This window comes from Convolutriloba macropyga, chromosome 7 (genome assembly GCF_964194025.1).
Source record: "Convolutriloba macropyga chromosome 7, txConMacr16.3, whole genome shotgun sequence".
Classification (NCBI taxonomy): domain Eukaryota; kingdom Metazoa; phylum Xenacoelomorpha; order Acoela; family Convolutidae; genus Convolutriloba; species Convolutriloba macropyga.
In genome coordinates, this window is record NC_134474.1 from 47816476 (window position 1) to 48020352 (window position 203877).

General features: G+C 36.4%; 1 protein-coding gene across 1 annotated transcript; it reads left to right on the forward strand.

Annotated features, from left to right (window-relative positions):
- Nucleotides 1-32393: 32393 nt before the first annotated feature.
- Nucleotides 32394-158517, forward strand: LOC142342924 (uncharacterized). Its single transcript, XM_075394602.1, has 11 exons — nucleotides 32394-32715; nucleotides 32793-33013; nucleotides 42387-42749; nucleotides 43084-43317; nucleotides 67053-67709; nucleotides 88512-88728; nucleotides 91402-91566; nucleotides 146536-146690; nucleotides 155318-155448; nucleotides 157300-157531; nucleotides 157973-158517. Exons 1-11 carry the CDS (start codon nucleotides 32474-32476, stop codon nucleotides 158368-158370), a joined length of 3015 nt encoding a protein of 1004 aa, XP_075250717.1. The 5' UTR covers nucleotides 32394-32473; the 3' UTR covers nucleotides 158371-158517.
- The last annotated feature ends 45360 nt before the right edge of the window (nucleotides 158518-203877 follow it).

Sequence of the window (203877 nt, forward strand, 5' to 3'; positions counted from 1 at the left end):
ATCCAAAGCTAAAGCATTAGAGTACCTAGCCAGAATGATTCACAAATTTGCTTACAAACAAAACAATCAACATAAAAATAGTTTGTCTTTATCACAAGACTTTTTCCAATAAACAAGCAGAGTTTGTCAAGGAAGAGAATTGTATGTTAGCGCATTTGGTTGCCCTTGCGATAAATTTTGCTGCTTTGATTGGAAGTATTGCTGAATTAAATATTTTTTCAGTTCACTATAAATTTTTCTTCACACGTCTTGATATAAGCTTTTCGAACTAAATGTATTATTAATCAGATCTTCAAGATTTGAAAAAAAATTATATACCCGCTAAGAAAAATTAAAATCGATTGGGGAAATGGCATATGATTGTGATCAAATAGTCCCCTTATGTCATAATTAAATTAACTTTAACTTTAATTAGGTTTGAAAAAACCTAACTGACCTTATGATCACTACAAATAGGAGACAAATTGAACAATGTTTGTTCCTGCTTTTATTTAACACCAAAAATTTAACTATGTTTCGTTTTAAAGAGGTTTAAAGAGCTGCAGGTTACGACACTAAGTTACAGAAAGCGTTTTGTGCTCAATCTATTTTCATGATCTTTATAAGTATGCGCGCAGGAAGCCCGAAAAATAATGATCAGAATAACAGGATTATCGTTTGGTTTGTTATGTTTGGATATTCTCGAGCCTATGTGTGAGCTTCCATGCAGCTTAACGTTTTGATCTATGGGTCCTATAGTGCCATTTTACATTGGTTAAATTTATAAAGAAATCTTATCCAAGTTAATCACGAAGACACATTATTAATAACTAATAATAAAACGATGATTGCAATTACAAAGGGAACAAGTACAAAAACAGCAGAAGAAAACAGCACAAGCCCTTAATATGCTCCCCTAGTTCAAAAGCAAATGCCAAATTTGAAAACATTTGCAATAATTTGCTCGATAAAGCCATATTTGTAAAAATTTACAAATTATCTCTTCGCGAGATCAAATTTGCAAAATTTTGCAAAATAATGTTATGTTTGCAAAAATTTGCAAACGATCGGTCGAGTTCGTCCCGGTAGAGCTCTACTTAATTTGGCAATGTGTTTCATTTTCCTAGCCATTTCTCTGATATTGCTTAAATTAATTGAAAACTGTTTAAAGTACGCCTTGCAAACGATATGTGTGCTCAAATCACCCTACAGGTCCAACTACTAACGATTAGGGACAAAAATATTCATACGTGTTTGCAAATATTTGTGAAGTTAATGCATTATTTTACAAAATTTGCAAATTTCTTTATAAATATTTGCAAATCTGACATTAAGCTTAAACTAGGGTCTTTCTCCAAACGGACTAAATCTGTATGGTGATATAAAAACACTATGAAAGCGTCATATTCTAATTGAGAGTTGATACTTAGAATTATAGCTAATTGGACGAATTATTGTATAAATGCTTTTAAATGGTTTGATTGGTAGTTTTTTGCAGGTGACTTGTTCTTGTTTTTTCGTTGAAACATCAGGTGTTGACTTGTAACAACACTCACAAGTCACAGAAATATTGAACTAAATCTTGCATTTTGAATCTGTTTTCCTGACTGTCAGAGGCAGGAACAAATACAGTGTAGAGAAATACTATTTGCAATAGGTGTGTTTTTATTTACAGGGATTGGTTCTACCAGGAGGATATAGTTTACTTTATTATATAGATTCTGTTCACATGGTCTGTTATTTAATCTATACTGCACGAGTTCTACAAGCATTCCTGAAGACTATGATATTGCATTTTTCTGTAGAAAAGAAAGGAAAAAAACTCATGATCTTCCGAAATCAGCAGTGTTGACATATTTTACCAGTAAATCTTGAAAAGGGCGGTCAGTGCAACTTCTTAAATTATAAATTTTCTCTGAAGAATATTCGGCTAATGAACTTTAAATATTGCAAAAAAACTAATATGGAGATATTTTAAGTCATGACCACATTAGTTAACAGTTAACACAACTAACTTTGATTTTTTCCTACCATAAAAACTGTCAACACAGACAGTAGAAGTCAGATTAGGCGCTTTGATGCCATCGTCAAACTGACAAGTACATTTCTACATTCTTTAGGTCAATTTGGAAAAGGTTCCAGTGTTAAAACCCTGCTATCCATAGTACATTAAGTTCAAAGTTTAAAGTATTCAAAGTTTTTGAAAATTAGTGTTTTACATTTCTATGTGTTAATAAGTAATCTTGGCTTTGTGTACCTCGTTTTGATGGTATCTTACCTAAAGGGTTTCTATGTTTTCAAACATTTGTTTGTTATGGATGCTATGAAGAGTCGACTTGAGTTCTTTCAACTGAGTCAAAGACAAAAAAACAACCAAAAAACAAATCCTGATTATAGAGGCAATTAGGCTAATTTGATTTCCAGGATTTTAATGCAGTATTTTAATTTTCTCTGAGCTTAAACAATGTGAGAAATATGTAAAAATGTCTCTCAGAAAAAATTTTCAGATGGAATTTTACTACTATGTGGTATATAGTTCCAGATGGAATATATATAAAGATAAATGGTCGAATCATTATGTACGAGAAAAAGTTTTTTTTTCACGAGTAATCATATAGCAAAACCTTAACCTTCAATAAAGCTTTACTGATCTGCAACTAAAACTAAAAATCAGCGGCCTCACAGGAAGTATGTAAAAAATTTTTTCGTGGCGCTCAAAAAAGGAAACCCCTAACGGAACTGCAAATTTACCAAAGGCAAAGAAAAGAAACGTTTTCCACGTTAAATTTGTTTTTTAATGGAAAGACTTACAGTAAAACAATGCCTAGCTGACATAAAAAAGATTTAGACTATGCAAAACAAAGTTTTATAATACTTCCCTGTCAAACAAATAGTAATGAACAAGCTGAATTTTCATTACTACTTTAACGAATTTGTAATTTTAGAACCTCAATGGTTTGCCTGGAGGAAACTCATAAGAGAACGGACAAGTATTCACTTCTTGCACCTATTGGAAATTTCGTTCTGATACGTTAAATGCTTACTATTTTTGATACCATAGCTTTATGGATTAACGAAGTTTTGCGTCCGCATTATTGAATACTTAGCTTTTAAAAATTTTATGAATTACTTAAATAACATACTGTAGCAGTAGCAGTAGCAGTAGCAGTAGCAATTGCAGTAGCAGTAGCAGAAGCAGTAGCAGTGGCACTAACAGTAGCAGTAGCAGTAGCAGTAACAGTGGCAGTGGCAGTGACAGTAACAGTGGCAGTAGCGGTAGCAGTAGCATCGGCAGTAGCAGTAGCAGTAGCAGTAGCAGTTGCAGTAGCAGTAGCAGTAGCAGTTGCAGTAGCATTAGCAGTAGCGGTATCAGTAGCATCGGCAGTAGCAGTAGCAGTAGCAGTTGCAGTAGCAGTAGCAGTAGCAGTTGCAGTAGCAGTAGCAGTAGCAGAAGCAGTAGCAGTAGCACTAGCAGTAGCAGTAGCGGTAGCAGTAGCATCAGCAGTAGCAATAGCAGTAGCAGTAGCAGTGGCAGTGGCAGTGACAGTAACAGTGGCAGTAGCAGTAGCACTAGCAATAGCAGTAGCAGTAGCAGTAGCAGTAGCAGTAACATTAGTAGCAGCATTAGCAGTAGCAGTAGCATTAGCTGTAGCAGTAGCAGTAGCAGTAGCAGTAACAGTAGCAGTAGCAGTAGAAGTAGCAGTAGCAGTAGCACTAGCAATAGCAGTTGCAGTAGCAGTAGAAGTAGCAGTAGCAGTAGCAGTAGCTGTAACAGTAGCAGTAGCAGTAGCAGTATTAGTAGCAGTAGCACTAGCAATAGCAGTAGCAGTAGCACTAGCAGTAGCATTAGTAGTTGCAGTAGCAGTAGGATTAGTAGAATCAACTATTCAATCTCATCATATCCCCTAGAGTTGGGAATGCTAAGTTTTTGCTTGATATATTATAGTTCACTCCGAGTTACTTTTATTTGATTTAGGTTTCTCATTTTTTCACCTTTGCATGTGTTCATTTTTGAGGCTCCAAACAAGCTGAAAAAACTGAAGGTATTTCCTTTGTGCGCTCCAGGAATAAAGAGGATGCATAGAAAAAAGAATTGTCATATGAAAATTTGTATGATTAGGAAACGAACGTATTTGAACATTGTGTTGATCATCAGGTTCACATAAAACTGATCTACAATTGAAAAAAAAATTATTTACAAATTATATATACTTTTCATTGACTATATCTATCGAACTCTACAAGAAGAGTTAAAGATTTTTTGAAATTGTGTATTGTTGAAATCACATTTACAACATTTAATTTACTTTATATACAACTAAAAATATACAATCTTTATTCCTGAGTTTCTGAAATGCAGGAATATTTGGATTTCAATTCCTGAAAAAGAGTTTTAACTTCCATTCCTATCTGTTGTTATCCTCTAACTGGTGGGAAGAAAAAATTTTAAATTACATGTAACAAAGAAATTTCTGAAATTCAAACGTCAATTTTTTGCAGTCAAACTTATACTTCAAAGATGAGTCCCGGCCCCGGTAATTGTCGTTACGTTGCAGTATGTAGTTACGGTTTAACTTGTAGATTCTTTCAATTGTGATTAGTTTTTCAAACGCGCAACATACATCGAGAATGTTCTATTCAATTCTTAACAACATTCAACGAGGTGTAGTCCCACAGGGGATTTTCTTTGATGTTCCAAAATTTTAGTGATAACATGCCGGCTGGTTTCGGCAAATTGATGAAATTGCTTGTACTTGTAGATACGACATGCAAATTCAATTTGTTATCAAAAAATTATTCCAGGTTACGCAAGCAATTTGTTAATTTTCTTGTTGAAAAAATCACGCAATTTTTTTAGTATTTTTTAGTCTACTCGCAAGAAATTGGGCGTTTTTTCTCTTTTACTGAACAAAAAAGGGAGCTGTTAATTATTGAGGTTTTAGTTGTTGTCAGATATGTTCATTTTTCGTTGTTTTGCTGTAGCAATTTTTGTGACTATTTAATCTAACATCTCATTAACATTACTGGAAGACCACTCAATTGGATACTTATTTTTTGCACAGATCTCCTGATTATTCTAAACAGCTACATAAAAAGTTTGCCAATCACTGGTTGCATTAAAAATCCTGTGTATAAATCCCATGAATAACAGTTTGTTTATGTTGTAACGGTACACAGCTAAAGAACATTGAGGTTACGCCGGTATCAGTAGATTTTTGATAGCAGTGATACTTCGCATGTATAAAAGCCAGGTTTCCATTAATACCGGGTGTCTCAAGAGTGAATTTCAAGTTTGTGTGAGAGGATTTTTCATACTCAAGGTACTCTAGAGGATTATCCTTAAGAGTGCACAATGTGTCACTCACATACTGTAACGGCTGCTCTCCTTGTGTTTCACAAAGAACGTTTTACACCGCCCTGTTTGTTCTGAGTGGTTACAGAATCTGTCGAGATACTTCGTTTATGCAGTTTGCTTTTGTAACTGTATATCCGCTCTGCTGTACCTACCGTTGCATTAGCTAATTTAACTAATTAGTTTTGGATTTTTTCTCAATTGAACTGGGTCCACAGATCACACAATACGGGATCTCTATATGTTTACCAGTTCAATCGTTTTGAGTAAACAAATCTCAGGCGAAAATATATGTCTGCGAAATATTATGAAAAATTGGTTTCTAACTTAATCCTAGTTGAATGTGTTGCGATTTTCGCAGAGTACTCACGAGTTCAAGATTGGAAATCAGGACACAGAAAAAAGAATTTATTGTTCGAGACGTTTTTGATACACAATAATTGAGAGAATATTGCTCAAGACAAATTTTGGTATCAAGACACAGTAACAATTTAACAATTATACTGCTCAAGTGTTTGGTTTTTGCAAGACGCAGTAACGAATATACTGCTCGAGACTATATTATTTAAACAATTTTTTTGCTGAGTTTAAGTGCTAGCTCGAGTTGCTAGGCTGACAAGACAAATTGTGAGCTCTTATTTTTGTTCAGTTTGTTAACAATTTTTGTGCTTACGTGGCATACGCAGCTGTTTCTGATTCGCTATACACGGTTTTCTGGCTAAGGGGATGGATAATCCGGATAAAAATAGAACACAGTAATAGTTTTCGTCCTACGCAATTTTGTTATTCCTCAAGCTCAGCTCCAACATTGCCGGCCCTGTTTTTCTTCGTGAAAACATCATCCCCAGTTGGTAGTACTGGAGCGAGCTTCACTACTGGCCTTTTGTAGCAACCATCTTTCGTTGGGATTGTCGCTGATCGAATCACTCCGTCGGAACCTTCAAAGGTTTCGGTTATTTGAACCAGATCGTAATATCCACGTTTGTCACTGTCTTCCACTAACCACACAAGATTACCCTGCTGAAGACTTCTGTCCGTTGTGGTCTGAAATTTCTTCCGACTATTCAACGTTGGTAAGTACTCTTTGCGGAATCTGTCCCAGATGAGGTCTGCGTAAGCTTGTGTTTGTCGGAAGAGCTTTCTATGATCAACAAATTGCTCTGCACCTGATAGATACGGTAGACAAAGGTTCTTGTTGCCAAATAGGAAGTGGTTTGGAGTAATAGCTTGTAAAATGGTAGCATCAGAAATGACCTGTGTCAGCGGTCTAGCATTCAGCGTCTGTTCAACGGGACACATCGTGGTTGACAGAAAATCTTCCGTGACTGATGGATAGCCCAACACTGCATACATTGCCTTCTTGCAACTCCTAACCAGTCTTTCCCGCACTCCTCCAAACTGTGGTGCTGCCGGTGGGTTGAACTTCCATCTGATACCTTGTTGAATCAGATGTTCTTCAATTTGCCTCTTGTTCCATCCTGCTATATACTCTGCCAGTTCTTTTTAAGCTCCAACGAAGTTTGTCCCGTTATCGCTAATCATTTTGACCGGTTTGCCTCTTTGAGCAATGAATCGCATAATTTTGTTCAGACAACAATCAGTGTCTAGTTTCGGTACAATCTCTATATGTACCGCGCGTACAGTAAGGCATGTGAACAGACAGCACCGACGCTTCTCGTTTCCTCGACCAATCTTTACTGTGAATGGTCCGAAATAGTCTACGCCCACATTTGCGAACACTGTTGATACGACCAATTGCTCCTCAGGTGGATCTGCCATTACTGGTGCCTTTATTTGGGCTCTTCCCTTTCGACATCTGATGCATTTGTGTTTGATCGATCTCAAAGCATTTCGTATGCCTAGGATCCAGAATTCCTGCTGAACTATGTTTATGACATGTTTAGTACCTTCGTGATGACTATTCTTATGTTCATTTTGCAAGAATAATTCAACTACATGGTGCTTCCATTGTAACAGTATTGGATGCTTGGTTTCGAAGTTCAATTGATTTTTACTTATTCTGCCTTGAGCGCGAATAGGTCCTTGCTGGTCAATGAATCGTGAAAACTGGTGGATTTTGCCGTTTTTTGGAATTTTCTTTTCAGCAGTGAGAGATTTCATCTGTTCTGCAAACAGTTCTGGCTGCAGTAGCCTGAAGATTCTTGCTTGTGCACCCTCTCTTTCTTCAACACTTAGTGTTTTTGTTGTCGGTTTGCGTTTTTTGAATGCGCGCTTTACGTATGCCATTGTATTTACTAGTCGGTTGAAATTGCTGAATTTTTCCTACTGATTTATCGGCTTCTTCTCCTCAACCTTTGCTGAGAAGACCATTTGGTTGTTTTGTTCGTCTGAAGCAAATGTTAAATTCTCCTGTTCAGGCCATTCGTTCTTTCGTTGCTTCAACCAGGCCGGCCCAGTGAGCCATTCACTTCTCTTAAGTTCGTCAACATTGATCGCTCGTGTCCCGATGTCAGCTGGATTGTTACTACCACTCACATGATTCCACTTTGAAACATTAGTTATATCCAAAAACTCAGCCACTCTGTTTGCAAAAAACACTTGTTGCTCAGGGTGGGAGCTCTGAATCCATTGCAGAACAGTAGTGGAGTCTGTCCAAAAGTTTCAGCTGTGAATCTTCGTTTCGTGTTCCTTCACTATCTGTTCTTTAATTCTCACCGCCATCACTGCTGCTTGTAATTCCAAGCCTGGTATGGAAAGGTGTCGCATCGGTGCAATTCTGCACTTTCCTATTACAAATGTTAAGTCGGCTGAGTATTCTTTGGGCTTCGAACGTAGGTATGCCACTGCGCACATTGTGTCTTCAGATGCGTCGGCAAACAAATGAAGTTTCCATTTGTCCTTGGCTGTGCTGAAGTGTCTTCAATCAATGCTGGTTTCTGCTACTTCTGGAAGCTGCGCTTTTCACTTCAGAAACTCTTCTTCTTCGTTAGGTTCCACTGAGTTGTCCCAATGTTGTCCATTTTTGGTCCAGATGCTCTTCAGAAGTCGTCTCATATGAACACTGAATGGTGCAAACAGTCCAAGAGGATCAAACACTGAAAAAACTAGAGATAAGATCTTCCTTTGGGTGATTGGGGTCTAAACTTTTTTGCTTGTATCTCTACAAACCTGTAGACTATCATCGATAATCGTCCACTGAAGTCCAAGCACGGATGAGCCTTCCTTGCTGGGTTGTATTCCGACCTGCTTTGTGTTGCTGATTGATCTTAAGTCCACTGGGATTGCGTTGGTTACCACGTCGCTGTTGGTGATCCACTTCCTCTGTTCAAATCCATGTTTTGAGAGAAGGGGATGCAGTTGTTTAAAAACCTTGATTGCTTCTTCAGGTGTTTCGACTGACTTGATGAAATCGTCCATGTAGAAGTTGTTTTGGATTGTTTTTGCTGCAATTGAGAACTTGTCTTCGTTATCGATGGCTACTCGCTTCATAGCGTAGTTGGCACATGTTGGTGAACTCTTTGCTCCAAAAACATGACGTTGATACTCGAAAATTTTCACAGGTTCGTTCACTGTTGGTCGCCACAGGAATCTCAAGCAGCTTTTATCCCGTTCAGGAACTTGCAGAAACATTGCTTCAACATCTGCGGATAAGGCTATTGGTCCTGCTTGAAATCTGAATATTGTTCCGATCAGGCCGTGTAGTTGATCGGGTCCGGCTAACAACTTGTCATTTAGGCATATATACTTGTATTTTGCTGCAGCCTTGCAAACACGGCGAACTTTACCCGGTTTGTTGGGGTTAAGTACTGGATGGTGTGGCAAATACCATTTCTTTCCGAAAGTGCCTTTGACTTCCGATTTACCAAGGATCTTCACAAATCCCTTTTCAACATCTGTATCAATTGACTGTTGATACAATTCTTTTAATATTAAGTCTCGTTGGATTCTTCGTTCCAGTGAGTGGAGCTGACCAAAGGCTGAGCCGTAGTTGTTTGGCAGATTGGATTCTGGTTCACTCCAGAGCATGCCCACTTCGTACCGCTCGCCTGTAAACTTTGTTGTGCTCTCTAGAGATTTCTGAGCTGGCTGCTCTTCCTTTGATTGGCTTACAACATTTATTTTGGAAGCATAAGTTTCTTTTTCCCACCATGATTGGATATTTTCTGCTACTTTCACATCTTCTGCGGAGGCGAAATGACAAAAATTTTGACTTTTCTTGCCTGTCATGGGACCACTGACTACCCATCCTAATTCTGTTAAGACAGCGAAAGGCTCACTTTGTGTTCGAATCTTATAGTCCAATAGACGTGGAATTTTGTAGGCATCTTGTCCAAGTATGATGCCTACTTCCATCAGGTTCAATGTTCTGTTAGTGAGAACATTCAGGTGTCTTTTTCTTCAGTTCCATGTAATCAGTTTTTCTTCCGTTTTCTTCAGTTCCCTGTAATCATATGTTGTTTTTCCCAACGCGATTGATGGGTGTGCAAACGCTTCAATCGAATGCACCTTTGAATGAAGTCCCTTTATTGTGATAGGAACCTTCTCTGTCCTCAAATCTTGCGTCCATGTATGCCAGCTATGTTCAAGGTAACGTCCGTGCCTTTGGCTTGTAGTTGGTCCTTGACACTTTGATCGATGAATGATACTGTTGACCCACTATCGAGGAAAGCGTATTTAGTCAACCTGTTACCACCGCTCTGAACCGATACCGGATCTATTTGAAGAAAACTAGTAACTTGGTTACTCTGGTTGATGGTTGCTGCTCTTACATTAACTGCGTGACTACCCTCGTCTATTTGGTTTTCTGAGTGTAGCAGTCTGTTGTGCTTTTTGGTACATCCGTTTATACCGCACGAGTGGACTTTACAGTCTTTGATTGCATGCCCTTTCCCCAGACATCCAAAACGTAAGCGTTCTTTTCTCATAGTGATCGGTGACTTTCAAACTCTTAAATATTGGACAGTTCCATATTTTATGAGTGCCATCCGCTAGTGGGCAGTTGTTGTTTTGCATTTGCTTCGTCTCGTTCGCATTCGAACTCGCACTAATATATGACGATTATGAGAATCGTTTTTCCTTGTTAGCGTTTGGTCGATAATCTTCCTTTCGTTCGCTCTTGGTTGATGGCACTCTTTCATGGACAAAAGCCATTCGAGCTAACCATTTTTCAAGGAGAGTGAGATCGGGTCTATCTTCTTGACACGCGTCAACGAAGAAAAACCAATTTTCGTTCAAGTTTTCAATTGCCACTTGCAGTGTTGAACTTGAGCGCAGGTCGCCGTCATAATTGTATTGCCTCAGAACATTAACTAGGTTGCTGATTGTTATCGAGTAATTAATTAAAGCCGTTGAGTCGTGCATTCGAATTGGTTGTTGTTTGCGCAATATCTTAAGCTGAGCGTCGACAATTAGATAAGGCCGCCCAAACTTCCGTCCCAGGAGTTCCCACGCTTGAGCGTAGAACTCTCCCGAAAAGCCCATTCCTGATATAGCTGACTTTGCTTTAACGGTCAACAAAGTTTTCAAGTGGCTCATTTTCTCTGAGTCGGGTATATCGCGATGGTGAACCGTTGCTTTGAACATATTCGACCATTCCGACCACTCCTGGGGTTTCCGTCGACAGAACTCAGCTTCAACTTTGGTAGTTGACTACTACTGCGTGGTTTATTGCGCTTAGACTTGTCTTGTTCCCAGGCTTCGCTGGCACGCTCTCCACTTGGTGACCGTGACTTAAGTACACCTTCGCGATTGAAGCTTACCCTGGGATAATTGTTGTCGATCCTGGTTTTTGCACGCTCGAAACTATAATCGTGCAAGTTGGCAAATTTATCCGAGTTATCGAGCCAACCTGAAACATCTTTGTTCTTTGGGGTTTTCCAATTGAATTGTGATCTACTTCGAACACTAGGGGCTGCACTTTCATCAGAATCTGATGCTCTTGCGTTAAGAGCTTCTTTCTCGTATTCCAGTTTCAGTGCACCTTCTTCTTCAAAAATTTGCATCTCAATTTCAAGCTCTTTCCTTTTCAATTAGAATTCAATTTTCTTCAACCTCATTTTTGCTGCAAAGTCTTTCGCTAAAGCCGCAAGTTTTTCTGCTTTTTTAGCTCGTTTAACAGAGGAGGCCTTTGAATCATTGTCCTTGTTTTGGTCTCATATGAACACTGAATGGTGCAAACAGTCCAAGAGGATCAAACACTGAAAAAACTAGAGATAAGATCTTCCTTTGGGTGATTGGGGTCTAAACTTTTTTGCTTGTATCTCTACAACCTGAGACTATCATCGATAATCGTCCACTGAAGTCCAAGCACGGATGAGCCTTCCTTGCTGGGTTGTATTCCGACCTGCTTTGTGTTGCTGATTGATCTTAAGTCCACTGGGATTGCGTTGGTTACCACGTCGCTGTTGGTGATCCACTTCCTCTGTTCAAATCCATGTTTTGAGAGAAGGGGATGCAGTTGTTTAAAAACCTTGATTGCTTCTTCAGGTGTTTCGACTGACTTGATGAAATCGTCCATGTAGAAGTTGTTTTGGATTGTTTTTGCTGCAATTGAGAACTTGTCTTCGTTATCGATGGCTACTCGCTTCATAGCGTAGTTGGCACATGTTGGTGAACTCTTTGCTCCAAAAACATGACGTTGATACTCGAAAATTTTCACAGGTTCGTTCACTGTTGGTCGCCACAGGAATCTCAAGCAGCTTTTATCCCGTTCAGGAACTTGCAGAAACATTGCTTCAACATCTGCGGATAAGGCTATTGGTCCTGCTTGAAATCTGAATATTGTTCCGATCAGGCCGTGTAGTTGATCGGGTCCGGCTAACAACTTGTCATTTAGGCATATATACTTGTATTTTGCTGCAGCCTTGCAAACACGGCGAACTTTACCCGGTTTGTTGGGGTTAAGTACTGGATGGTGTGGCAAATACCATTTCTTTCCGAAAGTGCCTTTGACTTCCGATTTACCAAGGATCTTCACAAATCCCTTTTCAACATCTGTATCAATTGACTGTTGATACAATTCTTTTAATATTAAGTCTCGTTGGATTCTTCGTTCCAGTGAGTGGAGCTGACCAAAGGCTGAGCCGTAGTTGTTTGGCAGATTGGATTCTGGTTCACTCCAGAGCATGCCCACTTCGTACCGCTCGCCTGTAAACTTTGTTGTGCTCTCTAGAGATTTCTGAGCTGGCTGCTCTTTCTTTGATTGGCTTACAACATTTATTTTGGAAGCATAAGTTTCTTTTTCCCACCATGATTGGATATTTTCTGCTACTTTCACATCTTCTGTGGAGGCGAAATGACAAAAATTTTGACTTTTCTTGCCTGTCATGGGACCACTGACTACCCATCCTAATTCTGTTAAGACAGCGAAAGGCTCACTTTGTGTTCGAATCTTATAGTCCAATAGACGTGGAATTTTGTAGGCATCTTGTCCAAGTATGATGCCTACTTCCATCAGGTTCAATGTTCTGTTAGTGAGAACATTCAGGTGTCTTTTTCTTCAGTTCCATGTAATCAGTTTTTCTTCCGTTTTTCTTCAGTTCCCTGTAATCATATGTTGTTTTTCCCAACGCGATTGATGGGTGTGCAAACGCTTCAATCGAATGCACCTTTGAATGAAGTCCCTTTATTGTGATAGGAACCTTCTCTGTCCTCAAATCTTGCCTCCATGTATGCCAGCTATGTTCAAGGTAACGTCCGTGCCTTTGGCTTGTAGTTGGTCCTTGACACTTTGATCGATGAATGATACTGTTGACCCACTATCGAGGAAAGCGTATTTAGTCAACCTGTTACCACCGCTCTGAACCGATACCGGATCTATTTGAAGAAAACTAGTAACTTGGTTACTCTGGTTGATGGTTGCTGCGCTTACATTAACTGCGTGACTACCCTCGTCTATTTGGTGTTCTGAGTGTAGCAGTCTGTTGTGCTTTTTGGTACATCCGTTTATACCGCACGAGTGGACTTTACAGTCTTTGATTGCATGCCCTTTCCCCAGACATCCAAAACGTAAGCGTTCTTTTCTCATAGTGATCGGTGACTTTCAAACTCTTAAATATTGGACAGTTCCATATTTTATGAGTGCCATCCGCTAGTGGGCAGTTGTTGTTTTGCATTTGCTTCGTCTCGTTCGCATTCGAACTCGCACTAATATATGACGATTATGAGAATCGTTTTTCCTTGTTAGCGTTTGGTCGATAATCTTCCTTTCGTTCGCTCTTGGTTGATGGCACTCTTTCATGGACAAAAGCCATTCGAGCTAACCATTTTTCAAGGAGAGTGAGATCGGGTCTATCTTCTTGACACGCGTCAACGAAGAAAAACCAATTTTCGTTCAAGTTTTCAATTGCCACTTGCAGTGTTGAACTTGAGCGCAGGTCGCCGTCATAATTGTATTGCCTCAGAACATTAACTAGGTTGCTGATTGTTATCGAGTAATTAATTAAAGCCGTTGAGTCGTGCATTCGAATTGGTTGTTGTTTGCGCAATATCTTAAGCTGAGCGTCGACAATTAGATAAGGCCGCCCAAACTTCCGTCCCAGGAGTTCCCACGCTTGAGCGTAGAACTCTCCCGAAAAGCCCATTCCTGATATAGCTGACTTTGCTTTAACGGTCAACAAAGTTTTCAAGTGGCTCATTTTCTCTGAGTCGGGTATATCGCGATGGTGAACCGTTGCTTTGAACATATTCGACCATTCCGACCACTCCTGGGGTTTCCGTCGACAGAACTCAGCTTCAACTTTGGTAGTTGACTACTACTGCGTGGTTTATTGCGCTTAGACTTGTCTTGTTCCCAGGCTTCGCTGGCACGCTCTCCACTTGGTGACCGTGACTTAAGTACACCTTCGCGATTGAAGCTTACCCTGGGATAATTGTTGTCGATCCTGGTTTTTGCACGCTCGAAACTATAATCGTGCAAGTTGGCAAATTTATCCAAGTTATCGAGCCAACCTGAAACATCCTTGTTCTTTGGGGTTTTCCAATTGAATGGTGATCTACTTCGAACACTAGGGGCTGCACTTTCATCAGAATCTGATGCTCTTGCGTTAAGAGCTTCTTTCTCGTATTCCAGTTTCAGTGCACCTTCTTCTTCAAAAATTTGCATATCAATTTCAAGCTCTTTCCTTTTCAATTAGAATTCAATTTTCTTCAACCTCATTTTTGCTGCAAAGTCTTTCGCTAAAGCCGCAAGTTTTTCTGCTTTTTTAGCTCGTTTAACAGAGGAGGCCTTTGAATCATTGTCCTTGTTTTGGTTTCCAGTTTCAACAGTTCGTTGAGAAACTCTTACAACAGACTGTGAATTCTTAGCGGCAGTTTGTTCTGCATCGCTTGTCAATTGAACAGTTTGATTCTGTTGATCCGTCATGTTTGTTTCTCCGTGAATGTATGGTAACCGATCTGCGTTTAATGTTTGTAAGAAATTTAGTCGTTCGGCTTCGTGACGTTCAAACAAAGACGGGATGACGAAGAGTATTTGCTCGATTCCGAAGAAGAATGCAATAAGAGTCGTCAAGCTTCAGTACCTGTTGATAGATGGTCTTGAGTTTGCTTGGTCTATCATTGTTTCTGATTAGCTCCTGGCCCTCCTGAGTTTTTTCTTCGAGTCGTTTTTTACAGTTGCGGATCTGTCTATGCAAAACGTCTTAACTCTGTGACGGAGTCACTTCGCTTGTAATTTGGGACTGAGCTTGAATCTCTAAATTATTTTAGTTTATTTGCTTTAATTAAGCCTTGCTATTCAACTTCTAATGCTCTTTGCCTAAGTGGCTTTGCGTCGTTGAAATGCCTGTTGAGTTTTGTTTTATTCGTTGATGCCTTTGGTACTTCGCTTGTTGAGTTGTACAGCAGTTTACTCCACTGTCCAGGTCGGCAGACCAAATGTAACGACTGCTCTCCTTGTGCTTCACAAAGAAAGCTTTACAGCACCCAGTTCGTTATGAGTGGTTACAAAATCTGTCCGGATACTTCGTTTATGCAGTTTGCTTTTGTAACTGTATATCCGCTCTGCTGTACTTACCGTTGCATTAGCTAAATTAACTAACTTAGTTTTGGATTTTTTTTTTCAATTGAACTGGGTCCACAGATCACACAAAACGGGATCTGTATATGTTTACCAGTTCGATCATTTTGAGTAAACAAATCTAAGGCGAAAATATATGTCTGCGAAGTGTTATGAAAAATTGGTTTCTAACCTAATCCTAGTTGAATATGTTGCGATTTTCGCAGAGTACTCACAAGTTGAAGATTGGAAATCAGGACACAGAAAAAAGAATTTACTGTTTGAGACGTTTTCGATACAACACAAAAAATTTGATAGAATATTGCTCAAGACAAATTTTGGTATCAAAACACAGTAACAATTTAACAATTATACCGCCCAAGTGTTTGGTTTTTGCAAGACGCAGTGACGAATATACTACTCTACTATAATATTTTAACAATTTTATTGCTGAGTTTAAGTGCTAGCTCGAGTTGCTAGGCTGACAAGACAAATTGTGAGCTCTTATTTTTGTTCCGTTTGTTAACAATTTTTTTGCTTACGTGGCATACGCGTCTGTTTCTGATTCGCTATACACGTTTTTTTGCTAAGGGGATGGCTAATCCAGATAAAAATAGAACAGAGTAATGGTTTTCGTCCTGCGCAATTTTGTTATTCCTTAAGCTCAGCTCCAACACATACTTCTTGAATAATATTATTTCCTCTGTGTTGTCTGGTGCAGCTTCTTCTGTGGAATAGCAACAGATCAATACAAGATTTCCTTCAAGTTTTTGTACTCAGTGTGAGATGTACCTTGGCATTTTGCATGCAACCAGTTTTAACTTGATTTGTATTCCACTACTCACATAGGAAAGCAAGGCGTTGGTTACAATCAGCGCATTTTCCAATCATTTCGAAAGTTTTGTTCTCCCTTCCCTGATTTGTTCTGCAAGTCTTTTACAAATGGTTTCACCCACAAATTGCCAAAAATACCACCCACGAAGAACACATGGCTAATCCGACTTGTTGTATGTACCACAACTTATTACAATTAAAGTGAACATTCATTACGGCTAGTCTCAAAAAGCTCTGATCTCTGATTCGTAGCTGATCTCTGATTCTCAAGCGTCTCGTCACTGGAGTAGTTTTTTAAGCAAAATTTTTATAGTCTCTTCAACCGGTACATTAGTGTAATGCTTTTAAAATTGAGGGATACTTTTAGCTCATCTTCCTCCAAATTGGTAGCCTCCAAAGCGGTTCTGACATCTTTCGAGTCCGTCTAAGTATTTGCACCTAGTAACCTCTGAAAAAAAGAGACAGAAGCTTTTTAAAGTTCTTTCAACTGCTACCGGTGATGACAGAACATGCCAAAGCAGAGTACCGTTTTTATGTACTTAAGCATTTCAAAAAATTCTGACCGGCTGCGATCTAGTTGCCTGAACCTGTGATAAATCTTACCACTTATCTTTTAATGTTTTATTAATTAATGCAAGTTACCTCCTGTCTCTCCCTGATTCTATGTTTAGATCGTCACTTTCTCTTTTACGAGCCTCATACTTACTGGTGCTATGGATTTCATTTGGTTTGTCCGAGTATGTTGATTTTTGTTGACGATTCTTTCCCCTAACTTTTCACCGTTGGTGTGGTTCTCACGTAAAGGAGTGCACTTCAATAAATTTTTCTGTGTTTGGATGCTTTGCACCTAATGATAAGAGGTTCAAGACAAATCTCTGCATTTCAATACCGTCCAAGGTAACAAAAGTTTTGTGAAAGCCATTCCGCAAAAGCCTGTCCTGTTTCTCAGACAGGACAGACTTTGCCATTTCGTCGTTAAGTCTCTCCCCAATCAATTTGGACTGTTATCTCATTTCGTTCCTAATGAATTACACAAAGCCTTTCCTGAGAATGTTCCTACCCGCCTTATCAAAAAATGATTGTGCTTGTCCGCACAACTTATTTATGCTTTGTCCTGAAGAGCTTTAGCTGAAAACTGCTTCTTCTGAAAATACATTTTTTTGGGAACTCGAACGTTCAAAAATTCAGGAATTAGGTTTCCATTATTACTTTTGTCAAAACACCTCTTCCGTATTTACAGTTTATCTGTTTACTTGATGATTTGACATATATAAGTAATTGTTTTAAGCAGTTGTTATGCCTGAGAATCTAACTGAGTCAAGGTTGTGGTAGAATTTTGCACATCACGGAAGCTTGCTCAAGGACGGGGGCAATGAAACCATATTGTCCTGGAGCTGCACTCTCGTTCTGAGGTTTTTCTCACCTTGTTTTGTTCTGGCCTTAATCTCGCGTTCAAGCTTTGTGAGAGGAAATTGATCACTCAACGTAATCTGGTGGATTTCCGTTAAAATTGCACACTACGTCATCTACAAAGCTCTTTAATAACTTTATTTCCTGTGTGTCATCTGGTGCACCTTCTTCTGCACAACAGGAACAGATCCATACGATTTTATTTTAATTTTTATACTACGTGTCTGTTATACGTTGGTATTTTGCAATAAACCAGATTTAATGTGATTCTCCTTCGACTTCTCCCCTCGGAAAGCAACTCGTTGGTCACAATCAATGCACATTCTTATGATGTCGAGAGTTGTGTTCTTTTTTCGTTCGCTTGTATAGCCTTTGCGAGTACTTTGCAAGAAGTGTTACCCACAAATTGTTCAAATTTTTCCGCCCTCCCGATCACCCACTGCCGAAACGTCCATTTTTGTGTATATTTTATCACATTTAATGTAAAAGTTTGCTCTGGATATTCTCAAAAAGCTATTCAAATCTAATCTCGGATTCTTGTGAAACAGTTGTTTTGACTACAGATCTTTAAGCGTGATTTCAATAGCCTCCACAATCGGTACAATGGTTTAAATGCTTTGAACATCGAGGCACACTAATGGCTTATCTTCCTTCATTTTTTAGCTTCTAAAGCGGCTCTGGGGTCTTTTGAGTTAGTCTAATAATTCGCACTTGGTGACCTCTGAAAAAAGGAAGACATTTTTTTGAGGTTTTTGAAACTGCTGCAGGGTATCTACAGAACAAGCCAAAGTGGAGAATTGTTTTCGTGTATTTAGCAATCCAAGAAATTCTGACCGGCTGCGATCCAGTAGTCCTGAGCCTGTGATAAATCTTTCAACTTAACATTTAATGGCTTTTTAGTTGATACAAACTGCTTTTATCTAGCTCTCAGTTTTTATGTTTAGATTGACACTTTCTCCATTACGATCCTCAAACAAAGTGGTACTGAGGGTTTCATTTAGTTTATCTGAGTATGATGTCTTTGGTCGGCGATTCTATTCCACATAATTTTTCACCGTTTAATTTGTTCTCACGTAAGAAAGAGCACTTCAAAAAATTTGTCTCTGATTGGACGCTTTGTACCTAATAAGAGTTCCGCGACAATCTTTGGCAATTCAATGCCGTCCACTGTAACAACATTATTGTGAGGGTCATTCCGCAAAAGCTTCTCCTGTCTGAGAAAACTTCGCCATATTGTGTTTAAGTCTCTCACCAATCAATTCAGATGGACATCTCATTTCCTTCCGAATTTCTTACACGAATTCTTCATGAGAATGTACCTATTTTCCTTAATTTTTAATTGAAAGTTCTTTGGCCTTGAACCTGACAACTTTTATCCTTAAGAACTTAAGCCGAAAACTGTGCGTCGCTTTTTCTGAAAATACCTCGTTTTTGGGAATTCGAAACTTCAAATTCAAAATTTGTACTTCCATAATTACATTTCTCTATAAAATCTATTCAGTTTTTACAGTTTATTTTTTATTTGGAGATTTGACATATATTAAGTTTTGATTTAGGTAGTTGTTATGCCTCAGATTTTACCTCAGCCAGGGTTGTGGTAGAGTTTCTCACATCACGGAAGCTTGGTCATCACAAGCTGGCAATAAAACCCTATTGTAAGGGAGCTACACTCCCATTCCTAGATACTTTTGCTCATGCTTTAAACTACTCTAGCCTTCAAGTTTTTGTGAAAAGAATTGGATACTCAATGTACTCTAGAGGATTTCCCTTAATAGTGCACACTTTGTCATCCACAAGCCTTTTGAATGACTTTATTTCCTGGGTCATCTGGTGCACAATCTTCTTCACAAAAGGAGGAGATCCAGACAATTTTAATTCATATTTTATAATCCGTGTCAGTTATATTTTGGCATTTTGCATCAAACCAGTTTTATCGTGATTTGCATTCGAATTCTCCCCTCGGAAAGCAACTCGTTGGCCACAATGCACATTCCTATCACGTCGAAAGTTTTTTTTCTTTTTTGCTCATATAATTGTGCAAGTATTTTGCAAAAAGTTTTACCCATAAATTTGCCAAAATTTCGGCCCACAAGCACCCATGGCTGAACTGTCCAGTTGTGTTTTTTAGTTTTATCACATTTAATGTAAAAGTTTGCTATGGATATTCTCAAAAATCTCTTCGTAGCTGATTTCGGTTTCTCGGGGAAACCATTCTTTAGAGTACAAATCTTCAAGCGCGATCTCATTAGCCTCCCCAACCTGTACAATGGTGTAAATGCTTTGAACATCGAGGGATAATACTGGCACATCTTCTTCCTTTTTTAACCATCTAAAGCGGCTCTGGGAATTTTCGAGTTAGTCTCAATATTTGCAGTTGGCGACCTCTGAAAAAAAAAGACAGCCCCTTTTTGAGGTTCTTGTAGCTGCTAAAGGTTATCGACTGAACAGGCTAAAGCGAAGTACCGTTTTTATGTACTTCAGCCATTCAAAAAATTCTGACCGGCTGCGATCCAGTTGTCCTGAACCTGTGATAAATGTTTCCACTTATATTTTAATGTTTCATTAGTTGATGAAAACTGCTTTTATCTGTCTCTCAGGTTTTATGTATAGGTTGTCATTTTCTTCATTACGAGCCTCCAACTGACTGGTACTGAAGGTTTCATTTAGTTTATCCGAGTATGTTGTCTTTTGTCGACGCTTCTATTCCACATAACCTTTCACCGTTGGTGTTGTTCTCACGTAAGGAAGTTCATTTCATTAAATCTGTCTCTGATTGGATGCTTTGCACCTAATGAACAGAGGTCCAATAAAGTTTTCCGATATTCAACACCGTCCAATGTAACAACATTACTGTGCAAGCCGTGCCGCCAAAACTTTTCCTGTCTCAGACAGTTTCGCCATTGTGTCTCTATGTCTCTTACCACTGAATTCGGAACGACTTCTCATTTCCTTCCTAATGTTTTACAGAAATTTTTGCCTGAGAATGTACTTATTCTCCTTAATTTTTTATCCAAAATCTTTTGGCCTTGGTCCTGACGCCTTTTTTTCTTCCAGAAATTAAACTGAAAACTGTGCATCATTTTTTTTTGAAATAATTCGTTTTTAGGAATTCAAAAGTTCAAATTCAGTAATTAGATTCCTATTATTACAGTTTTCCATAAAATCTATTAAGTATTATAATGAACCATAATGTATGACATGCTCATAAATTACATATTAAACGCATAATTTGAAATTTTCACAAACAAATAGGAGAACAAAAAGAGATGGTTACTAATAGTAAACCGGATTTTAACAATATAGAGAAAGCATCATAAATAATGATGGGATTCGTCATGGAATCTCATCTTGACGGGACACGTCAAGGAATGTTTGTTCATGACGGGATTCGTCAAGCAGGTAAACCTGTTATCTGTTAGTTTAACTAACAGGGACCCGTGCGTTAGAAAATAACTATGAGAAAATCCCATAGAGATTAACGAAAATGGGTAAAAATAACCTCAGATTAACTAACCATTGATAGGACTGAAACCAAAGAACATATTTAAAACAAAACCTTACACAATCGAGCTGCCTCTCTTTAATTGCTTTACATTTCTCATCTTCACAAAACTTCTAATATTTACAAGCAATAGTTCTAACTTTGTATTTAACTGATTGTGCATATACATCTGTTCAATTGAATTCAAGTCTGAAACTTGGAAAATATTCCTCAGTATCTCCGAGGTTTAAAGTGCTTAAGAATAACATCCAACCCCCACCGTAACCGTAAACAGTGCATGGATATTACACTGACGACAGAGATTAAAGGAAAGTTAACATTTTAAAATCTTTAACAAATTTGTCGGTAGGGAGACGCAAATAAAAAGCACTTTAACCCCAAAAACTCCGAGAATCGAATTATTCTAGAAAGAAACACAAAGATTTGGGATAACAAATCTTCAATTACCAACAATTTCCATCAACTTTGTGGGAATCAATTGCAGAAGCCACAGCGGAGGACATCAGTCACAGGACATCAGTCGCAGGAAAACAAGTGAGAAATTACTCGCGTGGTGCTATCTTTTACTCGTTGGTGGAGACAGAAACTTCCCTGTAAGGAAAGACCGCATCATACCAAGTGAGTAGAAATAAAGAGTTCTTCTTGTTTTTGTCGTTCGTATTTGAAACTGATAGCCACTGCGTAATTCTTATTAGTCTAGGAAATATTTTTTTCTTTTGACCTTAGTTACTAAATTGACTTTTAGAAAACGAGCGGCATAACCATCGGAAAAAAACAGTGCGGGATAGTCGCATTGTTAAATCAATTGAAACAGTTGCTGAAAGTTATATATTGACTTTTCAAAACTAACATTAAAAAAAAAGAAAGAGAAAATAAAGCAAAAAAGTTGATCAGGTAACAATAAGCAGAATAAGTAAAAGAAAACTAAAGCACCTAATATCACCCTTGCCGTAAATAGAAAAGAAAATATATTAAAAACATCAATAAAAAAAAAGGGAAATCAAAGTTCAGACAGAAACATATTAATATAAAAAAAGAGAAATTAGGTGGGACATTCGTTTATAAGACTGTAAATTAAAACTTCCTTAAAAATAAAGAAAAGTAAATAAATAAGTAAAAAAAGAAATACCGTATTGAAATAAGCGTTAGAATTTTATAAACAAAAGCTTTTTTTTAAACATTAAAATAAAGAGAGTGCTATAGAAATTAAAAGACAAAAATAGAAAACACCTTCCAGTGACAATCTACTTGATATTTATTTTGTAGAAACTATTAATTTCAACAATTTAACAAAGTTTTAAAAGGGCACGATTCAAGTAGGGGAACAATAAAATGGCAACGGGCTCAACCTCTAGAATGCTATTAACGGAAGCATTTACCGGTTCAAATGACTTGGAAAGTTAAGTGACGCATTTTGAGCTATTAGCGGAAATACAAAAGTGGAGAAGAACTGAAGGATATCCGGCTCGCGAAATTGATGAACGGCCGCATTACTTTGCACTTAGGCTACAAAAATCTGCCATAGAGTTCTATCGCACTCTATCGCAAGCTACACGAGAAAATTATGATGAATGCGTTAAAGCTTTTCGAGAACACTACAGCGAAAAACCGGTCGTTTTCCGGGGACGGCTAGCTCGCCGCGTACAGCAACCAGGAGAAAAACTGACAGATTTTCTGGGAGATTTAAAGCAGTTGGCTTTGAAAGCTTACCCAACGGAGTCGCAAGACATTAGAGACCATCTCGTTCTGAGATGATTTCTAGAAGGAATCAACGATAGTCAGGTGAGGTTAGATCTCAGAAAACAAATCGGCGACAAGGATATGAAAATTGAAACAGTTTTGGAAAGAGAATTGCATCTGGAAGCTGTAACAAGAATAGAGGAGGAAGAGCAAACACCAAAAGTTGCGGTAATTAGACGAGATGAAACAAAAGATTTAGTGGAGGCAGTCACCAAGCTTGTGAACCAATTGTCAGTAGATGACAAACAGCGAGAAAACCGTCAAAATCAATCTAGGGAGCGAAGCGGTTCCCGGGGACGTTGGGGTGACGACAGACGTGACAGAGGACAGCAACAAGATCGTGGGTTTAACGATCGGCGGCGATTTCCAACGCCAGGACCTAGTCACCGAGACAGATCTTTTGAAAGAGAGGAACCGTCTAGGAGGAAAGACAGGCAGAGTTTCAAGTGCAGAGCCTGTGGACAAGAAGGACACCTTTCGAGGAATTGTCGAAATTGTTTCCTATGTGGAAGTTCCCAACACTTGAAAAAAAACTGCCCTTTTAAAAAGAAAACCACCGAGAAGTGCAATGTCATTAGAGTTTGTTCGACAAACACAATTAAATGTCTAAACGCAGAAATCATACTTCATGGGAAAAGATGCGTTGGATTAATAGACAGTGGAAGTAGTATTTCGCTTTTGAGCTGGTCCACATACGAAAAACTGGGAAAACCGGGAATTGTACAAACATACACAAAAGGAGTGTTAACAGCCAATAACTCAGTTGTCAAATTAATAGGCAGAGTAAAGCTTTTGGTACAGTTGCAACCAAGACTACCGGCGGTCGAACAAGAGTTTGTGATAACGGCAGACGAAGGTATAGAATGTCTGCTGGGAATTGATTTCCTGAAAACCAATAAATGTGTATTGAACTTACACGAAGAAAAACTATATAGCAGTCACTTTAAAATTTCAATACTGCTCACCACAGAGAAAACGCAAGGTGTTCAAGTTTTTGCAATTGCGGGACAAAACACTTATATACAGAGTAAAAACGAAAGTCTAATGAAAATTAGATTAGCTGATGAAAACGGAGAAGAAATTCCGGGAGTGGAAGGATTAGTAGAAGCAATTGAAGATTTTGAATTAAAGACTGGATTGTTTGTAGCCGCCTGCATGATATCAATGGAAGATGGTTAGAGTTTGATAAAAGTGTTAAATCTAACGGACGCACCAGTAACCGTGTATAAAAGCACTAAAGTGGGAACTTACTTTGAAAACAAACAGAATTTAGTTGTGAATGGAATTTTTACAAATCAAAATAAGCCAAAAACTTTGGAAACTTTTCAAATGGGAAAACACGCAAATTTGGAAGGTTCTAAACTAAATGACCAGCAGAAAGAGAAAGTACAGGAATTGTTGACGAGACATCAACAAGTCTTCTCACGAAACTCAAATGACTTAGGATATTGTGACAAAATTAAACACCAGATTAAACTCAACAAAGATGCACAGCCGTTCAGGAGAAGTTATTGCAGTATGAGTTTTGATAAAAGAAAAGCAATGAAACAAATTGTCGAAGATCTAGAGGATGCAAAATTAATAGAACCAACCCATTCGTATTGGGCAGCACCATCAATATTGGTGAAGAAGAAAGATGGCAGCTACAGATTAGTTGTAGATTACAGAGGTTTGAATAAACAAATCGAGAAAACCAGTTGGCCGCTACCCAGAAAAAATGACGTTATTGATTCTCTAGACGGAAATTGTTACTTTTCCAATATCGATTTGACATCGGGATATTTTTAAATGGCACTCGATGAAGAGTCACAGAACGTGACAGCTTTTGTAACTCCAATGGGACTCTACAAATGGAAGAGACTACCCATGGGTTTGGCGTCAGCGCCAGGAGCCTTCCAAAATTTAATGGAATTGATCATGTCGGGACTCTCATATGAAGTGGCTTTAGTATACCTGGATGACATAATCATCTTCGGTAGATCCTTTGAGGAGCATCTCAACCGCCTAGATCTCGTACTTGGGCCACTTAAAGACGCTGGATTGAAAATAAAAGGCTCAAAATGCAGGTTTTTTCAGGAAAAAATTCATTTCCTGGGACACATTGTATCAAATAAAGGCGTAGAAGTGGATCGGGAGAAAGTAGCGGCAGTCAGTCAAATGAAAAGCCCACGAACAAAAAAAGAATTGAGAGCTATATTAGGACTAGTAAGATTTTACAGAAGATTCATACAAGATTTCGGAAAAATAGCAGAGCCGCTTTATAAGCTATTAAACAAAAAAGAACGCTTTACTTGGAGCAAGGAATGTGAATCAGCAGTTGAACAATTAAAACAAGCTTTACAGAAAGCACCAATTTTGGGTTATCCGAATGACACGGATCCCTATACGTTAACCACCGACGCCTCTTTGTTTGACATTGGCGCAATTATTTCCCAAAGACAACAATGGGGTGAAAGAGTTATTGCTTACGCAAGCAAAACGCTCAGCAAAAGTCAACGAAACTATTCTGCGACAAAACGAGAACTTTTTGCAATAGTTTATTTTACTCAACACTTCAGAAATTATCTTCTGGGACAAAAATTTTTAATTGTTACTGACCATAGGGCCCTCACGTGGTTACATAGTTTTTAGGAACCAGACGGATTATGGGCCCGATGGATAGAAAAGCTCGGACAGTTTGAATTTGAAATCAAACACGAAGCGGGAAAAAAGATCCCTCACGCGGATTGTCTGTCGAGAGTTCCACAGACTGAAGACCAAGTCAAAGACTGCGATCAAGTGAACCAAATAAAAACGGAGGAAAAAAATATCTGGTCCATTGGACTAGGGAAATCAGTTGAACAACTAGTTGAACATCAGAAAAATGCAGCCGACCTCATTTTACTGAGAAATTGGATTGAGAACGGGAAACGCCCTCAACGAAAACACATGGCAGGAGCCTCTAGGGCACTGTGGAAACTTTGGACTGATTTCAGAAACTTACGGATTGAAAATGATCTAATCAAGAGACAGAAACGTATTGACGAATTTAATAACTTAACACAAAGAGTCATTCAGAGATCACTTTTAAAAGAAATTCTACCTTTCCTTCCTGAAAATTGCGGACATAGTGTATGGCCAAGACATTTGATCGGGTTCGAGAACGATTCTACTGGCCCGGGATGAAAAAAGATATCCACGAGTGGGTAAGTTCTTGCGAAGAATGCTGTCAAAAGAAATCTCCACACCATAAACACATACACAGCCTGACAACGTGGAAACCAAGTCATCCGTTCTGGCAAGTTGCCTTAGACATTAAGGGACCTCTACCCGAGTCCAGCGGAAACAAATACATTCTGTTAATTGGAGATCAGTTTACAAAATGGTATGAAGTAATTCCCATGAGCAACCAAAAAGCTTCAACGGTAGCTAAGGCCTTTGTAAACGTATGGGTTTCAAGGATTGGTTGTCCGGCAAATCTTCATAGCAACAAGGGCAGTAATTTTATGTCGAATCTTTTCAAGAACATGTGTAAAGAGCTGGGAATTAACAGGACTTCAACCACAGCTTATCACCCTCAAGGAAACGCAATTATAGAGCGCACCAATCGCACAATCGAAGAGAGTCTTGCAAAATACGTGGGTGAGCATCACATCACCTGGAGCGACTACCTTCCGCTAGTAATGATGGCGTACAGATCATCAATTCACTCTGTTACGAAGTACAGCCCCTTTTACCTCCTTTTTGGACGATCATGCGCGCTGCCGATTGATTGCATGTATCAAACAATACAAACCAAAATCTACCCAACTTTGAGTGATTACGTTTGTTGCTTGAAAGACGAACTACAAACGTGCCATGAGCTGGTACGGGAAAGCATGGATGTGGAGCAAGAAAGACTAAAAACCTACTATGACCATAGCACATTTGGACCACAATATGAAGTAGGTGATTTAGTAATGGTGTTCAACCCCACAATAAAAACTGGCCAGACAAAGAAATTTAAATCCTTTTACAGCGGACCGCAGGTAATACGTGAAATAATAAACGATCTGAACTTTGTTATTGAGGATGTGAAAACAAAAAATCAACAAAAGGTCCACTACGATCGACTCAAACGTTTTAACAGTAGAAGTGCTACCACTGATAAAAAAGAACCTAAGAAGGGAAAGATTGAACCGAGAATAACACAAAACAACCTTACGGAGGACAATGACTTTGTGGAAATTGAAGTGGTAACCCCAAAACTGAATGACACAGAAAGACGAGAAGTTCAACCTGAAGGAAATATTAGTCAAATTCATCCTAATACTGAAACTCACAACGAGACAGTCAAAGACGAATCGTTTCAAACACCTATGGGTGGGAGTACAAGAGGATCAATAAATACTAACACCAACAATAAGAGCAGAAGCACAAAGATACCTGCGCCCAAAGTAGCCACACAGCAGAGGCGGGATAGTCTGGTGTCAACATCCGAAAGGAGTGAAGGCGAAGAATTTCCAAATAGGAGCACGGCTTCTACTTCGCAAAATGTCGCCGAACGACGATATCAGGCAAGAAGTGCGTCGGGAATAACAAGACCACGGAAACTGAAAGACTATTTTTTATTCAAGGATAACGATTCAGATGAAAAATTTGATAATGATGTATTTTTTTAAAAAGGTGATACGACAAAATGCAGAGGGCGTGGAACCCACATTGGATCGTGCAGCTGAACTGGAAACTTCTTCAGTTGGTTAGCATATTAGGTTTTTCACAATCCTTGGAGATTGTGGGGTATGATTTTGAGAACATTCTACAGACGCACAAATTTGCAATGACGGAACCGACAAAATGTGAAACGTCACATATAAATGAGGAGCAGGTAAACAAAAGAGGACTGATCTACGCCAAAAGCAGCATGAGTAAACTAAAATACTGCATGTACAGGGCTGCATATACGGTAACTGTGCTGAAAAAAAGTAGTTGGTATGACGACGCAATTTACTTAAACGAAAAATCACAAATAATTCCAACGTTTTACCCAATAAAAGAGTCAGTCTGTCAAAATCTATGGCAGGGACACAGAGCGCGGTTACCGGGTCTTGGTGATTTTGAATTCAATGCTCCTAAAGAAGTCCTCAACGAGATGAATGTTGACCGAACCGACGCTGAATTTGTTCACAAGATATCAAAAACTTTCATGAAAGGCGAGATGAGAAAGGAGTGAATTATGTCTACCCCGTGGATTGGATCAATCCAAAAGGTGAAACACAGAAAGGTAACATCATGATAAATGCTGAAATTTTCATGGGGACTTTGTTCATTGAAACTAGGGAAGCAAATGAAGGAACATGGTTATATTTTAAAGACCCTTTGGAGCAGGAGCAGACCGTGTTATATCAAGGAGATACATTTGAAATAGATTCAGTACAATATCTGTTTGACCAAGACAAAAAACCAAACATCTTAACGATCGTTAAATTTTCAGATTCGATAACAGCAAAAATAGTCCGCGCTGGAAACAAAAAGTACTTGACAAGCAAATTAGACAAAAAAAGAAATTTAGTTGTCCAGTTGAAAAACAAGACAAAACATATAGACAATTTTCTGCTTTTTGAAACAAACCACAGAAATTTGTTTTACACAACGGAAAAGTTGACGGCCACGGAACAAAATTTTTCAACAACAGATATATCTGAGACAGATCTCAGGGACATAAAACTCGACCAACTTTGTGTGGGATTTTAGAGGCATGTTTGAAAACCTGAAACAAATAGAGTTATTAAATTGTCACATAGAAAAACTGCACAGAGTTATGATTCTAACGACATCAATTAACGGAAATTCACACCAAATTTTCTAAAGTCAACAAAACGCTCTGGGTACACACGCAGAAAGAGCGGGAGGAATAATTTATGTCCATAGGTGCGCTAAAGTAATCGTACATGTTGTCGAAAATCAGTTTTGTACGGAGGAAGTACCAGTTAGGGTGTTTTCTGACAATACTTCAGAAGTAATTAGATACATGGACCCCTTTTCTAGAGTGTTCTATAGAAATTTCACACTGATTAATTGCAACCCCATGCACCCGAACGCTCTCGAATTGCAGAATGGGTCATGGATAACATATGGGCGAAGGATACAATTAATTGAAAAACCCAATGATATGCCTAATTATAGAGTTAACGTCAAATGGTCAACTTCGTCGCCAATGGAAGGAATTTTCAATGACAAGGACCTGGAACTTAGCAAAAGGGCCCAAAGGTTAAGGCATTCGAGAAAGACGATAACAGGAAGAGAAGTTTTCCTGGGACAAGGAGGTTTATATGAGCATGAGACTCTACAGTATTTCAACACGGACTTAAAGTACATTAATCAGTGGCATGAATTGCTGATTTTTGAATACTTGGGTAAAGAAGTGAAACAAATCTGGCATGTGGCCAGGGAAATAACCATCAGTTTGATGATTATTTTTATTGGATCTAAAGTCATATTTTGTTTGGTACGCGTGTTTCTTTCAATCGATATGCTACGCAGTGGCACAATCCTGTAATTGCACTGCAACCCATTAACCCAATGGGGGAACTAGGTTATTTTCATCATCTAAAACAACGTACAAAGGAACAAAAAGTGACAAGAAAAAGGACAGTCGAACGGTGTGATGGTGAAACAAACATCGTAGTTATAAAAGCAAAAAAGGCAAAATCTGTACCAGATATAGCAGAAATTGAGATTGATACATTAGACTAATTTACATGTATGATATGTAGGAATGGCAGAACCAAAAGTTGGTGATTATTGCTACTATCTACCCGAGTTGTTCGAAGTCAGGTCGATAGTCAGGCACCAAGTGTATCGGATCGTTGGAGTAACTTCAAACAAAAGGTACGTGGTGCCACTGACGCAGCTGCAACCACCCAATATAGTGGAGAGAGCCGCAATTAGCGTTGGGGAGTTAAGTGAGATGCAACACAGAATCGAGGAACAACAAAAGAAGATTGACAACAGCGAAATGCTGGGAACAGCCGGGGCTCGGCTTGAAGAGGAGCTCCGGCAGTTAAAAATTGAAAGTCAAAGATTAGGTGATCAATTGCTGGAGACCAAGCGGCAACTTGAATACGCTGGGAATCAGCGGGAGTCCTGCAGGAGGCAGGTGGAAACATTGAAGAAAGAGTTGGAGGAGGTTACAAATGTAGCCGAAACAAAAACAAGGGAATGTATCGCTCTGGTGGAAGAGCGGGAGTGCTTAGCTCGGGAGTTGGAGAATGCCGAGATAGACAATAGAAAGCTAAGGGGTAGAGTAAAAACGGAGCAAACCTCAAAGAAGGTCATACAGAGGAGGCTGGAGGCGATCAACGCGCAGAGCCCGTTCAGTCGACCTCCAAAATTTTGAACTTCTCTTCCTGCCACAGGGGGCCACAACCAGTATTATCCAGAAACATTTCAAAACGTTGGCAATGCTTTGTCATCCGGACAAGGGTGGTCGTGAGGACATGTTCAAAATCATTCTTCAAGCAAAGGAAATTATGGAAGACGAGGAGGCCCGTAATATCTATGACAAGTACGGCATTGAAAAAGCACAAGAATATATGAACTCGAAAATGGACATTTGAACCTCTTGCTATGTGAGTGAGTGGAACACTCACATTTTTCTAAGAGGGAGGCAGTATAGTGAACCATAATGTATGACATGCTCATAAATTACATATTAAACGCACAATTCGAAATTTTCACAAACAAATAGGAGAACAAAAAGAGATGGTTACTAATAGTAAACCGGATTTCAACAATATAGAAAAAGCATCATAAATAATGATGGGATTCGTCATGGAATCTCATCTTGACGGGACACGTCAAGGAATGTTTGTTCATGACGGGATTCGTCAAGCAGGTAAACCTGTTATCTGTTAGTTTAACTAACAGGTACCCGTGCGGTAGAAAATAACTATGAGAAAATCCCATGGAGGTTAACGAAAATGGGTAAAAATAACCTAAGATTAACTAACCATTGATAGGACTGAAACCAAAGATTATATTTAAAACAAAACCTTACACAATCGAGCTGCCTCTCTTTAATTGCTTTACATTTCTCATCTTCACAAAACTTCTAATATTTACAAGCAATAGTTCTAACTTTGTATTTAACTGATTGTGCATATACATCTGTTCAATTGAATTCAAGTCTGAAACTTGGAAAATTTTCCTCAGTATCTCCGAGGTTTAAAGTGCTTAAGAATAACATCCAACCCCCACCGTAACCGTAAACAGTGCACGGATATTACAGTATTTACAGTTTATTTGTTTATTTGAAGATTTGACATATACTTTGTTTTGATTTAGGCAGTTGATATGCCTGAGATTTTAACCCAGCCAAGGTTGTGGTAGAATTTTGCGCATCACGGAAGCTCGATCAAGGATAGGGGGCAAAAAACCTTATTGTAGGGGAGCTACACTCTCGTTTTGTGCTCTTTCTAGCAAACTTTTGCTCTTGCCGTACTCTCACCTTCAGGTTGTGAGAAAAATTTGCATACTCTAGGTACTCTAAAGGATTTCCCTTAATAGTGCACACTTTGTCATCCACAAACCGCTTGAATATTTTTATTTCCTGTGTGTCATCTGGTGCACCTTCTTCTGTACAATAGGAACAAATCGATATAATTTCTTTCAAGTTTTATACTCTGTGTTGGTTTGGCTTTTTGCATGAAACCAGTTTTAACAAGATTCTGATTCGACAGCACACTCTTACAGCTGTTTTCTTTGTTTCGATATCAGGTGCTTTGTCACCCCAAAAGCCCAGTGCCTAATAAGTTTTTGAAAATATTAGGGATTTTCAGTGAGCTAGCAGTATACAAGAGCTCTAATTTTGTTCTTATTCGTGGTCAAGCAGTTTGTCAGCTCTTTTACACTACGGGGTCTGTAATTATTCGATTTGTGGCTTGAGATGCTGATGTCAATTAGATTGTGGCACAGAACTATGGCTGGCAGTCCTTGTGCTCAATTGGCTCTTGGCCAGTTTGTTTTAATTACCAAGTTAGAAAGTCCAGGAACTGTTGTTATCTTTGTCAGAAGTGCCTTCTTTTCACTATTTTGAACACTCTTTACCGCGTGATTGAGTCAGCTGGCTGCTAAAATGCGAATCATCCTTTAGTATCAGTAATAACATAAAATTGTTAAAATCTTGCTTTCTCTTGCCACTTTTTAGGGCCCGTTAAAGATCGAATTGACACTGCTTAACGCCGCAGAGAAGAAGGAATTGTCAATTAAAAATTAATTTCATTTAGAAAAACGAACATTTTCGAACATCGCGTTCATCCCGAAAGTTAGTTCTCGGGCTTGGGAGTCTGCCATCAATATTTTGTTAGCTTCAGAAGTTTTGTAGGTATGATATCGTCTGGGTAAAGACATCAAAAAGGGCCACCTCGGCTGTCCTGATACAGCATTTAATCTGAAACTATTTAACAGTTCTTGGATCTTTTCCGTGTGTGCCCCCCCCCCCCCAGTACGTAATGCCCCCCCCCCCCAGTTACAGAGCACGTGTCATTGCATAGTAAATCATTATGTAAAAATATTGCACGTGCGTCTGGGGGTGCAAATAATATGCGCCCACTAAGCTGGGGGGCACAAACGGAAAAGATCCCAGTTCTTATAATTTAAATCTTTGAACGTTTTCAAGATGGAATGTGAATTTAAATTGATGCGGTAATTGCATATACAATCTATTTGCGAAAGCAAAATGGTGGGAGGGCCAAATGATGAAACAAGTGGTTCTGAATTTAATGATAGTACATCTCAGAGAAACATAAGCATATCCAAGTACAATGATGCCATCAAAAGGCGCAATTATACTGCGGCTGCCATAATTGTCGATTCCATGGACATTCCGACACTCTTGAATTCCTTAAAATGTGAAAATGTTTCCAGTCTTTGTCAAAAAGTGCCATACAGCTTACCCGTCATACGTTCTTTTTATGTGAGGTAAACTGCTCTTGTTAAACACACGTTTTATTTCATAGGCTTGTAGCGAAGCATTTCTCACTACTGTCTGTTTATAGGTTTTTGTTCCTCTGCCCAAATGACGTTCCATGCGATGTACTCGACGTGGAAGAAACATCATGGCACTTAGTTAAATATTTGTTCTGTGAAATGACAGCTCATGGAACTGGAGGGGGTACCGACGAGACGAAAAGCAGCAATGGTCTCTATATTGCTGATATTTTAAGAATATCAGCTTGTGTCTCTCCGCATTTGGTCGATCAACTAAAAACAACTCGAAGTGAGTGTGCACGAGTTATGCTTCTTAATGAATATTCTCTTATAACTTCAATCTTTTTGCAATTCTGCAATTTCTGAGGATAAAATATGAGAATTTGCCTTGGGAAACAAATCGAAAGAACTGTGATTAACTTTAACACTTTATTAACTTCAAAGCAAAGGGATCATCTTGAAACTTATTAAATAGTGTCTTTTCAGTTTTGATGTGAGGGCAGCCGTGGTGGCCCTTTATAAATGATCATTGTTGGAGCTAGTTCATTGTTCGGATCCTTGAAGACTCTCAAACCCAAAGGGAGGTTAAGGCTTACGATCGATACAACTGCGTTATCCCTGGAACAACTACTACCAGCCCTTCAAGAACGGTAGACAGGTTGTAAAGCATCTCAAACCCCACCTGAGCCGAATACAATCCATCGTATACTGTCAAAGGCAAGGGACCCCCAACATTTACTCGGACCATGTCAGAGCCAAATTCCTCGTAGTCAACATTGTTCGAGATATCATTTCTCGAAAAAAACGCCAAGAGCCTGGCCATAGTGAACGAATACAAGCAACTTCACCAGAAACCCAACCTTGAATTGAAAACGCTGTACGTTGTTCTGAAGCACGGTGCAGATTGCAGGAAAATCATTCAGAAGCGTCCCAAACAATTGTCAAAACAACGAAGACAGGCCCTCAAGAATAAACAGCAGCGCGAGGTAGAACAATCAGAAGTCGCTAACTGAGGTAACTGATAGCCTTTTCTTATTAGGTTAGCACACCAGGTGTGAGCCTTTCGTTTGTGACCTTGTTTCTGACTGTATAGTCAACTGTACAAGGGCGCGGGCGAAACCCCTTCACTTGGTACTGTCCCTAAAAATGGCTCGCCACAACACCAGATTCAAGGCGATAGCAGAAGCCAATAACTTCTGCAAAACGAGTGAATTCGACAACTGCAGACGAACAGGATTTTCACTTGTGGTTGTCCGATGCACCTCAATGAGAACTACTCAACTCAGCAAAGTAGCCCTTGATGGTATCAAGGAACTCGGAGAAAACGCACTACGGCTTTGCAACCTGTGTGTTGTACTGAAGAAACGTGACAAACTGATTGAAACGGTCAGCGCAATCAGACAACCCGAAGCCGTAGACGATCAGAATCTCAAAGCACTCCAAGCCGACTTCAACGAAATGAAAAAAGATTATCTCTGAAATAAAAAAAGTGGTACAAAGCCGAATGCCGTCCCCTCCTTCGATACTTAAGCACATCGAAATTCCTAAACCGGAACCGAAAGAATTGAATGGAATCCGAATTCGTGGAGTTGCCGAGAGTACAGCAAAGACCCCGAGAGAAATGAGCACGACATGAGTGAAAAAAGGACCATTCTGCTACGAGTGCCAAACAACTATCATCGACGGCTGATACTACTTTCGGTGGCAAAGCTGAAAAACCATGACAAGGAGTACTTCATCGACAGAACTCAACAAGGATGAACTGCAAAAACATACCCCTGTGCTGAAGAAACGAAAGAACTGATAGATGAAGGAGTTAGAAAGGATCTGCGGGTGGAAGACTTAACTCTACCCCGGAAAGACGGAAGAAACTGGGTCACAGTGGAAACGGTCGAGTATATTACCATTCAATGTAAGAAGTCTACTAGATCTCACACGAAGACAGCTCTTCTCAAACGCAATAATGAACTGTGGTTTCTACGACATTCTCTGCGTCACTGAGACCTGTCTCGCGCCAGAGGTACCCGACTCCGAACTCTTTTTAAGAAAATTTGTCATACACAGAAATGACAGAGACACAACAAATGGGAAGTCGAAGCACGGAGGAGCATTAATAGCCGTCAACGCGTCAATACATGCAGGGGTAACACTCCCGGGTAAATACACTGCACAGTAGCATTCCGAGTCGAAACACTGGATCAATGGTTTCTCATCGTATGCATATACAACGCACCAAAAAACAGTCCGTATCGACTGTGTTTACAGTCGATGAAATCTCTTCTTGAGAAAGTTGTACATCTGAAACAAGAGCTATGTTGTGATACGGTCATAATAACTGGAGATATAAATTTCGAGTCCACTCGTTGGAATGAAATGGAATCTTCGGAGCTTTACGAAGCCGTCATTGTAGAATATCTCCAACGCTGGATTTCAACAGCTAATTACAGGCAAGAAAAAACAACTGGATGTTATACTGACAGACAATCCAGATCCTATTGCGAATACCCCCGTGGACAACCGAATGAAACAGCTTTTCTCATCCAATCACTTTTCATACCAGACGAAGTTAACGAGTAGCACATGGTACACAACTCGAAACAGCACCAAGCAAGGAGAATGGAAACAGCACCAAGCAAGGAGAACGAGACTTCTCGATTTTCCCCTATACCAAAGCGGACTGGCAAGACTTGGAGGAACACATACATGAAAATCCATTCCAACCATATTGCTTGAGCAATGTCAAACTGATGGTTGATCTGTGGTATGACTGGCTTTAGGAAATTTTACAGGCAGACATTCCAATGAAAACCAAACACAGGAGGTCACTGGTCCCATGGGTCAAACATGAGACTTCAAACTTGATCAAATGGATGAATACAGTTCGACGACAGATCAGTAGTAAACCGTCACATTCCAAAATGGAGAAGATAATTAAAATGAGCCGCAACCTAGGCTCCCAACTTCAGAGAGACCAAGATGAGTTCGAGAGGAAAATTTTCCAATCAAGAAACTTCTGAGATACAAAAATACCTCATGAGCATACGCAGAGGAACTCAGCTACCGTCTGAAATATATCTTTAAGACAGGAAAGCGACTGCAGTCAAAGAGAAAGCTGATCTGTTCAACACTTTCTTCCAGGCAGTTTTTACGAAATCCGACTGTCAAGGGGAAATTGACAAAACAAAACTAGTCAGAATTGACAAAATCCATTTCTCAAGAAAGGAAAGAGACTGCCCTAGAAGCACCAAACATAAGGAAGGCAAAGGGACCAGACGGATTGGGATATTTTTTTTGGAAAGACTAGCGACCAGCATCAGTAAGTCACTTGAACTAGTTTTTAACACTGTTGTCAATAAACACGAATTTCCGATGTACTGGAAGACTGGATCAATTATTCCTCTGTTGAAAGATGGAGACAATCAGTGCATAGGAAACTATAGGCTGATAACCCTGCTGAATAGCATCTCAAAAGTACTTGAAACTCTAATATTTGACAAACTGTACAAAGCTTTATATAAAGTTATTGCACTACAACAACATGGGTTCATATATAATTCGAAATATAATTCCACGATTAAACAAATGATTCTGTACCTCAGTGAATTGTTCAAAAAGCTTGATCTGACCACGCTGGCAACACTGTACTTAGATGTTGAGAAAGCCTTTGACAAGGTGTGCCACGAAAAGCTCATTGAGAAACTCCGTGCTATGGGCATAGCTGGCGGAGCACTAACTCTGTTAGAGAGCTACCTCACAGAACGCTACCAAAAGCTCAAAATAGTCTCCACGGAATCTACTGCATTACAGGTATTGAGTGGAGTCCCTCAAGGAAGCGTCCTTGGAGCTCTATTCTTCAATCAATCTGTTTATTAACCATCTCCCAGAAACAATAATGAACAGCTGTTACGGTTATGCTGATGATTATAAAGTAGTTGGCACCAACACTGACACTTCAGATAGACGCAAGCAGAATCTGGCAATGGTGTTCCAAAAATATGATGAGACTGAATCTGGCAGAATGCAGACTACTAAGCATCACGGGGGAGGCAAACGCACAGCTGGGAGGGAGATTCTTAGAAAAAGCAAAATTCGAGAAGGACCTCGGGATTGTTGTCTCTTCGGATCTTTCTTGGACAACTCAAGCAGAAAAGAGTCGAAAAAGCTATGAAAGCCTTCTGGAGCATCAAACGAAATATCTCCAAAGTCTTGCCTTGGATCACAAGGAAGAACCTCTACCGCGGCTACGTTGTTCCAGTAATTTCATACGGATAATCTTTGTGGAAGGCAAGCAGACTTCAGAAGGATAGAAATTGTGCAGAAGAAAGCGGCTTCCTGGATCCTACAGACAACACAACTGGAGTACAGAGAGCGCCTGCAAAGACTCCAATTTCTTCCACTGGCGATGTATCATGAGGCTCGCGTTCTCTTGACGTTTATGGACATAAAACAAGGACGATACAACATGAAATGGGAGGATCATCTCTTCAAAGAAATTTCGAACGAACGAACTAGAACGGCGGGGAACAAGATCTTCAGTACGAGAAGACTCGGCAAGCATTTTAACTGTGACATTCAACGCATGAAGAACTTCAAAGAACGGCTCACAAGAGTGTACTTCAAATACTTTGACAAAAAATTGACTACGGAAACTTATGCACATGGAGACTATCATGTTTGTGCAATGAATGCAGATACATAAAGATATTAAACTTCGACTCAAACTTCTGACGGAAACGAAAACTTTCCTTGGATGACCCTAAATTCTTTGTTTTTAATATTATTATAAAGCACGTTCTTAACTCCAGAAACCTCGTTGTAAAAAGTTAACTCAATATCTGAACATCTAAGAGTATTTCCGTCGTTCGTAATAATGGGCAACGACATAACAAAAAGCTGTGTCATTTAAGTGCCCAGTACGAATTGAAATAACGCTTTTCATTCAAGCAAATAGGAGATCCAAGTTTAAATCGCAGCGACAGAGTTGAATAGTTGAGAAATATAACCCTATTACGGCATGCTCTCGGACGACTGGTTGGCGTTTGACTCAATTTTTAGCCTTCTACAGTCGGAGAAGAGTAAATTGCAGGCAAGGCAGACCAAGTTCACTAAGGGTCACTAAATGATGTTATTAGAGATAACATTTTTTTTAAAAAAGGTTAATTGTAGTTATCCGTATATATACAGACTTGGCAGGACTGATGAAAACAGTATACACACAGATAGTACACATCAGAATACATGCTCTTGTTTTTTGTTGATGCTGCAAAATATGTTTTTATTGAAAAATGATAAAACTTGGCTGGGGTGTCTCATTTCTAAGTTCAAGCGTAAGTAGGAGCCGTTCCTCATGAATGGCGGAGGATGAGTGCTCAGTAGGTTTGTGTCTTCGCAGCGACCTACATCTTCGCAGACAGAAAACAGCTTCGAAGCAGAGTTCAGCTCATTTTGGTCCGAATTAAGGATATAACGTCGGCGTACGGTTCCCTTCTCTTTCGGCTGATCTTAGCGACGATTCGTTTAAGAACTTTTGTTGCTGCAGGGACTACGCTGTCAGTGCAGACAAAGACTAGTGGGTTGAAAGTGTTGTGCACTACGTCTATCACGCGTTCTTCTTATTTCCATTTTTTGATTGATTCGTAATACTTGTATCCAACCGGCAAGTTCTTCGGACAGGACTTCGCGAGTGGGTTGAAGACCTTAAAATTGAAGAACGTTCCGATGAACGAATTCTCCCACAGACCTGTGGCTTTGATGTCTAATATAGCCTCATCATCAGCGGTAGTAGCTTTACTCAAAGTTTCACCTTCAAGTTGCTGTAAATTAGGCTCGGTTTAATTTTGGCAAACTTTGTCCAGGAAGTTTGCAACAGTGTCTCTAATGTGGTCGTGGCGCATATTTGCACAGTGCAGAGCATTCGGGACTGAGAAATTTTTACCAGTGAAGCATTTTTTGGGTACGTTTTCATGTTCCATCCATATCTTGAATAAAGGCAGTCTCTAAATTCTTGTTTGGAAAGATCAAAATGATATCTCCCCAGGGGAAGAGGATTTAGCCAGTTAAATGACCCTCTTACTGAAGCCAGCATAGATGTTGTCCTTCAGAGTCTGGTGTTTTCGGTATAATTTTTCCAATTTTTTAGTTGGTACAATTTCTCTGATTTGGCTCTCTCGATAAGTTCTTGTTTTGCTTTCATTGCACCTTTGTCATCACTGCTCAAGCAATTTGACATTTCAATGGACCAAAGTTGTCTGTGTATATCACTATAGACCACAATTAAGATTTTGAAGTGAAAAATAATGAGGTCGTGTACTAACTGTTTGAGATAAAGTTGCGAAAGTTGAGCAGAAATAATTCAGCTATCATCCTTCAAAATATGTGCCTTCTTTGTGCTAAAATTTGTTTGCCTTCAGTGGTCGCAATTATTTTCTTGACAAAATTTCCAAAAACCCAAGGTTTTGGATGCGTTCATCAAAGAACATGTACGTTTTTAATTTCAATAGCAGATGAGATGCTTTTTAATCGGAGAGATAGTTCCAACTGACTACCCAACTTTTTGTACAAAAATAAACTAATTCAATATCAGGACAAGTTGGCATATCTGGCAAATCACATTTTGCTTTGAAAAATGGATTTGCTCAACTGAACGTCCATTTCGATCATTTTAAGCCCTCAAAAATATTTTCTTAACCAACTTTGCAAAAATATGTTGATTCCAATTCTAAAAACAAACATCAAGTAAGACAACTATTGTTTTTTTTCTGAGATCATCCTGGTAGGCGATGTAATCAATGGAACTCCAAAAAAATTTAATGCGGAGAAAAATATTCTCATTATTCTACGACTCATTTAGACAATTTTGTGTGAAACCCGGGCATCCATCTTTTTATTCAGTGACTGTTGCTACTTATCTTGCCTCAATGTTCCCTGCTTTTGTTTCGTCGGCTTGAAACTTGTTCTTGATTCTTAATATAGGCAAAAAATACTTGTTACCTCGTGAAGTTTTGTTACCTTGTTGTCTTTGTATGCTGGTAATATTTTAGACTCAATCAGTATCAAGTTGTAGCGTGATTTTTTTGCAACTGTACTTGCAAAAATAGATAGAAAACCTTGACCTGCCTTTTAGACATGGTTTTGACTCCCATTGATTACTTCAACGGCTATTACCAAACGAGTTCTTGCTCAACCCAATGACTTTCAATGTTATTTGGTGTACGCTGCTGAGTAGTTTGAATTGTTCAATTATGCCGTTTAAACCTTCTGCCAATTTTGTTGTTATGGCCGTAGTTGGTTCAAATGGCACGCGACAGAGTTGAATAGTTGAGAAATATAACCCTATTACGGCATGCTCTCGGACGACTGGTTGGCGTTTGACTCAATTTTTAGCCTTCTACAGTCGGAGAAGAGTAAATTGCAGGCAAGGCAGACCAAGTTCACTAAGGGTCACTAAATGATGTTATTAGAGATAACATTTTTTTAAAAAAAGGTTAATTGTAGTTATCCGTATATATACAGACTTGGCAGGACTGATGAAAACAGTATACACACAGATAGTACACATCAGAATACATGCTCTTGTTTTTTGTTGATGCTGCAAAATATGTTTTTATTGAAAAATGATAAAACTTGGCTGGGGTGTCTCATTTCTAAGTTCAAGCGTAAGTAGGAGCCGTTCCTCATGAATGGCGGAGGATGAGTGCTCAGTAGGTTTGTGTCTTCGCAGCGACCTACATCTTCGCAGACAGAAAACAGCTTCGAAGCAGAGTTCAGCTCATTTTGGTCCGAATTAAGGATATAACGTCGGCGTACGGTTCCCTTCTCTTTCGGCTGATCTTAGCGACGATTCGTTTAAGAACTTTTGTTGCTGCAGGGACTACGCTGTCAGTGCAGACAAAGACTAGTGGGTTGAAAGTGTTGTGCACTACGTCTATCACGCGTTCTTCTTATTTCCATTTTTTGATTGATTCGTAATACTTGTATCCAACCGGCAAGTTCTTCGGACAGGACTTCGCGAGTGGGTTGAAGACCTTAAAATTGAAGAACGTTCCGATGAACGAATTCTCCCACAGACCTGTGGCTTTGATGTCTAATATAGCCTCATCATCAGCGGTAGTAGCTTTACTCAAAGTTTCACCTTCAAGTTGCTGTAAATTAGGCTCGGTTTAATTTTGGCAAACTTTGTCCAGGAAGTTTGCAACAGTGTCTCTAATGTGGTCGTGGCGCATATTTGCACAGTGCAGAGCATTCGGGACTGAGAAATTTTTACCAGTGAAGCATTTTTTGGGTACGTTTTCATGTTCCATCCATATCTTGAATAAAGGCAGTCTCTAAATTCTTGTTTGGAAAGATCAAAATGATATCTCCCCAGGGGAAGAGGATTTAGCCAGTTAAATGACCCTCTTACTGAAGCCAGCATAGATGTTGTCTTTCAGAGTCTGGTGTTTTCGGTATAATTTTTCCAATTTTTTAGTTGGTACAATTTCTCTGATTTGGCTCTCTCGATAAGTTCTTGTTTTGCTTTCATTGCACCTTTGTCATCACTGCTCAAGCAATTTGACATTTCAATGGACCAAAGTTGTCTGTGTATATCACTATAGACCACAATTAAGATTTTGAAGTGAAAAATAATGAGGTCGTGTACTAACTGTTTGAGATAAAGTTGCGAAAGTTGAGCAGAAATAATTCAGCTATCATCCTTCAAAATATGTGCCTTCTTTGTGCTAAAATTTGTTTGCCTTCAGTGGTCGCAATTATTTTCTTGACAAAATTTCCAAAAACCCAAGGTTTTGGATGCGTTCATCAAAGAACATGTACGTTTTTAATTTCAATAGCAGATGAGATGCTTTTTAATCGGAGAGATAGTTCCAACTGACTACCCAACTTTTTGTACAAAAATAAACTAATTCAATATCAGGACAAGTTGGCATATCTGGCAAATCACATTTTGCTTTGAAAAATGGATTTGCTCAACTGAACGTCCATTTCGATCATTTTAAGCCCTCAAAAATATTTTCTTAACCAACTTTGCAAAAATATGTTGATTCCAATTCTAAAAACAAACATCAAGTAAGACAACTATTGTTTTTTTTCTGAGATCATCCTGGTAGGCGATGTAATCAATGGAACTCCAAAAAAATTTAATGCGGAGAAAAATATTCTCATTATTCTACGACTCATTTAGACAATTTTGTGTGAAACCCGGGCATCCATCTTTTTATTCAGTGACTGTTGCTACTTATCTTGCCTCAATGTTCCCTGCTTTTGTTTCGTCGGCTTGAAACTTGTTCTTGATTCTTAATATAGGCAAAAAATACTTGTTACCTCGTGAAGTTTTGTTACCTTGTTGTCTTTGTATGCTGGTAATATTTTAGACTCAATCAGTATCAAGTTGTAGCGTGATTTTTTTGCAACTGTACTTGCAAAAATAGATAGAAAACCTTGACCTGCCTTTTAGACATGGTTTTGACTCCCATTGATTACTTCAACGGCTATTACCAAACGAGTTCTTGCTCAACCCAATGACTTTCAATATTATTTGGTGTACGCTGCTGAGTAGTTTGAATTGTTCAATTATGCCGTTTAAACCTTCTGCCAATTTTGTTGTTATGGCCGTAGTTGGTTCAAATGGCACACGAATTTTGTGAGCTCAACAGATTCTGTTTCAGAAACGATTCGAGAGCAAGTAGAGGGTCTTGGGCTGCACTCGTTAGTCGACTACAATCAACAAATGCTGCACTTACACGACTCACTTTATCTGGAGCTAGACGAAATCATCACCCAGTACAAACAGGCTCTGAAGCTTCTCAAGAATCTCAACCTTGTGTCTTCTTCAGTTGCTAAAGGGAAACCAGCAGCTTCCCCCATTAGTACTCCTACCCAGAGTCCAGTGAAATCGTCTAAAGGACTGCACAAAGCATCTAGCCAAGAAGATATCTTGAGTGGGAAAGGCAAGCCAGTTGTACAAAATCATCAGAAGTTGATGGAGGTCACGTACAGGGATGTTCAGGCGCGGCTGTTCAAAAACAAATGTAGGCTTTGTTCCACTTTTGAGATGTTTTAGATCGACTCTTCATTATGTAGAACCTGTTTCTTTTTAAAGGTTTTTATTTCTTAATCAGCATGGACAAATACGGGCAATTTCGCGGTAAAAATATAATCTGATTGCCCGCAAGTGCTGAGTAGTTATTCTCGATAACGGCGGATTTGATCTTTTGGCCAAAATGAGAATTCTATTGCCAACACAGTTCAACGTAACCAAAACGTATATGGCTAAAAATAGTAACTTAAATGTATATTTGGAAATAAAAAAGATTGCATTGGATAATTCATTGCTTTTCAGTATCAATGTTTCTTTTATTTCAGCTTTTTGGAATGTTATTCAGTCTTCCTTCGAGACTTCGACTTTGAGTGATTTGTACGACAGTCTCTGTGAACGAATTGACCTAGATAAGCAAGTACTGTTGTCATACAACAACATCTGCAGACAGAATTCTTCTGACAAACTGGGCATTACTCTCAGTAGTTACATAAAGGCCATCGACAAGGCTTTGTTCTTCATGCGACAAAAAGACAGCACAGATACGCCTAGCGAAAGTGGTAAGACATTAAATGATGACCAACATAGCGGCCCTATTTTGTTTGAATATTAAGAATTTGAATTGTATTGGGGCGCTGTCTGTTTACGTCTCTTTAATTGATCTCGCAATTATAATTGAGCGGGCCTTTCATGTGATTCTGCACTTGACCAATTTTTTTGACGCTTTTGACTTGTGGTCCTCAAAAACGGGATGAACAGTTAATGCCTGTGGGTATTAAGTTCTCTTAGAGCATTACGCGCTCGCCTTCTCCCCCTTACCTACTCGACCCCACACTCCCAGTGATGTTTGAAGCATGAAAAGAAGTATTTTTGTTCGGACCGCTGTTTTCGAAAGAGCGAGAAATTGGTGTGCCGAAAGAATTCCTGTAAGTGAGCAAAATTTTCCGATGTGCGGGTTATTAAAATCAGTTTCCAGATTTTTTTGGTTAAGAAATTTATGATATTGTATTAACTTTGATGGTGAGTTTTATGTTAATTGAAGTTTTTCTGCTTTAAATTTTAGGCGAATTCGGATTTGTGGGATTTGAAAAGACTTATTACATCAGGAGTTTTTTATATACCAGGTGATTTTAGATATTTGAGAAAAAATCTACATATTTTCAGCTATTTTTCCGAATTTTTGTCTATTATTTCGTGTTCGTTGTTTTGTGAGCTTTTTTATACTTCTGTTTCCCTAAAAGAAATTTTCTTTTTTTCTGGTTCTTTAATTGAAGTTTTTTATGAGCTTGTTTTTTCATGGAGTGACTTTTCAAGTGTTTTTTTATTTAATTCTCATGTGTGGTTTTTGTAGTAGTTTTTGTTATAGACGGCTCTTGGAGTCGTTTCCGGATTTCTAGGTTTTTCAAGAGCCGTTCACATGTTTCCATAATTTTTAAAATTAAATTAGAGCATTGATATCGGTTACACCGAAACAGTAAATAGAGCCAAAAAAGATTGATTCTCTGACGCGAAATTTTTTACACTAATTTTAAAGTGGAGTGAAAAACGGTGTTTGAACAATTTCGTTTCCTGGTTCCACTTTTAGTTTACGTGAGGCAATTTGACTTCTTTTACTGTTTTCAGCAGTTCTTCGATTTTTTATAAGATTTTCAGAAGCAATTTCTAAGGCTTTCTTTTCTAGGTCTGAATCATTTCCGTCTGGCTGTTTGTTTTGTCATTGAAAATTCTTTAAATTGTTGTTCAAAGACTTTTCGTACTATTTTTTTAATCAATAATTATCTGGAGTGAAATTGACGCAAGAAGTGAAACAAATGAAAAACTGGTTTTTGGTGATCAAATTTACAGAGAGGTATGGATTTTGTTTATAATGCAAGTTTTGAGGAACGGGAAATTGAGATGAAAAAATTTTCTTTAAGCGAAGTTCTCTGTAAATTTTTGCTCATATGTGGCTTTTCATGCTGTTATTACTAGTTTTAGCTATTTTTTCTCTGCTTTAAATGTTAAAATAGGCTGTAGTATTATTGTTAGGGTTGCTTCAACTGCATTTTAAGTTTTTTGGTAATGTGAGTTTGAAGGAAATTTTTCAAATTTTGAATACATTTTAGCAGTCTTTGTCCTATGTTCCGTTTTATGTCATCGATTGAGAACTGAATAGGCATCATATGCGTATAAGTTTGTTTTTGGCTAATTTGTCCAATTGCTATTTGGCGTCAGATTGATTTCAGTTCTTTGCTTTGATTTCAGTTCTATGTCGGGTATGCTTTGTCCTGTGAAAATCTCTGCTATTTTCATACTCAGTAAAATAACCAAAATTTCTAAACTTCGGTTTCATTTTAATACCTTTTTGAGACTACATGTCTACGAAGCTATAGCAGCTATTTTGGGCCAATCTGACATCTATGATAACAATTTTGTGCCGTCCGTAGTGTGCTCAACTTCTTACTTCTTTCAGAAATTCCCACGGCTATTTTATGTTCATACATCTTCTTAGCTTGATTGATTGTGCGTCTGACCACCTGACTTTTTGTCCTCAAAGTTTTGGGTTCCAACAAAGTTAGTGACTTTTTTCGTCCCGCTGGGTTTTTCCTTGCTACCATCTTTTTGTCTGACGTTTTTTTTTTTTTTATCTGACTATTTGACTTTTTTATCGCTCTTGAACGAAGGTTGAAGCAATTATTGTAGCCTTGTTTTTATGCAAATATTTCCTTGACCGTTTTGATCTAGAGCGTTCTTTCAATTTCACTCCGCGAGTGCCTTTCTCCCGCTTTACTTGTATTGTTGTGTGCCCTAAATTGTTCTTTTTCAGAAATTAAGTCTGCTGTTGGTTAATGCTTCAGTCTATTGCCCGAGGTTGGACGTTCGAGCTCCCTTGGTTGGAATATTTTGCGCGCTTAATGAATTATTTAGGCTACAGCCCGCTCTGATTGAAATTGCCCCGCTGTGTTCGACAGCAATTTGTGGACGCTAGTACGTTTATGTTGGTCCTGGAAAACAGGATAAACACTTAAAGCCAAGACGTTATTAAGTTGCTGAGAAGCACTCTGAACTGTACTAGCCTATAAGTGTACAAATTGCCAAAGCTGCTGAAAATGCACATCATACTATATATAATAATACAATATATGCTTAAAATACAATATATCGTGTTGTATTTACAATATATCATGGCGTATACTCCATGCACTCCCCCTCCCCCTCTATATCCCCGCCTCATCCCACCCCTGACCCTGCACTGAGATTTGGTATTGATACTAATCACTGTTTGGAGAATCAGGCGTAAAAAATAATCAGGCACAAACTTCGAAGCAGGTCAACTCAGTCAAGTAGTTTGCAATTAAATCTTAGAAACGCATGTGAAAAACACTTGCGCATTATAAATCTATTTTTACCGCGTAATTGTCTAAGTTTCTTGCCCACTTAGTTGCCCTCCGAAATCTGATTTTGGTTGCCTTTTTTAGTCGCCCTCTCAGACTAGTAAGATCTCATGTTTGACTCTTTCTCTAGTGTCGAGAAAAAGCGCCCGATTTTTTACACTCTAATTCTTTAGATACGCTAGAACATAAATCTTAGTTCTCTCATGCACAAAACTTGTCACAATGAAAATCCTTGTGCTTCTAAAGTTATTTTTCCGATGTCATCTGATCATGTCACTGGTTATATTCTGCGTAGTAGTAAAATTTGGGGTGGTCTACCGCACAGAAATAGGATCCCTCCCAGCCCAGTCTCGAACCAATTTCCTTATTGCTGGAAACATTCCTACACTGCAGAGCTACGGATACCTACAACTACTTTGACCAAATCACGCTAAAGGCAAAGCTGAGTAATGCAAAACTTATAGTACGGTTGCGGTAAGCAATTCGCTGAATAGTCATGCGATATTTTCTTAAATAATACAAAACTAACTAAGTTTTGTTTTTAAATCATTAAACCTGAAATAAGGCAAGATGGTGCAGATGGTAACTCGCGTAAACGTATGATCCTATGGGTTACGTTGGCTTTTGGATTCCACCATAATTTATCATTTACAAAAAAACAAAACTATCTCACTTTTGTCATTTTTTATCAAAGCTATCTCAGTTTTGGGTTTTTATCTGACCTAATTAAACAATTCGCTCTATAAAAACAACGAAGAAGTAAATTTCTCCCATTTATCAAAATAACCATGAAAAGCAGTCCAGAAACCTCGGATAACTACTGATTTATTGTTTACAACTTTCAAGTCCTAATTCCATCTGTTTTTCTTTGAATTTAACACAAAGCGACGCAAAGTCGAGCAAAGAGAGGGTAACGTCACGACTCAAGCTCAGCTGAAAGGACTAGCACATTGTTTTGACCAATTTACGAAATGGCAGTTTGCAGTTGTTAACCATGAGCCACAAAAGACACAGCAGCAATTCAGATAGTGTAATGACATACCATTTGAGCTCCAACACATTTTTAGTATTCAAACAATAATCTGAAACACATGGAAACGATTATTAAATCCGATATCCGTCATGAGAGTAAAGTCCTCTCTGAGATCAAAGCTAGAATTTTTACGCCAACAAGCGCTTCCCAGACCTTCAATGAGCAGTTCTTGCGATTTAATTCATCAGATATTGCAAGACGGTGAGATTTCCTCGAGCAATTCACAAGAAACGCTAATAAGGTAATAGACATATCACCTAAGCGTTGCACCGCAATGGATATATGGGAAATTGAACGATCTTGCCCGAATATACGATCGGAATCTGCAAGCATGACAGAATATCAGAGAATTTTGGCAAAAATTGAGAGCCTTGAGACTACCTTCTCCCCATTTAAACAAACTTTGGAAGACTATATTGATATTTTGGCAACTGGCTGGGGATCGATTTACAGAACTGACCACTCAGTTTATTTGGAAGTTCAATGTGGAATGAACAACTCACAGTGCACATGCTGGGAATGTTGGGATGCCCCATTAGAGGATAGCTGTGAAGTATACGAGGAAAATTTCGATGAGTCATAAAACAAACAAAGGAAGACAGATAAAAGAAAAACTTCAATCCAAATCATTTTCTGTAAATGCACTCTGTTAACCAGTTGGTTACGTAATCACTTTCATGATACCTATTCCTGATATTGATAAAGTTTTAAGCAACTTTGAAATTGTTTCTAAATTGTTTCCTACGAACAAAAGAACAAAGAATGCGTTTTTAGCTGTCTGTATGTTAATTGATCCAAACACCGGTCTGCAAATCATTAACAGATTGGCGCCGCATGGTGGGCTGAAGCAATTAATGTAGCCTTGTTTTTTATGCAAATATTTCTTTGACCGTTTTGATCTAGAGCATTCTTTCAATTTTACTCCGCGAGTGACTTTCTCCCGCTTTACTTTTGTTGTTGTGCCCTAAATTGTTCTTATTCGGAAATTAAGTCTGCTGTTGGTTAATGCTTCAGTCTATTACCCGAGGTTGGAGGTTCGAGCTCCTCCTTGGTTGGAATATTTTGCGCGCTTAATGAATTATTTAGGCTACAGCCCGCTCTGATTGAAATTGCCCCGCTGTGTTCGACAGCAATTTGTGGACGCTAGTACGTTTATGTTGGTCCTGGAAAACAGGATAAACACGTAAAGCCAAGACGTTATTAAGTTGCTGAGAAGCACTCTGAACTGTACTTGCCTCTAAGTGTACAAATTGCCAAAGCTGCTGAAAATGCACATCATACTATATATAATAATACAATATATGCTTAAAATACAATATATCGTGTTGTATTTACAATATATCATGGCGTATACTCCATGCACTCCCCCTCCCCCTCTATATCCCCGCCTCATCCCACCCCTGACCCTGCACTGAGATTTGGTATTGATACTAATCACTGTTTGGAGAATCAGGCGTAAAAAATAATCAGGCACAAACTTCGAAGCAGGTCAACTCAGTCAAGTAGTTTGCAATTAAATCTTAGAAACGCATGTGAAAAACACTTGCGCATTATAAATCTATTTTTACCGCGTAATTGTCTAAGTTTCTTGCCCACTTAGTTGCCCTCCGAAATCTGATTTTGGTTGCCTTTTTTAGTCGCCCTCTCAGACTAGTAAGATCTCATGTTTGACTCTTTCTCTAGTGTCGAGAAAAAGCGCCCGATTTTTTACACTCTAATTCTTTAGATACGCTAGAACATAAATCCTAGTTCTCTCATGCACAAAACTTGTCACAATGAAAATCCTTGTGCTTCTAAAGTTATTTTTCCGATGTCATCTGATCATGTCACTGGTTATATTCTGCGTAGTAGTAAAATTTGGGGTGGTCTACCGCACAGAAATAGGATCCCTCCCAGCCCAGTCTCGAACCAATTTCCTTATTGCTGGAAACATTCCTACACTGCAGAGCTACGGATACCTACAACTACTTTGACCAAATCACGCTAAAGGCAAAGCTGAGTAATGCAAAACTTATAGTACGGTTGCGGTAAGCAATTCGCTGAATAGTCATGCGATATTTTCTTAAATAATACAAAACTAACTAAGTTTTGTTTTTTAAATCATTAAACCTGAAATAAGGCAAGATGGTGCAGATGGTAACTCGCGTAAACGTATGATCCTATGGGTTACGTTGGCTTTTGGATTCCACCATAATTTATCAATTACAAACAAACAAAACTATCTCACTTTTGTCATTTTTTATCAAAGCTATCTCAGTTTTGGGTTTTTATCTGACCTAATTAAACAATTCGCTCTATAAAAACAACGAAGAAGTAAATTTCTCCCATTTATCAAAATAACCATGAAAAGCAGTCCAGAAACCTCGGATAACTACTGATTTATTGTTTACAACTTTCAAGTCCTAATTCCATCTGTTTTTCTTTGAATTTAACACAAAGCGACGCAAAGTCGAGCAAAGAGAGGGTAACGTCACGACTCAAGCTCAGCTGAAAGGACTAGCACATTGTTTTGACCAATTTACGAAATGGCAGTTTGCAGTTGTTAACCATGAGCCACAAAAGACACAGCAGCAATTCAGATAGTGTAATGACATACCATTTGAGCTCCAACACATTTTTAGTATTCAAACAATAATCTGAAACACATGGAAACGATTATTAAATCCGATATCCGTCATGAGAGTAAAGTCCTCTCTGAGATCAAAGCTAGAATTTTTACGCCAACAAGCGCTTCCCAGACCTTCAATGAGCAGTTCTTGCGATTTAATTCATCAGATATTGCAAGACGGTGAGATTTCCTCGAGCAATTCACAAGAAACGCTAATAAGGTAATAGACATATCACCTAAGCGTTGCACCGCAATGGATATATGGGAAATTGAACGATCTTGCCCGAATATACGATCGGAATCTGCAAGCATGACAGAATATCAGAGAATTTTGGCAAAAATTGAGAGCCTTGAGACTACCTTCTCCCCATTTAAACAAACTTTGGAAGACTATATTGATATTTTGGCAACTGGCTGGGGATCGATTTACAGAACTGACCACTCAGTTTATTTGGAAGTTCAATGTGGAATGAACAACTCACAGTGCACATGCTGGGAATGTTGGGATGCCCCATTAGAGGATAGCTGTGAAGTATACGAGGAAAATTTCGATGAGTCATAAAACAAACAAAGGAAGACAGATAAAAGAAAAACTTCAATCCAAATCATTTTCTGTAAATTTACTCTGTTAACCAGTTGGTTACGTAATCACTTTCATGATACCTATTCCTGATATTGATAAAGTTTTAAGCAACTTTGAAATTGTTTCTAAATTGTTTCCAACGAACAAAAGAACAAGGAATGCGTTTTTAGCTGTCTGTATGTTAATTGATCCAAACACCGGTCTGCAAATCATTAACAGATTGGCGCCGCATGGTGGGCTGAAGCAATTATTGTAGCCTTGTTTTTTTATGCAAATATTTCTTTGACCGTTTTGATCTAGAGCATTCTTTCAATTTTACTCCGCGAGTGACTTTCTCCCGCTTTACTTTTGTTGTTGTGCCCTAAATTGTTCTTATTCGGAAATTAAGTCTGCTGTTGGTTAATGCTTCAGTCTATTACCCGAGGTTGGAGGTTCGAGCTCCTCCTTGGTTGGAATATTTTGCGCGCTTAATGAATTATTTAGGCTACAGCCCGCTCTGATTGAAATTGCCCCGCTGTGTTCGACAGCAATTTGTGGACGCTAGTACGTTTATGTTGGTCCTAGAAAACAGGATAAACACATAAAGCCAAGAGGTTATTAAGTTGCTGAGAAGCACTCTGAACTGTACTAGCCTCTAAGGGTACAAATTGCCAAAGCTGCTGAAAATACACATCATACAATATATAATAATACAATATATGCTTAAAATACATTATATCGTGTTGTATTTACAATATATCATGGCGTATACTCCATGCACTCCCCCTCCCCCTCTATATCCCCGCCTGATCCCACCCCTGACCCTGCACTGAGATTTGGTATTGATACTAATCACTGTTTAGAGAATCGGGCGTAAAAAATAATCAGGCACTAAAACTTCGAAGCAGGTCAACTCAGTCAAGTAGTTTGCAATTAAATCTTAGAAACGCATGTGAAAAACACTTGCGCATTATAAATCTATTTTTACCGCGTAATTGTCTAAGTTTCTTGCCCACTTAGTTGCCCTCCGAAATCTGATTTTGGTTGCTTTTTTTAGTCGCCCTCTCAGACTAGTAAGATCTCATGTTTGACTCTTTCTCTAGTGTCGAGAAAAAGCGCCCGATTTTTTACACTCTAATTCTTTAGATACGCTAGAACATAAATCCTAGTTCTCTCATGCACGAAGCTTGTCACAATGAAAATCCCTGTGCTTCTAAAGTTATTTTTCCGATGTCATTTGATCATGTCACTGGTTATATTCTGCGTAGTAGTGAAATTTGGGGTGGTCTACCGCACAGAAATAGGATCCCTCCCAGCCCAGTCTCGAACCAATTTCAAAATCATACAGCTTATTGCTGGAAACATTCCTACACTGCCGAGCTACGGATACCTACAACTACTTTGACCAAATCACGCTAAAGGCAAAGCTGAGTAATGCAAAACTTATAGTACGGTTGCGGTAAGCAATTCGCTGAATAGTCATGCGATATTTTCTTAAATAATACAAAACTAACTAAGTTTTGTTTTTAAATCATTAAACCTGAAATAAGGCAAGATGGTGCAGATTTTAACTCGCGTAAACGTATAATCCTATGGGTTACGTTGGCTTTTGGATTCCACCATAATTCATCAATTACAAACAAACAAAACTCTCTCACTTTTGTCTTTTTTATCAAACCTATCTCAGTTCTGGGTTTTTATCTGACCTAATTAGACAATTCGCTCTATAAAAACAACGAAAAAGTAAATTTCTCGCATTTATCAAAAATAACCATGAAAAACAGTCCAGAAACCTCGGATAACTACTGATTTATTGTTTACAGCGTTTAAGTCCTAATTCCATCTCAGTTTTTCTTTGAATTAAACACGAAGCGACGCAAAGTCGATCAAAGAGAGGGTAACCTCACGACTCAAGCTCAGCTGAAAGGACTAGCGCATTGGTTTGACCAATTTACGAAATGGCAGTTTGCAATTGTTGACAATGAGCCACAAAAGACAAAGCAGCAATTGTTAACAAAGACACAGCAGCAATTCAGATAGTGTAATGACATACCATTTGAGCTCCAACACATTTTTGGTCTATTCAAACAATAATCTGAAACATGGAGACGATTTTTAAATCCTATATCCGTCATGAGAGTAAAGTCCTCTCTGAGATCAAAGGTAGAATTTTTACGCCAACAAGCGCTTCCCAGACCTTCAATGAGCAGTTCTTGCGATTTAATTCATCAGATATTGCAAGACGGTGAGATTTCCTCGAGCATGTCACAATAAACGCTAATACAGTAATAGACATATCACCTAAGCGTTGCACCGCAATGGATATATGGGAAATTGAACGATCTTACCCGAATATACGATCGGAATCTGCAAGCATGACAGAATATCACAGGAGAATTTTGGCAAAAATTGAGAGCGTTGAGACTACCGTCTCCCCATTTATACGAACTTTGGAAGACTATATTGATATTTTGGCAACTGGCTAGGGATCGATTTACAGAACTGACCACTCAGTTTAATTGGAAGTTCAATGTGGAATGAACAACGCGCAGTGCACATGCTGGGAATGTTGGGATGCCCCATTAGAGGATAGCTGTGAAGTATACGAGGAAAATTTTGATGAGTCATAAAACAAACAAAGGAAGACAGATAAAAAAAAACTTCAATCCAAATCATTTTCTGTAAATGCACTCTGTTAACCAGTTGGTTCCGTAATCACTTTCGTGATACCTATTCCTGATATTGATAAAGTTTTAAGCAACTTTGAAATTGTTTCTAAATTGTTTCCTAAAAACAAAAGTACAAAGAGTGCGTTTTTAGCTGTCTGTATGTTAATTGATCCAAACTCCGGTCTGCAAATCATTAACAGATTGGTGCAGCATATTGGGCTGATAGGACCTGGCGACAGTCAATTGCATGGCTATTTGAAAAATTCAAAGATCTTGAGAACTTATGCTGCTTTTCATGATGCTTACGGCTTTGTGAAGGAACAATATGAAATAGGACCAGGCTATGTCTACATGTTGTCGGAAATTTCGAGCCACTTTCTCTTTGGACACCTTACAGGAATCTTTTTTTGGATTTTGTTCAAACTGGTTTTTTGGTCCTGCTTTGAAGCTCTTTCCTTTTGAATAATTACGATACAGATAAATTCACACTACACATCTCTAAGCTTGCATCTCTGCATTTATCTCAGACAAGCATCAAACGAGAAATTATTTTGAGAAAACAGTGTCGGAGAAAAGTGGGTCAAAAATTTGTACTGGTACAAAACGAAATCGATCTCACAATATCTGAAGTAGAGCTGCTAGTAGAAGCATCTAAGTTATTGGAATATTTTATTACAATATTGCAACAGTTTGCCCAAATTCTGCCACCAGAGCCACCTCCCAGAACTACATGTTAGAAAGGTGGGTGACTTGCCAGACTGTCAGTTGGATTTTGCTACCAAAATTTTATTTGATCAGAACGACCAAGGGAGGCCAGCGTGGAAGCTATGTGGAAGCAGTGAAAGATCGGTAATCTGTTACGTTTTACACTTTTTTTACTAGGTGACATAGCAGTTAGTCTGTTTCTTTTTCATCACAAAATTTTCAACAAAGCCCTGCAGTTTGGTCGCTGCTAGCATTTAGTATTGGTTGTTTAATTCCAACCTCAAAATGAATAAGTTTATAGTGACTAATCCTCATTTTTTGTTGATGGTGATAGGACCCAGTGGCTCAGGCAAAACGCGATTGGTTGCTGAACTCATCTTTAAACAGAAAAAACTGTTTTACCCCTGTGTTGACAAAATAATATACATTTATCAAAATTGGCAAAAAATTTATTACGAGCTCTACAATAACTTGGGCACAGGAATCAGTTTTATTCAAAACCTTGTCTGTGGCAAAATTAATTCTACTCCCGATAAAGCTGGCCTACTGATAGTTTTTGACGACGTTACACTACTTTTCCACCCTGGACCTTAATGTTACTCACATGGTTTTGCAGAAAACTCCTAGAGATATCTTACAAATTGATGCACTTGGCCGTCAGCTGGGCAACCGCAAACTCGTTTTATCGGCCTATAAATTGGCAACCAGGGAGCCTTTTGGTCATTTGTTAATTGATCTGGATCCTAGGTGCAGTGAGCTTTTACGGCTGTGCTCCAAACTGACAGACCCTCACACAATATTTTACTGCTCAGAAATCTCGCAGATCGAAATTGAACTTGATGAATATTTCACAACATCAGACTACATTCAAACTGCTTATAGACTTCAAAGCTGTTCTGAAGCGCTTCGCAATACTTCACCTAAATGATAATTTCATAAAGTTTTAACTGGATTGCATATATATAACATTGTTCAGGGAAATGTCTCATTAGCAAACAGTGTACTTAAAGAGAACAAATTACGAAAATTCAAATACATTCTCACAGTTCTGTGCAACAAAAAGTTAAACTCAATCAGAAACGAAAGTTTTTAGCAATAAATCAAGGACTGCTGCTTATTAAGTTGATCTACGAGCCAATTCAGAGGCTTTTTGAAATGAACCATCGCAATAAATCGATCGCTCAAAAGTTCATTCTCATTTCACAACAAACATACGATGAGCTGCTAAACGCAAACAACACAATGAGACAAGAGTTCACATCAGTTAAAGAAGTTTTACTATCAGACAGCAGGGCAAATGAATCTGATATTGCAGCCTAATTGAGCGTTGCAGCTACATTAAACAAAAATTTAAAACAGTAATCAGATCAAGAATCTCCTGAAATTCTAGCCAATGAGCAATTTCAGACGAATCTGAGCGGAAACGAGGCAAAACAATTTGTAGAAGACTTTTTGTCAACTGGCATGTCGAGTGGTAAAGTTGAAAAATCCAAAACAATTATCAAACTACTGCAAAATTCAGACACAATAACTGTTGACAAGCAAACCGGAAGAATACAAAGCAGAAGAGGAGGCCCTCCATCACATAGCTATCTATTTGACTTGCTGATCAATATCCAGAATCCAACGAAGAAATTTTCCAACGGAGATCTTGAATTGATAAAGGAATTAAACATTGCACATCTGATAGCAAACACAAACGCCAAAGCAGTAAGCCCAAAGCTGACAAGAGACTAACACCACATGGCTCTCCATGTTTGCATCCAGGTGTTGAAGATCTTTGCAGCCTAATTTATTAAACTACTTCTATTATTAGGCGGAGTAGAGGAGAATGCAGTCCCCACAAAGAAACTTAAAAGCGGAAATTGCAAGAAACTAATAGGAAAAAGTACAAAAAACAAGTCCCCTTTATTACTGCACGATATGTGGTTGGGTCCATAGTCAATGCTCTGGGTTGTTTAATGCAAACGAATACAGCAGCGATAACTTTAACTGCACCAAATGGAAGCGCGAAAGAGTTGTATCAACGGCACTTTCAAACAACAAGGACCTGCAAACGATACAAATTTTTACTAAGTCAATCATCCTTCTGCATATGGCAGCATTAACAGTCTAATCAAGGAAACTGGACTCAAACGGCAGACTGTCGAGAACTACCTAACACACAACTCAACATATACCAAATTCAAACAAACGAGACACCGTTTTCACGACTTAAAGTACAATCCTATCGGTTGAACGAAATCTGGCCACTAGATCTTGCTGATATGCAATCACTAGCCAACGACAATAGTAATACTCTATATCTATTAGTGGCTGTCGATGCATTGATTCGCTTTCTGCGGTTTCAACCATTGAAAGATGAGTACGCGTGAACAACGAGGCGTGCTTTTGTCGCCATGATATCCAAAACAAAACCAGAAAATTGGGGAGTGATGATGGGAAAGAATTTCTAGGTTCATTTAAATAAACTTTGTGAGCAAAAAGATATAATCATATACTAAACAAGAAACGAAAAGAAAGTTTTATTTGCAGAGCGCAACTTCCGATCAATCAAATCATTAACACATTAATATTAAACGAAAATCACACCAGCAATTACATTGACAACTTGCAGCGCTTCGTAACGGTATTAAACGCCCGAGTAAACAGGATAACAGGGCTTGCACCCAAGAGCGTCACAAAGCAACATACAGGCTAATTAGTATCACTCAACTTGAACGATAAGATCCAGAAACCACAATTTTCTGTTGGTGAAACTGTTCGTATTAAAAAAAATTGAAACACTTCTCCGTGGTTAGAGAATTGAATTCAGTCATGAGATTTTTAGAATAGATAAGATACTCACTCTCAACCCTCCAACTTATCGATTAGTTTCCCACGAGACAAGTGAACAATTTGCGGCAGATTGTACGAATCTGAGCTGACAAAATTTTTAGAAACATAAAAATGGTTAATGTAGAACACTCGAATAGTTTCTCGATAAATTTCATCTCCAATTCATCCACGTACAACTATCCCCGAAATGCAATGTCATCTTTCACCAACCTGCTCCCCAGATCAATGGACCTCAACAAAAATTTCGGTCAATGTCAAGTGGTGTTGGTGGAAATCTCATGGCCGGCAAAATTCAAAACTGTAACGCAAGGAATTATACAGCTTCATCAACTTCAAAATGAAAATTCAGATTCAGCCGACTGCAACGACGACGACGAGTCGATAGCATCAACAAGTGCTGACGAACTGTACGTCGAAATAGGTCGTGGCCGCCGCCATCGTGGAACAACCAACGCATCCATTACTTTTCAAAAAGCTCGAAACTTGAGAAACTGGTTATTACCCAACTCTTGACCATTTGATGACTAAGATTTTTTTAAAATCCTTTAGAAGTAAACGAGAGCACTGGCTAATGAAATGGAGCGTGTCGAATCAACGTAAAAACCAAAACTATTTTCCACAGACAACAAGAGCGATACCCTATCAACAGAAGATTTTCAAACGGCCACAAGCTCTAGCGAAGGAAAGCAAACAGAGGGAGATGAATCAACCAGAGCAAAAGGTCCATCTAATATTGAACTCCTTTCTACAGACCTTCAAAAAATTCTCGAAAACAATCTCTTGAAGCTAGGAGTCGAGCCCAAATATCCAATTGACCTACTCGGTGGGCGAAATACGATGTTTGTTTACTGTGATCTCATCCGAGATGAATTTTTGGGAAGCACCCAGACTTCACTTCTTAGATCCGTACCTCTAACAAAAGTTACCAACAAAATTGAAAACACACCAATCATTTGTCATCATTCGTTCTCCAACCTGCAGTGGAAACCGGTTGTGAAGTCGATCATTTCAATCAATAACCATAACTTTTTGCGACGAAACAGGCCAATTAATGCCATTTCTATCAATTGGTCGCAGTTGGCTGACACTACAAATTCCTTTCTTACCCGATTAAATCATTCTTCCCATAGCCAACAGTCAAAGCAGTCGCAACCAATATTTAAGTAGTAGACGCACACTATGACTCACAAATTGCGAGAAATCAAGACAATTTTTTTACTCACGGCGGCCCCGCAAGTCAATTAGGGTCAGGCGCCGCTGGCCTTGGCGCCCTCGCTGTGAGAATTGGTGCACACTACCACTTTTGAGATAATGTGCGCTTTCTTTTGCTAAAACAGTTGGACGGAATTTAGTGAGCGCTGCAATCCCTGAGATTGGAGAAATAATAGGAAAGAAGCGGCTGAAAACGGTAGCAAAAAGTTCTATCAAGAAATCACTTGCTAAAAGCATAGCAGACTCCGTCGCAGGAACGCGAGCGCCGGACGCGCTGGGTTTTGAGAACATCCGCGTCGGGCGGGCAAATCCGCGCTGCCGTTCCGTCCGCTCGGTGCGAGTCCTCCTAAACAAACACCCTTATCAGCAAACAAACAGAAGATAAAAACATCTTCGGCACAAAAGCGACGAGCGAGTACGCCCATTTCTAAAGAGAACAAAGCCCAAACGCAGTCGAAAACATATTTTATCAAACATACGGTAATAAAAAATGGCCGAGTTTACGAGCCTAGCGACCGATATTGAAAATCCAGTAGCCCTTACAGCTCTTGATTTTTTTGAAAAACCCAATGTTCTCGTTAACTATGAAAGTGGATTTGATCAAGAAACTTTACCCAAAAGTGGGTTCAAGAAGGCCAGCTTTGGACTTTTTAATCAGTGCTTTTAATCATTAGACCAACGCTATTGCCTGGACCGTAACTACATTCAATTGGGGCTTCAAGTAGTTATTTATACAGCAGAAGGTAAAGATCGCGTAAAAATAAATGATGCTAGCAAAGTCGTGTTTGCTAACAACACACTCCATAGTCTGTTTTCTCAAGTTGAGGTATATGCTAATGCAATTCTGATCTCTGACAGCAACAACAGTTATCATCATCGTGCATTCCTTGAGACAGAGTTGACAACAAACAGCGATAGTAAGGAGACATGGGCGGCCTGTCAAGTTTACAGTTACGACCCCGAACCTTCCTCTAATGCCAACAAATCTGAATTGCTTCAGAAACAAAGGAAATGTACCTTGGAATCAGAATGTCTCCAGTCTATACGGGACCCTTTATGTAGATTTCAGCTGTGAAAAACTGATGATCCCAGAAGTTGACGTTCGAATTGAGCTTTATCGCCCTTGCAACGAATTTAGCTTGATAAGTAGGGCATGACGCTGACCAATTGTTAACAGCAGTTATAGAAAAATCTTCATTATTTGTCCTTAAATTAACTGTCGCTGAGTGTGTTCCACTTTCCATTGAGAGAGCATTGCTTAAAGCCCCAGCGAGATATCCTTACATCGAATACCTATGCAAGAGTTTCATTGTGGTCGGGGCAAAATTATTTTGTCAAAGATTCCATATTTGGTACGGAACCCATCTGGCGACTAACATTGCAGGGTGGCAAACGAAAAGTTCATATGTTCAAAGAACTCAAATCCTTTTTTGTAGAATAAGTACGGTTTAAAAAGAATACGCATCCGCGTATAATTTAATTGAAATTATACGCGGAAGCGGTTTACCAATAGCAGGCACTCCAATAGACACTGAGAGCAATGTTCATATATATCACAACAGCCTATCAGCACTCGGCTTCAAGAACGGTGGAGACAAAATTTCTCTAGAAGATATTGTAAAATTCATTGTGACTTTTAAATTGACATCACAGGAGGCATGAAAAAACCTTACATTTTTTATTCCCGGAACTAACTGGAGCAACTAACTATTACTCTCAAATTATTCTTCTCTGAGGCTCTTCCAGAAGCAGTAGAGCTCTTTATGATTGGAGAACGCTTCAGTCAAGTGTTCATTGATGCAAAAAGGAACGTTTCTAAGAACCAGACAATATTCAATGGATAATGTCCGCTTAAAAAACATAGTGAAATTTTTGCGTGCTCAAAGTTCCTTTTGGAGGTGTCTGGTCAGCCGACAATTTCCCAAGAATAGAAAAAGAGCCACGTTTTCAGATAATTAACACTTCACCTGTTAAACTAAAGGGTACTCACGGGATACTACTTGTTGCAATAAGCTCATTTGTATCTACTGTAGACAGGCATGGAAAAGAGAAACTGAAATCATTTGTTAACATAATAATTTTGGAATAGCCTCGACATTCCATTGAGTTTCTTTATGGATTTCTGTCAAATATTGGTTTTGCTTTACTCTGATAATTCCGCTAAGTATACTATACATGAGACTGCTTCTTCCTCTCACCCGCCATCTCCCTCCTGCAAACTATGCGGACTCTACTGCATATACGCAGCAATAAAAATTTTTGAAAAGTTAGGGCATGCCTATTACAGACAAGCAACCGACCACCTCAAGGCAACAAAGCAGTTAAGATTAATCCTTAAAAGTGCAGGAAAAAATATTGGATTGATTAACAAATTAAATTTAAGATATTCTAATACCTACTTTGAATTTTGTGTAATAAAACTTTAACCCAGAAATAATATTCTGAATGTGAGTATTGAACAATTATCCGAGATCGCTTGGGAGGCTCTGATTCAAAATAAATCTCACAATCATCTCCATCGTCAACAACACTTTGAACCGATAATTAATCCTGTGCATTGTACCCCTCGGCCAGCCCTCTATCTCACGATGATCATCGTCTTGGTCACTGAGATCGCTCCTATTCACCACTGCCTCCTATTCATCATATTCTCGCGGGAAATACCCGGGATCAGGTGCGGCTAAAACAAAACAAAATTAGAAATCTATATTCCAAATAAAACAAAATAAAATAACCAAAACCAAAGGAGAACTTGATGAAATTCCGGACACCGATTCCAAATCAAAGGATGACAGTTCCCTGAACTGATCCTCTTCATCAGTCGAGTCGCAGCTGTCATCATCAACGTGAACAACATCTGCACAACCATCAGGAGTAAGTTTTGAGATGCTCGGCTTCTTCTGTAGGCTATAATGGCCGTAAGGAAGTGTATCCACGCTATTAGCAAGTATAAATCGTTTGTCATGGAAACAACTTAGAGCTGTTTTATTTGTTGTAGTAACTTTGATCTGATGATTGGAAGAATGAACCCTTGTCATTGGCGCGCGGCTGCTGATACCTCTTTGAAGACATCCAGGTATTTCTGATGCAGAGATTTTTTCAGGACTTTTTGAACAGGTTTTGCACTTTGTTTAACACCACCAGCAAATTCAATACTGTACATTTTGGACCGCACGATAACGCTTTCTTCTAAAATTGCCCCATTTAACTCATTGTTAAAGGAATTTTTGTTTGTTGGGTCAAAGAGGGGATGCGAAGTTGGGTAGTAACTGAGATCAAGGAAGTGCTTGAAATGTTGCATGTCTCTGTAGAGATATGCACTTTTACGCAATAGAGAAGCGAGTCAGCGTCTTTATATGTAACACTAATTCTCTTGACGTATCTAGGTCTCATCTCGTTATAATGAAAATTTTATAGAGCAAGCTATGAATGATCCAGGATCGCTGCTCCAACAGGTGTTGGTTTGTCCCACTTTATATTTGTTACAGATAAATATACCGAGCACAGTTCTCAATAATAATTTGAAAAGTTTTGAAGGTTGGCTTCGACGTAAGTTTTGAGGCTTTGCTTTCTTCTGAATCAAATTGAATATTTTTTCTATTCCCTTTATTCTCGCTTGTTTTACCAAAACATGCGTTAGACAGCAGTTTGTAAAAATTTTTCTCAAAGGTTGTTGCCGCCTCTTTACGCTTAATCGTATTTTTTTCTATATAAGCGCGCAGCCAGTCTGATTCATTGAATGGAAGAACGCGATAAAGAGCCAGTACTTAAAGCCCCTGCTCTGATTAAAATATTAGGGTTTCAATATGGCAGATGTATTGCTGCTTGGGAAACAACGTCTCCACTAGCTTTGCCAGAGATGTCCTGTTCGCAGCCTTCAGGCGCCAAGGGGCAATCAGAGTGATCATGAATTGATGCTGGGTAATCTAGGTCTACTTAAACAAAATAACCCCAACTACTGTTCGTCACCGAAAGGGGGCAAACCAATTTCATCAATGATTTAGAAACAGTCAAATATGAGTAGGGAAAGAGACCTTTACTCCTAATTTTTCTGAAGTCGGAATTGAAATAACTTTGAAAATGGTGTCTGAGAAGTTTCAAATCATCAACTTGAAGTGTCTGCGCTAAAGAATCAAGAGCTGAAGCCATGAAGTTGAAACTACCAAGAAATCGAATTGCGTTCTGAACAATTCTTCCAACACCACATTTGTTTATATAACTACGTATCGGAACTTCAACCGAAAAAGAAATAAACGTTTCGTCAGTTCTTGAAACTGTCGAAAGATTTTGGTTATCCTTCAGCTTCAGGTATTTGACATATGTGATGCGCATCATAACGAGGTAGATCGTGGAAGAAAACGGAGGAAAGATCCTACAGTTAGCATCAAATTGCACGCATTGTGAGCCACCCCAAAAACTGTTCCTGTTAAATGACAATGATTTCGTCCTGTACCTTTTCGTCGTCCATTGCAAAACATATCTGACAAATGCAACAGGGGTTGACCTAATTTTCAATAAGCTCACGTTTTTGGAATTTGATAGCTTCAGAAAGCGTTGACATTCGGATTCTGTCCATTTGACCCAGCTCCGCAAAGTGTCCATCAAATCTGCAATTAATCTTGGCCTCTAAAACTTCTCCATGCGGACCTCAGAATTTCTGCTGTCAACGAGAACAACACCAAAACTACAGAGATACTGATTTTCGATAACACAACCTGAAGCACGTCCATTATTCAGGCCGTTTTCAATAAGCACCTCAACGGATTCCAATGAATCCGTCCGCACATCAGGAGCTTCTAACTCCGCATACGCAAAAAATTTTTGACTTTTTTTTATATTACTGTTGAGCCATCTTTGGGCATTTCAATAACTTGCGGCTGATTGTGCTCGCAAAGAGATTTATGAAGTTTTTTTTCTCGTGCAATGCTCTGCAGACAACGCTTACAAAACTTTCTTATATTGTTCTTCGACCTCGCAGTGGCAGGAGATTGGAGCAAAACTCATCACACGATCAGATTGGAGAAGCAAATGTATCCGCTTCGAGGAATTTTTGTACTTTGTCAAGCAAACAGGGTAAATCTTTTTTTTGTTCGTACGCAAATACATCGATTTTCAAATGATTGTTTTTCTCAAGCGTTGGAATGTCAGCTAAAGCTATTGAAATTTTGCGTGGATTGTAAAATAAACGGCTGAAATGTTGCCGATAGCTTTCAGGACTTTCCTGAGTTTGTTTCACCGTAAAAAGTGCAGCTAATACAGAGTAAAGGAAGCACAGATTGTCTTTCCAGTTTCTTATGTTAAGAATCGACTTGGTTGATTTTCAAGTTCTGGCGGCAAAGCGATATAAGAACCAGCCCGAAGAGGCGAAAATTTCGAAATTTTGAGTTCGACCAGGTTTAATTTTTCATTTACCCAGCCACTACCAGCCGTGCAAAAAACGTTCATTTTAGACAAAAGTTTATCGACGTGCGCATAATGTTCGTCAGCGGTTGAGTTGTTGAGAGACCTTCCATTGGACTCTTGAAGTAGCAGACAGTGCTATCGTCTGTTAAGGGCTTGTCGAAACTTACTTCACGGCAAATTCCAAAATTAATTTTAATCAAAGCTTCCAATTTTCTAACAAATTCTTCAATGACAGTTTCGTTATTCACAAGAAACTCAAAAGGGTCAAAGCTAGAGTCGTTTGTCATTTTCAATAGAAAAGACTGAAAATGTTATCTCACATCTTTTCTCTCACGCTCCAACACAAACTCATGGCTCTGCTGTAATTCAGATGGTTTAGTTCTAGTGTAGAGGCGACAACTGAATGTTCGTCAGAGCAGTGATTCTGTCAGTCCTCTTCCAGACCAAAAAACGTTTGGCAAGAGGTGCATCTTTACTTATATGAATATTCTTGAGATGACGGACTAAATTTTTGGCAAGCGTAAACGTTGTTGGGCAATGACCGCATCAAAAAGTTGTATCAAAAAGCTTGCAGTGCTTTTGATGTTTATGAATAAGGTCTTGTTGTTTGGAAAAGTTTTCGTTCAAAAAGTTTGATTTCACCATATTTCCTCAACCAAAATTTATTATTTGGATTTATCCCAATGTCACTACCAAAATGCTCTTTAACTAGCAAGACACGCCTTCAGAAAATAATCTGATTAAAATTAGGTAGAGGATAAGGACAATTTTTATTCGATTATCCTGAAATCCTTGTAGCAGTTTGGCCACAAGGAAAGCTCTGGCGTTGTTCTATGAAAAGCCCCAGAAAAGATGCGAGGAAACAGTTTATTCAACACCTGGAAGCCAAGCATCTTTTGTAAGTTTTAGTCCCGAAGTGGGTGGAGGATAGTCTAGAAACAGACTGCGACCGAAAGAAGTCTGTTTTCTAACTATCCTCCACCCGACTTCTGCCTGGTCCCTTCGGACGAAAGAGAGGTAGTCAGGTCTGACAAAAGACAGAGGGAGGTTTCAGTACCCTTGGTGAGGTATAAGAGAACTCCAGGAAACAAAAAGAACAAAACTAAATGTTTTGATCATCAACATTTTGCAACTAGCATATCTTTCACAACACCAAGAACACTGAACTCTTAAGTCTCTTTTACTATTAAAAAAATTCATAATCTAAACAAGTATTAAAAGAGGTCATCAAACTTTTCGGAATATGTCATTCACAAAGACAAACTGTCCGTCCCGTGATGGACAGGACGATTAAAGAGTGCGTATAATTTTTGGTCAATTACACCCTTCTTACTCTCAAAAATACGGAAGAGCAGAACTCTTCGAATTCTCCTGGCATGAAGTTCCTGCTGCGTGCGAGGCAGTCTAATCGTATAAACAGGAGTATTTGCTACAAATTTTACAATTAGAAACATCTTTGAGCATTTGCAAGCACCGTCCCTATTCAACCTAAGCAGAGCAGCTTTGATAAGTCTGTTTATACAGAAAAGAGCGCGACGCAAAGCAAAAACGACGGGATCAAAAAATACTGAATTTAAAAAGAGGCAAAAATATTAATGATAAACTGATAATTGAGGATACCAGTAAGAACTACTTCCAGCTTCTATTTTAACTACAAAGCGTTCACAATCCGGAATTGATATGGCGCTGACCATACACTTGATAATTTAACTACGCCAAAAAAGATCAGCGCAGTCCCAAAGGAAGAACTTCGTTCTTCTTGTTGAAAAAGGAAGAACCCTGCTCTTCGGAAGCACCTGGCATAAATTTCCTAAAACCCCAATTTCTTCAATAATTTAGTTTTTGTAACATTCTTTAACATCCCAAACTCCGAAAGCCTTTAAACAGAGTTTGCATTTGACACGAACAACCCTCACCTCGTAGAATTGTTTCTATTTAGATTCCGACACCAGGTACTACCGGTTCGCAGTCAAATGCTTTGACCCCAGGACATCATATTGAGTTTCTTCTACCTAAATGGAGATATTTGGGAGCTTAGGTATACCGAAATGCAATTGCGAGAATTTACGGCCCTAATGATTACCAAACAGTACAATCTAGCGAAACGAGATAGAATCACTAAACGAATGATTGCTATTGCTGAAATCAAACCAACCAAAAGAGTAAAGAATGAGAGCGAAAACAACCCACCCGAGGTTGTTGACTTGGCGTCAGAAGATGACTTGCCTGATAAAATTTCAGAGAATCATCAGATTAGAATTTTAGAAACTTAATCTAGAAACTAAAAACTTGTAACTTTGTTGGAAGTGTATAAACTAATACTGTTATGGAACTGTATATTGTTCAATTCTCTTATTAATTGAAAACAACTCCATCTGAATTAGAACTCTTTGGTTCAAATTTTGTGTTTCTTACTTCAGCATAATTATAAGACCCAAGCTAATCAATCGGGTTTTCATGGTTGATTTCATTAGACAAGTCTAGATAAAATTGGTTTTATTTGACGAGGCTAAAGCACAAAATGTGATGAATGAAAATCAGACAATAAAAATTTTGTTGTCTTCTTTTGTCTACTGTTGAATTGTTTTTGATTCATATTTATTTTTATCAAATAACGATTTGGTAAATTGAGCACACAAGACAAAGAAGCACAACGGACATCAAGCAATTTGGTCAATTTGCAATACGTCAAACACAAAGATAGAGCAGTAATTAATGAGCTAACAAACTCACTTTGTATGAACTAACTTTGATGAAGTTTGGTATATGTTTGTCAAAAAATGTGGCAAAAAGATGCTCCTGTAGTACGGTGGTTTAGGCTAAAAAGCTATAAGAAACAACTTAAGGGTATATAAAGCACCAAATGATTGGGTTCGAGACTAATTATTGAAGGGAGACATTTTCTGTGCGGTAGACCACCCCAAATTTTACTACTCTGCGTACATTTTATCATATTATTAATTGCTCTTGAACGCAGTTCATAGCAATTATTGTAAACGTGTGTGTCTTTTTATGCAAAGTTTTCGCTTGACAATTTTGCGCTTTTCTTCTAGAACATTCTTGACTTCTCAAGTGACTTTTTCACGCTTTCGGTCATCATTTCGAGTGATCGCTAGTGCTCCGAAGTAAAGCTTGTTGCTAATATAAAATCGGTTGCAGCATAGGTACGATAATTGACCCGTAGCGCAGTGGTTAGTGGGAGTGGGCATGGATCGGGAGGTCAGTGGTTCGAATCCCGGTGGGGTCGAGGTTTTTTGCACCCATTAAGAAAAATTGATCCATACTAAAGACCATGAATTAAATTGCCTCGCCTGTCGTTCTAGAGCAATTCTTTCGACATTTGTCGGTTTATGTTATTTGACTTGACCTAAATAGTTCGAGTCATAAGTTTTATACGTGTTGAGTTACTAGACTATGCAATTCCGATTTATGAAATATATTAAAAGACAAGGTATCGAAGGGAACACTAATCATTAATTAATCCTTTTTTTATAAAATATATTAAAAGACAAGGTATCGAAGGGAACACTAATCATTAATTAATCGTTTTTTTGAAATGGTAATTGATTGAGCTTTCCAAATAGCAAATTTTAAAAAAAATCTAATCTACTTGGCATTGAAAAGGGCAAATCGTTGCAGGTTTATTGTTGATTAAATTGTCATGGTTTTATGCTTTTCGCGTTCGAATGTTTGTTTTTTTCACATCGCCGATTTAAGTGTTAGGAAATTTTAAGTTTGCTACTTTATCTAGGGTAACGGGTTGATGATGGAACTTTAGATGAACACAAATTCAATGTTTAATTTAGGAGACTGCCTTTTTGTTTTGGAGTACAAGTCGTGTTTCCTATAGTTATAGCTATTAACTGAATGTACGATTTGAATTACTTTCAGGGTACTCAACCTCACCTCAAGGCTCATTGGTTTCTTCTTCCACAGATGACGTCATATCGGTCGTACCCTCTTCCACGCCATCACCCTCCCCCTCCTCACCTTCGGGTTCACTCACAACCCATAGCAACAAAGATGCAAACAATCATAATTTATCAGTCGCTGCTCAACAAACAGCTTCGATCCAAAGTCACAATTCATCAAGCTACAATTTTGACGGAGCATCTTTACAACAACAGGGTAGCGTTGATAATTTTCATCCTTACCACAAAAATAAATCTCCGAAAAAAGTGATAAGAAGACAAAAGAGAAAAGATAAAACTAAACAGATATCACAAGGTGTGTCAAATTCGAACCCAGAGTCACCTCATGATAACATACTAAGTATTGCTCATCAACATGTGAAGCCACAAGGATTGCTAAATCCAAATGAGACCTACATATGTGGTAATGAAAAGCCACCTCAACAACGGGAACCGAGGAGTCAAATATCGGACGATAATGATGAGGTATCTCTGTCTTTGTCACCGGAACGCGAAAGTGAGATGAGCATTGGATCTTCTGCTGCGGTGATAACTGAAGTGGCGACGAGGGCTCATACTGAGCTGCGACTAGATTTGAGGGGAGATTTTGGTGGCTCTGGCTCTTTAACAAATGAAGGTTAGCAGCATTATGTGCGTATGTCCTGTTATTGAATGCTCTGAGCCTAAGCACTATCCTTACTACGTTGCTATGGAGAATTAGACAAGTTTTTCTAACAGTTTTCTGGTAAATTTGATTGCAATAATTTGGTTGCAAAGCAACAAAGTTCAGTTATTTGTCGCTTTTAATGTTCTTTCTTTGGCTTGTTGAGCAATGAATACCCATATTTTTAAGGTCGGCAAAACGAAATGGAGTTAACCCCTTTTTCGTGACAAAATAAGTTGTAAAAGTCCCCAACTTTAGTCGCTTTCAAACTTCACGGCACGTCAATTTTTTGCTTACACCATCACACCAACGGTGAGAGGAAAATTTGATGTGTAATTGCAAAAAGTTTTAGAACATATTTTAAAATGCAATAACTCAAATGTTGAAACGTTAGCAGTTTTTGCAATGTCTGCATACCTAATGTGATCTGATTTCACCACTGTTCAAAAATTGATTATTAATAGCCGCACAGCGATAGCTGGGGCTATTATTGGCCTTCTTGATTTTTTTTTGCAATTCAAAGAATTTGAATTGTATTGGGGCGCTGTCTTTTTACGACTCGAAGAGGAGTATTGGAGAAGTCCTTTTTAAATCAATTTTATTGGAGTGATTTTTGAAGCGGGAAATTAAACGCGTGAAAAAATTTGGAGTGATTTTGGTGCTGAACAAAAGTGAAGAGCGCAGCGAAAAGATAGTGGTTATTGTTCATATCGCTGTTTTTGAGAGAGCGAGAAATTGATGTGTGAAAAAATTTTCGCTGAGCGAGCGAAATTTTTTTGTTCACGTGCGGCTTTTAAAAGCAGTTTTTTTGCAACTTTTGATGGTTATGAGGTTTGATTATGATATTGTATTAGTTATAAGCTTGTTTCAATAGGAATTGAAGGTTTCAAGTGGTTAATTTGAGTTTAATGCTAATTTAGAGGTTTTTGATCAGTTTTGCTGATTTTAGACAAAATTTAATGATTTTTTGCCTGTTTTTTTGTTTTAATGCTTTAAGTGGGATTTGAATAGAACCTTGTTCTTTAAGGAATATTCATATAGTAATTGACTGAAGTTTTCTTGGTATAAATTAATTTTTTCTTTGGAAAATTGACAGAAAGTGACTTTTCTTAGGAAAAAAATGACTTGCCCATTGTTTTGCCAGCTTCTCATTGCTCCAATTGCAAAGGAACTTTCCTCGGCGTTATGTTTCCTTTTACTATTAAAAAAGTTTTTCTAGTTTTTTTGTTCAGTTTGTTTTTGAATGCCGTTTTTATTTTTCCTAACATTTTTATGGCATTTGGGGAGGTTCAGGGTTCACAATAGTTGTGCTAGTTGTTAGTCATAGGTATAGGCAATTTTCTTCTTCGAGTCGTTTCCGGAGTTCTTCCGGCTATGTTTCTTTTTAAGATCTGTTCACACGTTTTCACGATTTTTGAACTCAAATTGGAGTAGTGATTTTGATCACGCCGAAACAGGAAGTGGAGCGAAAAAGCCCGTGGTTTTGCGTCGTGAAATTTTTTCGCTCTAATTTTAAAGTACAGTGAGGAAACGGTGTTTGAACAAAAATTTGCTTTCTCGGTAGTGGTTTTTTGTTCACATGCGGCAATTTCGCTTTGATGTTTACTGTTTTTTCGACTTTTTTGGATGGGATTTTTTAAATGGTTTTTCCAATCCATTCATAGTTCATTCTAGGCCTGGTTTCTTTTGTTTGAACCAAATTTCCATTTCTCGCTGGTGGTTTTTTGTTCACATGCGGCATTTTGACATTGATTTTCTGTTTATTTTTATTTTTTTGATCTGATTTTTTAAGAAATGGTTTTCCATTTCACTCTCATGGTCCGTTCTAGGTCTATTTCTTTGTTTAGTCAATGAAAATTCTTTGAATTGTACGTCAGGACTTGTCCTGCTATATTTTTTATTTCGTCGTCGCAATTTTTGTTACGACCATATGACGTCACAACCACTTCAAATCTGCTTTTTGTTCATTTGTTCATGCAATTTCAACTGAAGTGCGTGTGTGACGTCATTTTTCACTGTTAGTTGAGAGGTTTTTTATTAATTCGCGTGATTAAATTTTTGGTCACACTTCACTTACCTCACTCTCAAAAATGACTTTCTCTCTTTGAAATTGATTTACTTTAATTCAAAAAGATTAGGTCAAATTTGAGAGTAGCTATTAGAGGCAGCAAAAAGTTATACAGATTTTTAATCGAAATATAACATACCAGCCTTCAATGAAAAGACGAATTTTTTTGGTCTATCTTTTTTACTGATTTTTTGAGACTGCAGATCTACGAAGCTATTGCGGCTATTTTCTGGCAAGCTGCCTGCTATGTTAACCTTTCTGGCAATCTGCCTGCTATGTTAACCTTTCTTTCCATTTAGCTAAGAAATGTTTTTAATCACTTACAAAATTTTGTTGATATATTTTGTTTTTAATAGCCCTAAAGCGATAGTTGGGATTTTCATTGGCCTTCCCTCTGTTTTTGTTGTCGTCAAGATTTTTCTTACAACCATATGACGTCACGATTACTTCAAGTTTGCTTTTTGTTGATCTCGCATTCAATTTCAAATTTCATTTTTCACACTTTGGGGAGCTTGTTTTTTCATTCGCGTGATTAAGTTTGGAACTGACTTACCTTACCTCAAAAATGACTTTCCTAGCTGTTAAATTCACATGAATGTCGTTGCTTTAATTCTAGGAGATAAGTTCAACTGAGTGTGTGAGCACATCTATACCGTTGAATGTTTGAAGCCTTAGGCGGAGCCTGCTGCATTCATCTAGCTGTATTAAGTTCCATTAAGGTGAGTTAGAGAGGTAACTTATTGAATCGCGTTGTAAGAGATCTGAATGTGTTCTTGATTGTCACTGAGAATAAGATGTATTATCTTAATTTCTGCAATTGTGGTGTTTCTCCATTACTTTGTGAGCTTTGATTGTTTTGATCTGAAAGCGATGGAAATTTGAAACCTGCAAAATTCATTAAAGTTTTTTAGGTGCTCTCGAATGAGAAGCAATTATTGTAAACGTGTCTTTTTTATGCAAAATTTTTGCTTGACCGTTTTTGTGCTTTTCTTCTAGAATAATCTTTGACTCTTCAAGTGACTTTTTCCCGCGCTTCTTGATTTTTGAGCGATTTCAACGCTCTCACTCCGAAATAAAGTTTGTTGTTCAAACAAAGCCGATTGTTAGAGATACGATGACAAGGCTCTGATAGCCGAGTGGTTAATGCCTCTGTCGAGGTGAAGGAATCGGACTCAGGTCGGGGCTCAAACCCTACTTTCATTTGGGGTTTTTGCACCCAAAACAAAAATTTTACGCCCCGTCTGTCATTCGAGAGTAATTTTTCCAAAGTTAGTCGGTTTTTGTTTTCAAAAACTGGATTATATTTTGGCATCTTGACTAAATGGGTTGATACATTTCAAAATTGCGTTAGATGTTTTCAAAACTGTTTTTTCGCATATTTGTGTTCTCATTATAATAATAGCGTATTACCTTATGAAGTTATCGTATATCATTTACCGTAAATGATTTCAAAACCTAAAGCTTTTTGACCTAGTAGGTATCGACATTTTCTTTTACTGTGCAGATGATTTTGAGGCCTATTATTTTCCTTTGATGGAGTTTTTCCTCGCAAGGTTGGCTTGTTTTTTTTTAAAAAAAATAAATATTTGACTGCGTTTAAAAAATGACTTATTCGAATTCTGATTTCAAATTACTCTGATTTATCCTTCCACAAGCTTAAATCAGCTTGCATGTACATGCGTTTGGATTTTAAAAATTTAAATATTGGGCTTTTTTGCATCAATGGGAAAATTAATTCTTAAGCTGAAATTTCAGTGATACGATAGGCCAAACGATAGGTTGTGATAATTCAAAAAATACTTAATGTGAAATTGGTCTTTATTCGCGAGCAAATTTTTTGGAGCGTTTCTGGCTATATCCTGAATTTCTGTTACTCGCTCTCAAATATTAGTCCTGCTGGTCTTTTTAATGCATGTTTCGTCATACCAACTTGACCATTTGACTTTTCGTCCTTAAAAAATAAACTAGTAAAGCGCGGAAGGGCATTGAGTTGTTGAGCAGTTCTCTTAGAGCCGTATGCCTATCTAGTTTCTAAGTATGCGATTCACCAAAACCCTTTTGAGGAGGCAATTTCATGGGGTTGAGGGCGGTTCTGTAGCCTTTGGTTTTCAGCTTTCCGTTATTTTAGTAGATGCAATTTGTCTCAGTAGGTTTCCGGGCAAAATTCAAACCTAGTGCTCTGAGAAAGCAGTTGAGTGAAAATTAACGAAACAGGTGGTTGTATAAACTTTTGAACGATAATAATTGAATCCAAAAAGTATCATGTCTAAAATTTCTCTGAAATGGTACCTCAAACATTTACTCACTTCTGTGTTCATTTTCCAATTGCATTTTGTTTGTTTAGAATCGGTACGTCGATTAGGTTTGCATCCTTATATAGCATAAGTGCGATATCATTTTGAGTCTCAAGTTCTCCTATGTAGGTTCTTCTTGAATAACCTCACAGCTTAGTTGGTAATTATTTGTAACCTGCGGGAGCCATGCTATTTCAACACAAATAGATTGGCATGTTGGTGCGTAACAACCTTGGTTAAACACATGTTCAATTTGCAAGTGGCTGTCGTATATTAAAACTCGGGGGCGGGAGCAGAAAAGATGTCAGTGTCTTTTTGATGGCTATGGCTGGTGTTTCGTAGTGTTGTAGTGAAATTTCCTTTCTCTAACGTGGCTCTATCTCTGATGTACTCTTTCAACACTAAATCTGTTAACCCAAATTCTGAAACATACATGTCTTCCATTTTTGAATACGTAGTTGGAGCTCTGTCGTCACAGTCCGGATATTGACATTTTTGCACTATTGTCTACATCACGTATCTCATTTTTTGGTTCATGTTCAATGGTTTCTGCAATTTGTTTGCACTGTCCTTTCTTTTTGAAGGTCACTGTGGCCTGACTGCTTTAACTCATTACAAGACATAATTATTAAACCGTTTTTGACAATCTGTTGTTCAACTCTGCTTTAAGTTGTTGCAGCCTTCGGTTATTTATGTTGCATGTTAACAGAAACATGCAAATCGCCAGCTACATTCAAACATACTTCCATTTGGTAGTTTATTTGACTTGGATCCACTTATTTGTTCCAGTTGGTAAGAGAAAATTGGAGGAATTTGGATTTGAATTGTACTACTTTATATTTGGTTCGAAATTGAATGTGCAAATGTAGTGAACAGCTAGCCGAGAGGGACAAGTGGGGGATATGTGTGAAAATAATGTTTAGAATGGACATTATAATCCAAATAATTTTGTGCTTCCTGCTTTGACTCAATTATACGACATGAAAAGAGTTTTGAGCGCTTTTTCAGTTAGGCTTGAATTGGGTGTCCCTTTTAATAATCAGTTTTCATTTAGCAGAATAAAATTCGGCGATTAAAAGAATTTTTGATAAGCTGATGACATAGCTTTGCGTGTTACAGAATACAACCTACACAGGAATTAGTGCTGTATATTTTTGTTCCGTCTCCGGCTTTATGGCTGAGAGATCATGTTTAGCACCCCAGCGGCTTCTTCGCACGACACTAATTCACGACACGGATAAAGTCAAAAGAAAGCTTGCAAGGTGCGCCATTCGAACACTGATACCTTACTTCAGGTGTTTTTTTCTGAATAAAAATTTTGATTTCTGTCGGTTTCTGTTAATTGAACTATAGTGCTTTGAGCGGTCTTGTAAGAGAGTTGAAAATGGGGATTGAATTTGTCGTAACATGTGTGCCGGTGAAATTCAATGGTGGTGTATAGTTGCAGTGCTACTTGGTAGTGGTGTTGCTGCTGGGAATAGAAAAGTTATTGGTATTGGGATTGTAGTTCATTTAACTATCCATATCCCACTTCCCGCAGACTTCCTATAAACTATGCTTTTGCTTCCCCTGCCTCCCCTCTCTTTCGCTTTGTCTAAGCTGAACCTCCGAAATTTACTCTATATCCCAAACTTTGCCTATGCATTGGTTAGAGTATGTACGTACAGTATGTTCGTGTGTCTTGCAAAGTTTCTGCCTTCGTTTGCTATTGCTACTTTGCTCAATGGAGTTCCAAAATGAAGGTTGAAGAGCTAATATTGCAATGTCCTGTTCAATTTGTTTGAGTGAATCTTCTAGTAGCATTCTCTGTTCTATTGTATCTTTCTCTATATTCTTTGTGTGTATGCTACGTATACGTGATTGAGAACTGTCATATTTGAGCAAACCTGTTGTTATCTTAAGTCTCCGCCTGGATTCTTTGTATTATTCTTGTCCTAATTGTTTTACACTTGCATCCAACTGCGTGATGAGGAATTTCAACGAGATCTTCTCTGTTGTCAAGAAAAGCAAAAGTAAGTTTCGGTTACGAAATTTTATTTGAAGGTTATCTCGTACCTACCGACGCACTCATTTCAAACCAATTCAGTTCTGCCGGGGGGGGGGGGGGTTGGGTTTAGTATATTTACCCATAATTGCTTTCCACCTATTTGTCTATTTTATTCATTTCCAAAAATTTCTATCCAATCTTGAAATTGTGGCAGTTTTGTTTTCTTTTGCATAATTTGCAATAATTCGTTCTTGTTTGTGATGTTGAGACTCGATCAGCTTCTCATTTTTTGAAATGAGCAATAAAAACTTTAAGAAGAGATGGGAGTACTCGCTAAAGCCCGCGCATTAATGACTTTGAATGTTTGTGTTCAAGTCTAATTGTTATAGGTATCAGCACTAAATTTCTATTCTCTACATTCAAGAGGTATGGTTGGGTATGCCTATTTTTTTCAAATATAGTTTGTATCATTCAACGACATTAATTGCCATCAAAAAGATTTTTGTTTGACTTTTTGCTTAAAAAATGGGATAAATGAAGCTCTAGGAAAAAGTAGAGGTGCTATTTTGGAGAGCTTTACTGGTTCCCGAAGTGCAGCGTACATTGAGGTTGCTTGGAAAGTTGATCAAAGCGGGTTTTCTCTAAATTTTGCCCCATCGCGTCAGTAATCTTGATTGTGGTACTATCAAGCGGCTCCCGAGGTCTGAGGGCAGTTAGCTTTTTGTTATTCATATGCATTTGGTACATCATTATTTCTTTCATTTCTCGAACGAACTTAGGTACAACAAGGAGGCTTGGTAATGTGCGTTCGCACATAAAGTTCCGACCCCGCTAATCCACATTTTGGCATAAATGTCTACCAAATGAGGAACAGTATTTCTCAAAAAGAAATGTGTATGAACAAAAAGATCGCCTGCAACGCAAATAACTCAGTGGAGTAAAAAATGCCGCATTAGATTGATGAGATTAGCCATTATTAAGAAAACAAGTCAAGAAGAACAACAAAATCAAACAACAATAACAACAAACATTAATTACATCCAAAACTTTGTGCCCATTTTTTTAAAAAATATATTAACAAGGCAAAATAGCGTAAAAATGAAACTAAACCAAATAACTTGTACTTCACTAGAAAAGATGTGAGATCGCTCCATAATAAGGCTCGGTAACAATTAGACAGAAAAGAACAAAAAAAAACAGCAAAAAAAATTGGCTTATATTTTTAAAAACAATTAAATTCCAAGTAATGAAAACCATTAGATAGCAACTGAAAACGTCCAACATGTTTATGATCACATACGCTTCTATAGGAGGGCACTAAGACCTGTTATTAATCAATTTTTTATGCGGTTACAAAAAGAACAACAAATAGAGTACAAACAAAAATCCAATTGAAATTTGCGAGAAAATGCTGTCGAAGCCGTAAAGTCAGATTTTGCCCCACAAAATATGTGCAATTGAGCCTTCCTCGAACCGAACGTTAATAATGTCGTATGCGACCTCTTATCAATGATGATAGGAATCAAGTAGACAAAAAAGGAGCAAAATTAAGTAATACTTGTGTATTTTTCCAAAACAATTAATTTTAAACCCATGAAGGCCATTAGCTACAAACAGAAATAATTAAATAGGTCCATTTGATCGTCCCGAGGAAGCCCTTGAGACCTGTAATTATTTAGAATATGTCTTACGTCTACAAAAAAACGTCAAATATAGACAAAATCAAAATTTAGTTTACTTTTTTTGCGAAGCCTTAAATTTTGTACACTTCGAAAACATTAATTTTTTGTACGCTTACACCTTCCCCCGAGGACAATAATGTCATATGTGACCTGTAATTAACAAGACTAGGTAACAAACTAACAAAAAAGAACAAATGCGAAGTTAGAAAATCTTTTTATATTTGAACACAATTGTTTTCAATGTCATAAAAACCATCAGCTATCTACTCCAACCATAATATTGACTCATTTTTTCCTCCATAAAAAGGCAATGAGACCTGTCATTTTCCAGGAAATATCATACGATTAAAAAGACATAGTTTTATCTACAGTTAAAGACAAATGTGGAAAATTCTATTAAATTCTTCGAGAGAGGGGTGTCGAAGCCATTTAATCCATAAATTATGCCATTAAAGACTTTTATTTGTTCAATTGTGTCTTGTTTTGAACACCAATAATGTTATATATGAACTGTCAATAATGTGACAAAATTGAATTCTAGTAGTATCAACGCCAGAAAACCATAAATTAACGCGTAAAACCGCAAATAAGATTAGGATTTAATTCAGTAGAAAGATGAGGAAGAAGAAGCTGTCTTTCTTTGCTGACACTAAGCTACAAGTTGACCAAATTAAAAGAAAAATGTGGCAAGGTTCAATAAGCCATTATTTATTAAAAATCAAACATTTTAAAAAGTCAAACTGACCATAATCTTTCGTGTAAATAAATTAGATACCTTAATTGGGAACTGCTTAAGAAGCCAACAGTAAGCTTCGATTTGAATTGTTCTGCTCTTTATTTAACATAAAAAAGATCGAATTTTTTAAAAAGACCGACTGATTACAATCTGAATTATTTTTGGATTATAACAGTCCAAGATTGGACCAAAATCAGCCTTGCTATGGCTGTTCGTTCATTAAGAACACCCAATGCTTTTGAATGTTCTATATCTAGGTAATTTGTTAGTTGAAAGATCAAAAATATTTGCTGTTTTTTTGATAACCATTGAGTAAAGTTAGCAAAAACGGCAAAATTTTAATTCCCGACTACTCTCAATGCAAGTGAAAGCAAGATTAGTTCCGTTTTGTAGTTTGAAAAGATTGTGTTAGTTGTTTTTGAGTGTGTACTTTCGGCAAATTTTATCAAAATGGACTAACGAAGCTTTTTTTGGGCAATTTTTGATGAAAAAGGCTGAATTTTGAAATATTTAGCCAAAATTTTAGCTAAAAAAATTAAATCAAAAAAATCAACAAGACTTTTTGTCTCTAAAAATAAAATCAAGAGTGTTATTGTTAACAATTTTTACATGTTTTAGCAAAATTGACGAAATTTTAGGGAAAAAAATTCCCGAAAATTTGAATAAAAATAACGCAAATCGGTCTAATGTTCACAAAAATTTAAACCACGATAACCAAAAGACTCGGATAAAACCAATCGGCAAGCCTCCAGTATACTGAAAAGTAAACCCAACAACATTGTTGTTATAAATATTTACTTATGTTAGCAAAAATGACGAAAATTTGGTCAAAAAATCCGGAAAATATGAATAAAAACAACGGATTTCCGTCTACTTTTCGCAAAACTTGAAACCTCGATAACTCTGTGTAAAAATCAAAATTATAAAAAATCTTTTAAATTCCAGATTCTACGCTGAAAAGGGCTTTTTAATGATACCACTCACGACGATCTACGATGAATATATCGATCGGTCAAAATTGTCTGAACAAAAAAACCCAGTTGAGTATATAGTTCATCCCCCTCAAGAGGGGTCGGAACAAATATTGTAGTCGTATGTCTGTTTTATGCAGACTGTGAACGTGACCCTCTCTGACTTTTCGACTGTTTTACTTCAAGGTCCTTGACTTTGAGTTGTGCGTGATCGAAGTTCTTCTCTAAATGAGAATTCTAAACATAAACTTAATTGGCTGCAGTTTACATATTCATCTGAAACATACCAAAATGTATGCTCACTCTTAATCGAATAATAGTCGATGTTGGTTGCTTGATTAACAGCCACCCCTATCTTTTCAGCCGGATAAGTTTATTAATTGCTCTCAAACGAAGTTTGTAGCAATTATATTAGTCCTGTCGGTCTTTTTTTATGCCATTTTTCGCTTGACCGATTTTTCGTCTGACGCTTTCGACTTTTCGTCCTCAAAACGGGATAAACAAGTAGCGCCCAGCGGGCTTTAAGTGCTCTTAGAGCCTTTCAGCTCTGTTTCAGCTCAAATTGTTTTGGAGACTTATAATTGTGGTGTGAAGAGCGGTTCTTAGAGGTTGAAGACCCCCCCACTATTGCCCCCACCCCCCCTACCGCGCTGTTGCCCCCCTACCCGACTGTTGCCACCCCCATCAGCACCTCCCCCCATGGCCAGTTACTGAAGAAGAAGAACAACCGGTCGCTAAAAACACGCAAATTTATACAAATTTTCACAATTTTTGAGCTTTTTGAAAATTTTTGTCATTTTTGTAAAAGGTTTTTCAAATTTTTGAGTTACATCAACCCTAGATGCCAAGGAACCCACTCTATGGTTTGATAATAGGTTACTGCACAGTTTCTAGTGGCAATAGAATGGCACAGTTTCTAGTTGTAATAAAACCGACAAAAATTTTTTCAAGGTTTTTGAAAATTTTTATCGGTTTATAGGTTTATCCAGCCTCAAGAGCCAAGGAGCCTCCTCTAGGGTTTGATGATAGGTTACTGTATGGTTTCAAGACGTAATGGAATTTTCAAGATTTTAACATCACGAATTTTATCATTTTTTTGAAAAAAATAGCATTTTTTATAATTTTTTTTTAACATTTATTGTCATTATTCAAAATTTTTCAGCCTCAGGTTTCAGAAAACCTGCTTATGGTTTTGCTAATATGTGGCTGCATAGTTTTTAGTGGTAATGGAATGGTTTTCAACTTTTTAATATCACAACTTTATCGATTTCTTTTTATAAAACTTGCAATTTTTCATTTTTTTTGACAATTTTTGTGATTTTATAGGTTGATCTAGCCTCAAGAGCCAAGGAACCTCCTCTAGTGTTTGATAACAAGTTATTGTATAGTTTCTAGTTGCAAGAGTGTTTTTAAACATTTTATTATTTAACGATTTTTTAGCATTTTTTTGAAAAATTTTCGACAATCTTTTTTTTGAAATTGTCATATTTTTGAGGTTTTTCCAGCTTCAAGAGCCAAGAAGCCTCCTTCGAAGTTTGATAATAAGTTGCTGCTTAGTTTCTATAGTTAATGGAATCGTTATCTTTATTTTAATGACTTGAGATTTAGAAATTTTTTGATAAATTTTAATTTAAACAATTTTTGAAAATTTATGTACCAAGTTTATGGTTCTTTATGAGCGAGTGAAACTGTTTAAGGCTGGAAATAGGCATACTAGATGGTATCTTGAGACAATGGCATGGTGTTTTGAAGATATTATTATCACGAGTTTTTGCTAGATTTTGTTCTAAAATTTGCGATTGTTCTAAAAATTTTTGAATATTTTTGTCCTTTTCTGAGTATGACGATCATTACTGGCCAACGAAGCTTTTCAAGTCTTGCAGATGGATTACATGATAAAAAAGCATTTTTTAATTTTTTTTAACATTTATTGTCATTATGCAAAATTTTTCGGCCTCAGGTTTCAGAAAACCTGCTTATGGTTTTGATAATATGTGGCTGCATAGTTTTTAGTGGTAATGGAATGGTTTTCAACTTTTTAATATCACAACTTTATCGATTTGTTTTTATAAAACTTGCAATTTTTCAAATTTTTTTTGACAATTTTTGTGATTTTATAGGTTGATCTAGCCTCAAGAGCCAAGGAACCTCCTCTAGAGTTTGATAACAAGTTATTGTATAGTTTCTAGTTGCAAGAGTGTTTTTAAACATTTTAACATTTAACGATTTTTAGCATTTTTTTGAAAAATTTTCGACAATCTTTTTTTTGAAATTGTCATATTTTTGAGGTTTTTCCAGCTTCAAGAGCCAAGAAGCCTTCTTCGAAGTTTGATAATAAGCTGCTGCTTAGTTTCTATAGTTAATGGAATCGTTATCATTATTTTAATGACTCGAGATTTAGAAATTTTTTGATAAATTTTTGAAAAATTTTTGGAAAATTTATCATGTTCCAAGTTTATGGATCTTTGAGCGAGTGAAACTGTTTAAGGCTGGAAATAGGCATACTAGATGGTATCTTGAGACAATGGCATGGTGTTCTGAAGATATTATTATCACGAGTTTTTGCATGGTTTTGTTCTAAAATTTGCAATTGTTCTAAAAATTTTTGAATATTTTTGTCCTTTTCTGAGTATGACGATCATTACTGGCCAACGAAGCTTTTCAAGTCTTGCAGATGGATTACATGATAAAAATAGCATTTTTTAATTTTTTTTAACATTTATTGTCATTATTCAAAATTTTTCAGCCTCAGGTTTCAGAAAACCTTTTTATGGTTTTGATATGTGGCTGCTTAGTTTTTAGTGATAATGGAATGGTTTTCAACTTTTTAATATCACAACTTTATCGATTTGTTTTTATAAAACTTGCAATTTTTCAAATTTTTTTTGACAATTTTTGTGATTTTATAGGTTGATCTAGCGTCAAGAGCCAAGGAACCTCCTCTAGAGTTTGATAACAAGTTATTGTATAGTTTCTAGTTGCGAGAGTGTTTTTAAACATTTTAACATTTAACGATTTTTAGCATTTTTTTGAAAATTTTTCGACAATCTTTTTTTTGAAATTGTCATTTTTTTGAGGTTTTTCCAGCTTCAAGAGCCAAGAAGCCTCCTTCGAAGTTTGATAATAAGCTGCTGCTTAGTTTCTATAGTTAATGGAATCGTTATCATTATTTTAATGACTCGAGATTTAGAAATTTTTGATAAATTTTAATTTAAAAAATTTTTGAAAATTTATCATGTTCCAAGTTTATGGTTCTTTATGAGCGAGTGAAACTGTTTAAGGCTGGAAATAGGCATACTAGATGGTATCTTGAGACAATGGCATAGTGTTCTGAAGATATTATTATCACGAGTTTTTGCATGGTTTTGTTCTAAAATTTGCAATTGTTCTAAAAATTTTTGAATATTTTTGTCCTTTTCTGAGTATGACGATCATTACTGGCCAACGAAGCTTTTCAAGTCTTGCAGATGGATTACATGATAAAAATAGCATTTTTTAATTTTTTTTAACATTTATTGTCATTAATCAAAATTTTTCAGCCTCAGGTTTCAGAAAACCTGCTTATGGTTTTGGTAATATGTGGCTGCATAGTTTTTAGTGGTAATGGAATGGTTTTCAACTTTTTAATATCACAACTTTATCGATTTGTTTTTATAAAACTTGCAATTTTTCATTTTTTTTTTGACAATTTTTTTGATTTTATAGGTTGATCTAGCCTCAAGAGCCAAGGAACCTCCTCTAGAGTTTGATAACAAGTTATTGTATAGTTTCTAGTTGCAAGAGTGTTTTTAAACATTTTAACATTTAACGATTTTTAGCATTTTTTTGAAAAATTTTCGACAATCTTTTTTTTGAAATTGTCATTTTTTTGAGGTTTTTCCAGCTTCAAGAGCCAAGAAGCCTCCTTCGAAGTTTGATAATAAGCTGCTGCTTAGTTTCTATAGTTAATGGAATCGTTATCATTATTTTAATGACTCGAGATTTAGAAATTTTTTGATAAATTTTAATTTAAAAAATTTTTGAAAATTTATCATGTTCCAAGTTTATGGTTCTTTATGAGCGAGTGAAACTGTTTAAGGCTGGAAATAGGCATACTAGATGGTATCTTGAGACAATGGCATAGTGTTCTGAAGATATTATTATCACGAGTTTTTGCATGGTTTTGTTCTAAAATTTGCAATTGTTCTAAAAATTTTTGAATATTTTTGTCCTTTTCTGAGTATGACGATCATTACTGGCCAACGAAGCTTTTCAAGTCTTGCAGATGGATTACATGATAAAAATAGCATTTTTTAATTTTTTTTAACATTTATTGTCATTAATCAAAGTTTTTCAGCCTCAGGTTTCAGAAAACCTGCTTATGGTTTTGGTAATATGTGGCTGCATAGTTTTTAGTGGTAATGGAATGGTTTTCAACTTTTTAATATCACAGCTTTATCGATTTGTTTTTATAAAACTTGCAATTTTTCATTTTTTTTGACAATTTTTTTGATTTTATAGGTTGATCTAGCCTCAAGAGCCAAGGAACCTCCTCTAGAGTTTGATAACAAGTTATTGTATAGTTTCTAGTTGCAAGAGTGTTTTTAAACATTTTAACATTTAACGATTTTTAGCATTTTTTTGAAAAATTTTCGACAATCTTTTTTTTGAAATTGTCATTTTTTTGAGGTTTTTCCAGCTTCAAGAGCCAAGAAGCCTCCTTCGAAGTTTGATAATAAGCTGCTGCTTAGTTTCTATAGTTAATGGAATCGTTATCATTATTTTAATGACTTGAGATTTAGAAATTTTTTGATAAATTTTAATTTAAAAAATTTTTGAAAATTTATCATGTTCCAAGTTTATGGTTCTTTATGAGCGAGTGAAACTGTTTAAGGCTGGAAATAGGCATACTAGATGGTATCTTGAGACAATGGCATGGTGTTCTGAAGATATTATTATCACGAGTTTTTGCAAGATTTTGTTCTAAAATTTGCGATTGTTCTAAAAATTTTTGAATATTTTTGTCCTTTTCTGAGTATGACGATCATTACTGGCCAACGAAGCTTTTCAAGTCTTGCAGATGGATTACATGAAAAAATAGCATTTTTTTAATTTTTTAACATTTATTGTCATTATTCAAAATTTTTCAGCCTCAGGTTTCAGAAAACCTGCTTATGGTTTTGATAATATGTGGCTGCATAGTTTTTAGTGGTAATGGAATGGTTTTCAACTTTTTAATATCACAACTTTATCGATTTGTTTTTAAAAAACTTGCAATTTTTCATTTTTTTTAACAATTTTTGTGATTTTATAGGTTGATCTAGCCTCAAGAGCCAAGGAACCTCCTCTAGAGTTTGATAACAAGTTATTGTATAGTTTCTAGTTGCAAGAGTGTTTTTAAACATTTTAACATTTAACGATTTTTAGCTTTTTTTTGAAAAATTTTCGACAATCTTTTTTTTGAAATTGTCATTTTTGTGAGGTTTTTCCAGCTTCAAGAGACAAGAAGCCTCCTTCGAAGTTTGATAATAAGCTGCTGCTTAGTTTCTATAGTTAATGGAATCGTTATCATTATTTTAATGACTTGAGATTTAGAAATTTTTTGATAAATTTTAATTTAAAAAATTTTTGAAAAATTATCATGTTCCAAGTTTATGGTTCTTTATGAGCGAGTGAAACTGTTTAAGGCTGGAAATAGGCATACTAGATGGTATCTTGAGACAATGGCATGGTGTTCTGAAGATATTATTATCACGAGTTTTTGCAAGATTTTGTTCTAAAATTTGCGATTGTTCTAAAAATTTTTGAATATTTTTGTCCTTTTCTGAGTATGACGATCATTACTGGCCAACGAAGCTTTTCAAGTCTTGCAGATGGATTACATGAAAAAATAGCATTTTAATTTTTTAACATTTATTGTCATTATTCAAAATTTTTCAGCCTCAGGTTTCAGAAAACCTGCTTATGGTTTTGATAATATGTGGCTGCATAGTTTTTAGTGGTAATGGAATGGTTTTCAACTTTTTAATATCACAACTTTATCGATTTGTTTTTAAAAAACTTGCAATTTTTCATTTTTTTTAACAATTTTTGTGATTTTATAGGTTGATCTAGCCTCAAGAGCCAAGGAACCTCCTCTAGAGTTTGATAACAAGTTATTGTATAGTTTCTAGTTGCAAGAGTGTTTTTAAACATTTTAACATTTAACGATTTTTAGCATTTTTTTGAAAAATTTTCGACAATCTTTTTTTTGAAATTGTCATTTTTGTGAGGTTTTTCCAGCTTCAAGAGACAAGAAGCCTCCTTCGAAGTTTGATAATAAGCTGCCGCTTAGTTTCTATAGTTAATGGAATCGTTATCATTATTTTAATGACTGGAGACTTAGAAATCTTTTGATAAATTTTAATTAAAAAAGTTTTTGAAAATTTATCATGTTCCAAGTTTATGGTTCTTTATGAGCGAGTGAAACTGTTTAAGGCTGGAAATAGGCATACTAGATGGTATCTTGAGACAATGGCATGGTGTTCTGAAGATATTATTATCACGAGTTTTTGCAAGATTTTGTTCTAAAATTTGCGATTGTTCTAAAAATTTTTGAATATTTTTGTCCTTTTCTGAGTATGACGATCATTACTGGCCAACGAAGCTTTTCAAGTCTTGCAGATGGATTACATGAAAAAAACAGCATTTTTTAATATTTTTTTAACATTTCTTGTCATTATTCAAAATTTTTCAGCCTCAGGTTTCAGAAAACCTGCTTATGGTTTTTTATAATATGTGGCTGCATAGTTTTTAGTGGTAATGGAATGGTTTTCAACTTTTTAATATCACAACTTTATCGATTTCTTTTTATAAAACTTGCAATTTTTCATTTTTTTTGACAATTTTTGTGATTTTATAGGTAGATCTAGCCTCAAGAGCCAAGGAACCTCCTCTAGAGTTGGATAACAAGTTATTGTATAGTTTCTGGTTGCAAGAGTGTTTTTAAACATTTTAAAATTTAACGATTTTTAGCACTTTTTTGAAAAATTTTCGACAATCTTTTTTTTGAAATTGTCATTTTTTTGAGGTTGTTCCAGCTTCAAGAGCCAAGAAGCCTCCTTCGAAATTTGATAATAAGCTGCTGCTTAGTTTCTATAGTTAATGGAATCGTTATCATTATTTTAATGACTCGAGATTTAGAAATTTTTTGATAAATTTTAATTTAAAAAATTTTGAAAATTTGTCATGTTCCAAGTGTATGGATCTTTATGAGCGAGTGAAACTGTTTAAGGCTGGAAATAGGCATACTAGATGCTATCTTGAGACAATGACTTGGTGTTCTGAAGATATTATTATCACAAGTTTTTGCAAGATTTTGTTCTAAAATTTGCGATTGTTCTAAAAATTTTTGAATATTTTTGTCCTTTTCTGAGTATAACGATCATTACTGGCCAACGAAGCTTTTCAAGTCTTGCAGATGGATTACATGAAAAAAATTCGGAAACATAAAATGACAGAATCAACAGTGTCAGTATCGAAACAGAAAGTCAATAATGGAAACTTGATAAATTAATAAAGCCCAATTTTGGAAGCACGCTACTTTAAACGATGTTTTAGTCTCATCGAAAATATCCATTGCTTATTAGTATTGATACTAGCCCATGTGTCATCTCACTAAGAAGCAGAAGTTTGCACTACTACAAAATGACGTCAATATACTTCGCACTTGTTTTTTTTACAAAAATCAATTTTCTTTTTTAATGCCTATCGGGGTTATGGTAACCAGGGGCGGTTATTTGTCGAGTCTGACCGGTATGTTATTTTTTTGGTATGTGAGTTTTTGGTTAGTTTTTGCCCATATAGGGTCAACAGCTTTGTTGACTGTCTTCTTTTCATGTTGCTAGAAATAGTTCAATTGCCAAGACATTATTTTTTGTCAATTCGTTGTATTGTAATTCAGGACTTGTCCTGCTATGTTTTTTTCTGCGTTATAATTTTTGTTTCGCTTTACATTGATTCACAGCTTTTCAACGTTTTGCATGAATTTGCTCGGACATTTTCATCCCATGAGACCGAAACTAAATGATACTTATAGGGACCGCGTGAAACAACGCCCAACCAGTAAAGAGCTATTAACTCGCAAGGAATACAAAAATGCGCTCAAAAGTATCCATCAAAGCACGGTCCATACTCAGTTGAACAAAGACAGCAAGCAACTAGGTACACCTCCACCAAAGATAGCAGCAGAGCAAACGCTGCCTCGATTTGCACGTATCCGATTAGCACAACTGAGAACTGGATACTGTCCCCTGCTAAACTCTTACTTGAGTAGGATCTGTGAAAACGTTGATAACCGCTGTCCCAAATGTGATATAGCACCACATGACGTAAATCACATTTTAACTGCAGTAAGAACACCACGGACCTGAAAGTGGTAGACCTGTGGGACAGACGAATAGAGGTAGCCAAATGGCTCAACTTAATACCATCGGTCCTACACGGCCACATTGCACAGAATAATTCGCCTTCCTTGCCTCATTCCCATGATGTTGACGATGCCCCCTGTTCTCCCTAACCCAGGGACTGCATCTTGTCAACCATGGCTTAGATGCAGAAAGGTCGCCGCACCACACGCAAGTTGTGGATAGGCAGTCACACATTACTACTAATATATCTATTATTATAATGATACAATTGCAACTAGGGTACCAGTTAAAAACGGAAACAAGCGCTTGTATCCCGCCAAAATTACGTGCAAATTGCAGCTCTGTGCGACAGCTACAACAACAATTCGTTCTGATGTCTCTAGGCTAGTTGCACTCTTTTCTCATTTTGCTCACAGTGCTTTTAAAAAGCAGTTGCTCGACAAAACAATCTAGAATTGACAGAGTCAGTAACGAAAAAGAAAGTCAATTATATAAACGGGATGATTTTATAAAGGCAAATTTTAGATACACGCTACTTAAACTTTGTTGTTGGAAGTCTTAGTAGATACAATCTCTAATGCTTTTTGGTATTGATTCTATCCACTGCATCTGCTTGGTAGAAACAGGAGCATGGCCGACTACAAATTAAATTGAAATAGTTAAAAAAAATTGTTAGGCCTCGAAAATGTGTTTCTCTTTTCCTGTTCCAATCCCTATTGAGTTTGTGAGTTTCAATCGCGGCTACTTTCCAGCAATCTTGAGGTTATGATTCGATTTGCCCATCTCACTTTGTGGCTAAGATTTTCGTGTTGAAACTTACTTAGCAACCGTGATGTTGATGCCTATTTTTTTTTACTTTTACTGTTCAAATTAATTATCAGCGTTTCCGAGGTCTAAATTGCTTAAACTAAGTTTTTGAGTTTTCTGACTTCTCTTCTTGAAATTGGTTATCACAGTTTCCCTATAATTTCAGGGATACTGATAGCTTAGTGCTTATCAAAAATATTTAATTTCTTATGATTAAAATGTTTTAAAATAAGAGATATTGCTGCGGATAAACATCTCAGCGGCCTGTTGTTATTTTGTCCAGCTATAATTTCCGATGCTTTGCAAAACAATGCCAATGTAATTTAGGGTGCGTTTATTTATTTGTAGCCGCGTCTGCAATTCCAGGCGGCTATTATTGCGCTTCTAATTTTTTTACCGTCTAACAGATTTTTGTTTAGTCTTAACCTGACTTCTTGGAATTGACTTTTTCAATCATTTCAGTGACTTCTACTGCTTTGCAGTTAAAATTTGTGTTCGTGGCGTCTTTTCTGCTTTTAGGTCAATTGCGTGACTTACCTCACTCAAAAAAATGACTTCTGAACTCACTTATGGAACTTTAAATTTTATAAAAATTTACAAATTAAAGGTCAATAGTGTGCATCTAAGTAGTGTTAAACTTATATGCCCTAATTCCTGAGTAATAGAGTCATGAGTTTTAATCTTATTTCTTTAGTTTTTTCAATTCATGGTAGGCCACAAGCGTCTATCGCGGCTATTTTCCGGAAATCTGCCGGCTATATTTTGGTTTCGGGAAGTGAGAATTTATTCTCATCTCACGTTTTTTGTTCACCTTTCCTTCACCGGGCTTGGATCGTTTTGTTAGCCTTTCCATTTAGCCCGTGTGCTGCTTTTATTTGAGTGACGTTGTGTAATATTAATAAACTCCATTAGCATTGAGTTTTGTGACTTCGCTGTTTGTTTTTGATTGCACATGACTTGCATCATTCTATAAGTGGCTTTGCTCTAAAACTCTGGGACATTAGGGCACTCTTCACTACTTCAAGATCACGGAAAGCTGTAACTGTTAAGGTTTCGTGAGTGATAAATGTGTTACGCAAGTTGAATTTTCTGAAAAGCTCATTTTTTGAAGTTGTTTGCGCAAATGTGAACTCAGTTTCGTATCTTTTACTGCCTATAAGCTACGGCTGAGGATGCTTTTCTCTTAATTGGCAAAAAGCTATGCTCAATGTATAGTTATTTGCACTTTGTCAATGAACTTGGTCTTTTTAATAGCCGCCCTCATCTTCTCAGCCGGCTATTATAGCGCTCCTATTTTTTTTTTTTTACTTCGTCGAATAAAAAAATGTTTCGCTTTACCTCATTTTGCCGCCTTTTCAACATTTTGCGTGAAATATTTTTGACTTCTCTAGGCTAGTTTCTCTCTTCTCTCATTCTGCTAAAAGTGATTTTGAACATCAGTTGCTCAGCAAAGCAATTCAAAATGAACAGAGTTAGTACAAAAATGGATGTCAGAATTAGAAACGGGATAAACCCATAAAGCCCAATTTTAGATGCCCGCTATTTGAACGTCGTTCCTATAAGTCTTATTTACCATCTCTAATGCTTATTGTTATTGATGGTAGCCCCTGTAGCCTCTCTCTAAAACAGAAGTATGTTCAACCACGAAATGCCATCAAAATAAATCGGACTTAAAAAAATGTTTTTGTACAAAAATCTTTTTTTTTTCAATATCTTCTGTTATTTCAATCCCAATCATGCTTATTGGAATCAACGGCGGCTATTTTCCGGCAATCTGCCGGGTATGTTTAGTGAATAGATAAACATGCATCGGACAGCTGCTTAATAGTTCTCTGTTTTCTAGGCCAGTCCGTGCTACTAAATGGGACTGGGGGCGATATGGCTTCTTCATTGCCGAACTCACAATCAGGAGAAGGTAGTCTGGCTAATGGGCCACCCAGTGGAGTAGGCGGAATGGGTGGTATCTTCAACTTCATGACCTCATCGTCATCCACAGAATCATCCGCAGGGCATCACAGACCAATTTCTAATTCAGTCTCTTCTTCGTCGACAACTCCCAGGTGAGTTGATCCTTTCGTAACAGATGAAATTTAAAAATTTGAATTGCCTCGATTGGGCCTGTTGCATTGTAGACAAAAGCTCTTAAATGCGATACACCAACGAAAAGAAATCATATCACCTTGCCAAAAGACCCGAAATCTTGATTATCTTGCCAGAAAACACATGCAAAGATATTGCCAATTTGTACTCGTATCCTTAGATCTTTGTAAGAGACTGAGTTTTAGTATGTCGAATCAAGACTTGTTTGAATGGAATGTTATCAGAACCCTAAAACATAGTGTTCAAAACTCATTTGCGAATTAAATGTGACAAATGGGTAAATAATTGCTCTGATCTCGAGTTGATATTATATTAGTCATGTTGATCTTTTTTTATTAACAGCAGCGCTCATCTCAGCAGGCTATTATAGCGGGCCTTTCTTTACAATTCATAGAATTGGAATTGTATTGAGGCGGTGTCTTTTTTAGAGATCTGTTCACATTTTCATGATTTTTAAAATCAAATTGAAGTAATGATTTTGGTGACGCCGAGGCAGGAAGTGGAGCGAAGAAAGGAGTGGTTTTGCGGCGCCGTGACATTGTTTTCTTTTCGAACGAAGTCGGAAGCAATTATTCTAATTCTGTTGGTCTTTATGCAAAATTTTTGCTTGACCGTTTTTGTGCAAAATTTTTGCTTGACCGTTCCGACTTCTTGATTGATTTTTTCACACTTCAGTTCTTCAACATTGAGTGATCTAAGTTGCTCTCGTTCTGAAATCCAATTCGTTGGTAAAAGCGATTGTGAGTGGTGAATGGTAAGCAAAGCCATTGTAGCTGAGTGGTTAAGGTGTCAGACAGCCAACCTGGAGGGCAGTCGTTGGACATTTTGCACCAATAAAACATTTCTAAGCTATCCCCCTCTAAATTAAATCGCCCCTGCCTTTCCTTCGAGAGCATTTCGCCGCTGTTAGTATGTTTTTTGAACTTGAGTGAAAAATGATGTTTAAACGACTAATCGCTTTCTCGCTAGTGGTTTTTTGTTCACTTACAGCCATTCGACTTTAATTTTAATAGCCGCCCTCATCTTCTGAGCCGGCTTTTATACCCCTCCTATTTTATTACTTCATTGAACAGAAATTTGTTTGGTTTTACCACAGTTTGCCCCTTTTCCGGGTTTTTGCTTGAAACTGGATCAACTCATAATGCCCAATTTTTTTATGACCGTTACTTGAACTTTGTTCTTATAAGTCTTAGTTACCATAAATATCTAATGTTTATTGCTATTAATACTAGTCCGCCCCTGTATCCTCTCACTAAGAAACAGGAGTATGTTCAAATACGAAATGGCATCAAAATAGTTTGCAGTTAAAAAATGTTTTGTAGAAAATTATTTTTTTCCTTACTTTCTGTTCTTTCTATCCCAATCGTGGTTATGGGAATCAGTGGCGGCTATTTTCCCACAATCTGTTTGCTATGTTTACTGCTTTTTAAATTTTTTTCTGAACGGTTTTTCTAAATGGTTTTACAAAAATTTCCATTCTAGATCTTTTTATTGTTTAGTCAACGAAATTTCTTTGAATTGTAGATCAGACTTGTCTTGCTATAATATATTTATTTCGTCCACCAAAACTTTGTTTCTCTTTACCTTAGTTCACAGCTCGTTCAACATTTTGCGTAAAATCTTTTTGACTTCTCTGGGCTAAGTTCAGCCCTCATTCTTGTGGTTTTAAACAGCAGTTGCTCAGCAAAATAATCTGGAATCAACGAAATAATCTGGAGTGAGTATCGAAAAGTGAAATCAAAATTAGAAACGGGATAAACCCATTGCGTCAAATTTTGGATGCCCGCTAGTTGAACATAGTTATAAGTCTTTATAAGTCTTGGTTAACATCTCTAAGGTTTTTTAGTATTATATTCAGCTGCTGAATCTTCATGAAGAAATAGGAGTATGTCTAACTACGAAATGAAATCAAAATAGTTCGCACTTTAATAATGATTCTCCACGTTAATCAATTTCATTTTTTTCTGTCTTTCAATCCCATTCGGGGATATGGGAATCAATGGCGGCTATTTTCCGAGGAATCTGCCAGTGGTTTCTGTTTTTCGTACTACCGACTTTTTGTCTGAACCTTTGACTTCGCCCTCGAAAAGGAGAAACATGTAAAGCACAGGGGGAATTCAGTTTCTTGAGAAGTGCTCTTAGCTTTAATGGTCTAATTGTACAAATCGAAACTTCTCAGAAGATATAAAATTATAGCGTGATGGGAACTTCTTGGGTTAGGCATTCCTCAATCCACCCATTCCCCCTCCACTCCAGCCCTAGCTACTGACCAAGCCAACCGCTCGCCAGTCGATTGAGAGCAATTTGGCCAACGCCAGTTGGTATTGTTGCAACTTTTTATTGCAATTTTCTGATAAATTTTATGGTCTTTTTCATCTTTTGAATTAGTGCTTTGTTGCATCTTTTGATCGACCAATAGTAATAATCGCAACCCCCTATATCGATTACAATGCAAATTATTAAAGCTTGTATATCTAAGAAATCTACATTGTGGTAGCGTGTACTGAAGCAGAGAGGATCATTTTCTGCTCTTTTGAGTATTTTTAAGGGGTTATGCATTGTAAAATGTTTACTTTCTCAATAAACAAATTTAAGCTCCTTGAAATGTTCTATTTGAAATATTTTTTAAATAGAAACGTGAAGTTCAACACTTCGAAGAGAGGTTCTGGTGATGCAGCTAGATCAGAAGCAGAGAACGAGTACCTCAGAGGCAGAATCAACCAACTGGAGCATGAGCTGCAGAGTGCCAAACAGTCCATTCAACAGTTGCAGAAGAGAGAGGAGACACTCATGAACAGGTCCTTCCTCTTTTCGCTGCCTATTTGTTCCTTTTCCTAGTTTTTAATTGCTCTCAAACGAAGTTTGTAGCAATTATATTAGTCCTGTCGGTCTTTTTAATGCGATTTTTCGCTTGACCAATTTTTCGTCTGACGCATTTGACTTTTCGCCCTAAAAAACGGTATAAACAGGGAGCGCCCAGCGGGTATTAAGTGCCCTAGAAGCTTTTCAGCTCACTAGTCTCCAGGTATACGATTCACAGAAACTGTTTTGGAGACTTACACTTATGGTGTGAAGGGTGGTTATTAGAGATAAACCCCCCCCCCCCCCCCCACTGTTGCCCCCTCCCCACCAGCCCCCCGCTGGAACCCCCCCCCCCCCCAGGTGGCTAGCTACTGACGAAGCCAACCGCTCGCCGGTCGTTTGAGAGCAATTCGCCCGACGTCGTTCGAATGCAATTCGCCCGACATTAGTCGGTTATGTTAATTAATAGCCGCACAGCGATAGCTGGGGCTATTATTGGCCTTCTCTTGGTTTTTTTTTCAATTCAAAGAATTTGAATTGTATTGGGGCGCTGTCTTTTTTAAAGATCTGTTCACACATTTTCATGATTTTTGAAGTCAAATTGGAGTGGTGTCTTTGGTCACGCCGAAACAGGAAATAGAGCGAAAAAGCGAGTGGTTTTGCGGCGTGAAATTTTTTTGCTCTAATTTTAAAGGAGAGTGAGAAAACGGTGTTTGAACAAAAATTAGCTTTCTCGCTAGTGGTTTTTTGTTCACATGCGGCAATTTCACTTTGATTTTTACTGTTTTTTCGGTTTTTTGGATCGGATTTTTTTCTAAATGGTTTTCCCAATCCATTCACAGTTCTTTCGGGGCCTAGTTTTTTGTATGAACCAAATTTCCATTTCTCGCTAATGATTTTTTTTCTTGACATGCGACATTTTGACATTGATTTTCTGATTTTTTTAAATATTTTCATCTGATTTTTTTAAAATGGTTTTTCCAATTCGCTCATAGTCCTTTTAAGGTCTAGATGTTTGTTTAGTCGATGAAAATTCTTTGAATTGTTCGTCAGGACTTGTTCTGCTATGTTTTTTTTATCGTCATGATTTTTGTTACGACCATATGACGTCACAGTCACTTTTTGTTTATTCGTTCATGCAATTTCAACTAAATTGTATGTGTGACGTCATTTTTCGCTCTTAGTGGAGCGAGTTTTTTGTTCATGCGCGTGATTAAATTTTTGGTCACACTTGACTTACCTCACTCTCAAAAATGACTTCCTCACTTTGAATTTGACTTTGAATGATTTACTTTAATTCAAAGAGATAAGGTCAAATGGGTGTGTCACTCTAAATGAAGGTTATTTGAGATCAGCTAATAGAGGCAGTAATAACTTATACAGATTTTTAATCAAAATATAACAGATCAGCCTTCAATGAAAAGACGAATTTTTTGGTCTGTCTTTTTTACTGTTTTTTTAGGCTGCCGATCTACGAATCTATTGCGGCTATTTTCTGGCAATCTGCCAGCTATGTTTATTGTGGACATGTAAAATCAAATTAGTTTGTGTGTCTGCGTTGAGTTTTTGTTTCGTACGTTGTGTCTAGTGAATTCAACATTTTTTTTCACACCAGAAACCTGAAAACACCCATTTTGTTTATCTTATCGTGCTCCTTATTTTAGCTGTTTAATACGCGGGACATTTGAATACATGTGTTAGCCGGCGGTTTTCAGATGCATTGTGTGATTGACTGCTCTCGAACGAAGTAGTCATGCGGTCTTCGTGCCTTATTAATGCAACATATTTGCTTGATAGTTTTTGACTTTTGATTGAGTTTTGCATCCTTTCCGTTTTGAGTTCTCCTTGATCTAAATTGCTCTGTTTCTTGTAATTAATTGCTCTCAAACGAAGTTTAGCAATTATATTAGTCCTGTTGGTCTTTTTTTATGCGCTTTTTCGCTTGACCAATTTTTCTTCTGACGCTTTTGAATTTTCGTCCTCAAAAACGGCATAAACAGGTAGCGCCCAGTGAGCATTAAGTGCTCCTAGAGCCGTTCAGCTCTTTTTCAGCTCAAACTGTTCTGGAGACTGATACTTAATGGTGTGAAGGGCGGTGAAGACCCCTCCACTGTTGACACCCCCACTATTGCCCTCCCACGCGCTGTTACCCCCACCCCACAGTTGGCCCACCCCCCTCTCACCCCCCACCCATCAGCCCTCGATGCACCCCTCCCCCCGTTTCTAGCTACTGACGAACAACCGCTCGCTAAAAACACGCAAATTTTTTTACTATTTTACAATTTCTCTCAAGCTTTTTGACAATTTTTGATAGTTTTTGAATTTTTTCAGCCCTAGGTTTTAATAATAGCTTACTGCCTAGTTTCTAGTTTTCCTTATTCAGGTCTTTCCAGACCCAGGGGCCAGAAAGCATTCCAATGGGTCTGATAATAAGTTACTGACAAATTTTTATTGGCCATGAAATAGTTTTTCAACTTTTTAATGTCTCAAGTTTTACCAATTTTTTGATAAAAGTAGATGTAATGGCAGCATGTCTTGCAAGATTTCAACATCACGATTTTTAACAACTTTTTGACAATTTTTGCCATATTTTTCAATTTTGACATTTATAGTAGTTATTCAGGTTTTTAGCCTCGAGGGTCAGACAACCTCCGTTAGGGTTTGATAAGTTACTGAAAAATTTTTGTTGGTCACGGATTAATTTTAAATTTTTTTATGTCACAGGTTTTAACAATTTGTTTTATAAAACTTGCATTTTTAGTTTTTTGTTATACTTCTCGGGTTTATCTGCCGTTAGTGGCAATTAGATCTATTTCAAGGTTTTTGCGTCAGTACATGAGTATTTTGATTTGTGTCATATTTGGCCTTCAGGGTAAAAATTTTAAGTTTTTGCAAATGATTGTTTAGTGTTCTTTATTTTAGTTTCTCAACTACTATTTTGTCTTTTTGGCTGGGAATGTTTGATTGATGTTGTCAGGTACATTAGTTGTCAGTTTTTCGTTCATTTCAATTTTTCAATTTTTTTGCTGAAACTTGCTTTTTTTCAAGATTTTTTTTTTGAAAATTGTTGTCGATTTTAGGTCTTTTTCAGCCTCAAGGGCCAAGGAACCTCTTCTAGGGTTTGGAAATAGGTTATTCTTTAATTTCTAGATGTAATAGAATGTCTTACAAGATTTTAAGTTCGCGAATTTAAGCATTTGTTTGACAATTTTTTTGCCATTTTTTTTTCAATTTTCCGACCTATAGTCATTATTCATGTTTTTTGAGCCTCAAGGGTCAGAAAAACTCCGTTAGGGTTTGATTTCAAGTTGGTCATAGATTGGTTTTCAACGCTTCAATATCACAAGTTTTAGCAGTTTTTTTTATAAAACTTTTTAAGGTTTTTTGAATTTTTTTGTCATTTTTTAGGTTTCTAGCCTAAAGAGCCAAGGAACTTCCTCTAGGATTTGATATTTTAGTGCATAGTTTATAGATATAACGGAATGTTTTACAAGATTTTAATATCACGAATTTAAACATTTTTTAAAATATTTACAATTTTTGCATATTTTTTTCCGGCTTCAGGGGCGTTGGGACCTCCTTCAAGGTTTGATAATAAGCTGCTGCATAGTTTCTAGAGTTAATAGGATTGTGATCAATTTTTATTGACTTCAGTTTTTGTAATTTTTGGAAAATTTTTTATAATCTAAATGTCTGGATCTTTGTGAGCCAGTAAAACTATTTCAGGCTTGAAACCGGGATACTGGATAGTCTCTTGAGACATTGAAATGGTTCTTAAGATATTAATATATTGAATATTGGCAAGATTTTGTTAAAATTTTCAATTTTCCATAATTTTGCTGGCCAACGAAACTTTTAAGTCTCGGAGATGGGTTACCTGACAGAATTTTCGAAACAAAAAATGATTTAACTTTGACTGCGAAGTTGAAAACTTTTTTGTTTTGCCTTTTTTCAGTTTTTTCTATGCTTTATTTACTAACAAGGCTAGAAAAATAGAAGTTGCAGAGTGGAAGTTGCAGAGAGGAAAATATTCCAACTCTCTTTCTCTCTCTGTCAGTTAGGGTTTCTTTCCTTCTCTTCCTCGTTCACGTTTTATCTCTATCTCTCTCTCTCTCTCTCTCTCTCTCTCTCTCACTTTTTTTGTTGATGCCGCACTTCAGCTGCTGTTATATGGCGTAATGTCATTATCGCTGGTCCTCTTTAACAATGAGTTATATTAGAAATATTATCATAAATGACTTAACAGGCACTTTTTTGGGAAATCATTGTTGATTGCTCTCAAAAGCAATTTGTAGCAAATTTATTAATCCTGTTGGTCTCTGCAATTTTTCGCTTGGCCGATTTTTCGTCGGAGCCATTTGACTATCTTCAGAAACGGGATAAAGAGGTAGCGCCCAATTTGTATTAATTCCTCTTATAGCCGTTCAGCCCACTAGTTTTGTCAAGTATGCGATTAACAGAAAATGTTCTGGAGACTTTTGGTGTGAAGGGTGGTTTTTAGCAATTGATCCCAAACCTCGCCCACGCACCGCCCTCAAGTCAGCCCCCAATCCACTTTTGCACCTCCGCTGATCTCACTCTACGCCTCTTCAATTAATCTAATGCTAGCCTCACTAAACCGTGGCTAGTTACCGACAAAGCCAACCGCTCCTCGGTCGTTTGAGAGCAATTCGCCCGACTTCAGTCGGTTGTGTTCTGTTTTTTGTGGTTTTTAAATCTATCTATATATTTGCCACTTTTGAAAGTCCGATAGAATATGTCCCAAATATGTTTTCCTTTGAGCACTTTAAATCTGACTAACGGGCTATATAAGATGTGATAACATTTTTGAAGCCATTTACTCTTTAAATCCGTTGCGCTATAACCCCACTGAATCGACTCCGCAAGATGTTACCTTCTTAATCTTATGATTAGTAATGTAATTATCATGTTCCGTTATTCATTTACAAAGCAAGTTAAATCTTCAAAGTCTAAACAGCAATCCAATTTTTGTTGCCCAAAACAAATTTGTTCTGTTCTCCTTTTAAGCTCCGTCTCTTTGTATGATCTGTCTCTTGAATATCTGTTTTCTGAATCTTGTCATGTGCTATACTATTGTGACTTCCTGCTATTGTACAACATAGTTTCCATTGAAAAAACATCTCGTTCAAAGCAATTGTGTAAAATACTTTGCGAATATTGTCATTTTTTTGGTTCCCATAATTTAATGAAAAACTCCGTTAGGGTTTGATTTTAAGTTGGTCATAGATTGGTTTTCAACTCTTCAATATCACAAGTTTTAGCAGTTTTTTTTACAAAACTTTTTAAGGTTTTTTGAATTTTTTTGTCATTTTTTAGGTTTCTAGCCTCAAGAGCCAAGGAACTTCCTCTAGGATTTGATAATATGTTAGTGCATAGTTTATAGATATAACGGAATGTTTTACAAGATTTTAATATAACGAATTTAAAAATTTTTAAAAATATTTACATTTTTTGCATATTTTTTTCCGGCTTCAGGGGCGTTGGGACCTCCTTCAAGGTTTGATAATAAGCTGCTGCATAGTTTCTAGAGTTAATAGGATTGTGATCAATTATTGACTCCAGTTTTTGTAATTTTTGGAAAATTTTTTGTATTCTAAATGTATGGATCTTTGTGAGCCAGTAAAACTATTTCAGGCTTGAAACAGGGATGCTGTATAGTCTCTTGAGACATTGAAATGGTTCTTAAGATATTAATATATTGAATATTGGCAAGATTTTGTCTCGGAGTCTCGGAGATGGGTTACCTGACAGAATTTTCGAAGCAAAAAATGATTTAACTTCGAAGTTGAAAACTTTTTTGTTTTGCCTTTTTTCAGTTTTTTCTATGCTTTATTTACTAACAAGGCTAGAAAATAGAAGGTGCAGAGTGGAAGTTGCAGAGAGGAAAATATTCCAACTCTCTTTCTCTCTCTGTCGGTTAGGGTTTCTTTCCTTCTCTTCCTCGTTCACGTTTTATCTCTCTATATCTCTCTCTCTCTCACACTTTCTTTGTTGATGCCGCACTTCAGCTGCTGTTATATGGCGTAATGTCATTATCGCTGGTCCTCATTAACAATGAGTTATTTTAGAAATATTATTATAAATGACTTAACAGGCACTTTTTTGGGAAATCATTGTTGATTGCTCTCAAAAGCAATTTGTAGCAAATTTATTAATCCTGTTGGTCTCTGCAATTTTTCGCTTGGCCGATTTTTCGTCGGAGCCATTTGACTATCCTCAGAAACGGGATAAAGAGGTAGCGCCCAATTTGTATTAATTCCTCTTATAGCCGTTCAGCCCACTAGTTTTGTCAAGTATGCGATTAACAGAAAATGTTCTGGAGACTTTTGGTGTGAAGGGTGGTTCTTAGCAATTGATCCCAAACCTCGCCCACGCACCGCCCTCAAGTCAGCCCCCAATCCACTTTTGCACCTCGGCTGATCTCACTCTACGCCTCTTCAATTAATCTAATGCTAGCCTCACTAAACCGTGGCTAGTTACCGACAAAGCCAACCGCTCGCCGGTCGTTTGAGAGCAATTCGCCCGACTTCAGTCGGTTGTGTTCTGTTTTTTGTGGTTTTTAAATCTATCTATATATTTGCCACTTTTGAACGTCCGATAGAATATGTCTCAAATATGTTTTCCTTTGAGCACTTTAAATCTGACTAACGGGCTATATAAGATGTGATAACATTTTTGAAGCCATTTACTCTTTAAATCCGTTGCGCTATAACCCCACTGAATCGACTCCGCAAGATGTTACCTTCTTAATCTTATGATTAGTAATGTAATTATCATGTTCCGTTATTCAATTACAAAGCAAGTTAAATCTTCAAAGTCTAAACAGCAATCCAATTTTTATCGCCCAAAACAAATTTGTTCTGTTCTCCTTTTAAGCTCCGTCTCTTTGTATGATCTGTCTCTTGAATATCTGTTTTCTGAATCTTGTCATGTGCTATACTATTGTGACTTCCTGCTATTGTACAACATAGTTTCCATTGAAAAAACATCTCGTTCAAAGCAATTGTGTAAAATACTTTGCGAATATTGTCATTTTTTTGGTTCCCATAATTTAATGAAAAACTCCGTTAGGGTTTGATTTTAAGTTGGTCATAGATTGGTTTTCAACTCTTCAATATCACAAGTTTTAGCAGTTTTTTTTATAAAACTTTTTAAGGTTTTTTGAAATTTTTTGTCATTTTTTAGGTTTCTAGCCTCAAGAGCCAAGGAACTTCCTCTAGGATTTGATAATATGTTAGTGCATAGTTTATAGATATAACGGAATGTTTTACAAGATTTTAATATAACGAATTTAAAAATTTTTTTAAAATATTTACAATTTTTGCATATTTTTTTCCGGCTTCAGGGGCGTTGGGACCTCCTTCAAGGTTTGATAATAAGCTGCTGCATAGTTTCTAGAGTTAATAGGATTGTGATCAATTTTTATTGACTCCAGTTTTTGTAATTTTTGGAAAATTTTTTGTATTCTAAATGTATGGATCTTTGTGAGCCAGTAAAACTATTTCAGGCTTGAAACAGGGATACTGGATAGTCTCTTGAGACATTGAAATGGTTCTTAAGATATTAATATATTGAATATTGGCAAGATTTTGTCTCGGAGTCTCGGAGATGGGTTACCTGACAGAATTTTCGAAACAAAAAATGATTTAACTTTGACTGCAAAGTTGAAAACTTTTTTGTTTTGCCTTTTTTCAATTTTTTCTATGCTTTATTTACTAACAAGGCTAGAAAAATAGAAGTTGCAGAGTGGAAGTTGCAGAGAGGAAAATATTCCAACTCTCTTTCTCTCTCTGTCGGTTAGGGTTTCTTTCCTTCTCTTCCTCGTTCACGTTTTATCTCTCTATCTCTCTCTCTCACACTTTCTTTGTTGATGCCGCACTTCAGCTGCTGTTATATGGCGTAATGTCATTATCACTGGTCCTCATTAACAATAAGTTATATTAGAAATATTATCATGAATGACTTAACAGGCACTTTTTTGGGAAATCATTGTTGATTGCTCTCAAAAGCAATTTGTAGCAAATTTATTAATCCTGTTGGTCTCTGCAATTTTTCGCTTGGCCGATTTTTCGTCGGAGCCATTTGACTATCTTCAGAAACGGGATAAAGAGGTAGCGCCCAATTTGTATTAATTCCTCTTATAGCCGTTCAGCCCACTAGTTTTGTCAAGTATGCGATTAACAGAAAATGTTCTGGAGACTTTTGGTGTGAAGGGTGGTTCTTAGCAATTGATCCCAAACCTCGCCCACGCACCGCCCTCAAGTCAGCCCCCAATCCACTTTTGCACCTCGGCTGATCTCACTCTACGCCTCTTCAATTAATCTAATGCTAGCCTCACTAAACCGTGGCTAGTTACCGACAAAGCCAACCGCTCGCCGGTCGTTTGAGAGCAATTCGCCCGACTTCAGTCGGTTGTGTTCTGTTTTTTGTGGTTTTTAAATCTATCTATATATTTGCCACTTTTGAAAGTCCGATAGAATATGTCCCAAATATGTTTTCCTTTGAGCACTTTAAATCTGACTAACAGGCTATATAAGATGTGATAACAATTGTTCAATTACAAGTTTACTATTCTTTTTTCGTTTAACAATGCTATTCAAGCTCTCTCAAAATATAGGAATAGTTTCTAAGACCCAGGAGACCCACTGCTTTAGTGTTGGCAAGTTTTTTTGGCCAGAGAGACTGATGTTGCACTTGGAGATACGACAGTCTGTCTTTTAGTTGACAATGAGAAGTCACAATAATGTAGTGACTATAGTAATGCTGGTATAAAAATAGGAACAGAAAAAGCAAGTAATTCAAGGCGTGAGTGTTTTCAAAATTGAGTGCGAAAGTTATCGTGCTTTATTAATGCAACATTGTTGCTTGATGGTTTTGACTTTTTGATTGACTTTTGCGTCGTTTCCTTTTTATTTTTCCCTGATCTAAAGTGCTCGCTTTTTGGTATCTACACGTTGCGCTATAACCCCACTGAATCGACTCCGCAAGATGTTACCTTCTTAATCTTATGATTAGTAATGTAATTATCATGTTCCGTTATTCAATTACAAAGCAAGTTAAATCTTCAAAGTCTAAACAGCAATCCAATTTTTATCGCCCAAAACAAATTTGTTCTGTTCTCCTTTTAAGCTCCGTCTCTTTGTATGATCTGTCTCTTGAATATCTGTTTTCTGAATCTTGTCATGTGCTATACTATTGTGACTTCCTGCTATTGTACAACATAGTTTCCATTGAAAAAACATCTCGTTCAAAGCAATTGTGTAAAATACTTTGCGAATATTGTCATTTTTTTGGTTCCCATAATTTAATGAAAAACTCCGTTAGGGTTTGATTTTAAGTTGGTCATAGATTGGTTTTCAACTCTTCAATATCACAAGTTTTAGCAGTTTTTTTTATAAAACTTTTTAAGGTTTTTTGAAATTTTTTGTCATTTTTTAGGTTTCTAGCCTCAAGAGCCAAGGAACTTCCTCTAGGATTTGATAATATGTTAGTGCATAGTTTATAGATATAACGGAATGTTTTACAAGATTTTAATATAACGAATTTAAAAATTTTTAAAAATATTTACAATTTTTGCATATTTTTCGGCTTCAGGGGCGTTGGGACCTTCAAGGTTTGATAATAAGCTGCTGCATAGTTTCTAGAGTTAATAGGATTGTGATCAATTTTTATTGACTCCAGTTTTTGTAATTTTTGGAAAATTTTTTGTATTCTAAATGTATGGATCTTTGTGAGCCAGTAAAACTATTTCAGGCTTGAAACAGGGATACTGGATAGTCTCTTGAGACATTGAAATGGTTCTTAAGATATTAATATATTGAATATTGGCAAGATTTTGTCTCGGAGTCTCGGAGATGGGTTACCTGACAGAATTTTCGAAACAAAAAATGATTTAACTTTGACTGCGAAGTTGAAAACTTTTTTGTTTTGCCTTTTTTCAGTTTTTTCTATGCTTTATTTACTAACAAGGCTAGAAAAATAGAAGTTGCAAAGTGGAAGTTGCAGAGAGGAAAATATTCCAACTCTCTTTCTCTCTCTGTCGGTTAGGGTTTCTTTCCTTCTCTTCCTCGTTCACGTTTTATCTCTCTATATCTCTCTCTCTCACACTTTCTTTGTTGATGCCGCACTTCAGCTGCTGGTCCTCATTAACAATGAGTTATATTAGAAATATTATCATGAATGACTTAACAGGCACTTTTTTGGGAAATCATTGTTGATTGCTCTCAAAAGCAATTTGTAGCAAATTTATTAATCCTGTTGGTCTCTGCAATTTTTCGCTTGGCCGATTTTTCGTCGGAGCCATTTGACTATCTTCAGAAACGGGATAAAGAGGTAGCGCCCAATTTGTATTAATTCCTCTTATAGCCGTTCAGCCCACTAGTTTTGTCAAGTATGCGATTAACAGAAAATGTTCTGGAGACTTTTGGTGTGAAGGGTGGTTTTTAGCAATTGATCCCAAACCCCGCCCTCAAGTCAGCCCCCAATCCACTTTTGCACCTCCGCTGATCTCACTCTACGCCTCTTCAATTAATCTAATGCTAGCCTCACTAAACCGTGGCTAGTTACCGACAAAGCCAACCGCTCGCCGGTCGTTTGAGAGCAATTCGCCCGACTTCAGTCGGTTGTGTTCTGTTTTTTGTGGTTTTTAAATCTATCTATATATTTGCCACTTTTGAAAGTCCGATAGAATATGTCCCAAATATGTTTTCCTTTGAGCACTTTAAATCTGACTAACGGGCTATATAAGATGTGATAACAATTGTTCAATTACAAGTTTACTAATCTTTTTTCGTTTAACAATGCTATTCAAGCTCTCTCAAAATATAGGAATAGTTTCTAAGACCCAGGAGACCCACTGCTTTAGTGTTGGCAAGTTTTTTTGGCCAGAGAGACTGATGTTGCACTTGGAGATACGACAGTCTGTCTTTTAGTTGACAATGAGAAGTCACAATAAAGTAGTGACTATAGTAATGCTGGTGTAAAAATAGGACAGAAAAAGCAAGTAATTCAACGCGTGAGTGTTTTCAAAATTGAGTGCGAAAGTTATCGTGCTTTATTAATGCAACATTGTTGCTTGATGGTTTTGACTTTTTGATTGACTTTTGCGTCGTTTCCTTTTTATTTTTCCCTGATCTAAAGTGCTCGCTTTTTGGTATCTACACTTTGCGGTTATTAAATTTCTATATATTTGTCACTACTGAAGATGAGATAAAAATGTGTCCCAAATTTGTTCTCCCGCTTTTTCAATCTGACTAACGTCCTGTATAAGCTGTAATTGATTCTTTTAATCGGTTCACTCTTAAAATCTATAGCTCAAAATTAATTCTTCAGTCTTTAATTACAAAGCAACTTAAATCTACAATGTCCAAAGAGCAATCAATTTTTCATCGCCCAAAACAAACCAAAACAAATTTGTTGTGTTCTCCTTTGGAGCTCCGCCTCTTTAGCTCATCTCTATCTCCTGATTTTCTCAGTTTTCTGCATCTTGTCATGTGCTATACTATTGTGACTTCCTGCTATTGTACAGCATAGTTTCCATTGAAAAAACATCTCGTTCAAAGCAATTGTGTAAAATACTTTGCGAATATTGTCATTTTTTTGGTTCCCATAATTTAATGAGAAACTATTAAAAGTTTAAAAACATATAGGTAAACCTATAAATTGAAAAAAAAAACAATTGTAGACAGTGTTCACGAGTGAAGCTCAGTGAATGGTTGTTCAATTACAAGTTTACTAATCTTTTTTTTTCGTTTAACAATGCTATTCAAGCTCTCTCAAAATATAGGAATAGTTTCTAAGACCCAGGAGACCCACTGTTTTAGTTTTGGCAAGTTTTTTTTGGCCAGAAAGACTGATGTTGCACTTGGAGATACGACAGTCTGTCTTTTAGTTGACAATGAGAAGTCAAAATAAAGTAATGACTCTAGTAATGCTGGTGTAAAAATGGGAACCGAAAAAGCAAGTAATTCAAGGCGTGAGTGTTTTAAACTGCTTTCAAAATTGAGTGCGAAAGTTATCGTGCTTTATTAATGCAACATTGTTGCTTGATGGTTTTGACTTCTTGATTGACTTTTGCGTCGTTTCCTTTTTATTTTTCCCTGATCTAACTTGCTCGCTTTTTGGTATCTACACTTTGCGGTTATTAAATTTTATCTATTTGTCACTACTGAAGATGAGATAAAAATGTGTCCCAAATTTGTTCTCCCGCTTTTTCAATCTGACTAACGTCCTGTATAAGCTGTAATTGATTCTTTTAATCGGTTTACTCTTAAAATCTATAGCTCAAAATTAATTTTTCAGTCTTGAATTACAAAGCAACTTAAATCTACAATGTCCAAAGAGCAATCCATTTTTCATCGCCCAAAACAAACCAAAACAAATTTTTTGTGTTCTCCTTTGGAGCTCCGCCTCTTTAGCTCATCTCTATCTCCTGATTTTCTCAGTTTTCTGCATCTTGTCATGTGCTATACTATTGTGACTTCCTGCTATTGTACAGCATAGTTTCCATTGAAAAAACATCTCGTTCAAAGCAATTGTGTAAAATACTTTGCGAATATTGTCATTTTTTTGGTTCCCATAATTTAACGAGAAACTATTAAAAGTTTTAAAAACATATAGGTAAACCTATAAATTGAAAAAAAAAGCAATTGTAGACAGTGTTCACGAGTGGAGCTCAGTGAATGGTTGTTCAATTACAAGTTCACTAATCTTTTTTTTCGTTTAACAATGCTTTTCAAGCTCTCTCAAAATATAGGAATAGTTTCTAAGACCCAGGAGACCCACTGCTTTAGTTTTGGCAAGTTTTTTTGGCCAGAAAGACTGATGTTGCACTTGGAGATACGACAGTCTGTCTTTTAGTTGACAATGAGAAGTCAAAATAAAGTAGTAACTCTAGTAATGCTGGTGTAAAAATGGGAACCAAAAAAGCAAGTAATTCAAGGCGTGAGTGTTTTAAACTGCTTTCAAAATTGAGTGCGAAAGTTATCGTGCTTTATTAATGCAACATTGTTGCTTGATGGTTTTGACTTTTTGATTGACTTTTGCGTCGTTTCCTTTTTATTTTTCCCTGATCTAAAGTGCTCGATTTTTGGTATCTACACTTTGCGGTTATTAAATTTCTATCTATTTGTCACTACTGAAGATGAGATAAAAATGTGTCCCAAATTTGTTCTCCCGCTTTTTCAATCTGACTAACGTCCTGTATAAGCTGTAATTGATTCTTTTAATCGGTTTACTCTTAAAATCTATAGCTCAAAATTAATTCTTCAGTCTTTAATTACAAAGCAACTTAAATCTACAATGTCCAAAGAGCAATCCATTTTTCATCGCCCAAAACAAACCAAAACAAATTTGTTGTGTTCTCCTTTGGAGCTTCGCCTCTTTAGCTCATCTCTATCTCCTGATTTTCTCAGTTTTCTGCATCTTGTCATGTGCAGTACTTTTGTGACTTCCCGCTATTGTGCAACATAGCTTCCAATGAAAAAACATCTCGTTCAAAGCAATTGTATAAAATACTTTGCGAATATTGTCATATTTTTGGTTCCCATAATTTAATGAGAAACTATTAAAAGTTTAAAAACATATAGGTAAACCTATAAATTGAAAAAAAAAACAATTGTAGACAGTGTTCACGAGTGGAGCTCAGTGAATGGTTGTTCAATTACAAGTTTACTAATCTTTTTTTTTTCGTTTAACAATGCTATTCAAGCTCTCTCAAAATATAGGAATAGTTTCTAAGACCCAAGAGACCCACTGTTTTAGTTTTGGCAAGTTTTTTTGGCCAGAAAGACTGATGTTGCACTTGGAGATACGACAGTCTGTCTTTTAGTTGACAATGAGAAGTCAAAATAATGTAATGACTCTAGTAATGCTGGTGTAAAAATGGGAACCGAAAAAGCAAGTAATTCAAGGCGTGAGTGTTTTAAACTGCTTTCAAAATTGAGTGCGAAAGTTATCGTGCTTTATTAATGCAACATTGTTGCTTGATGGTTTTGACTTTTTGATTGACTTTTGCGTCGTTTCCTTTTCATTTTTCCCTGATCTAAAGTGCTCGCTTTTTGGTATCTACACTTTGCGGTTATTAAATTTTATCTATTTGTAACTACTGAAGATGAGATAAAAATGTGTCCCAAATTTGTTCTCCCGCTTTTTCAATCTGACTAACGTCCTGTATAAGCTGTAATTGATTTTTTAAATCGGTTTACTCTTATAATCTATAGCTCAAAATTAATTCTTCAGTCTCTAATTACAAAGTAACTTAAATCTACAATATCCAAAGAGCAATCCATTTTTCATCGCCCAAAACAAACCAAAACAAATTTGTTGTGTTCTCCTTTGGAGCTTCGCCTCTTTAGCTCATCTCTATCTCCTGATTTTCTCAGTTTTCTGCATCTTGTCATGTGCAGTACTTTTGTGACTTCCCGCTATTGTGCAACATAGCTTCCAATGAAAAAACATCTCGTTCAAAGCAATTGTATAAAATACTTTGCGAATATTGTCATATTTTTGGTTCCCATAATTTAATGAGAAACTATTAAAAGTTTAAAAACATATAGGTAAACCTATAAATTGAAAAAAAAACAATTGTAGACAGTGTTCACGAGTGAAGCTCAGTGAATGGTTGTTCAATTACAAGTTTTCTAATCTTTTTTTTTCGTTTAACAATGCTATTCAAGCTCTCTCAAAATATAGGAATAGTTTCTAAGACCCAGGAGACCCACTGTTTTAGTTTTGGCAAGTTTTTTTGGCCAGAAAGACTGATGGTGCACTTGGAGATACGACAGTCTGTCTTTTAGTTGACAATGAGAAGTCAAAATAAAGTAATGACTCTAGTAATGCTGGTGTAAAAATGGGAACCGAAAAAGCAAGTAATTCAAGGCGTGAGTGTTTTAAACTGCTTTCAAAATTGAGTGCGAAAGTTATCGTGCTTTATTAATGCAACATTGTTGCTTGATGGTTTTGACTTTTTGATTGACTTTTGCGTCGTTTCGTTTTTATTTTTCCCTGATCTAAAGTGCTCGCTTTTTGGTATCTACACTTTGCGGTTATTAAATTTTATCTATTTGTAACTACTGAAGATGAGATAAAAATGTGTCCCAAATTTGTTCTCCCGCTTTTTCAATCTGACTAACGTCCTGTATAAGCTGTAATTGATTTTTTTAATCGGTTTACTCTTATAATCTATAGCTCAAAATTAATTCTTCAGTCTTTAATTACAAAGCAACTTAAATCTACAATGTCCAAACAGCAATCCAATTTTCATCGCGCAAAACAAGTTTGTTGTGTTCTCCTTTGGAGCTCCGCTTCTTTAGCTCATCTCAATCTCCGGATTTTCTCAGTTTTCTGCATCTTGTCATGTGCAGTACTTTTGTGTCTTCCCGCTACTGTACAACATAGCTTCCAATGAAAAAACATCTCGTTCAAAGCAATTGTATAAAATGCTTTTCGAATATTGTCATATTTTTGGTTCCAATAATTTATTGAGAAACTATTCAAAATGGAAACACATAGGTAAACCTATAAATTAAAAAAAAAACAATTGTAGACAGTGACCAATAGCGAAGCTCAATGAATGGTTATTCACTTTCATTTACAAATCTTTTCTTCGTTCAACAATGCAATTAAATCTCTTTCAAAACTAAGGAATAGTTTCTCAGAGCGAGGAGCACCGCTTAGTTAGTTTTGGTAAGAGTATTTGCCAGAAGCAAGAATGATGTTGCACTTGGTGATATCGCAGGCTGTCCTTCAATGTTTTCTGTGGCTGAAAACCATCAACCAATAAAATTTTAAGAGATGCTTGACTCTGAAATACCTGAAACCCTTTTTTCCCCTGTTTTCAAATTTAGTGGTATATTGAATATAGTAGTTTTTTGGGCTTGGTCCTACGTTAATTTTTGCTACGAGTCAAATCTGGGGTATTCTGGGTAAGATCTATTCACCCTTTTATTAACTCTGTTGCCAATGAGATTTCAAATTAGAGTGGTGTCTGTAGTAATGCTGGAGTTAAAGAGGAATCGAAAAAGCGAATAGTTTAAGGCGTGTTTTTTAAATTGCTTTTGAAGTGGAGTGCGAACGTTATCGTGCTTTATTAATGCAACTTTTCTGCTGGATAGTGTTTGATTTTTTGATGGACTCTTACGTCCTCTCCCTTTTGAGTTTTCCTTCATCAAAGTTACTCGTTTCTTGCTATCTATACTTTGCGGTTATTAAATCTATCTTTCTATTTGCCACCATTGAAGTTGAGATCAAAATGTGTCCCAATTTTGTTTTTTTTTGCATTTTAAATCTGACTAATGGCCTATAAATTTTGTAGCCATGCTATTCACGCTCTCTCAAAACATAGGAACAGTTTCTAAGACCCAAGAGCACCACTGAATTAGTTTTTGCAAGTTTTTTTGCCAGAAGAAAGACTGATGTTGTACTTGGGGATATGACAGTCTGTCTTTTAGTTGACAATGAGTAGTCAAATTAATGTTGTGTCTGTAGTAATGCTGGAGTACAAATAGAACCGAAAAAGCGAGTAATTCAAGGCGTCAGTTTTTTTTGAAAGTTATCGTGCTTTATTAATGCAACATTGGTGGCTGATAGTTTTGACTTTTTTATTGACTTTTACTTCGTTTGATTTATTTTTCCTTGATCTAAAGAGCGCGTGTTTTGCTATCTATACTTTGCGCTTATTAGGTCTCTATCTATTTGCCACTACTGAAGATCAGATAAAATTTGTCCCAAATTTGTTCTCCCGTTGGCTTTTTAAATCTTGACTAACGGCCTATATAAGCTGTAATAAAATCTATAGCGCTGATTTAATTCTTCCATTCTTTAATTACAAAGCAACCTAAATCTACAATGTCTAAATAGCAATCAAATTTTCATCGCCCAAAACATTTGTTGTGTTCTCCTTTGAAGCTCCCTCTATTTAGCTCATCTCTATCTCCTGATTTTCTCAGTTTTCTATATCTTGTCATATGCAGTACTTTTGTGACTTCCGCTATTGTACAACATAGCTTCCAATGAAATAACATCTGCTCGTTCAAAACAATTGTATCAGAAATACTTTGCGAATATTTTCATATTTTTTGTTCCATTAGTTTGTTGAGAAACTGTTCAAAGTGGAAACGCATAGGTAAATCTATAAATTAAAAAACAATTGTAGACAGTGCCCAATAGTGAAACTCAATGAATGGTTTTTCAGTTACAAGTTTAATAATCTTTTCCTCGTTCAACAATGTAATTAACGCTCTCTCAAAACTAAGGAATAGTTTCGAAGAGCCAGGATCACCGCTGAATTAGTTCTGGTAAGTTTTTTTGCCAGAAGCAAGAATGATGTTGCATTTGGTGATATCGCAGTCTGTCTTTTATTGTATTCTGTGGCTGAAAACCAATAAAACTTTCAGAGATGCTTGACTCTGGAAGCCCTGAAACCCCCATCTTCCCCTGATTTCATTTTTAGTGGTATAATGAATATAGTAGTTTTTGGGTTGGACCTACGTTAAGTTTTGCTTTGAGTCAAGTTGGGGGTCTTCTCGGTAAGATCTATGCATCCTTTCTTTGTCACTCTGAGGGAGATGAGAAGTCAAATCAGAGTAGTGACTGTAGAAATGCTGGAGTAATCTGGAAGCGAAAAAGCGGGCCGTTTTAGGCGTGTTTTAAAACTGCCTTTAAAGTAAAGTGTGAACGTTATCGTGCTTTATTAATGCAACATTTTTTGCTTGATAGTGTTTGACTTTTTGATTGACTTTTACGTCCTCTCCCTTTCGAGTTTTTCTTCATCAAAATTGCTCATTTTTTGCTATCTATACTTTGTGGTTATTAAATCTATCTATCTATTTGCCACCATTGAAGTTCAGATAAAATGTGTCCCAAATTTGTTTTCCCTTTTGCATTTTTATCTGACTAACGGCCTATATAAGTTGTAATAACATTTTTTGAAGCCATTTACTCTTGAAATCTGTAGCGCTAATTTTAATATTCTATCCTTTTATTACAAAACAATTTAAATCTACAATTGTCTTTACAGCAATTCAATTTTCATAGCCCAAAACATTTTTTTCTGTTCTCCTTTAAAGCTCCGTTTCTTCCGCTCATCTCTATCTCCTGATTTTCTCAATTTTCTGCCTTTTGTCATGTGCAATAGTTTGTGACTTCCCGTTATTGTGCAACAAAGCTAACAATGAACAAATATCTGCTCATTCAAAGCAATTGTATCGATTATATTTTGCGAATATTGTCATTTTTTCGTTCCAATATTTTAATGAGAATTTATTAAAAGTTTAAACACATATAGGTAAACCTATAAATTAAAAAAACAACTGTAGACAGTGACCACGAGTGAAACTCAATGAATGGTTGTTCGTTTTCATTTACAAATCTTTTCTTCGTTCAACAATGCAATTAAAGCTCTTTCAAAACTAAGGAATAGTTTCTAAGAGAGAGGAGCACCGCTTAGTTAGTTTTGGTAAGAGATTTTGCCAGAAGCAAGAGTGATATTGCACTTGGGGATATCAAAGGCTGTCTTTTAATGCATTCAGTGGCTGAAAACAAAAAAAATTCAGAGGTGCTTGACTCTGGAAACCCTGAAACCCCGTTTTTCACCTGTTTTCAAATTTAGTGTTATAATGAATATAGTAGTTTTTGGGCTTGGGCCTACGTTAAGTTTTGCTACGAGTCAAGTTCGGGGTCTTCTGGGTAAGATCTATTCACCCTTTCTTTGACTCTCTGAGGCCGATGAGAAGTCAAATTAGAGTAGTGACTGTAGAAATGCTGGTGTAATGTGGAAGCGAAAACGCGAGTAGTTTAAGGCGTGTTTTTAAACTGCCTTTAAAGTGGAGTGTGAACGATATCGTGCTTTATTAATGCAACATTTTTGCTGGATAGTGTTTGACTTTTTGATTGACTTTTACGTCCTCTCCCTTTCGAGTTTTTCTTCATCAAAATGCTCATTTTTCGCTATCTATACTTTGCGGTTATTAAATCTATCTATCTATTTGCCACCATTGAAGTTTTGTCCCAAATTTGTTTTCCCTTTTGCATTTTAAATCTGACTAACGGCCTATATAAGTTGTAATAACATTTTTGAAGCCATTTACTCTTAAAATCTGTAGCGCTAATTTTAATCTTCTATTCTTTTATTACAAAACAATTTAAATCTATAATTGTCTTTACATCAATCCAAAATTCATAGCCCAAAACATTTTTTTTCTGTTCACCTTTGAAGCTCCGTTTCTTCAGCTCATCTCTATCTCCTGATTTTCAATTTTCTGCATTTTGTCATGTGCAATAGTTTGTGACTTCCCGTTATTGTGCAACAAAGCTACCAAAGAACAAATATCTGCTCATTCAAAGCAATTGTAACGAATAAGTATTGCAAATATTGTCATTTTTTCGTTCCATTAATTTAATAAGAAGCTATTAAAAGTTTAAACACATATGGGTAAACCTATAAATTAAAAAAACAACTGTAGACAGTGACCACGAGTGAAACTCAATTAATGGTTGTTCGCTTTCATTTACAAATCTTTTCTTCGTTCAACAATGCAATTAAAGCTCTTTCAAAACTTAGGAATAGTTTCTAAGAGCGAGGAGCACCGCTTAGTTAGTTTTGGTAACAGAATTTGCCAGAAGCAAGAATGATGTTGCACTTGGGGATATCACAGACTGTCTTTTAATGCATTCAGTGGCTGAAAACAAAAAAATTTTCAGAGGTGCTTGACTCTGGAAACCCTGAAACCCCGTTTTTCACCTGTTTTCAAATTTAGTAGTATAATGAATATAGTAGTTTTTGGGCTTGGGCCTACGTTAAGTTTTGCTGCGAGTCAAGTCCGAGATCTTCTGGGTATGATCTATTCACCCTTTTCATTTACTCTGTTGCCAATGAGAAGTTAAATTAGAGTAATGCTGGAGTAAAGGAAGTGAAAAAGATTACGTACTTAGATTAAGATTACGTACTTTGACGTAAAAGATTACGTAAAGGAAGTGAAAAAGATTATTAATCAAATCTTTTGTTTGATATCTTTTGGCTTTTTGATTGACTATTACGTACTTTCCTTTTTGAGTTTTCCTGGATCCAAATTGCTCGATTTTTGCGATCTATTTTTTGCGGTTATCGAATCTATCTATCTATTAGCCACAATTGAAGTTCAGATAAAATGTGTCCCAAATTTGTTTTCCCTTTTGCCTTTCAAATCTGACTAATGACCTAAATAAGCTGTAACATTTTTTGCAGCAATTTACTCTTAAATTCTGTAGCGCTAATTTTAATCTTCCATTATTTATTTACAAAGCAATTTAATCTACAATGTTTTCAAAGCAATCCAATTTTCATCGCCCAAAACAAATTTTTTATGTTCTTTTTTGAAGCTCCGTCTCTTTAGCTCATCTCTAGCTCCTGATTTTCTCAATTTTCTGCATTCTGTCATGTGCATTACTTTTGTGACTTCCCGCTATTGTGCAACACAGCTTCCAATGAACAAACATCTGCTCGTTCAAAGCAATTGTATCAAATATAATTTGCTATTATTGTCATTTTTTCGTTCCAATAAATTAATAAGAAACTCTTACAGTTTAAACACATATATGTAAACCTCTAAATTTAAAAAATAACAATTGTAGACAGTGACCACGAGTGAAACTTAATGAATGGTTGTTCTTTTACCAAATTTACTAATCTTTTCCTCATTCAACAATGCAATTAAAGCTCTTTCAAAAGTTAGGAATAGTTTCCAAGAGCGAGGAGCACCGCTTAGTTAGTTTTGGTAACAGAATTTGCCAGAAGCAAGAATGATGTTGCACTTGGGGATATCACAGGCTGTCTTTTAATGCATTCAGTGGCTGAAAACAAAAAAAATTTCAGAGGTGCTTGACTCTGGAAACCCTGAAACCCCGTTTTTCACGTTTTTTCAAATTTAGTAGTATAATGAATATAGTAGTTTTTGGGCTTGGGCCTACGTTAAGTTTTGCTGCGAGTCAAGTCCGAGATCTTCTGGGTATGATCTATTCACCCTTTTCATTTTCTCTGTTGCCAATGAGAAGTTAAATTAGAGTAATGCTGGAGTAAAAAAGGAATAAAAAAGATTACGTACTTAGATTAAGATTACGTACTTTGACGTAAAAGATTACGTAAAGGAAGTGAAAAAGATTATTAATCAAATCTTTTGTTTGATATCTTTTGGCTTTTTGATTGACTATTACGTACTTTCCTTTTTGAGTTTTCCTGGATCCAAATTGCTCGATTTTTGCGATCTATATTTTGCGGTTATCGAATCTATCTTTCTATTTGCCACAATTGAAGTTCAGATAAAATGTGTCCCAAATTTGTTTTCCCTTTTGCCTTTCAAATCTGACTAATGACCTAAATAAGCTGTAACATTTTTTGCAGCAATTTACTCTTAAATTCTGTAGCGCTAATTTTAATCTTCCATTCTTTATTTACAAAGCAATTTAATCTACAATGTTTTCAAAGCAATCCAGTTTTCATCGCCCAAAACAAATTTTTTATGTTCTTTTTTGAAGCTCCGTCTCTTTAGCTCATCTCTAGCTCCTGGTTTTCTCAATTTTCTGCATTCTGTCATGTGCATTACTTTTGTGACTTCCCGCTATTGTGCAACACAGCTTCCAATGAACAAACATCTGCTCGTTCAAAGCAATTGTATCAAATATAATTTGCTATTATTGTCATTTTTTCGTTCCAATAAATTAATAAGAAACTCTTACAGTTTAAACACATATATGTAAACCTCTAAATTTAAAAAATAACAATTGTAGACAGTGACCACGAGTGAAACTTAATGAATGGTTGTTCTTTTACCAAATTTACTAATCTTTTCCTCATTCAACAATGCAATTAAAGCTCTTTCAAAAGGTAGGAATAGTTTCCGAGAGCCAGGAGCACCGTGAGTTAGTTTTGGTAAGAGATTTCGCCAGAAGCAAGAATGATGTTGCACTTGGGGATATCGCAGGCTGTCTTTTAATGCATTCAGTGGCTGAAAACCAATAAAGTTTTCAGAGGTGCTTGACTCTGGAAACCCTGAAACCCCGTTTTCCCCTGTTCTCAAATTTAGTGGTATAATGAATATAGTAGTTTTTGGGCTTGGGCCTACGTTAAGTTTTGCTGCGAGTCAAGTCCGAGATCTTCTGGGGATGATCTATTCACCCTTTTCATTTACTCTGTTGCCAATGAGAAGTTAAATTAGAGTAATGCTGGAGTAAAAAAGGAAGTGAAAAAGATTACGTACTTAGATGATTAAGATTACGTACTTTGACGTAAAAGATTACGTAAAGGAAGTGAAAAAGATTATTAATCAAATCGTTTGTTTGATATCTTTTGGCTTTTTGATTGACTATTACGTACTTTCCTTTTTGAGTTTTCCTGGATCCAAATTGCTCGATTTTTGCGATCTATATTTTGCGGTTATCGAATCTATCTATCTATTTGCCACAATTGAAGTTCAGATAAAATGTGTCCCAAATTTGTTTTCCCGTTTGCCTTTCAAATCTGACTAATGACCTAAATAAGCTGTAACATTTTTTGCAGCAATTTACTCTTAAATTCTGTAGCGCTAATTTTAATCTTCCATTCTTTATTTACAAAGCAATTTAATCTACAATGTTTTCAAAGCAATCCAATTTTCATCGCCCAAAACAAATTTTTTATGTTCTTTTTTGAAGCTCCGTCTCTTTAGCTCATCTCTAGCTCCTGATTTTCTCAATATTCTGCATTCTGTCATGTGCATTACTTTTGTGACTTCCCGCTATTGTGCAACACAGCTTCCAATGAACAAACATCTGCTCGTTCAAAGCAATTGTATCAAATTTAATTTGCTATTATTGTCATTTTTTCGTTCCAATAAATTAATAAGAAACTCTTACAGTTTAAACACATATATGTAAACCTCTACATTTAAAAAATAACAATTGTAGACAGTGACCACGAGTGAAACTTAATGAATGGTTGTTCTCTTACCAAATTTACTAATCTTTTCCTCATTCAACAATGCAATTAAAGCTCTTTCAAAAGTTAGGAATAGTTTCCAAGAGCCAGGAGCACCGTGAGTTAGTTTTGGCAAGAGATTTCGCCAGAAGCAAGAACGATGTTGCACTTGGGGATATCGCAGGCTGTCTTTTAATGCATTCAGTGGCTGAAAACCAATAAAGTTTTCAGAGGTGCTTGACTCTGGAAACCCTGAAACCCCGTTTTCCCCTGTTCTCAAATTTAGTGGTATAATGAATAGTTGTTTTTTGGCTTGGGCCTACTTTAAGTTGTGCTACGAGTCAAGTCCGGGGTCTACTGGGTAAGATCTATTCACCCTTTTATTGACTCTCTGTTGCCAATGAGATGTCAAATTAGAGTGGTGTCTGTAGTAATGCTGGAGTTTAAAAGGAATCGAAAAAGCGAGTAGTTTAAGGCGTGTTTTTTAAATTGCTTCTGAAGTGGAGTGCGAGCGTTATCGTGTTTTATTAATGCAACCTTTTGGTTTGATAGTTTTGACTTTTTGATTGACTTTTACGTCCTCTCCCTTTCGAGTTTTTCTTCATCAAAATGCTCATTTTTTGCTATCTATACTTTGCGGTTATTAAATCTATCTATCTATTTGCCACCATTGAAGTTCAGATAAAATGTGTCCCAAATTTGTTTTACCTTTTGCATTTTAAATCTGACTAACGGCCTATATAAGTTGTAATAACATTTTTTGAAGCCATTTACTCTTAAAATCTGCAGCGCTAATTTTAATCTTCTATTATTTAATTACAAAGCAATTTAAATCTACAATGTCTTTACAGCAATCCAATTTTCATAGCCCAAAACATTTTTATTCTGTTCTTCTTTGAAGCTCCGTTTCTTCAGCTAATCTCTATCTCCTGATTTTCTCAATTTTCTGCATTTTGTCATGTGCAATAGTTTGTGACTTCCCGTTATTGTGCAACAAAGCTACCAATGAACAAATATCTCATTCAAAGCAATTGTATCGATTATATTTTGCGAATATTGTCATTTTTTCGTTCCGATAAATTAATAAGAAACTCTTACAGTTTAAACAAATATATGTAAACCTCTAAATTTAAAAAATAACAATTGTAGACAGTGACAAAGAGTGAAACTTAATGAATGGTTGTTCTTTTACCAAATTTACTAATCTTTTCCTCATTCAACAATGCAATTAAAGCTCTTTCAAAAGTTAGGAATAGTTTCCAAGAGCGAGGAGCACCGCTTAGTTAGTTTTGGTAACAGAATTTGCCAGAAGCAAGAATGATGTTGCACTTGGGGATATCACAGGCTGTCTTTTAATGCATTCAGTGGCTGAAAAAAAAAAATTTCATAGGTGCTTGACTCTGGAAACCCTGAAACCCCGTTTTTCACGTTTTTTCAAATTTAGTAGTATAATGAATATAGTTGTTTTTTGGCTTGGGCCTACTTTAAGTTGTGTTACGAGTCAAGTCCGGGGTCTACTGGGTAAGATCTATTCACCCTTTTATTGACTCTCTGTTGCCAATGAGATGTCAAATTAGAGTGGTGTCTGTAGTAATGCTGGAGTTTAAAAGGAATCGAAAAAGCGAGTAGTTTAAGGCGTGTTTTTTAAATTGCTTTTGAAGTGGAGTGCGAGCGTTATCGTGTTTTATTAATGCAACCTTTTGGTTTGATAGTTTTTGACTTTTTGATTGACTTTTACGTCCTCTCCCTTTCGAGTTTTTCTTCATCAAAATGCTCATTTTTTGCTATCTATACTTTGCGGTTATTAAATCTATCTATCTATTTGCCACCATTGAAGTTCAGATAAAATGTGTCCCAAATTTGTTTTACCTTTTGCATTTTAAATCTGACTAACGGCCTATATAAGTTGTAATAACATTTTTTGAAGCCATTTACTCTTAAAATCTGCAGCGCTAATTTTAATCTTCTATTCTTTAATTACAAAGCAATTTAAATCTACAATGTCTTTACAGCAATCCAATTTTCATAGCCCAAAACATTTTTATTCTGTTCTCCTTTGAAGCTCCGTTTCTTCAGCTCATCTCTATCTCCTGATTTTCTCAATTTTCTGCATTTTGTCATGTGCAATAGTTTGTGACTTCCCGTTATTGTGCAACAAAGCTACCAATGAACAAATATCTGCTCATTCAAAGCAATTGTATCGATTATATTTTGCGAATATTGTCATTTTTTCGTTCCAATAAATTAATAAGAAACTCTTACAGTTTAAACACATTATGTAAACCTCTAAATTTAAAAAATAACAATTGTAGACAGTGACCACGAGTGAAACTTAATGAATGGTTGGTCTTTTACCAAATTTACTAATCTTTTCCTCATTCAACAATGCAATTAAAGCTCTTTCAAAAGTTAGAAATAGTTTCCAAGAGCGAGGAGCACCGCTTAGTTAGTTTTGGTAACAGAATTTGCCAGAAGCAAGATTGATGTTGCACTTGGGGATATCACAGGCTGTCTTTTAATGCATTCAGTGGCTGAAAACAGAAAAAAATTTCAGAGGTGCTTGACTCTGGAAACCCTGAAACCCCGTTTTTCACGTTTTTTCAAATTTAGTAGTATAATGGATATAGTAGTTTTTGGGCTTGGGCCTACGTTAAGTTTTGCTGCGAGTCAAGTCCGAGATCTTCTGGGTAAGATCTATTCACCCTTTTCATTTACTCTGTTGCCAATGAGAATTAAATTAGAGTAATGCTGGAGTAAAAAAGGAAGTGAAAAAGATTACGTACTTAGATTAGGATTACGTACTTTGACGTAAAAGATTACGTAAAGGAAGTGAAAAAGATTATTAATCAAATCTTTTGTTTGATATCTTTTGGCTTTTTGATTGACTATTACGTACTTTCCTTTTTGAGTTTTCCTGGATCCAAATTGCTCGATTTTTGCTATCTATATTTTGCGGTTATCGAATCTATCTATCTATTTGCCACAATTGAAGTTCAGATAAAATGTGTCCCAAATTTGTTTTCCCTTTTGCCTTTCAAATCTGACTAATGACCTAAATAAGCTGTAACATTTTTTGCAGCAATTTACTCTTAAATTCTGTAGCGCTAATTTTAATCTTCCATTATTTATTTACAAAGCAATTTAATCTACAATGTTTTCAAAGCAATCCAATTTTCATCGCCCAAAACAAATTTTTTATGTTCTTTTTTGAAGCTCCGTCTCTTTAGCTCATCTCTAGCTCCTGATTTTCTCAATTTTCTGCATTCTGTCATGTGCATTACTTTTGTGACTTCCCGCTATTGTGCAACACAGCTTCCAATGAACAAACATCTGCTCGTTCAAAGCAATTGTATCAAATATAATTTGCTATTATTGTCATTTTTTTGTTCCAATAAATTAATAAGAAACTCTTACAGTTTAAACACATATATGTAAACCTCTAAATTTAAAAAATAACAATTGTAGACAGTGACCACGAGTGAAACTTAATGAATGGTTGTTCTTTTACCAAATTCACTAATCTTTTCCTCATTCAACAATGCAATTAAAGCTCTTTCAAAAGTTAGGAATAGTTTCCAAGAGCGAGGAGCACCGCTTAGTTAGTTTTGGTAACAGAATTTGCCAGAAGCAAGAATGATGTTGCACTTGGGGATATCACAGGCTGTCTTTTAATGCATTCAGTGGCTGAAAACAAAAAAATTTCAAGAGGTGCTTGACTCTGGAAACCCTGAAACCCCGTTTTTCACCTGTTTTCAAATTTAGTAGTATAATGAATATAGTAGTTTTTGGGCTTGGGCCTACGTTAAGTTTTGCTGCGAGTCAAGTCCGAGATCTTCTGGGTATGATCTATTCACCCTTTTCATTTACTCTGTTGCCAATGAGAAGTTAAATTAGAGTAATGCTGGAGTAAAGGAAGTGAAAAAGATTACGTACTTAGATTAAGATTACGTACTTTGACGTAAAAGATTACGTAAAGGAAGTGAAAAAGATTATTAATCAAATCTTTTGTTTGATATCTTTTGGCTTTTTGATTGACTATTACGTACTTTCCTTTTTGAGTTTTCCTGGATCCAAATTGCTCGATTTTTGCGATCTATATTTTGCGGTTATCGAATCTATCTATCTATTAGCCACAATTGAAGTTCAGATAAAATGTGTCCCAAATTTGTTTTCCCTTTTGCCTTTCAAATCTGACTAATGACCTAAATAAGCTGTAACATTTTTTGCAGCAATTTACTCTTAAATTCTGTAGCGCTAATTTTAATCTTCCATTCTTTATTTACAAAGCAATTTAATCTACAATGTTTTCAAAGCAATCCAATTTTCATCGCCCAAAACAAATTTTTTATGTTCTTTTTTGAAGCTCCGTCTCTTTAGCTCATCTCTAGCTCCTGATTTTCTCAATTTTCTGCATTCTGTCATGTGCATTACTTTTGTGACTTCCCGCTATTGTGCAACACAGCTTCCAATGAACAAACATCTGCTCGTTCAAAGCAATTGTATCAAATATAATTTGCTATTATTGTCATTTTTTCGTTCCAATAAATTAATAAGAAACTCTTACAGTTTAAACACATATATGTAAACCTCCAAATTTAAAAAATAACAATTGTAGACAGTGACCACGAGTGAAACTTAATGAATGGTTGTTCTTTTACCAAATTTACTAATCTTTTCCTCATTCAACAATGCAATTAAAGCTCTTTCAAAAGTTAGGAATAGTTTCCAAGAGCCAGGAGCACCGTGAGTTAGTTTTGGTAAGAGATTTCGCCAGAAGCAAGAATGATGTTGCACTTGGGGATGTCGCAGGCTGTCTTTTAATGCATTCAGTGGCTGAAAACCAATAAAGTTTTCAGAGGTGCTTGACTCTGGAAACCCTGAAACCCCGTTTTCCCCTGTTCTCAAATTTAGTGGTATAATGAATATAGTTGTTTTTTGGCTTGGGCCTACTTTAATTTGTGCTACGAGTCAAGTCCGGGGTCTACTGGGTAAGATCTATTCACCCTTTTATTGACTCTCTGTTGACAATGAGATGTCAAATTAGAGTGGTGTCTGTAGTAATGCTGGAGTTTAAAAGGAATCAAAAAAGCGAGTAGTTTAAGGCGTGTTTTTTAAATTGCTTTTGAAGTGGAGTGCGAGCGTTACCGTGTTTTATTAATGCAACCTTTTGGTTTGATAGTTTCTGACTTTTTGATTGACTTTTACGTCCTCTCCCTTTCGAGTTTTTCTTCATCAAAATGCTCATTTTTTGCTATCTATACTTTGCGGTTATTAAATCTATCTATCTATTTGCCACCATTGAAGTTCAGATAAAATGTGTCCCAAATTTGTTTTACCTTTTGCATTTCAAATCTGACTAACGGCCTATATAAGTTGTAATAACATTTTTTGAAGCCATTTACTCTTAAAATCTGCAGCGCTAATTTTAATCTTCTATTCTTTAATTACAAAGCAATTTAAATCTACAATGTCTTTACAGCAATCCAATTTTCATAGCCCAAAACATTTTTATTCTGTTCTCCTTTGAAGCTCCGTTTCTTTAGCTCATCTCTATCTCCTGATTTTCTCAATTTTCTGCATTTTGTCATGTGCAATAGTTTGTGACTTCCCGTTATTGTGCAACAAAGCTACCAATGAACAAATATCTGCTCATTCAAAGCAATTGTATCGATTATATTTTGCGAATATTGTCATTTTTTCGTTCCAATATTTTAATGAGAATTTATTAAAAGTTTAAACACATATAGGTAAACCTATAAATTAAAAAAACAATTGTAGATGGTGACCACGAGTGAAACTCAATGAATGGTTTTTCACTTTCATTTACAAATCTTTTCTTCGTTCAACAATGCAATTAAAGCTCTTTCAAAACTTAGGTATAGTTTCTAAGAGCGAGGAGCACCGCTTAGTTAGTTTTGGTAACAGAATTTGCCAGAAGCAAGAATGATGTTGCACTTGGGGATATCACAGGCTGTCTTTTAATGCATTCAGTGGCTGAAAACAAAAGAAATTTCAGAGGTGCTTGACTCTGGAAACCCTGAAACCCCGTTTTTCACGTTTTTTCAAATTTAGTAGTATAATGAATATAGTAGTTTTTGGGCTTGGGCCTACGTTGAGTTTTGCTACGAGTCAAGTCCGGGGTCTTCTGGGTAAGATTTTTTCACGCTTTTAGTTTACTCGGTTGCCAATGAGAAGTTACATTAGAGTAGTGACTGTAGTAATGCTGGAGTAAAAAAGGAAGCGAAAAAGCTAATTTAAGGCGTGTTTTTTGAACCGCTTTTAAAGTGCAGTGCGAACATTTTTGTGCTTTATTAATCTAACCTTTTTGTTTGATAGTTTTTGGCTTTTCGATTGACTTTTACGTCCTGTCCTTTTTGAGTTTTCCTGGATCCAAATTGCTCGTTTTTTGCGATCTATACTTTGCGGTTATCGAATCTATCTATCTATTTGCCACAATTGAAGTTCAGATAAAATGTGTCCCAAATTTGTTTTCCAAAGCAATTTAATCTACAATGTTTTCAAAGCAATCCAGTTTTCATCGCCCAAACCGAATTTGTTCTTTTGAAGCTCCGTATCTTTAGCTCATCTCTATCTCCTGATTTTCTGCATTCTGTCATGTGCAATACTTTTGTGACTTCCCGCTATTTTGCAACACAGCTTCCAATGAACAAACATCTGCTCGTTCAAAGCAATTGTATCAAATATAATTTGCTATTATTGTCATTTTTTCGTTCCAATAAATTAATAAGAAACTCTTACAGTTTAAACACATATATGTAAACCTCCAAATTTAAAAAATAACAATTGTAGACAGTGACCACGAGTGAAACTTAATGAATGGTTGTTCTTTTACCAAATTTACTAATCTTTTCCTCATTCAACAATGCAATTAAAGCTCTTTCAAAAGTTAGGAATAGTTTCCAAGAGCCAGGAGCACCGTGAGTTAGTTTTGGTAAGAGATTTCGCCAGAAGCAAGAATGATGTTGCACTTGGGGATGTCGCAGGCTGTCTTTTAATGCATTCAGTGGCTGAAAACCAATTAAGTTTTCAGAGGTGATTGACTCTGGAAACCCTGAAACCCCGTTTTCCGCTGTTCTCAAATTTAGTGGTATAATGAATATAGTTGTTTTTTGGCTTGGGCCTACTTTAAGTTGTGCTACGAGTCAAGTCCGGGGTCTACTGGGTAAGATCTATTCACCCTTTTATTGACTCTCTGTTGCACATGAGATGTCAAATTAAAGTGGTGTCTGTAGTAATGCTGGAGTTTAGAAGGAATCGAAAAGGCGAGTAGTTTAAGGCGTGTTTTTTAAATTGCTTTTGAAGTGGAGTGCGAGCGTTATCGTGTTTTATTAATGCAACCTTTTGGTTTGATAGTTTTTGACTTTTTGATTGACTTTTACGTCCTCTCCCTTTCGAGTTTTTCTTCATCAAAATGCTCATTTTTTGCTATCTATACTTTGCGGTTATTAAATCTATCTATCTATTTGCCACCATTGAAGTTCAGATAAAATGTGTCCCAAATTTGTTTTACCTTTTGCATTTTAAATCTGACTAACGGCCTATATAAGTTGTAATAACATTTTTTGAAGCCATTTACTCTTAAAATCTGCAGCGCTAATTTTAATCTTCTATTCTTTAATTACAAAGCAATTTAAATCTACAATGTCTTTACAGCAATCCAATTTTCATAGCCCAAAACATTTTTATTCTGTTCTCCTTTGAAGCTCCGTTTCTTCAGCTCATCTCTTTCTCCTGATTTTCTCAATTTTCTGCATTTTGTCATGTGCAATAGTTTGTGACTTCCCGTTATTGTGCAACAAAGCTACCAATGAACAAATATCTGCTCATTCAAAGCAATTGTATCGATTATATTTTGCGATTATTGTCATTTTTTCGTTCCAATATTTTAATGAGAATTTATTAAAAGTTTAAACACATATAGGTAAACCTATAAATTAAAAAAACAATTGTAGATGGTGACCACGAGTGAAACTCAATGAATGGTTTTTCACTTTCATTTACAAATCTTTTCTTCGTTCAACAATGCAATTAAAGCTCTTTCAAAACTTAGGAATAGTTTCTAAGAGCGAGGAGCACCGCTTAGTTAGTTTTGGTAACAGAATTTGCCAGAAGCAAGAATGATGTTGCACTTGGGGATATCACAGGCTGTCTTTTAATGCATTCAGTGGCTGAAAACAAAAGAAATTTCAGAGGTGCTTGACTCTGGAAACCCTGAAACCCCGTTTTTCACGTTTTTTCAAATTTAGTAGTATAATGAATATAGTAGTTTTTGGGCTTGGGCCTACGTTGAGTTTTGCTACGAGTCAAGTCCGGGGTCTTCTGGGTAAGATTTTTTCACGCTTTTAGTTTACTCGGTTGCCAATGAGAAGTTACATTAGAGTAGTGACTGTAGTAATGCTGGAGTAAAAAAGGAAGCGAAAAAGCTAATTTAAGGCGTGTTTTTTGAACCGCTTTTAAAGTGCAGTGCGAACATTTTTGTGCTTTATTAATCTAACCTTTTTGTTTGATAGTTTTTGGCTTTTCGATTGACTTTTACGTCCTGTCCTTTTTGAGTTTTCCTGGATCCAAATTGCTCGTTTTTTGCGATCTATACTTTGCGGTTATCGAATCTATCTATCTATTTGCCACAATTGAAGTTCAGATAAAATGTGTCCCAAATTTGTTTTCCAAAGCAATTTAATCTACAATGTTTTCAAAGCAATCCAGTTTTCATCGCCCAAACCGAATTTGTTCTTTTGAAGCTCCGTATCTTTAGCTCATCTCTATCTCCTGATTTTCTGCATTCTGTCATGTGCAATACTTTTGTGACTTCCCGCTATTTTGCAACACAGCTTCCAATGAACAAACATCTGCTCGTTCAAAGCAATTGTATCAAATATAATTTGCTATTATTGTCATTTTTTCGTTCCAATAAATTAATAAGAAACTCTTACAGTTTAAACACATATATGTAAACCTCCAAATTTAAAAAGTAACAATTGTAGACAGTGACCACGAGTGAAACTTAATGAATGGTTGTTCTTTTACCAAATTTACTAATCTTTTCCTCATTCAACAATGCAATTAAAGCTCTTTCAAAAGTTAGGAATAGTTTCCAAGAGCCAGGAGCACCGTGAGTTAGTTTTGGTAAGAGATTTCGCCAGAAGCAAGAATGATGTTGCACTTGGGGATGTCGCAGGCTGTCTTTTAATGCATTCAGTGGCTGAAAACCAATTAAGTTTTCAGAGGTGCTTGACTCTGGAAACCCTGAAACCCCGTTTTCCGCTGTTCTCAAATTTAGTGGTATAATGAATATAGTTGTTTTTTGGCTTGGGCCTACTTTAAGTTGTGCTACGAGTCAAGTCCGGGGTCTACTGGGTAAGATCTATTCACCCTTTTATTGACTCTCTGTTGCACATGAGATGTCAAATTAAAGTGGTGTCTGTAGTAATGCTGGAGTTTAAAAGGAATCGAAAAGGCGAGTAGTTTAAGGCGTGTTTTTTAAATTGCTTTTGAAGTGGAGTGCGAGCGTTATCGTGTTTTATTAATGCAACCTTTTGGTTTGATAGTTTTTGACTTTTTGATTGACTTTTACGTCCTCTCCCTTTCGAGTTTTTCTCCATCAAAATGCTCATTTTTTGCTATCTATACTTTGCGGTTATTAAATCTATCTATCTATTTGCCACCATTGAAGTTCAGATAAAATGTGTCCCAAATTTGTTTTACCTTTTGCATTTTAAATCTGACTAACGGCCTATATAAGTTGTAATAACATTTTTTGAAGCCATTTACTCTTAAAATCTGCAGCGCTAATTTTAATCTTCTATTCTTTAATTACAAAGCAATTTAAATCTACAATGTCTTTACAGCAATCCAATTTTCATAGCCCAAAACATTTTTATTCTGTTCTCCTTTGAAGCTCCGTTTCTTCAGCTCATCTCTATCTCCTGATTTTCTCAATTTTCTGCATTTTGTCATGTGCAATAGTTTGTGACTTCCCGTTATTGTGCAACAAAGCTACCAATGAACAAATATCTGCTCATTCAAAGCAATTGTATCGATTATATTTTGCGAATATTGTCATTTTTTCGTTCCAATATTTTAATGAGAATTTATTAAAAGTTTAAACACATATAGGTAAACCTATAAATTAAAAAAACAATTGTAGATGGTGACCACGAGTGAAACTCAATGAATGGTTGTTCACTTTCATTTACAAATCTTTTCTTCGTTCAACAATGCAATTAAAGCTCTTTCAAAACTTAGGAATAGTTTCTAAGAGCGAGGAGCACCGCTTAGTTAGTTTTGGTAACAGAATTTGCCAGAAGCAAGAATGATGTTGCACTTGGGGATATCACAGGCTGTCTTTTAATGCATTCAGTGGCTGAAAACAAAAAAAATTTCAGAGGTGCTTGACTCTGGAAACCCTGAAACCCCGTTTTTCACGTTTTTTCAAATTTAGTAGTATAATGAATATAGTAGTTTTTGGGCTTGGGCCTACGTTAAGTTTTGCTACGAGTCAAGTCCGGGGTCTTCTGGGTAAGATTTTTTCAGGCTTTTAGTTTACTCGGTTGCCAATGAGAAGTTACATTAGAGTAGTGACTGTAGTAATGCTGGAGTAAAAAAGGAAGCGAAAAAGCTAATTTAAGGCGTGTTTTTTGAACCGCTTTTAAAGTGCAGTGCGAACATTTTTGTGCTTTATTAATCTAACCTTTTTGTTTGATAGTTTTTGGCTTTTCGATTGACTTTTACGTCCTTTCCTTTTTGAGTTTTCCTGGATCCAAATTGCTCGGTTTTTGCGATCTATACTTTGCGGTTATCGAATCTATCTATCTATTTGCCACAATTGAAGTTCAGATAAAATGTGTCCCAAATTTGTTTTCCAAAGCAATTTAATCTACAATGTTTTCAAAGCAATCCAGTTTTCATCGCCCAAACCGAATTTGTTCTTTTGAAGCTCCGTATCTTTAGCTCATCTCTATCTCCTGATTTTCTGCATTCTGTCATGTGCAATACTTTTGTGACTTCCCGCTATTTTGCAACACAGCTTCCAATGAACAAACATCTGCTCGTTCAAAGCAATTGTATCAAATATACTTTGCTATTATTGTCATTTTTTCGTTCCAATAAATTAATGAGAAACTCTTACAGTTTAAACACATATATGTAAACCTCTAAATTTAAAAAATAACAATTGTAGACAGTGACCACGAGTGAAACTCAATGAATGGTTGTTCACTTACCAAATTTACTAATCTTTTCCTCATTCAACAATGCAATCAAAGCTCTTTCAAAAGTTAGGAATAGTTTCCAAGAGCCAGGAGCAACGTGAGTTAGTTTTGGTAAGAGATTTTGCCAGAAGCAAGAATGATGTTGCACTTGGGGATATCGCAGGCTGTCTTTTAATGCATTCAGAGGCTGAAAACCAATAAAGTTTTCAGAGGTGCTTGACTCTGGAAACCCTGAAACCCCGCTTTCCCCTGTTCTCAAATTTAGTGGTATAATGAATATAGTTGTTTTTTGGCTTGGGCCTACTTTAAGTTGTGCTACGAGTCAAGTCCGGGGTCTACTGGGTAAGATCTATTCACCCTTTTATTGACTCTCTGTTGCCAATGAGATGTCAAATTAGAGTGGTGTCTGTAGTAATGCTGGAGTAAAAAAGGAAGTGATACAGCTAGTTTAAGGCGTGTTTTTTGAACCGCTTTTAAAGTGCATTGCGAACATTTTCGTGCTTTATTAATCTTTGTTTGATAGTTTTTGACTTTTTGATTGACTTTTACGTCCTTTCCTTTTTGAGGTTTCCTTGATCTAAATTGCTCGTTTTTTGCTATCTATACTTTGCGGTTATTAGATCTATCTATCTATTTGCCACAATTGAATTTCAGATAAAATGTGTCCCAAATTTCTTTTCCCTTTTGCATTTCAAATGTGACTAATGGCCTATATAAGCTTCAATAACTTTTTTGAAGCCATTTACTCTTAAAATCTATAGCGCTAATTTTAATCTTCCATTCTTTAATTACAAAGCAATTTAAATCTACAACAATCCAATTCCTATCGCTAAAACCAATTTGCTGTTCTCCTCCGAAGCTCGGTCTCTTTATCTCATCTCTATCCCGTGATTTTCTCATTTTTCTTGAATCTGGTCATTTGCAATACTATTGTGACTTCCCGCTTTTCGGCAGCATTGCTTCCAATGAACAAACATATCTGCTGGTTCAAAGCAATTGTATCAAAAAATACTTTGCGAATATTGTCATATTTATTTGTTTCAATAATTTACTGAGAAACTATGAAAAGGTTAAGCACATATAGCTAAACCTATTAATTAAAATAAAACAACTGTGGGCAGTGACCACCAGTGAAACTCAAAAGAATGGTTCTTCAAGTAAAATCAAAGTTTACTAATCTTTTTCGCGTTTAACAATGCAATTAAAGCTCTCTCAAAACTTAAGAATAGTTGTTAAGACGCAGGAGCGTCGCTGTATTAGTTTTGCCAGAAGTTTTCTGCCAGAAGCAAGACTGATGTTGCACTTGGGGACACCGCATGCTGTCTTTTTATGTATTCAGGGGCTGAAAAAGCAATAAAATTTCAAGAGATGCTTGACTGTGGAAGCCGGAGCGAATGATCGCCGCGTTTAGAGACCTTTAACCCATCCGATGGGAGCAGTGTTACGTTCGTTTACTTGTTATGGCGTAAACCGGGGAACTTTTCATTCGGTAACACTAGGTTTTGTCAATCTAGGCCAGCTGCGAGCACAAATACGACATGTGAGTTCTACAATATCTGAACTTGAGATCTTTTGATTTCTTTGAAGACCAGAACACCGCGATTTTGATGCTAAAACAAAGTTTATAAACGCTTCATCGAGATTTTGCTGCTGTAATCCAAAATTGAAATAGATCACATGAAATTGTTGACCTCAGCCTTTCCTCAATAGTTTCCTGTTCTCTGGTCACTCAGCAATAGAAGTGGATTTTGTTGTATATCGTAGCCAAGAAAAGAAGCGGAAGTTGAAAAATTAGTAGCTTCTGTAGGTGCGATTATGACGGAGTAAAAGAAGCAATTATGGTCAAGCCTTTCCTATCTTTGATTCAGTCAAGTAAGTTAAGTAAATTAGATAAAGTTCTGGTATGACTAGATATTCAGTTAAGTCAAATTGTTCACACCAATTCGAACAGTGCATAGAAGCGAACTTCCTCCTTGAGTAATTTAATAAGGATCTCACAAAATGAAGCAACCCAAAATTCTCAGGTGAAATTCCATATAGGATTGTGCTTTGTTGACTGTGATAATTTTGACGTTGATTGAAACTTGTTGATGTTAAGGTCCTTAGGCAAGTCAATTCATTGGATTGTAATTAAGGGCTTGTTTTTATTTACTTATCGAACGAAAAGAATTTTCTGTTTACCTTATTTCACAGCGATTTCTAAATTTTGCGTAAAATATATTTGACTTGTCTGATGGTAAGGCCTTAGGTAAGTCAATTCTTTGGATTGTAATTAAGGACGTCGTGTGTAAAAAGGAAGAGAAAAAGCGAGTAGTTGGAGGCGTGTTTTTTGAAACTGATTTTAAAGTGGAGTGCGAACTTGGAATTTGAAAAGATATTTGTTTTTGAAATCATTTTTTTTTTCACAATAATAGTAATAATAATAATAATGAATAAGCAATTCCCTAACAGGGCTTGAATATGGGTATGATTTGTACTTAAAATTCTTCTTAGCTAAACCAAATAGATATTCTTTGACTTCTCTTTTGAATTTGGGAGGACTTGATTATGGATAATAATTGGGGAAAATCACGCGCCAGTCACATCGAATTTTTGTAGTTTGTAACTCGGTAGAAAAAATTACATCGGCAACGCTGGCGATTACATTCGTTTGAGTATAATATTACTCGTTTGAGTATAATATTAGTAAATATTACTCATTAAGTTGTGTTTTGGGATGTCCATATCTTATTAGCCAAAACTGCTTTGCCTGAAGTGGAACTTAACTTGTTAAATTTCGTTTAAAACCACGAGATCCATGAAGAGAAGTTGATATGTGATTAGAAGTAAATTTACTGATTGAAGACAATCATTGTATTCTTTATCAGTAAAATGACTTCTTAATTGTATCCATAGAAAACTTTTTCTCTGAAAACTATCCATTTGACGATAGTTTTACTGTCATACCAATTATTTGATCCATAAAACGAGACCGATATTATGTAACATATGACTAGACTGCATTTTACTGACATTTTTGTTTCACTTGGAATTGATCTCTCTAGATACGCAAGCTTCTGATTACCTTTTAGTAGAACAATACTTAAGTGATAATCCCACGATAAATTTTCTGAAAAATATATGCCCAGTTCTTTGAAGTGTCTTTTCTGTGAGATGGTTCCATTTGTGGGAAGACGCAAAATTTGCTTGTTTTGATTTTTTCGTAAGGAAAATTGCATATGTTTAAAATTGTCGAAATTGAAGTTTAACCAATTCTCCTTGCTCCAAGCAAAAGCATTTTAAATATATTTTTCCAGCAATGTGTTCTTTGAATAATTTTTTTTCTTTTCTGATTTTCTTCATTTCTAATTTGTCTATCTTTGTTGTATTCTACATAATTGCAAGCTTTTTTCCGCGAAAAACTTTGAGAAAATTGTTGGCACAATTGGGGGAGGTACCTTAACTGAAATGCTTGAATTGCTCAATATTCTTTAAAAAAAATTGATCGTTTTCGAAAGCGGTTATCATGTACAAACAATGATTAGAGACAATTGAGTACTTTAAAGCGTCAATTAGATGAAGTACCGTCTACAAGTGGTTTATTTGGCTTTCACCAAGTTCATTTTAGCAATGACCACAAAAAGTGGCTTCGCCTAATTGCGATTTTCATCTGATATGCTCCGCCCTTAATTTTGGGATGAACTGTGACATCTCAGCGAGGAGTACTCACAAACAAAAATTGATGAAATTTATTTCCATAAACTCTCCTTCGCACTATCTTCTGCTTTTTACTAGCCACCTGCATGTTTTCGGGCGGCTGTTATTTGCTCCTAGTTTTTATTTATCTGAAGAATTTGGATTGAATTTGTGCTCTGTCTGTTTTTGTATGACGTGTTCATTCATTTTTTCAATGACTGAGATCTTCTTAAGATGGGAGAAACAGTTGAAGCTCGGGGGGAGTTTAGTTGCATTTGAGGCCCTCTGCTGGTTTTCTTCCTAGTGTTATTTAAAATTGAATTCTGTAATGCCAATTTACTAAGTCAGTAATACCAACTAAGAAAAAATTGTTATTTGTTTTTGGCATTTGAAATTTTTGCCATTTGAGAAAAGGCAGGGTTCTGCTAGCCTGTTGTTTGTTTCATGGCATATGTAATGAAACAGCCCGTTTTTGAAGAAATTATGAGAAAAAGGAAATTGTGTGTATTTGTAATTTTTGCCTTTTCTGGAACATGTTTTTGAAATTTGTGTCAATTTCCTGCGTTTTGAGGAGAATGGAGGACTGAATTAATTTTTAAAGCGTACACCTGGGAGTTATATCGATTTCAGCAAGACAATTTTGCGTCTGAAATTTTGAAAACCCAGAATTTTTTAATGGTTTATTGAATTTTGTTATAATTTCACGCTTTTTTGTTTTCGTTGTTTTTGTCTCGCTTGTCTTATAGGTTTTAGGGAGGATTTGTGTTAGCTACCAGCTACCAGGTTTCATGTTCGCGCTTTTTGACGTTTTGGCTTAATAATCTTGGTTTTTAACTTCAAAATTATCTACAATTCAAAATCAATTATTTCTGTTTTTCTCTAATTTTCTGAAAGTTTAAAGTTTTGTCTTTGGTCCATATTGTTCTGATGGTCAAGTTCTGCTGTAACATTTCATACAATTCACGTGGTTGTATTTTAGGACATGTTTTGTTCTGTTATTTTACTTAATCAATCAGGTTTGTTCCACTTTACCCAATTTTGCAGCTTTTCGACATTTTGCTCGAGATATTGTTGACTTCTCTAGGCCAGTTTAAGGGTCTGCTCAAAGTGCTTTTGTGTAGCCGTCTCTCAGCAAAGCAATCTAAAATGAAGTGTCAGCTTCGAAAACAAGCTCAAAGCCGAGGGCGCTTATGCCCGAGGCTGCGCTCGAATGGCCGAAGGCTTCTCGGAACTATACTCTAACGTATTTAGACCCAAATTTTGCTGTTCAAAACTACGAGAGTTCATTTGAAATTTATAATTTTGAATTCTGCATATTTCATTTCGTTTCCGCATAATTCTGCATATTGCTCAGCTGATTGCTCATTTTATACCATTTTGTCAGCTTGAGTTCTGTGAGACAGTGTGAAAATTGACCGCAAAATTGACTAAGTTCGAAATCTAGTGTGATATCAAACGTAAATTCTTGAAATATGAGGGACGCTTGGAAAGGGTGGATTAATGCGTTCTTGCGTGATCAACTTTTAAAATTAGTGATCAAGGCTAACTTTTTAAAAGGCTGCCCTCATCTTCTCAGCAGGCTATTGTTGCGCTCCTATTATAAACCAAAAGGTTTGGTTTTTGTAAGATCTGTGCACACATTTTTCTATGACTTTGAGCTTTCAAAATGGGATAAAAATGTAACGCTCAGTGGGAATCATGTTTCGTTAGAAGTCCTGTCTTTAGAAGTCTTTCTACTGCTTATAGTGTTGAACCTGCTCGGAAGGCCTAATTTCAAGATGAAAAGATCATTTTTTTAATTTTTACGCGAAATTACAATTTTTCACATTTTATTGTCATTTTTTGTTTTTTAAGCTTGGTATAGACATAACGGTTTTCAAAGTTTTTTTTTGCAAGCCATTAGTCGTTTTCATGTCTATTTTTTGCGCTATATGTTTTGGTAATAAACTTAAAGACCCAAAATGGTGATTTTTGCAAGTTTTTCAAGTTTTTGAAAATTTTGGTTTGTTTGTTTTGTTTTTCCTATCTTTGGTTGTCAAAAAAACCTTTTCATGGCGTGATGATGAGTTACTGAATAGATTTTAAAGACCTTGAAACGGTTTTGCAGACATTAATATCAGTCAGTTTACCTACTTTTCATAAGTTTCCAATTTTTTTAAGTTTTTATGAAATTTAGTTTAATTTTTTTTTAGTGTAGGGGTCAAATGTACTTTTTATGGCACTAATATAGGTAACTGAATAGTCTATAGAAACAACTAATTGTTTATGAAGATTTTAGTATCACATCACGAGTTTTAGCAACCTTTTAATACAATTTGCAGTTTTCTCGTTTTAAATAAAATTTTGTCATTTTTGTCTCGACCTTTGTAGGCAAATAAATTTTTCTAGTTAGTTCAAAATTAAAATGAATAAAAGAGTAGCCTGTAGAAACGACAAGTCGGTTATATTGATAATAGTATCGCTAATTTCATCCGCTTTTCACGAAAATTTTTTGGGGTTTTTGAGTTTATTGGTCTTTAAAAAGCGGTGAAAGTTGAGGCTTGAAACAGTTGCTGGACAAACTCGTGATACCTTGAAATGGCTTTGAAGATATTAGATCTGGGATTTAAGCATTTTTCCAAATTTCTTTACATTTTTTCGATCTTTGGGCGAATGACACCTTTTTAGGGCTTAGACGCGTTACTCTATATCGTTTATTGAAAATTAAATTGTTTCGAAGTTATAATTAATATCATAAATTATGTCGAGTTTTTAATAATTTCTGAGTTTTCTCAAGGGTTTTGATTTTTTTTTTGTTTTCGAGTCTTTTTAACTTTAGATTCCAATGAATCATTTTAAGGAATGAAACCATTTTACAGAATGTTTTACAGGCCAAAAACTCTTCTCAAAACGTGTGTTTGGGTGCATGAATAAATTTAAATTGATGAAATTTGGCTTTCAGGATTTTATCTTGAGCTTTAGCTATGTCAATTTTTTTAGTTTCATCTAAATTTGTGAGACTGTTTGGCTGCCTTTTTTTTCAGTTGGTCTGCGGGTCAGGTAGAATAGTAATTTTTAGTTTCTCAATCAACTCTTTGGATTGTATTTCAGGCTTTTCCTGCTGTTTTTTTCTTATTTACTTCGTCGAATAAAAGTTTGTTTCGCTCTACCTCGTTTTGCAGCTTTTTGATATTTTGCGTGAAATCTTTTTGACATCTCTATGCTAGAAACAGGTTAAACCCATAACGCCATATTTCAGTTGTGAGTGGTTTTGCGGCGCTGTGACATCTTGTTTTCAAACGAAGTCGAAAGCAATTATTCTAACGGGTTGGTCTTTATGCAAAATTGTTGCTTGACTGTTTTTGCGCTTTTTTTAAGAAAAATCTGACTTCTTGAAGGATTTTTTAACACTTCAGCCCTTCAACATTGAGTGATTCAAGTTTCTTTCGTTCTGAAATCATGTTTGTTGATAAAAGCGATTGTAGCTGAGTGGTTAAGGTGTCAGACAGCCAACCTGGAGATCAGTGGTTGGTCGTTTTGCACCCATAAAACATTTTGAGCTATGCCCCTTTTTAAATTAAATTGCCCCTCCCTGTCGTTCGAGAAAATTTTGCCGATCTTAGTCTGCTTGTTTTTTTTTTGAAGTTGAGTGAGAAAGTGGTGTTTGAACGACTAGCTTTGCCTTTTAGCTAGTTTTTTTTTGTTCACTTGCAGCATTTCGACTTGCATTTTTAATGACCGCGCTCATCTTCTCAGCAGGCTATTATAGCCCTCCTATTTTTTACTTCGTCGAACAAAAATTTGTTTCGCTTTACCTCAGTTTGCCGCTTTTTCCACATTTTGCGTGAAACGGTATAAACGCATAACGCTCAATTTTAGATGATCGCTACTTGAAGTTTGTTCTTATAGGTCTTAGCTACCATTTCTAGTGCTTATTGGTATTGATACTAGCTCCCGTGCCCTATCATTAAGTAGCAAGTTGGTGTAACAACAAAATGAAATCAAAATAGTTTGCAATTTAAAAATTATTCTTACATCAATCAGTTTTTCTGTTTGTTTCCTGCCTGTCAGTCCCAATTGGTGTTATGGGAAATCAATGGCGGCTATTTTCCCGCAATCTGCCTGGTTTGTTTAGGTTATGCAGCAATCTATGCATGAAAATAAATGATGCAGTTGTAGTGTCTTTCCTGTGTTTCAACTTTGTTTTAATTAGTCTGTGTTACCAGGTCTAATATGTTTTGCTGATGCCTGTATCCCTTCATTATCAAACAGGACTACGAAATACAATCGAAATACCGCGCCTTTTTTTCATTTTTTTGTGAAACAACCCGTCTTTTCCTGTTCCTTTTTATGAAATTTGGCTTTCAGGATTTTATCTTGAGCTTTAGCTATGTCAATTTTTTTAGTTTCATCTAAATTTCTGAGACTGTTTGGCTGCCTTTTTTTTCAGTTGGTCTGCGGGTCAGGTAGAATAGTAATTTTTAGTTACTCAATCAACTCTTTGGTTTGTATTTCAGGCTTTTCCTGCTGTTTTTTTCTTATTTACTTCGTCGAATAAAAGTTTGTTTCGCTCTACCTCGTTTTGCAGCTTTTTGATATTTTGCGTGAAATCTTTTTGACATCTCTATGCTAGTCTCATTCTTCGATCATTCTGCTCAAAGTGCTTTTAAACAGCAATTGCTCATCAAAGCAATCAAAAATGAACAGAATCAGTATCAAAACCCGGAATCAAAGATAGAAACAGGTTAAACCCATAACGCCATATTTCAGTTGTGAGTGGTTTTGCGGCGCTGTCACATCTTGTTTTCAAACGAAGTCGAAAGCAATTATTCTAACGTGTTGGTCTTTATGCAAAATTGTTGCTTGACTGTTTTTGCGCTTTTTTTAAGAAAAATCTGTGACTTCTTGAAGGATTTTTTAACACTTCAGCTCTTCAACATTGAGTGATTCAAGTTTCTTTCGTTCTGAAATCATGTTTGTTGATAAAAGCGATTGTGAGTGGTTAAGGTAACCACTCACAATCGCTAACCATTGTAGCTGAGTGGTTAAGGTGTCAGACAGCCAACCTGGAGATCAGTGGTTGGTCGTTTTGCACCCATAAAACATTTTGAGCTATGCCCCTTTTTAAATTAAATTGCCCCTCCCTGTCGTTCGAGAGAATTTTGCCGATCTTAGTCTGCTTGTTTTTTTTTGAAGTTGAGTGAGAAAGTGGTGTTTGAACGACTAGCTTTGCCTTTTAGCTAGTTTTTTTTTGTTCACTTGCAGCATTTCGACTTGGATTTTTAATGACCGCGCTCATCTTCTCAGCAGGCTATTATAGCCCTCCTATTTTTTACTTCGTCGAACAAAAATTTGTTTCGCTTTACCTCAGTTTGCCGCTTTTTCCACATTTTGCGTGAAACGGTATAAACGCATAACGCTCAATTTTAGATGATCGCTACTTGAAGTTTGTTCTTATAGGTCTTAGCTACCATTTCTAGTGCTTATTGGTATTGATACTAGCTCCCGTGCCCTCTCATTAAGTAGCAAGTTGGTGTAACAACAAAATGAAATCAAAATAGTTTGCAATTTAAAAATTATTCTTACATCAATCAGTTTTTCTGTTTGTTTCCTGCCTGTCAGTCCCAATTGGTGTTATGGGAAATCAATGGCGGCTATTTTCCCGCAATCTGCCTGGTTTGTTTAGGTTATGCAGCAATCTATGCATGAAAATAAATGATGCAGTGGTAGTGTCTTTACTGTGTTTCAACTTTGTTTTAATTAGTCTGTGTTACCAGGTCTAATATGTTTTGCTGATGCCTGTATCCCTTCATTATCAAACAGGACTACGAAATACAATCGAAATACCGCGCCTTTTTTTCATTTTTTTGTGAAACAACCCGTCTTTTCCTGTTCCTTTTTATGAAATTTGGCTTTCAGGATTTTATCTTGAGCTTTAGCTATGTCAATTTTTTTAGTTTCATCTAAATTTCTGAGACTGTTTGGCTGCCTTTTTTTTCAGTTGGTCTGCGGGTCAGGTAGAATAGTAATTTTTAGTTTCTCAATCAACTCTTTGGTTTGTATTTCAGGCTTTTCCTGCTGTTTTTTTCTTATTTACTTCGTCGAATAAAAGTTTGTTTCGCTCTACCTCGTTTTGCAGCTTTTTGATATTTTGCGTGAAATCTTTTTGACATCTCTATGCTAGTCTCATTCTTCGATCATTCTGCTCAAAGTGCTTTTAAACAGCAATTGCTCATCAAAGCAATCAAAAATGAACAGAATCAGTATCAAAACCCGGAATCAAAGATAGAAACAGGTTGAACCCATAACGCCATATTTCAGTTGTGAGTGGTTTTGCGGCGCTGTCACATCTTGTTTTCAAACGAAGTCGAAAGCAATTATTCTAACGTGTTGGTCTTTATGCAAAATTGTTGCTTGACTGTTTTTGCGCTTTTTTTAAGAAAAATCTGTGACTTCTTGAAGGATTTTTTAACACTTCAGCTCTTCAACATTGAGTGATTCAAGTTTCTTTCGTTCTGAAATCATGTTTGTTGATAAAAGCGATTGTGAGTGGTTAAGGTAACCACTCACAATCGCTAACCATTGTAGCTGAGTGGTTAAGGTGTCAGACAGCCAACCTGGAGATCAGTGGTTGGCCGTTTTGCACCCATAAAACATTTTGAGCTATGCCCCTTTTTAAATTAAATTGCCCCTCCCTGTCGTTCGAGAGAATTTTTCCGATCTTAGTCTGCTTGTTTTTTTTGAAGTTGAGTGAGAAAGTCGTGTTTGAACGACTGGCTTTGCTTTTTAGCTAGTTTTTTTTGTTCACTTGCAGCATTTCGACTTGGATTTTTAATGGCCGCGCTCATCTTCTCAGCAGGCTATTATAGCCCTCCTATTTTTTACTTCGTCGAACAAAAATTTGTTTCGCTTTACCTCAGTTTGACGCTTTTTCCACATTTTGCCTGAAACGGTATAAACGCATAACGCCCAATTTTAGATGATCGCTACTTGAAGTTTGTTCTTATAGGTCTTAGCTACCATTTCTAGTGCTTATTGGTATTGATACTAGCTCCCGTGCCCTCTCAATAAGTAGCAAGTTGGTGTAACAACAAAATGAAAACAAAATAGTTTGCAATTTAAAAATTATTCTTACATCAATCAGTTTTTCTGTTTGTTTCCTGCCTTTCAGTCCCAATTGGTGTTATGGGAAATCAATGGCGGCTATTTTCCCGCAATCTGCCTGGTTTGTTTAGGTTATGCAGCAATCTATGCATGAAAATAATTGATGCAGTGGTAGTGTCTTTCCTGTGTTTCAACTTTGTTTTAATTAGTCTGTGTTACCAGGTCTAATATGTTTTGCTGATGCCTGTATCCCTTCATTATCAAACAGGACTACGAAATACAATCGAAATACCGCGCCTTTCATTTTTTTGTGAAACAACCCGTCTTTTCCTGTTCCTTTTTTATGAAATTTGGCTTTCAGGATTTTATCTTGAGCTTTAGCTATGTCAATTTTTTTAGTTTCATCTAAATTTGTGAGACTGTTTGGCTGCCTTTTTTTTCAGTTGGTCTGCGGGTCAGGTAGAATAGTAATTTTTAGTTTCTCAATCAACTCTCTGGATTGTATTTCAGGCTTTCCTGCTGTTTTCTTTTTTACTTCGTCGAATAAAAGTTTGTTTCGCTCTACCTCGTTTTGCAGCTTTTTGATATTTCGCGTGAAATCTTTTTGACATCTCTATGCTAGTCTCATTCTTCGATCATTCTGCTCAAAGTGCTTTTAAACAGCAATTGCTCATCAAAGCAATCAAAAATGAACAGAATCAGTATCAAAACCCGGAATCAAAGATAGAAACAGGTTGAACCCATAACGCCATATTTCAGTTGTGAGTGGTTTTGCGGCGCTGTCACATCTTGTTTTCAAACGAAGTCGAAAGCAATTATTCTAACGTGTTGGTCTTTATGCAAAATTGTTGCTTGACTGTTTTTGCGCTTTTTTTAAGAAAAATCTGTGACTTCTTGAAGGATTTTTTAACACTTCAGCTCTTCAACATTGAGTGATTCAAGTTTCTTTCGTTCTGAAATCATGTTTGTTGATAAAAGCGATTGTGAGTGGTTAAGGTAACCACTCACAATCGCTAACCATTGTAGCTGAGTGGTTAAGGTGTCAGACAGCCAACCTGGAGATCAGTGGTTGGCCGTTTTGCACCCATAAAACATTTTGAGCTATGCCCCTTTTTAAATTAAATTGCCCCTCCCTGTCGTTCGAGAGAATTTTTCCGATCTTAGTCTGCTTGTTTTTTTTGAAGTTGAGTGAGAAAGTCGTGTTTGAACGACTGGCTTTGCTTTTTAGCTAGTTTTTTTTGTTCACTTGCAGCATTTCGACTTGGATTTTTAATGGCCGCGCTCATCTTCTCAGCAGGCTATTATAGCCCTCCTATTTTTTACTTCGTCGAACAAAAATTTGTTTCGCTTTACCTCAGTTTGACGCTTTTTCCACATTTTGCCTGAAACGGTATAAACGCATAACGCCCAATTTTAGATGATCGCTACTTGAAGTTTGTTCTTATAGGTCTTAGCTACCATTTCTAGTGCTTATTGGTATTGATACTAGCTCCCGTGCCCTCTCAATAAGTAGCAAGTTGGTGTAACAACAAAATGAAAACAAAATAGTTTGCAATTTAAAAATTATTCTTACATCAATCAGTTTTTCTGTTTGTTTCCTGCCTTTCAGTCCCAATTGGTGTTATGGGAAATCAATGGCGGCTATTTTCCCGCAATCTGCCTGGTTTGTTTAGGTTATGCAGCAATCTATGCATGAAAATAATTGATGCAGTGGTAGTGTCTTTCCTGTGTTTCAACTTTGTTTTAATTAGTCTGTGTTACCAGGTCTAATATGTTTTGCTGATGCCTGTATCCCTTCATTATCAAACAGGACTACGAAATACAATCGAAATACCGCGCCTTTCATTTTTTTGTGAAACAACCCGTCTTTTCCTGTTCCTTTTTTATGAAATTTGGCTTTCAGGATTTTATCTTGAGCTTTAGCTATGTCAATTTTTTTAGTTTCATCTAAATTTGTGAGACTGTTTGGCTGCCTTTTTTTTCAGTTGGTCTGCGGGTCAGGTAGAATAGTAATTTTTAGTTTCTCAATCAACTCTCTGGATTGTATTTCAGGCTTTCCTGCTGTTTTCTTTTTTACTTCGTCGAATAAAAGTTTGTTTCGCTCTACCTCGTTTTGCAGCTTTTTGATATTTCGCGTGAAATCTTTTTGACATCTCTATGCTAGTCTCATTCTTCGATCATTCTGCTCAAAGTGCTTTTAAACAGCAATTGCTCATCAAAGCAATCAAAAATGAACAGAATCAGTATCAAAACCCGGAATCAAAGATAGAAACAGGTTAAACCCATAACGCCATATTTCAGTTGTGAGTGGTTTTACGGCGCTGTCACATCTTGTTTTCAAACGAAGTCGAAAGCAATTATTCTAACGTGTTGGTCTTTATGCAAAATTGTTGCTTGACTGTTTTTGCGCTTTTTTTTTTAGAAAAATCTGACTTCTTGAAGGATTTTTTAACACTTCAGCTCTTCAACATTGAGTGATTCAAGTTTCTTTCGTTCTGAAATCATGTTTGTTGATAAAAGCGATTGTGAGTGGTTAAGGTAACCACTCACAATCGCTAACCATTGTAGCTGAGTGGTTAAGGTGTCAGACAGCCAACCTGGAGATCAGTGGTTGGCCGTTTTGCACCCATAAAACATTTTGAGCTATGCCCCTTTTTAAATTAAATTGCCCCTCCCTGTCGTTCGAGAGAATTTTTCCGATCTTAGTCTGCTTGTTTTTTTTGAAGTTGAGTGAGAAAGTCGTGTTTGAACGACTAGCTTTGCTTTTTAGCTAGTTTTTTTTTGTTCACTTGCAGCATTTCGACTTGGATTTTTAATGGCCGCTTTCATCTTCTCAGCAGGCTATTATAGCCCTCCTATTTTTTACTTCGTCGAACAAAAATTTGTTTCGCTTTACCTCAGTTTGCCGCTTTTTCCAAATTTTGCGTGAAAGGGTATAAACGCATAACGCCCAATTTTAGATGATCGCTACTTGAAGTTTGTTCTTATAGGTCTTAGCTACCATTTCTAGTGCTTATTGGTATTGATACTAGCTCCCGTGCCCTCTCATTAAGTAGCAAGTTGGTGTAACAACAAAATGAAATCAAAATAGTTTGCAATTTAAAAATTATTCTTACATCAATCAGTTTTTCTGTTTCCTGCCTGTCAGTCCCAATTGGTGTTATGGGAAATCAATGGCGGCTATTTTCCCGCAATCTGCCTGGTTTGTTTAGGTTATGCAGCAATCTATGCATGAAAATAATTGATGCATTGGTAGTGTCTTCCTGTGTTTCAACTTTGTTTTAATTAGTCTGTGTTACCAGGTCTAATATGTTTTGCTGATGCCTGTATCCCTTCATTATCAAACAGGACTACGAAATACAATCAAAATACCGCGCCTTTTTTTCATTTTTTTGTGAAACAATCCGTCTTTTCCTGTTCCTTTTATGAAATTTGGCTTTCAGGATTTTATCTTGAGCTTTAGCTATGTCAATTTTTTTAGTTTCATCTAAATTTGTGAGACTGTTTGGCTGCCTTTTTTTTCAGTTGGTCTGCGGGTCAGGTAGAATAGTAATTTTTAGTTTCTCAATCAACTCTTTGGATTGTATTTCAGGCTTTTCGTGCTCTGTTTTTTTATTTACTTCGTCGAATAAAAATTTGTTTCGCTCTACCTCGTTTTGCAGCTTTTTGATATTTTGCGTGAAATCTTTTTGACATCTCTATGCTAGTCTCATTCTTCGATCATTCTGCTCAAAGTGCTTTTAAACAGCAATTGCTCATCAAAGCAATCAAAAATGAACAGAATCAGTATCAAAACCCGGAATCAAAGATAGAAACAGGTTAAACCCATAACGCCATATTTCAGTTGTGAGTGGTTTTGCGGCGCTGTGACATCTTGTTTTCAAACGAAGTCGAAAGCAATTATTCTAACGTGTTGGTCTTTATGCAAAATTGTTGCTTGACTGTTTTTGCGCTTTTTTTAGAAAAATCTGCGACTTCTTGGGTGATTTTTTAACACTTCAGCTCTTCAACATTGAGTGATTCAAGTTTCTTTCGTTCTGAAATCATGTTTGTTGATAAAAGCGATTGTGAGTGGTTAAGGTAACCACTCACAATCGCTAACCATTGTAGCTGAGTGGTTAAGGTGTCAGACAGCCAACCTGGAGATCAGTGGTTGGCCGTTTTGCACCCATAAAACATTTTGAGCTATGCCCCTTTTTAAATTAAATTGCCCCTCCCTGTCGTTCGAGAGAATTTTGCCGATCTTAGTCTGCTTGTTTTTTTTGAAGTTGAGTGAGAAAGTGGTGTTTGAACGACTAGCTTTGCTTTTTAGCTAGTTTTTTTTTTGTTCACTTGCAGCATTTCGACTTGGATTTTTAATGGCCGCGCTCATCTTCTCAGCAGGCTATTATAGCCCTCCTATTTTTTACTTCGTCGAACAAAAATTTGTATCGCTTTACCTCAGTTTGCCGCTTTTTCCAAATTTTGCGTGAAAGGGTATAAACGCATAACGCCCAATTTTAGATGATCGCTACTTGAAGTTTGTTCTTATAGGTCTTAGCTACCATTTCTAGTGCTTATTGGTATTGATACTAGCTCCCGTGCCCTCTCATTAAGTAGCAAGTTGGTGTAACAACAAAATGAAATCAAAATAGTTTGCAATTTAAAAATTATTCTTACATCAATCAGTTTTTCTGTTTGTTTCCTGCCTGTCAGTCCCAATTGGTGTTATGGGAAATCAATGGCGGCTATTTTCCCGCAATCTGCCTGGTTTGTTTAGGTTATGCAGCAATCTATGCATGAAAATAAATGATGCAGTTGTAGTGTCTTTCCTGTGTTTCAACTTTGTTTTAATTAGTCTGTGTTACCAGGTCTAATATGTTTTGCTGATGCCTGTATCCCTTCATTATCAAACAGGACTACGAAATACAATCGAAATACCGCGCCTTTTTTTCATTTTTTTGTGAAACAACCCGTCTTTTCCTGTTCCTTTTTATGAAATTTGGCTTTCAGGATTTTATCTTGAGCTTTAGCTATGTCAATTTTTTTAGTTTCATCTAAATTTGTGAGACTCTTTGGCTGCCTTTTTTTCAGTTGGTCTGCGGGTCAGGTAGAATAGTAATTTTTGGTTTCTCAATCAACTCTCTGGATTGTATTTCAGGCTTTTCGTGCTCTGTTTTTTTATTTACTTCGTCGAATAAAAATTTGTTTCGCTCTACCTCGTTTTGCAGCTTTTTGATATTTTGCGTGAAATCTTTTTGACATCTCTATGCTAGTCTCATTCTTCGATCATTCTGCTCAAAGTGCTTTTAAACAACCATTGCTCATCAAAGCAATCAAAAATGAACAGAATCAGTATCAAAACCCGGAATCAAAGATAGAAACAGGTTAAACCCATAACGCCATATTTCAGTTGTGAGTGGTTTTGCGGCGCTGTGACATCTTGTTTTCAAACGAAGTCGAAAGCAATTATTCTAACGTGTTGGTCTTTATGCAAAATTGTTGCTTGACTGTTTTTGCGCTTTTTTTAGAAAAATCTGCGACTTCTTGGGTGATTTTTTAACACTTCAGCTCTTCAACATTGAGTGATTCAAGTTTCTTTCGTTCTGAAATCATGTTTGTTGATAAAAGCGATTGTGAGTGGTTAAGGTGTCAGACAGCCAACCTGGAGATCAGTGGTTGGTCGTTTTGCACCCATAAAACATTTTGAGCTATGCCCCTTTTTAAATTAAATTGCCCCTCCCTGTCGTTCGAGAGAATTTTGCCGATCTTAGTCTGCTTGTTTTTTTTGAAGTTGAGTGAGAAAGTGGTGTTTGAACGACTAGCTTTGCTTTTTAGCTAGTTTTTTTTTGTTCACTTGCAGCATTTCGACTTGGATTTTTAATGGCCGCGCTCATCTTCTCAGCAGGCTATTATAGCCCTCCTATTTTTTACTTCGTCGAACAAAAATTTGTTTCGCTTTACCTCAGTTTGCCGCTTTTTCCACATTTTGCGTGAAACGGTATAAACGCATAACGCCCAATTTTAGATGATCGCTACTTGAAGTTTGTTCTTATAGGTCTTAGCTACCATTTCTAGTGCTTATTGGTATTGATACTAGCTCCCGTGCCCTCTCATTAAGTAGCAAGTTGGTGTAACAACAAAATCGAGATATAAGTTTGCCATTTTATCTAAGAAAAACGTTTTTTTTCCACTTGGGATTTGTTCAACCTGATATTAGTTTCTTAATTCACAGCAACCGTTCCTGACATGATAGTCATGATAAAGTTGGAAAGTTTCACTCAGGACTCCATTCACTGCTGGTTACGGTTAACTGACGATGTTCTATTTGGATTTTATGCGCGAAAAAAGTCATTTTTGGACAGTGTGACCTGATTACTTTTTTTTCGGTTAATCAATTTGGCTTTGATGCCTTTATGGTGAACGTAAATCGAGGGTTCTTTCTGTCGTCTCTTTTGAATCAATTGGTTGTCAAGTTTTATGGGCTCTAATTTTATCGTTTATTGACTGGACAGAAAGAACACTCTGTCATATATGTTCAAATGGAGTCTTGTTTAGTTTGCGTTAAAGTACTTTGAAGATAACTTTTTGAAGGAGTTTATGTGAAAAGAGATATTGTTCAAGATGTCGAGTTGACCTGTAAGTGGTTTTGTAAGAGGGGTCTCTCTTAAACAACTTTTTATTGTCTAATTTGGCATAATCTGGTTGGATTCACAGTTTACATAAGAACTTCGTGAATTCTACATGTTAAAGACTAAGTTCTACATGTAGCTTTGAAACCAAATTAATTAAATCAGCATAGTTTAGAGCTTAAGAGAAAGAGAGCTAAGAGGCTTAGAATACGCACAAGAGTTCAAAAAAATTACAAACATTTGAAGAAATAACAAACATTCAAAGAGCAAAACTGGTTGCTTAATTATATTTTAATTTGTGGTACTTAGATTACTTTTCATGTGCATGCAAATGAATTAGTAAATTCACATGAGTATTAATGCCAGTTAAATTTATTGAGCCGAGGATTGCCATTGGAGATTTCATGTGTGCATGTTTTCTAGACCAATTTAAACGAATACAATAAATGCAGTCGTATGCATTTTGATACTGACGTTTTTATTGCATAGTTTTAGTCTTCAGTTTCATTCTAGTCTTCAGTTTTGAACTATTTTATGTTTGAACCGCTGTTTTTTATGTAAACTAAAGTAACATTGGCATGCGAATACCACATATGAAGTCATGTTTTGCTAATGAATGCACAGAGTACGTTCAGTGTTTCTGTTCAAAAGTTATGCAAGCGTAGAATGTGTTGGTTTCAACTCAGCTGCCAACCTGTGTTCTAAGGATATGTACGTAGTATTGCACTCATAGCCCTCTGATTCTTCACTGTTTGTGTTCCAAGACTCTATAGTTAAGCTACAATACTATTTAAGGCATAACCTCATATTTGAAAATAAATGCAGCCTCAGTTTGGGTTGCAGCCGGATAAGTGGGTTCAGATAATTTGTTTCTTCCATTTTCATGCTTAGGAAGGCCTGTACACTTTCTGAGGACTAACTAACTAATAATTGAGATCTGGAATATGAGTTGATAGATGAGAACGAAGTCACTATAGTACCTTGAATAGTTCATTCCACTCAATGAGAAATTATGCTGTGCTGTCGCTTTGTTGTAATATGTTTTTGTTTGCTTCTTTGAGTGGATTTTTATCGCATGAGCTGTTGATTTTTTTGCCTAATCTTAAATCGTCTCATTTTTCGAATTTGAACAGATGAATTTGGTCTAGCAGTTGTTGAATGTAAGTGAAAATGTTTAGTAAAGAAGCTCATTCAGAGTAATGAATGCATTGAACGCCATTTATTTTCATGTTGCGCTCATGATGGCCTTTGAAAGTCAAAATTTTGGCGTAGATTAGCTGAGCAATTTGTCTATTTTAAATGGCTTTAAGCATACTGGATATCAAATTGGTTCAAGACCCGGTTGTTTTGCGATTTTACATGCATCCAATCGTTGCATAGGGAGCACGAGATGTTAATGCAGAGCTCTTCAATTCGAAGATGGTACATTCTTGTTGAATTGAGTCAGAAATGTCAGTGTGAAGTTATTGAGAGCTACAATAACAGCTGATATATGGATACTTTTACACAATCCATTAATTAATTTTGACTAATTCGACTACTTTTTGTTACTAGCACGAAGATAGAGTCCTGATAAATTGCTCTCAAACAAAGTGTTGATAGCCCTGCATTTTTTATGCGATTTTTCGATTGGCCGATTTTTCGGCTGGCCCTTTTGACTGTTTGTCCTCAAAAACGGGATAAACAGGTAGTGCTCGGGGGGCATTAAGTTCTCTTAGACCCCTAAGCCTTACTATACTCTAAAAATGCAATTCACCAAAATTGTTTTGAGGAGACAATTTCATGGTGTAGAGGGCCGTTCTTAATCTTAACATTTTGACCCCCTCAGTCACGCCATCCTCCCGCCTTTGCCCCCACCCCGCCCGCGCACCTTCCATTATTAAGCTAAAGATAGTTCCCCAAAACTGTAGGTAGCTATTGAGGAGGCCAATCGCTCGTCAGTCGTTTGAAAGCAATTCGCCCCACGTTAGTTGGTTATGTTTAATTGTAGTCTGCGGGTCTAGTAAATAAACCCCCATAGAAAAACTCCACTTAATTTAAGATAGGAAATAAACCCAAACATTAAAATTCGGCCGTGATAATTTTCCACGCGCCGCTAAGATATGACCATAGCCCGCAAGGCATGGCCCAACGTGGTTAATGCGCAGCTTTTTAATAGTCAAATCGGGGGTTCATTTCCGTGGGGGTTATTTAATATCTAAAAAGCTATTAAAAATTAGCTATTGTGTAAGGTTATGCTCAATTGTGTCTATTTTCAAAGGTTTTAAACGGTTTGTGATTTTGTCAGTCTATTCATATGCTTCTGGAGGTCTAATTTTTGGTTTTGTTAATGAGAACTTTTTGAACTGTAACTTAGATGTTTCTGTAACTCTGACTGATGTTTCCACAGAATTGAGTATTAGATTGACTCAGTCGACATACTTTTTGTCTAGACTTTTTTCTAGACTGGTTGTGAACACACTCTAGGTCAAGCGAGTTCAATAAAAAGAAATGGGATCAACTAAAAAAGCGCGGTCATTATGATAGGTTATCAAAGTTCATTAGGGGGAATGTAAATTGGTGTTAATATTGGTATTTAGCCTAATAGCCTTCATTTTAGAATCTGCATTCATTTTGGAATCTAAATGTCAAATCTAACTAAAACTAGAAACTTGACATAAAGGCTATTATCAATTATCTATTGGCTATTATCTATTGGCTCAATTATCTATTATCTATCTAAAGGCTATTATTATTATCTACTATAAAGGCTATTTATCAGTTTATTTTTTTGTTTTAATCTCAATGGACACGGAGGAGATCAAATGTTCATATTTTCCTGTAAGCTGCCGGGTATTGTTTTCTCTTCTTTTGGAGCATCTCGTACGTGAAACTGTTTAATCAGAAATTTAGTGGGATTCCTCGTTTTAGCCTGTTTCGTTTTCTTTACCTTTTAAAAATTATTTCTAGTCCAGATTTTTGGCCCAGGTACTACGATTGCTATGTTTGTGTTGGTAAGCCACTCGAATTATCAATTCACCTTGATTTGGAATATATCAGCCCATCAAAGATCAATTAAGTAACTGTTTTCAGAATTAGATAACCATTTATTTTCCATCCCTCGAATCTAATGTACTCAAGAGGCGGCAGTTCGCTACGAAAAGTCAAATAAAAATGGCACCGGAATTAGTGGTTTTTTTTCACTTAAAATTTTACTAGTGGCATATAAAAACCTCAAAGATCTCATTTGAACCGACCCCTTAGTGAATTTAGTCCCCCCCCCCCCCACTGAAGCAGACTGTTATAGATTTGAGCTCCCACTTGTTCGAGAGCAATTCTTGCGACGTTAGTCGGTTATATATTCAGTTTTCACTCAAAGACTATTATATGTTGATAACGGACGTTTTACCCTGAACAAAAATTGTATGGCTGTTTGTTCAGAATATCCGACTCAATTCAACGCAAAGTAGAGTCAAGTGGTTCGTTTGAGACTCTGAGCGATGCCAACCGTCCGAGTCAGCTGATAGAGAGGTACAGTGAACTGCTCTACTGTGAGTTGAGACCAGACGCCATGGACGCACTCGATGATATTGTGGGTTAGTGGCTCTTTCGCTCATTAGTAAAGAAAGTCAACCAACATTTATAAACATTTGAACCGTATTTATTGAAATGTAATCTGAAAGAATTTGTAAAACATTTCTGAACCGCAAGGTACTGAAACTTATTTGAACAATATATATGGCTGAGAAAGTGGCCCAATTTTGTAACTTGATTCAGATTTCCGTAGCGTGAAAATCCATTTTTCTTCTGCAAAAAATTGAAGCATCTACAAATTCTGTAATTGCTTTAAGCAACCATGAACGTTTTTTAAATGATTTATTTACCGGCGGATTTTGAACCATGAAATTCAAAACAATTATTGGACAATTATGTATAGACAAAATTTAAGCTCTGAGAATTAAATTTTTGGATGTTTAATAGCCGCCCTCATCTTCTCAGCCGGCTATTATTGCGCTCGTATTTTTTTTACTTCGTCAAACTTTTTTTCTCTTTACCATTTTGCCGCTTTTTCGACATTTTGCGTGAAATCTTTTTGACTTCTCTAGGCTAGTTTCTCTCTTCTCTCATTCTGCTAAAAGTGAATTTGAACATCAGTTGCTAAGCAAAGCAATTCAAAATGAACAGAGTCGGTATAAAAAATTGAAGTCAGAAATAGAAACGGGATAAACCCATAAAGCCCAATTTTAGGTGCCCGCTATTTGAACGTCGTTCCTATAAGTCTTAGTTACCACCTCTAATGCTTATTGGTGTTGATAGTAGCCCCTGTAGGCTCTCTCTAAGAAACAGAAGTATGTTCAACTACGAAATGCCATCAAAATAAATCGGACTTAAAAAATATCTTTGTACAAAAATCTTTTTTTTTTTTCAATATATTCTATTCGTTCAATCCCAATCATGCTTATTGGAATCAACGGCGGCTATTTTCCGGCAATCTGCCGGTTGTGTTTAATATTTTGTCTAATATTTCACTAAAACTTTTTAATGGATCTCAAAATTTTGAGCAATTATTATAGTCGTGTCTTTATGCAAAAAATTTGTTTGACCGTTTTGGCTTATCGAGTAATGTTTCTGGAGCTAATTTTTAATATTACTGCGTTGGTTTTAAAGAGATGGATACCGAGAAGCTCAAGAGAATCTATTAGTATTTTTTTAATTTGATGTTTAGGTTTTCATATTTGTTGTTTTAGCTGTCTCGTATATGTCCAGAAAGTTTTGTTATGACAAATTTTGGTGTTCTTGTTTTCCTTCTTTAGATAGAAAGTCTTGGTCTTCAATGTGCTGAGTGTAAACGCATATACATTTATTTTTTTGCCCCTTCTGTTTGGCTCTTAACTGTTTGACTGCTGATGTTCAATCGTTTTGATGATCAGTTCGGGGGTATTTAGTTATTCATCCTGTTTAATAGCCGCACAGCGATAGCTGGGGCTATTATTGGCCTTCTCTTGGTTTTTTTACAATTCAGAGAATTTGAATTGTATTGGGGCGCTGTCTTTTTTTAAGATCTGTTCACACATTTTCATGATTTTTGAAGTCAAATTGGAGTAGTGATTTTGGTCACGCCGAAACAGGAAATGGAGCGAAAAAGGGAGTGGTTTTGCGGCGTGAAGTTTTTTCGCTCTAATTTTAAAGTAGAGTGAGAAAACGGTGTTTGAACAAAAATTCGGTTTCTCAGTAGTGGTTTTTTGTTCATATGGCAATTTCACTCTGATTAATTGCTCTTGAACGCAGTTCATAGCAATTATAGTAAACGTGTGTGTCTTTTTTTATGCAAAATTTTCGCTTGACGGTTTTGACTTTTCGAGTGACTTTTACGCCCTTGACTTTTTGAATTTCGCGTGATCTAAAATTCTCTCTCAATCACAATTTCAAGCAGCTGAACTCAATTGGCGGCAATTTAATACTAAAAGGCAAATAAAAAATGCGCCGAAACTGGTGTCATTTTTTTTTACTTTAAATCTTAATAGTGGTATATGTTAACCTCTAATGTGGTTATTTGATGCCCACTATAGAACTTCCTAGTCCCATTTAAGCCTACCTCATCTTCTCAGCCGGCTCTTATAGCGCTCCTATTTTTTTTACTTCGTCGAATAAAAAAATGTTTGCTTTACCTCATTTTGCCGCCTTTTCAACATTTTGCGTGAAATCTTTTTGACTTCTCTAGGCTAGTTTCTCTCTTCTCTCATTCTGCTAAAAGTCATTTTGAACATCAGTTGATCAGCAAAGCAATTCAAAATGAACAGATTTAGTACAAAAATGGATGTCAGAAATAGAAACGGGATAAACCCATAAAGCCCAATTTTAGATGCCCGCCATTTGAACGTCGTTCCTATAAGTCTTATTTACCATCTCTAATGCTTATTGTTATTGATGGTAGCCCCTGTAGCCTCTCTCTAAAACAGAAGTTTGTTCAACCACGAAATGCCATCAAAATAAATCGGACTTAAAAAAATGTTTTCGTACAAAAATCTTTTTTTTCAATATCTGTTATTTCAATCATTTGAAATATTGGAATCAACGGCGGCTATTTTCCGTCAATCTACCGGGTATGTTTCGATTTTTTTGATGGGTTTTTTCTAAATAGTTTCCCCAATCCATTCACAGCTCATTCTAGGCCTTTTTTGTTCGAATAAAATTTTCATTTCGCGCTAGTGGTTTTTTCACATGCGGCATTTTGACATTGATTTTCTGTTTTTTTTCTGATTTTTTTAAAAATAGTTTTCTCAATTCACTCATAGTCCATTCTAGGTTTATTTTTTCTGTTTAGTCAATGAAAATTCTTTGAATTGTACGTCACGACTTGTCCTGCTATGTTTTTTTTATTTCGTTGTCGCGATTTTTGTTACGACCATATGACGTCACAACTACTTCAAATCTGCTTTTTGTTCTATCGTTCATGCAACTTCAACTGAAGTGCGTGCGTGACGTCATTTTTCGCTCTTAGTGGAGCGAGTTTTTTGTTCATTTGCGTGATTAAATTTTTGGTCACACGTGACTTACCTCACTCTCAAAAATGACTTCCTCACTTTGAAATTGACTTTTATTTACTTTAATTCTAAGAGATAATGTCAAATTGGTGTGTGTCGCTCTAAATTAAGGTTATATGAGAGCAGCTATTAGAGGCAGCAAAAACTTATACAGATTTTTAATCAAAATATAACATCAGCCTTCAATGAAAAGACGAATTTTTTTGGTCTGTCTTTCTTACTTTTTTTGAGACTGCAGATCTACAAAGCTATTGCTGCTGTTTTCTGACAATCTGCCAGCTATGTTCTTTGGATTCTATTGCAGGTCTAGCCCTGCTATATATTTTTTAATTTACCTTTCAATCACGTTCTTACAATCGAAGAATTGGATTGTATGGGGGCTCTCTGTCTTTTGCAAGAGGTATTCACACATTTTCAATGAATTTGATCTTTTAAAACGGGATAAACAGATAAGGCCCATAAAGTTTCATTAGAGCTCCAAAACTGACTTTAGTAGTCCTTCAAGTGCTTAGAATTTGCAGCTGCTGGGAAGACCATATTTCCAGGTTAAAAGGTCATTTTCAGATTTTTTGAGCCCAAATTGGTGCAATTTTTAACGGTTGTCAATTTTTCTCGTGTTTTGTAGGATTAGTCTTGAATTGACGTTTGACACAGTTGATAATGGTTGTTTGCAAGATGTAAATACTTTTTATAACCTTTTTCTTAGCTATATGTTTTAGTACTGCAAATATAAACAGGCAAAATGATACTAATTTTTGCAAATTTGTAGTTCTAAAATTTGTCATTTTTTTTAGTTTTCCCTGCCTCAGAGGCTAGGTAATCTTCTCTAGGGTCTGATAATAGATTACTGCATAATGTTTTTGGATATCGAAATGTTTTCAACATTTTTGTATCACAAATGTTTGCAATTTTTTAAATAATATTTTGAATTTTTTTCAAGTTTTTGAAAATCTTCTTGTTCTATCGTTCATGCAACTTCAACTGAAGTGCGTGCGTGACGTCATTTTTCGCTCTTAGTGGAGCGAGTTTTTTGTTCGTTTGCGTGATTAAATTTTTGGTCACACGTGACTTACCTCACTCTCAAAAATGACTTCCTCACTTTGAAATTGACTTTTATTTACTTTAATTCTAAGAGATAAGGTCAAATTGGTGTGTGTCGCTCTAAATTAAGGTTATATGAGAGCAGCTATTAGAGGCAGCAAAAACTTATACAGATTTTTAATCAAAATATAACATCAGCCTTCAATGAAAAGACGAATTTTTTTGGTCTGTCTTTCTTACTTTTTTTGAGACTGCAGATCTACAAAGCTATTGCTGCTGTTTTCTGACAATCTGCCAGCTATGTTCTTTGGATTCTATTGCAGGTCTAGCCCTGCTATATATTTTTTAATTTACCTTTCAATCACGTTCTTACAATCGAAGAATTGGATTGTATGGGGGCTCTCTGTCTTTTGCAAGAGGTATTCACACATTTTCAATGAATTTGATCTTTTAAAACGGGATAAACAGATAAGGCCCATAAAGTTTCATTAGAGCTCCAAAACTGGCTTTAGTAGTCCTTCAAGTGCTTAGAATTTGCAGCTGCTGGGAAGACCATATTTCCAGGTTAAAAGGTCATTTTCAGATTTTTTGAGCCCAAATTGGTGCAATTTTTAACGGTTGTCAATTTTTCTCGTGTTTTGTAGGATTAGTCTTGAATTGACGTTTGACACAGTTGATAATGGTTGTTTGCAAGATGTAAATACTTTTTATAACCTTTTTCTTAGCTATATGTTTTAGTACTGCAAATATAAACAGGCAAAATGATACTAATTTTTGCAAATTTGTAGTTCTAAAATATGTCATTTTTTTTAGTTTTCCCTGCCTCAGAGGCTAGGTAATCTTCTCTAGGGTCTGATAATAGATTACTGCATAATATTTTTGGATATCGAAATGTTTTCAACATTTTTGTATCACAAATGTTTGCAATTTTTTAAATAACATTTTGAATTTTTTTCAAGTTTTTGAAAATCTTTGGATTTTGTTCAATTTGCCTCAACGGCCACCTCCTCTAGGGTTTGTGAAATTTTTAATTTTAAGTATTGGTCATAAACCTCATTCAAGAGTTGTGCGTGGGTTAGTTTCTCAACTTACGATATTTAAGTTTTAGTTTGTTTTTTATTCAATTCTTTGTATTGTATTTCAAGACTTGTCCTGCTATGTTTTCTTGTATTACACAAGTCGCTTCTGACTGACCTCTTTCACTGTTTCAACTGAATGGATTTAAATTTCTTATGCATTAAATTACACAATGTAGTGAATGCAATCAAAAGAACGAGAGCAAAATCAAAAACGATATGAATTGATTAAGTCCTGGCACTGAGACTTAGCGATTAAAGTTTAGTGCATTATTTTTTATCAAAGTTCCTTAGAGTATTTTGTGAACTGTTTTGGTATTAGAAATAAGCCTGTTGTCTTGAATTTAGAATTCTTTCAAATAAAGTTACGAAATATAGTTAATGCGGTTGGGTGCAAAATCAGAAGAAACGCGATAAAACTATGAAGTTTGGTTATCAAGTAATGATTGTTCATAAGGCTGTCAGAGTTCATTAGAGCAATTTGTAGCTGGCATTTGTATTAACAGCCCACAGGTGAGAAGTTGAATAAAAATATAGGGTTGTAATCTAACTTGAAACGCTTACCAAATTAGAACAATTTTTGACACATAAAAAAGAAAATCAATTTATATCTTACTTCTTTTTCTGTTTCAATCCAGCTGTGCCTAAGAGGGTAATCGATAGCTATTTTCCGGCAATCTACTGGCAATATTTTGGGTTATAGTGAACTTTTTAGTGCAACTTTTTGCTTGATTTGACTTCGTCCTCAAAGATTTCAAACTGGTTAAGTGCAAGAGTTTTGGACTTTTACAGTAGCTTAGGTACTAATACATCGAAATTAGCAACTGCTGGTAATACCCAAGTTGAAAACGTCATTATGAGAAGTTTTTTCCTTAACAGTCTCACTAATCAAACTACAGACACCACCAACCTGTCCCAACTAGTCCAAAATGGTGCAATTTTTCAAGTTTTGTTTGACGAGTCCTGAAATGACGTTTGTCAAAAATGGTTAAGGTCTTTTGCAAGATATATTTACATGCTATGGCCATTATATGAGCTATAGGTATAGGTTTTGGTAATGCAAACAAATTCAAGAAAAATCATACTAAGTGTTTTGATTTTTCTTTTTCGAGCCCTAGGAGCCATAAAACCTCCTCGAGGGTTTGCAAATAAGTTGTTGCATAGTTTCTCACTTTTCCTGTTGTATCTGCGTAATTATGTTGTCTGATATACTCACTGCTCAGAAATTGCTTTCAACTCCTTCAGGGTTAAAAAATGAATGCTACAATTTTCAAATGAGTATGAACAATTTACGTTTAATTTGTTTTCTCACATCCAAAGGAAATAATATTTCCTATCCTGTCTACATAACTGCAGAATTAATTCTGGTCACTGCTGAAAAATTGATCATCACCGTTTCTTATGTGAACAGTGCGAAAAACAATAATTTGCCATTTTTTTGCAAAATATTTGCTTGACCACTTTTCGAGTGACTTTTGCGCCCGTGACTTTTTCGTTTTGCCTTATCTAATATTCTCTCTCATTCACAAGAGTCCGCAATTGAACTCAGTTTGCAGTTTACTGCTAAAAGTCAAATGAAAAGTGAGCCAAATTGGTGTAGTTTTTTCACTTCAATTTTTAGTGCTATATAATAGCCTGTAATGACTTGAAGAACACTTAGTGAGTTTAGCAAACCCCACCCCCCCCCCCGTCTTATTGAAGCACTAGTCTTTCGAGAACAATTCGTCAAATAAGACATTAGTCAGTTGTTTCTAGGTTTTCTTATTTTCCTTTATTTTCTTTGCTTCGATTTTTTCGAATTGGTTGCTATTGTGAAACGCATATTTTGGTCAAGTAATGGCTCTTTTGTAGGCTATTTTGCTTCTAGTTGATTCCAGAGTTTTCATTCTATATTTCTTATATCGTGATCAAGATTTTTTGCGGCCATATAACGTCACGCTCACTTGAAATCAGCCATTGTTCATTCGTTCATACATTGCTTTTACTGGGTTGTCTGTATCCATCTTTTTCCAGTATGACATTATTTTTCAATCTTATTTGAGCGATTTCTTTTATGGGAGTTGATAAATTATTTTGGTCACCAATGACTTATCTCACTCAATAAAATGACGTTCTCACTCTCAAATTCACTTTAATGTTTAATAGCCGCCCTCATCTTCTCAGCCGGCTATTATTGCGCTCGTATTTTTTTTTACTTCGTCAAACTTTTTTTCTCTTTACCATTTTGCCGCTTTTTCGACATTTTGCGTGAAATCTTTTTGACTTCTCTAGGCTAGTTTCTCTCTTCTCTCATTCTGCTAAAAGTGAATTTGAACATCAGTTGCTAAGCAAAGCAATTCAAAATGAACAGAGTCGGTATAAAAAATTGAAGTCAGAAATAGAAACGGGATAAACCCATAAAGCCCAATTTTAGGTGCCCGCTATTTGAACGTCGTTCCTATAAGTCTTAGTTACCACCTCTAATGCTTATTGGTGTTGATAGTAGCCCCTGTAGCCTCTCTCTAAGAAACAGAAGTATGTTCAACTACGAAATGCCATCAAAATAAATCGGACTTAAAAAATATCTTTGTACAAAAATCTTTTTTTTTCAATATATTCTATTCGTTCAATCCCAATCATGATTATTGGAATCAACGGCGGCTATTTTCCGGCAATCTGCCGGGTATGTTTCATTTTGAGGATTTAAGGTCAAATGAGAATGCCTAGATGCATTTGAAAGTTATCTGAGGGCAGCTTGTGGAAACGAGTCTTTCGATAGAGACATCTATGTTTTTTGCTTGTCGGTTTTACGTAATTTCTCGTCTTGCCAATTTTGCGTCCGACTAATTTGACTTCTGAAAGGGCTTTTTCTTGCATATCTGCTGCATTTTTCATCTTCTGCATTATATTTAATAAAAGGACCTTTATTAGTTCTGAACGCTGGATGCTTAAGCATGCAGCAGTCACCGTCTCCGTTTCCATTGCTTGGGAGTAATTCGACTGATCTTAATTGTTTTTTATTTTCATTTTATATTGGATTTTGATGTCATGATTTTGACTATTGATTTCCAAGATGTCATTGTAAGAGATCGGAACTAAATAATGGTAAAAAAAGTCAATTCGCCCATCTCATTTTTCATATTTTCCTGTTTGTGATCTGTTATGTCAAATTCTCCAAGCTAGAGTGATCAACTGAACAAAGTAGCATAGGATGAACAAAGTAGCATAGGATGGCGCAGCCGGAATTGAGTCGAAACCGTTTGACTATTCGATTTTTCTACTCCTAGGGTAATTTGGAAATCCATTACGAACTTGAACAGAAATTTCATTTCATATTCGACAGAACTGCGCATTAAAAATGATTAAATAATGTGAAAAATGTGTATTAAAATCATTGAAAACTGTTTAACAGGAAAACAAGGTAACCTTATGCACTTACTGAACACAATGGCGCACAAATATTTCTCAGTTTTAAAGTGTTCACCTCTTTCAGTAGATGACATTGTCATGATCATTATCCTTGAGTTTCTTCACTCTGTAAATCATTGTTATCTGCATGACATAGGCGTGGTGTGTTTATAGGAGTGAGTGAGCAGGATGACCTTGAGATGGTGGCCCAGATTAGTGGGGAGGGAGGGGGTGCACTTGACATGGATGACACGATAGCTCACAGTACTGACCTGAAACAGAAAATACTATTCTCCATTGTTGTTGTAAGATCTTCTTGTCCTTGAAAAACTATAGCCTCAAATTCATTCAAATATGTAGTGTTTATGGAGTTAAGGTTTTACAGAGTTCAGATGCCAGTGAGGCAAGCATATCCTTTGCTGCTGCTATGACGCCAAATCATAAATAAAGTTGCTTTCTCTTCATATAAATGAATGAAGCAAAGTTGACGTCTGTTTATAGAAATGAATTTGTGACTGTCCATAATCTTAATAGCTTACTTGACATTTTCAAGAACATTTAAGGTATCTTTATTTTTGAGCTATTTATAACTGGAGTATTTCAATTTTACGCTGTGTCGTCGGTAGAATGTTAATAGCTGCCCTCATCTTCTCAACGGGCTATTATTGGGCGGCTATTTTTTTTACAATTCAAAGAGTTTGAATTGTATTGGGCGCTGTCTTTTTTGACACGCATAAATGTTCACATAATTTTCATGATTTCTGAAGTCAAATTAGAGTAGTGTTTTTGGTCACGCCGAAACAAGAAGTGAGGCGAAAATGCGAGTGGTTTTGCGGCGTGAAATTTGTTTCCCTAATTTTAAAGTAGTTACAAAATGGTGTTTGAACAAAAATTCGCTTTCTCGCTAGTGGTTTTTGTTTACTTGCGGCATTTTGATGTTTTTTTTGGATTTTTTATCTAATTTTTTCTATATGGTTTTTCCAGCCCATTCATTCTAAGTCTTTTGTTTTTAGTCACTTAGAAGTCTTTGAACTGTGTCAGGACTTGTCCTGCTATGCTTTTTGTGTGATCTTTTTACACATTCACGATTTTTGAAATCAAATTGAAGTGATAATTTTGGTCAACCGGAAGCGGAGCGAAAAAGCGAGTGTTTTTATTGCGTCAAAGGAGTAAAATTTTGTCGCACTAACTGTAAAGTGGAGTGAGAAAAAGGTGTTTGAACAAAAATTTGCTTTCGCTGGTGGTTTTCGATTTTTTTTCTAAATAGTTTTTCCAATCCATTCAGTCTGTTCATGGTCAAGTTTTTTTTGTATAGGTAATGAAAATTCTTTGAATTGAGTCAGGAATTGTCCTTCTATGTTTTTTACTTCGTCGAGCAAAAATTTCGCATTACCTCCTTTTGCCTATTTTTCGACATTTTGCGTAAATCTTTGATTTCTCTAGGCTAGTTTTATTCTTCACTCATCCTACTCAAAGTGCTTTCAAACAGCAGTTGCTCAGCAAAGCAATCTTAAATGAACGGAATCGGTATCAAAAAACAGGGGTATCGAAATTAGGAGCGGGATAAACCCTTAAAGCCCAATTTTAGATGCACGCTACTTGAACTTTGTTCTTATAAGGCTTAGTTCTCATCTCTAATGCCTATTGGTGTTGATACTAGACCTCATATCCTCTCAACAAGAGGCAGGAGTATGCCTATCAGCGGAATGAAATCAAAGCAGTTCGCTCTATTAAAATGTTTTCGTACATCAATCAATTTTTTCCATTTCTGCTCTCTAACCTAATTGGAGTTATGGGAATCAATGACGGCTATTTTTCGGCAATGTGCTGGGTATGTTTTTAAGACGGTAGTTACGGACAGTGATGCTGAAGGTCTAATGATCCTTGATTGCCTTTTTTTAAATGTTTTGTCGAAATTCAGAGAGACAACTAATTTTATGAGTTTATTTCTTCGCGTGTTATCTAAACACTCAACAATTAAGTGCTGATTGATGAGTTATATGTAAAATATTGAATGAAAGGTTTTGGTATCCAACTTTAACAAAAATTAAGGTATGAGAAATATGGCTTCTGCATCGAATATGAAACTCAGCTTGGGAGAATAAACTGTTATGGACAGTTTACACTGTTGCTCTTACTCGTGCTGTATGTTTCAGTTATCGTTTCGCTCAGTGCAGCGGAGCATAGAAGAATCTGCTAGACAGGTGTTTGTTCTCTTGGGAATAACTGACGTCACTTCAGAGGAGGACGCTGACTCGGAGATAAATGGACATCGGGGCAGGAAGATAGCTGGCGTGTCCATAGGAGGGGATGGGGAAGACGGGGGAAGCTCCAATTCGTCCACCCCAACTGGATCTGTATCAGAGTCAAACAATTCTTTCAAGTCAGGTAGAGGGCTGCTGCTTTGTTATAAATCGTAGCTTTGTTATAAATCGTTCACCCGCGAGAATTTGACCACCTTTGTTTGATATTTTAAACAATTACGGCATACAGTTTAAGTTTAATGCATAGGGCCACCACTACGCGTGTGAAACACCATTACGGAAATGCCTGAAAACAGATTTTAAACGGGAGAAGGAATTATTCAACTACTTCAAGAAGCCTGTATACCTCGCAGACTCTACTTAGCTACATTGTCTTGTCTCAAATAAATTTAGGAGTTCCATTGCAACTGAGGTTGAAATATCAAAAATTTCTGTTGAAATTAATGATTTGTTAAATTGCGTTGACATGCACTGTTCAAATATTGTTACTTACAAATCGGAATCAGTTACTGGACTATGCAGTAATTCATGTATGAAATCAGTTGATGCAGTGGTTGTGTTTTAGCACAACGTGCGAGTCAAGTGACAAACTCAGACGAGTTTGAAGAAGTGCACAAAATAGTGATGGAACAGATGCGCAAAACGGCAGGCACCCGAAACACAGATCCAAACTATGAAGAGGTGTGTGAACAACTCTTCCAAACACTTTTCGACTACCCTTCTCTTAAACAGTGCAAACCTCTTCTCACCTACATCAGAGAATGCTGTAAATTGGCGTGGCTTCTTTTGCTTTCGTATCCTAGCTACCACATCAATTACCATCACACCCATTTTGACGCTTCCTGTATGAACAGATTTCATTCATCGGATTTAAACAACGAAGAGATTTCAAGTTTCATTTGGCCAGCATTGGTCGAGCAAACAACAGGGCATTGTGTATCTAAGGCAATCGTTATTACATAATCAACTGGTATGGAAATGATAATTCGTTCTGAATTTAGTGACTGTGTCTTTTATTTGGCCATAACATAATGAATTTGTAATATTGGATTCTTGATTCCCCGATAATAGTCTTTGTACATTGTAGAATTTAACATTTGACAAATCTGATGGAAATATTTACGTCAACATTGCTGATAGTCCTTACTGTGCGATAATGACAAGCCATTTCTCAGGACTTGTTTTTTGGGCACCGAAACGAAGTTGGGAGGATACCCTAATGGCGACATGATCGTTTTCTTTCCGTCATCAAAAATCGTTCCAATTTCATTTATTTTCAAAGCAGACAAATTTTGAATACAGTTTTTTAAATTGCCCTCGAACAAGTTTGAAACAATTATGGTAAACGTTTGCTAGAACATTTTTTACTTCTCAAGTGACTTTGCCACGCTTTTATTCTTCATTTTTCAGTGATTTCAATTGTTCTCACTCCAAATAAAGTTTGTTGCTAAAATAAAAGCGATTGTATGATGGGAACTCAGAATGGCCTTGACACCCAAGTTTTTAATGCTTCGATAGAGCACTCCGGAGTTGTCCTTTTTTGAACCCATAGAGAAAATTTTATCTAGGCTACAGCCCGTGAATAAAATTGCTCCGCCAATTTGTTCGACGTTAGTTGCCCTATGTTTTTTCTGACTAGTGGATAAAACATGAAATAACAGCTGGCAGAGCTCAAATTCCAATTCTCCACCATTGTTTTAAGATCTGTTCACACTTTTTTACGGGTTTTGAAGTCAAATTGTGGAGTGGTGATTTTGATCACGGCATAAAATTAAATTGTGGAAAGCGAGTGGATTTGCAGCGTGATTTTTTTCAATCAAAATCTAAAGTGGAGTGATAAAACTTGAACAAATTTTCGGTTTTTGAGAGCTAATTTTTGACTGTTTTGTTTTTTTTTCAGTTCTTTCATCGGGATTTAGCCGCAAATGATTTTCAAAGTCGTTTCCAAGTCAATTTACTGTACAGTTTTTTGGCTTTGTCATTGAAAACATTGGATTGTTTCGGGACTTTTCCTGCTATGTTTATTACTTTGTCGAACAGAGGTTTGTTTCACTTAACGTTAGTTCACAGCTTAATAATTTTGCGTAGACTCCTTCCGACTTTCCTAGGATAGTTTCACTCCTCGTCTTGCTCAAAGTGATTTTAATTGGCAGTTGCTCAGCAAAGCGATCTGGGATCAACAGAGTCATTATCGAAGAGCGTAATCAAAAATGGAAACTGGACAAATCCATAGAGCCCGTTTTAGATGCCCGCCACTTCAACTTTGTTTTTATAAGTTATAGTTACCATTTCTTATGCTTATGGACATTGATATATGACCTTGTATCATCTCAGTATGTAACAGGAGTATGTTTTACTGAAAAATGAATCAAGGTTCGCACTTAAGCAAGTTTTTGTTCAACAATAATTATTATTTTTGGTTTTTTCACGCTGCAAACTTTGAGAGCATTTTTATCTCTTCATGTTACTATTTCACTGCTCTTTTGCTACTTTTATGTCCGTTAAGTCATTTCCTAAATTAAATGGCGTTTAGTTTTAAGTTGAACAGTGTGATAACATTTTTTTGATCTTCAATGACGGGTGTTTAGGATAGGAGAAACCCCGATTAGGCAGAGCCTTTCTAAGCTGTTGGACAGAGATTTCAACTAACTTTTTGAAGAAATTAGGCGAAGACCATTCAAAACACTTATAGGCGGTTTTTCAAAATCCACTGGCGCTATAAAGTTTACCTAACAGATGTCTAAACATAACAAAAGCTTTCAAAAACAGAAAATTATTTTATTATCGTAAAATAGCAGAATTTGAGCTGCCACAGTTGTTTCTTAATTAGACGCGCCTGGTAGCTATAAGCTACTGAGACAAGACCATTTTTTTAAATATAGTACGCTTTCTGCAGTAACTTTTAACAAAATCTTGTATGTTATCGAAGGGCCTAATAATGATTAAAAATTTGAATAAGTACGTTTTACGTGTATTTCATCAACTTATTTTCATGTTATGGCAATTAGTAGGGACATTTGAGTATTTTATAACGTTAACCGGTTTTTGAAATACCGTTTTAAAGTGTTTTCAGTGTTCGCCTATTTTCAGAAATGTTTAGAAATTATCGCCTTTGGCCAAATTTATCTACTACTTAGCATAAAGTCTTAGCCCTTAACCAATTTACCTCACTCTAATTGACATCTAACTTTTTTAATGTCACTTGAGAGCATTCTAACCAGTTTAAGGGACCATATAGGACTCCTATATACTGCAGAAAAATGTTGGTAACAAAGTGTGGAGAACGAATTAATAAAAAGATAACGTAAAAAAAAATCGAATACTTTCGGTTTTCTGAACGAGGGTTCTCATTTGAAAACGTTTTAGCATTTTAAAAAAGTTAACCGCATCAAATCAATTTTGTAACTGTTAGTATCTATATTGTAGTACTACGTGTAAGTCTCTTTTGCAGCTATTTCAGCGGCTGTTTTACAAATATCTCAATATCAAACGGTATAAGGCCCAAAGTTTTTTCGAGTAGTGTGGAAGTCTTCTTTAGTCACGTTTTTAAAAGAATATTTAGGGGGTCAATGCATTCATCTAGGAAGGGAATAGAACGAAGATTTTGAATGTTTGTTATATTAAATAGATTAATTTTTGAAAGAGGTAGATTGCTAACTATACAAGTTACTCTTTATAACAATACAGTTCTCTTGCTAACTATACAGTTATTCGGATAAACGAAAAATTCAAATGTTATCACATTCACCACAAACTTTCAAAATATTTATACTTTTGCTTCAACGATAATTTAGGACAACGTTTAAAGATTATTGATTCAGCCACACTGGTGGATTAGAGAGAAAATGACAAATGCCGAAGTCTACCAACTACGCGTGAAATTCAGCATTCTTCGACGATCGGTTCACTTTTCAGCGAATTTTTTCAGCTAATTATCTTTAAGGCCAATATTCTCGTACTGAATTTATTGCTCTCATTACAAAGGTCTCCGCGAAATATATCGGGAAACAAAAAAACTAAAGAGTGACGTCTTCTTTCAGTGATGGATATTTTTTATTAAAAAGTACACCAAAATAATGATCAAGGCTATCTGAGAAATTATTAATCAAGGCTATCAATGATAGCCAAAACAATTTATAACTAGAAACGATTAAAACTCAAAATTTAGTCATTTTACGAAAACTTGAGACAATGATTTTAAAAGATAACTTTTCCGCGGGGAGTTACAAGAGCAATTTTCTGGTTATTTCTCTGTAGTAATTAAACTGTGATGTACTCACCTCAGAAACTGCTGTCAACTCTCCGAGTTTAAAAATGAATGCCACAATTTTTCGAAATATGTTTCAACAGTGTACGTTTCATTTTTTTCTCACTCCAAGTCGTAAGCATTTTTCCTATCTTGTGTACATAACTGCAGACAAATTCTGGTTAATGCTTGAGAAATTGTTATCACTCTATGAGACCACTGCGAATTTTTCCGATTTTGAAACTTTAAGGAATCTAATTTTTCGTAATGGCAATATTTTAAGCTAAAAAATTGTTTTGTGTTAGTTTTATAATTTTTGTTATTTCGTTGTCTCGTGGTTTATTCGCTTACGTTTTTAAGACTTGAAGTGGAGTAATTACGCCATTTTTTATCCGTGAAGTATTTGAATGTTTTTGTTCATGCAATTAATTTTAGAGGAAGAGAAGAAAAGTATGTTAGCAACGTTTTTTGAAAAAGTAGCCAAAATCATTTTAGAAGCATTTTGTAGTTCTAACTTTTTGTTTTCATAGCAAATGGATTTTCTCCCAAATGTTTGCAGTTTATTTCGTGCTCTCATTTAGTCTTTCTGGAAGGTGAATTGATCAGTTTTATGTTGTTTTTGTTCCAGCAACAGGATTATGTCTAAATTTGAACTTTGTCCAGTTTCTGATATTTTTTGTTGATTTTTCATATTTTTTGCTCACATTTTTGCAGAAAACTTTTTACACAAATATTGATCTACACGAACACTAAACCAGACAAAAGTTGAACTAGACAAAACTGCATGCTGCGGAGTTTTTCTACTAGAGGGAGAGATTTGAATGTTTGACGGGCTGCAGTATTAATTTAGGTAAATGAACGGTTTAACATTTTTCTTTCGAACTTTGTTGTTGTTGTGGGTAATTATTGACTGTTGTCTATTGTGCCTCAGGACGCTATTATGGGATCTGATCGAGAACACATAGTAACATAGAAATGTTTTTGAGAATAGTTTTTGGGATGTCTCACATCTTGTCACGGATTATATATATATTATTATTATTATTATTAAATTGACTTGGTACCCGCGATGCGGGAATCACTTTGTTAACTAATTAGAAACAGGACCAATTAACAGGATACTGATAGTATTTAAAGTTCAAAGCCTTTAATTTCAATATCATTGTGGACAGTTTTGTAATAAGCAAGGTGATCATTTTTCTCGATCTCTTAAGTTTTCTTGCTGTTTCCTTTTCCAGGTAGTCTGAGATATACCAACTGATTTGTTGAATAGAATAATTATCACAAGAATATTGAGAATATTGATTTGAAGTCGCAACTTGCGTGGATTTATAGAGAAAGAATGATATCAGATATTGATTTGGTCATTCATTTTTCCAGCCTTTCGAATTGAGTAGTTTGATGCAATAAACGGACGAACCAAACGCTTAGTTAGAGGCGCTTGAAGTCAAACCCTGATTCAGTTCTGAGTTTTGTTTCTTTTTACGCCGCAAAGCTAAAAAATCAATTTTGTTGATATTGTCAGGCCACCATTTCGCTATTCTTGTTGCTTTTATGTGTGACGTAATTCCTTAATCTGATTGGCGGTATTTTCGAGATAAATGTTGTGATAATTCGTTGTTACAATTGAACACACTTCACTCTAAGAACCTTTCAACACTAATACGGTCACTTTATGCTATGAAGGTTATGAAGATTTCGTTGACCATTTTTTTCACATTAAACTGGTGTTGATTCACTTCAATATGAACAACCAAATAAAAGGGTTTTCAGCTCTTTTCTAAATTTTTCACATGTGCATTTTGATAAACGTCATGAAGATAGGCCTTTCAATAAACAAATCTTACTTTCAAAACACATCCAGTAGATAGACTGGAGCTGTGCTCTTGCCAACATGGTACACCAAAAAAATCGACTCGCTCATCGACTGATAACCAATGTAGTTGATCGAATAGCCAGCGGGCTTACACAGAAACCAAAAACTTGTAGCAAAAGACTTGTACCAAAAACAAATCTTTCTGAAGTCGTTGCAGTTTTTGTCATCAATTTTCTACTGACTCTAATGTACATGGCGTTTTAGTAGTCTAAAAGAGATGAAACGAAACAGCACGCTACATGCTTATGCTGCTCGTGTTTGATGAGATTTTTAATTTCGTGTAAAACTGCATCCAGAGGGAAACGCAAAAATGATCTTATAAGAGATTACAATTACGAAGCTTTTCAAATCGATGAAGCAAAAATGCTTTTACAGCTCTATTCGTTTTGGACGGCCCGGCAGTAATTTTAAAAATACTTGAGCTGTGGTCTCTTATAAGGCAATGTTTTTCGTTTTCCTTTGGATGCAGTTTTACAAGAAATAAAAACCTCATCAAACTCGAGCAGCGCAAGAATTTCGCGTGCTGTTTTGCTTCATCTCTTTTAGACTACTAAAACGCCAGAGCATCTCTCCGCAATTGTTCAATTTCTAATCAATTTGCGATCACCCTAAGCGGGCGACGACCTATAAGTTTTTGCATTGACTTACTAACAGCCTTGAAGAAAAAAATCCGGCTTTAGACGTATTGCTGTTGGCGAAATTATTCAGCGTATCGCTGCCAAATGCAGGACATTATCCGAGGCCGTAGATTTTTATGGAGCAAGGCAGCTATGAGTTACTGTCAAGAAAGGAGCCGAGAAACAACGAAACAAATTAATTCTGTGAAGCGTAAAAATATCGGCAAAGCAATTTTTTCTTCAATATCTCAACTGTTGAGAGTCAGTCTGGAGTTCAACAGGGAGATGCATGCTGTCCTCTTGTTTTTCACTGACAGTAGGGCCTCTTATTACTGAAATCGAAAAAATCCAAACTTCATGGAACGCTGTTGGTAACTTGATGACCGCAATTTTGCAGGACCTGAGGTCGATCTGTCTAAAGCGTTGGAAATTCTACCAATATCAGGAGCAGATTGCAGTTTGGAACTCAGGAAGTATAAGTGCGAGCTATGGTCAGTCGAAAGCAAGAACGAAATTGATAGCTTGATCATGAGGAACAGTTAATATGAAATTGAAGTTTTAGGAGCTGCTATAGGCTCTGATGCGTCGGTTTCCTCCTGCATAGTGAAACGTGTTCAAAAATAGAAGAACTTGCAGAAGACTTGCAATAAGCGAACGAATGAGCTCCTGGTATCCTTCGTTAGTGCGTCGTTGCACTCATAGTGGTCACTTCTTTGAGATGCAAATCTCTCAGAGGAATCAAAATCCTCCACACCATTGATTTGGTTCAGCGCAAGACTGCAATAAAATTTGTGAGTTTTTTGTCAAACACTTCCAGGGATCAAGCATGCCTTTCAATTAAAAAAAGGGTGTTGGAGTAAGAAGTTCATCTGATTAAATTCAGGCTGCATATGTTGGCGGTTTTCCAATCTTCTGTTCTGGTAGAAGAACTAACAGGTCATAATCCAATTGAAGACATCTTACTTGTTAAGATAATTGATGAATTAGGTGACACTATTACCACACATTCCACTCAAAAATATTCAGAAAGATCTTTATAATTCAACTATCGACAACTTGTTAGAAAGACAAAATTCTTCTCGAGAAAAAGGTCGTTTGCTATCTTTTTCTCTACAACAATCATGTGCCTGGTTATCCGCTGTACATTAAGCTCCGAATGAGTTCCACGCTGCTCTTAAATAGCGACTGGCTGTTAAGCTGACGAAAACAAGAAAAATGGTCCTTTCTCTAAATCTGGGACCCAAGAGGTAATGAGAGATCCTACCATGTTATGACATGGTCGGGTTGAGGTGGTCGCTCTTCATGATAGTTTTCGAGACAAAATTGTATCAGCTTGCTCCGGAAGCCAACTGTTCCTAATATGTGAGCGGAAAAGATTACTACACGGGAACAACTCCAGACCGGGCGACATAATCTTACATGTATGGAATGCGTGTCAGCTAGCATTGTTGGATGTTACTGTAACTTCTCCTCTGCAACCAAGCTTTATTACTAGTGCGGTGGAGAAAAGTGGTTTTGCACTGTCAGCTCCTGAGGATAGAAGGTACTAACAGTACGCGTACGCTCAGAATTGTGGCGAAGTTCATTTCATTCTACTGACCTTTGGGTCTTTTGGGGTGTTTTTGGAAACAGTTCGTAAGACTCAAACGTATCGCTTGTGTGGCTGATAAGAGAAGTTTACAGCCTGTGGAGTGTTTGTAGCTTTTATTAGGTTATCACAATCGGTCTGTTACAGCAAACCATGGGTCCGCTATCATGCTGATTACAAGAGACGTGAGATTGTAGGCACATATGAAACGCGAGCTACTCTTTGTTTCCTTGTCTCGCCCGATAGATGGGGACCTTCGTCACTCAATGAGGAGGGCAAAAAATTTCTCGCCCAATGTTATTTCTCACCCAATGTTATTTCTCATCGTATTTCTTTTATTTCTCATCGTATGGATTGTAAATCAAGGGCATGAAATATCTGGGAGCGATTACAGCAGAAATAACTAAAAGTCTATCCAAGGTGGTAGCGATTGCGGACCTGATGTTACTAACAATGATCGGCCGTGAACCAAGATGTTCTCAGTGAATAAACTGAAACAAAAAGACGAAGAAAAGACATTCTCAGATGCAAATAGCCAGTTCTGAGGTCAGTGCTGCATCCAAAGTAAATCCAAGTAATATAAAATCAGTGACTTAGACGGCATAGAGATAGAACGAGGACGTTTAACAATCAACTATGTCAGAAATCGAGAGTATTGCTGCTGGTCTTCATCTTTCGTTAAAACAATTATTGAAGTCTTTTTATTCAACAAAGCTCAAATTCAGTAGGAAATGGACGATAGTTCTTGGTCAAGCATGTTTCTGAGATCACGAGCAACAAAAGTATAGCCTGGGTCGAGGTTTGGCGGTGAATTTTTGTAAGTAATGGGGTGAAATGCGTTGAAAAAGAATTACCGCTGAATTCTTACATCTTTTTGCGGTGAATTATTTATTTTCACCCATTGAATTGAATTTGAATTTCTCCTGTTAATTTATAAAGCACGCAGAAGTTGTGGACACCCATTCAAAATAATTACAAAAAAGTAACCACCGGACACGGGTTTGAACTTCTCACCTCGTGCATGTCTACAGCTTCTTATTCCACTGCGCCGTCTGTCACTTGCTTGTACGATATTTCTTGTGAATTTAAATTGCATTTAATAAAGATTATGGAAAAGAAATCCGGTGATTTTTTTTGAGAAATGCGGTGAATTCGCGGTGAATTTTTGTAAGAAATGTGGTTATTTATTTTTCTCACCGTAATCACTTCAGTCACCGCATTTTTGAAAATAGTTCACCGCACTTCTTAGAAAAATTCACTCTAAAGCCTCAACCCGGGAGCGCGAAAAATTTTATTCGGAGCTGAAGATGTGGTCGCCGACACGCGGTATTTGAAATGTTTTTCAATGTTGCTGTTTTCCTTGTTGGCGGAAGAATTTGTTGCTCACACTTTCAAACAAATAGATGTGCCTTCGGGTAATTTAATCAACTGCATGTAATTCAGAATTTTTCATGTTATATTGTTTTTAGGTGCTTTTGTGACAGCTTTGTTTTCTTCATTGTTTTTCAAAATTTGCGGGAGATTTTTGATTGAAGCTATTGTTTCTGGTTGATTTATTAGAGGGCTTTACTGCTCCTACCCCACCTAAGTGGGTAGGAGGGAACTATTTGCTTAATTGCCTTTTTTACTCAGTCAATTTCAGCCGAACGATATCTTAATCGTTGAGAGTTGTGACAAGGTACTATGAGAAAGGTACCATTCGACAAGCTCAGAATATTTAATTATAGAAGGTATATGAATTTGTTTTCTTTTTCAAGGAGTAATCGAGGTGTAAGTTTTTTCGAACATTCGGCTGATTTCCGTTGTTTTCGTTTACATTTTCATCAGTTTTGCAAAAAAAATCAGAAATGGTTACTATAGTGTCGTTGGTTTTGCTTCTAAAGATAGAAGAGGGTTGCTTAATTCTTTGATTCGGCTTTTGCGCGAAAATATTGAAAACTCAGCCTTTTATGAAAACTGATTCCTAATATGCCCAATCTGCAATTTTGGTCGTATTTTTCCTTGTTTGATACAAACATTTTCAAGTTGACCGTTAACTAAAATTAAGCCCTAATTTTGGGTCGAGCTAAAATCTTCTAAAAACTTTTGAGTCGAGCTTAAGTTTTTCGTAAACTTTTGGGTCGAGCTAAAGCTTTTCGTTAAAAATCTCAAGCTGAGCTAAAGTCCAGCGTGTCTTAAAGTCGAGGGAAAGTCTTTTCATAGCTCAAATGAGTCGAGTACGGTTTTTTCATAGTACTTTTTGGTCGAGCATTGTCTTTTCATAAGTCTGTACCTAAGCCAGGGTTATATGGCGCAGTCAGCAGCCTGCAACACGAGAAAATCATCACTTGGCGTCGAATCACTTTGCGAGAAGCTTAATATGAAACTCGACGATGAGAAAAAAGCCATGGAAGTTACAAGTAGTAAGTAAATACTGTCTCAAGAGAAGGGGGGTTATCCTACGATACTTAAACAGGGGATAATAGAGGGTTATCCTAGACGGAAAGGGATTAAGGGGATTAGGCGGCCTCGAAACTCATGTTTCCGCCATGACAACCCTAGCGACGGTTGATTTGAAAGCTATTCACGAAATTTACAAGGAATTGAAAAAGGATTATTTTCAATGCGGTGAAAGGTTTCTTTATTTCTTGGCAACATGTCAGTACTTGGATCCTGATCATGATTTGGATATTGCGATGAAAATGAGACCCTATGGTGGACTGATTGGTATTGATAATTCGTCTCTGGACAAGTATTTCAAGTCTTACAAAATTTTGAGGTTGCATGCTATACTTCACGACGCTTCAGGTTTTGTCTTTGAATATAGTGAAAAAGGGCCGGGCTATTCGTATGTCCTACCGTGTCCAATGACAAACGAGTATCTTCCTTGGTCACGTGACAGGACTTGCCTTCTGTCTATATGTAAAGACTTTTAAAAGCAATTTATTCAGATTGCTAAAATGTTGAAATCAAGACAAGTTGTTCTTGATTTTGAAGGCTTTCTATATAAAAAGTCTGGTTTTATTATCAAAGAACTAGCTGTTTCGACAGAAAGTTATTGCGATACTGTGTCATTTTTACCCCCAACTTCATTCAACATACTGTCTTCGAGTGAGAGACGATCATACAGTTGGGTGTCAAAATACCTCCATGGTTTGAATTGGGAGAGTGGAGATTATCCATATTGTTATTTGCAACAAATTTTTGATAGCATAGCACTTCGATTTCCCTTGGCAACTTTTCATGCGAAGGGAACAGAAGAAACAGGAACTATTCAGAAACTTCTCAAAAAGGACGTTATCAATTTAGAGATTTTATTATGTCCAAAAATTGCAAACTTGAAATTTTTTCACGAGACCCCAATTTGTACTTTACATGTTTTAAGCTGTCCTAAGCGGCAAAGAAATCAACACTGAGCAAGAAAAAAAGCTACACTTTTTTACCTGTGGCTAACGAATGAATCGACGGTCCGAGAAAGCAGCATCGTCTCTACTTCAAGTGAACTTGTCCCCAAATTTAGTGGTTTACAGTTGTATAGCGGATGAAAATCAACTAACAGCTGCATTTGTCAAAGAGGAAAAAGTTGACAGTCGTGGTCAAACTGTACTGAGGAAACAGCAAATTGTCTGTACTGGAGCTGAAATAGAAGCCTTCAAGAAATACCTTTCACTTTTGGAGTACTTTCAATTGTACCATGTCTTTGGAAGAGAAAATGCGAAAGCTGAAACTAACCCCTTTACCTATGCCCAAGCGTGCAGAGCCAGTTCTGATGTCACTGAACGATAAGAGCCTTCCAGCTGAAATAAGACGAAGAATTGAAAAGAACAACGTACAGTCAATTGTTTTCAGAGAAAAAACTGACAGAGTAAATGCGAACTACAGCATTACTTTTATCAATGATAATCAAAACTCACAATTTGTATTTTATGAAATTTATATAATGAAATAACCAAATCTACCTCTTTTTTTAAAAAAAAACTTATATGAGTAAAGCAGAGGATCAGTTAGATATAGGCGGGGCAATAACTGACTTAGTGTTTGATGATAATCACCATGAAAGACGATCATGGAGGTTTTGTAATTCAAGGATACCACAATAAGAAGTTGTTTATTTTACACAAGTTTTTTTAATCATTTTTCTCATAATAGTTTCTCTGGTAAAACTTGTGTTTTTCCAGCTTGAATGTGAAGAGTCTACATTTTGGTTTTCTCTACTTTCTTGTACAGTTGGATACGCTCTTTTCAACCCAAAATTATGAATAAAATCATTTCAACAACTGATCGGTTGTTTATGGCCGTTTGCGGTCGGTCATGTTGTGGAAAAACAGAGCTTATTTTCAGAATGTTACTCGAAAACACTTTTTCTCCAAAGTTCCTCTCGATTTTTTATTTCTACCAACATGAACAACCCAAATTTATGTCACTAGAGGCAAAATTAAACATACAGTTTACCAAATTTTCAAGCTTCGATTTGATATCGGAGCTCGAAAACTGTCTGTTGGTGTTTGACAATTCATGTGAAGAGATTTTTAATCTTCGAAATTGGCTACAGCAGGACGTCACAAAAACATTAGTGTAATTTACGTAAAACACAATTTATTTCAACAAAGTAAATGGTCACGAACTATTGATCTTAATCCAATACACATCATTTTAGTTAAATCACCCCGTGACATTCAACAGATTTCTTTAATTGGTCGACAGCTTAATAACACGCAATTTTTGAAAGATAGCTACGAGCTAGCAACCAAACAACCCTTTGGTCATTTACTGATCGATCTGGATCCAAAAACATCGGACGTTTTACGTTACTGCTCCAATATTGTTCCACCAGGACCATCCGTTTTTTACCTTCCCCCAGCTAAAGCTGTTATAACCAATTTGAGTAATGAGAAAGAAAGAGCTTTGTATGCTGCGGCGAATGTTAGAGACATCGGACATAAAGTCAAAAGAACTAATCAAGTCGGCACCAAATAGTTTTATTAACTTTCTTTGCGAGTGTTTGCTTGCTGTTGTCAACGGTAACGTTCCCGTCAAGAAAACATTAATACAAGGTCATGAAAATTCATTCAAAAACCTTTTATCTAAACAAACAAGTTTAAAAAATAAAAGGCAGATTTTTGCTAAAAACACGGGTTTTTTTAAAGGTATTGCTCTCTCGTGTTACTTTCATCTGAGGAAGTCATAATGTATACTGAAGAATTTATCTTAATTCCCAAAAGAATGTTCATGTCAACACAACCGGCAAAAATGAAATTTTTGACAATCCTGTCTACAAACAGAAAGCCACGCAATTGTCTCTCATTCAAAGAAACATGTTACAAAATCCGGAAATAAGTGAAAAAGAGGATGGAGCAGTCCAGACAGAACCCAGCATAAATGTTGAAACAGATCATGAGGAAAAAGAGGAGCCGATGAGTGATGACAGTGAAATTGAACCTATTGTCAAAAAAAGTACAACTACAACGTTTCAGTCAATAATGAGAGATTTGGGAGTGATGGAGAAAAATAAAATCGGAAGAGCAGAAATCATTCTCAACAAGATATTAGAATCCCCGACAATATCCATTGAAGATCCAGGTGGTATCATTCATATTGATAACCAAACACTTGGCTTAAAAGCGTCAACTTTTTTGTATAACACACAACAGTCAACAAAGAAAATTGACATTCAAAAATATTCTCGAGCATTATTAGCTCTCAATATTCCACCTCATTTAGTTTCGAACACCTATGCCAAACAGATCTTGGAAGCATCCGAATGCAAAGAAGAAGCCCACGAGGACAATCAGGAAGCGGTTATCAAGTTACCAACCAAAGAAAAACGGGCACAAGAACACTGACGGCAGAAGGAGAGACCAAACAGCAAAAATGGTCTTACTTCTTCTGAGAAAAAAACGTTGGATCAACTCTATTTGAAGGGACCTGCATCGTTTGGAAACCCAAAGCGATTAAAAACCCAAAGCAAATTATCATTTGGTAAAGTTAAGACATACTTGGAAACCAAGTCATCTTTTACAAAAAATCGCCCAAGTCGTTTACGATTTCCCAGACTTAAAGTAATAGTAAAAGACATAAATGAAATTTGGTCCGTTGACTTGGCTTATGTGGATAAACTAGCAAAATACAACAGAAATGTTAAATATTTATTGGTTGCGGTCGACTGTCTTTCCAGATACCTTCGTGTGGAAACCTTAAAAACAAAGTATGCAACGGAAACTGCCTCGGCCTTTAAAAAAAATGATAAAAAACAAGCAACCGCAAAAAGTGTGGGTTGATGATAGTACAGAGTTTCTTTAAGCCTTCAAAACCCTATGCAACAAACGAGGAATTCATTTATACAGCACTTTTAGTGAAAAAAAGTCTGCATTCGCTGAGCGGAACATTCGGTCACTAAAAAACATTATCTACAAGTACCTTGAAGAAAAGTGGACATACTCCTACATAGATAAACTGGATCAATTTGTGAAAACAATTAATTCACGAGTCAACCGAGTAACCAAACTTGCTCCAAATAAAGTCACTAAAAAGGACGTTCCCCGACTTGTCTCGTTGAGCGCTCAAACAATCAAGTTTCAGAGACCCAAATTTTACGTTGTAGATTTTGTTAGAATTGTCAAAAAAGACGAAGCCTTCAGGAAAGGGTATAAACAATCTTTCACCGACGAAGTTTTTGAAGCAGAAAGCTTAGCAACCTTCAATCCGCCAACGTATTCACTTATTGATGCAAACGGTGAAAAAATTGAAGGTAATTTTTATCAACCAGAGTTACAGCTTGTTCGTGTAGAGAAAAATGAGTGAAAACCGTTTCACCGATGAATTCACTGTGCATGTTATTTCATCTGCTTCAATGGAAATTTTTGACTCTAACACTCTCAGTTCATTTCGAAACTTTTTCAATGATGAAACTCAACTCGCTGGTGACTGGAGAGTAGCTCTCAGTGAGATCATTTTCCCCCCAAAAATTGAGCATATTGTAAATGGAGGCATGGTAGTATTTAGCTTAAAAGGGTACGAAGACAGCCAGAAAAAGGCTACCGAAGCCAATGTGATCTCTCGTCCGTATAACGGTGAAAAATTGTCTATCATGACAGGAACTTATAACTCAGTTGTTAACATACTAACTACTATCAAACGAACTGTTGGACTACCAAACTTTTCTTTCAGAGAGATCAAGAAAACTGGAAAGTTTGAAATTTTGATGGGGAAAAATGAAGGAATTACTTTTCCCAGTAAAGAAATTCCCAGCATTATTGGTTTTTCGGGCATTCCAGATGGCATTGGAGTACACATAGGGTACAAAATGAAAAGCGCAGCATCAAACAGACTAATGAAGAGTGATGAAACGGCAGCATACTATGGAGAATTTCCCGTTGATCTTTGCTCGGGAAAGCACTTAATTTTTATATATAAGAATATTATTGAGTACTAGTACGTCGGTGATACAAAAGCCCCCTTGCTTCGAGTCATTGATTCAAAACAACGTCTGAAAAACGGTAGTGTCTGCGAGCTTGAACCAACTCATCGAATTGTTTTTTCCAATTTAGATTACAAAAAAGTCTTATCAAACACCATACAATCAATATCGATTGAGCTTCGCACAGAAACGGGAGAATTGGTTCCCTTTTCGGGAACCGGTAAAGTCATTTTAACCCTTCAGTTCAAAAAATTTTCCAATTAGCATGGACTCTTATTACGCTAACCAAGCAACATCCTTACCACATTTCTCTGGCCACTACCGGCAAAGAGGCAGTGGTTTTGGTGCATTATCTGCGGCAATTGGGCGGGTCGCTTTGCCCCTAGCTCGACGTTTCATTCTTCCTACTGCAAAACGTATTGGAAAAGAACTTTTAAAGCAAAGTGTTCCAGAGCTGCTAGACGTTGTCAGCAGTAAAAAATCACCCAAACAAGCACTCAAAAATACAATAAGCAACACTGTTAAAAAACAAACAGGGGGAGCAAGATTTCGGCAACAAAGAAAAACGATTAGGAGTCGCTCAAAAAAATCACCAAGAAAAACATTAACCAAACAAAAGTTGGTCATTTCAAAACAAAAAGTTCCAAAAAGAAGTCGGTCTGTTACGAACGAAGAAACCCATAGCTCTTTGGATCTGTTTGAGAAGCCGGCGCTCTTGGTGACTTTCGATGGAAGTTTTTGTCAAAAATTGGGACCTGATTATAGTCCTGATGGACACATGTTAGAGTTCGAGGTAACTGGTGACCGTAACAACTTTATTGATTTACAAAAAATTTTTTTCGAAGTCAAATGCACAATTGTTCAGTCTTCGGAGCTGATCTCAAATATGACGGGGCAGCTACTGCTGACACTGCTAAAACCGATGCTCCATACTTTTGCAATAATGTGCTACATTCACTTTTCTCTGACTGCACAGTGTCAACCAACGGGTTGAAAATCTCTAACGCAGATGGAAATTACGCACACAAGAGTTTTATAGAAACTGAGTTCTCACATAACAAAGACGGAAAGAACACTTGGTTGGCATGTCAAGGCTATTCTTACGAAGAAGATCCATCTGCAATAAAAGCAGGTGAAATTGCTCGAAGAAAAAACTCGGTCAGAGAGTCAGCAGAATGCACCTTTTATGGTAAAGTAGCGGTAGACTTTTTCACCTGTGATAAATATCTGCTCAGTGGTGTAACTCTTCGTATTGCATTCAGAAGATCTATTGATGATTTTGTTATCATTTCGGATGATGCTGCAAAACATTACAAGGTGAAAATTGTTGAAGCTAATTTGTACGTTCGCAAGATGACATTGAATGACGAGGTCGTGTCTGCCATTGAAAAAACCTTGCTTACTAGCCCTGCTGCCTATCCCTACTTTGAAACTTTGACAAAGACGCTTTTGGCTTCAACTGGTCTGCATAGTTGGAAGCAAGAGGACATTTTTGCACGAGAGCCAATCCGAAGACTAGCAATTTGTCTCAATACGAACGACGCTTTTTTGGACAACATTATGCAAAATCCTTTTCATTTTCAAAAAATTGACTTGGAACAGATATATATTTATCGCAACGGGTTACCAGTGGCTGATAGCCCAATATCTAAAAATGATAACAAACGCCTTTATTTTAATACAATATCCGATTTAGCCTATATTGATAATGGGCATGGAATAAGTCTGTCAGACTATCCCAACCATTTTATAATGGTATTTGATCTGACTAGCACCCAACAAGCTTCTCATGATTTTATACACCCGAAGCTAACAAACTGTTCCATATCTATCGAATTGAATTTTTCAGCAGCGTTACCGACCAACATTGAAATTTTTATTATTGGAGAAAAAGCTAGTACAATTTTTGTTGATACTGCGCGACGAGTGTCAAAAAATCATATTCTAACAAACTGATGATGGACGAAGATGACATTAATGGTTTAATTCAGAGATGTCAAAAACTAAAGCACAAATTTCGAGGTGTTTTTGCAGCAGACAATTTTCCTTCAAAATTGAAATCAAATACTTTTTTAATAGTAAACGCGTCAAAATCTCAAAGTCCTGGCACGCACTGGCTCCTCATATGTAAAAAGAACGACCATCTTCTGTTTGCTGACCCCCTTGGACGATCCTTGTCTTCTTACAAGAATATCTATCAACGACTTGCAAAAAACAATGTACAGTTTCACCAATTACTTGAAAACCAACCAATTCAAGGTCAAAACTCAGAATTGTGTGTGGACTCTTTTGTATTTTTATTGCTCATTTAATATTTGATGATAGACAAATTGTAAATTGTAGTGATTTTCAATTGATTCGCTTTGCTCTTCACGTGATGCTCTAACAAAACTAATATTGTGGAATAATTTTTTTTTTAAAACTGAATTTTTTCTTCATATACAAGACGAACAAATAGTAAATCAGATTCAATGTTTAGTTTTCCAAGACCACTCATAAATATATCCATAATCGGACGAAAAGCACCAGAATGAGGACCACTCAAAATTGATTCCACTCTTTTTAAAATTTCACTACTAAATTGATCAGTTTGAGTTTTCGAAGAAATTGTAGAACACACAAAATTGTGAATTGTTTTCTGTGGTACAATTGATGTAGATCTCGGCAATGTTTTTGAGATTCCGCTAGTGACCGCTGTAGATTTTGATAGTTTGGTTGCCGTTGTTGCCAAGGGTGGAAGGAAGTCGCTTGCGTATATTTGCTGTATCCATTTTCTCTCCAGATTTGTTATTAAAGTCAACGGCAAGCTGTAATTCTGAAAATGTATCTCCTTTAAATTCCAGACTCGTTGAGGTTGAAAATAAGTGTCTGAAGGTTGTGAAGAGACAGGGAAATGCAAAAAATTTGATTGGCTTCATGGTCTCAACATCGATTGCACTCTCAATCAGAACGTGAAAATGGTTAGTTGGTAACTGACAAAATTCAGACTCAAAATGAGGATACACAGCATAGTTATTCGAAGCTGTTAAGTTTGGCTTTTCATCAGCAATTAAAAACTTGAACTGCTTTTGAAATTGTTTGAAATAGTTGAGTGAGCGCTCAAACATTGCTTCCACCATCTCTACTACACTGATCAAATTTCTGCTTCTTTGCTGGGGGTGGTTTTGAATCTTGCGTTGCAGCAGCTTCACGTATTTTTTCTGCTTTTTTGACTAAATTTCCGAACTCTTCTAGAGTTAGAGAAATTCTCTGTTCAAACTCGTAATCCTCGGCCGCTTTCTTGAACAACTTTAGAAACACATATGTTCCGGTTCTTTCGTAAGTTTTTAAAGTTGCCCTGACCAAACGCTTTTCAGTTTGGGAAATGTCGAAATAGCAATCTCCAAACTGTGTGTCTTTTGAGGAAGTAAAAGGCATGGTAGGCAACTTGTTTTATCACTTGCTCTCAATGTAAATAACTACGAAGTTAGGAGGCGCGGCAAGTTGGGATCAAACCAGTGTCGTCATATTTTTAATTAAATCCAAGTGATTGGTAAATACAATCTCAAGTACGCCCCATGGCGTACTTGAGACTGTTCATTTTAGACTTTTATGCGTATGTGACCTTAGATAATAGTTATTTAAAACCATACCTTTATAAACCACCAGAACCTACTTGCGAACAGAGATAACAAGTACATGTGTTTTGTATATAACGCAATAAATTTATCCACACAACCCCACACTTCTGTGTTGGAGAGAGTTAAACATTAATAGTGTAGGGACCCATGTATTTTACAAGTTGATTTAGAACAGATGTGACCCTAGATAGTATAGTGTAGAGACTACACAAAATTTACATAAAACCAAAACAAAACAGATGTGACCCCAAATTCCTCTGTAAAGGAACCACCGTGCGGCTAACCACATGCTATAAACAAAGAGCTGTATTATGCAAGTAGGCGTGACTGAAAGGTATGCTCCAATCTTTTGTTTGGTCTTAGATAAGGCAAACCTTGCGAAACACATGTTGGGAAAGAATTTTGTACTTGTGTTCATTTTTAGATAATAGTTAATAAAGACCATACCTCTATAAACCACCAGAACCTACTTGCGAACAAAGATAACCAGTACATGTGTTTTGTATATAAAGCAATAAATTTATCAGCACAACCCACACTTCTGCGTGAGAGATAGTTAACCATTAATAGTGTAGGGACCCATGTATTTTACATACAAGTTGATTTAGAACAGATGTGACCCTAGATAGTATCGTGCAGAGACCACACACAATTTACATAAAACCAATACAAAACAGATGTGACACCAAATTCCTCTGTAAAGGAACCACAGTGTGGCTAACCACATGTTATATACAATATATTATGCAACTAGGTGTGATTATGCTCCAATCATTTGTTTGGTCTTAGATAAGGCGAACCTTGCGAAACACATGTTGGGAAAGAATTTTGTACTTGTGTTCATTTCTTTCTTTTGCTCTTACTTAACAGTTAACTATTGAATCGAACTTGAACTTCAAAACAATGTCCGTGAAAAATCTCTCGGAGTCTGCTATCTCTTTTGAGAGAACTCTTGTTTACCAAACCGTGTTTGAAAATTTTGTCGTTCTGATATAACAGAAAAGAAAAAACGATTTGTGGTACACTTACCAGCATTGTTTGATACCGAAGCTACTTATTAACGCTATTGCTGCCCTACTGGAAAAATCGGAGCCGGCTGAATCCAGTATCATTACTTCTGGAGGACACTTACCACCAAAAACTATACCACAAATGCATTCGACTGAAGAAACTTTGCCGGAGGAAGTGAGACGTATCTTGTACAGATACGACTGCGATTGTGTGCCCTTATTCGAGAATCAACTCGGTACATTTCAAGCCTACGAAAATTTGGGTGATATGTGGGGTGTCAAATCATCACCATCCTCACCGGACAGTCAACCACCGAGTGTTTCAGTCAGTATTCCAACAACTCCTGCTGTGGATCCAAGCCCAACTTTTACTCCAACCCCAAGTCCGTCACTCTTTGAGGACTTCCAGAGGAAGAACAAGATCTCTGACAATTTTGCAAGTCAGTTTGATGTCAACATTTTATCTGGTTCAAACTTTCAGACACCACAACCCCGAACAAATTCAGCCGATTTCAAGACACCCAATTGCTCGGAAACTCCAGTAGTGTGCGCAGCACCAGAAAAACGAAGACAAGAAGACTCTCTCATGGACTTTTTTGACCTCTAACAACTTATTTAATATTGAATTGTTTTTCCTTTGCACTTTGGTGTGTTGTGTTACTGGCTTTTCTGAATAGCTCGCTAATTGACACTCGTCTTTTAATCTTTTTACATTGCTAGCAGACTTTAGAATCAGAATTTTACAAAAATGGACATTTTCAAACGTGTTCACAAAAATAGTATCGTTTAGTTAGACAAAGTTGGGAGAAAATTTCCAAAATGGACATGTTCAAACGTGTTCGAATATATAGCAGGAAGCAAACAAGCTTCTGATTGGTTGAGAAAAAATTTGTTGTGAAAGCTATTGAAATGTAAAATTAGGTTTGAACAAAAGCTTCGAAAAATGCATAAAGTCCTTATCAAACAAAAACTTCATTTAGCAAATTGTTCTTCGTATGCTAATATAATATCAGCGCTCCTGTTGGGTATACCTTCAGGTGTTAGTTAAACTAGTAAAACATCATTTTTTCAGCAAAAAGGAGGAAAAAAGAAAGGATTTTTTTAAAAAATGAGACTTTTCCGGTTTTTTTGCTTAATAAATTTTTTTCGACGGAACGAAAACTCAAAACCTGAACGCCATCACCAACTGTTTTTTGTGGGCTACCGATATGAATTAAAAAAATTCACCACATTTCTTCTAAAAAAGTTGAAAAAAAAACGAAAAAAATTTTTTTTGTTTTTCATGGTGACCTTTGACCCCAAAAAAGTCGGCTCCAACAGATAGTTGGGATGAAACTGACTATTGGGTTGACACTATCAGACACTGTACTACAAAAAAGCTCATAACGCTCGTCAAAATAAACGCAATCCTTCATGATATAATTAACCATTAATTAACAGCTAATTAGCAACTAATTAGTCTAATTAGTAATTAAAGAAAAAAATGCCATTTTTTTAAACGGATTTGTAATCAGTGGTACATGCTTGTCACTTTTGGTCATAAGGGTCAGGGTCGAAAAACGGCATCTTCACCGATTTTGAAAACATCTGGACATTAACGTCTCATTAACATCTGGCATTAATTAGCAATTGAAGTACCCGAAATAAAAATGATACACCAGGTTTTTTTTCTAAAAAACCGATTTTTTGTGGGCTACCGATATGAATTAAAAAAATTCACCACATTTCTTCTAAAAAAGTTGAAAAAAAAACGAAAAAAATTTTTTTTGTTTTTCATGGTGACCTTTGACCCCAAAAAAGTCGGCTCCAACAGATAGTTGGGATGAAACTGACTATTGGGTTGACACTATCAGACACTGTACTACAAAAAAGCTCATAACGCTCGTCAAAATAAACGCAATCCTTCATGATATAATTAACCATTAATTAACAGCTAATTAGCAACTAATTAGTCTAATTAGTAATTAAAGAAAAAAATGCCATTTTTTTAAACGGATTTGTAATCAGTGGTACATGCTTGTCACTTTTGGTCATAAGGGTCAGGGTCGAAAAACGGCATCTTCACCGATTTTGAAAACATCTGGACATTAACGTCTCATTAACATCTGGCATTAATTAGCAATTGAAGTACCCGAAATAAAAATGATACACCAGGTTTTTTTTCTAAAAAACCGATTTTTTGGGGGCTGGAGACAAATTCATCTCATAACAGCTGTCATCGAAAAATGCTTGCAACCGGGGGCTTGTCATTGGCTGTCATGTGATGACATTGATTGATCATGATTGACAGAAAATCTAACTTTTTTCCTGATAAAGATCAGGGATTTTTTCTTGTCGGGTCCTACGTTTTAGTGCCCGGGGAGCATTTTTGGTTATGATGACCAACATCGTCAGACGCACCCATCGGCATCTACAGTAAAAAAACTACAAAATTCGCTTTTTTTGCAACATTAAGCGAAAAAAATTGAACATTTCATTTGCTTTTAGTAAATTTTTTAGCTGTTCAAACACCGTGACAGTAATAAAACTGTGCATGATAACCGTCCAAAGCATCCCTTGTTCTTAAAATTTAACAAAGTGTACAAAAAAGCGATGTTTTTGCAATATTATTCAAAAATTCTATGGAAATCCAATCAAAACTTTCTTTTTATGTAAGCTACTGGAGTGTAATATTACATCTATCGGTTTCAAACACAAATGATTCCTCTACCCTTATGTCATTGGAGCGTATTATCTATGAAAACGAAGAAGAAAGATTAAAATATTTGATTGAAGGATCATTAAAAATTCATAAAAGTTTACTTTGACTAAACCTAAAAGTTAGCAAATCAAAAAATTGCAATTGATATGCTTTGTTACATCACATATAACTAATAACTAAAAGGAACTACCCCTGGTTTTAAAAAAATCTTTTTATATATTGTACTAATAATTCGAAAATAACAAACAAGTTTTATCATGTCAGTGTTGTTCAGTGAGAAACATAAAGTCAAGCGCTACTTTACGTTCAACGCAACTTGATATGTTCATAGTAGTTGACTAAAGCGGGGACGCGCTCTTATGATCCAATCAAATTCGAAAATTTCGAAAGTTTGAATTGCGCGCGTCTTATATGAACCTCGTGTGGAATAGAAATAAATTCGCCATTTGAAGTTGAGTTGCAGGTTTACGAAAGTTGTCATTATCTCTGTTAACTTTTGAATCTTGAATTTTTCAACTATGTTTTTCAATTGCAAATATTGCTCGGCAACTTTTGCAAACAGAGGAAATCAATCTCGCCATGAGCATCGCTACCATCCCGACGAAGTAGGTTTACCAGTCTTTACCTGTTGTATTTGTACATTCACTTGTAGAAAACTTTCTGAACTGGAACAACACATGAGGACTTGTCATCAAAAATTTACAAATTGTTGTCAGTCCTGCTATATGGGCTTTAACGACACCAAATTATTTGCTCAGCATATGAGTTCTTTGCATTGTTTACCTGTCTTTGGCGATCAATTCCAACCAACTCAAGCGCCGGCCGAAACTGCCTTTAATGGTACCCTTCAGAGCTACCATCTGCCGCCATCACCAACCCAAGCCAACACTGACCTTGCTCAGTTCATGCTCCAGCATAAACCACAAATAGATTCGCTTATAGAACAAAAACTCTCACAAGGATCACAAAAAGTTCAATTTAGTGCTCATCTTCAACTCCGAAAGCCGAGTCAAAACGAAGATCAGGAAGATGAGCTTATTGAAATTTATGCAAATTCGCTCATGACACCGGTGTATAGTCAGGGACTTAGCAGTGAGACCTTCTGGACTATGGTCGAGAAGATGATGATAGTGCTAACGACATTTGCCTCTAATGGTAGTGGTTGGGTGCTTGAGAAAGTTATCAAAATAATTGTGAACTTTGCCCGTTACAGACCTATAACCGCCTCGTCTTACAATGCATTACCATCAAAATTACAAAATTGCCGCGGTTTACTTAATATTCGTAACCATGACGACGCAAATTGCTTCCTTTACTGCTATATTGCTGCATATCATATGCACAACAATATTAGCTTAGATCGACCAGGAGGGAACTACAACACAGACAAAACTTCACCCGAAACTTACAAGCAAGCCAACCTTCATCAACCAACTGGACAATTCGATATGCCCATGGGGCTAGAAGACATCAATCAGTTCGAAAATCTAAATGAAGTTCGAATCAAAGTTTTTGGTTATGATGGTAGAGATTTATTTCCACTCAGAGTGTCAAAGTTTGTCTCAAACTTCACATTGGATCTATTGCTTTTATACGAAACAGACTGTTACCATTATGTGTTGATTACCAAATTGGTTAAGGTAGCCTTCAACTCCGAAATACCAAATTTCGCTTTGCGTTTCACATTTGCCGGAATTGTTTCTGGTTGTGTGAAGAAGGCCTTGCAAAGCTTACCGCACATATGGAAACCTGCTGTGAAAATGCGCCGGCTTTTGTTCGATTACCAGCTCCGGGAAAAAATTTATATAAATTCAAAATCTTGGCCGCTACCTGGTTTGTTCCATTAGTCATTTACTTTAACTTCGAATCCTTCTTGTGTCCAGTAGCAGGATACACGCCCCACGGGAAAAACTCATACAACAGTGTTATTGAAAAACACGAGCGCTGTGGGTTTTCACTTGCGGTAATTGATCACTACTCAACAAAACTCATCTTCTTCCACCTGGACAGCTCTGAAGATTGCATTACTAAATTTGTGAACATGTTACACACACTAGCCAAGGATATATACAAGCGCAAACGAGCTTTTCCTTTCTTCAGAGGTGACCGTAGCCAGTATCCGAAAATTGCAGCTAGCGAATGTTGGATATGTAACGAAGCCTTTGACGATAATGATGAACAATCATCAATTGATCTGGATCACTGCCACTACAGCGGACAATTTCTTGGCTGGGCTCATGAAAAATGCAATCGAGCACGAAGGAACGTCAACTTTACCCCTGTGGTGGGTCATAATGTACAAAATTATGATCTTCATCACATTTGTTTAGCCCTCCAATCTTGTGAGCCAACGACCACTGTAAGTGTAATTCCATCTACTGATGAAAAATACATTTCCATGAATTTTGGAGTACTCGTGGAGACCATAACCCTAGATGATGGAAAAGTGATCAAAAAGTATGAAAATCTGAGGTTCATTGATTCATTCAAAATGATGAATTCGTCTCTCGAAAAGTTGGTTGACATTTTACCAAGAGATCGTTTTGGAATACTTGCTTCTGTCTTTCCTAACCTATCCTCAACAGAATTGAAGCTCCTGCAGCAAAAAGGATATTACCCCTATTCATATGTTAGCGGTCGAGAAAAGTTTAGCGAAAAATCCTTACCGCCTCTTAATGAATGGCGTAACACTTTAGAAGGAAACGCAGTAACAATAACTCAAGAAAACTTGAACCACGCCAAGACGATGTGGAACACTCTGAATTGCCAAACTCTACAAGACTACCACGATGCATACCTGAAAACCGATTGCGCTCTTCTAGCATGCGTTTGTGAATTCCACAGAGAGCTCAGTTTCTCCACCTAGAAACTCGATTGCATGCACTTTTACACACTGCCAAATATGGCTAAGGAAGCATCCTTGAGAATATGCAAGGCGGAGGTCGAATTGCTTACAGAACGCGAGCACCTCGGTATGATAGAAGGAGCAGTACGTGGGGGAGTATGTTCAGTCTACGAGATGAGAAAGTTTACAGCAAATAATAAATATTTACCAGATTACGACCCTTCACAACCCTCGACATTTGGCTTCTGCGTGGACGCCAATAACCTATACGGTGGCGTCATGCAAAATGAAAAACTCCCTCAGTCAGATTTTACGCTGAACTCTGATATTACACTGGCTGAGATACTAAACTGTCCTGATGATAACCCTGTCGGTTACTTCGTGGAAGTCGACTTGCATTATCCAGCAAGTCTACACGATTACCATCAGGACTTCCCCCTCGCACCATCGAAAAATATTGTTGAGGATGACTGGCTCAGTGACTACCAAGTGAAATTGCGAGAGAGTCATAACTTACCCCCCTCGAAAGTTCCAAAACTGTTGCAGACTTTCTTCGACGAAGAACATTATGTGCTGCATTACAAGCTGTTGAAACTGTATGTTAACTTGGGATTAGTCGTGAGGAAAATTCATCGTGTGCTACAGTTTACTCAAAACAATTGGTTAGCACCCTATATAACACTGAACAGTGAGAAGAGACAGGCGGCTTCGAGTAAATTTGAGGAGAGTTTCTATAAACTAATGAACAACGCCGTTTATGGGAAAAACTGCGAATCGAAACGTCGACGGATGAAAATCGAGCTTACGAGAGACGCATGATGAACCCTAACTATAGTAAGCAAGTTTGAGTTTGATACATTCAAATTGTTTGGCGAGAACATGGCAACTCTCTCCTCCCGCTCAAGAAAGATCTATTGGGATACACCAACTATAGTAGGGGCCACAATACTTGATCTAGCGAAATACTACATGTATCAGTTTCACTATGGAACAATGCGATCTTCATTTGACTGTCGATTACTTTAAAGTGATACTGATAGCTTGCTATACCGGATCAATTGTGAAGATCTCTACCGTGAACTGAAGGAGAGCAATGTTCTTGATCAATTCGACTTCTCAAATTACCCAGAAGATCACGAACTGTACAGCGAAGAAAATAAGCGCGTCGTCTTAAAATTCAAAGACGAATTTGCTGGGGATTATATAAAAGAGTTTGTATGCCTGAAGCCAAAGCTGTACAGCATTACTTCCACTAGTGAGTATTTTACGTTTAATGATTCAAGAAAAAACTAACAAAGTACCAACTAACCTTGTATGATTGTCATAATTTGACTGCTTTTTTCTGTCCATAGGTAACCGAAAAATGTCCGCCAAAGGAATAACAAGAGCAGCCCAAAATTTGCTTCGACATGCAGACTACAATAATACACTTGTGACTGGTAGTGCACTGCGCGCTGAAAACACAAGGATTGTTTCTGAAACGCATGTTCTACAAACGGTTTCAACGAATAAAATATGTCTCTCTGCTTTTGATAATCAACGCCACATTTTGAACGAGGGAATTAAAACACTACCATTCGGCCACTATAAAATTGATCATTGCCGAGTCGAAGATTTTTCTTGGGATAGCGATGAAGTAGAGTGGGACTACGAAAAAGTAGAAAATTATGCTCACCTTCTCCTAGATTCGAGTCCAAACTGGGACCATTATAATAGTTTTGTTGTACCAGATACAACAAAAAGTGAAAGCCCGGAAGAATGGGAAACACCTGACGCAGGATTTGCAATGACAAGTATTATTAACGAGGACGATATTGATAGCGATGATATCGTAGATTTCGATGCTACCACCAGCTCCAGCTCTTCCTCCGCTAACCCATTCATTAATTTTGAAGCTAATGAGTGCAGTGAAAGTAGTAGTAGCGATTATGAAGAAGAACCAGCATTTAAAGTTGCACGCAGACAATAAACTTATTGTACTTAACTACGTAAATTGCGCCTTTTGAATTCCTAACCGTGTAAATTTTGTGTTTATGAGTGCTAAAATACGTTTCAATAAACTGTTCACTTGCAGCTCTTATCGGAACGAAATTTAGAACAAAGTTGGCTATTTGACCGAAAACAAGTTTGCCGCCTTGGAAATAGTCACATCTGGTAAAGAATGAAAGTTAATCCCTTTCCGTCTAGGATAACCCCCTATTATCCCATGTTTAAGTATCGTAGGATAACCCCCCTCTCTTGAGACAGTATTTACTTACTACTGTTACACCTCTGTGGTACGCTTGTACCGAATTATGTAAAAGTCAGAGATCTGACGTCTGATCAAAGACTTAAGTCACTTTATTTCATTTGTAATTCAATTTTCTCCGTTTGAAAAACTTTTGATTGTCTATAATTTTGTTTACCATGATTTTATCTCTTCATAAATCAGTCGTCCTTTCTTTTCTTTTGAGCGGTTAGCCTAGTAGACGCCACGCTTTTGTTACCACTATAAATTGATTGGAATTATAACGCAAGTAAACGTCAGCGTAACATTCGCCCAAACTAAATTCATCTGTAATGAGCACCGCCAAAAAGCATTTTAAAACAAAACCTACAATCGGACAGCAGTTGCAGTACCCGTTAATATGGGCGTCTCATGATGCTGTCATCACGCAAGGACACAAGACACGCACTATTGCTCATGGAATTTTGTCGGGATAAACCAGCCCTCGAACATCTACTTCGTTGGAATATGTGGAGAATCTACATCGAATAAGCGACACTACCAGAATATGGAATTTCATTTGACGGGTCTCCTAAACGACCCTCCAGGGATAAAATCGCTTCCTCCGGAACCGATATACAAAACAGGTGGTAAAAAAAGTACAGCGCAGAGTGAAAGGTACCAGAAAATTAGATATGAACAACTCAAAAGTTGTTTGTCTCAATAAATGTCAAGAAAGAGGAGACCGGCATTCTTTGTGGTGTGTGTACTAAATACTATTGACATCCATATGTTAGTATGATATAATAATGACTCAATACTTCACTAAACCATAATTTACCTCCATCTGAAAGGTGGTTTGTTCAACTTGTTCACATCAACCATTTTCATTACTTTTTACTTAACTTCACTTTTTTCATAACTTTCTTTGAACTCAGTTGCTCTTCTAAATCGCTAGTTTTGAAGCGGAGGTAATCTGTTAGTGGAAACTCAGCACCTTTCCAAGTTAGAAATTCTGATTGGAATTGTGTCGGAATTCCATATCTCTTTACCAAAGCTAATAACTCAAGCTGAACATTTGACTACGGATTCGTGCTGGGAATCCAAATTACCAATTCAAACAGGCATTAGCCATACAATTGCTAATGCAGTGAGTGAGATATCACATGGCGCAGTCGGCACCTGAAGAAAGCGCTCTGCTGGTAAGAAAACTGTTCTGGGAACGAGCCACCCTGGAACCACCACTAAGACGGGAAAGATGGAGAATCATCTTAAAATTAGCAATTCGGGCAAAAGAGGGAAGTTCAATAGACATTTTACAAGAAGCACCCCTCCCAACAAAGAAACACTTCCACCTGAACCGATCTACCAGGAAGACGTTGACAATAGTACTGCCCAATGTGACCGCGATCACAGAGTCAGAAACGAACAATTGAAGAATTTTTGGCTCAACAAATGTCAAAGAATGAGGCTGCGGGAAATCTTTGTGTTGACAGGCCATTCTGTTACAGCAAAGCCATTTAACTTAACAAATTCAGTCAAGGCACGGAAGGTCGACGGATTTTTGGCTAACAAGAGCCCGCCGTTCAAATTGACCAAATGTCAAAAAAACTTTTGTGGGACACTCTTGATAACGTCTTTACTGAACAAAGAAACATATATTTCGACTGCAACACTTTCCTAACGGGAAAACAAATAAAAGGAGAAACGGTTGAAATAATTTATGGCTGTCTAATTGAACTGTCTCTAAGTTGTGATCTCGGCAGTCATGAATAATCGATTATTCCGGATACGTGAACTCCTGAAAGAAACACGAACACACAGGAAAGCGCTAGAACTAGCGATTTATGTAGAAATGTGCATACAGAACCAACTTAGAACTCCGGGGAACCCTGCATACACAGTATCTAATCAAATTGCTATTCTCTCAAAAAACAGTATTCAGAAATCGTGGAACAAACCAAGAACAAATGCAAACAATTTTAAACCATCTCTCTGCCCGAACTGATGTTACTCCCAGGAAACTGACCAGGACGAGGGAAAAACTTGTAAAAACTGTGGTTTTGATAATCGCTTTGCAAAAGTGTGCCGAAAATCAAAAATCAAATGAAACCAAAACCTAGAGTTTATAATGTAGAAGATGCATCATCTGAATCCCCTACATTTTGAACATCTGCGACAGCAGAGAAACAATTTACCCAAATTGCCTCTATGCTAAAAAGCATAACCTTTATGGCGCGAATCACGACATCAATCTTGACGGTAATTGTGTAGCAGTCATCACAAACCATCAATCTCTGAGAGAGGTAGAAACAGTCAATGTGCAAGTGTAATTCGGAAACATAGATACTAAAGCACTAGTGCACTCTGGTAGCGTCTGCACGACCATCCATAAAAAAAGCAAACGCGTTAGTGTTGAGCAAAAAAGATAGCTATTGGACAAATCAGTCGGGATTACAAGATTTAAAACCGTTTTCAAATGATTTAAGCAAGATAGTCACTGTTATTAATACTCCGGTAAAATGCAGTGACTGGTTGGCTAAAGACGTCAGAGTCACCGTCGTTGAAGATGGACATCGACTAATAATGGGACGTCACCTATTTGTACAGCTCGGATTTTCCCTAACTCAATCAAGACAAGTAATAAATATTAATCAAAATTGTTGTCCAATCAAACAACGAGTAGCTGTCGAATTTCCAGGTCTCATCTCCCGAATAGGAAAATCTCACAAACACACTGTAAAACCTACAGTTCATAAAAGTTTAACTCCAACTCATCAGAAAGGAAGAAGAACACCAATTAACCTTCAACGCCTGGTAAATGCATAAATTTAATAGATGACGAACACTTTATAAGACATAATAGTTGCTCTGATAAAAATTTTTGGTTTCCAACTTTCATAACAGTTAGGAGAGATAAAACTGTTAAACTGGCTTTAGGTTCCAAAATATCAAAACTGGCCAACCTCAATAGCACCAAAGTGTGCGTGTTTTGTGTTTTTTTTCAGTTCGAAATAAACTTTTTTTTACTGCTTTCGAAGAATGAAACTGTTATGTACAAACGTGACTAATGGAAAAACATTCAATACAATATAATAGGATACCTTGATGGATAAGTAGCAATTGACTATTAAGTATTGACTATTGATTGCCACATAGACGGGCGAGTTTTGTCACAAATTAAAATAACACTTTTTGCTATCCATTTGAATGGCTATCAACTTGCCAATGGACCTTCATTAGCTCCCTATTGCCATTTTCACTAAAAGTGAGCGTGCTTTTGCATCTTATCCTTCAAACATTTAAAGTATTTTTCACAATTGTTAGTTGAAGGTTGGGTCTCCTTCGCGATCAACAAAACAAAGTCTCCCACATTTGTTATTTCCAATTCTTCTCTCGACCACTTAATTCGTTCTGGCAAGGAAGTACCTTCCTTGCCAGAACAAATTAAGTGGTCGAGAGAAGAACTGGAAATAACAAATGTGGGAGACTTTGTTTTGTTGATCGCGAAGGAGACCCACATCCAACTATTCCATAAAGCGGCTAGAACTTGCTGTTGGTTTTTGTAGTTTTCTGTAACTAGCAGTGGTATCGGAGAATGGACTGTTTGGCCAAGTTACATTCAATGGTCTCACAAGGAAATGGCTACGAGTTAAGGCTTCTAAATCCTCGACATCTTCACGGACTGTTGCGAGTGGCCTGTTATTCAACATTTGCTCAACAATGCTTTGACAAAAAAATCAAATTTTTATTTTAATTTGCGTGTTTTTGAATAATCATCATTAAGTTCTTGAAGGTTGATCTAGAATGGGTTTAATTATTTTGAATAGATGAGTGAGTTTTTCCTGGGTTGTAGGTCATCAGTATTGATGACAAACGATGATCTCTAATGTTAAAAGTATTAAAATTATAGAGGGACTTTTAGATTATTACGGTTCAAACAACCAATTTACAATTATTTTTCGTGTTTATCTCAAAATAAGGGATGTCCTATACTGAGTAAGAGGCCAGATTGTGTTTACTCAGTTCTTGTGAGTCTCTAACTGAATTCATAGAGCTTTTATGGAACCAAAACTTTTTTTGAACTAGACATAAATTATGTAAAAGCACATTTTTTTATCTAATGACAAAACTTGCCGTCTGGGGTACGTTTGTAGCATGCGATAAAAAAAAATGCGAAGTAAGCAAAATTATTATGGCATTGTTGGGTTCATCTAGAAAAAGTAGGATGTTTGTTCCCTAAATAAAGATCTGATGAAAGAATACCAAAAGTTATTTTGGCCAAAAGAGGCTCAAAAATGAATTGTTAGTGCCAATAGCGGATATGAAAAGAAGTTCAAAACTGGCCGACCTCAATAGCACCAAAGTTAGCACTTTTTGTGTTTTTTCAGTTCCAAGTAAATTTTTTTTCTTGTTTTCGAAGACTGAAACTTTGATAAACATACGCGATTAATGGAAACACATTCAATACAATATAATTAAATATCTTGTTTGATAAATAGCAAGTTACTATTAAGTATTTAATATTGATTGCAACATAGACGGCCGAGCTTTGGTCAAAAAACAAAATTTATACTATTTGCTATCAATTTGAACTGCTATGAATTGGCCAATGGACCTTTATTAGCTCCCTAATTTTCATTAAAACTGAGCGTGCTATTGCATCTTGTCTTTCAAACATTTCAAGTATTTTTCACCTTTGTTAGTTGAAGGTTGGGTCTTCTTCTCGATCAACAAAACAAAGTCTCCCTTATTTGGTAGTTCCAATTCTTCTTTTGACCACTTGTTTCGTTTTGGCAAGGAAGGTACTCACACATCCAACATTTCCATTATGCGGCTAGAACTTGCTGTTGGTCTTTGTAGTTTTCTGTAACTAGCAGAGGTATCGGAAAATAGACTGTTTGGCCAATTTACATTCAATGGTCCCACAAGGAAATGGCTTCGAATTAAGGCTTCCAAATTCTCGACGTCTCCACGGACTGTTGTGATTGGCCTGTTATTCAACATTTGCTCAACAATGCTTTGACAAAAAAAATCAAATTTTTATTTTAATTTGCGTGTTTTTGAAAAATCATCATTAAGTTCTTGAAGGTTGATCTGCAATGGCTTTAATTATTTTGAATAGATGAGTGAGTTTTTTCTGGGTTGTAGGTCATCAATATTGATAACAAACGATGTTCTGTCATGTTAAAAGCATTGAAATTATAGAGACTTTCAGATTATTACGGGTCAAACAACCAATTTACAATTATATTATGTACTTATTTCAAAACAAAGGATGTTTTACACTGAGTAAGAGGCCAGATGGTGGTTACTCAGTTCCTCTGAGTCTCTAATTGAGTTCATAGAGCTTTTATGGAACCAAAAATTTTTTTGAACTAGACATAAATTATGTAAAAGCACAATTTTTTTATCTAATGACAAAACCTGCCGTCTGGGGTAGGTTTGTAGCATGCGATAAAAAAATGCGAAGTAAGCAAAATTATTATGGCATTGTTGGGTTCATCTAGAAAAAGTAGGATGTTTGTTCCCTAAATAAAGATCTGATGAAAGGATACCAAAAGTTATTTTGGCCAAAAGAGGCTCAAAAATGAAATGTTAGTGCTAAAAACGGATATGAAAAGAAGTTTAAAACTGGCCGACATCAATAGCAACAAAGTTAGCATTTTTTGTGTTTTTTCAGTTCCAAGTAAATTTTTTTTCTGGTTTTCGAAGACTGAAACTTTGATAAACATACGCGACTAATGGAAACACATTCAATACAATATCATTAAAAACCTTGTTTGATAAATAGCAAGTTACTAATAAGTATTTACTATTGATTGCAACATAGACGGCCGAGCCTTGGTCAAAAAACAAAATTTATACTATTTGCTATCAATTTGAACTGCTATGAATTGGCCAATGGACCTTTATTAGCTCCCTAATTTTCATTAAATCTGAGCGTGCTATTGCATCTTGTCTTTCAAACATTTCAAGTATTTTTCACAATTGTTAATTAAAGGTTGGGTCTCCCTCTCGATCAACAAAACAAAGTCTCCCAAATTTGGTATTTCCAATTCTTCTCTCGACCACTTATTTCGTTTTGGCAAGGAAGGTACTCACCTATCCAACAATTCCATAATGCGGCTAGAACTTGCTGTTGGTCTTTGTAGTTTTCTGTAACTAGCAGTGGTATCGGAGAATAGACTGTTTGGCCAAGTTACATTCAAATGTCCCACAATGAAATGGCTTCGAGTTAAGGCTTCCAAATCCTCGATATCTCCACGGATTGCTGCGAGTGGCCTGATATTCAACATTTGTTCCACAAAACTTTGACAAAAAAATCAAATTTTCATTTTAGTTTGGCTGTTTTTGAATAATCATCATTAAGTTCTCGAAGGTTAAGCTGCAATGGCTTTAATTATTTTGAATAGATGAGTGGGTTTCACCTGGGTTGTAGGTCATCAATATTGATAACAAACGATGTTCTCTCATGTTAAAAGTATTGAAATTATAGAGAGACTTTTAGATTATTACGGTTCAAACAAGTAAATTACAATTATTTTTCGTGTTTCTCTCAAAATAAGGGATGTCTTACACTGAGTAAGAGGCCAGATTGTGTTTACTCATTTCTTGTGAGTCTCTAACTGAATGCATAGAGCTTTTTTGGAACCACAATTTTTTTTTGAACTAGACATAAATTATGTAAAAGCACAATTTTTTTATCTAATGACAAAACCTGCCGTCTGGGGTAGGTTTGTAGCATGCGATAAAAAAAATGCGAAGTAAGCAAAATTATTATGGCATTGTTGGGTTCATCTAGAAAAAGTAGGATGTTTCTTCCCTAAAAAAAGGTCTAATGAAAGGATACCAAAAGTTATTTTGGCCAAAAGAGGCTCAAAAATGAAATGTTAGTGCCAAAAGCGGATATGAAAAGAAGTTCAAAACTGGCCGACCTCAATAGCACCAAAAATAGCATTTTTTTGTGTTTTTTTTAGTTCGAAGTAAACTTTTTTTACTGCTTTCGAAGACTGAAACTGTGATAAACATACGCGATTAATGCAAACACATTCAATACAATGTAATAGGATACCCGGATGGTTAAGTAGCAAGTTACTAATAAGTATTGACTATTGATTGCCACATAGACGGCCGAGTTTTGTTCGAAAATCAAAATTAACACTAATTGTATTAATTTGAACGGCTATCAATTGCCAATGACCTTTAAATACATTGTTTGTTAAATAGCAAGTTACTATTAAGTATTTACTATTGATTGCAACATAGACGGCCGAGCTTTGGTCAAAAAACAAATTTATACTATTTGATAACAATTTGAACTGCTATCAATTTGCCAATGGACCTTTATTAGCTCCCTAGCGCAGTTTTTACTAAAACTGAGAGTGATATTGCGTCTTGTACTTCAAACCTTTCACCTTTTTTTCCCAATGGATAGTTGAAAGTTGGTTCTCTTTCTCGATCAATCAAACAAAATCTCCCACTTTTGTTATTTACAATTCTTCTTTCGACCACTTGTTTCGTTTTGGCAAGGAAGGTACTCACACATCCAACATTTCCATAATGCGGCTAGAACTTGCTGTTGGTCTTTGTAGTTTTCTGTAACTAGCAGTTGTATCGGAGAATAGACTGTTTGGCCAAGTTACATTCAAATTTCCCACAATGAAATGGCTTTACGTTAAGGCTTCCAAATCCTCAAGGTCTCCACGGATTGTTGCGATTGGCCTGATATTCAACATTTGTTCCACAAAACTTTGACAAAAAAATCAAATTTTCATTTTAGTTTGGCTGTTTTTGAATAATCGTCATTAAGTTCTCGAAGGTTGAGCTGCAATGGCTTTAATTTTTTTGAATAGATGAGTGAGTTTTTCCTGGGTTGTAGGTCATCTATAATGATAGTAAACGATGTTCTCTCTTGTTAAAACTATTGAAATTTTAGAGAGACTTTCAGATTATTACGGGTCAAACAACCAGTTTACAATTGTTTTATGTATTTATTTCAAAACAAAGGATGTCTTACGCTGAGTAAGAGGCCAGATTGTGGTTACTCAGTTCTTGTGAGTCACTAACTGAAATCATAGAGCTTTTATGGAACCCAAAATTCTTTTTGAACTGGACATAAATTATGTAAAAGCATATTTTTTTAATCTAATGACAAAATCTGCAGTCTGGGGTAGATTTGTAGCATGCGATAAAAAAAATGCGAAGTAAGCAAAACTATTATGGCATTGGTGAATATGGAAGTTCATCTAGAAAAAGTAGGATGTTTTTTCCCTAAATAAAGGTTTGATGAAAGGATACCAAAGGTTATTTTGGTCAAACAATGCTTTGACAAAAAATATCAAATTTTCATTTTAGTTTGCCTGTTTTTGAGTAATCATCATGAAGTTCTTGAAGGTTGAGCTGCAATGGTTTTAATTATTTTGAATAGATGAGTGAGTTTTACCTGGGTTGTAGGTCATCAATATTGATAGCAAACGATGTTCTCTCATGTTAAAAGTATTGAAATTATAGAGAGACTTTTAGATTATTACGGTTCAAACAACCAAATTACAATTATTTTTCGTGTTTATCTCAAAATAAGGGATGTCTTACACTGAGTAAGAGGCCAGATTGTGTTTACTCAGTTCTTGTGAGCCTCTAACTGAATTCATAGAGCTTTTATGGAACCACAAATTTTTTTTGAACTGGACATAAATTATGTAAAAGCACAATTTGTTTATCTAATGACAAAACCTGCCGTCTGGGGTAGGTTTGTAGCATGCGATAAAAAAAATGCGAAGTAAGCAAAATTATTATGGCAATGGTGGGTTCTTCTAGAAAAAGTAGGATGTTTGTTCCCTTAAAAAAGGTCTGATGAAAGGACACCAAAAGTTATTTTGGCCAAAAGAGGCTCAAAATTGAAATGTTAGTGCCAAAAGCGGATATGAAAAGAAGTTCAAAACTGGCCGACCTCAATAGCACCAAAAATAGCATTTTTTTGTGTTTTTTTTCAGTTTGAAGTAAACGTTTTTTACTGCTTTCGAAGACTGAAACTGTGATAAACAAACGCGATTAATGGAAACACATTAAATACAATGTAATAGGATACACTGATGGATAAGTAGCAAGTTACTAATAAGTATTGACTATTGATTGCCACACAGACGGCCGAGCTTTGGTCAAAAATCAAATTTATACTATTTGATAACAATTTGAACTGCTATCAATTTGCCAATGGACCTTTATTAGCTCCCTAGCGCAGTTTTTACTAAAACTGAGCGTGATATTGCGTCTTGTACTTCAAACCTTTTACCTTTTTTTCCCAATGGATAGTTGAAAGTTGGTTCTCTTTCTCGATCAACCAAACAAAATCTCCCACTTTTGTTATTTCCAATTCTTCTTTCGACCACTTGTTTCGTTTTGGCAAGGAAGGTACTCACACATCCAACATTTCCATAATGCGGCTAGAACTTGCTGTTGGTCTTTGTAGTTTTCTGTAACTAGCAGTTGTATCGGAGAATAGACTGTTTGGCCAAGTTACATTCAAATGTCCCACAATGAAATGGCTTTATGTTAAGGCTTCCAAATCCTCGAGGTCTCCACGGATTGTTGCGATTGGCCTGATATTCAACATTTGTTCCACAAAACTTTGACAAAAAAATCAAATTTTCATTTTAGTTTGGCTGTTTTTGAATAATCGTCATTAAGTTCTCGAAGGTTGAGCTGCAATGGCTTTAATTTTTTTGAATAGATGAGTGAGTTTTTCCTGGGTTGTAGGTCATCAATAATGATAGCAAACGATGTTCTCTCATGTTAAAAGTATTGAAATTATAGAGAGACTTTTAGATTATCACGGTTCAAACAACCAAATTACAATTATTTTTCGTGTTTATCTCAAAATAAGGGATGTCTTACACACATAAATTATGTAAAAGCACAATTTTTTTATCTAATGACAAAACCTGCCGTCTGGGGTAGGTTTGTAGCAAGCGATAAAAAAAATGCGAAGTAAGCAAAATTATTATGGCAATGGTGGGTTCTTCTAGAAAAAGTAGGATGTTTGTTCCCTTAAAAAAGGTCTGATGAAAGGATACCAAAAGTTATTTTGGCCAAAAGAGGCTCAAAATTGAAATGTTAGTGCCAAAAGCGGATATGAAAAGAAGTTCAAAACTGGCCGACCTCAATAGCACCAAAAATAGCATTTTTTTGTGTTTTTTTTTCAGTTTGAAGTAAACGTTTTTTACTGCTTTCGAAGACTGAAACTGTGATAAACATACGCGATTAATGGAAACACATTAAATACAATGTAATAGGATACCCTGATGGATAAGTAGCAAGTTACTAATAAGTATTGACTATTGATTGCCACACAGACGGCCGAGTTTTGCTCGAAAATCAAAATTAACACTAATTGTATCAATTTGAACGGCTATCAAATTGCCAATGACCTTTAAATACATTGTTTGATAAATAGCGAGTTACTATTAAGTATTTACTATTGATTGCAACATAGACGGCCGAGCTTTGGTCAAAAATCAAATTTATACTATTTGATAACAATTTGAACTGCTATCAATTTGCCAATGGACCTTTATTAGCTCCCTAGCGCAGTTTTTACTAAAACTGAGCGTGATATTGCGTCTTGTACTTCAAACCTTTTACCTTTTTTTCCCAATGGATAGTTGAAAGTTGGTTCTCTTTCTCGATCAACCAAACAAAATCTCCCACTTTTGTTATTTCCAATTCTTCTTTCGACCACTTGTTTCGTTTTGGCAAGGAAGGTACTCACACATCCAACATTTCCATAATGCGGCTAGAACTTGCTGTTGGTCTTTGTAGTTTTCTGTAACTAGCAGTTGTATCGGAGAATAGACTGTTTGGCCAAGTTACATTCAAATGTCCCACAATGAAATGGCTTTATGTTAAGGCTTCCAAATCCTCGAGGTCTCCACGGATTGTTGCGATTGGCCTGATATTCAACATTTGTTCCACAAAACTTTGACAAAAAAATCAAATTTTCATTTTAGTTTGGCTGTTTTTGAATAATCGTCATTAAGTTCTCGAAGGTTGAGCTGCAATGGCTTTAATTTTTTTGAATAGATGAGTGAGTTTTTCCTGGGTTGTAGGTCATCAATAATGATAGTAAACGATATTCTCTTATGTTAAAATTATTGAAATTATAGAGAGACTTTCAGATTATTACGGGTCATACAACCAATTTACAATTGTTTTATGTATTTATTTCAAAACAAAGGATGTTTTACACTAAGTAAGAGGCCAGATTGTGGTTACTCAGTTCTTGTGAGTCTCTAACTGAACTCATAGAGCTTTTATGGAACCCAAAATTCTTTTTGAACTGGACAAAAATTATGTAAAAGCACATTTTTTTAATCTAATGACAAAACCTGCCGTCTGGGGTAGGTTTGTAGCATGCGATAAAAAAAATGCGAAGTAAGCAAAACTATTATGGCATTGGTGAATATGGAAGTTCATCTAGAAAAAGTAGGATGTTTTTTTTCCCTAAATAAAGGTCTGATGAAAGGATACCAAAGGTTATTTTGGTCAAACAATGCTTTGACAAAAAATATCAAATTTTCATTTTAGTTTGCCTGTTTTTGAGTAATCATCATGAAGTTCTTGAAGGTTGAGCTGCAATGGCTTTAATTATTTTGAATAGATGAGTTAGTTTTTCTTGGTTTGTAGGTCATCAATATTGATAGCAAACGATGTTCTCTCATGTTAAAATTATTGAAATTATAGAGAGACTTTTAGATTATTACGGTTCAGACAACCAATTTACAAATATTTTTCGTGTTTATCTCAAAACAATGGATGTTTTACACTGATTAAGAGGCCAGATTGTGTTTAATCAATTCTTGTGAGTCTCTAACTGAATTCATAGAGCTTTTATGGAACCACAAATTTTTGGTAACTACACACAAATTATGTATAAGCACACTTTTTTATTTAATGACAACACCTGCCGTCTGGGGTAGGTTTGTAGCATGCGATTAAAAAAATGCGAAGTAAGCAAAATTATTATGCCATTGTTGGGTTCATCTAGAAAAGGTAGGATGTTTCTTCCCTAAATAAAGGTCTGATGGCAGGATATCAAAGGTTATTTTGGTCAAAAGGCTCAAAAATGAAATGTTAGCGCCAAAAACGGATATGAAAAGAAGTTTAAAACTGGCTGACCTCAATAGCACCAAAGTTAGCATTTTTTTGTGTTTTTTCTGTTCGAACTAAAATTTTTTTTAAACTTTTTTCGAAGACTGAAATTGTGATAAACATACGCGATTAATGGAAACACATTCAATACAATATCATAAAATACCTTGATTGATAAGTAGCAAGTTACTATTAAGTATTGACTATTGATTGCTACATACACGGCTGAGTTTTGGTCAGAAATCAAAATTAACGCTATTTGCTAGCACTTTGAACTGCTATCAATTTGCCAATGGACCTTTATTAGCTCCCTAGCGCAGTTTTCACAAAAACTGAGCGTATTATTGCGTCTTGTACTTCAAACCTTTCACCTATTTTCCCCAATGGATAGTTGAAAGTTGGTTCTTTTTCTCGATCAACCAAACAAAATCTCCCACTTTTGTTATTTCCAATTCTTCTTTCGACCACTTATTTCGTTTTGGCCAGGAAGGTACTCAGACATCCATCTGTCCCATAATGCGGCTAGAACTTGCTGTTGGTCTTTGTAGTTTTCTGTAACTAGCAGTGGTATCGGAGAACAGACTGATTGGCCAAGTTAAATTCAATGGTCCCACAGTGAAATGGTTTCGAGTTAGGGCTTCCAGATCCTCAATGTCTCCTCGGACTGTTGCGAGTGGCCTGTTATTCAGCATTTGCTCCACAATACATTACTGGGACAAAAAAAATTATTTTTTTTGGCGGTTTTTGAATCATCATCATTAAGTTTTTGAAGGTTGAATTACAATGGCATCGTGTGCTATGCCCGCAACCTGATAGGCATGTGAGACGGGTGCACTTTAGAAACTTATTAAAATGCGTTTATAAGCACCAGTTTTTCTCTTCAGGGGCAAGAAATGAAGCTTTGAGCTAAATTTCCTCAATCTGATAGCTGCTGCGTTTTGAGAAACCTCCACTTTGAGAATGTTCTGCCAAGAGCTATTATCAGATTGAAACATCTTTGTTTGGCAAATTTGATGTTTTGTCCCCCAATGTTGTTTTTCTGTATTTTAAACCAAATTTGTTCATGGAGTTCAATCCAAATTCACAATCATTTAAACGCAGATTCTTATACGTGTTCGTTTTTTTTAAAAAGTGATTACGTTTCTTTATTCAACTATTTCATTGATTCAGAAGAGGGGCAAAATGCGATCAAAAATGCGTGTTGTTAAAAAAGACGTTTTTCGTATCAAACCTGTCAATGACCAATTGAAATCCGAAAAGAAAAAACTAAAAATGAATTTAAGGAAAAACTAAGCAGCGAAATGGTCAAACTGCATAAACGTGTTCCAATAAATAGACAAGTAAGGCTTTAGGAAATTTTTCTACTGGGTATAAAGACCAAACTATTCATATATTTACGAGACGATTTTGAAAATGCAATTATTTAACCAAACGTGTTTGTTGGGGTTAAAACTTTAAATTTACATTTTTCAAGATTTAAAAAAATATATATAGGCCGTTGCCAGAGATGATTTGGCATAATAAAAAGGCAAGTGGACTGATTTGGAATAGCCAGCAAAATCTGTTTTACAATCTTGGTACAATGTTTCAAATCGAATTTTCCTTACGATTTTTTGTCCGTCTTTTTTGCGCAATTTCAACCATATAAAAGAGTTGAGAATATTGCTCTTGATATGTATTATGTAAAGGAGATCCGAGCGATATAGGTAAAGTTAAGCTTAAGAGGTAAGTATGAATTTGATAAATTCGATATCTATATACTTGCCAATGCATACCCGACAGATCTATCATGGTTGCTTAATTCAGTGCTATTTCCAGCCACTGTTCTTTCAATGGCAGACGGATGGAAAAATGTTGGGCATCCAAATTCTAATGTTTTTGAGTTGCTGTCGCAAAACTCCGGAAAATCAGACGAGGACTGCTCAGACGATGATGAATGCCAAGTTGAGGTCTTTCGACAAATCCCCGGGTCGGTTCTGAAGTCGTCATTGGACAGTGGTCTTATTAAATTGTGCTTCAACAAATTGGAATCGCGGCTGAAGAAATTAGTAGAATTTTATGACAAAAGTGGGCAAAAGCCAGTGTTAGCTTTCCAGACGCAAAAACACCGGGAAGGACGGTTCGTTGGACTCTCTCGGGAAGCCATTTTGAAAGGGGATGAACTTTTGTGCTGCATTCAACTCAAACACAAGGGCGAAAAATCATCTGTTGAATTGGTTAGTTTTATAGAACGCCGAGTGAGACATGAAAATAAGATCTTTTGCTCTATTCGAAATGAAGCACAAGTTGACAAACCAAAAAAGCTCAAAAAGTACTTATGTGAAGGAGTTGTCACAAGTACACCCGTGAGAAGGCCTTTCTGCTTTGTACATGTCGATACTTCAAAACTCTCAAAGGAACTTTTCAAAAACCAAAACTTCAAGCTCGACACGAAGAATTTATTCAATTTCGGGAATCAAATTACGATAAACGATGAGTTAGTTGTGGAGATTGAGCGGCCTGGGGGTGGGAAAAGATTTCGAGAAACCGAGTTTAATCCTCCTATAACCAAAGCATATTTGAAAAAATTCAGCTTCAATCAAATCACGGGACTAACTTCGCATACTTTAAATGCAATAGCAAGCGACACTTTAAAGTAAATTGGAGAAATACAAAGGACGCTGACGGAGCAAAATTTGGTTAGTGATCATGTGGCGATGGGTGAGCCAGCGAAAGCCATCATAAGCGCTTTTCTCCTGCACAAAGAGCAAGTAGTGAAGGTTGCAGAGTCCATTGAAACCATTATTGCATTGATCGATTTATATGACAGTATTTCGGAAGACAGATTAACAAAAGATTTAATAGTTTTTCTTGTTGATCAAAGTTTCTACGAGCCCAGCAGTTTACTCTTTCTCTTTTTAAGTTCTCAGAATTGTTTCACGTCAACCCTTTCAGCAGAAAGAATTTTGAGTTTTCTCCAACTTTCTAAGCGTCTGGTGCCCAGTACCTCAGAGTCATGCGATAATTTGATTGATTCAAACCTGAAATTGGATCAGTTATATGACTTCTTCTACAGAGCAGAACACTGCGATGAAAATAACGTCGAATTGAGCCTGGCACCATCTTCTCGCGAGATGAATCTTTTCAAAGACGAAGAGGGAGAACTTCTGTCCATGTTACGCCCCGTGCGAACCCACGGATCTTACACTTCATTGGAGGAATATGTGCAAACATACTTCTCTCTATTGAGATACGATTGTTTCTACCCTCTTATGAAAGGAATCCGTGACGTCATACAAGGTCGTGAGTGCGAAAAAGGCACCAACGTGGCATCTAAAGGCAGGCTAATAAGCTTGCATCCGGAAGAACACCTGGATGCAAAAACGTTTTGCGTCGTCTTTGATGTCCGCGGTGGTTCTACGTCAATTAGAGACATCAGGTATTTAAAAAACACTTGAATTCCCATGTCAGGTATATTATACCGTGGCAATGGGAGTGCATAGATAATAATGATCGAAATAACTAAAAGAAAAAACAACTTGGATTTCTGGACAAAATTTAGATCACGAAATCTTAGAGTCTCTCCATAACAGGTCTTCATACCGAACATTATGAGAACAGTTGCATCTCCTTATGAAATGTGCAAATATTTTACTTTTAACATGCTGTAGCTTCTCGTTTTTGTTAAAATCATTTCATATGCAGTCATTCCAGGAATTCGTTGCACTGGCGAAAAAAAAACATTTTTTTAGGTATTTAATTTGACACTTGAATTCAAAATGAATCTTTCTTGAGCGTTTGTTGTGACGGTATTTCAATGATGGCACATTCAGATTTTGAAACGATGGGAGTCTCTTTGTGACGATTTTCAATAGATACAATGTTTCAAGAGATACTCGATTCGCACAATCTGGTATTGTTGTTTAAATTTAAATGTTGACTTTCTTCAACTCACACATGCCTTAATAGCCCAATTTAGCTGTTTTTTTTTAATTGATATTGGTGATTTTGCTATTCTTTTTATGGATCAAAAGCAGGCAATTATATAACCTGTCTTTTAAAGTTTAGATTTAAGCTATTTTGGTCACAGTACTGAGCTCAAAAAATGAGCGATTTTTCAAGCTTTTCGTTTGTTTTTAATAGGTTTTTGCCTCTTGAAAAAACTAAGGTATCACCAGCATATCGAAACAAGTTACAGTGTTCGTTAATATGGCAGCGAAGATAGTTTATGTATTTATTGAAGAGCAGAGGGCCAAGAGTTGTTCTCTGCGGAACACCCTGGCGTAACTCAATCCAATCTGACTCCGTGTTGTTGAAAATTTTTTGAAGCCTCTCCGTTGAAAAAGTGCTTATATTTTGCGCCAATTTACCTATTTTACCTTAATTTGCTTGGCAATTTTTCTACGAACCTAAAGATTTTAATTGTTGTACAATACACTAATTGTTGTACAAAATCATTTAACTCAAACAATGTTTGATTGAGTCAAATGCTTTTGAGAGGCCGAGAAGTGCCGTTGATACATATTCATTGTAATCAATATGAGAACGTGCGATTTCTGCTAGACAAATGAGCGCATCTTGTGTAGAAAATCGACAACGTATCAAATTGTATTTTAGACAGCAAGCGGTTACTATCCAAAAATACGAGCCATTACTATCCAAAAAGCTATACGCAATATATTGTATGCATTACTTGACATTATACCCATATATATATATATATATATATATATATATATATATATATATATATAATATATATATATATATAAAAAATATATATATATATATATATATATATAATATAATTATATATATATATATGCATACAATGTCAAATAATTCACATAAAATAATGCGCATATAATTATATATTCACGATTAAAAATGCTTTGCAACATTTTTTTCAGTCTATACAATTTTTGGAATTTGCTCAGTTTTACTGATTTTTTTTGAGGAGGCATAATTCATAACTCACATTATTCAGAAATCAAATGCTAATCACAAAAATTTTTATCTTAAAATTGTTCAATTTTTTAAATCATCAAAAAAGTATAATTCACATTTTTATCAACTTAATTAGAATGCTGCTCACGAAAAACACTTTGAAATGAATTACTGTACTTCGGCAAAATTTCCAGTTGTTAGGGGAAAGTAAACATTCGACATAATTTCCTTCGATAAAGCTATCTTGCAACTTTTGAAAGAAGGAAATACTACTTGTTTTTTGGTTAGTTATGCAAACCGTATAGTTATATCGAGGTATTGCATCCTCAAAAATCTTGTGTGCAAAAAAGTTAATTTTTAGTTTCTTATCTCTTTCTTATCTCTCTGTTGCTATAGCTGCCATTTTTTCCTGTGTTTAACTTGTTTCATAATGAACAATTTTACTGAAAAATGAGCAATTATTGCTACTACTCAATAAGAAATTTATGCAGAGCTTTTTAATCGAATAGAAGTCAAGTGGCGGTAGTCAAAAGAAGGGCAAAGAATCAGTGAAACTTTTATAAGTCACATTCACTTTCGATAGAGAAATTTGATTGTTGGTATTCCTTGAAAAAGATCTAAAAATGGAAGCTGAATTCAGCTTCTAAATTATAACTTTTTCGACTACTAATAAAAAGTGAAAGCTGTGGGATAACGGCTTTGATTTGATATGTTCTTTGATGAGCCATTCTCATTATATTATATTGCAATAATTGGGGACAAAAAGCTGCTACAAAACAATCAGTTGATTTTCTTATATCGTTTACCTCAGTCATGACATCTGTAGTGGAAAATACTTTATACCCGTGTCCTAAAAAAAGATTCTGGATAAATGTTTTGAATAAGTGATCCGAGTTAATGAGGGATCTATTCTGTTTTGCCCCCCCCCCCAGCTTAGTGAGCATAAATCTTTTATGATCCCCAGGCGCACGTGCTATTTTCTTACTAAGTCCCGTGCTATAAAACAACATATAAGTTGTAACTGGGGGTCATAAAACACGGTGGGGGGAACAGAATCGATCCATTAAGTCATATATATATATATATATATATATATATATATATATATATATATATATATATGTAGTAACAGTGAAAAACCATTTAACGGCTGCTACAACTTGTTTGGTTATGGAATTTCGCAACCGGAAAGAAAAGCGTTTTTAACTAAGTAAAAAAATTCTTTCACAAAAATGAGAGGAGAGCAAAACGGTAATTTACAATAAAGTTTAGAGATCTGAAAAACAAAT

Excerpts from the sequence above, each read along its gene's own strand:
- LOC142342924 (XM_075394602.1), top strand. The coding sequence starts at position 32,474 with ATGGTGGGAGGGCCAAATGATGAAACAAGTGGTTCTGAATTTAATGAT. Across the intron at positions 33,014-42,386 it reads TCAACTAAAAACAACTCGAA|AAACGATTCGAGAGCAAGTA; the intron begins GTGAGTGTGCAC and ends ATTCTGTTTCAG. Across the intron at positions 67,710-88,511 it reads TGGCTCTTTAACAAATGAAG|GCCAGTCCGTGCTACTAAAT; the intron begins GTTAGCAGCATT and ends TCTGTTTTCTAG.